Source organism: Lathyrus oleraceus, chromosome 5, assembly GCF_024323335.1.
Source record: "Lathyrus oleraceus cultivar Zhongwan6 chromosome 5, CAAS_Psat_ZW6_1.0, whole genome shotgun sequence".
NCBI lineage: Eukaryota > Viridiplantae > Streptophyta > Magnoliopsida > Fabales > Fabaceae > Lathyrus > Lathyrus oleraceus.
In genome coordinates, this window is record NC_066583.1 from 6,023,858 (window position 1) to 6,312,215 (window position 288,358).

Consider the following 288,358-nt stretch of genomic DNA (forward strand, 5'->3'; position numbering starts at 1 on the left):
TCGGCTCTACAGGGTATTCTAATCGACATTCAACTCATATCCAACTCAAGTCAACAAGGGAACGAAGACTTGAGCGATGGGGAAACTATCTCGCAATTGTATGGCAACATGCATCTGAGTTCTCATAACTCAACCACGATCATTATTCAGATTCACGCAACATCGATCCCCAACCGGACCTACGTCTAGGCCAAGGCTTGGTTCACGCATGTCCGTATGATTCGACTTTCACGGTGGATATCGGGTCCTCTATGAGGCTTAATCCCCAGTTCAAGCGACCGTCACCCGTATGGGACTCTAACCCACCCAGGGTATCTTTCACCGTATGGGACTCTAACCCACATAGGTGTCCACCTTTCCCCCATGTCCGCCATGGTTGGGGCTCAAACCCAATTGAGGCTCGAATCATTGGTCCCACATCCCAATGCTTACTCATCTAAGCATACCAAAGGAGATGTGTACCACCACACAAAAAAAAACATTCTGAATACATGATCGGTTCCATAATCATTGGTTACATGAACCATAACAAAATTCAGCAATCACAGGTGACTTCATTCACCACATTACATAAATAATAACATGGCATGTTCCATACAATGCGTCTCATACACATAACTCACATATGTTCCATAACCTAGATTATCCTTCTAAGTTATTAATCATATTATACTCCTAGATTTCCTCACTCTCCTTTGTAAGGTTTTTAATCATGTTATTTCACAATCAAACATATCGACCATGTTTAATTTTCATCGTAATAAAATTCATGGCATTTATAAATCACATCATATTTTATAACATGGAACAATAATAATAGCCATTTACGTTATCTTTCTAACGCATCCGACCGTGTCCAAAACGGAGGTATAATACTCAATTAATTCATCAATCTATCTTAATCAAGATTTAGGTTAATATTTATTCATTGCATAAGCATTCAACAACAACCTCTCTAGCCTAGTGGTAAGGCATGTACAGTTTCAAGGAGGTCCTGGGTTTGAATCCCCTTGGTGACATATTCCACATAACATGATTTCTCAACACATATCATGGATAGGGAGTATCCACACAACAAGTATATCCCAATTTACACAAACCCTAACCCCATAAATATAAATTATTTTCCCCCTAAGAACTCACCTAGAAGAAGAACAAGATGAAGTTGGTGATGAAGATGAGATGATGGTGGTGATGAACATGTCTTGTACTTATTAATATAGGCCTGCCTCTTTTATTAATAATTAATCTCTTTTATTATGGGTTTAGGCTAATGAATTCGATTTTTTTAATCAATTTTTTATGGGGCATACACAATGGTTTCTATGATAACAAACACAATGCTCACATAGACACCTTATTGGATGTGACCGACTATTTATACCATAAGTAAAAATGTGATACATTTTAAATAATTGAGGAACTTAAATGATCCTCCATAAAATTATGTGACCAAGATTTATCCTTAGGACATTTTATGAGACCCCAAAAGGTATTAACCCATAAGTTTATTATACTTAAAAAAAATACTAATGTATACTACATCCGTTTTTTTATTAAAAGTTGTTTTGGGTAAATATTTTGTACAACAATGTAAGTCGTTTTATAATATCAATAAATAATTAATGTTATTTTTCCTATTATACCCTTAAATATTTACTATTCTTCCTCTTTTTAATTATGTCAATTTGTTTTTCCAATACCATTAACGTAAGATAATTTTGTAAAATTCTTCATAATTTCTCTTTTTTATACCATAATTAATATAATTCTAAATACGTGTGAAAAGTCAAAAATGATTTATAATAAAAAAAAGAGGGAGTATATCTTATAACTAAATATGTAACTAATTTTGAAAAATAGTAGATTTAATTCGCAAAAAAATTTATTTTAATTAATTTTTATTCTTACTTTTGAGACTATTGTTTTTAATTTATTTTAATTAATTTTTATTCTTACTTTTGAGATTATTGTTTTTAGATACTCTTGTTCCATAATAAAAAAATCGTCAACAGTAGGGTTCAAACCTGCGCGGGCGAAGCCCAATAGATTTCAAGTCTATCTCCTTAACCACTCGGACATATTGACTACATGCATACCAAAATTTTATAGAGGTTGTTCCTCTAATTTGCAAGTTTAATTAAATTTAAAAATTAATTTTGTGAAAAAATCAGTCTTATTTTTGAAATGGAGAAGAAAAAATGTGTCCTCTGTTTTCTAGCTTTATTTGTTTTAGGTTTATAACTTAATAAGGATCACAATAATACCTTAAGTTTACAAGCTAAACCATGCTTTTTTATTTATTTTCATTTTCCTTAATCAGTATTAAATACGTCTCATTGGCATCCAAGTAAGTATTGAGTGACATTGACACTTCAATAAGTTATTTAGTGACGAACAAATTGGTCACTATAAGATATATTTTGGAATTTAAAAATAAAATTCAAAATATCCATCATAAAATATATAGATAGTTTGAAATTTCTCTTTATCATATAATATTTATTAAACAAAATGAAATGGCAACTACCATTATGTCCATTTAGAAGTTAAACCCATTAACCACTGCTCCCACCTCCATACACAAAATCATTTTGTTTGAGATCTAAAAGTGGGGTGCTTTATATTATGTATAGGTTAGAAACTCATTTCAGTTCTCTCTTTATCCATGAATAAAAAATGGAACATTTTTCTGTCTATATTATCATATATCGATTCATTTATCAATTATCATATATGAAGATTCCGCCTTCCCTTGTCAAACAAGTCCTCAGTAACCAATGCTTAGCTTCACAAACTAAATTAGAAAGATCATTAAAATGGAAAAATAAACCAATTAAGTATTCTGGTCTCCCATCGCAGACATCCTTCAAAGCAATATAACGACGGCCATATGTTGCCACAATACCTCACAAAAAACTTATTTTTCTTTAAATTTGGCTACGTATTGTTTCCCATCGTAAAGGGGTCTGAAATCTGACACTAACAACTTGACATTGGTTTCTCTAGTTCGTGTTATGGAAATATTCAAGCAACAAGAGAAATGACGTGAGCATCGGCGACACAGAAAAACTAAGAATAAATTATTTTCTGTGACAAATTTTTATTTGTAGGGATGATTTTGAGTATCTGAGTTTTATATTTGTAAATTATGGGTTTAGGTTAATGAATTTAATTTTTTTAATCAATTTTTATGGGGCATCCACAAGGGTTTCTATGATCATAAAATAAAATTACATAATTGTCACATAGACAAATTATTGGATGTGACCGACTATTTATACCATAAGTAAAAATATCATACATTTTAAATAATATAGGAACTTAAATGATCCTTTAAAAAATTATGTGACCAAAATTTATCCTTTGAACATTTTACGAGACCCCAAAAGGTATTAACCCATAAGTTTATTATATTTGAAAGAAATTATATTAATGTATACTCCACCGTTTTTTATTAAAAGTTGTTTTGGGAAAATATTTTGTACAACAATGCAAGTCATTTTATTATATCAATAAATCATTAATGTTATTTTTCCTATTATACCCTTAAATATTTATTATTCTCTCTCTTTTTAATTATGTCAATTTGTTTTTCCAATACCATTAATGAAAGATAATTTTGTAAAATTCTTCACAATTTCTCTTTTTTATACCATAAATATTATATTTCTTAATACGTGTGAAAAGTCAAAAACGACTTATAATAAAAAACATAGGGAGTATATCTTATAACTAAATATATAACTAATTTTGAAAAATAGTAGATTTAATTCACACAAAAAATTATTTTAATTCATTTTTATTTTTGAGATTATTGTTTTTAGACACTCTTGTTCTATAGTAAAAAATTCGTCAACAGCAGGGTTCGAACCTGCGCGGGCGTAGCCCAATAGATTTCAAGTCTATCTCCTTAAACACTCTGACATATTGACTACATGCTTGCCCAAATTCTATAGAGTTTGTTCCTTTAATTTGCATGTTTAATTAAATTTAAAAATTAATTTTGTGAAAAAATCATACTTATTTTTGAAATGGAGAAAAAAATGTGTCCTCTGTTTTCTAGCTTTATTTGTTTTAGGTTTATAACTTATTAAGGATCACAATAAAACCTTAAATTTACAAGTTAAACCATATTTTTTTATTTATTTTAATTTTCCTTAATCAGTATTAAATACGTCTCATTGGCATCCTAGTAAGTATTGAGTGACATTGACACTTCAATGAGTGATTTAGTGACGAACAAATTGGTCACTATAAGATATATTTTGGAATTTAAATATAAAATTCAAATTATCCATCATAAAATATATAGATAGTTTGAAATTTCTCATTATCATATAATATTTATTAAACAAAATGAAATGGCAACTACCATTATGTCCATCTAGAAGTTAAACCCATTAACCACTTCTCCCACCTCCATACACAAAATCATGTTGTTTGATATCTAAAAGTGGGGTGCTTTATATTATGTATAGGTTAGAAACTCATTTCAGTTCTCTCTCTATCCATAAATAAAAAATGGAACATTTTTCTATCTATATTATCATATGTGGATTCATTTATCTATTATCATATATGAAGATTCCGCCTTCCCTTGTCAAACAAGTCCTTATTAACCAATGATTAGCTTCACAAACTAAAATTACATAATTGTCACATAGACACATTATTGGATGTGACCGACTATTTATACCATAAGCAAAAATGTCATACATTTTAAATAATTGAGGAACTTAAATGATCCTTCATAAAATTATGTGACCAAAATTTATCCTTAGGACATTTTACGAGACCCCAAAAGGTATTAACCCATAATAAGTTTATTATACTTTAAAGAAACTATATTAATGTATACTTCCACCGTTTTTTATTAAAAGTTGTTTTGGGAAAATATTTTGTACAACAATGTAAGTCATTTTATTATATCAATAAATCATTAATGTTATTTTTCCTATTATACCCTTAAATATTTATTATTCTCTCTCTTTTTAATTATGTCAATTTGTTTTTCCAATACCATTAATGAAAGATAACTTTGTAAAATTCTTCATAATTTCTCTTTCTTATACCATAAATATTATATTTCTTAATACGTGTGAAAAGTCAAAAATGACTTATAATAAAAAACAGAGGGGGTATATCTTATAACTAAATATGTAACTAATTTTGAAAAGTAGTAGATTTAATTCTCAATAAAACTTATTTTAATTAATTTTCATTTTTATTTTTGAGATTATTGTTTTTAGATACTCTTGTTCTATAATAAAAAATTCGTCAACAGCATGGTTCGAACCTGCGCGGGCGAAGCCCAATAGATTTCAAGTCTATCTCCTTAACCACTCGGACATATTAACTACATGTTTGCCCAAATTCTATAGAGTTTGTTCCTCTAATTTGCAAGTTTAATTAAATTTAAAAATTAATTTTGTTAAAAAATCATACTTGTAACAACCCGTATAATATATATCTAGAATAATATCATACAAGTGTTAAATTTTGGTACTGTCACAACATAAGTGCCTAATGGCATCAATATATATACATGTCCAAACTAAAACATCAATGGAACATGTTATACAATAATGCCAAAACAATAAAAATCTAAGAACTATGTACAACATCTTCATTGCACACCACTCCACAGCGGAAGATCATAATGAACAGCAACCCTTGAAACATCCATAACAGTTTCTCTTAGATTCAACCTGTAAAGAATACCTGAAAAATAACAACAATAATGGGATGAGATAATAATCTCAGTGAGTTCTCCTATCCTATGGGTCCACTCGGCTCTACAGGGTTCTAATCAATATTCAACTCATATCCAACTCAAGTCAACAAGGAAAAGAAGACTTGAGCGATGGGGAAACTATCTCGCAATTGTATGGTAACATGCATCTGAGTTCTCATAACTCAACCACGATCATTATTCAGATTCACGCAACATCGATCCCCAACCGGACCTACGTCTAGGCCAAGGCTTGGTTCACGCATGTCCGTATTATTCGACTTTCGCGGTGGATATCCGGTTCCCCTATGGGACTTAAACCCACTTTTAAGAACCATCACCCGTACGGGACTCTAACCCACCTAGGGTATCTTTCATCGTATGGGACTCTAACCCACATAGGTGTCCACCTTTCCCCCATGTCCGCCATGGTTGGGGCTCAAACCCAATTGAGGCTCGAATCATTGGTCCCACATCCCAATGCTTACTCATCTAAGCATACCAATAGAGATGTGTACCACCACAGAAAAACACACATTCTGAATACATGATCGGTTCCACAAATCATTGGTTCCACGAACCATAACAAATTCATAAATCACAGGTGACTTCATTCACCATAATACACAAATAATAACATGGCATGTTCCATAATCATAGGTGACTTCATTCACCATGATACACAAATAATAACATGGCATGTTCCATACAATGCGTCTCATTCTTAAACATGGCAACAATTCGTCCACGACCTCACATAAGCGTCGTACGAATGAATACCGTATTCTCATACATATATCACATATGTTCAATAACCTAGATCATATTTCTAAGTTATTAATCAAATTATTCTTCTAGGTTTCCTCACTCATCTTTGTAAGGTTTTTAATCATGTTACTTCACCTTCCACATAACAACAATATGTAATTTTCATCATGATAAAATTCATGACATTTATAAATCACATAATATTTTATAACATGGAACAATAATAATAGCCCTTTACGTTATCTTTAGTCATGTTATTTCACAATCAACCATATAAACCATGTTTAACACCCATCATAAATATAATTCATTTAATTTGTAAGACACATATTATACTATAATATGATATCATAATAATAGCCTTTTTCATTATCTTACTAATGCATCCGTCGGCATCCAAAACGGAGTTACACCACTCAATTAATTCATTAATCTATCTTAATCAAGATTTAGATTAATATTTATTCATTGCATAAGTATTCAACAACAACCTCTCTAGCCTAGTGGTAAGGCATGTACAGTTTCAAGGAGGTCCTGGGTTTGAATCCCCTTGGTGACATATCCTGCACAAACAGGAAATTAAATTCTGTTTCAGTGTTAACCGGTTAACCTATATCGTTAACCGTTTAACCACTCACAAATTTGCCCAAAAAGTGAGTTTTGCTACGCGTTAACCGGTTACCTCATACCGTTAACCGGTTAACACCTAAAAAAAATGGGAAAAATTCCAATTTCCATTAATTCTCTCAGTAACTTCTTTCCTTAATTAACTCCTCTTTTATTTTCCTTTCCATATACCATTTCAACAAGTTTATCACAAATTCACACAAACCCTAACCCCACAAATATAGATTATTTTCCCCCAAAGGCTAAAACTATCTAAGAACTCACCTAGTAGAAGAAGAAGATGAAGTTGTTGATGATGAAGATGAGATGATAACTCTCTCCTTCTTCTTATCTCTTCCTACTACTTCTTATCATTTTCTTCTTTTCTGATATACCTTCTTTTCTTCTTCTCTTTTCTACCACACATACTACATATATAATATATATAATATATAATATTAAATAGTAACCAAAATATCCCAATTGATATTTTATCTTCCAGCACCAATTGACCAATTATTAATGTTACCAAAATGTCCTCTCTTGTACTTATTAATATTGGTCTGTCTCTTTATTAATAATTAATCCCTTCAGAGTTCATTGGTTACTCTATTGGTTCCAATTGACAACACTTAGAGCACAAAGGAGCTCCAATTGTTATAACTAACCAAAGATATAATACATAGGAATTCAATAGGTCTCAACTGACAACTAATTGAGCATTTAAGGGAATATGGGATATTACATTCTCCCCCCCTTAAATTGAAATTCGCCCCCGAATTTCATTCACTCAACAAAGAAACAATCCTTGTATCAACGTCTTAGACCAACACTTGACTTCTCTTCGATTTCAAGTCTCTGACATACTTATTCTTCTAACTTATCTTTGCTAACAATTTTCCTTCTTTCATGGACTTTCGAAACTTCTTGATTTCCATCACAATCTCATTCTAATATTGGATTAACATTTAAACTTGCTCCCACTTAATTCCTCTTATATACCGCTCAACATCAGTGGGTCACTTTCTTCCTGGAAACCATGACTTCCCTTCCTTGCACTAAATTACACAAAACATAATTACAACATCTTATCTTGACTTGGTTAATCAATACTCATTAATTCTTCATAAGAAAATTTATTGATTCCCTGACCACAAACAACATTGACTACTCTTTTCTTATTATTCCTTCAACAAATGCGACAACCTTATAATCCATTATTGATAATATCATAAACTTCACTTGATCTGAAAATGTATGCTACAAGCCCGTACTCCTACTGCTTTCCTCCTCTCGTACTACTCCAATGAGATAGAACCATTAGCACGAGATTGTCTTACTTTTATCCTTACCTTCATTTTTAAGAGTAACAATCTCCATGATCCCCATAGACTTGATTGAGCTCTTTCATCCATCACCTTCAATTATGCTACTCTGACTCCAACAGTGGAACACTTGGGGTTCCTAGACACTACTGTTTAGCTAACAATCTTCAAAGAAACACACTTACCCTCAGAGTGCCTACTGTCCAAAATGGTACTAGAACCTTACCGACTTCCATTAGTAGAATAACTTCCTTGATGACTCACAAAAGTGTAGAATAAGACCAACACTCTTCAGAAGATAGGTATCCAGGGGTTACATTACTACAATCATAAAAACATAAAACATCCAAATTCATCATATGTTCGATGCAGCTAAACCAAATTAGTTTGACCACATCCGGTTCTGGTTACTATGTTCCATATCAAATCCTCTCATAGGGTTTTGATTCATTCAAGATTTCTCTTGGCACATGATCTTGACCAAAACAACATAACACCATTAAGGAACTTTAAATCATCAACAAAACACCACTTCTAAGGAACTTAAGCAATCTAGAACATAACTATGAGTGTCCATACACCTCATAGAGTCACACAAAAATATTCCATACACATCTAGAGATAACATTTCACTTTGTATCCAAAATCATTCATCTCAATCATTTTGTCCCATCTTCCATAATCTTAGCTCATGCTCTTACTAACATACCATCTGAGTTACATGTTTAACCGTAGCAATAACTGATTCTTATTCCTCCTAGGAGGTATAACTCATGAATCCTTCCAATAGGGTAAAGTATCATCGTACACATCCATTACCACTCTCAGGGAGTCTACATCTAAGGCTATGAATCCGAATGAATTAATCAATTTCATACCATGACCAACCACTTCACACCTTATCAAGTTATACCACATACCTAGCTAATCTCTTCCAGATCAGCACTTAGTAGGTCTCTTCCAAGTCTGTTCCGTATAGTTATTCATAATCATAATAGTGGTACTTCCCAAACTTACTTAAATTGAGTATGGTCTACCAAGTTCGTTTCCCACGCGTCTGACTTCCATGATATCTCCTCAGATGACCAACTACGCACTACACCTTCAGAAATCCCAATCTCAAAACTACCAATCTGACTTGCGGTGACTTGCAACTCCATCCTCAATTTGTACATCCACAGCGGTACACTTATGACATTTAGGACGTCCTTAGCTCCAACACGGTGTGAACGTTTATACTCCGCGACTAACCAACCAACCAAATACTTCTCAAGAAGATAAATAACAACCAGACTTCCAATAAGCCAATATTACTCTTTCAATCCAAATAAAATGCACTTAAGATGAACCTTATCATTGCCACACAATTATGACTAGAATTTTCTTCTAAACCAATACCTACTACACACTGCATTATACCGGGGTTACTTGTCTCTATAACTCCCCACGAATAATCCTCATTGCCTCCCAATAAACTTTTGCAACATAAAATATTCCACATTCTACACTTAGTCCACATGCTCCAGCTTAGCTTATCTTTTGTTGGCTATCATCAACTAAACTTCTTAGAATACAAGACTCACTGCTCAAAAATGTATGTTACTTTACATCCATCTCAAGACAAGGAATCCATTACACTTACTTGTGACCATAATACTGCTATCACATACTTCTCTTAATACCAAGGTTTAACTTCCTCTATTCCACTATGTAACACCCCAGACTGCTTTCAGGATTATCAACTAACCCCACAAATCAACATGGGCCTTTTCAACATGTTTTGTCCTCACTCGCACACTTTCTAGGAAGCTTCCCAGAAGGTCACCCATCCCAATACTACTCCAAGTCAAGCACGCTTAACTATGGAGTTCTTATTGATTAGGATACCGAAAAGAAGATGCATCTTGTTGATATAGGTAGTACCAATTAATCCTTATAAGCCTTCTTTCAACCATGTAGTCTCATACCTGCACCGCCTCAGGATCCCTCTCATTCCGATGTGAATTCGGTTTTTCCCCTAGAAGCTGCTAGGAGGGTCTCATTGTCATGCATCGACAACCACTCTATCGCCCTCGGATGTTACATGTAACCACTCTTCGGCCTCTCCGACCTCGGGTGTTACACACTACATACTCTAGAAATCCTCGATGTGAACAATCATCAACTACACGCCCATAACTTTGTCTTAATGAATCTTAATGGTCCCATTGTGCCTCTATCTAAAATGTTCCTCATTACAACGGTCATATTGCAACATCCTCACTACTTCCACACTCGGTGTTCACTTGTCTTCCCATGGTAATTCTCCCAGTTCCAATTACAAAACCATTCTACTAGATGTCCTTAAATCCAACTTAATTGCTCTTATCCTCAACCAATTCTCATATAACCAATACCCACTGGAGCTTCCATTACTATATAATGTGCGCTATCTGCCTCCAACACAAACTCTTATAATTGATCCTTAGGTAACTCATCATTCCATTACAGTTGCTCACTGTCATACGGTGAACTGACTTGGGGTGTTTTGCTTTTTATCGCAATGTCGCGGATAGCAAGAGTCGCCACCGACTTTTCTTTTATCCAATAAGGAAAGGTGGAAAAGAACAGGAAAGACCTCAATAGATTTTGGGTTCGGGAGGTACATTATACAAAGGGAAGGTGTTAGCACCCTTTGTATCCATGGTTATCCATGGGCTCTTAATTGCTGGATCACTTATATTTTTGTCTGAAAAGTGTTCGTGAATTGTTTAAAAAAATGTTTCGAAAAGAGAGTTTAACTTTGTAATGATTCTCGTATGAATGTATACAAAATGGTTATCTCGTTTAGTTTTGAAAGTTGTTTGAAAAAAATATAACTCGGTAATGATTCTAGTATGAATAATGTATACCAAGTGGTGATTTTCCAAAAGAGGTTTTGAAAGGTGTGAGGTGTTGAAAATATTTTAGGTTATGATCCAGTAATTGAGAGTTATACCTTCCTAAGGTCGTGATGAACGTTTCCTATCCTTATGAGGGTAAAACTGTCCTTACTATTGAGAAGTAAGTAATTTTACCCTTTGGATGTTCAAGGGTCATTGTAGGGTCATCGATAGGTCATTGAAGGCAACAGTTGTAAGGATACCTTAGCATTCGAAGGGACGATCATCATTTAACCGTAGGCTACACCGAAGGGTCATCGAGGGACAAAATCATATATTCGAAGGCAACATCCGAGGGACTATGATTTATTTTAAAGGGACATGATGATTTAATCGAAGGGTCTTTGCTAAGGGTATCCCCACATTCGCGGGACATGACCGTAATACCGTAATATCGTAAGGCAATAAAGAGAGGTCAAAGATCACATATTTAGAGGCCGTATTTTAAAGTCAATTAGGTGATTTAAGGTGAATCTCCACATTAAAATCAATACATTAAAAATAATACATTAAAATTAATACATTAAAATTAATTAAGCAATTTAGGGCAGCTCTTCACAAGGGTATCCCACAAATAAAGTGGAAGACCTAAACAACAATCTTTTCCTGGGGTGTGTGAACCTTTGCAACATTCAGCAAACGGGTTAGAATACCAAATCAGGGTGCAATCGAGGATTACACCGCAAAAGAAATCACAACAGTAATATGATCAGATAAACAATGCCTGGCTATGATAAAACATGAATGAAAAATCAGAATAGAAAAGTCGGCTACTGTCAGGTTCGCGCCTGCCTCGCCTAGCGAAGGCTTAGCGAATACTCGCTTCATGCTCGCTTAGCGACGTGCTAGCGAGCGACTGCGGATTCTGGTTTTATATCAGTACAATTTCAACCAATTTTATGCCTTATGGCTCTCATTACAGCAATTATATGGTTAATCATTTAAGGTATTCAAGTGCACTAAAATTCACATGACAAACTTAAGATATTTCCATAAATTTAATCATAATGCCATATGCAAATTAAGAACATAAGGTAGTAATAGCAATGCCAACCTGTTTGTAATCGAATTGTAACCTTGAATTGGCCGATCAGATCGAATTGAGCGGAAGTGACCTTGCTGCCGCCGACTTTTCCTTCAGAGTTTCCTTTAGGGTTACTCGGAATTCTCAGGGTTAGCCTCCGTTAGTGTTAGGGTTTGCTTGCTAGGGTTCTCCTCTCTCCTTTTTTCGTTTTCCTTTTCATTACTGAAGTGCTGGTATTTATAATGCCTTTTTCATGACCTAATGGGCTCAGAGTGAAGCCCAGAATTTTCTGTTGTCTGTCAGCTTCGCTAGGCGAGCTGGTAGCGAACGTGTAGCGAACGTTCGCTAGGCGAGCGTGTAGCGAACAGGCCAGTTTGGGCCATTTTCTAGATTGGGCCATTCGTGAGCTGGGCCTTTGTTCCTTTAAGATCAGTGTCATAAAAATGAGTCGGAATGCCCTGAAAAATGTCTTGAAATATTAATGGGCAAATTTTGGGGTATGACAGCTGCCCCTGTTCAATATTCTTGAACCGAGAGAGTCAGAATGGTATGTACGCCATTCGTGGTCTGGAGGTGGAAGATTATTGAACACTTAGAACGCCCCAAAAATTTGCACTTGTCAATTAGTTAGTCTTGATGGAGATGGGCTTAAAGATGCCATCTAGGAAGTTTGATGATGAGAGCTTCAGAGTGCGTCGTACGTTAGAAGATATCTGAAGTCATGGGTGTCACTAGGTCATACGCCAGACCGTATAGTGAGTCATTCATTAGGCCGTCGACTTCACTGGGGAGTTAGAATGGGTCATACGCCGCTGGAGATAACAGATCAGAATGGATCATACGCTAGATCGTATCTGAGTTGCAGAATGGGCCGTCTGTTAGGCTGTATCTGACGAAAAGTAGTCGTACGCTAGACTACACCTCGGGATGTACCGTACGCTAGGTAGTATCTGAGGAATGAAGATCCGAATGGGTCGTACGCTAGACCGTATCGGACTTGTTGGGGGAGTAATATGTTGTGCCGAATCAAAATGAGATAAGAATCTGAATGAGTCATACACTGCTGGGGATAAAGGATCAGAATGGATCGTACGCTAGATCGTATATGAGTTGCGGAACGAGCCGTCCGTTAGGCTGTATCGTTATTGGGGGTGAAGGATCAGAATGGATCGTATGCTAGATCGTATCTGAGTTGTAGACTGAGCCGTCCGTTAGGCTGTGTCGCATCACGCGAAAAACCGGCGGGAAAACAAGAACAACAGAGCCGCCACCGTGCGTTATTTATCCCAAAAGAGGGAAAGGAAACGCTCAGAGTAAACCTGGAAAGAACATGGTCTCGCGACCAAAGAGAATAGGATCGGGAGTCGGTTATGCGAAGGGAAGGTATTAGCACCCCTACGCATCCGTCGTACTCGACGGGATCCACGCACAAAAGGAAGGAAAATGGTTGCTAAAACACTGCTCACACACACACACACTGGCTGAAGGAAACACAAGAAACAAACAAAACGGACTCGGCAGGATATCGCATCCTGGGCCTACTTAGTCTATCAGGCACAGACATCAGAGTCAAAGTAGTTCGGACTGGGGAAACGACACATGCTCGCTAGGATATCGCATCCTATGCATACGTATCTCCTCGGACGAGAAGAATCAGAGCATTCGTAGCTCGGCTGACACGCACACAAACAAACACTAGCAAAGGCAAACGTGGAGCCTGAATGCCAATCACTGGACTTACATCAGCATCCGAACCAACAAACCCACACTGGAACCCAAATGCCACTCGATGGACTTACATCAGCTTCCAAGCACACAACAAGACAAAACAAAGACACAGGCGCCCGGAGAGATCTGCTCATCTCCTGCCTACGTACCTCATCTGGTATGAGGATCAGGGCGACGTAGTTCCCCTACAGAGGGATAAAGGACTAGCCTAACCAGATAACAGAGGGAGACACAACTAGGGAGACTACGACTCGAGCCTAGATGTTATCATGCAAATCATCCCTAAGTTAAGGTTTCTAGCTAACTGGCACAGGGAGCCAGCCTATCCTAGTCATGACTTGCACAGGAAGCAAGCCACACCCGCACTTAACTTGCACAGGAAGCAAGCCAAGCAAAACCTAACTTGCACAGGAAGCGAGTCTAAACAAACACTAACTTGCACAGGAAGCAAGTCAAACAAACATACAGGCACAGGTAGCACACACTATACACAAGCAAGGGGCTCAAACAAGGCTGGGTTTTAGTCGAGGGGTCATATCAACCTCAACAAACCTCTGGAACTGGGTGAATGTGCTCTTAACCTTGCCATTGAGGGGCTAAGGTGAAGCAGATGAACGGTGAGTGAAGATGAGACTTCATAGCTCTTATCCCTGGCATGGGAGAGCTTAAGACAAGAATGTGTGGGTTCAGAAAGTGGGAACCCTTCTACACATTTAAAACTGACTCAACTGTACAATTGTACAAGATCTTGGGTTTGTATCTGCAATGCATCAACACAGTGGTGTGAGCAAAGCAGATGACACACAGAATAGCAGGGGATAGGTTGCATATCCCTTGGGTTCTGCCAATTGCCTCTTCACTTAGGAGGTCTTTGACTCTATGCAAGGACAAAATTAAACATCCACAAACATTGCCTCTTAAGGAGGACTTCAGACAGTTGCCTGGCCAAGTAACAGGCCAGGTCTTCCAGACTACATGAAGATTAAGGGATTATACCTCAAGCAAGTTGCTAAATAGCAAAGCAAAGCAAGTTCAAAGAACTTAAGCAACTAATGGTACCTGAAATGGTCAAACAGATCAGTACACAGTTCAACAGTCAAAGCAAAAGGAATTGGGAAACAACAGTCAACACAGAGGGACCAATGTGCAAAGCACAAGACTCAAACTATATGAGTCAAGCCACCTACAAAACAAAGGTTAGCTCATGATAAACAATCAAGCTTAATCAAAAAGAAATGGTCTCAATGGTCATTTGGTGTTCAACCTGAAAACATAAGCTCAACAGTGAGTAACTGGACCACTAGGGCAAACCTAGGGTCAAAAGAGAATGAAAAAGTCAAAACAGCAAAGGGCAAGCATTCAAAATCATGTTCAAACATTTAAGAAGCAAGCTCAATTGGGTTCATGTTCATATCATGCATCATCATCAATTCACAAGCAAAAGAAGTCAAAGCATGGCAAGGGAGAGCTCAAAGAAGTCAACAGCCAGACTTAGCTCAAAACCAAACATAATCAATTCCAAAAATCACCAAATAATTCATGCTCAATCAAAATCCATAACATGACATGCATATAAAATTTCAGCTCAATTGGATCATGGGAAGGTGGTCAATTAAAATCATAAAGTCAAAACAATTTCAATCATGCTCAAAGAAGTCAAACAAACATGTATCAACTTCAAAAAATCATAACTCAATGACAACAGATGAGAAATGAATGGGATCAACACCATGGCAAAGCTTAAGATGTCTAGTATGCACATGTAAAAATTCATGATCATCCAATAAAGTATGAGAATTTCCCAAATGGAATAGCAACATGTATCACACAAAGTCAACATTTGACTAGACAGGGGAGAAAAATCTCAAACAAATAGGAAATGGCACAATTAATTCTAAGAAAATTGACATGTGAACTAGACACATAATAGAAGGTTCATGCAAAAATTGAGGTCAATTGGAGGTCAATAGGCATGGATACAAAAATCAGGAAGTTGCATATCAATGGTGTGACACAAGTTGTCACACCCTACTTCAAAAATTCACAACTCTCAAACCACATAAGATAAAATCATGATCTTTACATCAAAATAAACATGGATGAGTGTAGATTAAGCACAAAAATTTTCAGATCAAATGGATAATGCATCACAATTTCACAAGAGATTTGGCAAAATGTACAATATTTGGTCACATTCTACAAACCCTAATGCCATTAAAAATCCAGCCATCCAAAAAATCAACAAAAATCATGATAAAAAAATAGACATTCATATGAACATGATGCAAAAATTCCCATGAGATTTGGAATTAACATGAATGAAATATTAATTTTCAAAGATTGATGATCAAATGAAATAATTATTGAAATGAAAATGAATTAAATTGGAAATATTTAATGACCGGGTGGCACATTTGTAATTTTGGGAACCACTTAATCAAACGACGCCGTTTAGGCGCGGCCAGGGAAATAATTTGATTGGTGCATGAGTGAACAGGAGCATGCAGCACGTGAAAATACAAGTTCTGGGCAAGGCTTATGCAATTAGGGTTTTTCTGGGCAAACAGCAAGAACATCATCACCTTCAAATCGAGCTTGGTTCGAAATTTTCCAGAAACTAAAATTGAATACACACAAATGTTCATCTAAGCATGGCAAGCACGAATCCAGCAATGATTTCCATTAAAACACAACAATAAACATGAATCGAGCAAGAATCACAAACAACATCAAACTACATTTCAGCATAACTCGAGCAATAGTCAACCATTTTCAAAAACAAACACATCATGAAGCTCAGCATGAAGAGATCTTTCTAAAACATATCTCTATTTGATGAAATAGTGAGATCGAAAACTAACCAATTCTGAAGAGCAGATGAGATTCGATGGTTGTTTGGATGTTATGAGCTCAAACAGATGCAGCCTTGTACTCCCAATGATGAATAGTGAAGATGCCTTGGCTCAATGAAGCTTGTTTTCGCTTGAAACCAAATCTGCCATGGATGGTATGTTGGAGCACAGTCCAGCAAAAGCTCCTTCCAGTTGTGAAATGGCAGTTGAAATGTGTCCACAATGATGCTTGGATGGTGAATCGAGCAAGGCAAGGCTCAGTACTTTGAGAGCTTTTGACAGATTTGTGAAAATGCAAGAAAATGAAATTTGAGAGAATGACAATGAATTCTGTGTTTGGAGGCAGCTAGGGTTTGTAAATGACAGAAAATGATGAATATATCTGCTGTTTAAGGGTACAAATCAAAGTTCATGAAAAGGTGGGATGGAGTTGGTGAAAAGTGTACTTTTGTCCAATTTTCAAGCAAGTTAGGAATGGCTGTATGTACTGCACGAAAATGGCTTTGTAACATGACCAAAATGCAATTTCAGAACATGTTTGATTGGTAGAATTGGTTGGAAGTGGTTAATTTTGAAACTCATTTTTCAACCTCACTTGAAATTAATTCATGCAAGTCCAAAAATGCCATTTTGATTGGTAATGTTTTGGTGAGTGGTGATGACATATTTGGAAAGATGGCATCAAATGTGACTTGTTGCAAAAAACCCCACCCAATTTGGCCAAATGGTTTGAGAGATATGGCCCTTTGAAGTTCAAAAATATTTGAAAATGAATTGATCATAACTTGCCAACCATACATGGGAATTGAGTGTTCTTGGACTTTTTGGAAATGGGAGAACAAGATCTTCAACTTTCATGTTGGGCAAAAATTCATTTGAAGCTTGTATCATGATGTAAGTTTGAGGATCAAGACTTTCCATTTTTGGTAAGTTTCAGTTACAGGTCAAGTTTCCCTTTTTGGAAATTTCTGATCTGGCTTCAAATTCTTCCATGATGGTGTTTGACATGATATATGAAGACTATATGGACATGAATGAGACCTCTCAAACCAAATCCAACCATCAAAACCATAAAATCAGACACAGTTGACCAAGTTTGACTTTTTAGGGTTTCTGACTGACTGTGCATTGACTGATGACTTCTGAACATCCAATCCTTGACCTAAACACTTCAAATGGATCCCCAAGTCATGTGAACATGTTGGACCAACCCTAGGGCCTTGGCTCCTTGAGAAATGCACTTGCTTGCTTGACTGACTGATCTCCTGACCAGTTTGACCTAATTCTCTTGATTGGCTTGCACTTGAGGCAGATGGGACAATGCAATGCTATGCAGTGGACCATGTTATGCTATGACCTAATGTGAGAATGTATGTACAATGATAGGTGCAAATTTGAGGTGCTACAGCTGCCCCTATTCAATCAGCTGGGAACCCGAACGGATGATAGCAACGGCTGTCAGACTTTCAGGGTAAACAGGGATTGAATACCAAAGAACCGTAGGAATTTGCACTCGGCCGGATATGATACAAGAAGAACCACGTCATTTACCGATGACGCCTGCAATTGACAACTTCAGAAAGGCGAAACCATTTACCGATGGTTAGAAACTGGTAACTTGATATTTACCGATATCAACTTCAGCAAGACCATTTACCGATGGCTGCTGGGAAACAACTTCTGACGTAAAAGGAAGCAAGACCATTTACCGATGGTGGTTTCAAAGAAACTTGATATTTACCGATATCAACTTCAGCGAGACCATTTACCGATGGCTACTGCAACTGGGGATACGATATTTACCGATATCGAAGAAAACGGGGCCATTTACCGATGGCGGATAAAACTGGGCATTCAATATTTACCGATATCGAAGCATACGGGGCCATTTACCGATGGCGTCTCCACTTGGGGAGGAACAAAATCTTTGTGGTGTAATCAGACAAGACGTTTACCGACGACTTCTGGGGATCTTGATTTTATCAACAAGGAAACAAAGCATGACCAGACATTTACCGATGACTGGGATGAGACTCGACGTTTACCGACATCGAAAGATGATGTTTACCGACATCAAAACAAAACGACCAGACATTTACCGATGACCGGGGAACACTTCACTAAGGGAAAAAACAAGTATTTGCAACTGGAAAACAGATAGGACATTTACCGATGACTCTACTGGGGCTCTCGGGCTGGGGGTTATCAGACATTTACCGATGACTGCAGAAAAGACTCGATGTTTGCCGACATCGAAAGATGATGTTTACCGACATCAAAAAATGACCAGACATTTATCGATGACTGGGGAGAATACCCGATGTTTACAGACACCGAAACAATGGTGTTTACCGACACCCAAAATGATGACCAGACATTTACCGATGACTGGGGAGAATACCCGATGTTTACAGACACCGAAACAATGGTGTTTACCGACACCAAAAATGATAACCAGACATTTACTGATGACTGGGGAGAATAACCGATGTTTACAGACACCGAAACAATGGTGTTTACCGACACCAAACAAAGAAACACACGCGGGTGCTAGTATGACACTTACCGGTATCACAAGAACGACATCTTAGATATGTCAAGGCAAGGTTGACCACTTGCTGGGGGTCTCACTGAGGAGAAATAAACTTTCTGCCGCCAACGGGTGAGGTAATAAACCTCTGTGGGGATATCAATCCTGAATGCTGTCAAGAGCAACTGTAGCAGGCTTGCCGTGCTGATGTTGAATGAAATGATCCGCCTCTGCCGGGGACACGGTCTGGTGAGGTTAACACATGGATGCATATGTTTGAATTTTTCTATGGCGTAATGCTCCATATTGAATGGGAATGCTACGCAGTTTGAGGATGCAATGATCACTAAAATGCAAAAATGCAAAAATGATGAAAAACTCCGGCCGGGGAGCCAAAACCGATCGGGTACTCCAACTCTGCGGGGAGACTCGGCAAGGAGAGCAACGACTTTTCACTCATGTTGGAGAATAGCACTGCTGCTGGGGGAAGGTAAACTCCGCTGGGGATATCCTTCAGTCCACAGATAGGATAAATGCTGGAGATAAATTTCAACGAACCTGCCTCACTCGGGGAGGAAATCGGCAAATACAGGCCTGCTGGGGATAGGAAATCCTTAGATCTGTTGGGGAATAGAAGGCACTATCCACAGACGTCTCCGCAGGGGAACATAGCTCTGATAGCTTCCATACTTGCTTGGGGAAAATATCTGCTGAGGAAACGTCCTCACAGATGCCAATCCTGAAAAACAGCACAACAAAATGCTCCCAGGGGATACATGGACAAGATACACTCAAGTGTCCTCAACATTCAAAATGATTTTCAAATGTTTTATCTTTCTGCACATTATTGTGTAGCCTTCATGTTCTTATATGCAATGCTTATCAAAAATTCGGACATTTTTGCCAACAAAACAGTAAAAATAAAAACCAAAGAGCTATTTATCTGAATAACGACTTTTATTGATTGAAAATGTGCCTGAAAAGGCAAATACATTGGGAGGCAATTCCTAGAAAGAGGTAATTGCGCACAAAAGGAAAAATCTATCCTAATGGCAATGTGAACACGGCATCCACTATTTCCCAATTCTGTTATAACTCACAGATCATCAGTTTTCCTCCCAACTCCCTGCTTTCTGAGAAGAATGACTGGACGGATCACATCTTTCGAGATGGCAGACGACAAAGCTTGATGAAGTACAGACAACTCAGACTGTAGTCTTCGCTTTAATCCCTCTTTTGGCTGGATCGCCCTTTCGGGTTTTCAATCCACCGGGATACCCATTTTTGCCTAAGTCGCCCTTGCGGGTTTTCGACTTACCGGGTGTACAAATTCTTTTCATTTTATCCCTAATTTTTGCCCGAACCTTTTCTTTCTGTTTTTTGGTTCGCCGGGATGCCCTTTTTTTGCCTGGACTCTTTTTCTTTTTGTCCAGCGGGTCAATTTATGCGAAGTATTTTTTGACTACATCTGAGTTAACAGGAGACGGAAAGTCTTCACCATCCATAGTTGTAAGCATCAAGGCTCCACCGGAGAATACCTTTTTCACAACATATGGACCTTCATAATTAGGAGTCCACTTGCCCCTGTTATCTGTACCGGGAGGGAGGATCCTCTTCAAAACTAGATCACCGATCTGATAGCTTCGAGGACGCACTTTCTGATCAAAGGCTCGCTTCATCCTTCTCTGATACAACTGTCCATGACATACAGCTGCTAGCCGTCTCTCCTCGATAAGGCTCAACTCGTTAAACCTTGTTCGAATCCACTCGGCTTCGTCCAGCTTGACATCCAATAAAACTCTCAGAGAAGGAATCTCCACTTCAACAGGTAAGACAGCTTCCATACCATACACAAGGGAGTAAGGGGTTGCCCCGGTCGACGTACGTACTGAGGTACGGTACCCATGCAAAGCGAAAGGCAGCATCTCATGCCAATCCTTGTACGTAACGACCATCTTCTGCACAATCTTCTTGATATTCTTGTTCGCCGCTTCTACAGCACCATTCATCTTCGGTCTGTAAGGAGAAGAATTGTGATGTTCAATCTTGAAATCTTTACAAAGCTCTTTCATCATCTTGTTATTGAGATTCGAACCATTGTCAGTGATGATTCTCTCAGGAACTCCATAACGACAGATGATTTCTTTCTTGATGAACCGGGTAACCACTTGTTTGGTAACGTTAGCATAGGAAGCTGCTTCCACCCATTTGGTGAAATAGTCAATCGCAACCAAGATGAAGCGATGTCCATTCGAAGCAGTAGGCTCAATCTTCCCAATCATATCAATGCCCCACATGGCAAACGGCCAAGGCGAATTCATGACATTCAGAGGGCTTGGTGGTACATGCACCTTATCAGCATAGATTTGACACTTATGGCACTTCCGAGCATACTTGAAACAATCGGATTCCATAGTCATCCAGTAGTAACCCGCTCTCAACAATTTCTTAGCCATTGCATGTCCGCCGGCATGAGTACCGAAGGAACCTTCATGAACTTCCTGCATTAACATGTCCGCCTCGGGTCTGTCCACGCATCTGAGCAAGACCATGTCAAAGTTTCTCTTATACAGCACATCATCCTGATTCAAATAGAAGCTTCCAGCTAGCCTCCTCAGGGTTTTCTTGTCATTCTTCGACGCACCTTCAGGATACTCCTGAGTCTTGAGGAAGTTCTTGATGTCATAATACCACGGCTTCTCATCACCCACAACAGACTCGGCTGCAAACACATACGCAGGCCTCTCGAGTCGATTCACCGCAACATGTGGCACATGATTCCACCAATGAACTTTGATCATGGAAGACAAAGTAGCCAAGGCATCAGCCATTTGATTCTCATCCCGGGGGACATGGTACAACTTCACCTTCTTGAAGAACGTCAGTATTCTTCTGGTGTAATCTCTATACGGAATCAAATGCGGCTGGTTCGTATTCCAATCTCCATTGACCTGATTGACCACTAGAGCGGAATCTCCAAATATGTCCAGAGTTTTGATCCTCAGATCAATGGCTTCTTCTATCCCCATGATACAAGCCTCATACTCAGCTTCGTTGTTGGTGACGTCAAACGTCAATCTGGCAGAAAAAGGTATATGAGCACCTTTAGGATTGATCAATACTGCCCCAACACCGTTACCATTCATATTCACAGCCCCATCAAACATCAGTGTCCATTTGTCATCCGGATCCGGTCCTTCCTCGACAAGAGGCTCTTCGCAATCTTTCATCTTAAGATACATGATGTCTTCATCAGGGAATTCAAACATCATAGGCTGATAATCTTCAATCGGTTGCTCGGCGAGGTAGTCTGACAGAATACTACCTTTGATGGCCTTTTGTGACGTGTACTGAATATCATATTCTGTTAGAATCATCTGCCAACGAGCAACGCGTCCGGTGAGAGCTGGTTTCTCAAAGATGTACTTCACTGGATCCATCTTAGAAATCAATAAGGTAGTATGGTTCAACATATACTGCCTCAGTCGGCGAGCAGCCCAGGCCAAAGCACAGCAAGTTTTCTCGAGCAGTGAATATCTTGTTTCACAGTCGGTAAACTTTTTGCTAAGGTAGTATATGGCATGCTCTTTTCGACCAGACTCGTCATGTGTCCCAATACACACCCCATCGAGTTCTCAGTCACTGACAGGTACATTATCAGAGGTCTCCCTGGAACTGGAGGTATAAGGATTGGAGGTTTCTGTAAATACTCTTTAATCTTGTCAAAAGCTTTCTGACAATCATCATTCCACTTGATCGCCTGATTCTTTCTGAGCAGTTTGAAAATTGGTTCACATGTGGCAGTTAGGTGAGATATGAACCTTGCAATGTAGTTCAACCTCCCTAAAAACCCACGGACTTGCTTCTCCGTTTTCGGTTCAGGCATCTCTTGAATAGCTTTGACTTTTGCTGGATCAACCTCAATCCCTTTCTCACTGACAATGAAGCCTAAAAGCTTCCCTGATCTCACCCCAAACGTACACTTGTTCGGATTCAACCTCAGCTTGAACTTTCTCAACCGGTCAAACAGCTTCTGCAAATTAACCAGGTGCTCCTCTTCTGTCTGCGACTTCGCAATCATATCATCTACGTACACTTCAATTTCTTTGTGCATCATGTCATGAAAGAGAGTCGTCATTGCCCTCTGATAGGTAGCACCAGCATTCTTTAGCCCAAATGGCATCACCTTATAGCAGAACGTGCCCCAAGGTGTAATGAATGTCGTCTTTTCCATGTCCTCTGGCGCCATCTTGATCTGATTATATCCGAGAAACCATCCATGAAAGAGAATACCGAGGATTGAGCCGTATTATCAACCAATACATCAATGTGAGGTAATGGGAAATCATCTTTCGGACTCGCTCTATTCAAATCCCGGTAATCGACACACATTCTGACTTTACCATCCTTCTTCGGCACAGGAACGATGTTGGCCACCCATGGGGGATAACTTGTAACAGCCAAAAAACCTGCATCCCACTGCTTCTGAACCTCTTCCTTGATCTTAGTTGCCATGTCAGGACTCGTTCTACGAAGCTTCTGCTTGACCGAAGGACATCCTTCTCTAAGAGGTAATCGATGCACCACAATGTCTGTATCTAACCCAGGCATATCTTGATATGACCAGGCGAATATCTCCACATATTCTCTCAGCATCTCAATCAGCCTCCTCTTGACAGAGTCCTCTAAAGCAGCCCCAATCTTGATTTCTCTTTTGGCGTCCTCAGTACCCAAATTAACAACCTCCAACTCCTCCTGATGAGGTTGGATGACCCTTTCCTCCTGCTTCAGCAATCTGACCAATTCTGCAGGAAGTTCACAGTCTTCCTCACTCTCCTCTTCAGCTTGGTAGATGGGATTGTCGAAATCATACTGAGCCATAACAGAACTGTTCATAGTGAATGCCATAAGATCGCTTCTGCATGTTTAATGCTTTGTTTTAGAAAAAGAGTTCAATAAAGTCACAAAAAACAAAAACATTGCCATTTTTTTTGTTTTGAAAAAAGATGAAAACAAAAAATAGAAAGACAGGGATCACAAAGTTTGATTTCAAAAAATGTCCTTCATTAATGATAATCATTAAAACATGATGAGGCCCTACAATGAATCACTACGCCTTGGGCAGATCGTAGGATTTTCATGCAAAATGAAAAAACAACAGAAAATTACTCTGTCAGAAGAGTAACTTGAACCACTTCTTCAGCCGTCCAGTTGTTGATAGACCCCCCTGGTGCACACGGGCGAACCCAGTTGTCCAGATCACAATCACTGTCACAGTCTTCACTACCGGTTGCAGAGACGTCGCCATGATTCATCAGCCCAGCGCTGGTAAAGGTACTCGGACCCGCTTGACCATTCTGCTCTGCTTGGAGAGGCTCGTAACCAACGCCAAATTTGTCTTCTTTGACAGGCAAATCCACCATCTTGCCCCAGCCTTCAGCTTTGCCAGAATCAACAACCTCCTTAGCCTGCTTGTAAGAAGTAATTGAAGCACCTGGCTTCCTCTGCTCAGCGTACGCCACTTTCTCAAGAGCCACAGTCTCAAACGCCTGGCATAAGGTTTCGTGGATCTCGCCATCCACCTCAACATATTTGAACGAGGATAGATGACTCACCAGAATCTCTTCTTCACCGCACACGGTCACAATCTGACCGTTCCAGACATACTTGAGCTTTTGATGGAGAGTCGACGAGACTGCCCCTGCTGCATGAATCCATGGACGCCCCAATAAACAACTATAGGCGGGCTGGATGTCCATAACATAGAAGATGATATCGAATACCTCAGGACCTATCTTCACAGGCAAGGTAACTTCCCCACACACAGAACGTTTGGATCCGTCGAAAGCACGAACGATCAGGTCACTGGGAGTAAGCACAAACCCTTCCACATCAATCTTCTTCAGAATCTGCTTAGGCAACACATTCAGCGACGACCCGGTGTCTACCAATACGTGAGACAACACTGCCCCCTTGCACTCCATGGTGATGTGCAAGGCTTTGTTATGGTTCCGCCCTTCAGGCGGTAAGTCCAGGTTGGTGAATCCTACACCATGCCTGGTGCTCACATTGGCCATCACACCCTCCAGTTGATTGACAGAAATCTCCTGAGGCACGTAAGCCAGATTCAACATCTTCAGCAAGGCATTACGGTGTGCCTCAGAGCACAACAACAGTGAAAGTATAGAAATCTTGGACGGAGTTTGATTCAACTGATCTACAATCTTGTAGTCACTCTTCTTGATTATCTTCATAAACTCCTCCACGTCCTTCTCAAATGTCCCCTCGGGCGCTTCCTTCTGGACAGGCTCTTCCTCAACCACAGCTTGCTTACCCTTTGCTTTGGCGAGAGCCTCAGCATTATTGTCCCTCAAAGGCTGCGGTGCGAACAGACGACCGCTTCTGGTAAAACCTCCTGGACCCCCTACATTATCCACAGCCGGACCAACAGTTGCAGGAACTCTATTCGGTAAACCAATTGTCACTGGAGCTTGATTCACTGGTCTCGTCTGACTTTCAGCCCTTCTGTTACTGCGGTAAGCATTATCATACTTCCACGGCACGGCTCTACTATTTCAACAGCCCTTCTTCCAGACGCGGCGATAGTAGTTGGAGCACTGATGGTTACAGGCACGGAAATGGTAACTGGGGTACCATTTGTTGCAGGTGCACTAACGACCCTTTGTCCACGTCCTTCAGACGGTTTAAAGTAAATGGTGATAGTTGACACTGTTCCACGATCTTTTACAGCCCTACTGAATTGCAAACAACCCTCATCCATCATACCCTGGATACCGGCCCTTAACTGGTCGCAACCATTCTCAGATTCTGCACAGCCCAAACAATCCTCATCACAGCCCGAGTAGACACCCCCATTCAGCAGACGGCCCTTCACAACTAGCAGAGAAGTCTGAACATCATCAACATTAACAACCAGATCTTCAGCTTCTTTCCCCTCAATATTGTTCACTCTATGCCCACCATGCTGAGGCATAGGGTTGTTTACGACGTTAGGCACTGGAGCGAAGTTGATTGCTTTGGCATCGATCAAATCTTGGACCTTGTGCTGGAGAGCCCGACACTTCTCAGTATGATGCCCTGGTGCCCCAGAGTGAAAGTCACAACGGACGTTGGCGTCGTACCCAGGAGGCAATACTGTAGGCGGAGCCATTGTACGCAACTCAACCATCCCCAACCTGAGTAGTTCGGGCAGCAGTTCGGCGTACGACATGGGTAGCGAATCAAAACGTCGATCAGGCATCCTTTGTCTGGGCTGATACGGACGTTGCTGTTGTTGTTGTTGTTGCGGTTGTTGAACTCTTTGTTGTTGTTGTTGACGAGGTTGAGGTGCCGGAATGGTCACTGCAGCAACCTGACAGCGTTGACTTCTGTTCTGATCTCTGCGGTATTGAACAGCATTAGTTTCACCCTCTCTTCGACGAGGTGCCCCAGCAAACGGCTTCTTAGAAGAAGAGGAACCAGCATCTTGGATCTTCCCAGTTTTAATCAAGCTCTCAGTCCTCTCTCCACAAATGACAACATCAGAAAAACTACCGAATGGGCAGCTCCCCATCCGGTCCATAAACACACCCTGAAGAGTGCCGATAAACATATCTGTCAACTCCCTCTCCAGCATAGGGGGTTGAACTCTAGCAGCCAGTTCGCGCCACCTCTGGGCGTACTCCTTGAAGCTCTGATTGGATTTCTGACAAAGACTCTGCAGCTGAGTCCGGCTCGGTGCCATGTCCATGTTGTGTTTGTATTGCCTCAAAAAGGCCTCACCCAGATCCCTCCAACAGCGGATAGAATCTCTCTTCAATTCCATGTACCAGTCCAAAGAAGCCCCAGATAGACTATCTTGGAAAAAATACATCCACATCTTTTCATCATCGGTATACGCAGAGATTTTTCGATAATAAGCCTGCACATGGGTGCGAGGGCAAGAAGTACCGTTGTATTTATCGAAGGACGGTGCTTTGAACTTGTAAGGGATTCTCAAACCTTTCACCAATCCCATATTGGTAACATCAAAACCGAGAGAATTTTGACATTCCATAGCCCGGATCTTCTCAGCAAGGGCATCAACTTTACGATCCCTCTCATTAACCCTTCCCAGAACGTCTTCGTCTTCACTGAGCAGAGAAAACATATCCTCTTGTCTGTCAACAATTGGAGCAGGATTACGGGCCAGGGCACGGACTGCTCTGGCATTAGCGGCATCTGGAGAAATAGGTTGACCGTTGATTCGAATACCCCCCAACTCATCACCTACAACATAGTTGTTGATGGGTACAGCAGCAGCAACATTGTTATCATTGACCGGGCCTCCCTCTGGCGGAGCATGGTTGACCGGTGGAATTGCAGCCTCTTGTCTCTGAACCATGGCTCGAAGTTCTTCTTGACCTTGTGCAACCCCTTGCATCATATTCATAAACTGGGCCATGTTAGCCTTCATCTCAGCCAACTCAGCTTGAACTTGATCCATACCTCTCTGTTGATTCAGTCTTGTTGAGTAGCGGTGCGGACGTTGATCAGCTATCCTGCCTGAACAGGAACCAAGAGTGAGAAGTCACGACCAAGAACACCTGTTATGCAAAATGATATGAGTATGGTGCTAATGATGCGTATGATGCACATGATATGTTCATTTCTCAGGCATTCAAAGAGCCTGAGTCATCCTCAAAAGATGGCAACCTGCAGCAAGAACAACATAGAAGCACAGAAACAACATACACAAGAGTGATGAGTACAAGGTGAAACCAACAACCTCATCTATATGAGTAACAAGATCATACAACAAAGTCGACAAAGAAAATCCAAACAATCGGAGTACAACAATGAATCCCATCCAACAAGCCTGGAGGTGATTCTCAACATACATATCAAAGATACAAGCTAAGACAAACGGCCTCCCGGAATGAGAGTCTTCAAGTACTGACACTGGTCTATCAACAGGTCACATTCTGAACATTCTGGCAAAAGAGTGATCTTCTCCTTCAGTTGTCGTCTAAGCTCTACCACTTCTCCTCCAAGGTGGTTCTCTGATGCCTGTCTCAAGTCTACTTCCTTCTTCAACTGGATGTCTTTATCTCTGAGTTGCTTCTCCAAGTCTCTGATCTTCTTCTGATAGCTGGCCTCAACTCTCTGCAGCCTCAAGCACTCCCGGTGTTCTGCATCTAACATGCTCTCCATCTCCTCGTAGGATCTCTTCTTGCTTCTCAGTCTGCTAGCATCTTCTTCTCGCACTCCTCTGAGTTGATGAGCCAAGTTCAACCTATCAGCTTTGGCTTTGTACAGCTCCATCTGGGTATCTTGCTCCTTCTCTCTCAAACGGCGATTCTCCATCAGGGCTTGCTTGTAGTGCTCCGCAGGCACACTCTCAGCAAGGATCAAAGGTGGTTGCTCCTGCAACGGCTCCATCCTATCGTAGGGTAACAACAAAGTTTCTACTCTCTCCTTGACCCAATCAGTGTAATCAGGCATAGCAACGACAAACTTCTTCCCTAAGACAGATCCATCCTTCATACCAATAGACTTCCAAGCTCTTCCTATCTGCTCCAATCTATCCGGGTCACTCTGCTTCTCAAAATACACACTTTCTGCTACCTCAGCCTCAAGTGGTCTTCCCTTCATCACAAACCCCAACTGGCGGAGAGAAAGAACCGGGTTGTAATTGATGCAACCCCTAGTCCCTACGAGTGGCACATTACGGAATCCTCCACAGCTCATAATGACGTTACGCACATCCATCCGGTAAGATTGCCACCTGATATCATAGGAGGTAAGAGACATAACCCTCTGAGTCCACTTATGCGTGCTCTGAGCATCCACAAAAGGTCCACTGACTGGCAGAAGAGACAAGAACCATCTGAGCAAAAGCGGGAGACAACACCTGATAGCCCCACCCTTACCATGCCTACTGTGAATAGCATAGTAAGTGTCAGCTAATAGAGTAGGAACTGGATTTCCTCCAATGAAAATACTGACTGCAGCATAGTCAACAAAATTGGGCATACTCGGAAACAGGACGATCCCATAGATCATGACGGCCAACTGAGCATGAAAGGCTTCCCAACTTCCCTCTCTGCTTCTTCTCTAGCTACCCTCAACAGAAACTTCAAAGGCAATCCTACAACATCCCCACTGGACTTCCAACTATCACTGACTTCCTTGATACCCAAATGGAGAGCTCTGGCAACAACTCTGAAATCAACCTCCTTGGGCACATCCAAGAAAGGAACCTGATACCGGACCGGGACACTCAGCAGAATGGAGTATTCCTCAAGAGTAGGCGCCAACTGATAATCTTGAAAGGTGAAACAATGAAGCTCTGGGTCGTAGAACTGTAGAAGAGTCTGCAACGGCACCGGATCGACTACCATCTTCAACAGTGTCAGAATATCTCCATACTGGTCAACAAACCTCTTCTGGTTACCACTGGTCATAAGGTTGCTCAACTCAATCAGAGACGTCAAAGGTTCACGGTGAAAGCTGTAGGAACAAGTCTTCCGCTTCAACTCTGGGACTGTTGCCATCTCTATCAGTGAACAAGCTCTGGAATGTACCTGAGAAATGATATGCATGCAGGGATTAGTTTTTTTCTTTTTTTTTTCTTTTTTTCTTCTCTCTTTTTTTATTGCGTTTCTTTTGAAAAATAAATATGCTATGATGCAAATGATGCAGACTCGACTGGTTGGCTGCGTCTCTCAGAACACAGGATCAAAGCTTCGGCTTGAACTCGGAACCACAAATTCATCTGAAACCCAAAGTCATCTGAGACCCCAAAATTCTGAACCAATAGTCACCAACAGGATCACAAGTCACCAACAAGTCACCAACAAGTCACCAACTGTACCTGTAATAATGATCATTCCCTCCCCACTCACGGGTGTCATCTAGGTCAGGGTAAGGTTGAGAGAAACGCAGCATAAATAACCTTTCGCAGAACATCATCATATACACACCCGAAGTATGTAACAATGATATCCCACCAGGGTCTGAACTGCTCGTGATATCAATGTTCCGCTAAGTGGCGCAATACCACCCGCTTCCCATGAATCACTCTATTCCTAAGTATCCTAGATTTCACTCATGGCCTGGGTATTGGGCCTTTTACCTCATGTAACTCCCACCCCAACAGGGAGAAACAGACAACCAGCCAGATGAATAATGAATGTGAATGAATGCAAACATAAGTGCAAACATGAATGCAAACAATAAATAAATGAATGCAATAAATAACAGCAAAAGCAACCAAACCCTGTCCTAGAGGGCGCTAGGAGAGACTCGCTTAGGGAAGATGGACCAGCACAGGTCAACTTCTCTATTAGTCCCCAGCAGAGTCGCCAGCTGTCGCATCACGCGAAAAACCGGCGGGAAAACAAGAACAACAGAGCCGCCACCGTGCGTTATTTATCCCAAAAGAGGGAAAGGAAACGCTCAGAGTAAACCTGGAAAGAACATGGTCTCGCGACCAAAGAGAATGGGATCGGGAGTCGGTTATGCGAAGGGAAGGTATTAGCACCCCTACGCATCCGTCGTACTCGACGGGATCCACGCACAAAAGGAAGGAAAATGTTTGCTAAAACACTGCTCACACACACACACACTGGCTGAAGGAAACACAAGAAACAAACAAAACGGACTCGGCAGGATATCGCATCCTGGGCCTACTTAGTCTATCAGGCACAGACATCAGAGTCAAAGTAGTTCGGACTGGGGAAACGACACATGCTCGCTAGGATATCGCATCCTATGCATACGTATCTCCTCGGACGAGAAGAATCAGAGCATTCGTAGCTCGGCTGACACGCACACAAACAAACACTAGCAAAGGCAAACGTGGAGCCTGAATGCCAATCACTGGACTTACATCAGCATCCGAACCAACAAACCCACACTGGAACCCAAATGCCACTCGATGGACTTACATCAGCTTCCAAGCACACAACAAGACAAAACAAAGACACAGGCGCCCGGAGAGATCTGCTCATCTCCTGCCTACGTACCTCATCTGGTATGAGGATCAGGGCGACGTAGTTCCCCTACAGAGGGATAAAGGACTAGCCTAACCAGATAACAGAGGGAGACACAACTAGGGAGACTACGACTCGAGCCTAGATGTTATCATGCAAATCATCCCTAAGTTAAGGTTTCTAGCTAACTGGCACAGGGAGCCAGCCTATCCTAGTCATGACTTGCACAGGAAGCAAGCCACACCCGCACTTAACTTGCACAGGAAGCAAGCCAAGCAAAACCTAACTTGCACAGGAAGCGAGTCTAAACAAACACTAACTTGCACAGGAAGCAAGTCAAACAAACATACAGGCACAGGTAGCACACACTATACACAAGCAAGGGGCTCAAACAAGGCTGGGTTTTAGTCGAGGGGTCATATCAACCTCAACAAACCTCTGGAACTGGGTGAATGTGCTCTTAACCTTGCCATTGAGGGGCTAAGGTGAAGCAGATGAACGGTGAGTGAAGATGAGACTTCACAGCTCTTATCCCTGGCATGGGAGAGCTTAAGACAAGAATGTGTGGGTTCAGAAAGTGGGAACCCTTCTACACATTTAAAACTGACTCAACTGTACAATTGTACAAGATCTTGGGTTTGTATCTGCAATGCATCAACACAGTGGTGTGAGCAAAGCAGATGACACACAGAATAGCAGGGGATAGGTTGCATATCCCTTGGGTTCTGCCAATTGCCTCTTCACTTAGGAGGTCTTTGACTCTATGCAAGGACAAAATTAAACATCCACAAACATTGCCTCTTAAGGAGGACTTCAGACAGTTGCCTGGCCAAGTAACAGGCCAGGTCTTCCAGACTACATGAAGATTAAGGGATTATACCTCAAGCAAGTTGCTAAATAGCAAAGCAAAGCAAGTTCAAAGAACTTAAGCAACTAATGGTACCTGAAATGGTCAAACAGATCAGTACACAGTTCAACAGTCAAAGCAAAAGGAATTGGGAAACAACAGTCAACACAGAGGGACCAATGTGCAAAGCACAAGACTCAAACCATATGAGTCAAGCCACCTACAAAACAAGGTTAGCTCATGATAAACAATCAAGCTTAATCAAAAAGAAATGGTCTCAATGGTCATTTGGTGTTCAACCTGAAAACATAAGCTCAACAGTGAGTAACTGGACCACTAGGGCAAACCTAGGGTCAAAAGAGAATGAAAAGTCAAAACAGCAAAGGGCAAGCATTCAAAATCATGTTCAAACATTTAAGAAGCAAGCTCAATTGGGTTCATGTTCATATCATGCATCATCATCAATTCACAAGCAAAAGAAGTCAAAGCATGGCAAGGGAGAGCTCAAAGAAGTCAACAGCCAGACTTAGCTCAAAACCAAACATAATCAATTCCAAAAATCACCAAATAATTCATGCTCAATCAAAATCCATAACATGACATGCATATAAAATTTCAGCTCAATTGGATCATGGGAAGGTGGTCAATTAAAATCAGAAAGTCAAAACAATTTCAATCATGCTCAAAGAAGTCAAACAAACATGTATCAACTTCAAAAAATCATAACTCAATGACAACAGATGAGAAATGAATGGGATCAACACCATGGCAAAGCTTAAGATATCTAGTATGCACATGTAAAAATTCATGATCATCCAATAAAGTATGAGAATTTCCCAAATGGAATGGCAACATGTATCACACAAAGTCAACATTTGACTAGACAGGGGAGAAAAATCTCAAACAAATAGGAAATGGCACAATTAATTCTAAGAAAATTGACATGTGAACTAGACACATAATAGAAGGTTCATGCAAAAATTGAGGTCAATTGGAGGTCAATAGGCATGGATACAAAAATCAGGAAGTTGCATATCAATGGTGTGACACAAGTTGTCACACCCTACTTCAAAAATTCACAACTCTCAAACCACATAAGATAAAATCATGATCTTTACATCAAAATAAACATGGATGAGTGTAGATTAAGCACAAATATTTTCAGATCAAATGGATAATGCATCACAATTTCACAAGAGATTTGGCAAAATGTACAATATTTGGTCACATTCTACAAACCCTAATGCCATTAAAAATCCAGCCATCCAAAAAATCAACAAAAATCATGATAAAAAAATAGACATTCATATGAACATGATGCAAAAATTCCCATGAGATTTGGAATTAACATGAATGAAATATGAATTTTCAAAGATTGATGATCAAATGAAATAATTATTGAAATGAAAATGAATTAAATTGGAAATATTTAATGACCGGGTGGCACATTTGTAATTTTGGGAACCACTTAATCAAACGACGCCGTTTAGGCGCGGCCAGGGAAATAATTTGATTGGTGCATGAGTGAACAGGAGCATGCAGCACGTGAAAATACAAGTTCTGGGCAAGGCTTATGCAATTAGGGTTTTTCTGGGCAAACAGCAAGAACATCATCACCTTCAAATCGAGCTTGGTTCGAAATTTTCCAGAAACTAAAATTGAATAGACACAAATGTTCATCTAAGCATGGCAAGCACGAATCCAACAATGATTTCCATTAAAACACAACAATAAACATGAATCGAGCAAGAATCACAAACAACATCAAACTACATTTCAGCATAACTCGAGCAATAGTCAACCATTTTCAAAAACAAACACATCATGAAGCTCAGCATGAAGAGATCTTTCTAAAACATATCTCTATTTGATGAAATAGTGAGATCAAAAACTAACCAATTCTGAAGAGCAGATGAGATTCGATGGTTGTTTGGATGTTATGAGCTCAAACAGATGCAGCCTTGTACTCCCAATGATGAATAGTGAAGATGACTTGGCTCAATGAAGCTTGTTTTCGCTTGAAACCAAATCTGCCATGGATGGTATGTTGGAGCACAGTCCAGCAAAAGCTCCTTCCAGTTGTGAAATGGCAGTTGAAATGTGTCCACAATGATGCTTGGATGGTGAATCGAGCAAGGCAAGGCTCAGTACTTTGAGAGCTTTTGACAGATTTGTGAAAATGCAAGAAAATGAATTTGAGAGAATGACAATGAATTCTGTGTTTGGAGGCAGCTAGGGTTTGTAAATGACAGAAAATGATGAATATATCTGCTGTTTAAGGGTACAAATCAAAGTTCATGAAAATGTGGGATGAAGTTGGTGAAAAGTGTACTTTTGTCCAATTTTCAAGCAAGTTAGGAATGGCTGTATGTACTGCACGAAAATGGCTTTGTAACATGACCAAAATGCAATTTCAGGACATGTTTGATTGGTAGAATTGGTTGGAAGTGGTTAATTTTGAAACTCATTTTTTAACCTCACTTGAAATTAATTCATGCAAGTCCAAAAATGCCATTTTGATTGGTAATGTTTTGGTGAATGGTGATGACATATTTGGAAAGATGGCATCAAATGTGACTTGTTGCAAAAAACCCCACCCAATTTGGCCAAATGGTTTGAGAGATATGGCCCTTTGAAGTTCAAAAATTTTTGAAAATGAATTGATCATAACTTGCCAACCATACATGGGAATTGAGTGTTCTTGGACTTTTTGGAAATGGGAGAACAAGATATTCAACTTTCATGTTGGGCAAAAATTCATTTGAAGCTTGTATCATGATGTAAGTTTGAGGATCAAGACTTTCCATTTTTGGTAAGTTTCAGTTACAGGTCAAGTTTCCCTTTTTGGAAATTTCTGATCTGGCTTCAAATTCTTCCATGATGGTGTTTGACATGATATATGAAGACTATATGGACATGAATGAGACCTCTCAAACCAAATCCAACCATCAAAACCATAAAATCAGACACAGTTGACCAAGTTTGACTTTTTAGGGTTTCTGACTGACTGTGCATTGACTGATGACTTCTGAACATCCAATCCTTGACCTAAACACTTCAAATGGATCCCCAAGTCATGTGAACATGTTGGACCAACCCTAGGGCCTTGGCTCCTTGAGAAATGCACTTGCTTGCTTGACTGACTGATCTCCTGACCAGTTTGACCTAATTCTCTTGATTGGCTTGCACTTGAGGCAGATGGGACAATGCAATGCTATGCAGTGGACCATGTTATGCTATGACCTAATGTGAGAATGTATGTACAATGATAGGTGCAAATTTGAGGTGCTACAGGCTGTACCTGATGATGAAGGGGGTAGTCATACGCCAGACTACACTTCAGAATGTACCGTATGCTAGGTAGCATTTGAGGCCTTGAAGGTCCAAATGGGTCGTATGCTACACCGTATTGGAGTTGTTGAAGGTCGGAATGGATCGTACGTTAGATCGCATCTGAGTTGAAAGAGTCATATGTTGAGCTGAATCAGAATGAGTCGTACGCTAGGCTATATCTGATAGTATTTGCATATGTTGTATTTGCAATAAATGTCTGGGATGGGCTTATAGATGCCATCGTTCGGAGGATGTCAGAATGAATGTTGACATGGAGTATATCTGAAAGATGTAGTTGAATCTGAACGTAATCGATGAAGATGTCCGTCTGAACGGCTCTCTATTTTGACTGTATCAGGAAGATAATTAACCTGAAAAATAAAATTAGCTTCATGCCATGTCATGATGCATGAGATGTTTTATGCTTTCGAAAATAACTGCGAACGATGTATGCATGCGTATGCTGTGAAATGATGTAATGAATGAATTATGCATCTGAAAAGTTCTTCCTGAGGACTCTACTGGGGAAAATAAATCTCAATCTTCTGGTTGGGAGATACTGGTATCGATGACCCTTTCTTAGCCGGGGATACTGGATTTCTGTCTGATGGTAGAAATGTTCAACAGAAGCCCGGCTGGGGGTGGAAGAAATGACCCATTTGTCTAGTAATGCCACTATCTTCTGGGAATGATTGGCTTTGCTGGGGAATAGGATTAGCAACGGATTCATTGAAAAGCATGATTAGACCTTCTCCTCGATCCTGAAGCCTAGTAGTAATCGCTATTTCTATTTTATGCACGCATTTTTGGTAAACATCGATCATATCCAAATGCATATATTAATTCGAATTAAATCAATGGACGTTTATGCAAACAAAGCAGAGAAAGTAAAACAAGAGCATTTTTTTGAAACTAAAATTATATTGATTTCGAAAGAGGGCCTATAAACAGGCAATTTGTGTACAAGGAGACAGAAATCCTAGTAAGAGGAAATCGTCAGGCAAACAAAGAGAAAGCTATGCAGAAAAAGTCCTATCGATTCTAATTCCACTACTGTCATTATGTCTTCAAGCATCTCATCTCCTGCTGTCGGATAGAAGTGATTAGCTTGTTCAGTCCTTTGAACTTGGATGAAGCTGTCTGAGAACGGGGCATAGTCATACGCTTTGATCCCTAATTTTTGCCTGGACCGCCTTTTCAGGTTTTCAATCCACCAGGATACCCCTTTTTGCCCAAGCCGCCTTTTCAGGTTTTCGACTTGCCGGGTGCACATTTTTTATGTTTATCCCTAATTTTTGCCCGAACCCTTTTGGTTCGCCGGGATGCCCTAACTTTAGCCTAGGTACGTCGACCTAGCGGGTCTCTTTTATGCGTAGTATTTTTTAACTATGTCTGCGTTCACGGGATGTGGGAAGTCTTCGCCATCCATTGTAGCAAGTATCATGGCTCCACCAGAGAATACCTTCTTAACTACAAATGGCCCTTCGTATGTGGGGGTCCATTTGCCTCTGGGATCACCTTGCGGTAGAATGATACGCTTGATCACCAAGTCACCAATTTGATACACCTGTCTCTTGACTCTTTTGTTAAACGCCTGGGTCATGCGCTTATGATATATTTGTCCATGACACACAGCTGCAAGTCTCTTCTCATCGATCAAGTTTATCTGGTCGAGTCGAGTCTGAATCCATTCATCTTCATCTAAGCCCGCCTCTTTCATGATTCTTAGAGAGGGAATCTGAACTTCCACTGGTAAGACGGCTTCCATTCCGTAGACTAAAGAGAAAGGAGTTGCCCCTGTCGAGGTGCGTACTGAAGTGCGATAACCATGAAGAGCAAATGGTAACATCTCATGCCAGTCTTTGTACGTTACTGTCATCTTTTGTATAATCTTCTTAATATTCTTATTAGCAGCCTCCACGGCGCCGTTCATCTTTGGCCGGTACGGAGAAGAGTTATGGTGTTTTATTTTGAACTGCGTGCAGAGTTCAGTAATCATCTTATTGTTCAAATTAGTACCATTGTCGGTGATAATCCTTTCAGGGATACCATACCGACAAATAAGACTATTCTTGATGAACCGTGCCACCACATTCTTGGTGACAGAAGCAAATGAGGCGGCCTCTACCCACTTTGTAAAGTAATCAATGGCGACAAGGATGAAGCGATGTCCATTAGAAGCAGTAGGTTTAATCTCCCCAATCATATCAATGCCCCACATTGCAAAGGGCCAAGGTGCGGTCAACACGTTCAATGGAGCAGGAGGTGCATGTACTTTATCCGCATATATCTGGCACTTGTGACAGGTTCTGGAGTGGTGGTGGCAATCAGCTTCCATGGTAGACCAATAATACCCTGATCTCAGAATCTTCTTGGCCATCGTATGTCCACTAGAATGAGTCCCAAAAATACCATCGTGCATATCTCCCATAATCTTTTCTGCTTCCTTTTTATCCACACAGCGAAGCAAAATCGAATCGTGGTTACGTTTGTATAATACTCCATTACTCAGAAAGAACTTAGCGGAGAACTTCCTCAGGAATTTTTTGTCATTGATGGATGCCCCTTCAGGGTATTCCTGAGCTTCTAAATATCTTTTTACTTCGTGGAACCAAGGTTTTTCCCGTACTCCCTCAGTGTTAAGTTCATAACAGTATGCCGGTTCATCTAGTCGCTCAATGGTGATCCTGGGAGCTTCATTGTCCCATCTGACTCTGACCATAGATGACATGGTAGCTAATGCGTCTGCCAACTGATTCTCTTCTCGTGGGATATGTTCGAATGTAATCTCTTCAAAGTATGGGATTAATGTCATCACCCGTTCTCGGTAAGGGATGAGATTCGGATGCTTAGTGTCCCATTCTCCTTTGATCTGACTGATTACTAATGCTGAGTCTCCGTACACACTCAAAAACTTGACCCGCCGGTCTATAGCAGCCTTGAGTCCCAAAATACAGGCTTCATACTCAGCCTTATTATTGGTACAATGAAAACATAGTCTAGCAGTGAAAGGCGTATGGTAACCCTCGGGAGAAATGATTACCACACCAACACCATTGCCCAATGCATTAGAAGACCCATCGAAAACCATAGTCCATCGGGATCCTAGTTCGGGTCCTTCATCCGGTCCAGGCTCTTCATAATCAGTAACAAGCATGACATCCTCATCTGGGAACTCAAAATTCATAGATTGGTAATCATCCACTGCTTGATGAGCCAGATGATCGGCTAGTACGCTTCCTTTGATTGCTTTCTGGGTAGTATACTGGATGTCATACTCTGTTAAGATCATCTGCCATCTTGCTATTCTCCCGGAGAGAGCAGGTTTCTCAAATATGTATTTGATAGGATCCATCTTAGAAATCAATAAAGTGGTGTGATTCAACATATACTGTCTCAGTCGGCGAGCAGCCCAGGCCAAAGCACAACAAGTTTTCTCGAGCAGTGAGTATCTTGTTTCGCAGTCGGTAAACTTTTTGCTAAGGTAGTATATGGCATGCTCTTTTCGACCAGACTCGTCATGTTGTCCCAACACGCACCCCATTGAATTTTCTAACACGGTTAAATACATGATTAGAGGTCTTCCTTCAACTGGTGGCATCAGAATTGGAGGTTCTTGAAGATACTTCTTGATTTTGTCAAAAGCTTCTTGACATTCCTCATTCCATATCATCTCTTGATTTTTCCTCAGTAGCTTGAAGAGGGGTTTGCAGGTGGCGGTCAAATGGGAGATAAACCGGGCAATGTAATTCAAGCGTCCCAAGAAACCTCTGACTTCTTTATCTGTACTGGGAACTGGCATTTCTTGAATAGCTCTCACCTTGGCCGGGTCAACCTCAATCCCTTTACCACTGACAATAAAGCCCAGGAGTTTGCCGGACCTTACCCCAAAGGTGCATTTGTTCGGGTTCAACCTCAACTTGTATTTCTTCAACCTCTCGAACAGTTTGTATAAATGATCGAGATGTTCCTCCTCAGTATGAGATCTGGCTATCATGTCATCCACATATACTTCTATTTCATGATGGATCATATCATGGAACAAAACCACCATAGCACGCTGGTACGTTGCCCCTGCATTCTTTAAACCAAATGGCATTACTTTATAACAGAACGTGCCCCAGTGCGTCACAAACGTAGTTTTCTCCATGTCCTCAGGCGCCATCTTAATCTGGTTATAACCTGAGAATCCATCCATGAATGAGAATACCTTGTGTTGAGCGGTGTTATCTACCAGAACATCAATGTGCGGAAGTGGAAAGTCGTCTTTGGGACTCGCTTTATTCAAATCTCTGTAGTCTACACACATTCGCACCTTGCCATCCTTCTTCGGCACTGGTACCACATTAGCAACCCATTGAGGATAAGAAGTAACAGCCAGAAAACCTGCATCAAATTGTTTCATAACCTCGGCTTTGATTTTCTCAGACATTTCAGGACGCATGCGACGAACCTTTTGCTTAACAGGACGACATTCTTCCCTCGTTGGCAGTCGATGCACTACTATATCGGTATCCAGTCCTGGCATGTCTTCATAAGACCAAGCAAAAATCTCTACATAGTCATGCAACATCTGAATCAACCTTCTCTTGACACTGTTTTCCAAGCCTGCTCCTATTTTGACTTCTTTCTTGTTTACCTCAGTACCCAGATTTACAGTCTCAACTGACTCCTCGTGTGGCTGTATAGTCCTTTCTTCCTGTAGTAACAGTCTGGCAAGTTCTCCAGGTACTTCACAATCTTCCTCACTTCCATCCTCGGCTTGGTAGATCGGATTTTCAAAGTCATAATGAACAGTAGTAGAACTATTGTCAACAGGATCCAGAGTGGGTATGGATCTGCAATTCGTTACGTGAGTGTGTGTAAGAAAACATAGCTCGTTTGGAAGATGACAGAAAAGATAAAGAGCGCAATATTTGAATGCAAAAAGTCCATTGATTTATTGAATATGAATATGCTTATGAAGATGACAAAACCCTTAACAAATTAGCTATTGTGCCCCGGGCATAGACACAATGCTTGGAGAAGTTTAATTGTAAAAAAAACAAAAATTTGCAACACTAAAATAGACAATAACAATTACTCCTGACTAAAGGAAATCGGGATAGTGTCTTCAGCCTTCCAATTATTGAGTCCGTCACCAATTGTTGGGAAAATCCAGCTATCCAGATCGCAATCGCTATCAGCATCTTCTACAGCATTGATTTGATCTTTGACCATCTTTTCAGAGTTAAATCCCAGACCAGATTTATCAGACTTGTAGGGTACGTTGATCAGTTAACCCCAACCAGTACGACCGCCATTCTCGACCACAGCTTGAGCATCTTTCAGAGAAATCATGGCAGGAGGAGCTCGAATAACCTCGGGCACAAGGGGAGTTGGCTTAAGGACAGGACTGGGCGGAGGAACCGCTTCAAATGACTGAGACGGAGTCTCGAAGAATTCACCATCCATCTCAATGTATCTGAAGGTATGCACACTACTGACAATATACTCTTCTTCCCCACACACAGTGACGATCTTACCCTCTATTGGATATCTCAGCTTTTGATGGAGAGACGAAGCTACATCACTTGCCCCATGAATCCAAGGGCGTCCCAGCAAGCAGGAATAGGCAGGACGAATGTTCATTACATGAAAGGTAGTATTGAAGACTTGAGGTCCTATCTTGATAGGGAGGACTACTTCGCCATGGACAACACTCTTCGCACCATCGTAAGCACGTACCACAATGTCACTAGGTTTCAGTTCAATGCTTTTACAATCCAGCTTATCCAGCACAGCTGTCGGCAGCACATTCAAGGAAGAGCCATTATCGATCAACACATGAGACAAAGTGATTCCCCTACACTCAATGGAGATATGCAGGGCTTTATTGTGATTCTTTCCTGCTGGTGTCAGATCAGCGTCGGAAAAGCCTAGGCCATTGTCAACAGCCAAGTGAGCAACATAATGTTCGAACTGATCGACAGATGTCTCCTGAGGTACATGAGCGGTCTTCAAGAATTTTATCAATGCATTGGCATGAGGTTCAGAAGATAACAACAAGGATAACATCGAGATCTTAGACGGGGTATGCCCCAACTGTTCTACAACATCAAAATCACTCTTGCGAATGATTTTCAGCACTTCTTCCATTTCTTGTTTGGCAACATCTTCGGGAGTAACTTCGACCGGTGTCTCTGACTGAGAAGGATTGACTGGTTCCTTTCCTCGAGTTTCAAGGACAGGAGGTGAGATTTCTGGAGAGAAGATCCTTCCGCTTCGAGTAATTTTACTAGTCCCAACAATGCCACTAGTATTAGCAGCATTATCCACTTGCTTCACGCCATGGACGTAAACATCACCGCCATAATTCCACGGAATAGCTTTGCTTGAGGAATACGGGATCGGGCCAGGTGCAGTGATGATTAGGGGAGCAACCCTGGGCTCAGCAGTAATCTTCACAGGCGCCCTGGTAGCGGTAATCTTCATTGGAACTTTGGACCTAGCAATCACAGATATTTCTTCAATAGGGTTTTCCGCCTTAGGAATCCTTTCGAAGAGAACTGTACGATCGTCCATCAGCCGTTGAATACCATTCTTCAATTTCAAACAGTCCTCAGGCCGGAGTATGCAGAGATTGCAATCTTCAGCACAACCTGGAAATAAACCAGCTTGCAATAAATTCCTCTTTATGATCGGGAGAGGAGATGTTAAGTCCGCCACATTGGAAATGTGAGAATCGTCATCCATAGCATTAACAGTCTTGTCATGGTTAGGCATAGGAGCAGTGATGACATTAGGAGTCTCCGGAGGCTCAAACTCAATTTCTCCAGCTTCGATCATATCCTGAATCTTATTCTTCAATGACCAGCAATCGTTTGTATCATGCCCGGGGCTATCGGAGTGATATGCACACCTGGCATTGGGATTATAACGAGAAGAGGTAGTGTTGGGATTCGTAGGAGGATCTCTGAGGGTGATCAAATTTGCCTTTAGCATTCCCTGCAGTGCCTGTGCCAAGGTCATATTGATCCTGGTAAACTGCCTTCTTGGCCTGTCTTGTTTGGGCTGGAAGTTTTGAGATGGTGGTGCTGCAATCGTAACTGCTCCAATGTCGTGGTCACGGTTTTTCTTGTTACGACCCTTTTGACCGTACACAGCATTTGATTCGTTCCTCCCCTGATAGGACCTTTTGGTGCTTGCAGAGGTAGCCGCCTGTATCTTTCCACTTCGGATGCCGCTTTCAACACGTTCACCTGTTAATATAAGTTCAGTGAAACCTGATGAAGAACTTCCCAGTAGATGGCTGTAGAATGGGCCGGTCAGTGTGCCCATGAACATGTCCACCAATTCTCTGTCAGTCATAGGGGGTTTGACTCTGCCAGCCAAATCTCTCCACTTTTGAGCATATTCTTTAAAGCTTTCTTTAGATCCCATAGTCATATTCTGCAACTGTAGCCGGGTAGGTGCTAGTTCAGAGTTATACTGATACTGTTTATAGAAAGTTGTTGCTAAATCAGTCCAGGTGCGGATGTCAGAGCTCTCGAGCTGATAATACCATTCCAACTGTGTTCCAGACAGGCTCTCTTGGAAGAAATGGATCCATAGCTTCCTGTCAGTGGTATGCGGCTGAATCTTTCTCACATAAGCTCTCAGATGCATCTGAGGACAAGACGCACCATCGTACTTAGTGAAAGTGGGGATTTTGAATTTGCGAGGAATGGTCACATCGGAGACCAGACCCAAACTTTCGAAATCCAGACCGGGCGCCTTCTGACCCTCCATAGCTAACATACGTTCTTCCAGCAACTTGTACTTATCATCTCTTGGAGAGTACTGTTCATTTTCATAATCTTCATCGTCATCCTCAGGGTTGGAGAAATCAGCATTCTCTTCCTCTGAATCATTCTCCGCCCCCTCTTCTGGACCATTCGGGATTCCAAACTTGACTCCTGTGGCCTGTCCTTTACGCCTTCTTCCCGGGTTAATGAAACTCACAACTTTCTTGTCTTTCTTCTTTTCGAGCAAAAGAGCCTTCAGTTCCTCCTGCCCCTTGGATAAGCTTAACATCATCTCCTTGAATTGAGCATTCTGAGTCTGGAGATCTTTGACAGTTTGTTCGAGATCCATTTTTCTGTTTGTAAGGAAGACCGTGAGAACATTGAACTTGTAGAATACCTGTTATGCAGTGTTATGTTATGCTATGCAATGTATGAAATGTTTTCAAGGACTTTTGGAATTTAACTTTGCGTAAATCACCAACAAGAGAGAAATGTTTATTGCTAATTTCTTTGACCAATGTTCACTACAAAAGGAATAATAATAAAAATACAATGAAAGCTCAAGTCTCCCAGGGGCGGCTTCTTTTTGGGCGAAGATACGTATTGAGTCTTCGTTCCTCATTAAGCTGACTGGTAAGTTCTAACACTTTCTTCCTTTCTGCGACGAACTGAGTCTCGAAAGTATCCCTTTCTTCTCTCAACTGGATCCAGGATCTCTTTAGTTCCTCAACATTGGTAGGCATATCCGGATAAGGAATGATCTGAGGAGCACCTCCTTCAGCTTCAGGTTCGACAATCTGAGGTCCGATTGCAAGATACGGCATGACAAGTTCACGAGCTCTGGCGCGTACCCATCTGAGATAAGGTTCCATAGGAATAGAATTTTTCTGTCCTAACGTACCTCTCTTCACCATGCCCCAAGCTCGTACAAATCTTTGACGGAGGCCTTGGGAATCGTTGTCATAGTCGAACATGATGCCTTCGATGATCATTTCATGTGGACCATCTCTTCGAGCACAACCAAACTGTCGCAGAGCTAAAGCAGGATTATAGGTAATACCTCCTCTTATTCCTAGGAGTGGTACATTAGGGAACTCGCCACAACGGTCAATGATGGTAACATTTTCCTTGAACTGAGGACACCAACAGATGTCTGGGTGGGAGAGCGACATTATCCTTTGAGACCATTTCAAATTCTGCTCGTTCTTCAAGACTGATTGAGGAAGGTGCGAAATAAACCACCTAGACAACAAAGGTATGCAGCACATGAGAGTCCCTTGCTTCTTCATGGTACGAGTGTGGAGGGAATGCAAAATGTCTCCCAGCAAGGTAGGTACAGGGTTATGAGTGAGAAATATCTTAATAGCATTCATGTCTATGAATTGGTCTGGATTAGGGAATAACACCAAGCCATAGATTAGCAATGCCAGGATGTCTTCGAAAGCACGGACATTCATAACTTTTAAGAATTCTCGGGCCTTATTTGTCAGGAATTTGGCAAGTAAACCCTTAACTCCACTCCTTGTTACCCAATTAGCTTCAATGTCGGACTTCGTCATGTGTAAAGCTGCGGCAACTTCTTCAGACTTCGGAACCTTTTCTAAACCACTGAACGGTAGTTGATCAAGGATAGGTATCCCAAGCAGTCTGGAGAATTCTTCCAATGTGGGTACCAACTGATAATCTAGGAATGTGAAGCAATGATGTTTAGGGTCGAAGAACTGGAATAAAACTCTCATCATATCTTCTTTGAACCCAGTGGTAACTAAATTGAGAAGAGAGCCATGTCTCTTGATGAACTGCGCATGATCGGAAAGTTCTGACACTAAGTTCTTGAGTTGAGGAGAGATTGCTACAAGATTAATCCGGATGGTCTTCCTGGGAGCCATAGCTTTACAAAACAGAGCAAAGTTAAATCCCTAAGTCCTTGAAATGGTTAGTACAATGTTATGATGTCATGATGTTATGATGTTATGATGTTATGAGGATAAATAAATAACAAGCACAAGCAAGTCACACAACCATCATTCCTAGGTTTTAAGGCTTGCATGAGTTCCATAGGTAAGTACCCTCCCCACTGAAGTTTAGTTGGTTCAACCTGTCCTAGAATAGTAACCGGGTTCTAAAAGGATCTCCAATCATTGACCTTCCTTTAAGTCCACTTCAGTGCAACACCAAGTGATTGACCGAAGCTTCCCTAAAGTCCAATCTCAAAGAGTGTAGTATCGAGTCTCAACCAACCCCAGTCGGAACCGAAGTCAGTTATCTCACTACTTTCTAATGGCCAAGATGAGTCAATTAGGGTTCTAAATGGTTAATGCTTTAATGACACCACGCGGAAGCCAAAATTTTCCTCAAATGAACATGAGGAACATCAGGACATCCAAAGTGTCACATTAACCGTAGCCATCATTTTAACCATTCCAGTATACGCCGGATAGTCGCGATGATCTATTGCTACTTACCTAAGGTACACTAGATCCGGGTGTAGGATCTTTCACTCAAGAATACCCAAGCAATCCCTTAAAAGTAAATCAGACAATAAGTGATCTTGTTTTTTAAGGTAACCTCTCTTTTTAAAGTTTCCCCAGCAGAGTCGCCAGTTCTGTCATACGGTGAACTGACTTGGGGTGTTTTGCTTTTTATCGCAATGTCGCGGATAGCAAGAGTCGCCACCGACTTTTCTTTTATCCAATAAGGAAAGGTGGAAAAGAACAGGAAAGACCTCAATAGATTTTGGGTTCGGGAGGTACATTATACAAAGGGAAGGTGTTAGCACCCTTTGTATCCATGGTTATCCATGGGCTCTTAATTGCTGGATCACTTATATTTTTGTCTGAAAAGTGTTCGTGAATTGTTTAAAAAAATGTTTCGAAAAGAGAGTTTAACTTTGTAATGATTCTCGTATGAATGTATACAAAGTGGTAATCTCGTTTAGTTTTGAAAGTTGTTTGAAAAAAATATAACTCGGTAATGATTCTAGTATGAATGTATACCAAGTGGTGATTTTCCAAAAGAGGTTTTGAAAGGTGTGAGGTGTTGAAAATATTTTAGGTTATGATCCAGTAATTGAGAGTTATACCTTCCTAAGGTCGTGATGAACGTTTCCTATCCTTATGAGGGTAAAACTGTCCTTACTATTGAGAAGTAAGTAATTTTACCCTTTGGATGTTCAAGGGTCATTGTAGGGTCATCGATAGGTCATTGAAGGCAACAGTTGTAAGGATACCTTAGCATTCGAAGGGACGATCATCATTTAACCGTAGGCTACACCGAAGGGTCATCGAGGGACAAAATCATATATTCGAAGGCAACATCCGAGGGACTATGATTTATTTTAAAGGGACATGATGATTTAATCGAAGGGTCTTTGCTAAGGGTATCCCCACATTCGCGGGACATGACCGTAATACCGTAATATCGTAAGGCAATAAAGAGAGGTCCAAGATCACATATTTAGAGGCCGTATTTTAAAGTCAATTAGGTGATTTAAGGTGAATCTCCACATTAAAATCAATACATTAAAATAATACATTAAAATTAATACATTAAAATTAATTAAGCAATTTAGGGCAGCTCTTCACAAGGGTATCCCACAAATAAAGTGGAAGACCTAAACAACAATCTTTTCCTGGGGTGTGTGAACCTTTGCAACATTCAGCAAACGGGTTAGAATACCAAATCAGGGTGCAATCGAGGATTACACCGCAAAAGAAATCACAACAGTAATATGATTAGATAAACAATGCCTGGCTATGATAAAACATGAATGAAAAATCAGAATAGAAAAGTCGGCTACTGTCAGGTTCGCGCCTGCCTCGCCTAGCGAAGGCTTAGCGAATACTCGCTTCATGCTCGCTTAGCGACGTGCTAGCGAGCGACTGCGGATTCTGGTTTTATATCAGTACAATTTCAACCAATTTTATGCCTTATGGCTCTCATTACAGCAATTATATGGTTAATCATTTAAGGTATTCAAGTGCACTAAAATTCACATGACAAACTTAAGATATTTCCATAAATTTAATCATAATGCCATATGCAAATTAAGAACATAAGGTAGTAATAGCAATGCCAACCTGTTTGTAATCGAATTGTAACCTTGAATTGGCCGATCGGATCAAATTGAGCGGAAGTGACCTTGCTGCCGCCGACTTTTCCTTCAGAGTTTCCTTTAGGGTTACTCGGAATTCTCAGGGTTAGCCTCCGTTAGTGTTAGGGTTTGCTTGCTAGGGTTCTCCTCTCTCCTTTTTTCGTTTTCCTTTTCATTACTGAAGTGCTGGTATTTATAATGCCTTTTTCATGACCTAATGGGCTCAGAGTGAAGCCCAGAATTTTCTGTTGTCTGTCAGCTTCGCTAGGCGAGCTGGTAGCGAACGTGTAGCGAACGTTCGCTAGGAGAGCGTGTAGCGAACGTTCGCTAGGCGAGCGTGTAGCGAACGTTCGCTAGGCGAGCGTGTAGCGAACGCGTAGCGAACAGGCCAGTTTGGGCCATTTTCTGGATTGGGCCATTCGTGAGCTGGGCCTTTGTTCCTTTAAGATCAGTGTCATAAAAATGAGTCGGAATGCCCTGAAAAATGTCTTGAAATATTAATGGGCAAATTTTGGGGTATGACACTCACTAACACTAAACCTCTGACTAGCTATCTTGAACCCGATCTCCCTTCTAAGACTGGATATACTTGGTTTATCTTCTAACCTCCATTTGGTCCATACATGTTTCACTTGGAACAAACAACCATGTCCTCGAGTCTATCCTTAGACTTCGCCACTACCTTAGGCTCCCAACAAAACTGAACGTCCTTATCCCTCAAGTCTTCAACCACTTGCAAGGTACCATTCCAAATATATATATTCCATTAAGTACTCTTGTTCTTCCAAAATATTTTAGTGGCCTTAGAAACTGAAACACTAATACACTACCTCACTTCCAAACCTTATGACATATGCGTAACATAACCATCCTTTCTACTTTACCATACAGAATATTCACAATACTATTCCATATTAGTGAGTATGTCTTACTCCACTAACAATCCACACCTTTATCAAAGCTCTGACAATTCATCCAATAGAGATCCTCAACTTCTCAACTCTGTTAACACCGCAGAATCGCTTGAACGATACACTACTCTTCAATTGCATAATACCCAAATCACAACGCCTCTGAAACTTCAACTGGGCCATCTAGTTCTCCTTACTTTCTAACTCTTGGCTTGAGCCTACACTCAAAGCACAAGTTCCACCCACACTTCGGAGTCCTCGTGGTCGCTCAACCATGATCCTTCCTACCATGCACATAGCATTAGGTTGATCAGGCCCAATACTACATACAGTGATATTAAGAATCATGTCGGCTAAACACACATATGAGGCAGGAATAGATTTACTTATGATGTTTCAAGGCTAGGTCGAGAATCGACCTGCTCTGATATCAACTGTAACAACCCGTATAATATATATCTAGAATAATATCATACAAGTGTTAAATTTTGGTACTGTCACAACATAAGTGCCTAATGGCATCAATATATATACATGTCCAAACTAAAACATCAATGGAACATGTTATACAATAATGCCAAAACAATAAAAATCTAAGAACTATGTACAACATCTTCATTGCACACCACTCCACAGCGGAAGATCATAATGAACAGCAACCCTTGAAACATCCATAACAGTTTCTCTTAGATTCAACCTGTAAAGAATACCTGAAAAATAACAACAATAATGGGATGAGATAATAATCTCAGTGAGTTCTCCTATCCTATGGGTCCACTCGGCTCTACAGGGTTCTAATCAATATTCAACTCATATCCAACTCAAGTCAACAAGGAAAAGAAGACTTGAGCGATGGGGAAACTATCTCGCAATTGTATGGCAACATGCATCTGAGTTCTCATAACTCAACCACGATCATTATTCAGATTCACGCAACATCGATCCCCAACCGGACCTACGTCTAGGCCAAGGCTTGGTTCACGCATGTCCGTATGATTCGACTTTCGCGGTGGATATCCGGTTCCCCTATGGGACTTAAACCCACTTTTAAGAACCATCACCCGTACGGGACTCTAACCCACCTAGGGTATCTTTCACCGTATGGGACTCTAACCCACATAGGTGTCCACCTTTCCCCATGTCCGCCATGGTTGGGGCTCAAACCCAATTGAGGCTCGAATCATTGGTCCCACATCCCAATGCTTACTCATCTAAGCATACCAATAGAGATGTGTACCACCACAGAAAAACACACATTCTGAATACATGATCGGTTCCACAAATCATTGGTTCCACGAACCATAACAAATTCATAAATCACAGGTGACTTCATTCACCATAATACACAAATAATAACATGGCATGTTCCATAATCATAGGTGACTTCATTCACCATGATACACAAATAATAACATGGCATGTTCCATACAATGCGTCTCATTCTTAAACATGGCAACAATTCGTCCACGACCTCACATAAGCGTCGTACGAATGAATACCGTATTCTCATACATATATCACATATGTTCAATAACCTAGATCATATTTCTAAGTTATTAATCAAATTATTCTTCTAGGTTTCCTCACTCATCTTTGTAAGGTTTTTAATCATGTTACTTCACCTTCCACATAACAACAATATGTAATTTTCATCATGATAAAATTCATGGCATTTATAAATCACATAATATTTTATAACATGGAACAATAATAATAGCCCTTTACGTTATCTTTAGTCATGTTATTTCACAATCAACCATATAAACCATGTTTAACACCCATCATAAATATAATTCATTTAATTTGTAAGACACACAATATACTATAATATGATATCATAATAATAGCCTTTTTCATTATCTTACTAATGCATCCGTCCGCATCCAAAACGGAGTTACACCACTCAATTAATTCATTAATCTATCTTAATCAAGATTTAGATTAATATTTATTCATTGCATAAGTATTCAACAACAACCTCTCTAGCCTAGTGGTAAGGCATGAACAGTTTCAAGGAGGTCCTGGGTTCGAATCCTGGTTAACCACTCACAAATTCTTAATTAACTCCTCTTTTATTTTCCTTTCCATATACCATTTTTGCCCACAATTTTCACATAACATGATTTTTCCACAACAATCAACGGATAGGGAGTATGAACACAACAAGTTTATCACAAATCACACAAACCCTAACCCCACAAATATAGATTATTTTCCCCCAAAGGCTAAAACTATCTAAGAACTCACCTAGTAGAAGAAGAAGATGAAGTTGTTGATGATGAAGATGAGATGATGGTGATGGTTCCTTCCTCTTCTCCTCTTCTTTTCCCTTTTCTGATAACTCTCTCCTTCTTCTTATCTCTTCCTACTACTTCTTATCATTTTCTTCTTTTCTGATATACCTTCTTTTCTTCTTCTCTTTTCTACCACACATACTACATATATAATATATATAATATATAATATTAAATAGTAACCAAAATATCCCAATTGATATTTTATCTTCCAGCACCAATTGACCAATTATTAATGTTACCAAAATGTCCTCTCTTGTACTTATTAATATTGGTCTGTCTCTTTATTAATAATTAATCCCTTCAGAGTTCATTGGTTACTCTATTGGTTCCAATTGACAACACTTAGAGCACAAAGGAGCTCCAATTGTTATAACTAACCAAAGATATAATACATAGGAATTCAATAGGTCTCAACTGACAACTAATTGAGCATTTAAGGGAATATGGGATATTACAATACTTATTTTTGATATGGAGAAAAAAATGTGTCCTCTCTTTTCTAGCTTTATTTGTTTTAGTTTAATAACTTAATAAGGATCACAATAATACCTTAAATTTTCAAGCTAAACCATATTTTTTTTCTTTTTTTTCATTTTCCTTAATCATTATTAAATACGTCTCATTGGCATCCAAGTAAGTATTGAGTGACATTGACACTTCAGTGAGTGATTTAGTGACGAACAAATTGGTCACTATAAGATATATTTTGGAATTTAAATATTAAATTCAAATTATGCGTCATAAAATATATAGATAGTTTGAAATTTCTCATTATCATATAATATTTATTAAACAAAATGAAATGGCAACTACCATTATATCCATCTAGAAGTTAAACCCATTAACCATTTCTCCCTCCTCCATACACAAAATCATGTTGTTTGAGATTTAAAAGTGGGGTGCTTTATATTATATATAGGTTAGAAACTCATTTCAGTTCTCTCTCTATCCATAAACAAAAATTGGAACATTTATCTATTATCATATATGAAGATTTCGCCTTCCCTTTTCAAACAAGTCCTCAATAACCAATGATTAGCTTCACAAACTAAATTGGAAACAACATTAAAATGGAAAAATAAACCAATTAAGTATTCTGGTCTCCCATCGCAGACATCCTTCAAAGCAATATAACCACGGCCATATGTTGCCCCAATACCTCACAAAAAACTTATTTTTCTTTAAATTTGGCTACGTATTGTTTCCCATCGTAAAGGGGTCTGAAATCTGACACTAACAACTTGACATTGGTTTCTCTAGTTCGTGTTATGGAAATATTCAAGCAACAAGAGAAATGACGTGAGCATCGGCGACACAGAAAAACTAATAATAAATTATTTTCTGTGACAAATTTTGATTTGTAGGGATGATTTTGAGTATCTGAGTTTTATATTTGTAAATTATGGGTTTGGGTTAATGAATTCGATTTTTTTAATCATTTTTTATGGGGGCATACACAAGGGTTTCTATGATAACAAAATAAAATTACATAATTGTCACATAGACACATTATTGGATGTGACCGACTATTTATACCATAAGCAAAAATGTCATACATTTTAAATAATTGAGGAACTTAAATGATCCTTCATAAAATTATGTGACCAAAATTTTTCCTTAGGACATTTTACAAGACCCCAAAAGGTATTAACCCATAAGTTTATTATACTTTAAAGAAACTATATTAATGTATACTTCCACCGTTTTTTATTAAAAGTTGTTTTGAGAAATATGTAACTAATTTTGAAAAATAGTAGATTTAATTCTCAATAAAACTTATTTTAATTAATTTTCATTTTTGAGATTATTGTTTTTAGATACTCTTGTTCTATAATAAAAAATTCGTCAACAGCAGGGTTCGAACCTGCGTGGGCGAAGCCCAATAGATTTCAAGTCTATCTCCTTAACCACTCGGACATATTGACTACATGTTTGTCCAAATTCTATAGAGTTTGTTCGTCTAATTTACAAGTTTAATTAAATTAAAAATTAATTTTGTTAAAAAATCATACTTATTTTTGAAATGGTGAAAAAAATGTGTCCTCTGTTTTCTAGGTTTTTTTGTTTTAGGTTAATGACTTAATAAGGATCACAATAATACATTAAATTTACAAGCTAAACCATATTTTTTTTTTATTTTTTTCATTTTCCTTAATCATTATTAAATACGTCTCATTGGCATCCAAGTAAGTATTGAGTGACATTGACACTTCAGTGAGTGATTTAGTGACGAACAAATTGGTCACTATAAGATATATTTTGGAATTTAAATATTAAATTCAAATTATGCGTCATAAAATATATAGATAGTTTGAAATTTCTCATTATCATATAATATTTATTAAACAAAACGAAATGGCAACTACCATTATATCCATCTAGAAGTTAAACCCATTAACCATTTCTCCCTCCTCCATACACAAAATCATGTTTGAGATTTAAAAGTGGGGTGCTTTATATTATATATAGGTTAGAAACTCATTTCAGTTCTCTCTCTATCCATAAACAAAAATTGGAACATTTATCTATTATCATATATGAAGATTTCGCCTTCCCTTTTCAAACAAGTCCTCAATAACCAATGATTAGCTTCACAAACTAAATTGGAAACAACATTAAAATGGAAAAATAAACCAATTAAGTATTCTGGTCTCCCATCGCAGACATTCTTCAAAGCAATATAACCACGGCCATATGTTGCCACAATACCTCACAAAAAACTTATTTTTCTTTAAATTTGGCTACGTATTGTTTCCCATCGTAAAGGGGTCTGAAATTTGACACTAACAACTTGACATTGGTTTCTCTAGTTCGTGTTATGGAAATATTCAAGCAACAAGAGAAATGACGTGAGCATCGGCGACACAGAAAAACTAATAATAAATTATTTTCTGTGACAAATTTTGATTTGTAGGGATGATTTTGAGTATCTGAGTTTTATATTTGTAAATTATGGGTTTGGGTTAATGAATTCGATTTTTTTAATCATTTTTTATGGGGGCATACACAAGGGTTTCTATGATAACAAAATAAAATTACATAATTGTCACATAGACACATTATTGGATGTGACCGACTATTTATACCATAAGCAAAAATGTCATACATTTTAAATAATTGAGGAACTTAAATGATCCTTCATAAAATTATGTGACCAAAATTTATCCTTAGGACATTTTACGAGACCCCAAAAGGTATTAACCCATAAGTTTATTATACTTCAAAGAAACTATATTAATGTATACTTCCACCGTTTTTTATTAAAATTTGTTTTGGGAAAATGTGTAACTAATTTTGAAAAATAGTAGATTTAATTCTCAATAAAACATATTTTAATTAATTTTCATTTTTATTTTTGAGATTATTGTTTTTAGACACTCTTGTTCTATAGTAAAAAAATTCGTCAACAGCAGGGTTCGAACCTGCGCGGGCGTAGCCCAATAGATTTCAAGTCTATCTCCTTAAACACTCTGACATATTGACTACATGCTTGCCCAAATTCTATAGAGTTTGTTCCTCTAATTTGCAAGTTTAATTAAATTTAAAAATTAATTTTGTGAAAAAATCATACTTATTTTTTGAAATGGAGAAAAAAAATGTGTCATCTGTTTTCTAGCTTTATTTGTTTTAAGTTAATAACTTAATAAGGATCACAATAATACCTTAAATTTACAAGCTAAACCATATTTTTTTTATTTTTTTCCATTTTCCTTAATCATTATTAAATACGTCTCATTGGCAACCAAGTAAGTATTGAGTGACATTGACACTTCAATGAGTGATTTAGTGACGAAGAAATTGGTCATTATAAGATATATTTTGGAATTTAAATATTAAATTCAAATTATGCGTCATAAAATATATAGATAGTTTGAAAGTTCTCATTATCATATAATATTTATTAAACAAAATGAAATGGCAACTACCATTATGTCCATCTAGAAGTTAAACCCATTAACCACTTCTCCCACCTCCATACACAAAATCATGTTGTTTGAGATTTAAAAGTGGGGTGCTTTATATTATGTATAGGTTAGAAACTCATTTCAGTTCTCTCTCTATCCATAAACAAAAACTGGAACATTTATCTATTATCATATATGAAGATTTCGCCTTCCCTTTTCAAACAAGTCCTCAATAACCAATGATTAGCTTCACAAACTAAATTGGAAACAACATTAAAATGGAATAATAAACCAATTAAGTATTCTGGTCTCCCATCGCAGACATCCTTCAAAGCAATATAACCACGGCCATATGTTGCCACAATACCTCACACAAAACTTATTTTTCTTTAAATTTGGCTACGTATTGTTTCCCATCGTAAAGGGGTCTGAAATCTGACACTAACAACTTGACATTGGTTTCTCTAGTTCGTGTTATGGAAATATTCAAGCAACAAGAGAAATGACGTGAGCATCGGCGACACAGAAAAACTAATAATAAATTATTTTCTGTGACAAATTTTGATTTGTAGGGATGATTTTGAGTATCTGAGTTTTATATTTGTAAATTATGGGTTTGGGTTAATGAATTCGATTTTTTTAATCATTTTTTATGGGGGCATACACAAGGGTTTCTATGATAACAAAATAAAATTACATAATTGTCACATAGACACATTATTGGATGTGACCGACTATTTATACCATAAGCAAAAATGTCATACATTTTAAATAATTGAGGAACTTAAATGATCCTTCATAAAATTATGTGACCAAAATTTATCCTTAAGACATTTTACGAGACCCCAAAAGGTATTAACCCATAAGTTTATTATACTTTAAAGAACCTATATTAATGTATATTACCACCGTTTTTTATTAAAAGTTGTTTTGGGAAAATATGTAACTAATTTTGAAAAATAGTAGATTTAATTCTCAATAAAACTTATTTTAATTAATTTTCATTTTTATTTTTGAGATTATTGTTTTTAGATACTCTTGTTCTATAATAAAAAATTCGTCAACAGCAAGGTTCGAACCTGCGCGGGCGTAGCCCAATAGATTTCAAGTCTATCTCCTTAAACACTCTGACATATTGACTACATGCTTGCCCAAATTCTATAGAGTTTGTTCCTCTAATTTGCAAGTTTAATTAAATTTAAAAATTAATTTTGTGAAAAAATCATACTTATTTTTGAAATGGAGAAAAAAAATGTGTCATCTGTTTTCTAGCTTTATTTGTTTTAGGTTAATAACTTAATAAGATCACAATAATACCTTAAATTTACAAGCTAAACCATATTTTTTTTATTTTTTTCCATTTTCCTTATCATTATTAAATACGTCTCATTGGCAACCAAGTAAGTATTGAGTGATATTGACACTTCAATGAGTGATTTAGTGACGAAGAAATTGGTCATTATAAGATATATTTTGGAATTTAAATATTAAATTCAAATTATGCGTCATAAAATATATAGATAGTTTGAAATTTCTCATTATCATATAATATTTATTAAACAAAATGAAATGGCAACTACCATTATGTCCATCTAGAAGTTAAACCCATTAACCACTTCTCCCACCTCCATACACAAAATCATGTTGTTTGAGATTTAAAAGTGGGGTGCTTTATATTATGTATAGGTTAGAAACTCATTTCAGTTCTCTCTCTATCCATAAACAAAAACTGGAACATTTATCTATTATCATATATGAAGATTTCGCCTTCCCTTTTCAAACAAGTCCTCAATAACCAATGATTAGCTTCACAAACTAAATTGGAAACAACATTAAAATGGAAAAATAAACCAATTAAGTATTCTGGTCTCCCATCGCAGACATCCTTCAAAGCAATATAACCACGGCCATATGTTGCCACAATACCTCACACAAAACTTATTTTTCTTTAAATTTGGCTACGTATTGTTTCCCATCGTAAAGGGGTCTGAAATCTGACACTAACAACTTGACATTGGTTTCTCTAGTTCGTGTTATGGAAATATTCAAGCAACAAGAGAAATGACGTGAGCATCGGCGACACAGAAAAACTAATAATAAATTATTTTCTGTGACAAATTTTGATTTGTAGGGATGATTTTGAGTATCTGAGTTTTATATTTGTAAATTATGGGTTTGGGTTAATGAATTCGATTTTTTTAATCATTTTTTATGGGGGCATACACAAGGGTTTCTATGATAACAAAATAAAATTACATAATTGTCACATAGACACATTATTGGATGTGACCGACTATTTATACCATAAGCAAAAATGTCATACATTTTAAATAATTGAGGAACTTAAATGATCCTTCATAAAATTATGTGACCAAAATTTATCCTTAAGACATTTTACGAGACCCCAAAAGGTATTAACCCATAAGTTTATTATACTTTAAAGAACCTATATTAATGTATATTACCACCGTTTTTTATTAAAAGTTGTTTTGGGAAAATATGTAACTAATTTTGAAAAATAGTAGATTTAATTCTCAATAAAACTTATTTTAATTAATTTTCATTTTTATTTTTGAGATTATTGTTTTTAGATACTCTTGTTCTATAATAAAAAATTCGTCAACAGCAAGGTTCGAACCTGCGCGGGCGTAGCCCAATAGATTTCAAGTCTATCTCCTTAAACACTCTGACATATTGACTACATGCTTGCCCAAATTCTATAGAGTTTGTTCCTCTAATTTGCAAGTTTAATTAAATTTAAAAATTAATTTTGTGAAAAAATCATACTTATTTTTGAAATGGAGAAAAAAAATGTGTCATCTGTTTTCTAGCTTTATTTGTTTTAGGTTAATAACTTAATAAGGATCACAATAATACCTTAAATTTACAAGCTAAACCATATTTTTTTTTATTTTTTTCCATTTTCCTTAATCATTATTAAATACGTCTCATTGGCAACCAAGTAAGTATTGAGTGACATTGACACTTCAATGAGTGATTTAGTGACGAAGAAATTGGTCATTATAAGATATATTTTGGAATTTAAATATTAAATTCAAATTATGCGTCATAAAATATATAGATAGTTTGAAATTTCTCATTATCATATAATATTTATTAAACAAAATGAAATGGCAACTACCATTATGTCCATCTAGAAGTTAAACCCATTAACCACTTCTCCCACCTCCATACACAAAATCATGTTGTTTGAGATTTAAAAGTGGGGTGCTTTATATTATGTATAGGTTAGAAACTCATTTCAGTTCTCTCTCTATCCATAAACAAAAACTGGAACATTTATCTATTATCATATATGAAGATTTCGCCTTCCCTTTTCAAACAAGTCCTCAATAACCAATGATTAGCTTCACAAACTAAATTGGAAACAACATTAAAATGGAAAAATAAACCAATTAAGTATTCTGGTCTCCCATCGCAGACATCCTTCAAAGCAATATAACCACGGCCATATGTTGCCACAATACCTCACACAAAACTTATTTTTCTTTAAATTTGGCTACGTATTGTTTCCCATCGTAAAGGGGTCTGAAATCTGACACTAACAACTTGACATTGGTTTCTCTAGTTCGTGTTATGGAAATATTCAAGCAACAAGAGAAATGACGTGAGCATCGGCGACACAGAAAAACTAATAATAAATTATTTTCTGTGACAAATTTTGATTTGTAGGGATGATTTTGAGTATCTGAGTTTTATATTTGTAAATTATGGGTTTGGGTTAATGAATTCGATTTTTTTAATCATTTTTTATGGGGGCATACACAAGGGTTTCTATGATAACAAAATAAAATTACATAATTGTCACATAGACACATTATTGGATGTGACCGACTATTTATACCATAAGCAAAAATGTCATACATTTTAAATAATTGAGGAACTTAAATGATCCTTCATAAAATTATGTGACCAAAATTTATCCTTAAGACATTTTACGAGACCCCAAAAGGTATTAACCCATAAGTTTATTATACTTTAAAGAACCTATATTAATGTATATTACCACCGTTTTTTATTAAAAGTTGTTTTGGGAAAATATGTAACTAATTTTGAAAAATAGTAGATTTAATTCTCAATAAAACTTATTTTAATTAATTTTCATTTTTATTTTTGAGATTATTGTTTTTAGATACTCTTGTTCTATAATAAAAAATTCGTCAACAGCAAGGTTCGAACCTGCGCGGGCGTAGCCCAATAGATTTCAAGTCTATCTCCTTAAACACTCTGACATATTGACTACATGCTTGCCCAAATTCTATAGAGTTTGTTCCTCTAATTTGCAAGTTTAATTAAATTTAAAAATTAATTTTGTGAAAAAATCATACTTATTTTTGAAATGGAGAAAAAAAATGTGTCATCTGTTTTCTAGCTTTATTTGTTTTAGGTTAATAACTTAATAAGGATCACAATAATACCTTAAATTTACAAGCTAAACCATATTTTTTTTATTTTTTTCCATTTTCCTTAATCATTATTAAATACGTCTCATTGGCAACCAAGTAAGTATTGAGTGACATTGACACTTCAATGAGTGATTTAGTGACGAAGAAATTGGTCATTATAAGATATATTTTGGAATTTAAATATTAAATTCAAATTATGCGTCATAAAATATATAGATAGTTTGAAATTTCTCATTATCATATAATATTTATTAAACAAAATGAAATGGCAACTACCATTATGTCCATCTAGAAGTTAAACCCATTAACCACTTCTCCCACCTCCATACACAAAATCATGTTGTTTGAGATTTAAAAGTGGGGTGCTTTATATTATGTATAGGTTAGAAACTCATTTCAGTTCTCTCTCTATCCATAAACAAAAACTGGAACATTTATCTATTATCATATATGAAGATTTCGCCTTCCCTTTTCAAACAAGTCCTCAATAACCAATGATTAGCTTCACAAACTAAATTGGAAACAACATTAAAATGGAATAATAAACCAATTAAGTATTCTGGTCTCCCATCGCAGACATCCTTCAAAGCAATATAACCACGGCCATATGTTGCCACAATACCTCACACAAAACTTATTTTTCTTTAAATTTGGCTACGTATTGTTTCCCATCGTAAAGGGGTCTGAAATCTGACACTAACAACTTGACATTGGTTTCTCTAGTTCGTGTTATGGAAATATTCAAGCAACAAGAGAAATGACGTGAGCATCGGCGACACAGAAAAACTAATAATAAATTATTTTCTGTGACAAATTTTGATTTGTAGGGATGATTTTGAGTATCTGAGTTTTATATTTGTAAATTATGGGTTTGGGTTAATGAATTCGATTTTTTTAATCATTTTTTATGGGGGCATACACAAGGGTTTCTATGATAACAAAATAAAATTACATAATTGTCACATAGACACATTATTGGATGTGACCGACTATTTATACCATAAGCAAAAATGTCATACATTTTAAATAATTGAGGAACTTAAATGATCCTTCATAAAATTATGTGACCAAAATTTATCCTTAAGACATTTTACGAGACCCCAAAAGGTATTAACCCATAAGTTTATTATACTTTAAAGAACCTATATTAATGTATATTACCACCGTTTTTTATTAAAAGTTGTTTTGGGAAAATATGTAACTAATTTTGAAAAATAGTAGATTTAATTCTCAATAAAACTTATTTTAATTAATTTTCATTTTTATTTTTGAGATTATTGTTTTTAGATACTCTTGTTCTATAATAAAAAATTCGTCAACAGCAAGGTTCGAACCTGCGCGGGCGTAGCCCAATAGATTTCAAGTCTATCTCCTTAAACACTCTGACATATTGACTACATGCTTGCCCAAATTCTATAGAGTTTGTTCCTCTAATTTGCAAGTTTAATTAAATTTAAAAATTAATTTTGTGAAAAAATCATACTTATTTTTGAAATGGAGAAAAAAAATGTGTCATCTGTTTTCTAGCTTTATTTGTTTTAGGTTAATAACTTAATAAGGATCACAATAATACCTTAAATTTACAAGCTAAACCATATTTTTTTTATTTTTTTCCATTTTCCTTAATCATTATTAAATACGTCTCATTGGCAACCAAGTAAGTATTGAGTGACATTGACACTTCAATGAGTGATTTAGTGACGAAGAAATTGGTCATTATAAGATATATTTTGGAATTTAAATATTAAATTCAAATTATGCGTCATAAAATATATAGATAGTTTGAAATTTCTCATTATCATATAATATTTATTAAACAAAATGAAATGGCAACTACCATTATGTCCATCTAGAAGTTAAACCCATTAACCACTTCTCCCACCTCCATACACAAAATCATGTTGTTTGAGATTTAAAAGTGGGGTGCTTTATATTATGTATAGGTTAGAAACTCATTTCAGTTCTCTCTCTATCCATAAACAAAAACTGGATTATTTATCTATTATCATATATGAAGATTTCGCCTTCCCTTTTCAAACAAGTCCTCAATAACCAATGATTAGCTTCACAAACTAAATTGGAAACAACATTAAAATGGAATAATAAACCAATTAAGTATTTGGTCTCCCATCGCAGACATCCTTCAAAGCAATATAACCACGGCCATATGTTGCCACAATACCTCACACAAAACTTATTTTTCTTTAAATTTGGCTACGTATTGTTTCCCATCGTAAAGGGGTCTGAAATCTGACACTAACAACTTGACATTGGTTTCTCTAGTTCGTGTTATGGAAATATTCAAGCAACAAGAGAAATGACGTGAGCATCGGCGACACAGAAAAACTAATAATAAATTATTTTCTGTGACAAATTTTGATTTGTAGGGATGATTTTGAGTATCTGAGTTTTATATTTGTAAATTATGGGTTTGGGTTAATGAATTCGATTTTTTTAATCATTTTTTATGGGGGCATACACAAGGGTTTCTATGATAACAAAATAAAATTACATAATTGTCACATAGACACATTATTGGATGTGACCGACTATTTATACCATAAGCAAAAATGTCATACATTTTAAATAATTGAGGAACTTAAATGATCCTTCATAAAATTATGTGACCAAAATTTATCCTTAAGACATTTTACGAGACCCCAAAAGGTATTAACCCATAAGTTTATTATACTTTAAAGAACCTATATTAATGTATATTACCACCGTTTTTTATTAAAAGTTGTTTTGGGAAAATATGTAACTAATTTTGAAAAATAGTAGATTTAATTCTCAATAAAACTTATTTTAATTAATTTTCATTTTTATTTTTGAGATTATTGTTTTTAGATACTCTTGTTCTATAATAAAAAATTCGTCAACAGCAAGGTTCGAACCTGCGCGGGCGTAGCCCAATAGATTTCAAGTCTATCTCCTTAAACACTCTGACATATTGACTACATGCTTGCCCAAATTCTATAGAGTTTGTTCCTCTAATTTGCAAGTTTAATTAAATTTAAAAATTAATTTTGTGAAAAAATCATACTTATTTTTGAAATGGAGAAAAAAAATGTGTCATCTGTTTTCTAGCTTTATTTGTTTTAGGTTAATAACTTAATAAGGATCACAATAATACCTTAAATTTACAAGCTAAACCATATTTTTTTTATTTTTTTCCATTTTCCTTAATCATTATTAAATACGTCTCATTGGCAACCAAGTAAGTATTGAGTGACATTGACACTTCAATGAGTGATTTAGTGACGAAGAAATTGGTCATTATAAGATATATTTTGGAATTTAAATATTAAATTCAAATTATGCGTCATAAAATATATAGATAGTTTGAAATTTCTCATTATCATATAATATTTATTAAACAAAATGAAATGGCAACTACCATTATGTCCATCTAGAAGTTAAACCCATTAACCACTTCTCCCACCTCCATACACAAAATCATGTTGTTTGAGATTTAAAAGTGGGGTGCTTTATATTATGTATAGGTTAGAAACTCATTTCAGTTCTCTCTCTATCCATAAACAAAAACTGGAACATTTATCTATTATCATATATGAAGATTTCGCCTTCCCTTTTCAAACAAGTCCTCAATAACCAATGATTAGCTTCACAAACTAAATTGGAAACAACATTAAAATGGAATAATAAACCAATTAAGTATTCTGGTCTCCCATCGCAGACATCCTTCAAAGCAATATAACCACGGCCATATGTTGCCACAATACCTCACACAAAACTTATTTTTCTTTAAATTTGGCTACGTATTGTTTCCCATCGTAAAGGGGTCTGAAATCTGACACTAACAACTTGACATTGGTTTCTCTAGTTCGTGTTATGGAAATATTCAAGCAACAAGAGAAATGACGTGAGCATCGGCGACACAGAAAAACTAATAATAAATTATTTTCTGTGACAAATTTTGATTTGTAGGGATGATTTTGAGTATCTGAGTTTTATATTTGTAAATTATGGGTTTGGGTTAATGAATTCGATTTTTTTAATCATTTTTTATGGGGGCATACACAAGGGTTTCTATGATAACAAAATAAAATTACATAATTGTCACATAGACACATTATTGGATGTGACCGACTATTTATACCATAAGCAAAAATGTCATACATTTTAAATAATTGAGGAACTTAAATGATCCTTCATAAAATTATGTGACCAAAATTTATCCTTAGGACATTTTACGAGACCCCAAAAGGTATTAACCCATAAGTTTATTATACTTTAAAGAACCTATATTAATGTATATTACCACCGTTTTTTATTAAAAGTTGTTTTGGGAAAATATGTAACTAATTTTGAAAAATAGTAGATTTAATTCTCAATAAAACTTATTTTAATTAATTTTCATTTTTATTTTTGAGATTATTGTTTTTAGATACTCTTGTTCTATAATAAAAAATTCGTCAACAGCAAGGTTCGAACCTGCGCGGGCGTAGCCCAATAGATTTCAAGTCTATCTCCTTAAACACTCTGACATATTGACTACATGCTTGCCCAAATTCTATAGAGTTTGTTCCTCTAATTTGCAAGTTTAATTAAATTTAAAAATTAATTTTGTGAAAAAATCATACTTATTTTTGAAATGGAGAAAAAAAATGTGTCATCTGTTTTCTAGCTTTATTTGTTTTAGGTTAATAACTTAATAAGGATCACAATAATACCTTAAATTTACAAGCTAAACCATATTTTTTTTATTTTTTTCCATTTTCCTTAATCATTATTAAATACGTCTCATTGGCAACCAAGTAAGTATTGAGTGACATTGACACTTCAATGAGTGATTTAGTGACGAAGAAATTGGTCATTATAAGATATATTTTGGAATTTAAATATTAAATTCAAATTATGCGTCATAAAATATATAGATAGTTTGAAATTTCTCATTATCATATAATATTTATTAAACAAAATGAAATGCAACTACCATTATGTCCATCTAGAAGTTAAACCCATTAACCACTTCTCCCACCTCCATACACAAAATCATGTTGTTTGAGATTTAAAAGTGGGGTGCTTTATATTATGTATAGGTTAGAAACTCATTTCAGTTCTCTCTCTATCCATAAACAAAAAATGGAACATTTATCTATTATCATATATGAAGATTTCGCCTTCCCTTTTCAAACAAGTCCTCAATAACCAATGATTAGCTTCACAAACTAAATTGGAAACAACATTAAAATGGAATAATAAACCAATTAAGTATTCTGGTCTCCCATCGCAGACATCCTTCAAAGCAATATAACCACGGCCATATGTTGCCACAATACCTCACACAAAACTTATTTTTCTTTAAATTTGGCTACGTATTGTTTCCCATCGTAAAGGGGTCTGAAATCTGACACTAACAACTTGACATTGGTTTCTCTAGTTCGTGTTATGGAAATATTCAAGCAACAAGAGAAATGACGTGAGCATCGGCGACACAGAAAAACTAATAATAAATTATTTTCTGTGACAAATTTTGATTTGTAGGGATGATTTTGAGTATCTGAGTTTTATATTTGTAAATTATGGGTTTGGGTTAATGAATTCGATTTTTTTAATCATTTTTTATGGGGGCATACACAAGGGTTTCTATGATAACAAAATAAAATTACATAATTGTCACATAGACACATTATTGGATGTGACCGACTATTTATACCATAAGCAAAAATGTCATACATTTTAAATAATTGAGGAACTTAAATGATCCTTCATAAAATTATGTGACCAAAATTTATCCTTAGACATTTTACGAGACCCCAAAAGGTATTAACCCATAAGTTTATTATACTTTAAAGAACCTATATTAATGTATATTACCACCGTTTTTTATTAAAAGTTGTTTTGGGAAAATATGTAACTAATTTTGAAAAATAGTAGATTTAATTCTCAATAAAACTTATTTTAATTAATTTTCATTTTTATTTTTGAGATTATTGTTTTTAGATACTCTTGTTCTATAATAAAAAATTCGTCAACAGCAAGGTTCGAACCTGCGCGGGCGTAGCCCAATAGATTTCAAGTCTATCTCCTTAAACACTCTGACATATTGACTACATGCTTGCCCAAATTCTATAGAGTTTGTTCCTCTAATTTGCAAGTTTAATTAAATTTAAAAATTAATTTTGTGAAAAAATCATACTTATTTTTGAAATGGAGAAAAAAAATGTGTCATCTGTTTTCTAGCTTTATTTGTTTTAGGTTAATAACTTAATAAGGATCACAATAATACCTTAAATTTACAAGCTAAACCATATTTTTTTTATTTTTTTCCATTTTCCTTAATCATTATTAAATACGTCTCATTGGCAACCAAGTAAGTATTGAGTGACATTGACACTTCAATGAGTGATTTAGTGACGAAGAAATTGGTCATTATAAGATATATTTTGGAATTTAAATATTAAATTCAAATTATGCGTCATAAAATATATAGATAGTTTGAAATTTCTCATTATCATATAATATTTATTAAACAAAATGAAATGGCAACTACCATTATGTCCATCTAGAAGTTAAACCCATTAACCACTTCTCCCACCTCCATACACAAAATCATGTTGTTTGAGATTTAAAAGTGGGGTGCTTTATATTATGTATAGGTTAGAAACTCATTTCAGTTCTCTCTCTATCCATAAACAAAAACTGGAACATTTATCTATTATCATATATGAAGATTTCGCCTTCCCTTTTCAAACAAGTCCTCAATAACCAATGATTAGCTTCACAAACTAAATTGGAAACAACATTAAAATGGAATAATAAACCAATTAAGTATTCTGGTCTCCCATCGCAGACATCCTTCAAAGCAATATAACCACGGCCATATGTTGCCACAATACCTCACACAAAACTTATTTTTCTTTAAATTTGGCTACGTATTGTTTCCCATCGTAAAGGGGTCTGAAATCTGACACTAACAACTTGACATTGGTTTCTCTAGTTCGTGTTATGGAAATATTCAAGCAACAAGAGAAATGACGTGAGCATCGGCGACACAGAAAAACTAATAATAAATTATTTTCTGTGACAAATTTTGATTTGTAGGGATGATTTTGAGTATCTGAGTTTTATATTTGTAAATTATGGGTTTGGGTTAATGAATTCGATTTTTTTAATCATTTTTTATGGGGGCATACACAAGGGTTTCTATGATAACAAAATAAAATTACATAATTGTCACATAGACACATTATTGGATGTGACCGACTATTTATACCATAAGCAAAAATGTCATACATTTTAAATAATTGAGGAACTTAAATGATCCTTCATAAAATTATGTGACCAAAATTTATCCTTAAGACATTTTACGAGACCCCAAAAGGTATTAACCCATAAGTTTATTATACTTTAAAGAACCTATATTAATGTATATTACCACCGTTTTTTATTAAAAGTTGTTTTGGGAAAATATGTAACTAATTTTGAAAAATAGTAGATTTAATTCTCAATAAAACTTATTTTAATTAATTTTCATTTTTATTTTTGAGATTATTGTTTTTAGATACTCTTGTTCTATAATAAAAAATTCGTCAACAGCAAGGTTCGAACCTGCGCGGGCGTAGCCCAATAGATTTCAAGTCTATCTCCTTAAACACTCTGACATATTGACTACATGCTTGCCCAAATTCTATAGAGTTTGTTCCTCTAATTTGCAAGTTTAATTAAATTTAAAAATTAATTTTGTGAAAAAATCATACTTATTTTTGAAATGGAGAAAAAAAATGTGTCATCTGTTTTCTAGCTTTATTTGTTTTAGGTTAATAACTTAATAAGGATCACAATAATACCTTAAATTTACAAGCTAAACCATATTTTTTTTATTTTTTTCCATTTTCCTTAATCATTATTAAATACGTCTCATTGGCAACCAAGTAAGTATTGAGTGACATTGACACTTCAATGAGTGATTTAGTGACGAAGAAATTGGTCATTATAAGATATATTTTGGAATTTAAATATTAAATTCAAATTATGCGTCATAAAATATATAGATAGTTTGAAATTTCTCATTATCATATAATATTTATTAAACAAAATGAAATGGCAACTACCATTATGTCCATCTAGAAGTTAAACCCATTAACCACTTCTCCCACCTCCATACACAAAATCATGTTGTTTGAGATTTAAAAGTGGGGTGCTTTATATTATGTATAGGTTAGAAACTCATTTCAGTTCTCTCTCTATCCATAAACAAAAAATGGAACATTTATCTATTATCATATATGAAGATTTCGCCTTCCCTTTTCAAACAAGTCCTCAATAACCAATGATTAGCTTCACAAACTAAATTGGAAACAACATTAAAATGGAATAATAAACCAATTAAGTATTCTGGTCTCCCATCGCAGACATCCTTCAAAGCAATATAACCACGGCCATATGTTGCCACAATACCTCACACAAAACTTATTTTTCTTTAAATTTGGCTACGTATTGTTTCCCATCGTAAAGGGGTCTGAAATCTGACACTAACAACTTGACATTGGTTTCTCTAGTTCGTGTTATGGAAATATTCAAGCAACAAGAGAAATGACGTGAGCATCGGCGACACAGAAAAACTAATAATAAATTATTTTCTGTGACAAATTTTGATTTGTAGGGATGATTTTGAGTATCTGAGTTTTATATTTGTAAATTATGGGTTTGGGTTAATGAATTCGATTTTTTTAATCATTTTTTATGGGGGCATACACAAGGGTTTCTATGATAACAAAATAAAATTACATAATTGTCACATAGACACATTATTGGATGTGACCGACTATTTATACCATAAGCAAAAATGTCATACATTTTAAATAATTGAGGAACTTAAATGATCCTTCATAAAATTATGTGACCAAAATTTATCCTTAGGACATTTTACGAGACCCCAAAAGGTATTAACCCATAAGTTTATTATACTTTAAAGAACCTATATTAATGTATATTACCACCGTTTTTTATTAAAAGTTGTTTTGGGAAAATATGTAACTAATTTTGAAAAATAGTAGATTTAATTCTCAATAAAACTTATTTTAATTAATTTTCATTTTTATTTTTGAGATTATTGTTTTTAGATACTCTTGTTCTATAATAAAAAATTCGTCAACAGCAAGGTTCGAACCTGCGCGGGCGTAGCCCAATAGATTTCAAGTCTATCTCCTTAAACACTCTGACATATTGACTACATGCTTGCCCAAATTCTATAGAGTTTGTTCCTCTAATTTGCAAGTTTAATTAAATTTAAAAATTAATTTTGTGAAAAAATCATACTTATTTTTGAAATGGAGAAAAAAAATGTGTCATCTGTTTTCTAGCTTTATTTGTTTTAGGTTAATAACTTAATAAGGATCACAATAATACCTTAAATTTACAAGCTAAACCATATTTTTTTTATTTTTTTCCATTTTCCTTAATCATTATTAAATACGTCTCATTGGCAACCAAGTAAGTATTGAGTGACATTGACACTTCAATGAGTGATTTAGTGACGAAGAAATTGGTCATTATAAGATATATTTTGGAATTTAAATATTAAATTCAAATTATGCGTCATAAAATATATAGATAGTTTGAAATTTCTCATTATCATATAATATTTATTAAACAAAATGAAATGGCAACTACCATTATGTCCATCTAGAAGTTAAACCCATTAACCACTTCTCCCACCTCCATACACAAAATCATGTTGTTTGAGATTTAAAAGTGGGGTGCTTTATATTATGTATAGGTTAGAAACTCATTTCAGTTCTCTCTCTATCCATAAACAAAAATGGAACATTTATCTATTATCATATATGAAGATTTCGCCTTCCCTTTTCAAACAAGTCCTCAATAACCAATGATTAGCTTCACAAACTAAATTGGAAACAACATTAAAATGGAATAATAAACCAATTAAGTATTCTGGTCTCCCATCGCAGACATCCTTCAAAGCAATATAACCACGGCCATATGTTGCCACAATACCTCACACAAAACTTATTTTTCTTTAAATTTGGCTACGTATTGTTTCCCATCGTAAAGGGGTCTGAAATCTGACACTAACAACTTGACATTGGTTTCTCTAGTTCGTGTTATGGAAATATTCAAGCAACAAGAGAAATGACGTGAGCATCGGCGACACAGAAAAACTAATAATAAATTATTTTCTGTGACAAATTTTGATTTGTAGGGATGATTTTGAGTATCTGAGTTTTATATTTGTAAATTATGGGTTTGGGTTAATGAATTCGATTTTTTTAATCATTTTTTATGGGGGCATACACAAGGGTTTCTATGATAACAAAATAAAATTACATAATTGTCACATAGACACATTATTGGATGTGACCGACTATTTATACCATAAGCAAAAATGTCATACATTTTAAATAATTGAGGAACTTAAATGATCCTTCATAAAATTATGTGACCAAAATTTATCCTTAAGACATTTTACGAGACCCCAAAAGGTATTAACCCATAAGTTTATTATACTTTAAAGAACCTATATTAATGTATATTACCACCGTTTTTTATTAAAAGTTGTTTTGGGAAAATATGTAACTAATTTTGAAAAATAGTAGATTTAATTCTCAATAAAACTTATTTTAATTAATTTTCATTTTTATTTTTGAGATTATTGTTTTTAGATACTCTTGTTCTATAATAAAAAATTCGTCAACAGCAAGGTTCGAACCTGCGCGGGCGTAGCCCAATAGATTTCAAGTCTATCTCCTTAAACACTCTGACATATTGACTACATGCTTGCCCAAATTCTATAGAGTTTGTTCCTCTAATTTGCAAGTTTAATTAAATTTAAAAATTAATTTTGTGAAAAAATCATACTTATTTTTGAAATGGAGAAAAAAAATGTGTCATCTGTTTTCTAGCTTTATTTGTTTTAGGTTAATAACTTAATAAGGATCACAATAATACCTTAAATTTACAAGCTAAACCATATTTTTTTTATTTTTTTCCATTTTCCTTAATCATTATTAAATACGTCTCATTGGCAACCAAGTAAGTATTGAGTGACATTGACACTTCAATGAGTGATTTAGTGACGAAGAAATTGGTCATTATAAGATATATTTTGGAATTTAAATATTAAATTCAAATTATGCGTCATAAAATATATAGATAGTTTGAAATTTCTCATTATCATATAATATTTATTAAACAAAATGAAATGGCAACTACCATTATGTCCATCTAGAAGTTAAACCCATTAACCACTTCTCCCACCTCCATACACAAAATCATGTTGTTTGAGATTTAAAAGTGGGGTGCTTTATATTATGTATAGGTTAGAAACTCATTTCAGTTCTCTCTCTATCCATAAACAAAAATGGAACATTTATCTATTATCATATATGAAGATTTCGCCTTCCCTTTTCAAACAAGTCCTCAATAACCAATGATTAGCTTCACAAACTAAATTGGAAACAACATTAAAATGGAATAATAAACCAATTAAGTATTCTGGTCTCCCATCGCAGACATCCTTCAAAGCAATATAACCACGGCCATATGTTGCCACAATACCTCACACAAAACTTATTTTTCTTTAAATTTGGCTACGTATTGTTTCCCATCGTAAAGGGGTCTGAAATCTGACACTAACAACTTGACATTGGTTTCTCTAGTTCGTGTTATGGAAATATTCAAGCAACAAGAGAAATGACGTGAGCATCGGCGACACAGAAAAACTAATAATAAATTATTTTCTGTGACAAATTTTGATTTGTAGGGATGATTTTGAGTATCTGAGTTTTATATTTGTAAATTATGGGTTTGGGTTAATGAATTCGATTTTTTTAATCATTTTTTATGGGGGCATACACAAGGGTTTCTATGATAACAAAATAAAATTACATAATTGTCACATAGACACATTATTGGATGTGACCGACTATTTATACCATAAGCAAAAATGTCATACATTTTAAATAATTGAGGAACTTAAATGATCCTTCATAAAATTATGTGACCAAAATTTATCCTTAGACATTTTACGAGACCCCAAAAGGTATTAACCCATAAGTTTATTATACTTTAAAGAACCTATATTAATGTATATTACCACCGTTTTTTATTAAAAGTTGTTTTGGGAAAATATGTAACTAATTTTGAAAAATAGTAGATTTAATTCTCAATAAAACTTATTTTAATTAATTTTCATTTTTATTTTTGAGATTATTGTTTTTAGATACTCTTGTTCTATAATAAAAAATTCGTCAACAGCAAGGTTCGAACCTGCGCGGGCGTAGCCCAATAGATTTCAAGTCTATCTCCTTAAACACTCTGACATATTGACTACATGCTTGCCCAAATTCTATAGAGTTTGTTCCTCTAATTTGCAAGTTTAATTAAATTTAAAAATTAATTTTGTGAAAAAATCATACTTATTTTTGAAATGGAGAAAAAAAATGTGTCATCTGTTTTCTAGCTTTATTTGTTTTAGGTTAATAACTTAATAAGGATCACAATAATACCTTAAATTTACAAGCTAAACCATATTTTTTTTATTTTTTTCCATTTTCCTTAATCATTATTAAATACGTCTCATTGGCAACCAAGTAAGTATTGAGTGACATTGACACTTCAATGAGTGATTTAGTGACGAAGAAATTGGTCATTATAAGATATATTTTGGAATTTAAATATTAAATTCAAATTATGCGTCATAAAATATATAGATAGTTTGAAATTTCTCATTATCATATAATATTTATTAAACAAAATGAAATGGCAACTACCATTATGTCCATCTAGAAGTTAAACCCATTAACCACTTCTCCCACCTCCATACACAAAATCATGTTGTTTGAGATTTAAAAGTGGGGTGCTTTATATTATGTATAGGTTAGAAACTCATTTCAGTTCTCTCTCTATCCATAAACAAAAAATGGAACATTTATCTATTATCATATATGAAGATTTCGCCTTCCCTTTTCAAACAAGTCCTCAATAACCAATGATTAGCTTCACAAACTAAATTGGAAACAACATTAAAATGGAATAATAAACCAATTAAGTATCTGGTCTCCCATCGCAGACATCCTTCAAAGCAATATAACCACGGCCATATGTTGCCACAATACCTCACACAAAACTTATTTTTCTTTAAATTTGGCTACGTATTGTTTCCCATCGTAAAGGGGTCTGAAATCTGACACTAACAACTTGACATTGGTTTCTCTAGTTCGTGTTATGGAAATATTCAAGCAACAAGAGAAATGACGTGAGCATCGGCGACACAGAAAAACTAATAATAAATTATTTTCTGTGACAAATTTTGATTTGTAGGGATGATTTTGAGTATCTGAGTTTTATATTTGTAAATTATGGGTTTGGGTTAATGAATTCGATTTTTTTAATCATTTTTTATGGGGGCATACACAAGGGTTTCTATGATAACAAAATAAAATTACATAATTGTCACATAGACACATTATTGGATGTGACCGACTATTTATACCATAAGCAAAAATGTCATACATTTTAAATAATTGAGGAACTTAAATGATCCTTCATAAAATTATGTGACCAAAATTTATCCTTAGGACATTTTACGAGACCCCAAAAGGTATTAACCCATAAGTTTATTATACTTTAAAGAACCTATATTAATGTATATTACCACCGTTTTTTATTAAAAGTTGTTTTGGGAAAATATGTAACTAATTTTGAAAAATAGTAGATTTAATTCTCAATAAAACTTATTTTAATTAATTTTCATTTTTATTTTTGAGATTATTGTTTTTAGATACTCTTGTTCTATAATAAAAAATTCGTCAACAGCAAGGTTCGAACCTGCGCGGGCGTAGCCCAATAGATTTCAAGTCTATCTCCTTAAACACTCTGACATATTGACTACATGCTTGCCCAAATTCTATAGAGTTTGTTCCTCTAATTTGCAAGTTTAATTAAATTTAAAAATTAATTTTGTGAAAAAATCATACTTATTTTTGAAATGGAGAAAAAAAATGTGTCATCTGTTTTCTAGCTTTATTTGTTTTAGGTTAATAACTTAATAAGGATCACAATAATACCTTAAATTTACAAGCTAAACCATATTTTTTTTATTTTTTTCCATTTTCCTTAATCATTATTAAATACGTCTCATTGGCAACCAAGTAAGTATTGAGTGACATTGACACTTCAATGAGTGATTTAGTGACGAAGAAATTGGTCATTATAAGATATATTTTGGAATTTAAATATTAAATTCAAATTATGCGTCATAAAATATATAGATAGTTTGAAATTTCTCATTATCATATAATATTTATTAAACAAAATGAAATGGCAACTACCATTATGTCCATCTAGAAGTTAAACCCATTAACCACTTCTCCCACCTCCATACACAAAATCATGTTGTTTGAGATTTAAAAGTGGGGTGCTTTATATTATGTATAGGTTAGAAACTCATTTCAGTTCTCTCTCTATCCATAAACAAAAAATGGAACATTTATCTATTATCATATATGAAGATTTCGCCTTCCCTTTTCAAACAAGTCCTCAATAACCAATGATTAGCTTCACAAACTAAATTGGAAACAACATTAAAATGGAATAATAAACCAATTAAGTATTCTGGTCTCCCATCGCAGACATCCTTCAAAGCAATATAACCACGGCCATATGTTGCCACAATACCTCACACAAAACTTATTTTTCTTTAAATTTGGCTACGTATTGTTTCCCATCGTAAAGGGGTCTGAAATCTGACACTAACAACTTGACATTGGTTTCTCTAGTTCGTGTTATGGAAATATTCAAGCAACAAGAGAAATGACGTGAGCATCGGCGACACAGAAAAACTAATAATAAATTATTTTCTGTGACAAATTTTGATTTGTAGGGATGATTTTGAGTATCTGAGTTTTATATTTGTAAATTATGGGTTTGGGTTAATGAATTCGATTTTTTTAATCATTTTTTATGGGGGCATACACAAGGGTTTCTATGATAACAAAATAAAATTACATAATTGTCACATAGACACATTATTGGATGTGACCGACTATTTATACCATAAGCAAAAATGTCATACATTTTAAATAATTGAGGAACTTAAATGATCCTTCATAAAATTATGTGACCAAAATTTATCCTTAGGACATTTTACGAGACCCCAAAAGGTATTAACCCATAAGTTTATTATACTTTAAAGAACCTATATTAATGTATATTACCACCGTTTTTTATTAAAAGTTGTTTTGGGAAAATATGTAACTAATTTTGAAAAATAGTAGATTTAATTCTCAATAAAACTTATTTTAATTAATTTTCATTTTTATTTTTGAGATTATTGTTTTTAGATACTCTTGTTCTATAATAAAAAATTCGTCAACAGCAAGGTTCGAACCTGCGCGGGCGTAGCCCAATAGATTTCAAGTCTATCTCCTTAAACACTCTGACATATTGACTACATGCTTGCCCAAATTCTATAGAGTTTGTTCCTCTAATTTGCAAGTTTAATTAAATTTAAAAATTAATTTTGTGAAAAAATCATACTTATTTTTGAAATGGAGAAAAAAAATGTGTCATCTGTTTTCTAGCTTTATTTGTTTTAGGTTAATAACTTAATAAGGATCACAATAATACCTTAAATTTACAAGCTAAACCATATTTTTTTTATTTTTTTCCATTTTCCTTAATCATTATTAAATACGTCTCATTGGCAACCAAGTAAGTATTGAGTGACATTGACACTTCAATGAGTGATTTAGTGACGAAGAAATTGGTCATTATAAGATATATTTTGGAATTTAAATATTAAATTCAAATTATGCGTCATAAAATATATAGATAGTTTGAAATTTCTCATTATCATATAATATTTATTAAACAAAATGAAATGGCAACTACCATTATGTCCATCTAGAAGTTAAACCCATTAACCACTTCTCCCACCTCCATACACAAAATCATGTTGTTTGAGATTTAAAAGTGGGGTGCTTTATATTATGTATAGGTTAGAAACTCATTTCAGTTCTCTCTCTATCCATAAACAAAAAATGGAACATTTATCTATTATCATATATGAAGATTTCGCCTTCCCTTTTCAAACAAGTCCTCAATAACCAATGATTAGCTTCACAAACTAAATTGGAAACAACATTAAAATGGAATAATAAACCAATTAAGTATTCTGGTCTCCCATCGCAGACATCCTTCAAAGCAATATAACCACGGCCATATGTTGCCACAATACCTCACACAAAACTTATTTTTCTTTAAATTTGGCTACGTATTGTTTCCCATCGTAAAGGGGTCTGAAATCTGACACTAACAACTTGACATTGGTTTCTCTAGTTCGTGTTATGGAAATATTCAAGCAACAAGAGAAATGACGTGAGCATCGGCGACACAGAAAAACTAATAATAAATTATTTTCTGTGACAAATTTTGATTTGTAGGGATGATTTTGAGTATCTGAGTTTTATATTTGTAAATTATGGGTTTGGGTTAATGAATTCGATTTTTTTAATCATTTTTTATGGGGGCATACACAAGGGTTTCTATGATAACAAAATAAAATTACATAATTGTCACATAGACACATTATTGGATGTGACCGACTATTTATACCATAAGCAAAAATGTCATACATTTTAAATAATTGAGGAACTTAAATGATCCTTCATAAAATTATGTGACCAAAATTTATCCTTAGGACATTTTACGAGACCCCAAAAGGTATTAACCCATAAGTTTATTATACTTTAAAGAACCTATATTAATGTATATTACCACCGTTTTTTATTAAAAGTTGTTTTGGGAAAATATGTAACTAATTTTGAAAAATAGTAGATTTAATTCTCAATAAAACTTATTTTAATTAATTTTCATTTTTATTTTTGAGATTATTGTTTTTAGATACTCTTGTTCTATAATAAAAAATTCGTCAACAGCAAGGTTCGAACCTGCGCGGGCGTAGCCCAATAGATTTCAAGTCTATCTCCTTAAACACTCTGACATATTGACTACATGCTTGCCCAAATTCTATAGAGTTTGTTCCTCTAATTTGCAAGTTTAATTAAATTTAAAAATTAATTTTGTGAAAAAATCATACTTATTTTTGAAATGGAGAAAAAAAATGTGTCATCTGTTTTCTAGCTTTATTTGTTTTAGGTTAATAACTTAATAAGGATCACAATAATACCTTAAATTTACAAGCTAAACCATATTTTTTTTATTTTTTTCCATTTTCCTTAATCATTATTAAATACGTCTCATTGGCAACCAAGTAAGTATTGAGTGACATTGACACTTCAATGAGTGATTTAGTGACGAAGAAATTGGTCATTATAAGATATATTTTGGAATTTAAATATTAAATTCAAATTATGCGTCATAAAATATATAGATAGTTTGAAATTTCTCATTATCATATAATATTTATTAAACAAAATGAAATGGCAACTACCATTATGTCCATCTAGAAGTTAAACCCATTAACCACTTCTCCCACCTCCATACACAAAATCATGTTGTTTGAGATTTAAAAGTGGGGTGCTTTATATTATGTATAGGTTAGAAACTCATTTCAGTTCTCTCTCTATCCATAAACAAAAAATGGAACATTTATCTATTATCATATATGAAGATTTCGCCTTCCCTTTTCAAACAAGTCCTCAATAACCAATGATTAGCTTCACAAACTAAATTGGAAACAACATTAAAATGGAATAATAAACCAATTAAGTATCTGGTCTCCCATCGCAGACATCCTTCAAAGCAATATAACCACGGCCATATGTTGCCACAATACCTCACACAAAACTTATTTTTCTTTAAATTTGGCTACGTATTGTTTCCCATCGTAAAGGGGTCTGAAATCTGACACTAACAACTTGACATTGGTTTCTCTAGTTCGTGTTATGGAAATATTCAAGCAACAAGAGAAATGACGTGAGCATCGGCGACACAGAAAAACTAATAATAAATTATTTTCTGTGACAAATTTTGATTTGTAGGGATGATTTTGAGTATCTGAGTTTTATATTTGTAAATTATGGGTTTGGGTTAATGAATTCGATTTTTTTAATCATTTTTTATGGGGGCATACACAAGGGTTTCTATGATAACAAAATAAAATTACATAATTGTCACATAGACACATTATTGGATGTGACCGACTATTTATACCATAAGCAAAAATGTCATACATTTTAAATAATTGAGGAACTTAAATGATCCTTCATAAAATTATGTGACCAAAATTTATCCTTAAGACATTTTACGAGACCCCAAAAGGTATTAACCCATAAGTTTATTATACTTTAAAGAACCTATATTAATGTATATTACCACCGTTTTTTATTAAAAGTTGTTTTGGGAAAATATGTAACTAATTTTGAAAAATAGTAGATTTAATTCTCAATAAAACTTATTTTAATTAATTTTCATTTTTATTTTTGAGATTATTGTTTTTAGATACTCTTGTTCTATAATAAAAAATTCGTCAACAGCAAGGTTCGAACCTGCGCGGGCGTAGCCCAATAGATTTCAAGTCTATCTCCTTAAACACTCTGACATATTGACTACATGCTTGCCCAAATTCTATAGAGTTTGTTCCTCTAATTTGCAAGTTTAATTAAATTTAAAAATTAATTTTGTGAAAAAATCATACTTATTTTTGAAATGGAGAAAAAAAATGTGTCATCTGTTTTCTAGCTTTATTTGTTTTAGGTTAATAACTTAATAAGGATCACAATAATACCTTAAATTTACAAGCTAAACCATATTTTTTTTATTTTTTTCCATTTTCCTTAATCATTATTAAATACGTCTCATTGGCAACCAAGTAAGTATTGAGTGACATTGACACTTCAATGAGTGATTTAGTGACGAAGAAATTGGTCATTATAAGATATATTTTGGAATTTAAATATTAAATTCAAATTATGCGTCATAAAATATATAGATAGTTTGAAATTTCTCATTATCATATAATATTTATTAAACAAAATGAAATGGCAACTACCATTATGTCCATCTAGAAGTTAAACCCATTAACCACTTCTCCCACCTCCATACACAAAATCATGTTGTTTGAGATTTAAAAGTGGGGTGCTTTATATTATGTATAGGTTAGAAACTCATTTCAGTTCTCTCTCTATCCATAAACAAAAATGGAACATTTATCTATTATCATATATGAAGATTTCGCCTTCCCTTTTCAAACAAGTCCTCAATAACCAATGATTAGCTTCACAAACTAAATTGGAAACAACATTAAAATGGAATAATAAACCAATTAAGTATCTGGTCTCCCATCGCAGACATCCTTCAAAGCAATATAACCACGGCCATATGTTGCCACAATACCTCACACAAAACTTATTTTTCTTTAAATTTGGCTACGTATTGTTTCCCATCGTAAAGGGGTCTGAAATCTGACACTAACAACTTGACATTGGTTTCTCTAGTTCGTGTTATGGAAATATTCAAGCAACAAGAGAAATGACGTGAGCATCGGCGACACAGAAAAACTAATAATAAATTATTTTCTGTGACAAATTTTGATTTGTAGGGATGATTTTGAGTATCTGAGTTTTATATTTGTAAATTATGGGTTTGGGTTAATGAATTCGATTTTTTTAATCATTTTTTATGGGGGCATACACAAGGGTTTCTATGATAACAAAATAAAATTACATAATTGTCACATAGACACATTATTGGATGTGACCGACTATTTATACCATAAGCAAAAATGTCATACATTTTAAATAATTGAGGAACTTAAATGATCCTTCATAAAATTATGTGACCAAAATTTATCCTTAGGACATTTTACGAGACCCCAAAAGGTATTAACCCATAAGTTTATTATACTTTAAAGAACCTATATTAATGTATATTACCACCGTTTTTTATTAAAAGTTGTTTTGGGAAAATATGTAACTAATTTTGAAAAATAGTAGATTTAATTCTCAATAAAACTTATTTTAATTAATTTTCATTTTTATTTTTGAGATTATTGTTTTTAGATACTCTTGTTCTATAATAAAAAATTCGTCAACAGCAAGGTTCGAACCTGCGCGGGCGTAGCCCAATAGATTTCAAGTCTATCTCCTTAAACACTCTGACATATTGACTACATGCTTGCCCAAATTCTATAGAGTTTGTTCCTCTAATTTGCAAGTTTAATTAAATTTAAAAATTAATTTTGTGAAAAAATCATACTTATTTTTGAAATGGAGAAAAAAAATGTGTCATCTGTTTTCTAGCTTTATTTGTTTTAGGTTAATAACTTAATAAGGATCACAATAATACCTTAAATTTACAAGCTAAACCATATTTTTTTTTTTTTTTTCCATTTTCCTTAATCATTATTAAATACGTCTCATTGGCAACCAAGTAAGTATTGAGTGACATTGACACTTCAATGAGTGATTTAGTGACGAAGAAATTGGTCATTATAAGATATATTTTGGAATTTAAATATTAAATTCAAATTATGCGTCATAAAATATATAGATAGTTTGAAATTTCTCATTATCATATAATATTTATTAAACAAAATGAAATGGCAACTACCATTATGTCCATCTAGAAGTTAAACCCATTAACCACTTCTCCCACCTCCATACACAAAATCATGTTGTTTGAGATTTAAAAGTGGGGTGCTTTATATTATGTATAGGTTAGAAACTCATTTCAGTTCTCTCTCTATCCATAAACAAAAATGGAACATTTATCTATTATCATATATGAAGATTTCGCCTTCCCTTTTCAAACAAGTCCTCAATAACCAATGATTAGCTTCACAAACTAAATTGGAAACAACATTAAAATGGAATAATAAACCAATTAAGTATTCTGGTCTCCCATCGCAGACATCCTTCAAAGCAATATAACCACGGCCATATGTTGCCACAATACCTCACACAAAACTTATTTTTCTTTAAATTTGGCTACGTATTGTTTCCCATCGTAAAGGGGTCTGAAATCTGACACTAACAACTTGACATTGGTTTCTCTAGTTCGTGTTATGGAAATATTCAAGCAACAAGAGAAATGACGTGAGCATCGGCGACACAGAAAAACTAATAATAAATTATTTTCTGTGACAAATTTTGATTTGTAGGGATGATTTTGAGTATCTGAGTTTTATATTTGTAAATTATGGGTTTGGGTTAATGAATTCGATTTTTTTAATCATTTTTTATGGGGGCATACACAAGGGTTTCTATGATAACAAAATAAAATTACATAATTGTCACATAGACACATTATTGGATGTGACCGACTATTTATACCATAAGCAAAAATGTCATACATTTTAAATAATTGAGGAACTTAAATGATCCTTCATAAAATTATGTGACCAAAATTTATCCTTAGGACATTTTACGAGACCCCAAAAGGTATTAACCCATAAGTTTATTATACTTTAAAGAACCTATATTAATGTATATTACCACCGTTTTTTATTAAAAGTTGTTTTGGGAAAATATGTAACTAATTTTGAAAAATAGTAGATTTAATTCTCAATAAAACTTATTTTAATTAATTTTCATTTTTATTTTTGAGATTATTGTTTTTAGATACTCTTGTTCTATAATAAAAAATTCGTCAACAGCAGGGTTCGAACCTGCGCGGGCGTAGCCCAATAGATTTCAAGTCTATCTCCTTAAACACTCTGACATATTGACTACATGCTTGCCCAAATTCTATAGAGTTTGTTCCTCTAATTTGCAAGTTTAATTAAATTTAAAAATTAATTTTGTGAAAAAATCATACTTATTTTTGAAATGGAGAAAAAAAATGTGTCATCTGTTTTCTAGCTTTATTTGTTTTAGGTTAATAACTTAATAAGGATCACAATAATACCTTAAATTTACAAGCTAAACCATATTTTTTTTATTTTTTCCATTTTCCTTAATCATTATTAAATACGTCTCATTGGCAACCAAGTAAGTATTGAGTGACATTGACACTTCAATGAGTGATTTAGTGACGAAGAAATTGGTCATTATAAGATATATTTTGGAATTTAAATATTAAATTCAAATTATGCGTCATAAAATATATAGATAGTTTGAAATTTCTCATTATCATATAATATTTATTAAACAAAATGAAATGGCAACTACCATTATGTCCATCTAGAAGTTAAACCCATTAACCACTTCTCCCACCTCCATACACAAAATCATGTTGTTTGAGATTTAAAAGTGGGGTGCTTTATATTATGTATAGGTTAGAAACTCATTTCAGTTCTCTCTCTATCCATAAACAAAAATGGAACATTTATCTATTATCATATATGAAGATTTCGCCTTCCCTTTTCAAACAAGTCCTCAATAACCAATGATTAGCTTCACAAACTAAATTGGAAACAACATTAAAATGGAAAAATAAACCAATTAAGTATTCTGGTCTCCCATCGCAGACATCCTTCAAAGCAATATAACCACGGCCATATGTTGCCACAATACCTCACAAAAAACTTATTTTTCTTTAAATTTGGCTACGTATTGTTTCCCATCGTAAAGGGGTCTGAAATCTGACACTAACAACTTGACATTGGTTTCTCTAGTTCGTGTTATGGAAATATTCAAGCAACAAGAGAAATGACGTGAGCATCGGCGACACAGAAAAACTAATAATAAATTATTTTCTGTGACAAATTTTGATTTGTAGGGATGATTTTGAGTATCTGAGTTTTATATTTGTAAATTATGGGTTTGGGTTAATGAATTCGATTTTTTAATCATTTTTTATGGGGGCATACACAAGGGTTTCTATGATAACAAAATAAAATTACATAATTGTCACATAGACACATTATTGGATGTGACCGACTATTTATACCATAAGCAAAAATGTCATACATTTTAAATAATTGAGGAACTTAAATGATCATTCATAAAATTATGTGACCTAAATTTATCCTTAGGACATTTTACGAGACCCCAAAAGGTATTAACCCATAAGTTTATTATACTTCAAAGAACCTATATTAATGTATATTACCACCGTTTTTTATTAAAAGTTGTTTTGGGAAAATATGTAACTAATTTTGAAAAATAGTAGATTTAATTCTCAATAAAACTTATTTAATTAATTTTCATTTTTATTTTTGAGATTATTGTTTTTAGATACTCTTGTTCTATAATAAAAGATTCGTTAACAGCAGGGTTCGAACCTGCGCGGGCGTAGCCCAATAGATTTCAAGTCTATCTCCTTAAACACTCTGACATATTGACTACATGCTTCCCCAAATTCTATAGAGTTTGTTCCTCTAATTTGCAAGTTTAATTAAATTTAAAAATTAATTTTGTGAAAAAATCATACTTATTTTTGAAATGGAGAAAAAAAATGTGTCATCTGTTTTCTTGCTTTATTTGTTTTAGGTTAATAACTTAATAAGGATCACAATAATACCTTAAATTTACAAGCTAAACCATATTTTTTTTCCATTTATTTCATTTTCCTTAATCATTATTAAATACGTCTCATTGGCAACCAAGTAAGTATTGAGTGACATTGACACTTCAATGAGTGATTTAGTGACGAAGAAATTGGTCATTATAAGATATATTTTGGAATTTAAATATTAAATTCAAATTATGCGTCATAAAATATATAGATAGTTTGAAATTTCTCATTATCATATAATATTTATTAAACAAAATGAAATGGCAACTACCATTATGTCCATCTAGAAGTTAAACCCATTAACCACTTCTCCCACCTCCATACACAAAATCATGTTGTTTGAGATTTAAAAGTGGGGTGCTTTATATTATGTATAGGTTAGAAACTCATTTCAGTTCTCTCTCTATCCATAAACAAAAAATGGAACATTTATCTATTATCATATATGAAGATTTCGCCTTCCCTTTTCAAACAAGTCCTCAATAACCAATGATTAGCTTCACAAACTAAATTGGAAACAACATTAAAATGGAATAATAAACCAATTAAGTATTCTGGTCTCCCATCGCAGACATCCTTCAAAGCAATATAACCACGGCCATATGTTGCCACAATACCTCACACAAAACTTATTTTTCTTTAAATTTGGCTACGTATTGTTTCCCATCGTAAAGGGGTCTGAAATCTGACACTAACAACTTGACATTGGTTTCTCTAGTTCGTGTTATGGAAATATTCAAGCAACAAGAGAAATGACGTGAGCATCGGCGACACAGAAAAACTAATAATAAATTATTTTCTGTGACAAATTTTGATTTGTAGGGATGATTTTGAGTATCTGAGTTTTATATTTGTAAATTATGGGTTTGGGTTAATGAATTCGATTTTTTTATCATTTTTTATGGGGGCATACACAAGGGTTTCTATGATAACAAAATAAAATTACATAATTGTCACATAGACACATTATTGGATGTGACCGACTATTTATACCATAAGCAAAAATGTCATACATTTTAAATAATTGAGGAACTTAAATGATCCTTCATAAAATTATGTGACCAAAATTTATCCTTAGGACATTTTACGAGACCCCAAAAGGTATTAACCCATAAGTTTATTATACTTTAAAGAACCTATATTAATGTATATTACCACCGTTTTTTATTAAAAGTTGTTTTGGGAAAATATGTAACTAATTTTGAAAAATAGTAGATTTAATTCTCAATAAAACTTATTTTAATTAATTTTCATTTTTATTTTTGAGATTATTGTTTTTAGATACTCTTGTTCTATAATAAAAAATTCGTCAACAGCAGGGTTCGAACCTGCGCGGGCGTAGCCCAATAGATTTCAAGTCTATCTCCTTAAACACTCTGACATATTGACTACATGCTTGCCCAAATTCTATAGAGTTTGTTCCTCTAATTTGCAAGTTTAATTAAATTTAAAAATTAATTTTGTGAAAAAATCATACTTATTTTTGAAATGGAGAAAAAAAATGTGTCATCTGTTTTCTAGCTTTATTTGTTTTAGGTTAATAACTTAATAAGGATCACAATAATACCTTTAATTTACAAGCTAAACCATATTTTTTTTATTTTTTTCCATTTTCCTTAATCATTATTAAATACGTCTCATTGGCAACCAAGTAAGTATTGAGTGACATTGACACTTCAATGAGTGATTTAGTGACGAACAAATTGGTCACTATAAGATATATTTTGGAATTTAAATATTAAATTCAAATTATGCGTCATAAAATATACAGATAGTTTGAAATTTCTCATTATCATATAATATTTATTAAACAAAATGAAATGGCAACTACCATTATGTCCATCTAGAAGTTAAACCCATTAACCACTTCTCCCACCTCCATACACAAAATCATGTTGTTTGAGATTTAAAAGTGGGGTGCTTTATATTATGTATAGGTTAGAAACTCATTTCAGTTCTCTCTCTATCCATAAACAAAAATGGAACATTTATCTATTATCATATATGAAGATTTCGCCTTCCCTTTTCAAACAAGTCCTCAATAACCAATGATTAGCTTCACAAACTAAATTGGAAACAACATTAAAATGGAAAAATAAACCAATTAAGTATTCTGGTCTCCCATCGCAGACATCCTTCAAAGCAATATAACCACGGCCATATGTTGCCAGAATACCTCACAAAAAACTTATTTTTCTTTAAATTTGGCTACGTATTGTTTCCCATCGTAAAGGGGTCTGAAATCTGACACTAACAACTTGACATTGGTTTCTCTAGTTCGTGTTATGGAAATATTCAAGCAACAAGAGAAATGACGTGAGCATCGGCGACACAGAAAAACTAATAATAAATTATTTTCTGTGACAAATTTTGATTTGTAGGGATGATTTTGAGTATCTGAGTTTTATATTTGTAAATTATGGGTTTGGGTTAATGAATTCGATTTTTTTAATCATTTTTTATGGGGGCATACACAAGGGTTTCTATGATAACAAAATAAAATTACATAATTGTCACATAGACACATTATTGGATGTGACCGACTATTTATACCATAAGCAAAAATGTCATACATTTTAAATAATTGAGGAACTTAAATGATCCTTCATAAAATTATGTGACCAAAATTTATCCTTAGGACATTTTACGAGACCCCAAAAGGTATTAACCCATAAGTTTATTATACTTCAAAGAAACTATATTAATGTATACTTCCACCGTTTTTTATTAAAAGTTGTTTTGGGAAAATATTTTGTACAACAATGTAAGTCATTTTATTATATCAATAAATCATTAATGTTATTTTTCCTATTATACCCTTAAATATTTATTATTCTCTCTCTTTTTAATTATGTCAATTTGTTTTTCCAATACCATTAATGAAAGATAATTTTGTAAAATTCTTCATAATTTCTCTTTTTTATACCATAAATATTATATTTCTTAATACGTGTGAAAAGTCAAAAACGACTTATAATAAAAAACAGAGGGAGTATATCTTATAACTAAATATGTAACTAATTTTGAAAAATAGTAGATTTAATTCTCAATAAAACTTATTTTAATTAATTTTCATTTTTATTTTTGAGATTATTGTTTTTAGATACTCTTGTTCTATAATAAAAAATTCGTCAACAGCAGGGTTCGAACCTGCGCGGGCGAAGCCCAATAGATTTCAAGTCTATCTCCTTAACCACTCGGACATATTGACTACATGTTTGCCCAAATTCTATAGAGTTTGTTCCTCTAATTTGCAAGTTTAATTAAATTTAAAAATTAATTTTGTTAAAAAATCATACTTATTTTTGAAATGGAGAAAAAAAATGTGTCCTCTCTTTTCTAGCTTTATTTGTTTTAGGTTAATAACTTAATAAGGATCACAATAATACCTTAAATTTACAAGCTAAACCATATTTTTTTTCATTTTTTCATTTTCCTTAATCATTATTAAATACGTCTCATTGGCATCCAAGTAAGTATTGAGTGACATTGACACTTCAGTGAGTGATTTAGTGACGAACAAATTGGTCACTATAAGATATATTTTGGAATTTAAATATTAAATTCAAATTATGCGTCATAAAATATACAGATAGTTTGAAATTTCTCATTATCATATAATATTTATTAAACAAAATGAAATGGCAACTACCATTATGTCCATCTAGAAGTTAAACCCATTAACCACTTCTCCCACCTCCATACACAAAATCATGTTGTTTGAGATTTAAAAGTGGGGTGCTTTATATTATGTATAGGTTAGAAACTCATTTCAGTTCTCTCTCTATCCATAAACAAAAAATGGAACATTTATCTATTATCATATATGAAGATTTCGCCTTCCCTTTTCAAACAAGTCCTCAATAACCAATGATTAGCTTCACAAACTAAATTGGAAACAACATTAAAATGGAAAAATAAACCAATTAAGTATTCTGGTCTCCCATCGCAGACATCCTTCAAAGCAATATAACCACGGCCATATGTTGCCAGAATACCTCACAAAAACTTATTTTTCTTTAAATTTGGCTACGTATTGTTTCCCATCGTAAAGGGGTCTGAAATCTGACACTAACAACTTGACATTGGTTTCTCTAGTTCGTGTTATGGAAATATTCAAGCAACAAGAGAAATGACGTGAGCATCGGCGACACAGAAAAACTAATAATAAATTATTTTCTGTGACAAATTTTGATTTGTAGGGATGATTTTGAGTATCTGAGTTTTATATTTGTAAATTATGGGTTTGGGTTAATGAATTCGATTTTTTTAATCATTTTTTATGGGGGCATACACAAGGGTTTCTATGATAACAAAATAAAATTACATAATTGTCACATAGACACATTATTGGATGTGACCGACTATTTATACCATAAGCAAAAATGTCATACATTTTAAATAATTGAGGAACTTAAATGATCCTTCATAAAATTATGTGACCAAAATTTATCCTTAGGACATTTTACGAGACCCCAAAAGGTATTAACCCATAAGTTTATTATACTTCAAAGAAACTATATTAATGTATACTTCCACCGTTTTTTATTAAAAGTTGTTTTGGGAAAATATTTTGTACAACAATGTAAGTCATTTTATTATATCAATAAATCATTAATGTTATTTTTCCTATTATACCCTTAAATATTTATTATTCTCTCTTTTTAATTATGTCAATTTGTTTTTCCAATACCATTAATGAAAGATAATTTTGTAAAATTCTTCATAATTTCTCTTTTTTATACCATAAATATTATATTTCTTAATACGTGTGAAAAGTCAAAAACGACTTATAATAAAAAACAGAGGGAGTATATCTTATAACTAAATATGTAACTAATTTTGAAAAATAGTAGATTTAATTCTCAATAAAACTTATTTTAATTAATTTTCATTTTTATTTTTGAGATTATTGTTTTTAGATACTCTTGTTCTATAATAAAAAATTCGTCAACAGCAGGGTTCGAACCTGCGCGGGCGAAGCCCAATAGATTTCAAGTCTATCTCCTTAACCACTCGGACATATTGACTACATGTTTGCCCAAATTCTATAGAGTTTGTTCCTCTAATTTGCAAGTTTAATTAAATTTAAAAATTAATTTTGTTAAAAAATCATACTTATTTTTGAAATGGAGAAAAAAAATGTGTCCTCTCTTTTCTAGCTTTATTTGTTTTAGGTTAATAACTTAATAAGGATCACAATAATACCTTAAATTTACAAGCTAAACCATATTTTTTTTCATTTATTTCATTTTCCTTAATCATTATTAAATACGTCTCATTGGCATCCAAGTAAGTATTGAGTGACATTGACACTTCAGTGAGTGATTTAGTGACGAACAAATTGGTCACTATAAGATATATTTTGGAATTTAAATATTAAATTCAAATTATGCGTCATAAAATATACAGATAGTTTGAAATTTCTCATTATCATATAATATTTATTAAACAAAATGAAATGGCAACTACCATTATGTCCATCTAGAAGTTAAACCCATTAACCACTTCTCCCACCTCCATACACAAAATCATGTTGTTTGAGATTTAAAAGTGGGGTGCTTTATATTATGTATAGGTTAGAAACTCATTTCAGTTCTCTCTCTATCCATAAACAAAAAATGGAACATTTATCTATTATCATATATGAAGATTTCGCCTTCCCTTTTCAAACAAGTCCTCAATAACCAATGATTAGCTTCACAAACTAAATTGGAAACAACATTAAAATGGAAAAATAAACCAATTAAGTATTCTGGTCTCCCATCGCAGACATCCTTCAAAGCAATATAACCACGGCCATATGTTGCCAGAATACCTCACAAAAAACTTATTTTTCTTTAAATTTGGCTACGTATTGTTTCCCATCGTAAAGGGGTCTGAAATCTGACACTAACAACTTGACATTGGTTTCTCTAGTTCGTGTTATGGAAATATTCAAGCAACAAGAGAAATGACGTGAGCATCGGCGACACAGAAAAACTAATAATAAATTATTTTCTGTGACAAATTTTGATTTGTAGGGATGATTTTGAGTATCTGAGTTTTATATTTGTAAATTATGGGTTTGGGTTAATGAATTCGATTTTTTTAATCATTTTTTATGGGGGCATACACAAGGGTTTCTATGATAACAAAATAAAATTACATAATTGTCACATAGACACATTATTGGATGTGACCGACTATTTATACCATAAGCAAAAATGTCATACATTTTAAATAATTGAGGAACTTAAATGATCCTTCATAAAATTATGTGACCAAAATTTATCCTTAGGACATTTTACGAGACCCCAAAAGGTATTAACCCATAAGTTTATTATACTTCAAAGAAACTATATTAATGTATACTTCCACCGTTTTTTATTAAAAGTTGTTTTGGGAAAATATTTTGTACAACAATGTAAGTCATTTTATTATATCAATAAATCATTAATGTTATTTTTCCTATTATACCCTTAAATATTTATTATTCTCTCTCTTTTTAATTATGTCAATTTGTTTTTCCAATACCATTAATGAAAGATAATTTTGTAAAATTCTTCATAATTTCTCTTTTTTATACCATCAATATTATATTTCTTAATACGTGTGAAAAGTCAAAAACGACTTATAATAAAAAACAGAGTGAGTATATCTTATAACTAAATATGTAACTAATTTTGAAAAATAGTAGATTTAATTCTCAATAAAACTTATTTTAATTAATTTTCATTTTTATTTTTGAGATTATTGTTTTTAGATACTCTTGTTCTATAATAAAAAATTCGTCAACAGCAGGGTTCGAACCTGCGCGGGCGAAGCCCAATAGATTTCAAGTCTATCTCCTTAACCACTCGGACATATTGACTACATGTTTGCCCAAATTCTATAGAGTTTGTTCCTCTAATTTGCAAGTTTAATTAAATTTAAAAATTAATTTTGTTAAAAAATCATACTTATTTTTGAAATGGAGAAAAAAAATGTGTCCTCTCTTTTCTAGCTTTATTTGTTTTAGGTTAATAACTTAATAAGGATCACAATAATACCTTAAATTTACAAGCTAAACCATATTTTTTTTCATTTATTTCATTTTCCTTAATCATTATTAAATACGTCTCATTGGCATCCAAGTAAGTATTGAGTGACATTGACACTTCAGTGAGTGATTTAGTGACGAACAAATTGGTCACTATAAGATATATTTTGGAATTTAAATATTAAATTCAAATTATGCGTCATAAAATATACAGATAGTTTGAAATTTCTCATTATCATATAATATTTATTAAACAAAATGAAATGGCAACTACCATTATGTCCATCTAGAAGTTAAACCCATTAACCACTTCTCCCACCTCCATACACAAAATCATGTTGTTTGAGATTTAAAAGTGGGGTGCTTTATATTATGTATAGGTTAGAAACTCATTTCAGTTCTCTCTCTATCCATAAACAAAAAATGGAACATTTATCTATTATCATATATGAAGATTTCGCCTTCCCTTTTCAAACAAGTCCTCAATAACCAATGATTAGCTTCACAAACTAAATTGGAAACAACATTAAAATGGAAAAATAAACCAATTAAGTATTCTGGTCTCCCATCGCAGACATCCTTCAAAGCAATATAACCACGGCCATATGTTGCCAGAATACCTCACAAAAAACTTATTTTTCTTTAAATTTGGCTACGTATTGTTTCCCATCGTAAAGGGGTCTGAAATCTGACACTAACAACTTGACATTGGTTTCTCTAGTTCGTGTTATGGAAATATTCAAGCAACAAGAGAAATGACGTGAGCATCGGCGACACAGAAAAACTAATAATAAATTATTTTCTGTGACAAATTTTGATTTGTAGGGATGATTTTGAGTATCTGAGTTTTATATTTGTAAATTATGGGTTTGGGTTAATGAATTCGATTTTTTAATCATTTTTTATGGGGGCATACACAAGGGTTTCTATGATAACAAAATAAAATTACATAATTGTCACATAGACACATTATTGGATGTGACCGACTATTTATACCATAAGCAAAAATGTCATACATTTTAAATAATTGAGGAACTTAAATGATCCTTCATAAAATTATGTGACCAAAATTTATCCTTAGGACATTTTACGAGACCCCAAAAGGTATTAACCCATAAGTTTATTATACTTCAAAGAAACTATATTAATGTATACTTCCACCGTTTTTTATTAAAAGTTGTTTTGGGAAAATATTTTGTACAACAATGTAAGTCATTTTATTATATCAATAAATCATTAATGTTATTTTTCCTATTATACCCTTAAATATTTATTATTCTCTCTCTTTTTAATTATGTCAATTTGTTTTTCCAATACCATTAATGAAAGATAATTTTGTAAAATTCTTCATAATTTCTCTTTTTTATACCATCAATATTATATTTCTTAATACGTGTGAAAAGTCAAAAACGACTTATAATAAAAAACAGAGTGAGTATATCTTATAACTAAATATGTAACTAATTTTGAAAAATAGTAGATTTAATTCTCAATAAAACTTATTTTAATTAATTTTCATTTTTATTTTTGAGATTATTGTTTTTAGATACTCTTGTTCTATAATAAAAAATTCGTCAACAGCAGGGTTCGAACCTGCGCGGGCGAAGCCCAATAGATTTCAAGTCTATCTCCTTAACCACTCGGACATATTGACTACATGTTTGCCCAAATTCTATAGAGTTTGTTCCTCTAATTTGCAAGTTTAATTAAATTTAAAAATTAATTTTGTTAAAAAATCATACTTATTTTTGAAATGGAGAAAAAAAATGTGTCCTCTCTTTTCTAGCTTTATTTGTTTTAGGTTAATAACTTAATAAGGATCACAATAATACCTTAAATTTACAAGCTAAACCATATTTTTTTTCATTTATTTCATTTTCCTTAATCATTATTAAATACGTCTCATTGGCATCCAAGTAAGTATTGAGTGACATTGACACTTCAGTGAGTGATTTAGTGACGAACAAATTGGTCACTATAAGATATATTTTGGAATTTAAATATTAAATTCAAATTATGCGTCATAAAATATACAGATAGTTTGAAATTTCTCATTATCATATAATATTTATTAAACAAAATGAAATGGCAACTACCATTATGTCCATCTAGAAGTTAAACCCATTAACCACTTCTCCCACCTCCATACACAAAATCATGTTGTTTGAGATTTAAAAGTGGGGTGCTTTATATTATGTATAGGTTAGAAACTCATTTCAGTTCTCTCTCTATCCATAAACAAAAAATGGAACATTTATCTATTATCATATATGAAGATTTCGCCTTCCCTTTTCAAACAAGTCCTCAATAACCAATGATTAGCTTCACAAACTAAATTGGAAACAACATTAAAATGGAAAAATAAACCAATTAAGTATTCTGGTCTCCCATCGCAGACATCCTTCAAAGCAATATAACCACGGCCATATGTTGCCAGAATACCTCACAAAAAACTTATTTTTCTTTAAATTTGGCTACGTATTGTTTCCCATCGTAAAGGGGTCTGAAATCTGACACTAACAACTTGACATTGGTTTCTCTAGTTCGTGTTATGGAAATATTCAAGCAACAAGAGAAATGACGTGAGCATCGGCGACACAGAAAAACTAATAATAAATTATTTTCTGTGACAAATTTTGATTTGTAGGGATGATTTTGAGTATCTGAGTTTTATATTTGTAAATTATGGGTTTGGGTTAATGAATTCGATTTTTTTAATCATTTTTTATGGGGGCATACACAAGGGTTTCTATGATAACAAAATAAAATTACATAATTGTCACATAGACACATTATTGGATGTGACCGACTATTTATACCATAAGCAAAAATGTCATACATTTTAAATAATTGAGGAACTTAAATGATCCTTCATAAAATTATGTGACCAAAATTTATCCTTAGGACATTTTACGAGACCCCAAAAGGTATTAACCCATAAGTTTATTATACTTCAAAGAAACTATATTAATGTATACTTCCACCGTTTTTTATTAAAAGTTGTTTTGGGAAAATATTTTGTACAACAATGTAAGTCATTTTATTATATCAATAAATCATTAATGTTATTTTTCCTATTATACCCTTAAATATTTATTATTCTCTCTCTTTTTAATTATGTCAATTTGTTTTTCCAATACCATTAATGAAAGATAATTTTGTAAAATTCTTCATAATTTCTCTTTTTTATACCATCAATATTATATTTCTTAATACGTGTGAAAAGTCAAAAACGACTTATAATAAAAACAGAGTGAGTATATCTTATAACTAAATATGTAACTAATTTTGAAAAATAGTAGATTTAATTCTCAATAAAACTTATTTTAATTAATTTTCATTTTTATTTTTGAGATTATTGTTTTTAGATACTCTTGTTCTATAATAAAAAATTCGTCAACAGCAGGGTTCGAACCTGCGCGGGCGAAGCCCAATAGATTTCAAGTCTATCTCCTTAACCACTCGGACATATTGACTACATGTTTGCCCAAATTCTATAGAGTTTGTTCCTCTAATTTGCAAGTTTAATTAAATTTAAAAATTAATTTTGTTAAAAAATCATACTTATTTTTGAAATGGAGAAAAAAAATGTGTCCTCTCTTTTCTAGCTTTATTTGTTTTAGGTTAATAACTTAATAAGGATCACAATAATACCTTAAATTTACAAGCTAAACCATATTTTTTTTCATTTATTTCATTTTCCTTAATCATTATTAAATACGTCTCATTGGCATCCAAGTAAGTATTGAGTGACATTGACACTTCAGTGAGTGATTTAGTGACGAACAAATTGGTCACTATAAGATATATTTTGGAATTTAAATATTAAATTCAAATTATGCGTCATAAAATATACAGATAGTTTGAAATTTCTCATTATCATATAATATTTATTAAACAAAATGAAATGGCAACTACCATTATGTCCATCTAGAAGTTAAACCCATTAACCACTTCTCCCACCTCCATACACAAAATCATGTTGTTTGAGATTTAAAAGTGGGGTGCTTTATATTATGTATAGGTTAGAAACTCATTTCAGTTCTCTCTCTATCCATAAACAAAAAATGGAACATTTATCTATTATCATATATGAAGATTTCGCCTTCCCTTTTCAAACAAGTCCTCAATAACCAATGATTAGCTTCACAAACTAAATTGGAAACAACATTAAAATGGAAAAATAAACCAATTAAGTATTCTGGTCTCCCATCGCAGACATCCTTCAAAGCAATATAACCACGGCCATATGTTGCCAGAATACCTCACAAAAAACTTATTTTTCTTTAAATTTGGCTACGTATTGTTTCCCATCGTAAAGGGGTCTGAAATCTGACACTAACAACTTGACATTGGTTTCTCTAGTTCGTGTTATGGAAATATTCAAGCAACAAGAGAAATGACGTGAGCATCGGCGACACAGAAAAACTAATAATAAATTATTTTCTGTGACAAATTTTGATTTGTAGGGATGATTTTGAGTATCTGAGTTTTATATTTGTAAATTATGGGTTTGGGTTAATGAATTCGATTTTTTTAATCATTTTTTATGGGGGCATACACAAGGGTTTCTATGATAACAAAATAAAATTACATAATTGTCACATAGACACATTATTGGATGTGACCGACTATTTATACCATAAGCAAAAATGTCATACATTTTAAATAATTGAGGAACTTAAATGATCCTTCATAAAATTATGTGACCAAAATTTATCCTTAGGACATTTTACGAGACCCCAAAAGGTATTAACCCATAAGTTTATTATACTTCAAAGAAACTATATTAATGTATACTTCCACCGTTTTTTATTAAAAGTTGTTTTGGGAAAATATTTTGTACAACAATGTAAGTCATTTTATTATATCAATAAATCATTAATGTTATTTTTCCTATTATACCCTTAAATATTTATTATTCTCTCTCTTTTTAATTATGTCAATTTGTTTTTCCAATACCATTAATGAAAGATAATTTTGTAAAATTCTTCATAATTTCTCTTTTTTATACCATCAATATTATATTTCTTAATACGTGTGAAAAGTCAAAAACGACTTATAATAAAAAACAGAGTGAGTATATCTTATAACTAAATATGTAACTAATTTTGAAAAATAGTAGATTTAATTCTCAATAAAACTTATTTTAATTAATTTTCATTTTTATTTTTGAGATTATTGTTTTTAGATACTCTTGTTCTATAATAAAAAATTCGTCAACAGCAGGGTTCGAACCTGCGCGGGCGAAGCCCAATAGATTTCAAGTCTATCTCCTTAACCACTCGGACATATTGACTACATGTTTGCCCAAATTCTATAGAGTTTGTTCCTCTAATTTGCAAGTTTAATTAAATTTAAAAATTAATTTTGTTAAAAAATCATACTTATTTTTGAAATGGAGAAAAAAAATGTGTCCTCTCTTTTCTAGCTTTATTTGTTTTAGGTTAATAACTTAATAAGGATCACAATAATACCTTAAATTTACAAGCTAAACCATATTTTTTTTCATTTATTTCATTTTCCTTAATCATTATTAAATACGTCTCATTGGCATCCAAGTAAGTATTGAGTGACATTGACACTTCAGTGAGTGATTTAGTGACGAACAAATTGGTCACTATAAGATATATTTTGGAATTTAAATATTAAATTCAAATTATGCGTCATAAAATATACAGATAGTTTGAAATTTCTCATTATCATATAATATTTATTAAACAAAATGAAATGGCAACTACCATTATGTCCATCTAGAAGTTAAACCCATTAACCACTTCTCCCACCTCCATACACAAAATCATGTTGTTTGAGATTTAAAAGTGGGGTGCTTTATATTATGTATAGGTTAGAAACTCATTTCAGTTCTCTCTCTATCCATAAACAAAAAATGGAACATTTATCTATTATCATATATGAAGATTTCGCCTTCCCTTTTCAAACAAGTCCTCAATAACCAATGATTAGCTTCACAAACTAAATTGGAAACAACATTAAAATGGAAAAATAAACCAATTAAGTATTCTGGTCTCCCATCGCAGACATCCTTCAAAGCAATATAACCACGGCCATATGTTGCCAGAATACCTCACAAAAAACTTATTTTTCTTTAAATTTGGCTACGTATTGTTTCCCATCGTAAAGGGGTCTGAAATCTGACACTAACAACTTGACATTGGTTTCTCTAGTTCGTGTTATGGAAATATTCAAGCAACAAGAGAAATGACGTGAGCATCGGCGACACAGAAAAACTAATAATAAATTATTTTCTGTGACAAATTTTGATTTGTAGGGATGATTTTGAGTATCTGAGTTTTATATTTGTAAATTATGGGTTTGGGTTAATGAATTCGATTTTTTTAATCATTTTTTATGGGGGCATACACAAGGGTTTCTATGATAACAAAATAAAATTACATAATTGTCACATAGACACATTATTGGATGTGACCGACTATTTATATAATAAGCAAAAATGTCATACATTTTAAATAATTGAGGAACTTAAATGATCCTTCATAAAATTATGTGACCAAAATTTATCCTTAGGACATTTTACGAGACCCCAAAAGGTATTAACCCATAAGTTTATTATACTTCAAAGAAACTATATTAATGTATACTTCCACCGTTTTTTATTAAAAGTTGTTTTGGGAAAATATTTTGTACAACAATGTAAGTCATTTTATTATATCAATAAATCATTAATGTTATTTTTCCTATTATACCCTTAAATATTTATTATTCTCTCTCTTTTTAATTATGTCAATTTGTTTTTCCAATACCATTAATGAAAGATAATTTTGTAAAATTCTTCATAATTTCTCTTTTTTATACCATCAATATTATATTTCTTAATACGTGTGAAAAGTCAAAAACGACTTATAATAAAAAACAGAGTGAGTATATCTTATAACTAAATATGTAACTAATTTTGAAAAATAGTAGATTTAATTCTCAATAAAACTTATTTTAATTAATTTTCATTTTTATTTTTGAGATTATTGTTTTTAGATACTCTTGTTCTATAATAAAAAATTCGTCAACAGCAGGGTTCGAACCTGCGCGGGCGAAGCCCAATAGATTTCAAGTCTATCTCCTTAACCACTCGGACATATTGACTACATGTTTGCCCAAATTCTATAGAGTTTGTTCCTCTAATTTGCAAGTTTAATTAAATTTAAAAATTAATTTTGTTAAAAAATCATACTTATTTTTGAAATGGAGAAAAAAATGTGTCCTCTCTTTTCTAGCTTTATTTGTTTTAGGTTAATAACTTAATAAGGATCACAATAATACCTTAAATTTACAAGCTAAACCATATTTTTTTTCATTTATTTCATTTTCCTTAATCATTATTAAATACGTCTCATTGGCATCCAAGTAAGTATTGAGTGACATTGACACTTCAGTGAGTGATTTAGTGACGAACAAATTGGTCACTATAAGATATATTTTGGAATTTAAATATTAAATTCAAATTATGCGTCATAAAATATACAGATAGTTTGAAATTTCTCATTATCATATAATATTTATTAAACAAAATGAAATGGCAACTACCATTATGTCCATCTAGAAGTTAAACCCATTAACCACTTCTCCCACCTCCATACACAAAATCATGTTGTTTGAGATTTAAAAGTGGGGTGCTTTATATTATGTATAGGTTAGAAACTCATTTCAGTTCTCTCTCTATCCATAAACAAAAAATGGAACATTTATCTATTATCATATATGAAGATTTCGCCTTCCCTTTTCAAACAAGTCCTCAATAACCAATGATTAGCTTCACAAACTAAATTGGAAACAACATTAAAATGGAAAAATAAACCAATTAAGTATTCTGGTCTCCCATCGCAGACATCCTTCAAAGCAATATAACCACGGCCATATGTTGCCAGAATACCTCACAAAAAACTTATTTTTCTTTAAATTTGGCTACGTATTGTTTCCCATCGTAAAGGGGTCTGAAATCTGACACTAACAACTTGACATTGGTTTCTCTAGTTCGTGTTATGGAAATATTCAAGCAACAAGAGAAATGACGTGAGCATCGGCGACACAGAAAAACTAATAATAAATTATTTTCTGTGACAAATTTTGATTTGTAGGGATGATTTTGAGTATCTGAGTTTTATATTTGTAAATTATGGGTTTGGGTTAATGAATTCGATTTTTTTAATCATTTTTTATGGGGGCATACACAAGGGTTTCTATGATAACAAAATAAAATTACATAATTGTCACATAGACACATTATTGGATGTGACCGACTATTTATACCATAAGCAAAAATGTCATACATTTTAAATAATTGAGGAACTTAAATGATCCTTCATAAAATTATGTGACCAAAATTTATCCTTAGGACATTTTACGAGACCCCAAAAGGTATTAACCCATAAGTTTATTATACTTCAAAGAAACTATATTAATGTATACTTCCACCGTTTTTTATTAAAAGTTGTTTTGGGAAAATATTTTGTACAACAATGTAAGTCATTTTATTATATCAATAAATCATTAATGTTATTTTTCCTATTATACCCTTAAATATTTATTATTCTCTCTCTTTTTAATTATGTCAATTTGTTTTTCCAATACCATTAATGAAAGATAATTTTGTAAAATTCTTCATAATTTCTCTTTTTTATACCATCAATATTATATTTCTTAATACGTGTGAAAAGTCAAAAACGACTTATAATAAAAAACAGAGTGAGTATATCTTATAACTAAATATGTAACTAATTTTGAAAAATAGTAGATTTAATTCTCAATAAAACTTATTTTAATTAATTTTCATTTTTATTTTTGAGATTATTGTTTTTAGATACTCTTGTTCTATAATAAAAAATTCGTCAACAGCAGGGTTCGAACCTGCGCGGGCGAAGCCCAATAGATTTCAAGTCTATCTCCTTAACCACTCGGACATATTGACTACATGTTTGCCCAAATTCTATAGAGTTTGTTCCTCTAATTTGCAAGTTTAATTAAATTTAAAAATTAATTTTGTTAAAAAATCATACTTATTTTTGAAATGGAGAAAAAAAATGTGTCCTCTCTTTTCTAGCTTTATTTGTTTTAGGTTAATAACTTAATAAGGATCACAATAATACCTTAAATTTACAAGCTAAACCATATTTTTTTTCATTTATTTCATTTTCCTTAATCATTATTAAATACGTCTCATTGGCATCCAAGTAAGTATTGAGTGACATTGACACTTCAGTGAGTGATTTAGTGACGAACAAATTGGTCACTATAAGATATATTTTGGAATTTAAATATTAAATTCAAATTATGCGTCATAAAATATACAGATAGTTTGAAATTTCTCATTATCATATAATATTTATTAAACAAAATGAAATGGCAACTACCATTATGTCCATCTAGAAGTTAAACCCATTAACCACTTCTCCCACCTCCATACACAAAATCATGTTGTTTGAGATTTAAAAGTGGGGTGCTTTATATTATGTATAGGTTAGAAACTCATTTCAGTTCTCTCTCTATCCATAAACAAAAAATGGAACATTTATCTATTATCATATATGAAGATTTCGCCTTCCCTTTTCAAACAAGTCCTCAATAACCAATGATTAGCTTCACAAACTAAATTGGAAACAACATTAAAATGGAAAAATAAACCAATTAAGTATTCTGGTCTCCCATCGCAGACATCCTTCAAAGCAATATAACCACGGCCATATGTTGCCAGAATACCTCACAAAAAACTTATTTTTCTTTAAATTTGGCTACGTATTGTTTCCCATCGTAAAGGGGTCTGAAATCTGACACTAACAACTTGACATTGGTTTCTCTAGTTCGTGTTATGGAAATATTCAAGCAACAAGAGAAATGACGTGAGCATCGGCGACACAGAAAAACTAATAATAAATTATTTTCTGTGACAAATTTTGATTTGTAGGGATGATTTTGAGTATCTGAGTTTTATATTTGTAAATTATGGGTTTGGGTTAATGAATTCGATTTTTTTAATCATTTTTTATGGGGGCATACACAAGGGTTTCTATGATAACAAAATAAAATTACATAATTGTCACATAGACACATTATTGGATGTGACCGACTATTTATACCATAAGCAAAAATGTCATACATTTTAAATAATTGAGGAACTTAAATGATCCTTCATAAAATTATGTGACCAAAATTTATCCTTAGGACATTTTACGAGACCCCAAAAGGTATTAACCCATAAGTTTATTATACTTCAAAGAAACTATATTAATGTATACTTCCACCGTTTTTTATTAAAAGTTGTTTTGGGAAAATATTTTGTACAACAATGTAAGTCATTTTATTATATCAATAAATCATTAATGTTATTTTTCCTATTATACCCTTAAATATTTATTATTCTCTCTCTTTTTAATTATGTCAATTTGTTTTTCCAATACCATTAATGAAAGATAATTTTGTAAAATTCTTCATAATTTCTCTTTTTTATACCATCAATATTATATTTCTTAATACGTGTGAAAAGTCAAAAACGACTTATAATAAAAAACAGAGGGAGTATATCTTATAACTAAATATGTAACTAATTTTGAAAAATAGTAGATTTAATTCTCAATAAAACTTATTTTAATTAATTTTCATTTTTATTTTTGAGATTATTGTTTTTAGATACTCTTGTTCTATAATAAAAAATTCGTCAACAGCAGGGTTCGAACCTGTGCGGGCGAAGCCCAATAGATTTCAAGTCTATCTCCTTAACCACTCGGACATATTGACTACATGTTTGCCCAAATTCTATAGAGTTTGTTCCTCTAATTTGCAAGTTTAATTAAATTTAAAAATTAATTTTGTTAAAAAATCATACTTATTTTTGAAATGGAGAAAAAAAATGTGTCCTCTCTTTTCTAGCTTTATTTGTTTTAGGTTAATAACTTAATAAGGATCACAATAATACCTTAAATTTACAAGCTAAACCTTATTTTTTTCATTTATTTCATTTTCCTTAATCATTATTAAATACGTCTCATTGGCATCCAAGTAAGTATTGAGTGACATTGACACTTCAGTGAGTGATTTAGTGACGAACAAATTGGTCACTATAAGATATATTTTGGAATTTAAATATTAAATTCAAATTATGCGTCATAAAATATACAGATAGTTTGAAATTTCTCATTATCATATAATATTTATTAAACAAAATGAAATGGCAACTACCATTATGTCCATCTAGAAGTTAAACCCATTAACCACTTCTCCCACCTCCATACACAAAATCATGTTGTTTGAGATTTAAAAGTGGGGTGCTTTATATTATGTATAGGTTAGAAACTCATTTCAGTTCTCTCTCTATCCATAAACAAAAAATGGAACATTTATCTATTATCATATATGAAGATTTCGCCTTCCCTTTTCAAACAAGTCCTCAATAACCAATGATTAGCTTCACAAACTAAATTGGAAACAACATTAAAATGGAAAAATAAACCAATTAAGTATTCTGGTCTCCCATCGCAGACATCCTTCAAAGCAATATAACCACGGCCATATGTTGCCAGAATACCTCACAAAAAACTTATTTTTCTTTAAATTTGGCTACGTATTGTTTCCCATCGTAAAGGGGTCTGAAATCTGACACTAACAACTTGACATTGGTTTCTCTAGTTCGTGTTATGGAAATATTCAAGCAACAAGAGAAATGACGTGAGCATCGGCGACACAGAAAAACTAATAATAAATTATTTTCTGTGACAAATTTTGATTTGTAGGGATGATTTTGAGTATCTGAGTTTTATATTTGTAAATTATGGGTTTGGGTTAATGAATTCGATTTTTTTAATCATTTTTTATGGGGGCATACACAAGGGTTTCTATGATAACAAAATAAAATTACATAATTGTCACATAGACACATTATTGGATGTGACCGACTATTTATACCATAAGCAAAAATGTCATACATTTTAAATAATTGAGGAACTTAAATGATCCTTCATAAAATTATGTGACCAAAATTTATCCTTAGGACATTTTACGAGACCCCAAAAGGTATTAACCCATAAGTTTATTATACTTCAAAGAAACTATATTAATGTATACTTCCACCGTTTTTTATTAAAAGTTGTTTTGGGAAAATATTTTGTACAACAATGTAAGTCATTTTATTATATCAATAAATCATTAATGTTATTTTTCCTATTATACCCTTAAATATTTATTATTCTCTCTCTTTTTAATTATGTCAATTTGTTTTTCCAATACCATTAATGAAAGATAATTTTGTAAAATTCTTCATAATTTCTCTTTTTATACCATCAATATTATATTTCTTAATACGTGTGAAAAGTCAAAAACGACTTATAATAAAAAACAGAGGAGTATATCTTATAACTAAATATGTAACTAATTTTGAAAAATAGTAGATTTAATTCTCAATAAAACTTATTTTAATTAATTTTCATTTTTATTTTTGAGATTATTGTTTTTAGATACTCTTGTTCTATAATAAAAAATTCGTCAACAGCAGGGTTCGAACCTGCGCGGGCGAAGCCCAATAGATTTCAAGTCTATCTCCTTAACCACTCGGACATATTGACTACATGTTTGCCCAAATTCTATAGAGTTTGTTCCTCTAATTTGCAAGTTTAATTAAATTTAAAAATTAATTTTGTTAAAAAATCATACTTATTTTTGAAATGGAGAAAAAAAATGTGTCCTCTCTTTTCTAGCTTTATTTGTTTTAGGTTAATAACTTAATAAGGATCACAATAATACCTTAAATTTACAAGCTAAACCATATTTTTTTTCATTTATTTCATTTTCCTTAATCATTATTAAATACGTCTCATTGGCATCCAAGTAAGTATTGAGTGACATTGACACTTCAGTGAGTGATTTAGTGACGAACAAATTGGTCACTATAAGATATATTTTGGAATTTAAATATTAAATTCAAATTATGCGTCATAAAATATACAGATAGTTTGAAATTTCTCATTATCATATAATATTTATTAAACAAAATGAAATGGCAACTACCATTATGTCCATCTAGAAGTTAAACCCATTAACCACTTCTCCCACCTCCATACACAAAATCATGTTGTTTGAGATTTAAAAGTGGGGTGCTTTATATTATGTATAGGTTAGAAACTCATTTCAGTTCTCTCTCTATCCATAAACAAAAAATGGAACATTTATCTATTATCATATATGAAGATTTCGCCTTCCCTTTTCAAACAAGTCCTCAATAACCAATGATTAGCTTCACAAACTAAATTGGAAACAACATTAAAATGGAAAAATAAACCAATTAAGTATTCTGGTCTCCCATCGCAGACATCCTTCAAAGCAATATAACCACGGCCATATGTTGCCAGAATACCTCACAAAAAACTTATTTTTCTTTAAATTTGGCTACGTATTGTTTCCCATCGTAAAGGGGTCTGAAATCTGACACTAACAACTTGACATTGGTTTCTCTAGTTCGTGTTATGGAAATATTCAAGCAACAAGAGAAATGACGTGAGCATCGGCGACACAGAAAAACTAATAATAAATTATTTTCTGTGACAAATTTTGATTTGTAGGGATGGTTTTGAGTATCTGAGTTTTATATTTGTAAATTATGGGTTTGGGTTAATGAATTCGATTTTTTTAATCATTTTTTATGGGGGCATACACAAGGGTTTCTATGATAACAAAATAAAATTACATAATTGTCACATAGACACATTATTGGATGTGACCGACTATTTATACCATAAGCAAAAATGTCATACATTTTAAATAATTGAGGAACTTAAATGATCCTTCATAAAATTATGTGACCAAAATTTATCCTTAGGACATTTTACGAGACCCCAAAAGGTATTAACCCATAAGTTTATTATACTTCAAAGAAACTATATTAATGTATACTTCCACCGTTTTTTATTAAAAGTTGTTTTGGGAAAATATTTTGTACAACAATGTAAGTCATTTTATTATATCAATAAATCATTAATGTTATTTTTCCTATTATACCCTTAAATATTTATTATTCTCTCTCTTTTTATTATGTCAATTTGTTTTTCCAATACCATTAATGAAAGATAATTTTGTAAAATTCTTCATAATTTCTCTTTTTATACCATCAATATTATATTTCTTAATACGTGTGAAAAGTCAAAAACGACTTATAATAAAAAACAGAGGGAGTATATCTTATAACTAAATATGTAACTAATTTTGAAAAATAGTAGATTTAATTCTCAATAAAACTTATTTTAATTAATTTTCATTTTTATTTTTGAGATTATTGTTTTTAGATACTCTTGTTCTATAATAAAAAATTCGTCAACAGCAGGGTTCGAACCTGCGCGGGCGAAGCCCAATAGATTTCAAGTCTATCTCCTTAACCACTCGGACATATTGACTACATGTTTGCCCAAATTCTATAGAGTTTGTTCCTCTAATTTGCAAGTTTAATTAAATTTAAAAATTAATTTGTTAAAAAATCATACTTATTTTGAAATGGAGAAAAAAAATGTGTCCTCTCTTTTCTAGCTTTATTTGTTTTAGGTTAATAACTTAATAAGGATCACAATAATACCTTAAATTTACAAGCTAAACCATATTTTTTTTCATTTATTTCATTTTCCTTAATCATTATTAAATACGTCTCATTGGCATCCAAGTAAGTATTGAGTGACATTGACACTTCAGTGAGTGATTTAGTGACGAACAAATTGGTCACTATAAGATATATTTTGGAATTTAAATATTAAATTCAAATTATGCGTCATAAAATATACAGATAGTTTGAAATTTCTCATTATCATATAATATTTATTAAACAAAATGAAATGGCAACTACCATTATGTCCATCTAGAAGTTAACCCATTAACCACTTCTCCCACCTCCATACACAAAATCATGTTGTTTGAGATTTAAAAGTGGGGTGCTTTATATTATGTATAGGTTAGAAACTCATTTCAGTTCTCTCTCTATCCATAAACAAAAAATGGAACATTTATCTATTATCATATATGAAGATTTCGCCTTCCCTTTTCAAACAAGTCCTCAATAACCAATGATTAGCTTCACAAACTAAATTGGAAACAACATTAAAATGGAAAAATAAACCAATTAAGTATTCTGGTCTCCCATCGCAGACATCCTTCAAAGCAATATAACCACGGCCATATGTTGCCACAATACCTCACAAAAAACTTATTTTTCTTTAAATTTGGCTACGTATTGTTTCCCATCGTAAAGGGGTCTGAAATCTGACACTAACAACTTGACATTGGTTTCTCTAGTTCGTGTTATGGAAATATTCAAGCAACAAGAGAAATGACGTGAGCATCGGCGACACAGAAAAACTAATAATAAATTATTTTCTGTGACAAATTTTGATTTGTAGGGATGATTTTGAGTATCTGAGTTTTATATTTGTAAATTATGGGTTTGGGTTAATGAATTCGATTTTTTTAATCATTTTTTATGGGGGCATACACAAGGGTTTCTATGATAACAAAATAAAATTACATAATTGTCACATAGACACATTATTGGATGTGACCGACTATTTATACCATAAGCAAAAATGTCATACATTTTAAATAATTGAGGAACTTAAATGATCCTTCATAAAATTATGTGACCAAAATTTATCCTTAGGACATTTTACGAGACCCCAAAAGGTATTAACCCATAAGTTTATTATACTTCAAAGAAACTATATTAATGTATACTTCCACCGTTTTTTATTAAAAGTTGTTTGGGAAAATATTTTGTACAACAATGTAAGTCATTTTATTATATCAATAAATCATTAATGTTATTTTTCCTATTATACCCTTAAATATTTATTATTCTCTCTCTTTTTAATTATGTCAATTTGTTTTTCCAATACCATTAATGAAAGATAATTTTGTAAAATTCTTCATAATTTCTCTTTTTTATACCATAAATATTATATTTCTTAATGCGTGTGAAAAGTCAAAAACGACTTATAATAAAAAACAGAGGGAGTATATCTTATAACTAAATATGTAACTAATTTTGAAAAATAGTAGATTTAATTCTCAATAAAACTTATTTTAATTAATTTTCATTTTTATTTTTGAGATTATTGTTTTTAGATACTCTTGTTCTATAATAAAAAATTCGTCAACAGCAGGGTTCAAACCTGCGCGGGCGAAGCCCAATAGATTTCAAGTCTATCTCCTTAACCACTCGGACATATTGACTACATGTTTGCCCAAATTCTATAGAGTTTGTTCCTCTAATTTGCAAGTTTAATTAAATTTAAAAATTAATTTTGTTAAAAATCATACTTATTTTTGAAATGGAAAAAAAATGTGTCCTCTCTTTTCTAGCTTTATTTGTTTTAGGTTAATAACTTAATAAGGATCACAATAATACCTTAAATTTACAAGCCAAACCATATTTTTTTTCATTTATTTCATTTTCCTTAATCATTATTAAATACGTCTCATTGGCATCCAAGTAAGTATTGAGTGACATTGACACTTCAGTGAGTGATTTAGTGACGAACAAATTGGTCACTATAAGATATATTTTGGAATTTAAATATTAAATTCAAATTATGCGTCATAAAATATACAGATAGTTTGAAATTTCTCATTATCATATAATATTTATTAAACAAAATGAAATGGCAACTACCATTATGTCCATCTAGAAGTTAAACCCATTAACCACTTCTCCCACCTCCATACACAAAATCATGTTGTTTGAGATTTAAAAGTGGGGTGTTTTATATTATGTATAGGTTAGAAACTCATTTCAGTTCTCTCTCTATCCATAAACAAAAAATGGAACATTTATCTATTATCATATATGAAGATTTCGCCTTCCCTTTTCAAACAAGTCCTCAATAACCAATGATTAGCTTCACAAACTAAATTGGAAACAACATTAAAATGGAAAAATAAACCAATTAAGTTTTCTGGTCTCCCATCGCAGACATCCTTCAAAGCAATATAACCACGGCCATATGTTGCCAGAATACCTCACAAAAAACTTATTTTTCTTTAAATTTGGCTACGTATTGTTTCCCACCGTAAAGGGGTCTGAAATCTGACACTAACAACTTGACATTGGTTTCTCTAGTTCGTGTTATGGAAATATTCAAGCAACAAGAGAAATGACGTGAGCATCGGCGACACAGAAAAACTAATAATAAATTATTTTCTGTGACAAATTTTGATTTGTAGGGATGGTTTTGAGTATCTGAGTTTTATATTTGTAAATTATGGGTTTGGGTTAATGAATTCGATTTTTTTAATCATTTTTTATGGGGGCATACACAAGGGTTTCTATGATAACAAAATAAAATTACATAATTGTCACATAGACACATTATTGGATGTGACCGACTATTTATACCATAAGCAAAAATGTCATACATTTTAAATAATTGAGGAACTTAAATGATCCTTCATAAAATTATGTGACCAAAATTTATCCTTAGGACATTTTACGAGACCCCAAAAGGTATTAACCCATAAGTTTATTATACTTTAAAGAACCTATATTAATGTATACTTCCACCGTTTTTTATTAAAAGTTGTTTTGGGAAAATATTTTGTACAACAATGTAAGTCATTTTATTATATCAATAAATCATTAATGTTATTTTTCCTATTATACCCTTAAATATTTATTATTCTCTCTCTTTTTAATTATGTCAATTTGTTTTTCCAATACCATTAATGAAAGATAATTTTGTAAAATTCTTCATAATTTCTCTTTTTTTACCATCAATATTATATTTCTTAATACGTGTGAAAAGTCAAAAACGACTTATAATAAAAAACAGAGGGAGTATATCTTATAACTAAATATGTAACTAATTTGAAAAATAGTAGATTTAATTCTCAATAACACTTATTTTAATTAATTTTCATTTTTATTTTTGAGATTATTGTTTTTAGATACTCTTGTTCTATAATAAAAATTCGTCAAGGGGTCTGAAATCTGACACTAACAACTTGACATTGGTTTCTCTAGTTCGTGTTATGGAAATATTCAAGCACCAGAGAAATGACGTGAGCATCGGCGACACAGAAAAACTAATAATAAATTATTTTCTGTGACAAATTTTGATTTGTAGGGATGATTTTGAGTATCTGAGTTTTATATTTGTAAATTATGGTTTGGGTTAATGAATTCGATTTTTTTAATCATTTTTTATGGGGGCATACACAAGGGTTTCTATGATAACAAAATAAATTACATAATTGTCACATAGACACATTATTGGATGTGACCGACTATTTATACCATAAGCAAAAATGTCATACATTTTAAATAATTGAGGAACTTAAATGATCCTTCATAAAATTATGTGACCAAAATTTATCCTTAGGACATTTTACGAGACCCCAAAAGGTATTAACCCATAGTTTATTATACTTTAAAGAACCTATATTAATGTATACTTCCACCGTTTTTTATTAAAAGTTGTTTTGGGAAAATATTTTGTACAACAATGTAAGTCATTTTATTATATCAATAAATCATTAATGTTATTTTTCCTATTATACCCTTAATATTTATTGTTCTCTCTCTTTTTAATTATGTCAATTTGTTTTTCCAATACCATTAATGAAAGATAATTTTGTAAAATTCTTCATAATTCTCTTTTTTTATACCATCAATATTATTTTCTTAATACGTGTGAAAAGTCAAAAACGACTTATAATAAAAAACAGAGGGAGTATATCTTATAACTAAATATGTAACTAATTTTGAAAATAGTAGATTTAATTCTCAATAACACTTATTTTAATTAATTTTCATTTTTATTTTTGAGATTATTGTTTTTAGATACTCTTGTTCTATAATAAAAATTCGTCAACAGCAGGGTTCGAACCTGTGCGGGCGAAGCCAAATAGATTTCAAGTCTATCTCCTTAACCACTCGGACATATTGACTACATATTGCCCAAATTCTATAGAGTTTGTTCCTCTAATTTGCAAGTTTAATTAATTTAAAAATTAATTTTGTTAAAAATCATACTTATTTTTGAAATGGGAAAAAAAATGTGTCCTCTCTTTTCTAGCTTTATTTGTTTTAGGTTAATAACTTAATAAGGATCACAATAATACCTTAAATTTACAAGCGAAACCATATTTTTTTTCATTTATTTCATTTTCCTTAATCATTATTAAATACGTCTCATTGGCATCCAAGTAAGTATTGAGTGACATTGACACTTCAGTGAGTGATTTAGTGACGAACAAATTGGTCACTATAAGATATATTTTGGAATTTAAATATTAAATTCAAATTATGCGTCATAAAATATACAGATAGTTTGAAATTTCTCATTATCATATAATATTTATTAAACAAAATGAAATGGCAACTACCATTATGTCCATCTAGAAGTTAAACCCATTAACCACTTCTCCCACCTCCATACACAAAATCATGTTGTTTGAGATTTAAAAGTGGGGTTTTTATATTATGTATAGGTTAGAAACTCATTTCAGTTCTCTCTCTATCCATAAACAAAAATGGAACATTTATCTATTATCATATATGAAGATTTCGCCTTCCCTTTTCAAACAAGTCCTCAATACCAATGATTAGCTTCACAAACTAAATTGGATACAACATTAAAATGAAAAATAAACCATTAAGTTTTCTGGTCTCCCATCGCAGACATCCTTCAAAGCAATATAACCACGGCCATATGTTGCCAGAATACCTCACAAAAACTTATTTTTCTTTAAATTTGGCTACGTATTGTTTCCCACCGTAAGGGGTCTGAAATCTGACACTAACAACTTGACATTGGTTTCTCTAGTTCGTGTTATGGAAATATTCAAGCAACAAGAGAAATGACGTGAGCATCGGCGACACAGAAAAACTAATAATAAATTATTTTCTGTGACAATTTTGATTTGTAGGGATGGTTTTGAGTATCTGAGTTTTATATTTGTAAATTATGGGTTTGGGTTAATGAATTCGATTTTTTTAATCATTTTTTATGGGGGCATACACAAGGGTTTCTATGATAACAAAATAAAATTACATAATTGTCACATAGACACATTATTGGATGTGACCGACTATTTATACCATAAGCAAAAATGTCATACATTTTAAATAATTGAGGAACTTAAATGATCCTTCATAAAATTATGTGACCAAATTTATCCTTAGGACATTTTACGAGACCCCAAAAGGTATTAACCCATAAGTTTATTATACTTTAAGAACCTATATTAATGTATACTTCCACCGTTTTTTTATTAAAAGTTGTTTGGGAAAATATTTTGTACAACAATGTAAGTCATTTTATTATATCAATAAATCATTAATGTTATTTTCCTATTATACCCTTAAATATTTATTATTCTCTCTCTTTTTAATTATGTCAATTTGTTTTTCCAATACCATTAATGAAAGATAATTTTGTAAAATTCTTCATAATTTCTCTTTTTTATACCATCAATATTATATTTCTTAATACGTGTGAAAAGTCAAAAACGACTTATAATAAAAAACAGAGGGAGTATATCTTATAACTAAATATGTAACTAATTTTGAAAATAGTAGATTTAATTCTCAATAACACTTATTTTAATTAATTTTCATTTTTATTTTTGAGATTATTGTTTTTAGATACTCTTGTTCTATAATAAAAAATTCGTCAAGGGGTCTGAAATCTGACACTAACAACTTGACATTGGTTTCTCTAGTTCGTGTTATGGAAATATTCAAGCAACAAGAGAAATGACGTGAGCATCGGCGACACAGAAAAACTAATAATAAATTATTTTCTGTGACAAATTTTGATTTGTAGGATGATTTTGAGTATCTGAGTTTTATATTTGTAAATTATGGGTTTGGGTTAATGAATTCGATTTTTTAATCATTTTTTATGGGGGCATACACAAGGGTTTCTATGATAACAAAATAAAATTACATAATTGTCACATAGACACATTATTGGATGTGACCGACTATTTATACCATAAGCAAAAATGTCATACATTTTAAATAATTGAGGAACTTAAATGATCCTTCATAAAATTATGTGACCAAAATTTATCCTTAGGACATTTTACGAGACCCCAAAAGGTATTAACCCATAAGTTTATTATACTTTAAAGAACCTATATTAATGTATACTTCCACCGTTTTTTATTAAAAGTTGTTTTGGGAAAATATTTTGTACAACAATGTAAGTCATTTTATTATATCAATAAATCATTAATGTTATTTTTCCTATTATACCCTTAAATATTTATTGTTCTCTCTCTTTTTAATTATGTCAATTTGTTTTTCCAATACCATTAATGAAAGATAATTTTGTAAAATTCTTCATAATTTCTCTTTTTTATACCATCAATATTATATTTCTTAATACGTGTGAAAAGTCAAAAACGACTTATAATAAAAACAGAGGAGTATATCTTATAACTAAATATGTAACTAATTTTGAAAAATAGTAGATTTAATTCTCAATAACACTTATTTTAATTAATTTTCATTTTTATTTTTGAGATTATTGTTTTTAGATACTCTTGTTCTATAATAAAAAATTCGTCAACAGCAGGGTTCGAACCTGTGCGGGCAAAGCCCAATAGATTTCAAGTCTATCTCCTTAACCACTCGGACATATTGACTACATATTTGCCCAAATTCTATAGAGTTTGTTCCTCTAATTTGCAAGTTTAATTAAATTTAAAAATTAATTTTGTTAAAAATCATACTTATTTTTGAAATGGAGAAAAAAAATGTGTCCTCTCTTTTCTAGCTTTATTTGTTTTAGGTTAATAACTTAATAAGGATCACAATAATACCTTAAATTTACAAGCGAAACCATTTTTTTTCATTTATTTCATTTTCCTTAATCATTATTAAATACGTCTCATTGGCATCCAAGTAAGTATTGAGTGACATTGACACTTCAGTGAGTGATTTAGTGACGAACAAATTGGTCACTATAAGATATATTTTGGAATTTAAATATTAAATTCAAATTATGCGTCATAAAATATACAGATAGTTTGAAATTTCTCATTATCATATAATATTTATTAAACAAAATGAAATGGCAACTACCATTATGTCCATCTAGAAGTTAAACCCATTAACCACTTCTCCCACCTCCATACACAAAATCATGTTGTTTGAGATTTAAAAGTGGGGTGCTTTATATTATGTATAGGTTAGAAACTCATTTCAGTTCTCTCTCTATCCATAAACAAAAAATGGAACATTTATCTATTATCATATATGAAGATTTCGCCTTCCCTTTTCAAACAAGTCCTCAATAACCAATGATTAGCTTCACAAACTAAATTGGAAACAACATTAAAATGGAAAAATAAACCAATTAAGTATTCTGGTCTCCCATCGCAGACATCCTTCAAAGCAATATAACCACGGCCATATGTTGCCACAATACCTCACAAAAAACTTCTTTTTCTTTAAAATTTGGCTACGTATTGTTTCCCATCGTAAAGGGGTCTGAAATCTGACACTAACAACTTGACATTGGTTTCTCTAATTCGTGTTATGGAAATATTCAAGCAACAAGAGAAATGACTTGAGCATCGGCGACACAGAAAAACTAATAATAAATTATTTTCTGTGACAAATTTTGATTTGTAGGGATGATTTTGAGTATCTGAGTTTTATATTTGTAAATTATGGGTTTGGGTTAATGAATTCGATTTTTTTAATCATTTTTTATGGGGGCATACACAAGGGTTTCTATGATAACAAAATAAAATTACATAATTGTCACATAGACACATTATTGGATGTGACCGACTATTTATACCATAAGCAAAAATGTCATACATTTTAAATAATTGAGGAACTTAAATGATCCTTCATAAAATTATTGTTGGTGTAAGCCCTAGAGGCCAATACCTTTTGGTACTTGTATCGAATAATAAAAGGCATTCTCTTTATTATGGTTGATTAATAAAGTCCCTGGAATAGATAGTCCGTTTAATGTACTAGGTGTGACTTAATCATGAGAACACATTAAACATAAGGACACTAATCCTAAAGTATCCGTAGTCGAGCTTTAGTGTGAAGTGGGATAACATTAAAGCATTAAGACTATTATGTTTGTAGACTGATGATCACATCTCATGGATCATGGATAAAGAGTTATCAAGTCTTAAACATAGGTATGAATATTAGGAGTAATATTTATACCGGATTGACCCGCTATGAGAATACTATATAGAACGTTATGCAAAGTGTCATAAGTTATTCTCATGGTGATAATAGTGTATTCCACTCTTCGACCTGAAACCACTATGGATCCTAGATGTAGAGTCGAGTGCTTTATTGCTGATCCAACGTTATCCGTAACTGGATAACCATAAAGACAGTTGATGGGTACTCCACGAAGCATGCTGAGGGACATGAGTGACCTAGATGGAATTTGCCCATCCTGCATAACAGGATAAATGTCTATGGGCCCAATATTGAACTGGACAAGGATGACACGGTCTATGCCTTGTGTTCAATATAGACATAAGGGCAAAGGGTAATTATACACATAATTATTATCACAGAAGGTTTGTCAGATCACATGACATTTTCGTGTCTTGGGTAGCAGTGATGTGTTGCTAGATACCTCTCACTGTTTATTATGTTAAATACGTGATTTAATATAATTGCCAACGTCACGAAAACTACAGGGTCACACACAAAGGACGGATTAATGAGAGATAGAGTAACTAAGGAATACCGTAAGGTACGGTGCCCTTAAGTGAGTTATGGAACATCGTAAGGTACGGTGTACTTGAGTAGAATACGAAATATGGTAAGATACCATGGGCTTAAGTGATTTTGGGCATATTATAAGATATGGGCCAAATACACTTAAGTGGGCTTTTAGCTTGAAGCCCACACAAGTGGTTCTATAAATATAACCCTTGTGCAGAAGCAAATTTTGCGGTTGCATTCTTTTCGTTTTCTCTCTCTCTCTCTCTCTCTCTTACTCAAAGCCTTCATTCGTACCAGCTAGCACTGAGATTGAAGGAAACCGTTCGTGTGGACTGAGTAGAGACGTTGTCATCGTTCAACGTTCGTGATCGTTTAGTGGATCTGCATCAAAGGGTTTGATCGTCACAAGAGATCTGCATCAAAGGGTTTTGATCGTCAGAAGAGATCTTCACCAAAGGTTTCAACCGTCATAAGAGGTAAATATTCTATCACTGATCATGACCATTCGTAAGGATCTCTAAAGGAGAAATTTTAATTTCCGCTGCGCTTTGGGTCGCAATTCTCCTTCAATTATGTGACCAAAATTTATCCTTAGGACATTTTACGAGACCCCAAAAGGTATTAACCCATAAGTTTATTATACTTCAAAGAAACTATATTAATGTATACTTCCACCGTTTTTTATTAAAAGTTGTTTTGGGAAAATATTTTGTACAACAATGTAAGTCATTTTATTATATCAATAAATCATTAATGTTATTTTTCCTATTATACCCTTAAATATTTATTATTCTCTCTCTTTTTAATTATGTCAATTTGTTTTTCCAATACCATTAATGAAAGATAATTTTGTAAAATTCTTCATAATTTCTCTTTTTTATACCATAAATATTATTTTCTTAATGCGTGTGAAAAGTCAAAAACGACTTATAATAAAAAACAGAGGGAGTATATCTTATAACTAAATATGTAACTAATTTGAAAAATAGTAGATTTAATTCTCAATAAAACTTATTTTAATTAATTTTCATTTTTATTTTTGAGATTATTGTTTTTAGATACTCTTGTTCTATAATAAAAAATTCGTCAACAGCAGGGTTCAACCTGCGCGGGCGAAGCCCAATAGATTTCAAGTCTATCTCCTTAACCACTCGGACATATTGACTACATATTTGCCCAAATTCTATAGAGTTTGTTCCTCTAATTTGCAAGTTAATTAAATTTAAAATTAATTTTGTTAAAAAATCATACTTATTTTTGAAATGGAGAAAAAAATGTGTCCTCTCTTTTCTAGCTTTATTTGTTTTAGGTTAATAACTTAATAAGGATCACAATAATACCTTAAATTTAAAGCTAAACCATATTTTTTTCATTTTTTTCATTTTCCTTAATCATTATTAAATACGTCTCATTGGCATCCAAGTAAGTATTGAGTGACATTGACACTTCAGTAAGTGATTTAGTGACGAACAAATTGGTCACTATAAGATATATTTTGGAATTTAAATATTAAATTCAAATTATGCGTCATAAAATATACAGATAGTTTGAAATTTCTCATTATCATATAATATTTATTAAACAAAATGAAATGGCAACTACCATTATGTCCATCTAGAAGTTAAACCCATTAACCACTTCTCCCACCTCCATACACAAAATCATGTTGTTTGAGATTTAAATGTGGGGTGCTTTATATTATGTATAGGTTAGAAACTCATTTCAGTTCTCTCTCTATCCATAAACAAAAAATGGAACATTTATCTATTATCATATATGAAGATTTCTCCTTCCCTTTTCAAACAAGTCCTCAATAACCAATGATTAGCTTCACAAACTAAATTGGAAACAACATTAAAATGGAAAAATAAACCAATTAAGTATTCTGGTCTCCCATCGCAGACATCCTTCAAAGCAATATAACCACGGCCATATGTTGCCCCAATACCTCACAAAAAACTTATTTTTCTTTAAATTTGGCTACGTATTGTTTCCCATCGTAAAGGGGTCTGAAATCTGACACTAACAACTTGACATTGGTTTCTCTAGTTCGTGTTATGGAAATATTCAAGCAACAAGAGAAATGACGTGAGCATCGGCGACACAGAAAAACTAATAATAATTATTTTCTGTGACAAATTTTGATTTGTAGGGATGGTTTTGAGTATCTGAGTTTTATATTTGTAAATTATGGGTTTGGGTTAATGAATTCGATTTTTTTAATCATTTTTATGGGGGCATACACAAGGGTTTCTATGATAACAAAATAAAATTACATAATTGTCACATAGACACATTATTGGATGTGACCGACTATTTATACCATAAGCAAAAATGTCATACATTTTAAATAATTGAGGAACTTAAATGATCCTTCATAAAATTATGTGACCAAAATTTATCCTTAGGACATTTTACGAGACCCCAAAAGGTATTAACCCATAAGTTTATTATACTTCAAAGAAACTATATTAATGTATACTTCCACCGTTTTTTATTAAAAGTTGTTTTGGGAAAATATTTTGTACAACAATGTAAGTCATTTTATTATATCAATAAATCATTAATGTTATTTTTCCTATTATACCCTTAAATATTTATTATTCTCTCTCTTTTTAATTATGTCAATTTGTTTTTCCAATACCATTAATGAAAGATAATTTTGTAAAATTCTTCATAATTTCTCTTTTTTATACCATAAATTTATATTTCTTAATACGTGTGAAAAGTCAAAACGACTTATAATAAAAATAGAGGGAGTATATCTTATAACTAAATATGTAACTAATTTTGAAAATAGTAGATTTAATTAATTCTCAATAAAACTTATTTTAATTAATTTTCATTTTTATTTTTGAGATTATTGTTTTTAGATACTCTTGTTCTATAATAAAAAATTCGTCAACAGCAGGGTTCGAACCTGCGCGGGCGAAGCCCAATAGATTTCAAGTCTATCTCCTTAACCACTCGGACATATTGACTACATGTTTGCCCAAATTCTATAGAGTTTGTTCCTCTAATTTGCAAGTTTAATTAAATTTAAAAATAATTTTGTTAAAAAATCATACTTATTTTGAAATGGAGAAAAAAATGTGTCCTCTCTTTTCTAGCTTTATTTGTTTTAGGTTAATAACTTAATAAGGATCACAATAATACCTTAAATTTACAAGCCAAACCATATTTTTTTTCATTTTTTTCATTTTCCTTAATCATTATTAAATACGTCTCATTGGCATCCAAGTAAGTATTGAGTGACATTGACACTTCAGTGAGTGATTTAGTGACGAACAAATTGGTCACTATAAGATATATTTGGAATTTAAATATTAAATTCAAATTATGCGTCATAAAATATACAGATAGTTTGAAATTTCTCATTATCATATAATATTTATTAAACAAATGAAATGGCAACTACCATTATGTCCATCTAGAAGTTAAACCCATTAACCACTTCTCCCACCTCCATACACAAAATCATGTTGTTTGAGATTTAAAAGTGGGGTGCTTTATATTATGTATAGGTTAGAAACTCATTTCAGTTCTCTCTCTATCCATAAACAAAAATGGAACATTTATCTATTATCATATATGAAGATTTCGCCTTCCCTTTTCAAACAAGTCCTCAATAACCAATGATTAGCTTCACAAACTAAATTGGAAACAACATTAAAATGGAAAAATAAACCAATTAAGTATTCTGGTCTCCCATCGCAGACATCCTTCAAAGCAATATAACCACGGCCATATGTTGCCAGAATACCTCACAAAAAACTTATTTTTCTTTAAATTTGGCTACGTATTGTTTCCCATCGTAAAGGGGTCTGAAATCTGACACTAACAACTTGACATTGGTTTCTCTAGTTCGTGTTATGGAAATATTCAAGCAACAAGAGAAATGACGTGAGCATCGGCGACACAGAAAAACTAATAATAATTTTCTGTGACAATTTTGATTTGTAGGGATGATTTTGAGTATCTGAGTTTTATATTTGTAAATTATGGGTTTGGGTTAATGAATTCGATTTTTTTAATCATTTTTTATGGGGCATACACAAGGGTTTCTATGATAACAAAATAAAATTACATAATTGTCACATAGACACATTATTGGATGTGACCGACTATTTATACCATAAGCAAAAATGTCATACATTTTAAATAATTGAGGAACTTAAATGATCCTTCATAAAATTATGTGACCAAAACTTATCCTTAGGACATTTTACGAGACCCCAAAAGGTATTAACCCATAAGTTTATTATACTTTAAAGAACCTATATTAATGTATACTTCCACCGTTTTTTATTAAAAGTTGTTTTGGGAAAATATTTTGTACAACAATGTAAGTCATTTTATTATATCATAAATCATTAATGTTATTTTTCCTATTATACCCTTAATATTTATTATTCTCTCTCTTTTTAATTATGTCAATTTGTTTTTTCCAATACCATTAATGAAAGATAATTTTGTAAAATTCTTCATAATTTCTCTTTTTTATACCATCAATATTATATTTCTTAATACGTGTGAAAAGTCAAAAACGACTTATAATAAAAAACAGAGGGAGTATATCTTATAACTAAATATGTAACTAATTTTGAAAAATAGTAGATTTAATTCTCAATAACACTTATTTTAATTAATTTTCATTTTTATTTTTGAGATTATTGTTTTTAGATACTCTTGTTCTATAATAAAAAATTCGTCAAGGGGTCTGAAATCTGACACTAACAACTTGACATTGGTTTCTCTAGTTCGTGTTATGGAAATATTCAAGCAACAAGAGAAATGACGTGAGCATCGGCGACACAGAAAAACTAATAATAAATTATTTTCTGTGACAAATTTTGATTTGTAGGGATGATTTTGAGTATCTGAGTTTTATATTTGTAAATTATGGGTTTGGGTTAATGAATTCGATTTTTTTAATCATTTTTTATGGGGGCATACACAAGGGTTTCTATGATAACAAAATAAAATTACATACTTGTCACATAGACACATTATTGGATGTGACCGACTATTTATACCATAAGCAAAAATGTCATACATTTTAAATAATTGAGGAACTTAAATGATCCTTCATAAAATTATGTGACCAAAATTTATCCTTAGGACATTTTACGAGACCCCAAAAGGTATTAACCCATAAGTTTATTATACTTTAAAGAACCTATATTAATGTATACTTCCACTGTTTTTTATTAAAAGTTGTTTTGGGAAAATATTTTGTACAACAATGTAAGTCATTTTATTATATCAATAAATCATTAATGTTATTTTTCCTATTATACCCTTAATATTTATTATTCTCTCTCTTTTTAATTATGTCAATTTGTTTTTCCAATACCATTAATGAAAGATATTTTGTAAAATTCTTCATAATTTCTCTTTTTTTATACCATCAATATTATATTTCTTAATACGTGTGAAAAGTCAAAAACGACTTATAATAAAAAACAGAGGGAGTATATCTTATAACTAAATATGTAACTAATTTTGAAAAATAGTAGATTTAATTCTCAATAACACTTATTTTAATTAATTTTCATTTTTTATTTTGAGATTATTGTTTTTAGATACTCTTGTTCTATAATAAAAAATTCGTCAACAGCAGGGTTCGAACCTGCGCGGGCGAAGCCCAATAGATTTCAAGTCTATCTCCTTAACCACTCGGACATATTGACTACATATTTGCCCAAATTCTATAGAGTTTGTTCCTCTAATTTGCAAGTTTAATTAAATTTAAAAATTAATTTTGTTAAAAAATCATACTTATTTTTGAAATGGAGAAAAAAAATGTGTCCTCTCTTTTCTAGCTTTATTTGTTTTAGGTTAATAACTTAATAAGGATCACAATAATACCTTAAATTTACATGCTAAACCATATTTTTTTTCATTTATTTCATTTTCCTTAATCATTATAAATACGTCTCATTGGCATCCAAGTAAGTATTGAGTGACATTGACACTTCAGTGAGTGATTTAGTGACGAACAAATTGGTCACTATAAGATATTTTGGAATTTAAATATTAAATTCAAATTATGCGTCATAAAATATACAGATAGTTTGAAATTTCTCATTATCATATAATATTTATTAACAAAATGAAATGGCAACTACCATTATGTCCATCTAGAAGTTAACCCATTAACCACTTCTCCCACCTCCATACACAAAATCATGTTGTTTGAGATTTAAAAGTGGGGTGCTTTATATTATGTATAGGTTAGAAACTCATTTCAGTTCTCTCTCTATCCATAAACAAAAAATGGAACATTTATCTATTATCATATATGAAGATTTCGCCTTCCCTTTTCAAACAAGTCCTCAATACCAATGATTAGCTTCACAAACTAAATTGGAAACAACATTAAAATGGAAAAATAAACCAATTAAGTATTCTGGTCTCCCATCGCAGACATCCTTCAAAGCAATATAACCACGGCCATATGTTGCCACAATACCTCACAAAAAACTTCTTTTTCTTTAAATTTGGCTACGTATTGTTTCCCATCGTAAAGGGGTCTGAAATCTGACACTAACAACTTGACATTGGTTTCTCTAATTCGTGTTATGGAAATATTCAAGCAACAAGAGAAATGACGTGAGCATCGGCGACACAGAAAAACTAATAATAAATTATTTTCTGTGACAAATTTTGATTTGTAGGGATGATTTTGAGTATCTGAGTTTTATATTTGTAAATTATGGGTTTGGGTTAATGAATTCGATTTTTTTAATCATTTTTTATGGGGCATACACAAGGGTTTCTATGATAACAAATAAAATTACATAATTGTCACATAGACACATTATTGGATGTGACCGACTATTTATACCATAAGCAAAAATGTCATACATTTTAAATAATTGAGGAACTTAAATGATCCTTCATAAAATTATGTGACCAAAATTTATCCTTAGGACATTTTACGAGACCCCAAAAGGTATTAACCCATAAGTTTATTATACTTTAAAGAACCTATATTAATGTATACTTCCACCGTTTTTTATTAAAAGTTGTTTTGGGAAAATATTTGTACAACAATGTAAGTCATTTATTATTATATCAATAAATCATTAATGTTATTTTTCCTATTATACCCTTAAATATTTATTATTCTCTCTCTTTTTAATTATGTCAATTTGTTTTTCCAATACCATTAATGAAAGATAATTTTGTAAAATTCTTCATAATTTCTCTTTTTTATACCATCAATATTATATTTCTTAATACGTGTGAAAAGTCAAAAACGACTTATAAAAAAACAGAGGGAGTATATCTTATAACTAAATATGTAACTAATTTTGAAAAATAGTAGATTTAATTCTCAATAACACTTATTTTAATTAATTTTCATTTTTATTTTTGAGATTATTGTTTTTAGATACTCTTGTTCTATAATAAAAAATTCGTCAACAGCAGGGTTCGAACCTGCGCGGGCGAAGCCCAATAGATTTCAAGTCTATCTCCTTAACCACTCGGACATATTGACTACATATTTGCCCAAATTCTATAGAGTTTGTTCCTCTAATTTGCAAGTTTAATTAAATTTAAAATTAATTTGTTAAAAATCATACTTATTTTGAAATGGAGAAAAAAAATGTGTCCTCTCTTTTCTAGCTTTATTTGTTTTAGGTTAATAACTTAATAAGGATCACAATAATACCTTAAATTTACAAGCTAAACCATATTTTTTTTCATTTATTTCATTTTCCTTAATCATTATTAAATACGTCTCATTGGCATCCAAGTAAGTATTGAGTGACATTGACACTTCAGTGAGTGATTTAGTGACGAACAAATTGGTCACTATAAGATATATTTTGGAATTAAATATTAAATTCAATTATGCGTCATAAAATATACAGATATTTTGAAATTTCTCATTATCATATAATATTTATTAAACAAAATGAAATGGCAACTACCATTATGTCCATCTAGAAGTTAAAACCCATTAACCACTTCTCCCACCTCCATACACAAAATCATGTTGTTTGAGATTTAAAAGTGGGGTGCTTTATATTATGTATAGGTTAGAAACTCATTTCAGTTCTCTCTCTATCCATAAACAAAAAATGGAACATTTATCTATTATCATATATGAAGATTTCGCCTTCCCTTTTCAAACAAGTCCTCAATAACCAATGATTAGCTTCACAAACTAAATTGGAAACAACATTAAAATGGAAAAATAACCAATTAAGTATTCTGGTCTCCCATCGCAGACATCCTTCAAAGCAATATAACCACGGCCATATGTTGCCACAATACCTCACAAAAACTTCTTTTTCTTTAAATTTGGCTACGTATTGTTTCCCATCATAAAGGGTCTGAAATCTGACACTAACAACTTGACATTGGTTTCTCTAATTCGTGTTATGGAATATTCAAGCAACAAGAGAAATGACGTGAGCATCGGCGACACAGAAAAACTAATAATAAATTATTTTCTGTGACAAATTTTGATTTGTAGGGATGATTTTGAGTATCTGAGTTTTATATTTGTAAATTATGGGTTTGGGTTAATGAATTCGATTTTTTTAATCATTTTTTTGGGGCAATACACAAGGGTTTCTATGATAACAAAATAAAATTACATAATTGTCACATAGACACATTATTGGATGTGACCGACTATTTATACCATAAGCAAAAATGTCATACATTTTAAATAATTGAGGAACTTAAATGATCCTTCATAAAATTATGTGACCAAAACTTATCCTTAGGACATTTTACGAGACCCCAAAAGGTATTAACCATAAGTTTATTATACTTTAAAGAACCTATATTAATGTATACTTCCACCGTTTTTTATTAAAAGTTGTTTGGGAAAATATTTTGTACAACAATGTAAGTCATTTTATTATATCAATAAATCATTAATGTTATTTTTCCTATTATACCCTTAAATATTTATTATTCTCTCTCTTTTTAATTATGTCAATTTGTTTTTCCAATACCATTAATGAAAGATAATTTTGTAAAATTCTTCATAATTTCTCTTTTTTATACCATCAATATTATATTTCTTAATACGTGTGAAAAGTCAAAAACGACTTATAATAAAAACAGAGGGAGTATATCTTATAACTAATATGTAACTAATTTTGAAAAATAGTAGATTTAATTCTCAATAACACTTATTTTAATTAATTTTCATTTTTTTTTGAGATTGTTTTTTAGATACTCTTGTTCTATAATAAAAAATTCGTCAAGGGGTCTGAAATCTGACACTAACAACTTGACATTGGTTTCTCTAGTTCGTGTTATGGAATATTCAAGCAACAAGAGAAATGACGTGAGCATCGGCGACACAGAAAACTAATAATAATTATTTCTCTGTGACAAATTTTGATTTGTAGGGATGATTTTGAGTATCTGAGTTTTATATTTGTAAATTATGGGTTTGGGTTAATGAATTCGATTTTTTTAATCATTTTTTATGGGGGCATACACAAGGGTTTCTATGATAACAAATAAAATTACATAATTGTCACATAGACACATTATTGGATGTGACCGACTATTTATACCATAAGCAAAAATGTCATACATTTTAAATAATTGAGGAACTTAAATGATCCTTCATAAAATTATGTGACCAAATTTATCCTTAGGACATTTTACGAGACCCCAAAAGGTATAACCCATAAGTTTATTATACTTTAAAGAACCTATTAATGTATACTTCCACTGTTTTTTATTAAAAGTTGTTTTGGGAAAATATTTTGTACAACAATGTAAGTCATTTTATTATATCAATAAATCATTAATGTTATTTTTCCTATTATACCCTTAAATATTTATTATTCTCTCTCTCTTTTAATTATGTCAATTTGTTTTTCCAATACCATTATGAAAGATAATTTTGTAAAATTCTTCATAATTTCTCTTTTTATACCATCAATATTATATTTCTTAATACGTGTGAAAAGTCAAAAACGACTTATAATAAAAACAGAGGGAGTATATCTTATAACTAAATATGTAACTAATTTTGAAAAATAGTAGATTTAATTCTCAATAACACTTATTTTAATTAATTTTCATTTTTTTTTTGAGATATTGTTTTTAGATACTCTTGTTCTATATAAAAAATTCGTCAAGGGGTCTGAAATCTGACACTAACAACTTGACATTGGTTTCTCTAGTTCGTGTTATGGAATATTCAAGCAACAAGAGAAATGACGTGAGCATCGGCGACACAGAAAAACTAATAATAAATTATTTTCTGTGACAAATTTTGATTTGTAGGGATGATTTTGAGTATCTGAGTTTTATATTTGTAAATTATGGGTTTGGGTTAATGAATTCGACTTTTTTAATCATTTTTTATGGGGCATACACAGGGTTTCTATGATAACAAAATAAAATACATAATTGTCACATAGACACATTATTGATGTGACCGACTATTTATACCATAAGCAAAATGTCATACATTTAAATAATTGAGGAACTTAAATGATCCTTCATAAAATTATGTGACCAAAATTTATCCTTAGGACATTTTACGAGACCCCAAAAGGTATTAACCCATAAGTTTATTATACTTTAAAGAACCTATATTAATGTATACTTCCACCGTTTTTTATTAAAAGTTGTTTTGGGAAAATATTTGTACAACAATGTAAGTCATTTTATTATATCAATAAATCATTAATGTTATTTTTCCTATTATACCCTTAAATATTTATTATTCTCTCTCTTTTTAATTATGTCAATTTGTTTTTCCAATACCATTAATGAAAGATAATTTTGTAAAATTCTTCATAATTTCTCTTTTTTATACCATCAATATTATATTCTTAATACGTGTGAAAAGTCAAAACGACTTATAATAAAAACAGAGGGAGTATATCTTATAACTAAATATGTAACTAATTTTGAAAAATAGTAGATTTAATTCTCAATAACACTTATTTTAATTAATTTCATTTTATTTTTGAGATTATTGTTTTTAGATACTCTTGTTCTATAATAAAAATTCGTCAACAGCAGGTTCGAACCTGCGCGGGCGAAGCCCAATAGATTTCAAGTCTATCTCCTTAACCACTCGGACATATTGACTACATATTTGCCCAATTCTATAGAGTTTGTTCCTCTAATTTGCAAGTTTAATTAAATTTAAAATTAATTTTGTTAAAAAATCATACTTATTTTTGAAATGGAGAAAAAAAATGTGTCCTCTCTTTTCTAGCTTTATTTGTTTTAGGTTAATAACTTAATAAGGATCACAATAATACCTTAAATTTACAAGCTAAACCATATTTTTTTCATTTATTTCATTTTCCTTAATCATTATTAAATACGTCTCATTGGCATCCAAGTAAGTATTGAGTGACATTGACACTTCAGTGAGTGATTTAGTGACGAACAAATGGTCACTATAAGATATATTTTGGAATTTAAATATTAAATTCAAATTATGCGTCATAAATATACAGATAGTTTGAAATTTCTCATTATCATATATTTATTAAACAAAATGAAATGGCAACTACCATTATGTCCATCTAGAAGTTAAACCCATTAACCACTTCTCCCACCTCCATACACAAAATCATGTTGTTTGAGATTTAAAAGTGGGTGCTTTATATTATGTATAGGTTAGAAACTCATTTCAGTTCTCTCTCTATCCATAAACAAAAAATGGAACATTTATCTATTATCATATATGAAGATTTCGCCTTCCCTTTTCAAACAAGTCCTCAATAACCAATGATTAGCTTCACAAACTAAATTGGAAACAACATTAAAATGGAAAAATAAACCAATTAAGTATTCTGGTCTCCCATCGCAGACATCCTTCAAAGCAATATAACCACGGCCATATGTTGCCACAATACCTCACAAAAAACTTCTTTTTCTTTAAATTTGGCTACGTATTGTTTCCCATCATAAAGGGGTCTGAAATCTGACACTAACAACTTGACATTGGTTTCTCTAATTCGTGTTATGGAAATATTCAAGCAACAAGAGAAATGACGTGAGCATCGGCGACACAGAAAAACTAATAATAAATTATTTTCTGTGACAAATTTTGATTTGTAGGGATGATTTTGAGTATCTGAGTTTTATATTTGTAAATTATGGGTTTGGGTTAATGAATTCGATTTTTTTAATCATTTTTTATGGGGGCATACACAAGGGTTTCTATGATAACAAAATAAAATTACATAATTGTCACATAGACACATTATTGGATGTGACCGACTATTTATACCATAAGCAAAAATGTCATACATTTTAAATAATTGAGGAACTTAAATGATCCTTCATAAAATTATGTGACCAAAACTTATCCTTAGGACATTTTACGAGACCCCAAAAGGTATTAACCCATAAGTTTATTATACTTTAAAGAACCTATATTAATGTATACTTCCACCGTTTTTTATTAAAAGTTGTTTGGGAAAATATTTTGTACAACAATGTAAGTCATTTTATTATATCAATAAATCATTAATGTTATTTTCCTATTATACCCTTAATATTTATTATTCTCTCTCTTTTTAATTATGTCAATTTGTTTTTCCAATACCATTAATGAAAGATAATTTTGTAAAATTCTTCATAATTTCTCTTTTTTATACCATCAATATTATATTTCTTAATACGTGTGAAAAGTCAAAAACGACTTATAATAAAAAACAGAGGGAGTATATCTTATAACTAATATGTAACTAATTTTGAAAAATAGTAGATTTAATTCTCAATAACACTTATTTTAATTAATTTTCATTTTTATTTTTGAGATTATTGTTTTTAGATACTCTTGTTCTATAATAAAAAATTCGTCAACAGCAGGGTTCGAACCTGCGCGGGCGAAGCCCAATAGATTTCAAGTCTATCTCCTTAACCACTCGGACATATTGACTACATATTTGCCCAAATTCTATAGAGTTTGTTCCTCTAATTTGCAAGTTTAATTAAATTTAAAAATTAATTTTGTTAAAAAATCATACTTATTTTTGAAATGGAGAAAAAAAATGTGTCCTCTCTTTTCTAGCTTTATTTGTTTTAGGTTAATAACTTAATAAGGATCACAATAATACCTTAAATTTACAAGCTAAACCATATTTTTTTTCATTTATTTCATTTTCCTTAATCATTATTAATACGTCTCATTGGCATCCAAGTAAGTATTGAGTGACATTGACACTTCAGTGAGTGATTTAGTGACGAACAAATTGGTCACTATAAGATATATTTTGGAATTTAAATATTAAATTCAAATTATGCGTCATAAATATACAGATAGTTTGAAATTTCTCATTATCATATAATATTTATTAAACAAAATGAAATGGCAACTACCATTATGTCCATCTAGAAGTTAAACCCATTAACCACTTCTCCCACCTCCATACACAAAATCATGTTGTTTGAGATTTAAAAGTGGGGTGCTTTATATTATGTATAGGTTAGAAACTCATTTCAGTTCTCTCTCTATCCATAAACAAAAAATGGAACATTTATCTATTATCATATATGAAGATTTCGCCTTCCCTTTTCAAACAAGTCCTCAATAACCAATGATTAGCTTCACAAACTAAATTGGAAACAACATTAAAATGGAAAAATAAACCAATTAAGTATTCTGGTCTCCCATCGCAGACATCCTTCAAAGCAATATAACCACGGCCATATGTTGCCACAATACCTCACAAAAAACTTCTTTTTCTTTAAATTTGGCTACGTATTGTTTCCCATCATAAAGGGGTCTGAAATCTGACACTAACAACTTGACATTGGTTTCTCTAATTCGTGTTATGGAAATATTCAAGCAACAAGAGAAATGACGTGAGCATCGGCGACACAGAAAAACTAATAATAAATTATTTTCTGTGACAAATTTTGATTTGTAGGGATGATTTGAGTATCTGAGTTTTATATTTGTAAATTATGGGTTTGGGTTAATGAATTCGATTTTTTTAATCATTTTTTATGGGGGCATACACAGGGTTTCTATGATAACAAAATAAAATTACATAATTGTCACATAGACACATTATTGGATGTGACCGACTATTTATACCATAAGCAAAAATGTCATACATTTTAAATAATTGAGGAACTTAAATGATCCTTCATAAAATTATGTGACCAAAACTTATCCTTAGGACATTTTACGAGACCCCAAAAGGTATTAACCCATAAGTTTATTATACTTTAAAGAACCTATATTAATGTATACTTCCACCGTTTTTTATTAAAAGTTGTTTTGGGAAAATATTTTGTACAACAATGTAAGTCATTTTATTATATCAATAAATCATTAATGTTATTTTTCCTATTATACCCTTAAATATTATTATTCTCTCTCTTTTTAATTATGTCAATTTGTTTTTCCAATACCATTAATGAAAGATATTTTGTAAAATTCTTCATAATTTCTCTTTTTTATACCATCAATATTATATTTCTTATACGTGTGAAAAGTCAAAAACGACTTATAATAAAAACAGAGGGAGTATATCTTATAACTAAATATGTAACTAATTTGAAAAATAGTAGATTTAATTCTCAATAACACTTATTTAATTAATTTTCATTTTTATTTTTGAGATTATTGTTTTTAGATACTCTTGTTCTATAATAAAAATTCGTCAAGGGGTCTGAAATCTGACACTAACAACTTGACATTGGTTTCTCTAGTTCGTGTTATGGAAATATTCAAGCAACAAGAGAAATGACGTGAGCATCGGCGACACAGAAAAACTAATAATAATTATTTTCTGTGACAAATTTTGATTTGTAGGGATGATTTTGAGTATCTGAGTTTTATATTTGTAAATTATGGGTTTGGGTTAATGAATTCGATTTTTTTAATCATTTTTTATGGGGGCATACACAAGGGTTTCTATGATAACAAAATAAAATTACATAATTGTCACATAGACACATTATTGGATGTGACCGACTATTTATACCATAAGCAAAAATGTCATACATTTTAATAATTGAGGAACTTAAATGATCCTTCATAAAATTATGTGACCAAAATTTATCCTTAGGACATTTTACGAGACCCCAAAGGTATTAACCCATAAGTTTATTATACTTTAAAGAACCTATATTAATGTATACTTCCACTGTTTTTTATTAAAAGTTGTTTTGGGAAAATATTTGTACAACAATGTAAGTCATTTTATTATATCAATAAATCATTAATGTTATTTTTCCTATTATACCCTTAAATATTTATTATTCTCTCTCTTTTTAATTATGTCAATTTGTTTTTCCAATACCATTAATGAAAGATAATTTTGTAAAATTCTTCATAATTTCTCTTTTTTATACCATCAATATTATATTTCTTAATACGTGTGAAAAGTCAAAAACGACTTATAATAAAAAACAGAGGGAGTATATCTTATAACTAAATATGTAACTAATTTTGAAAATAGTAGATTTAATTCTCAATAACACTTATTTAATTAATTTTCATTTTTATTTTTGAGATTATTGTTTTTAGATACTCTTGTTCTATAATAAAAAATTCGTCAAGGGGTCTGAAATCTGACACTAACAACTTGACATTGGTTTCTCTAGTTCGTGTTATGGAAATATTCAAGCAACAAGAGAAATGACGTGAGCATCGGCGACACAGAAAAACTAATAATAAATTATTTTCTGTGACAAATTTTGATTTGTAGGGATGATTTTGAGTATCTGAGTTTTATATTTGTAAATTATGGGTTTGGGTTAATGAATTCGACTTTTTAATCATTTTTTATGGGGGCATACACAAGGGTTTCTATGATAACAAAATAAAATTACATAATTGTCACATAGACACATTATTGGATGTGACCGACTATTTATACCATAAGCAAAAATGTCATACATTTTAAATAATTGAGGAACTTAAATGATCCTTCATAAAATTATGTGACCAAAATTTATCCTTAGGACATTTTACGAGACCCCAAAAGGTATTAACCCATAAGTTTATTATACTTTAAAGAACCTATATTAATGTATACTTCCACCGTTTTTTATTAAAAGTTGTTTTGGGAAAATATTTTGTACAACAATGTAAGTCATTTTATTATATCAATAAATCATTAATGTTATTTTCCTATTATACCCTTAAATATTTATTATTCTCTCTCTTTTTAATTATGTCAATTTGTTTTTCCAATACCATTAATGAAAGATAATTTTGTAAAATTCTTCATAATTTCTCTTTTTTATACCATCAATATTATATTTCTTAATACGTGTGAAAAGTCAAAAACGACTTATAAAAAAACAGAGGGAGTATATCTTATAACTAAATATGTAACTAATTTTGAAAAATAGTAGATTTAATTCTCAATAACACTTATTTTAATTAATTTTCATTTTTATTTTTGAGATTATTGTTTTTAGATACTCTTGTTCTATAATAAAAAATTCGTCAAGGGGTCTGAAATCTGACACTAACAACTTGACATTGGTTTCTCTAGTTCGTGTTATGGAAATATTCAAGCAACAAGAGAAATGACGTGAGCATCGGCGACACAGAAAAACTAATAATAAATTATTTTCTGTGACAAATTTTGATTTGTAGGGATGATTTTGAGTATCTGAGTTTTATATTTGTAAATTATGGGTTTGGGTTAATGAATTCGATTTTTTAATCATTTTTTATGGGGGCATACACAAGGGTTTCTATGATAACAAAATAAAATACATAATTGTCACATAGACACATTATTGGATGTGACCGACTATTTATACCATAAGCAAAAATGTCATACATTTTAATAATTGAGGAACTTAAATGATCCTTCATAAAATTATGTGACCAAAATTATCCTTAGGACATTTTACGAGACCCCAAAAGGTATTAACCCATAAGTTTATTATACTTTAAAGAACCTATATTAATGTATACTTCCACTGTTTTTTATTAAAAGTTGTTTTGGGAAAATATTTTGTACAACAATGTAAGTCATTTTATTATATCAATAAATCATTAATGTTATTTTTCCTATTATACCCTTAAATATTTATTATTCTCTCTCTTTTTAATTATGTCAATTTGTTTTTCCAATACCATTAATGAAAGATAATTTGTAAAATTCTTCATATTTCTCTTTTTTATACCATCAATATTATATTTCTTAATACGTGTGAAAAGTCAAAAACGACTTATAATAAAAAACAGAGGGAGTATATCTTATAACTAAATATGTAACTAATTTTGAAAAATAGTAGATTTAATTCTCAATAACACTTATTTTAATTAATTTTCATTTTTATTTTTGAGATTATTGTTTTTAGATACTCTTGTTCTATAATAAAAAATTCGTCAAGGGGTCTGAAATCTGACACTAACAACTTGACATTGGTTTCTCTAGTTCGTGTTATGGAAATATTCAAGCAACAAGAGAAATGACGTGAGCATCGGCGACACAGAAAAACTAATAATAAATTATTTTCTGTGACAAATTTTGATTTGTAGGGATGATTTTGAGTATCTGAGTTTTATATTTGTAAATTATGGGTTTGGGTTAATGAATTCGACTTTTTTAATCATTTTTTATGGGGGCATACACAAGGGTTTCTATGATAACAAAATAAAATTACATAATTGTCACATAGACACATTATTGGATGTGACCGACTATTTATACCATAAGCAAAAATGTCATACATTTTAAATAATTGAGGAACTTAAATGATCCTTCATAAAATTATGTGACCAAAATTTATCCTTAGGACATTTTACGAGACCCCAAAAGGTATTAACCCATAAGTTTATTATACTTTAAAGAACCTATATTAATGTATACTTCCACCGTTTTTTATTAAAAGTTGTTTTGGGAAAATATTTTGTACAACAATGTAAGTCATTTTATTATATCAATAAATCATTAATGTTATTTTTCCTATTATACCCTTAAATATTTATTATTCTCTCTCTTTTTAATTATGTCAATTTGTTTTTCCAATACCATTAATGAAAGATAATTTTGTAAAATTCTTCATAATTTCTCTTTTTTATACCATCAATATTATATTTCTTAATACGTGTGAAAAGTCAAAAACGACTTATAATAAAAAACAGAGGGAGTATATCTTATAACTAAATATGTAACTAATTTTGAAAAATAGTAGATTTAATTCTCAATAACACTTATTTTAATTAATTTTCATTTTTATTTTTGAGATTATTGTTTTTAGATACTCTTGTTCTATAATAAAAAATTCGTCAAGGGGTCTGAAATCTGACACTAACAACTTGACATTGGTTTCTCTAGTTCGTGTTATGGAAATATTCAAGCAACAAGAGAATGACGTGAGCATCGGCGACACAGAAAACTAATAATAAATTATTTTCTGTGACAAATTTTGATTTGTAGGGATGATTTTGAGTATCTGAGTTTTATATTTGTAAATTATGGGTTTGGGTTAATGAATTCGATTTTTTAATCATTTTTTATGGGGGCATACACAAGGGTTTCTATGATAACAAAATAAAATTACATAATTGTCACATAGACACATTATTGGATGTGACCGACTATTTATACCATAAGCAAAAATGTCATACATTTTAAATAATTGAGGAACTTAAATGATCCTTCATAAAATTATGTGACCAAAATTTATCCTTAGGACATTTTACGAGACCCCAAAAGGTATTAACCCATAAGTTTATTATACTTTAAAGAACCTATATTAATGTATACTTCCACTGTTTTTTATTAAAAGTTGTTTTGGGAAAATATTTTGTACAACAATGTAAGTCATTTTATTATATCAATAAATCATTAATGTTATTTTTCCTATTATACCCTTAAATATTTATTATTCTCTCTCTTTTTATTATGTCAATTTGTTTTTCCAATACCATTAATGAAAGATAATTTTGTAAAATTCTTCATAATTTCTCTTTTTTATACCATCAATATTATATTTCTTAATACGTGTGAAAAGTCAAAAACGACTTATAATAAAAAACAGAGGGAGTATATCTTATAACTAAATATGTAACTAATTTTGAAAAATAGTAGATTTAATTCTCAATAACACTTATTTTAATTAATTTTCATTTTTATTTTTGAGATTATTGTTTTTAGATACTCTTGTTCTATAATAAAAAATTCGTCAAGGGGTCTGAAATCTGACACTAACAACTTGACATTGGTTTCTCTAGTTCGTGTTATGGAAATATTCAAGCAACAAGAGAAATGACGTGAGCATCGGCGACACAGAAAAACTAATAATAAATTATTTTCTGTGACAAATTTTGATTTGTAGGGATGATTTTGAGTATCTGAGTTTTATATTTGTAAATTATGGGTTTGGGTTAATGAATTCGACTTTTTTAATCATTTTTTATGGGGGCATACACAAGGGTTTCTATGATAACAAAATAAAATTACATAATTGTCACATAGACACATTATTGGATGTGACCGACTATTTATACCATAAGCAAAAATGTCATACATTTTAAATAATTGAGGAACTTAAATGATCCTTCATAAAATTATGTGACCAAAATTTATCCTTAGGACATTTTACGAGACCCCAAAAGGTATTAACCCATAAGTTTATTATACTTTAAAGAACCTATATTAATGTATACTTCCACCGTTTTTTATTAAAAGTTGTTTTGGGAAAATATTTTGTACAACAATGTAAGTCATTTTATTATATCAATAAATCATTAATGTTATTTTTCCTATTATACCCTTAAATATTTATTATTCTCTCTCTTTTTAATTATGTCAATTTGTTTTTCCAATACCATTAATGAAAGATAATTTTGTAAAATTCTTCATAATTTCTCTTTTTTATACCATCAATATTATATTTCTTAATACGTGTGAAAAGTCAAAAACGACTTATAATAAAAAACAGAGGGAGTATATCTTATAACTAAATATGTAACTAATTTTGAAAAATAGTAGATTTAATTCTCAATAACACTTATTTTAATTAATTTTCATTTTTATTTTTGAGATTATTGTTTTTAGATACTCTTGTTCTATAATAAAAAATTCGTCAACAGCAGGGTTCGAACCTGCGCGGGCGAAGCCCAATAGATTTCAAGTCTATCTCCTTAACCACTCGGACATATTGACTACATATTTGCCCAAATTCTATAGAGTTTGTTCCTCTAATTTGCAAGTTTAATTAAATTTAAAAATTAATTTTGTTAAAAAATCATACTTATTTTTGAAATGGAGAAAAAAAATGTGTCCTCTCTTTTCTAGCTTTATTTGTTTTAGGTTAATAACTTAATAAGGATCACAATAATACCTTAAATTTACAAGCTAAACCATATTTTTTTTCATTTATTTCATTTTCCTTAATCATTATTAAATACGTCTCATTGGCATCCAAGTAAGTATTGAGTGACATTGACACTTCAGTGAGTGATTTAGTGACGAACAAATTGGTCACTATAAGATATATTTTGGAATTTAAATATTAAATTCAAATTATGCGTCATAAAATATACAGATAGTTTGAAATTTCTCATTATCATATAATATTTATTAAACAAAATGAAATGGCAACTACCATTATGTCCATCTAGAAGTTAAACCCATTAACCACTTCTCCCACCTCCATACACAAAATCATGTTGTTTGAGATTTAAAAGTGGGGTGCTTTATATTATGTATAGGTTAGAAACTCATTTCAGTTCTCTCTCTATCCATAAACAAAAAATGGAACATTTATCTATTATCATATATGAAGATTTCGCCTTCCCTTTTCAAACAAGTCCTCAATAACCAATGATTAGCTTCACAAACTAAATTGGAAACAACATTAAAATGGAAAAATAAACCAATTAAGTATTCTGGTCTCCCATCGCAGACATCCTTCAAAGCAATATAACCACGGCCATATGTTGCCACAATACCTCACAAAAAACTTATTTTTCTTTAAATTTGGCTACGTATTGTTTCCCATCGTAAAGGGGTCTGAAATCTGACACTAACAACTTGACATTGGTTTCTCTAGTTCGTGTTATGGAAATATTCAAGCAACAAGAGAAATGACGTGAGCATCGGCGACACAGAAAAACTAATAATAAATTATTTTCTGTGACAAATTTTGATTTGTAGGGATGATTTTGAGTATCTGAGTTTTATATTTGTAAATTATGGGTTTGGGTTAATGAATTCGATTTTTTTAATCATTTTTTATGGGGGCATACACAAGGGTTTCTATGATAACAAAATAAAATTACATAATTGTCACATAGACACATTATTGGATGTGACCGACTATTTATACCATAAGCAAAAATGTCATACATTTTAAATAATTGAGGAACTTAAATGATCCTTCATAAAATTATGTGACCAAAATTTATCCTTAGGACATTTTACGAGACCCCAAAAGGTATTAACCCATAAGTTTATTATACTTCAAAGAACCTATATTAATGTATACTTCCACCGTTTTTTATTAAAAGTTGTTTTGGGAAAATATTTTGTACAACAATGTAAGTCATTTTATTATATCAATAAATCATTAATGTTATTTTTCCTATTATACCCTTAAATATTTATTATTCTCTCTCTTTTTAATTATGTCAATTTGTTTTTCCAATACCATTAATGAAAGATAATTTTGTAAAATTCTTCATAATTTCTCTTTTTTATACCATCAATATTATATTTCTTAATACGTGTGAAAAGTCAAAAACGACTTATAATAAAAAACAGAGGGAGTATATCTTATAACTAAATATGTAACTAATTTTGAAAAATAGTAGATTTAATTCTCAATAACACTTATTTTAATTAATTTTCATTTTTATTTTTGAGATTATTGTTTTTAGATACTCTTGTTCTATAATAAAAAATTCGTCAACAGCAGGGTTCGAACCTGCGCGGGCGAAGCCCAATAGATTTCAAGTCTATCTCCTTAACCACTCGGACATATTGACTACATGTTTGCCCAAATTCTATAGAGTTTGTTCCTCTAATTTGCAAGTTTAATTAAATTTAAAAATTAATTTTGTTAAAAAATCATACTTATTTTTGAAATGGAGAAAAAAAATGTGTCCTCTCTTTTCTAGCTTTATTTGTTTTAGGTTAATAACTTAATAAGGATCACAATAATACCTTAAATTTACAAGCTAAACCATATTTTTTTTCATTTATTTCATTTTCCTTAATCATTATTAAATACGTCTCATTGGCATCCAAGTAAGTATTGAGTGACATTGACACTTCAGTGAGTGATTTAGTGACGAACAAATTGGTCACTATAAGATATATTTTGGAATTTAAATATTAAATTCAAATTATGCGTCATAAAATATACAGATAGTTTGAAATTTCTCATTATCATATAATATTTATTAAACAAAATGAAATGGCAACTACCATTATGTCCATCTAGAAGTTAAACCCATTAACCACTTCTCCCACCTCCATACACAAAATCATGTTGTTTGAGATTTAAAAGTGGGGTGCTTTATATTATGTATAGGTTAGAAACTCATTTCAGTTCTCTCTCTATCCATAAACAAAAATGGAACATTTATCTATTATCATATATGAAGATTTCGCCTTCCCTTTTCAAACAAGTCCTCAATAACCAATGATTAGCTTCACAAACTAAATTGGAAACAACATTAAAATGGAAAAATAAACCAATTAAGTATTCTGGTCTCCCATCGCAGACATCCTTCAAAGCAATATAACCACGGCCATATGTTGCCACAATACCTCACAAAAAACTTATTTTTCTTTAAATTTGGCTACGTATTGTTTCCCATCGTAAAGGGGTCTGAAATCTGACACTAACAACTTGACATTGGTTTCTCTAGTTCGTGTTATGGAAATATTCAAGCAACAAGAGAAATGACGTGAGCATCGGCGACACAGAAAAACTAATAATAAATTATTTTCTGTGACAAATTTTGATTTGTAGGGATGATTTTGAGTATCTGAGTTTTATATTTGTAAATTATGGGTTTGGGTTAATGAATTCGATTTTTTTAATCATTTTTTATGGGGGCATACACAAGGGTTTCTATGATAACAAAATAAAATTACATAATTGTCACATAGACACATTATTGGATGTGACCGACTATTTATACCATAAGCAAAAATGTCATACATTTTAAATAATTGAGGAACTTAAATGATCCTTCATAAAATTATGTGACCAAAATTTATCCTTAGGACATTTTACGAGACCCCAAAAGGTATTAACCCATAAGTTTATTATACTTCAAAGAAACTATATTAATGTATACTTCCACCGTTTTTTATTAAAAGTTGTTTTGGGAAAATATTTTGTACAACAATGTAAGTCATTTTATTATATCAATAAATCATTAATGTTATTTTTCCTATTATACCCTTAAATATTTATTATTCTCTCTCTTTTTAATTATGTCAATTTGTTTTTCCAATACCATTAATGAAAGATAATTTTGTAAAATTCTTCATAATTTCTCTTTTTTATACCATAATATTATATTTCTTAATACGTGTGAAAAGTCAAAAACGACTTATAATAAAAAACAGAGGGAGTATATCTTATAACTAAATATGTAACTAATTTTGAAAAATAGTAGATTTAATTCTCAATAAAACTTATTTTAATTAATTTTCATTTTTATTTTTGAGATTATTGTTTTTAGATACTCTTGTTCTATAATAAAAAATTCGTCAACAGCAGGGTTCAAACCTGCGCGGGCGAAGCCCAATAGATTTCAAGTCTATCTCCTTAACCACTCGGACATATTGACTACATGTTTGCCCAAATTCTATAGAGTTTGTTCCTCTAATTTGCAAGTTTAATTAAATTTAAAAATTAATTTTGTTAAAAAATCATACTTATTTTTGAAATGGAGAAAAAAATGTGTCCTCTCTTTTCTAGCTTTATTTGTTTTAGGTTAATAACTTAATAAGGATCACAATAATATCTTAAATTTACAAGCCAAAACATATTTTTTTCATTTATTTCATTTTCCTTAATCATTATTAAATACGTCTCATTGGCATCCAAGTAAGTATTGAGTGACATTGACACTTCAGTGAGTGATTTAGTGACGAACAAATTGGTCACTATAAGATATATTTTGGAATTTAAATATTAAATTCAAATTATGCGTCATAAAATATACAGATAGTTTGAAATTTCTCATTATCATATAATATTTATTAAACAAAATGAAATGGCAACTACCATTATGTCCATCTAGAAGTTAAACCCATTAACCACTTCTCCCACCTCCATACACAAAATCATGTTGTTTGAGATTTAAAAGTGGGGTGTTTTATATTATGTATAGGTTAGAAACTCATTTCAGTTCTCTCTCTATCCATAAACAAAAAATGGAACATTTATCTATTATCATATATGAAGATTTCGCCTTCCCTTTTCAAACAAGTCCTCAATAACCAATGATTAGCTTCACAAACTAAATTGGAAACAACATTAAAATGGAAAAATAAACCAATTAAGTATTCTGGTCTCCCATCGCAGACATCCTTCAAAGCAATATAACCACGGCCATATGTTGCCAGAATACCTCACAAAAAACTTATTTTTCTTTAAATTTGGCTACGTATTGTTTCCCATCGTAAAGGGGTCTGAAATCTGACACTAACAACTTGACATTGGTTTCTCTAGTTCGTGTTATGGAAATATTCAAGCAACAAGAGAAATGACGTGAGCATCGGCGACACAGAAAAACTAATAATAAATTATTTTCTGTGACAAATTTTGATTTGTAGGGATGGTTTTGAGTATCTGAGTTTTATATTTGTAAATTATGGGTTTGGGTTAATGAATTCGATTTTTTTAATCATTTTTTATGGGGGCATACACAAGGGTTTCTATGATAACAAAATAAAATTACATAATTGTCACATAGACACATTATTGGATGTGACCGACTATTTATACCATAAGCAAAAATGTCATACATTTTAAATAATTGAGGAACTTAAATGATCCTTCATAAAATTATGTGACCAAAATTTATCCTTAGGACATTTTACGAGACCCCAAAAGGTATTAACCCATAAGTTTATTATACTTCAAAGAAACTATATTAATGTATACTTCCACCGTTTTTTATTAAAAGTTGTTTTGGGAAAATATTTTGTACAACAATGTAAGTCATTTTATTATATCAATAAATCATTAATGTTATTTTTCCTATTATACCCTTAAATATTTATTATTCTCTCTCTTTTTAATTATGTCAATTTGTTTTTCCAATACCATTAATGAAAGATAATTTTGTAAAATTCTTCATAATTTCTCTTTTTATACCATAAATATTATATTTCTTAATACGTGTGAAAAGTCAAAAACGACTTATAATAAAAAACAGAGGGAGTATATCTTATAACTAAATATGTAACTAATTTTGAAAAATAGTAGATTTAATTCTCAATAAAACTTATTTTAATTAATTTTCATTTTTATTTTTGAGATTATTGTTTTTAGATACTCTTGTTCTATAATAAAAAATTCGTCAACAGCAAGGTTCGAACCTGCGCGGGCGAAGCCCAATAGATTTCAAGTCTATCTCCTTAACCACTCGGACATATTGACTACATGTTTGCCCAAATTCTATAGAGTTTTTTCCTCTAATTTGCAAGTTTAATTAAATTTAAAAATTAATTTTGTTAAAAAATCATACTTATTTTTGAAATGGAGAAAAAAAATGTGTCCTCTCTTTTCTAGCTTTATTTGTTTTAGGTTAATAACTTAATAAGGATCACAATAATACCTTAAATTTACAAGCTAAACCATATTTTTTTTCATTTTTTTCATTTTCCTTAATCATTATTAAATACGTCTCATTGGCATCCAAGTAAGTATTGAGTGACATTGACACTTCAGTGAGTGATTTAGTGACGAACAAATTGGTCACTATAAGATATATTTTGGAATTTAAATATTAAATTCAAATTATGCGTCATAAAATATACAGATAGTTTGAAATTTCTCATTATCATATAATATTTATTAAACAAAATGAAATGGCAACTACCATTATGTCCATCTAGAAGTTAAACCCATTAACCACTTCTCCCACCTCCATACACAAAATCATGTTGTTTGAGATTTAAATGTGGGGTGCTTTATATTATGTATAGGTTAGAAACTCATTTCAGTTCTCTCTCTATCCATAAACAAAAAATGGAACATTTATCTATTATCATATATGAAGATTTCGCCTTCCCTTTTCAAACAAGTCCTCAATAACCAATGATTAGCTTCACAAACTAAATTGGAAACAACATTAAAATGGAAAAATAAACCAATTAAGTATTCTGGTCTCCCATCGCAGACATCCTTCAAAGCAATATAACCACGGCCATATGTTGCCCCAATACCTCACAAAAAACTTATTTTTCTTTAAATTTGGCTACGTATTGTTTCCCATCGTAAAGGGGTCTGAAATCTGACACTAACAACTTGACATTGGTTTCTCTAGTTCGTGTTATGGAAATATTCAAGCAACAAGAGAAATGACGTGAGCATCGGCGACACAGAAAAACTAATAATAAATTATTTTCTGTGACAAATTTTGATTTGTAGGGATGGTTTTGAGTATCTGAGTTTTATATTTGTAAATTATGGGTTTGGGTTAATGAATTCGATTTTTTTAATCATTTTTTATGGGGGCATACACAAGGGTTTCTATGATAACAAAATAAAATTACATAATTGTCACATAGACACATTATTGGATGTGACCGACTATTTATACCATAAGCAAAAATGTCATACATTTTAAATAATTGAGGAACTTAAATGATCCTTCATAAAATTATGTGACCAAAATTTATCCTTAGGACATTTTACGAGACCCCAAAAGGTATTAACCCATAAGTTTATTATACTTCAAAGAAACTATATTAATGTATACTTCCACCGTTTTTTATTAAAAGTTGTTTTGGGAAAATATTTTGTACAACAATGTAAGTCATTTTATTATATCAATAAATCATTAATGTTATTTTTCCTATTATACCCTTAAATATTTATTATTCTCTCTCTTTTTAATTATGTCAATTTGTTTTTCCAATACCATTAATGAAAGATAATTTTGTAAAATTCTTCATAATTTCTCTTTTTTATACCATAAATATTATATTTCTTAATACGTGTGAAAGGTCAAAAACGACTTATAATAAAAAACAGAGGGAGTATATCTTATAACTAAATATGTAACTAATTTTGAAAAATAGTAGATTTAATTCTCAATAAAACTTATTTTAATTAATTTTCATTTTTATTTTTGAGATTATTGTTTTTAGATACTCTTGTTCTATAATAAAAAATTCGTCAACAGAAGGGTTCGAACCTGCGCGGGCGAAGCCCAATAGATTTCAAGTCTATCTCCTTAACCACTCGGACATATTGACTACATGTTTGCCCAAATTCTATAGAGTTTGTTCCTCTAATTTGCAAGTTTAATTAAATTTAAAAATTAATTTTGTTAAAAAATCATACTTATTTTTGAAATGGAGAAAAAAAAATGTGTCCTCTCTTTTCTAGCTTTATTTGTTTTAGGTTAATAACTTAATAAGGATCACAATAATACCTTAAATTTACAAGCTAAACCATATTTTTTTTCTTTTTTTTTCATTTTCCTTAATCATTATTAAATACGTCTCATTGGCATCCAAGTAAGTATTGAGTGACATTGACACTTCAGTGAGTGATTTAGTGACGAACAAATTGGTCACTATAAGATATATTTTGGAATTTAAATATTAAATTCAAATTATGCGTCATAAAATATACAGATAGTTTGAAATTTCTCATTATCATATAATATTTATTAAACAAAATGAAATGGCAACTACCATTATGTCCATCTAGAAGTTAAACCCATTAACCACTTCTCCCACCTCCATACACAAAATCATGTTGTTTGAGATTTAAATGTGGGGTGCTTTATATTATGTATAGGTTAGAAACTCATTTCAGTTCTCTCTCTATCCATAAACAAAAAATGGAACATTTATCTATTATCATATATGAAGATTTCGCCTTCCCTTTTCAAACAAGTCCTCAATAACCAATGATTAGCTTCACAAACTAAATTGGAAACAACATTAAAATGGAAAAATAAACCAATTAAGTATTCTGGTCTCCCATCGCAGACATCCTTCAAAGCAATATAACCACGGCCATATGTTGCCAGAATACCTCATAAAAAACTTATTTTTCTTTAAATTTGGCTACGTATTGTTTCCCATCGTAAAGGGGTCTGAAATCTGACACTAACAACTTGACATTGGTTTCTCTAGTTCGTGTTATGGAAATATTCAAGCAACAAGAGAAATGACGTGAGCATCGGCGACACAGAAAAACTAATAATAAACTATTTTCTGTGACAAATTTTGATTTGTAGGGATGGTTTTGAGTATCTGAGTTTATATTTGTAAATTATGGGTTTGGGTTAATGAATTCGATTTTTTTAATCATTTTTTATGGGGGCATACACAAGGGTTTCTATGATAACAAAATAAAATTACATAATTGTCACATAGACACATTATTGGATGTCACCGACTATTTATACCATAAGCAAAAATGTCATACATTTTAAATAATTGAGGAACTTAAATGATCCTTCATAAAATTATGTGACCAAAATTTATCCTTAGGACATTTTACGAGACCCCAAAAGGTATTAACCCATAAGTTTATTATACTTCAAAGAAACTATATTAATGTATACTTCCACCGTTTTTTATTAAAAGTTGTTTTGGGAAAATATTTTGTACAACAATGTAAGTCATTTTATTATATCAATAAATCATTAATGTTATTTTTCCTATTATACCCTTAAATATTTATTATTCTCTCTCTTTTTAATTATGTCAATTTGTTTTTCCAATACCATTAATGAAAGATAATTTTGTAAAATTCTTCATAATTTCTCTTTTTTATACCATAAATATTATATTTCTTAATACGTGTGAAAAGTCAAAAACGACTTATAATAAAAAATAGAGGGAGTATATCTTATAACTAAATATGTAACTAATTTTGAAAAATAGTAGATTTAATTCTCAATAAAACTTATTTTAATTAATTTTCATTTTTATTTTTGAGATTATTGTTTTTAGATACTCTTGTTCTATAATAAAAAATTCGTCAACAGCAGGGTTCGAACCTGCGCGGGCGAAGCCCAATAGATTTCAAGTCTATCTCCTTAACCACTCGGACATATTGACTACATGTTTGCCCAAATTCTATAGAGTTTGTTCCTCTAATTTGCAAGTTTAATTAAATTTAAAAATTAATTTTGTTAAAAAATCATACTTATTTTTGAAATGGAGAAAAAAAATGTGTCCTCTCTTTTCTAGCTTTATTTGTTTTAGGTTAATAACTTAATAAGGATCACAATAATACCTTAAATTTACAAGCTAAACCATATTTTTTTTCATTTTTTTCATTTTCCTTAATCATTATTAAATACGTCTCATTGGCATCCAAGTAAGTATTGAGTGACATTGACACTTCAGTGAGTGATTTAGTGACGAACAAATTGGTCACTATAAGATATATTTTGGAATTTAAATATTAAATTCAAATTATGCGTCATAAAATATACAGATAGTTTGAAATTTCTCATTATCATATAATATTTATTAAACAAAATGAAATGGCAACTACCATTATGTCCATCTAGAAGTTAAACCCATTAACCACTTCTCCCACCTCCATACACAAAATCATGTTGTTTGAGATTTAAATGTGGGGTGCTTTATATTATGTATAGGTTAGAAACTCATTTCAGTTCTCTCTCTATCCATAAACAAAAAATGGAACATTTATCTATTATCATATATGAAGATTTCGCCTTCCCTTTTCAAACAAGTCCTCAATAACCAATGATTAGCTTCACAAACTAAATTGGAAACAACATTAAAATGGAAAAATAAACCAATTAAGTATTCTGGTCTCCCATCGCAGACATCCTTCAAAGCAATATAACCACGGCCATATGTTGCCCCACAATACCTCACAAAAAACTTATTTTTCTTTAAATTTGGCTACGTATTGTTTCCCATCGTAAAGGGGTCTGAAATCTGACACTAACAACTTGACATTGGTTTCTCTAGTTCGTGTTATGGAAATATTCAAGCAACAAGAGAAATGACGTGAGCATCGGCGACACAGAAAAACTAATAATAAATTATTTTCTGTGACAAATTTTGATTTGTAGGGATGATTTTGAGTATCTGAGTTTTATATTTGTAAATTATGGGTTTGGGTTAATGAATTCGATTTTTTTAATCATTTTTTATGGGGGCATACACAAGGGTTTCTATGATAACAAAATAAAATTACATAATTGTCACATAGACACATTATTGGATGTGACCGACTATTTATACCATAAGCAAAAATGTCATACATTTTAAATAATTGAGGAACTTAAATGATCCTTCATAAAATTATGTGACCAAAATTTATCCTTAGGACATTTTACGAGACCCCAAAAGGTATTAACCCATAAGTTTATTATACTTCAAAGAAACTATATTAATGTATACTTCCACCGTTTTTTATTAAAAGTTGTTTTGGGAAAATATTTTGTACAACAATGTAAGTCATTTTATTATATCAATAAATCATTAATGTTATTTTTCCTATTATACCCTTAAATATTTATTATTCTCTCTCTTTTTAATTATGTCAATTTGTTTTTCCAATACCATTAATGAAAGATAATTTTGTAAAATTCTTCATAATTTCTCTTTTTTATACCATAAATATTATATTTCTTAATACGTGTGAAAAGTCAAAAACGACTTATAATAAAAAACAGAGGGAGTATATCTTATAACTAAATATGTAACTAATTTTGAAAAATAGTAGATTTAATTCTCAATAAAACTTATTTTAATTAATTTTCATTTTTATTTTGAGATTATTGTTTTTAGATACTCTTGTTCTATAATAAAAAATTCGTCAACAGCAGGGTTCGAACCTGCGCGGGCGAAGCCCAATAGATTTCAAGTCTATCTCCTTAACCACTCGGACATATTGACTACATGTTTGCCCAAATTCTATAGAGTTTGTTCCTCTAATTTGCAAGTTTAATTAAATTTAAAAATTAATTTTGTTAAAAAATCATACTTATTTTTGAAATGGAGAAAAAAATGTGTCCTCTCTTTTCTAGCTTTATTTGTTTTAGGTTAATAACTTAATAAGGATCACAATAATACCTTAAATTTACAAGCTAAACCATATTTTTTTTCTTTTTTTTCATTTTCCTTAATCATTATTAAATACGTCTCATTGGCATCCAAGTAAGTATTGAGTGACATTGACACTTCAGTGAGTGATTTAGTGACGAACAAATTGGTCACTATAAGATATATTTTGGAATTTAAATATTAAATTCAAATTATGCGTCATAAAATATACAGATAGTTTGAAATTTCTCATTATCATATAATATTTATTAAACAAAATGAAATGGCAACTACCATTATGTCCATCTAGAAGTTAAACCCATTAACCACTTCTCCCACCTCCATACACAAAATCATGTTGTTTGAGATTTAAAAGTGGGGTGCTTTATATTATGTATAGGTTAGAAACTCATTTCAGTTCTCTCTCTATCCATAAACAAAAATGGAACATTTATCTATTATCATATATGAAGATTTCGCCTTCCCTTTTCAAACAAGTCCTCAATAACCAATGATTAGCTTCACAAACTAAATTGGAAACAACATTAAAATGGAAAAATAAACCAATTAAGTATTCTGGTCTCCCATCGCAGACATCCTTCAAAGCAATATAACCACGGCCATATGTTGCCCAATACCTCACAAAAAACTTATTTTTCTTTAAATTTGGCTACGTATTGTTTCCCATCGTAAAGGGGTCTGAAATCTGACACTAACAACTTGACATTGGTTTCTCTAGTTCGTGTTATGGAAATATTCAAGCAACAAGAGAAATGACGTGAGCATCGGCGACACAGAAAAACTAATAATAAATTATTTTCTGTGACAAATTTTGATTTGTAGGGATGGTTTTGAGTATCTGAGTTTTATATTTGTAAATTATGGGTTTGGGTTAATGAATTCGATTTTTTTAATCATTTTTTATGGGGGCATACACAAGGGTTTCTATGATAACAAAATAAAATTACATAATTGTCACATAGACACATTATTGGATGTGACCGACTATTTATACCATAAGCAAAAATGTCATACATTTTAAATAATTGAGGAACTTAAATGATCCTTCATAAAATTATGTGACCAAAATTTATCCTTAGGACATTTTACGAGACCCCAAAAGGTATTAACCCATAAGTTTATTATACTTCAAAGAAACTATATTAATGTATACTTCCACCGTTTTTTATTAAAAGTTGTTTTGGGAAAATATTTTGTACAACAATGTAAGTCATTTTATTATATCAATAAATCATTAATGTTATTTTTCCTATTATACCCTTAAATATTTATTATTCTCTCTCTTTTTAATTATGTCAATTTGTTTTTCCAATACCATTAATGAAAGATAATTTTGTAAAATTCTTCATAATTTCTCTTTTTTATACCATAAATATTATATTTCTTAATACGTGTGAAAAGTCAAAAACGACTTATAATAAAAAACAGAGGGAGTATATCTTATAACTAAATATGTAACTAATTTTGAAAAATAGTAGATTTAATTCTCAATAAAACTTATTTTAATTAATTTTCATTTTTGAGATTATTGTTTTTAGATACTCTTGTTCTATAATAAAAAATTCGTCAACAGCAGGGTTCGAACCTGCGCGGGCGAAGCCCAATAGATTTCAAGTCTATCTCCTTAACCACTCGGACATATTGACTACATGTTTGCCCAAATTCTATAGAGTTTGTTCCTCTAATTTGCAAGTTTAATTAAATTTAAAAATAATTTTGTTAAAAAATCATACTTATTTTTGAAATGGAGAAAAAAATGTGTCCTCTCTTTTCTAGCTTTATTTGTTTTAGGTTAATAACTTAATAAGGATCACAATAATACCTTAAATTTACAAGCTAAACCATATTTTTTTCATTTTTTTCATTTTCCTTAATCATTATTAAATACGTCTCATTGGCATCCAAGTAAGTATTGAGTGACATTGACACTTCAGTGAGTGATTTAGTGACGAACAAATTGGTCACTATAAGATATATTTTGGAATTTAAATATTAAATTCAAATTATGCGTCATAAAATATACAGATAGTTTGAAATTTCTCATTATCATATAATATTTATTAAACAAAATGAAATGGCAACTACCATTATGTCCATCTAGAAGTTAAACCCATTAACCACTTCTCCCACCTCCATACACAAAATCATGTTGTTTGAGATTTAAATGTGGGGTGCTTTATATTATGTATAGGTTAGAAACTCATTTCAGTTCTCTCTCTATCCATAAACAAAAAATGGAACATTTATCTATTATCATATATGAAGATTTCGCCTTCCCTTTTCAAACAAGTCCTCAATAACCAATGATTAGCTTCACAAACTAAATTGGAAACAACATTAAAATGGAAAAATAAACCAATTAAGTATTCTGGTCTCCCATCGCAGACATCCTTCAAAGCAATATAACCACGGCCATATGTTGCCCCAATACCTCACAAAAAACTTATTTTTCTTTAAATTTGGCTACGTATTGTTTCCCATCGTAAAGGGGTCTGAAATCTGACACTAACAACTTGACATTGGTTTCTCTAGTTCGTGTTATGGAAATATTCAAGCAACAAGAGAAATGACGTGAGCATCGGCGACACAGAAAAACTAATAATAAATTATTTTCTGTGACAAATTTTGATTTGTAGGGATGGTTTTGAGTATCTGAGTTTTATATTTGTAAATTATGGGTTTGGGTTAATGAATTCGATTTTTTTAATCATTTTTTATGGGGGCATACACAAGGGTTTCTATGATAACAAAATAAAATTACATAATTGTCACATAGACACATTATTGGATGTGACCGACTATTTATACCATAAGCAAAAATGTCATACATTTTAAATAATTGAGGAACTTAAATGATCCTTCATAAAATTATGTGACCAAAATTTATCCTTAGGACATTTTACGAGACCCCAAAAGGTATTAACCCATAAGTTTATTATACTTCAAAGAAACTATATTAATGTATACTTCCACCGTTTTTTATAAAAGTTGTTTTGGGAAAATATTTTGTACAACAATGTAAGTCATTTTATTATATCAATAAATCATTAATGTTATTTTTCCTATTATACCCTTAAATATTTATTATTCTCTCTCTTTTTAATTATGTCAATTTGTTTTTCCAATACCATTAATGAAAGATAATTTTGTAAAATTCTTCATAATTTCTCTTTTTTATACCATAAATATTATATTTCTTAATACGTGTGAAAAGTCAAAAACGACTTATAATAAAAAACAGAGGGAGTATATCTTATAACTAAATATGTAACTAATTTTGAAAAATAGTAGATTTAATTCTCAATAAAACTTATTTTAATTAATTTTCATTTTTATTTTTGAGATTATTGTTTTTAGATACTCTTGTTCTATAATAAAAAATTCGTCAACAGCAGGGTTCGAACCTGCGCGGGCGAAGCCCAATAGATTTCAAGTCTATCTCCTTAACCACTCGGACATATTGACTACATGTTTGCCCAAATTCTATAGAGTTTGTTCCTCTAATTTGCAAGTTTAATTAAATTTAAAAATTAATTTTGTTAAAAAATCATACTTATTTTTGAAATGGAGAAAAAAAATGTGTCCTCTCTTTTCTAGCTTTATTTGTTTTAGGTTAATAACTTAATAAGGATCACAATAATACCTTAAATTTACAAGCTAAACCATATTTTTTTTCTTTTTTTTTCATTTTCCTTAATCATTATTAAATACGTCTCATTGGCATCCAAGTAAGTATTGAGTGACATTGACACTTCAGTGAGTGATTTAGTGACGAACAAATTGGTCACTATAAGATATATTTGGAATTTAAATATTAAATTCAAATTATGCGTCATAAAATATACAGATAGTTTGAAATTTCTCATTATCATATAATATTTATTAAACAAAATGAAATGACAACTACCATTATGTCCATCTAGAAGTTAAACCCATTAACCACTTCTCCCACCTCCATACACAAAATCATGTTGTTTGAGATTTAAATGTGGGGTGCTTTATATTATGTATAGGTTAGAAACTCATTTCAGTTCTCTCTCTATCCATAAACAAAAAATGGAACATTTATCTATTATCATATATGAAGATTTCGCCTTTCCTTTTCAAACAAGTCCTCAATAACCAATGATTAGCTTCACAAACTAAATTGGAAACAACATTAAAATGGAAAAATAAACCAATTAAGTATTCTGGTCTCCCATCGCAGACATCCTTCAAAGCAATATAACCACGGCCATATGTTGCCAGAATACCTCATAAAAAACTTATTTTTCTTTAAATTTGGCTACGTATTGTTTCCCATCGTAAAGGGGTCTGAAATCTGACACTAACAACTTGACATTGGTTTCTCTAGTTCGTGTTATGGAAATATTCAAGCAACAAGAGAAATGACGTGAGCATCGGCGACACAGAAAAACTAATAATAAACTATTTTCTGTGACAAATTTTGATTTGTAGGGATGGTTTGAGTATCTGAGTTTATATTTGTAAATTATGGGTTTGGGTTAATGAATTCGATTTTTTAATCATTTTTTATGGGGGCATACACAAGGGTTTCTATGATAACAAAATAAAATTACATAATTGTCACATAGACACATTATTGGATGTGACCGACTATTTATACCATAAGCAAAAATGTCATACATTTTAAATAATTGAGGAACTTAAATGATCCTTCATAAAATTATGTGACCAAAATTTATCCTTAGGACATTTTACGAGACCCCAAAAGGTATTAACCCATAAGTTTATTATACTTCAAAGAAACTATATTAATGTATACTTCCACCGTTTTTTATTAAAAGTTGTTTTGGGAAATATTTTGTACAACAATGTAAGTCATTTTATTATATCAATAAATCATTAATGTTATTTTTCCTATTATACCCTTAAATATTTATTATTCTCTCTCTTTTTAATTATGTCAATTTGTTTTTCCAATACCATTAATGAAAGATAATTTTGTAAAATTCTTCATAATTTCTCTTTTTATACCATAAATATTATATTTCTTAATACGTGTGAAAAGTCAAAAACGACTTATAATAAAAAACAGAGGGAGTATATCTTATAACTAAATATGTAACTAATTTTGAAAAATAGTAGATTTAATTCTCAATAAAACTTATTTTAATTAATTTTCATTTTTATTTTTGAGATTATTGTTTTTAGATACTCTTGTTCTATAATAAAAAATTCGTCAACAGCAGGGTTCGAACCTGCGCGGGCGAAGCCCAATAGATTTCAAGTCTATCTCCTTAACCACTCGGACATATTGACTACATGTTTGCCCAAATTCTATAGAGTTTGTTCCTCTAATTTGCAAGTTTAATTAAATTTAAAAATTAATTTTGTTAAAAAATCATACTTATTTTTGAAATGGAGAAAAAAATGTGTCCTCTCTTTTCTAGCTTTATTTGTTTTAGGTTAATAACTTAATAAGGATCACAATAATACCTTAAATTTACAAGCCAAACCATATTTTTTTTCATTTTTTTCATTTTCCTTAATCATTATTAAATACGTCTCATTGGCATCCAAGTAAGTATTGAGTGACATTGACACTTCAGTGAGTGATTTAGTGACGAACAAATTGGTCACTATAAGATATATTTTGGAATTTAAATATTAAATTCAAATTATGCGTCATAAAATATACAGATAGTTTGAAATTTCTCATTATCATATAATATTTATTAAACAAAATGAAATGGCAACTACCATTATGTCCATCTAGAAGTTAAACCCATTAACCACTTCTCCCACCTCCATACACAAAATCATGTTGTTTGAGATTTAAATGTGGGGTGCTTTATATTATGTATAGGTTAGAAACTCATTTCAGTTCTCTCTCTATCCATAAACAAAAAATGGAACATTTATCTATTATCATATATGAAGATTTCGCCTTCCCTTTTCAAACAAGTCCTCAATAACCAATGATTAGCTTCACAAACTAAATTGGAAACAACATTAAAATGGAAAAATAAACCAATTAAGTATTCTGGTCTCCCATCGCAGACATCCTTCAAAGCAATATAACCACGGCCATATGTTGCCCCAATACCTCACAAAAAACTTATTTTTCTTTAAATTTGGCTACGTATTGTTTCCCATCGTAAAGGGGTCTGAAATCTGACACTAACAACTTGACATTGGTTTCTCTAGTTCGTGTTATGGAAATATTCAAGCAACAAGAGAAATGACGTGAGCATCGGCGACACAGAAAAACTAATAATAAATTATTTTCTGTGACAAATTTTGATTTGTAGGGATGGTTTTGAGTATCTGAGTTTTATATTTGTAAATTATGGGTTTGGGTTAATGAATTCGATTTTTTTAATCATTTTTTATGGGGGCATACACAAGGGTTTCTATGATAACAAAATAAAATTACATAATTGTCACATAGACACATTATTGGATGTGACCGACTATTTATACCATAAGCAAAAATGTCATACATTTTAAATAATTGAGGAACTTAAATGATCCTTCATAAAATTATGTGACCAAAATTTATCCTTAGGACATTTTACGAGACCCCAAAAGGTATTAACCCATAAGTTTATTATACTTCAAAGAAACTATATTAATGTATACTTCCACCGTTTTTTATTAAAAGTTGTTTTGGGAAAATATTTTGTACAACAATGTAAGTCATTTTATTATATCAATAAATCATTAATGTTATTTTCCTATTATACCCTTAAATATTTATTATTCTCTCTCTTTTTAATTATGTCAATTTGTTTTTCCAATACCATTAATGAAAGATAATTTTGTAAAATTCTTCATAATTTCTCTTTTTATACCATAAATATTATATTTCTTAATACGTGTGTGTCATACGGTGAACTGGACTTTATCGGATTTGTAATCGCAATGTCGCGGTTAGCAAGAGTCGCCACCGACTTTTCTTTTATCCCATAAGGAAAGGTGGAAAAGAACAGGAAAGACCTTAATTTTAAATTCTTAGGTTCGGGAGGTACTTTATACAAAGGGAAGGTGTTAGGCACCCTTCGTATCCATGGTTATCCATGGGCTCTTAATTGCTCAATCATTTATGTTTTCTAGGTTTGAAAAAGTGGTTGAGAAATGTATGAAAGATGTTTTGAAAATGAGAATTTAACTTTGTAATGATTCTTGCATGAATGTATACAAAGTGGTTATCCCTTTAATTTTGAAAATGGTTTAGAAAAATATAACTTGGCAATGATCCTAGTACGGATGTATGCTAAGTGGTGATTTTCTAAAAAGGATGTTTGAAAGGTGTGGGGTGTGAAAAGCATTTTTTATTATGAATGAGCAATTAAGGTTACACCTGTCCGAGGTCTTTCCGGGCATTTCCCATCCTTATGAGGGTAAAACTGTCCTTACTATTGAGAAGTAAGGGGTTTTATCCTGGGGACGTAGAAGGGTCATCGTAGGGTCATCGATAGGTCATTGAAGGCAACAGTTGTGAGGATACCTTAGCATTCGAAGGGACTATCATCATTTAACCGTAGGCTATACCGAAGGGTCATCGAGGGACAAAAATGGTATTTTCGAAGGCAACGTCCGAGGGACTATAATTTATTCTATGATGATTTAATCGAAGGGCCATTGCTAAGTGTATCCCCACATTCGCGGGACATGACCGTTATACCGTAGTACCGTAAGGCAGCAAAAAGAGGTCCAAGATCACTTATTTAAAGGTCATATTTTAAAGTCAATTAAGTAATTAAGTCCATACTAAAATCAATGCATTAAAATTAATATATTAAAATTAAGACATTAAAATTAACACATTAAAATTAATTAGGCCACTTAAGGTGAGTCTCCACAAGGGTATCCCACAAATAAAGTGGAAGACCTAAACAGCAATCTTTTCCTGGGACATATGAACCTTTGCAAAATTCAGCAAACGGGTTAGAATACCAAATCAGGATGCAATCGAGAGTTGCACCAAAGTAATAGGTAAACAAAGCATGGTTATGATAAAACAACGGCATCCATTACAACAATTCAAAGTATCCAGGCAGACTTAAGTTACATGCAAGGCCTCAAATATATTTATGAATCTCAATTATGATATCACATGTGAATTAGGAACATAAAGCGATAATAGTAACGCAAACCTGTTTGCAATTGAGTCGCAACCTTGAATTGGCCGATCGGATAGAATTGAGCGGAGGTGACCTTGCTGCCGCCGTAAGATTAGATTCAGTAAAAAGGCACACAATAGTTTCCGTTGTAGAAACTATTGTGCAAAAAGAATCAACTAAATACCAAAAGGGAATCAGGAATTGCAAAAGAAATAGTGTAGCACTTGTAAAACACAATGCCTAAGCTGCTGGAAAAGAAGAGAAAATGCAAAGGCGAAAACGGTAAAGGAAAAAGAATCTCGGCAAAAGCTCTCCTTTTAGGTTTTCAAGGCGGCTATTTATATTGTTGTCATTAGGTCATGCCTGCTGCCAAAAAGGTCTTCAACGCGCGCGTGGATATAGGGCCCAACGGATCTTCAAGTCTCCGAAGCATTATCTGCGCCCAAAAAGTAGGGGATGGTGTGACGTTCGTCACACCATGTGTGACGCCCGTCACAGGGGTGTGCGAGGCGTGACGCTCGTCACAGCCTCTGTGACGCTCGTCACAGATGCCACACCCGTGTTCTTGTACTTTGGGTTGGGCTTTGCTGTTTGGATCGTTTTCTTTCCTTTTTGCACCCCTTTTCCTCCGCTTCCAAATAAACCACTTTCATATTATCACTAGGTGAGCGTGTAGCAAGTAGGCCAATTTGGGTCATTCGCGAGCTGGGCCTTTGTTCCTTTAAGTGTCATAAAATGAGTCGGAGTGCCCTGAAACGTCTTGAAATATTAATGGGCAAATTTTGGGGTATGACAGTGTGAAAGGTCAAAAACGACTTATAATAAAAAACAGAGGGAGTATATCTTATAACTAAATATGTAACTAATTTTGAAAAATAGTAGATTTAATTCTCAATAAAACTTATTTTAATTAATTTTCATTTTCATTTTTGAGATTATTGTTTTTAGATACTCTTGTTCTATAATAAAAAATTCGTCAACAGCAGGGTTCGAACCTGCGCGGGCGAAGCCCAATAGATTTCAAGTCTATCTCCTTAACCACTCAGACATATTGACTACATGTTTGCCCAAATTCTATAGAGTTTGTTCCTCTAATTTGCAAGTTTAATTAAATTTAAAAATTAATTTTGTTAAAAAATCATACTTATTTTTGAAATGGAGAAAAAAAATGTGTCCTCTCTTTTCTAGCTTTATTTGTTTTAGGTTAATAACTTAATAAGGATCACAATAATACCTTAAATTTACAAGCCAAACCATATTTTTTTTCTTTTTTTTCATTTTCCTTAATCATTATTAAATACGTCTCATTGGCATCCAAGTAAGTATTGAGTGACATTGACACTTCAGTGAGTGATTTAGTGACGAACAAATTGGTCACTATAAGATATATTTTGGAATTTAAATATTAAATTCAAATTATGCGTCATAAAATATACAGATAGTTTGAAATTTCTCATTATCATATAATATTTATTAAACAAAATGAAATGGCAACTACCATTATGTCCATCTAGAAGTTAAACCCATTAACCACTTCTCCCACCTCCATACACAAAATCATGTTGTTTGAGATTTAAATGTGGGGTGCTTTATATTATGTATAGGTTAGAAACTCATTTCAGTTCTCTCTCTATCCATAAACAAAAAATGGAACATTTATCTATTATCATATATGAAGATTTCGCCTTCCCTTTTCAAACAAGTCCTCAATAACCAATGATTAGCTTCACAAACTAAATTGGAAACAACATTAAAATGGAAAAATAAACCAATTAAGTATTCTGGTCTCCCATCGCAGACATCCTTCAAAGCAATATAACCACGGCCATATGTTGCCCCAATACCTCACAAAAAACTTATTTTTCTTTAAATTTGGCTACGTATTGTTTCCCATCGTAAAGGGGTCTGAAATCTGACACTAACAACTTGACATTGGTTTCTCTAGTTCGTGTTATGGAAATATTCAAGCAACAAGAGAAATGACGTGAGCATCGGCGACACAGAAAAACTAATAATAAATTATTTTCTGTGACAAATTTTGATTTGTAGGGATGGTTTTGAGTATCTGAGTTTTATATTTGTAAATTATGGGTTTGGGTTAATGAATTCGATTTTTTTAATCATTTTTTATGGGGGCATACACAAGGGTTTCTATGATAACAAAATAAAATTACATAATTGTCACATAGACACATTATTGGATGTGACCGACTATTTATACCATAAGCAAAAATGTCATACATTTTAAATAATTGAGGAACTTAAATGATCCTTCATAAAATTATGTGACCAAAATTTATCCTTAGGACATTTTACGAGACCCCAAAAGGTATTAACCCATAAGTTTATTATACTTCAAAGAAACTATATTAATGTATACTTCCACCGTTTTTTATTAAAAGTTGTTTTGGGAAAATATTTTGTACAACAATGTAAGTCATTTTATTATATCAATAAATCATTAATGTTATTTTTCCTATTATACCCTTAAATATTTATTATTCTCTCTCTTTTTAATTATGTCAATTTGTTTTTCCAATACCATTAATGAAAGATAATTTTGTAAAATTCTTCATAATTTCTCTTTTTTATACCATAAATATTATATTTCTTAATACGTGTGTGTCATACGGTGAACTGGACTTTATCGGATTTGTAATCGCAATGTCGCGGTTAGCAAGAGTCGCCACCGACTTTTCTTTTATCCCATAAGGAAAGGTGGAAAAGAACAGGAAAGACCTTAATTTTAAATTCTTAGGTTCGGGAGGTACTTTATACAAAGGGAAGGTGTTAGGCACCCTTCGTATCCATGGTTATCCATGGGCTCTTAATTGCTCAATCATTTATGTTTTCTAGGTTTGAAAAAGTGGTTGAGAAATGTATGAAAGATGTTTTGAAAATGAGAATTTAACTTTGTAATGATTCTTGCATGAATGTATACAAAGTGGTTATCCCTTTAATTTTGAAAATGGTTTAGAAAAATATAACTTGGCAATGATCCTAGTACGGATGTATGCTAAGTGGTGATTTTCTAAAAAAGGATGTTTGAAAGGTGTGGGGTGTGAAAAGCATTTTTTATTATGAATGAGCAATTAAGGTTACACCTGTCCGAGGTCTTTCCGGGCATTTCCCATCCTTATGAGGGTAAAACTGTCCTTACTATTGAGAAGTAAGGGGTTTTATCCTGGGGACGTAGAAGGGTCATCGTAGGGTCATCGATAGGTCATTGAAGGCAACAGTTGTGAGGATACCTTAGCATTCGAAGGGACTATCATCATTTAACCGTAGGCTATACCGAAGGGTCATCGAGGGACAAAAATGGTATTTTCGAAGGCAACGTCCGAGGGACTATAATTTATTCTATGATGATTTAATCGAAGGGCCATTGCTAAGTGTATCCCCACATTCGCGGGACATGACCGTTATACCGTAGTACCGTAAGGCAGCAAAAAGAGGTCCAAGATCACTTATTTAAAGGTCATATTTTAAAGTCAATTAAGTAATTAAGTCCATACTAAAATCAATGCATTAAAATTAATATATTAAAATTAAGACATTAAAATTAACACATTAAAATTAATTAGGCCACTTAAGGTGAGTCTCCACAAGGGTATCCCACAAATAAAGTGGAAGACCTAAACAGCAATCTTTTCCTGGGACATATGAACCTTTGCAAAATTCAGCAAACGGGTTAGAATACCAAATCAGGATGCAATCGAGAGTTGCACCAAAGTAATAGGTAAACAAAGCATGGTTATGATAAAACAACGGCATCCATTACAACAATTCAAAGTATCCAGGCAGACTTAAGTTACATGCAAGGCCTCAAATATATTTATGAATCTCAATTATGATATCACATGTGAATTAGGAACATAAAGCGATAATAGTAACGCAAACCTGTTTGCAATTGAGTCGCAACCTTGAATTGGCCGATCGGATAGAATTGAGCGGAGGTGACCTTGCTGCCGCCGTAAGATTAGATTCAGTAAAAAGGCACACAATAGTTTCCGTTGTAGAAACTATTGTGCAAAAAGAATCAACTAAATACCAAAAGGGAATCAGGAATTGCAAAAGAAATAGTGTAGCACTTGTAAAACACAATGCCTAAGCTGCTGGAAAAGAAGAGAAAATGCAAAGGCGAAAACGGTAAAGGAAAAAGAATCTCGGCAAAAGCTCTCCTTTTAGGTTTTCAAGGCGGCTATTTATATTGTTGTCATTAGGTCATGCCTGCTGCCAAAAAAGGTCTTCAACGCGCGCGTGGATATAGGGCCCAACGGATCTTCAAGTCTCCGAAGCATTATCTGCGCCCAAAAAGTAGGGGAATGGTGTGACGTTCGTCACACCATGTGTGACGCCCGTCACAGGGGTGTGCGAGGCGTGACGCTCGTCACAGCCTCTGTGACGCTCGTCACAGATGCCACACCCGTGTTCTTGTACTTTGGGTTGGGCTTTGCTGTTTGGATCGTTTTCTTTCCTTTTTGCACCCCTTTTCCTCCGCTTCCAAATAAACCACTTTCATATTATCACTAGGTGAGCGTGTAGCAAGTAGGCCAATTTGGGTCATTCGCGAGCTGGGCCTTTGTTCCTTTAAGTGTCATAAAATGAGTCGGAGTGCCCTGAAACGTCTTGAAATATTAATGGGCAAATTTTGGGGTATGACAGTGTGAAAGGTCAAAAACGACTTATAATAAAAAACAGAGGGAGTATATCTTATAACTAAATATGTAACTAATTTTGAAAAATAGTAGATTTAATTCTCAATAAAACTTATTTTAATTAATTTTCATTTTCATTTTTGAGATTATTGTTTTTAGATACTCTTGTTCTATAATAAAAAATTCGTCAACAGCAGGGTTCGAACCTGCGCGGGCGAAGCCCAATAGATTTCAAGTCTATCTCCTTAACCACTCAGACATATTGACTACATGTTTGCCCAATTCTATAGAGTTTGTTCCTCTAATTTGCAAGTTTAATTAAATTTAAAAATTAATTTTGTTAAAAAATCATACTTATTTTGAAATGGAGAAAAAAAATGTGTCCTCTCTTTTCTAGCTTTATTTGTTTTAGGTTAATAACTTAATAAGGATCACAATAATACCTTAAATTTACAAGCCAAACCATATTTTTTTTCTTTTTTTTCATTTTCCTTAATCATTATTAAATACGTCTCATTGGCATCCAAGTAAGTATTGAGTGACATTGACACTTCAGTGAGTGATTTAGTGACGAACAAATTGGTCACTATAAGATATATTTTGGAATTTAAATATTAAATTCAAATTATGCGTCATAAAATATACAGATAGTTTGAAATTTCTCATTATCATATAATATTTATTAAACAAAATGAAATGGCAACTACCATTATGTCCATCTAGAAGTTAAACCCATTAACCACTTCTCCCACCTCCATACACAAAATCATGTTGTTTGAGATTTAAATGTGGGGTGCTTTATATTATGTATAGGTTAGAAACTCATTTCAGTTCTCTCTCTATCCATAAACAAAAAATGGAACATTTATCTATTATCATATATGAAGATTTCGCCTTCCCTTTTCAAACAAGTCCTCAATAACCAATGATTAGCTTCACAAACTAAATTGGAAACAACATTAAAATGGAAAAATAAACCAATTAAGTATTCTGGTCTCCCATCGCAGACATCCTTCAAAGCAATATAACCACGGCCATATGTTGCCCCAATACCTCACAAAAAACTTATTTTTCTTTAAATTTGGCTACGTATTGTTTCCCATCGTAAAGGGGTCTGAAATCTGACACTAACAACTTGACATTGGTTTCTCTAGTTCGTGTTATGGAAATATTCAAGCAACAAGAGAAATGACGTGAGCATCGGCGACACAGAAAAACTAATAATAAATTATTTTCTGTGACAAATTTTGATTTGTAGGGATGGTTTTGAGTATCTGAGTTTTATATTTGTAAATTATGGGTTTGGGTTAATGAATTCGATTTTTTTAATCATTTTTTATGGGGGCATACACAAGGGTTTCTATGATAACAAAATAAAATTACATAATTGTCACATAGACACATTATTGGATGTGACCGACTATTTATACCATAAGCAAAAATGTCATACATTTTAAATAATTGAGGAACTTAAATGATCCTTCATAAAATTATGTGACCAAAATTTATCCTTAGGACATTTTACGAGACCCCAAAAGGTATTAACCCATAAGTTTATTATACTTCAAAGAAACTATATTAATGTATACTTCCACCGTTTTTTATTAAAAGTTGTTTTGGGAAAATATTTTGTACAACAATGTAAGTCATTTTATTATATCAATAAATCATTAATGTTATTTTTCCTATTATACCCTTAAATATTTATTATTCTCTCTCTTTTTAATTATGTCAATTTGTTTTTCCAATACCATTAATGAAAGATAATTTTGTAAAATTCTTCATAATTTCTCTTTTTTATACCATAAATATTATATTTCTTAATACGTGTGTGTCATACGGTGAACTGGACTTTATCGGATTTGTAATCGCAATGTCGCGGTTAGCAAGAGTCGCCACCGACTTTTCTTTTATCCCATAAGGAAAGGTGGAAAAGAACAGGAAAGACCTTAATTTTAAATTCTTAGGTTCGGGAGGTACTTTATACAAAGGGAAGGTGTTAGGCACCCTTCGTATCCATGGTTATCCATGGGCTCTTAATTGCTCAATCATTTATGTTTTCTAGGTTTGAAAAAGTGGTTGAGAAATGTATGAAAGATGTTTTGAAAATGAGAATTTAACTTTGTAATGATTCTTGCATGAATGTATACAAAGTGGTTATCCCTTTAATTTTGAAAATGGTTTAGAAAAATATAACTTGGCAATGATCCTAGTACGGATGTATGCTAAGTGGTGATTTTCTAAAAAAGGATGTTTGAAAGGTGTGGGGTGTGAAAAGCATTTTTTATTATGAATGAGCAATTAAGGTTACACCTGTCCGAGGTCTTTCCGGGCATTTCCCATCCTTATGAGGGTAAAACTGTCCTTACTATTGAGAAGTAAGGGGTTTTATCCTGCGGACGTAGAAGGGTCATCGTAGGGTCATCGATAGGTCATTGAAGGCAACAGTTGTGAGGATACCTTAGCATTCGAAGGGACTATCATCATTTAACCGTAGGCTATACCGAAGGGTCATCGAGGGACAAAAATGGTATTTTCGAAGGCAACGTCCGAGGGACTATAATTTATTCTATGATGATTTAATCGAAGGGCCATTGCTAAGTGTATCCCCACATTCGCGGGACATGACCGTTATACCGTAGTACCGTAAGGCAGCAAAAAGAGGTCCAAGATCACTTATTTAAAGGTCATATTTTAAAGTCAATTAAGTAATTAAGTCCATACTAAAATCAATGCATTAAAATTAATATATTAAAATTAAGACATTAAAATTAACACATTAAAATTAATTAGGCCACTTAAGGTGAGTCTCCACAAGGGTATCCCACAAATAAAGTGGAAGACCTAAACAGCAATCTTTTCCTGGGACATATGAACCTTTGCAAAATTCAGCAAACGGGTTAGAATACCAAATCAGGATGCAATCGAGAGTTGCACCAAAGTAATAGGTAAACAAAGCATGGTTATGATAAAACAACGGCATCCATTACAACAATTCAAAGTATCCAGGCAGACTTAAGTTACATGCAAGGCCTCAAATATATTTATGAATCTCAATTATGATATCACATGTGAATTAGGAACATAAAGCGATAATAGTAACGCAAACCTGTTTGCAATTGAGTCGCAACCTTGAATTGGCCGATCGGATAGAATTGAGCGGAGGTGACCTTGCTGCCGCCGTAAGATTAGATTCGGTAAAAAGGCACACAATAGTTTCCGTTGTAGAAACTATTGTGCAAAAAGAATCAACTAAATACCAAAAGGGAATCAGGAATTGCAAAAGAAATAGTGTAGCACTTGTAAAACACAATGCCTAAGCTGCTGGAAAAGAAGAGAAAATGCAAAGGCGAAAACGGTAAAGGAAAAAGAATCTCGGCAAAAGCTCTCCTTTTAGGTTTTCAAGGCGGCTATTTATATTGTTGTCATTAGGTCATGCCTGCAGCCAAAAAAGGTCTTCAACGCGCGCGTGGATCTAGGGCCCAACGGATCTTCAAGTCTCCGAAGCATTATCTGCGCCCAAAAAGTAGGGGAATGGTGTGACGTTCGTCACACCATGTGTGACGCCCGTCACAGGGGTGTGCGAGGCGTGACGCTCGTCACAGCCTCTGTGACGCTCGTCGCAGATGCCACACCCGTGTTCTTGTACTTTGGGTTGGGCTTTGCTGTTTGGATCGTTTTCTTTCCTTTTTGCACCCCTTTTCCTCCGCTTCCAAATAAACCACTTTCATATTATCACTAGGTGAGCGTGTAGCAAGTAGGCCAATTTGGGTCATTCGCGAGCTGGGCCTTTGTTCCTTTAAGTGTCATAAAATGAGTCGGAGTGCCCTGAAACGTCTTGAAATATTAATGGGCAAATTTTGGGGTATGACAGCTGCCCCTGTTCAATATTCTTGAACCGAGAGAGTAGAATGGTATGTGTCGTTCGTGGTCTGGAGGTGAAAGATTATTGAACACTAGAATGCCCCAAAAATTTGCACTTGCCAATTAGTCTTGGTGGAGATGGGCTTAAAGATGCCATCCAGGTAGTTTGATGAGGAGATTTCCAGATTGTGTCGTACGTTAGACGATGTCTGAAGACATGGATGTCATACCGGGTCATACACTAGACCGTATAGTGAATCATCCATCCTGCTGTTGACTTTGCTGGGGAGTCAGAGTATGCTATATATTGCTGGGGATAAGGGATCAGAATGGGTCATACACTGGACCGTATCTGAATACCAGAGTGAGCTGTTCGTTAGGCAGGTGACTTTGATGGGGATGAAAGATCAGAACGGATCGTACGCCAGATCGGTTCTGAGTTGCAGAATGAGTCGTCCGTTAGGCTGAATCTGCTTGAAGAGGGAGTAGTCGTATACCAGACTACCATTCAGGAATGTACCTGTCCGAAGGTAGCACCTGAGCAAAGGAGTAGCCGTATACCAGACTACCATTCAGGAATGTACCTGTCCGAAGGTAGCACCTGAGCAAAGGAGTAGCCGTATACCAGACTACCATTCAGGAATGTACCTGTCCGAAGGTAGCACCTGAGCAAAGGAGTAGCCGTATACCAGACTACCATTCAGGAATGTACCTGTCCGAAGGTAGCACCTGAGCAAAGGAGTAGCCGTATACCAGACTACCATTCAGGAATGTACCTGTCCGAAGGTAGCACCTGAGCAAAGGAGTAGCCGTATACCAGACTACCATTCAGGAATGTACCTGTCCGAAGGTAGCACCTGAGCAAAGGAGTAGCCGTATACCAGACTACCATTCAGGAATGTACCTGTCCGAAGGTAGCACCTGGGAAGATGAAGGTCTAACTTGGTCGTGCATTAGACTGTAATTGAGTTGAAGAAGGTCAGAATGGATCGTACGCTAGATCGTATCTGAGTCGAAGGAGTCATATGTTGAGCTGAATCAGAATGAACCGTATGTTAGGCTGTATCTGTATACGTTGTACTTGCAATAAATGTCTGGGATGGGCTTAAAGATGCCATCGCTAGGAGGATGTCTGAATGGATGTTGTCATGGAGTGTATCTGAAAGATGTAGTTGAATCTTGTCTGTGATTGATAAAGGCGTCTGCCTGAATGAGCCTTTTACTTTGACTATATCAGGAGGATAATTAACCTGCAAAGAAAAGTTAGCTTTATGCCATGTCATGATGCATGAGAGGTTTTATGCTTTCGAAAATAAATGCGAATGTTGTATGCATGCGTATGCTGTGAAATGATGCAATGAATGAGTTATGCGTATGAGAAGTTCTGCTTGGGGACTCTACTGGGGAAAATAAATCCCCATCTACTGATTGGAGATATTCGTGTTGAGGACCCTCTCTCGGCTGGGGGTTCTGATTTCTGTCTGATGGTAGAGATATTCAACAGAGCCTGGCTGGGGATGGATGAGATGATCAATCTGTCTGATGATGCCGACCTCTGTTGGGGAATAGCTGGCTGTGCCGGGGAATACTGCCAACTTCTTCTGGGGAAAAAAACAGGCTTGCTGGGGGGAAGAGAATTGGTAGTGGATTCATTGGAAGCATGATTAGACCTTTTCCTTGATCCTGAAGTAGGGTAGTAATTGCTATTGCTATTCTATGCATGTATTTTGGTAAACATTGGTCATATTCAAATGCACATATTAATTCAAATTAAATCAATGGACATTTACGCAACCAAAACAGAAAAGTAAAAAACAAAAGCATCTTTTTTGAAAGAGGGTTGTATTGATTTTTGAAAGAAGGCCTATAAACAGGCAAATTGTGTACAAGGAGACAGAAATCCTAGTAAGAGGAAATTGTCAAAAACAAAGAGAAAGCTATGCAGAAAAAGTCCTATTGATTTTAAGTCTACTACTGCCATTATATCTTCAAGCATCTCATCCCCTGTTGTCGGATAGAAGTGATTGGCTTGGTCAGTCCCTTGAACTTGGATGAAAGTTGACTGAGAACGGGACATAGTCATACGCCTTAATCCCTAATTTTTGCCTGGACCGCCTTTTCAGGTTTTCAGTCCACCAGGATACCCTTTTTTGCCCAAGCCACCTTTTCAGGTTTTCGACTTGCCGGGTGTACATTTTTTTTATATATATCCCTAATTTTTGCCCGAACCCTTTTGGTTCGCCGGGATGCCCTTACTTTTGCCTAGATACGTCGATCTAGCGGGTCTTTTTCATGCGTAGTATTTTTTAACTATGTCCGCGTTCACGGGATGTGGGAAGTCTTCACCATCCATTGTAGCGAGTATCACGGCTCCACCCGAGAATACCTTCTTAACTACAAATGGCCCTTCGTATGTGGGGGTCCATTTGCCTCTGGGGTCAGTTTGTGGTAGGATGATGCGTTTGATTACCAAGTCGCCAATTTGATACACTTGTCTCTTGACCTTTTTGTTGAATGCCCTGGTCATGCGCTTCTGATATATCTGCCCGTGACAAACAGCCGCAAGTCTCTTCTCATCAATCAAGTTTATTTGATCGAGTCGAGTCTGAATCCATTCATCTTCGTCTAAGCCCGCCTCTTTCATGATTCTCAGAGAGGGAATCTGGACTTCCACCGGTAAAACAGCTTCCGCTCCGTAGACTAAAGAGAAGGGAGTTGCCCCTGTCGAAGTGCGTACTGAAGTGCGATAACCATGGAGAGCAAATGGTAACATCTCATGCCAGTCTTTGTACGTTACTGTCATCTTTTGTATGATCCTCTTGATGTTCTTATTAGCAGCCTCCACGGCACCATTCATCTTTGGCCGGTACGGAGAGGAGTTATGGTGTTTAATTTTGAACTGCGTGCAGAGTTCAGTAATCATCTTGTTGTTCAAATTAGTACCATTGTCAGTGATAATCCTTTCAGGGATGCCATACCGACAAATAAGGCTATTCTTGACGAACCGTGCCACCACATTCTTGGTGACAGAAGCGAATGAGGCTGCCTCCACCCACTTCGTAAAGTAATCAATAGCGACGAGAATGAAGCGATGTCCATTAGAAGCCGTGGGTTTAATCTCTCCAATCATATCGATGCCCCACATTGCGAAGGGCCAAGGAGCTGTTAACACGTTCAATGGAGCAGGGGGCATATGTACTTTGTCCGCATAGACCTGGCACTTGTGACAGGTTCTGGAGTGATGGTGGCAATCAGCTTCCATGGTAGACCAATAATACCCTGATCTCAGGATCTTCTTGGCCATTGTATGTCCACTAGAATGAGTCCCAAAAATACCATCATGCATGTCTTCCATAATCCTTTCTGCTTCCTTTCTATCCACACAGCGAAGCAGAGTCGAATCATGATTACGTTTGTATAACACTCCATTACTCAGAAAGAATTTAGCGGAGAACTTCCGCAGGAATCTTCTGTCATTGATGGATGCCCCTTCAGGGTATTCCTGAGCTTCTAAATATCTTTTTACGTCGTGGAACCAAGGTTTCTCCTGTACCTCCTCAGTGTTAAGTTCATAACAGTGTGCTGGTTCATCCAATCGTTCAATAGTGATCCTAGGAGCTTCACCGTCCCATCTGACTCTGAACATAGATGACATGGTAGCCAGTGCGTCTGCCAACTGATTCTCTTCTCGTGGAATGTGTTCGAATGTAATCTCCTCGAAGTATGGGATTAATGTCATCACCTGCTCTCGATAAGGGACGAGATTTGGATGTTTAGTATCCCATTCCCCTTTGATCTGACTGATTACCAAGGCCGAATCTCCGTACACACTCAAAAACTTGATTCGCCAATCTATAGCAGCTTTGAGTCCAAAAATACACGCTTCATACTCAGCCATATTGTTGGTACAATGAAAACATAGTCTAGCAGTGAGAGGCGTATGGTAACCTTCAGGAGAAATGAGTACAACCCCAACACCATGGCCCAATGCATTAGAAGATCCATCAAAAACCATAGTCCATCGGGATCCCCATTCGGGTCCTTCATCTGGTTTAGGTTTTTCATTATCAGCAACAACCATGACATCCTCATCCGGGAACTCAAAATTCATAGATTGGTAATCATCCACCGCTTGATGAGCCAAATGATCAGCCAGCACGCTTCCTTTGATTGCTTTCCGGGTAGTGTACTGGATATCATACTCTGTTAAGATCATCTGCCATCTCGCTATTCTTCCGGAGAGGGCAGGCTTCTCGAACATGTATTTGATGGGATCCATCCTAGAAATCAACAAAGTGGTATGATTCAACATATACTGTCTTAGTCGGCGAGCAGCCCAGGCCAAAGCACAGCAAGTTCTCTCGAGCAGTGAGTATCTTGTTTCACAGTCGGTAAACTTTTTGCTCAGGTAGTATATGGCATGCTCTTTTCGACCAGACTCGTCATGTTGCCCCAATACGCACCCCATTGAATTTTCTAACACGGTCAGATACATGATTAGAGGTCTTCCTTCAACTGGTGGTATCAGAATCGGAGGTTCCTGGAGGTAGTTCTTGATTTTGTCAAAAGCTTCTTGGCATTCGTCATTCCATATCATTTCTTGGTTTTTCCTCAGCAATTTGAAGATGGGTTTGCAGGTAGCGGTCAAGTGGGAGATAAATCGAGCAATGTAGTTCAAGCGTCCCAAGAAACCTCTGACTTCTTTCTCCGTACGGGGGACTGGCATTTCCTGAATAGCTCTCACTTTAGCTGGGTCCACCTCAATTCCTTTACCACTGACAACAAAGCCCAAGAGTTTACCGGATCTTACTCCAAAGGTGCATTTGTTCGGATTCAATCTCAACTTGTACTTCTTCAACCTCTCGAACAGTTTGTATAAATGATCGAGATGTTCTTCTTCAGTATGAGATCTAGCTATCATGTCATCCACATATACTTCTATCTCATGATGAATCATGTCATGGAACAAAACCACCATAGCACGCTGGTATGTTGCCCCGGCGTTCTTTAGACCGAACGGCATTACTTTGTAACAGAAAGTGCCCCATTGCGTCACAAACGTGGTTTTCTCCATGTCCTCAGGTGCCATCTTAATCTGATTGTAACCTGAGAAACCATCCATGAATGAGAATAATTTGTGTTGAGCGGTGTTATCTACCAGAACATCAATGTGTGGGAGTGGAAAGTCGTCTTTGGGACTCGCTTTATTCAAATCTCTGTAATCCACGCACATTCGCACCTTACCATCTTTCTTTGGCACTGGCACCACATTAGCAACCCATTGAGGATAAGAAGTAACAGCTAAGAAACCGGCATTGAATTGTTTCATAACCTCGGCTTTGATTTTCTCAGACATTTCAGGACGCATGCGGCGAACCTTTTGCTTGACAGGACGGCAGTCTTCTTTCGTAGGCAGCCGATGCACCACTATATCAGTATCCAACCCGGGCATGTCTTCATAAGACCAGGCAAAGATCTCCACATAGTCACGCAACATCTGGATCAATCTTTCTTGGACACTGTTTTCCAAGCCTGCTCCTATTTTGACTTCTTTTCTGTCTACTTCAGTACCCAGATTTACGATTTCGAGTGACTCTTCATGCGGCTGTATAGTCCTTTCCTCTTGCAATAACAATCTGGCAAGCTCTCCAGGGACTTCACAATCTTCCTCACTTCCATCTTCGGCTTGGTAGATTGGATTTTCAAAGTCATAATGAACAGTAGCGGAATTATTATCAATAGGATCCATAGTGGATACGGATCTGCAATTTGTTACGTGAGTGTGTGTAAGAAAGCATAGCTTGTTCGAAAGACGACAGGAAAAATAAAGAGCGCAATATTTGAATGCGAAAAAGTCCACTGATTTATTGAATATGAATATGCTTATGAAATGACAAAACCCTTAACAAATTAGCTATTGTGCCCCGGGCGTAGACACAATGCTTTAAGAAGTTCAATTGAAAAATTAAAGATTTGCAATACTAAATGGACAATAACAATTACTCCAGACTAAAGGAGATCGGGATAGTGTCTTCAGCCTTCCAATTATTGAGTCCGTCGCCAATTGTTGGGTAGATCCAGCTATCCAGGTCACAATCACTGTCAGCATCTTCTACAGCATTAATTTGACTCTTGTCAGGGCTGAACCCCAGGCCAAATTTGTCAGACTTGTACGGTACGTTGATCAGTTGACCCCAGCTAGTACAGCCACCATCTTCAACCACAGCTTGAGCATCTTTCAAAGAAATCATAGCAGGAGGAGCACGAGTAACCTTGGGCACACAGGGAGTTGGCTTAAGGACAGGATCGGGCGGAGAAACCACTTCAAATGACTGAGTTGGAGTCTCGAAGAATTCACCATCCATTTCAACGTATCTGAAGGTATGCACACTACTGACAATGTATTCTTCCTCCCCACACACAGTGACGATCTTACCCTCTATTGGATACCTTAGCTTTTGATGGAGAGACGAAGCTACAACACCTGCCTCATGAATCCAAGGGCGCCCCAATAGGCAGGAGTAGGCAGGACGAATGTTCATTACATAAAAGGTAGTGTTGAAAACCTGAGGTCCTATCTTGATAGGGAGAACAACTTCACCGTGGACAACACTCTTTGCACCATCGTAAGCCCGCACCACAATGTCACTAGGCTTCAGTTCAACGCTCTTGCAGTCAAGTTTCTCGAGCACGGCTTTCGGTAACACATTCAAAGAAGAGCCATTATCGATCAACACATGGGACAGGGTGATCCCTTTACACTCAATGGAGATATGCAGGGCCTTATTATGGTTCTTTCCCGCTGGTGTCAGATCAGCGTCGGAAAATCCTAGGCCATTGTCAACAGCCAAGTGAGCCACATAATGTTCGAACTGATCGACAGATGTTTCTTGAGGCACATGAGCAGTCTTCAAGAATTTTATTAACGCATTGGCATGAGATTCAGAAGATAACAGCAATGATAACATTGAGATCTTAGATGGGGTATGCCCCAACTGCTCTACAACATCGAAATCACTCTTGCGGATGATTGTCAGCATTTCTTCCATTTCTCGTTTGGCAACATCTTCAGTAGTAGCTTGGATCGGTGTCTCTGACTGAGAAGGGTTGACTGGTTCTTTTCCTCGGTTTTCGGGAACCGGAGGTGAGATCTCTGGAGAGAAGATCCTTCCGCTTCGAGTAACCTTACTAGTCCCAACAATGTCATTAGGATTAGCAGAATTGCCAACTTGCTTTACACCATGGATGTAAACATCACCTCCATAATTCCACGGAATGGCTTTGCTCGAGGAATATGGTACTGGGCCAGGGGTAGTAATGATCAGGGGAGCTACTCTGGGCTCAGCGGTAATCTTCACAGGCACTCTAGTAGCGGTAATCTTCACTGGAGCTTTGGACCTAGCAATCACAGATATCTCTTCAATAGAGTTGTCCACCTTAGGAACCCTTTCAAATAGAATTGTACGATCATCCATCAGCCGTTGAATGCCGTTCTTCAACTTCAAACAATCATTGGGTCGGAGTACACAGAGATCGCAATCTTCAGCACAACCTGGAAATAAACCAGCTCGCAATAAATTCCTCTTTATGATCGGGAGAGGAGATGTTAAGTCCGCTACAGTAGTGATGAGAGAATCGTCATCGAGAGCATTAACAGCCTTGTCATGATTAGGCATAGGAGCAGTGATGACATTAGGAGTCTCCGGAGGCTCGAACTCAATTTCCCCCGCGTCGATCATGTCCTGAATTTTATTCTTTAACAACCAACAATCGTTTGTATCATGTCCGGGGCTATCGGAGTGATATGCACACCTGGCATTGGGATTATAACAAGGCGAAGCAGTGTTGACATTTGCAGGAGGACCTCTGAGAGTGATTAGGTTTACCTTTAGCATACTTTGCAGTGCTTGTGCTAAAGTCATATTGAGCTTGGTAAACTGCCTTCTTGGTCTGTCTTGTCTTTGCTGGAAGTTTTGAGCTGGCGGGGCTGCGATCGTCACTGCTCCAATGGCATGGTCACCATTTTTCATACTATGATTCTTGTGACCATACACAGCATTTGATTCGTTCTTCCCATGGTAGGACTTTTTACTGCTTGTAGAAGTAGCTGCCTGTAACTTTCCACTTCGAATGCCGCTCTCCACCCGTTCACCTGTCAGTATGAGTTTAGTGAAACCTGATGAAGAACTCCCCAGTAGGTGGCTGTAGAATGGGCCAGTCAGGGTACCCATGAACAGGTCTACTAATTCTCGGTCAGTCATAGGGGGTTTGACTCTGCCAGCCAAATCTCTCCATTTCTGAGCATACTCTTTGAAGCTTTCTTTAGATCCCATGGCCATATTCTGCAACTGTAGCCGAGTAGGCGCTAATTCAGAATTGTACTGGTACTGCTTATAGAAAGCTGTTGCTAAATCAGTCCAGGTGCGGATGTCAGAACTCTCGAGCTGATAATACCATTCCAACTGAGTGCCAGACAGACTTTCTTGGAAGAAGTGGATCCACAGTTTCTTATCAGTGGTATGCGGCTGAATCTTTCTCACATAAGCCCTTAGATGCATCTGAGGACAAGACGCACCATCATACTTAGTGAAAGTGGGGATTTTGAATTTGCGGGGAATGGTCACATCGGAGACCAGACCCAGACTTTCGAAATCCAGACCAGGTGTCTTCTGACCCTCCATGGCTAGCATGCGCTCTTCCAGCAGTTTGTACTTATCATCTCTTGGAGAGTACTGTTCATTTTCATACTCTTCATCCTCATCCTCAGGGTTAGAGAAATCAGCATCCTCTTCCTCTGAATCATTCTCCGCCTCATCTTCTGGACCATTCGGGGTTCCAAATTTGATTCCCGTAGCCTGTCCTTTACGCCTTCTTCCTGGGTTAATGAAACTGACAGCCTTCTTGTCTTTCTTCTTTTCGACCAAAAGAGCCTTCAGTTCCTCCTGCCCCTTGGATAAGCTTAGCATCATCTCCTTGAACTGAGCATTTTGAGTCTGGAGATCTTTGACAGTTTGTTCGAGATCCATTTTTCTGTTTGAAGGAAAACCGTGAGAATACTGATCCTTTTAGAGTACCTGTTATGCAATGTCATGTTATGCTATGCAATGTATGAAATGTTTTCAAGGACTTTTGGAATTTAACTTTGCATAAATCACCAACAAGAGAGAAATGTTTATTGCTACTTTTTTTAATCAATGTTCGTTACAAAAGGAATAATAGTAAAATACAATGAAAGCTCAAGTCTCCCAGGGGCGACTTCTTTTTGGGCGAAGATATGCATTGAGTCTTCGTTCCTCGTTAAGCTGACTGGTGAGCTCTAGTACTTTCTTCCTTTCTGTATTGAACTGAGCTTCAAAAGTATCTCTCTCTTCTCTCAACTGGGTCCAGGATCTTTTCAATTCCTCAACATCAGTAGGCACATCTGGGTAAGGAATGATCTGGGAAGTACCTCCTTCGACCTCTGATTCAACAATCAATGGTCCGACTGCAAGATACGGCATGACAAGTTCGCGAGCTCTGGCGCGTACCCGTCTAAGATAAGGTTCCATAGGAATAGAATTTTTCTTGCCTAAATTGCTTCTTTTCACCATTCCCCAAGCTCGTACAAACTTTTGACGGAGATTTTGAGGGTCATTGTCATAGTCAAACACTATACCTTGAACAATTATTTCATGCGGACCATCCCTTCGAGCATACCCAAACTGACGTAGGGCTAAGGCAGGATTATAAGTAATACCTCCTCTTATCCCCATGAGGGGTACATTAGGGAATTCTCCACAACGGTCGATGATGATAACATTTTCTCTGAGGTTAGAACACCAACGGATGTCCGAATGGGAGAGTGCCATTATCCTTTGAGACCACTTCAGATTTTGATCATTCTTCAAGATTGATTGAGGAAGGTGCGAAATAAACCACCTAGACAACAAAGGTATGCAACACATGAGAGTCCCTTGCTTCTTCATAGTGCGCGTGTGAAGGGAATGCAAGACATCTCCAAGCAAGGTAGGCACAGGGTTATGAGTGAGGAATATCTTAATAGCATTCATGTCTATGAATTGATCTGGATTAGGGAATAACACCAAACCATAGATTAGCAATGCTAGAACATCTTCAAAAGCATGGACATTCATCACTTTTAGGAATTCTCGGGCCTTACTTATCAGAAATTTGGCAAGTAAACCTTTAATTCCACTTCTTGTTACCCAATTAGTTTCAATGTCGGACTTTGTCATGTGTAAAGCTGCGGCAACTTCTTCGGCTTTTGGCATCTTTTCTAAACCACTGAAAGGCATTTGATCCAGGATAGGTATCCCAAGCAGCTGGGAAAATTCTTCTAATGTGGGTACCAACTGATAATCTGGGAAAGTGAAGCAATGATGCTTAGGATCGAAGAACTGGAATAGGACTCTCATCATATCATCTTTGAAACCAGTGGTAACCAGATTGAGGAGATGACCATGTTTCTTGTTGAACTGAGCATGATCTGGGAGTTCTGACACCAAATCCTTGAGTTGAGGAGAGATTGTTACAAGATTGATCCGGATAGTCTTCCTGGAAGCCATAACCTGTTCAAAGAGCAAAGCTAAATTCCTAAGTCCTTGAAATGGTTAGTATGATGATGTTATGATGTTATGATGTTATGCAAGCACAAGCATGTCACACAACAATTATTCCTAGGTTTTAAGGCTTGCATGAGTTCCATAGGTAAGTACCCTCCCCACTGAAGTTTGGTTGGTTCAACCTGTCCTAGAATAGTAACTGGGTTCTAGAAGGATCTCAGATCATCGACCTTTCTTTGGGTCCACTTCAGTGCAACACCAAGTGGTTGACCGAAGCTTTCCTAAAGTCCAATCTCAAAGAGTGTAGCATCGAGTATCAACCAACCTCAGTCGGAACCGAAGTCAGTTATCTCACTACTTTCTAATGGCTAGGATGAGTCAATTAGGGTTCTAAAGGTCTGGTTAATGCTTTGATGACACCACGCGGAAGCCAAATTTTTCCTCAAATAACATGAGGACCATCAGGACAACCAAAGTGTCACATTAACCGTAGCTATCATTTTAACCATTCCAGTATACGCCGGATAGTCGCGATGATCTACTGCTACTTACCTAAGGTACACTAGATCCGGGTGTAGGATCTTTCACTCAAAGCCCCCCTTAAAAGAAGGAAAACATAAATGATATATATATATATATATATATATTTTTTTTTTTGTTTTTTTGTTTTTTTTATGATGGACCTCTCTTTTAGTCCCCAGCAGAGTCGCCAGTTCTGTCATACGGTGAACTGGACTTTATCGGATTTGTAATCGCAATGTCGCGGTTAGCAAGAGTCGCCACCGACTTTTCTTTTATCCCATAAGGAAAGGTGGAAAAGAACAGGAAAGACCTTAATTTTAAATTCTTAGGTTCGGGAGGTACTTTATACAAAGGGAAGGTGTTAGGCACCCTTCGTATCCATGGTTATCCATGGGCTCTTAATTGCTCAATCATTTATGTTTTCTAGGTTTGAAAAAGTGGTTGAGAAATGTATGAAAGATGTTTTGAAAATGAGAATTTAACTTTGTAATGATTCTTGCATGAATGTATACAAAGTGGTTATCCCTTTAATTTTGAAAATGGTTTAGAAAAATATAACTTGGCAATGATCCTAGTACGGATGTATGCTAAGTGGTGATTTTCTAAAAAAGGATGTTTGAAAGGTGTGGGGTGTGAAAAGCATTTTTTATTATGAATGAGCAATTAAGGTTACACCTGTCCGAGGTCTTTCCGGGCGTTTCCCATCCTTATGAGGGTAAAACTGTCCTTACTATTGAGAAGTAAGGGGTTTTATCCTGGGGACGTAGAAGGGTCATCGTAGGGTCATCGATAGGTCATTGAAGGCAACAGTTGTGAGGATACCTTAGCATTCGAAGGGACTATCATCATTTAACCGTAGGCTATACCGAAGGGTCATCGAGGGACAAAAATGGTATTTTCGAAGGCAACGTCCGAGGGACTATAATTTATTCTATGATGATTTAATCGAAGGGCCATTGCTAAGTGTATCCCCACATTCGCGGGACATGACCGTTATACCGTAGTACCGTAAGGCAGCAAAAAGAGGTCCAAGATCACTTATTTAAAGGTCATATTTTAAAGTCAATTAAGTAATTAAGTCCATACTAAAATCAATGCATTAAAATTAATATATTAAAATTAAGACATTAAAATTAACACATTAAAATTAATTAGGCCACTTAAGGTGAGTCTCCACAAGGGTATCCCACAAATAAAGTGGAAGACCTAAACAACAATCTTTTCCTGGGACATATGAACCTTTGCAAAATTCAGCAAACGGGTTAGAATACCAAATCAGGATGCAATCGAGAGTTGCACCAAAGTAATAGGTAAACAAAGCATGGTTATGATAAAACAGCGGCATCCATTACAACAATTCAAAGTATCCAGGCAGACTTAAGTTACATGCAAGGCCTCAAATATATTTATGAATCTCAATTATGATATCACATGTGAATTAGGAACATAAAGCGATAATAGTAACGCAAACCTGTTTGCAATTGAGTCGCAACCTTGAATTGGCCGATCGGATAGAATTGAGCGGAGGTGACCTTGCTGCCGCCGTAAGATTAGATTCGGTAAAAAGGCACACAATAGTTTCCGTTGTAGAAACTATTGTGCAAAAAGAATCAACTAAATACCAAAAGGGAATCAGGAATTGCAAAAGAAATAGTGTAGCACTTGTAAAACACAATGCCTAAGCTGCTGGAAAAGAAGAGAAAATGCAAAGGCGAAAACGGTAAAGGAAAAAGAATCTCGGCAAAAGCTCTCCTTTTAGGTTTTCAAGGCGGCTATTTATATTGTTGTCATTAGGTCATGCCTGCTGCCAAAAAAGGTCTTCAACGCGCGCGTGGATCTAGGGCCCAACGGATCTTCAAGTCTCCGAAGCATTATCTGCGCCCAAAAAGTAGGGGAATGGTGTGACGTTCGTCACACCATGTGTGACGCCCGTCACAGGGGTGTGCGAGGCGTGACGCTCGTCACAGCCTCTGTGACGCTCGTCACAGATGCCACACCCGTGTTCTTGTACTTTGGGTTGGGCTTTGCTGTTTGGATCGTTTTCTTTCCTTTTTGCACCCCTTTTCCTCCGCTTCCAAATAAACCACTTTCATATTATCACTAGGTGAGCGTGTAGCGAGTAGGCCAATTTGGGTCATTCGCGAGCTGGGCCTTTGTTCCTTTAAGTGTCATAAAATGAGTCGGAGTGCCCTGAAACGTCTTGAAATATTAATGGGCAAATTTTGGGGTATGACAGTGTGAAAGGTCAAAAACGACTTATAATAAAAAACAGAGGGAGTATATCTTATAACTAAATATGTAACTAATTTTGAAAAATAGTAGATTTAATTCTCAATAAAACTTATTTTAATTAATTTTCATTTTTATTTTTGAGATTATTGTTTTTAGATACTCTTGTTCTATAATAAAAAATTCGTCAACAGCAGGGTTCGAACCTGCGCGGGCGAAGCCCAATAGATTTCAAGTCTATCTCCTTAACCACTCGGACATATTGACTACATGTTTGCCCAAATTCTATAGAGTTTGTTCCTCTAATTTGCAAGTTTAATTAAATTTAAAAATTAATTTTGTTAAAAATCATACTTATTTTTGAAATGGAGAAAAAAAATGTGTCCTCTCTTTTCTTGCTTTATTTGTTTTAGGTTAATAACTTAATAAGGATCACAATAATACCTTAAATTTACAAGCTAAACCATATTTTTTTTCATTTATTTCATTTTCCTTAATCATTATTAAATACGTCTCATTGGCATCCAAGTAAGTATTGAGTGACATTGACACTTCAGTGAGTGATTTAGTGACGAACAAATTGGTCACTATAAGATATATTTTGGAATTTAAATATTAAATTCAAATTATGCGTCATAAAATATACAGATAGTTTGAAATTTCTCATTATCATATAATATTTATTAAACAAAATGAAATGGCAACTACCATTATGTCCATCTAGAAGTTAAACCCATTAACCACTTCTCCCACCTCCATACACAAAATCATGTTGTTTGAGATTTAAATGTGGGGTGCTTTATATTATGTATAGGTTAGAAACTCATTTCAGTTCTCTCTCTATCCATAAACAAAAAATGGAACATTTATCTATTATCATATATGAAGATTTCGCCTTCCCTTTTCAAACAAGTCCTCAATAACCAATGATTAGCTTCACAAACTAAATTGGAAACAACATTAAAATGGAAAAATAAACCAATTAAGTATTCTGGTCTCCCATCGCAGACATCCTTCAAAGCAATATAACCACGGCCATATGTTGCCACAATACCTCACAAAAAACTTATTTTTCTTTAAATTTGGCTACGTATTGTTTCCCATCTTAAAGGGGTCTGAAATCTGACACTAACAACTTGACATTGGTTTCTCTAGTTCGTGTTATGGAAATATTCAAGCAACAAGAGAAATGACGTGAGCATCGGCGACACAGAAAAACTAATAATAAATTATTTTCTGTGACAAATTTTGATTTGTAGGGATGGTTTTGAGTATCTGAGTTTTATATTTGTAAATTATGGGTTTGGGTTAATGAATTCGATTTTTTTAATCATTTTTTATGGGGGCATACACAAGGGTTTCTATGATAACAAAATAAAATTACATAATTGTCACATAGACACATTATTGGATGTGACCGACTATTTATACCATAAGCAAAAATGTCATACATTTTAAATAATTGAGGAACTTAAATGATCCTTCATAAAATTATGTGACCAAAATTTATCCTTAGGACATTTTACGAGACCCCAAAAGGTATTAACCCATAAGTTTATTATACTTCAAAGAAACTATATTAATGTATACTTCCACCGTTTTTTATTAAAAGTTGTTTTGGGAAAATATTTTGTACAACAATGTAAGTCATTTTATTATATCAATAAATCATTAATGTTATTTTTCCTATTATACCCTTAAATATTTATTATTCTCTCTCTTTTTAATTATGTCAATTTGTTTTTCCAATACCATTAATGAAAGATAATTTTGTAAAATTCTTCATAATTTCTCTTTTTTATACCATAAATATTATATTTCTTAATACGTGTGAAAGGTCAAAAACGAGTTATAATAAAAAACAGAGGGAGTATATCTTATAACTAAATATGTAACTAATTTTGAAAAATAGTAGATTTAATTCTCAATAAAACTTATTTTAATTAATTTTCATTTTTATTTTTGAGATTATTGTTTTTAGATACTCTTGTTCTATAATAAAAAATTCGTCAACAGCTGGGTTCGAACCTGCACGGGCGAAGCCCAATTGATTTCAAGTCTATCTCCTTAACCACTCAGACATATTGACTACATGTTTGCCCAAATTCTATAGAGTTTGTTCCTCTAATTTGCAAGTTTAATTAAATTTAAAAATTAATTTTGTTAAAAAATCATACTTATTTTTGAAATGGAGAAAAAAAATGTGTCCTCTCTTTTCTAGCTTTATTTGTTTTAGGTTAATAACTTAATAAGGATCACAATAATACCTTAAATTTACAAGCTAAACCATATTTTTTTTCTTTTTTTTCATTTTCCTTAATCATTATTAAATACGTCTCATTGGCATCCAAGTAAGTATTGAGTGACATTGACACTTCAGTGAGTGATTTAGTGACGAACAAATTGGTCACTATAAGATATATTTTGGAATTTAAATATTAAATTCAAATTATGCGTCATAAAATATACAGATAGTTTGAAATTTCTCATTATCATATAATATTTATTAAACAAAATGAAATGGCAACTACCATTATGTCCATCTAGAAGTTAAACCCATTAACCACTTCTCCCACCTCCATACACAAAATCATGTTGTTTGAGATTTAAATGTGGGGTGCTTTATATTATGTATAGGTTAGAAACTCATTTCAGTTCTCTCTCTATCCATAAACAAAAATGGAACATTTATCTATTATCATATATGAAGATTTCGCCTTCCCTTTTCAAACAAGTCCTCAATAACCAATGATTAGCTTCACAAACTAAATTGGAAACAACATTAAAATGGAAAAATAAACCAATTAAGTATTCTGGTCTCCCATCGCAGACATCCTTCAAAGCAATATAACCACGGCCATATGTTGCCCCAATACCTCACAAAAAACTTATTTTTCTTTAAATTTGGCTACGTATTGTTTCCCATCGTAAAGGGGTCTGAAATCTGACACTAACAACTTGACATTGGTTTCTCTAGTTCGTGTTATGGAAATATTCAAGCAACAAGAGAAATGACGTGAGCATCGGCGACACAGAAAAACTAATAATAAATTATTTTCTGTGACAAATTTTGATTTGTAGGGATGGTTTTGAGTATCTGAGTTTTATATTTGTAAATTATGGGTTTGGGTTAATGAATTCGATTTTTTTAATCATTTTTTATGGGGGCATACACAAGGGTTTCTATGATAACAAAATAAAATTACATAATTATCACATAGACACATTATTGGATGTGACCGACTATTTATACCATAAGCAAAAATGTCATACATTTTAAATACTTGAGGAACTTAAATGATCCTTCATAAAATTATGTGACCAAAATTTATCCTTAGGACATTTTACGAGACCCCAAAAGGTATTAACCCATAAGTTTATTATACTTCAAAGAAACTATATTAATGTATACTTCCACCGTTTTTTATTAAAAGTTGTTTTGGGAAATATTTTGTACAACAATGTAAGTCATTTTATTATATCAATAAATCATTAATGTTATTTTTCCTATTATACCCTTAAATATTTATTATTCTCTCTCTTTTTAATTATGTCAATTTGTTTTTCCAATACCATTAATGAAAGATAATTTTGTAAAATTCTTCATAATTTCTCTTTTTTATACCATAAATATTATATTTCTTACTACGTGTGAAAAGTCAAAAACGACTTATAATAAAAAATAGAGGGAGTATATCTTATAACTAAATATGTAACTAATTTTGAAAAATAGTAGATTTAATTCTCAATAAAACTTATTTTAATTAATTTTCATTTTTATTTTTGAGATTATTGTTTTTAGATACTCTTGTTTTATAATAAAAAATTCGTCAACAACAAGGTTCGAACCTGCGCGGGCGAAGCCCAATAGATTTCAAGTCTATCTCCTTAACCACTCGGACATATCGACTACATGTTTGCCCAAATTCTATAGAGTTTGTTCCTCTAATTTGCAAGTTTAATTAAATTTAAAAATTAATTTTGTTAAAAATCATACTTATTTTTGAAATGGAGAAAAAAATGTGTCCTCTCTTTTCTAGCTTTATTTGTTTTAGGTTAATAACTTAATAAGGATCACAATAATACCTTAAATTTACAAGCTAAACCATATTTTTTTTCATTTTTTTCATTTTCCTTAATCATTATTAAATACGTCTCATTGGCATCCAAGTAAGTATTGAGTGACATTGACACTTCAGTGAGTGATTTAGTGACGAACAAATTGGTCACTATAAGATATATTTTGGAATTTAAATATTAAATTCAAATTATGCGTCATAAAATATACAGATAGTTTGAAATTTCTCATTATCATATAATATTTATTAAACAAATGAAATGGCAACTACCATTATGTCCATCTAGAAGTTAAACCCATTAACCACTTCTCCCACCTCCATACACAAAATCATGTTGTTTGAGATTTAAATGTGGGGTGCTTTATATTATGTATAGGTTAGAAACTCATTTCAGTTCTCTCTCTATCCATAAACAAAAAATGGAACATTTATCTATTATCATATATGAAGATTTCGCCTTCCCTTTTCAAACAAGTCCTCAATAACCAATTATTAGCTTCACAAACTAAATTGGAAACAACATTAAAATGGAAAAATAAACCAATTAAGTATTCTGGTCTCCCATCGCAGACATCCTTCAAAGCAATATAACCACGGCCATATGTTGCCACAATACCTCACAAAAAACTTATTTTTCTTTAAATTTGGCTACGTATTGTTTCCCATCGTAAAGGGGTCTGAAATCTGACACTAACAACTTGACATTGGTTTCTCTAGTTCGTGTTATGGAAATATTCAAGCAACAAGAGAAATGACGTGAGCATCGGCGACACAGAAAAACTAATAATAAATTTTTTTCTGTGACAAATTTGATTTGTAGGGATGATTTTGAGTATCTGAGTTTTATATTTGTAAATTATGGGTTTGGGTTAATGAATTCGATTTTTTTAATCATTTTTTATGGGGGCATACACAAGGGTTTCTATGATAACAAAATAAATTACATAATTGTCACATAGACACATTATTGGATGTGACCGACTATTTATACCATAAGCAAAAATGTCATACATTTTAAATAATTAAGGAACTTAAATGATCCTTCATAAATTATGTGACCAAAATTTATCCTTAGGACATTTTACGAGACCCCAAAAGGTATTAACCCATAAGTTTATTATACTTCAAAGAAACTATATTAATGTATACTTCCACCGTTTTTTATTAAAAGTTGTTTTGGGAAAATATTTTGTACAACAATGTAAGTCATTTATTATATCAATAAATCATTAATGTTATTTTTCCTATTATACCCTTAAATATTTATTATTCTCTCTCTTTTTAATTATGTCAATTTGTTTTTCCAATACCATTAATGAAAGATAATTTTGTAAAATTCTTCATAATTTCTCTTTTTTATACCATAAATATTATATTTCTTAATACGTGTGAAAAGTCAAAAACGACTTATAATAAAAAATAGAGGGAGTATATCTTATAACTAAATATGTAACTAATTTTGAAAAATAGTAGATTTAATTCTCAATAAAACTTATTTTAATTAATTTTCATTTTTATTTTTGAGATTATTGTTTTTAGATACTCTTGTTCTATAATAAAAAATTCGTCAAACTAAATTGGAACATTTATCTATTATCATATATGAAGATTTCGCCTTCCCTTTTCAAACAAGTCCTCAATAACCAATTATTAGCTTCACAAACTAAATTGGAAACAACATTAAAATGGAAAAATAAACCAATTAAGTATTCTGGTCTCCCATCGCAGACATCCTTCAAAGCAATATAACCACGGCCATATGTTGCCACAATACCTCACAAAAAACTTATTTTTCTTTAAATTTGGCTACGTATTGTTTCCCATCGTAAAGGGGTCTGAAATCTGACACTAACAACTTGACATTGGTTTCTCTAGTTCGTGTTATGGAAATATTCAAGCAACAAGAGAAATGACGTGAGCATCGGCGACACAGAAAAACTAATAATAAATTATTTTCTGTGACAAATTTTGATTTGTAGGGATGATTTTGAGTATCTGAGTTTTATATTTGTAAATTATGGGTTTGGGTTAATGAATTCGATTTTTTTAATCATTTTTTATGGGGGCATACACAAGGGTTTCTATGATAACAAAATAAAATTACATAATTGTCACATAGACACATTATTGGATGTGACCGACTATTTATACCATAAGCAAAAATGTCATACATTTTAAATAATTGAGGAACTTAAATGATCCTTCATAAAATTATGTGACCAAAATTTATCCTTAGGACATTTTACGAGACCCCAAAAGGTATTAACCCATAAGTTTATTATACTTCAAAGAAACTATATTAATGTATACTTCCACCACCGTTTTTTTATTAAATTTGTTTTGGGAAAATATTTTGTACAACAATGTAAGTCATTTTATTATATCAATAAATCATTAATGTTATTTTTCCTATTATACCCTTAAATATTTATTATTCTCTCTCTTTTTAATTATGTCAATTTTTTTTTCCAATACCATTAATGAAAGATAATTTTGTAAAATTCTTCATAATTTCTCTTTTTTATACCATAAATATTATATTTCTTAATACGTGTGAAAAGTCAAAAACGACTTATAATAAAAAATAGGGAGTATATCTTATAACTAAATATGTAACTAATTTTGAAAAATAGTAGATTTAATTCTCAATAAAACTTATTTTAATTAATTTTCATTTTTATTTTTGAGATTATTGTTTTTAGATACTCTTGTTCTATAACAAAAAATTCGTCAACAGCAGGGTTCGAACCTGCGCGGGCGAAGCCCAATAGATTTCAAGTCTATCTCCTTAACCACTCGGACATATTGACTACATGTTTGCCCAAATTCTATAGAGTTTGTTCCTCTAATTTGCAAGTTTAATTAAATTTAAAAATTAATTTTGTTAAAAAATCATACTTATTTTTGAAATGGAGAAAAAAATGTGTCCTCTCTTTTCTAGCTTTATTTGTTTTAGGTTAATAACTTAATAATGATCACAATAAGACCTTAAATTTAAAAGCTAAACCATATTTTTTTTCATTCTTTTCATTTTCCTTAATCATTATTAAATACGTCTCATTGGCATCCAAGTAAGTATTGAGTGACATTGACACTTCAGTGAGTGATTTAGTGACGAACAAATTGGTCACTATAAGATATATTTTGGAATTTAAATATTATATTCAAATTATGCGTCATAAAATATATAGATAGTTTGAAATTTCTCATTATCATATAATATTTATTAAACAAAATGAAATGGCAACTACCATTATGTCCATCTAGAAGTTAAACCCATTAACCACTTCTCCCACCTCCATACACAAAATCATGTTGTTTGAGATTTAAAAGTGGGGTGCTTTATATTATGTATAGGTTAGAAACTCATTTCAGTTCTCTCTCTATCCATAAACAAAAAATGGAACATTTATCTATTATCATATATGAAGATTTCGCCTTCCCTTTTCAAACAAGTCCTCAATAACCAATGATTAGCATCACAAACTAAATTGGAAACAACATTAAAATGGAAAAATAAACCAATTAAGTATTCTGGTCTCCCATCGCAGACATCCTTCAAAGCAATATAACCACGGCCATATGTTGCCACAATACCTCACAAAAAACTTATTTTTCTTTAAATTTGGCTACGTATTGTTTCCCACCGTAAAGGGGTCTGAAATCTGACACTAACAACTTGACATTGGTTTCTCTAGTTCGTGTTATGGAAATATTCAAGCAACAAGAGAAATGACGTGAGCATCGGCGACACAGAACAACTAATAATAAATTATTTTCTGTGACAAATTTGATTTGTAGGGATGATTTTGAGTATCTGAGTTTTATATTTGTAAATTATGGGTTTGGGTTAATGAATTCGATTTATTTAATCATTTTTTATGGGGGCATACACAAGGGTTTCTATGATAACAAAATAAAATTACATAATTGTCACATAGACACATTATTGGATGTGACCGACTATTTATACCATAAGCAAAAATGTCATACATTTTAAATAATTGAGGAACTTAAATGATCCTTCATAAAATTATGTGACCAAAATTTATCCTTAGGACATTTTACGAGACCCCAAAAGGTATTAACCCATAAGTTTATTATACTTCAAAGAAACTATATTAATGTATACTTCCACCGTTTTTTATTAAAAGTTGTTTTGGGAAAATATTTTGTACAACAATGTAAGTCATTTTATTATATCAATAAATCATTAATGTTATTTTTCCTATTATACCCTTAAATATTTATTATTCTCTCTCTTTTTAATTATGTCAATTTGTTTTTCCAATACCATTAATGAAAGATAATTTTGTAAAATTCTTCATAATTTCTCTTTTTTATACCATAAATATTATATTTCTTAATACGTGTGAAAAGTCAAAACGACTTATAATAAAAAACAGAGGGAGTATATCTTATAACTAAATATGTAACTAATTTTGAAAAATAGTAGATTTAATTCTCAATAAAACTTATTTTAATTAATTTTCATTTTTATTTTGAGATTATTGTTTTTAGATACTCTTGTTCTATAATAAAAAATTCGTCAACAGCAGGGTTCGAACCTGCGCGGGCGAAGCCCAATAGATTTCAAGTCTATCTCCTTAACCACTCGGACATATTGACTACATGTTTGCCCAAATTCTATAGAGTTTGTTCCTCTAATTTGCAAGTTTAATTAAATTTAAAAATTAATTTTGTTAAAAAATCATACTTATTTTTGAAATGGAGAAAAAAAATGTGTCCTCTCTTTTCTAGCTTTATTTGTTTTAGGTTAATAACTTAATAAGGATCACAATAATACCTTAAATTTACAAGCTAAACCATATTTTTTTTCATTTTTTTCATTTTCCTTAATCATTATTAAATACGTCTCATTGGCATCCAAGTAAGTATTGAGTGACATTGACACTTCAGTGAGTGATTTAGTGACGAACAAATTGGTCACTATAAGATATATTTTGGAATTTAAATATTAAATTCAAATTATGCGTCATAAAATATATAGATAGTTTGAAATTTCTCATTATCATATAATATTTATTAAACAAAATGAAATGGCAACTACCATTATGTCCATCTAGAAGTTAAACCCATTAACCACTTCTCCCACCTCCATACACAAAATCATGTTGTTTGAGATTTAAAAGTGGGGTGCTTTATATTATGTATAGGTTAGAAACTCATTTCAGTTCTCTCTCTATCCATAAACAAAAAATGGAACATTTATCTATTATCATATATGAAGATTTCGCCTTCCCTTTTCAAACAAGTCCTCAATAACCAATGATTAGCTTCACAAACTAAATTGGAAACAACATTAAAATGGAAAAATAAACCAATTAAGTATTCTGGTCTCCCATCGCAGACATCCTTCAAAGCAATATAACCACGGCCATATGTTGCCACAATACCTCACAAAAAACTTATTTTTCTTTAAATTTGGCTACGTATTGTTTCCCATCGTAAAGGGGTCTGAAATCTGACACTAACAACTTGACATTGGTTTCTCTAGTTCGTGTTATGGAAATATTCAAGCAACAAGAGAAATGACGTGAGCATCGGCGACACAGAAAAACTAATAATAAATTATTTTCTGTGACAAATTTTGATTTGTAGGGATGATTTTGAGTATCTGAGTTTTATATTTGTAAATTATGGGTTTGGGTTAATGAATTCGATTTTTTTAATCATTTTTTATGGGGGCATACACAAGGGTTTCTATGATAACAAAATAAAATTACATAATTGTCACATAGACACATTATTGGATGTGACCGACTATTTATACCATAAGCAAAAATGTCATACATTTTAAATAATTGAGGAACTTAAATGATCCTTCATAAAATTATGTGACCAAAATTATCCTTAGGACATTTTACGAGACCCCAAAAGGTATTAACCCATAAGTTTATTATACTTCAAAGAAACTATATTAATGTATACTTCCACCGTTTTTTATTAAAAGTTGTTTTGGGAAAATATTTTGTACAACAATGTAAGTCATTTTATTATATCAATAAATCATTAATGTTATTTTTCCTATTATACCCTTAAATATTTATTATTCTCTCTCTTTTTAATTATGTCAATTTGTTTTTCCAATACCATTAATGAAAGATAATTTTGTAAAATTCTTCATAATTTCTCTTTTTTATACCATAATATTATATTTCTTAATACGTGTGAAAAGTCAAAAACGACTTATAATAAAAACAGAGGGAGTATATCTTATAACTAAATATGTAACTAATTTTGAAAAATAGTAGATTTAATTCTCAATAAAACTTATTTTAATTAATTTTCATTTTTATTTTTGAGATTATTGTTTTTAGATACTCTTGTTCTATAATAAAAATTCGTCAACAGCAGGGTTCGAACCTGCGCGGGCGAAGCCCAATAGATTTCAAGTCTATCTCCTTAACCACTCGGACATATTGACTACATGTTTGCCCAAATTCTATAGAGTTTGTTCCTCTAATTTGCAAGTTTAATTAAATTTAAAAATTAATTTTGTTAAAAAATCATACTTATTTTTGAAATGGAGAAAAAAAATGTGTCCTCTCTTTTCTAGCTTTATTTGTTTTAGGTTAATAACTTAATAAGGATCACAATAATACCTTAAATTTACAAGCTAAACCATATTTTTTTTCATTTTTTTCATTTTCCTTAATCATTATTAAATACGTCTCATTGGCATCCAAGTAAGTATTGAGTGACATTGACACTTCAGTGAGTGATTTAGTGACGAACAAATTGGTCACTATAAGATATATTTTGGAATTTAAATATTAAATTCAAATTATGCGTCATAAAATATATAGATAGTTTGAAATTTCTCATTATCATATAATATTTATTAAACAAAATGAAATGGCAACTACCATTATGTCCATCTAGAAGTTAAACCCATTAACCACTTCTCCCACCTCCATACACAAAATCATGTTGTTTGAGATTTAAAAGTGGGGTGCTTTATATTATGTATAGGTTAGAAACTCATTTCAGTTCTCTCTCTATCCATAAACAAAAAATGGAACATTTATCTATTATCATATATGAAGATTTCGCCTTCCCTTTTCAAACAAGTCCAAAATAACCAATGATTAGCTTCACAAACTAAATTGGAAACAACATTAAAATGGAAAAATAAACCAATTAAGTATTCTGGTCTCCCATCGCAGACATCCTTCAAAGCAATATAACCACGGCCATATGTTGCCACAATACCTCACAAAAAACTTATTTTTCTTTAAATTTGGCTACGTATTGTTTCCCATCGTAAAGGGGTCTGAAATCTGACACTAACAACTTGACATTGGTTTCTCTAGTTCGTGTTATGGAAATATTCAAGCAACAAGAGAAATGACGTGAGCATCGGCGACACAGAAAAACTAATAATAAATATTTTCTGTGACAAATTTTGATTTGTAGGGATGATTTTGAGTATCTGAGTTTTATATTTGTAAATTATGGGTTTGGGTTAATGAATTCGATTTTTTAATCATTTTTTATGGGGGCATACACAAGGGTTTCTATGATAACAAAATAAAATTACATAATTGTCACATAGACACATTATTGGATGTGACCGACTATTTATACCATAAGCAAAAATGTCATACATTTTAAATAATTGAGGAACTTAAATGATCCTTCATAAAATTATGTGACCAAAATTTATCCTTAGGACTTTTACGAGACCCCAAAAGGTATTAACCCATAAGTTTATTATACTTCAAAGAAACTATATTAATGTATACTTCCACCGTTTTTTATTAAAAGTTGTTTTGGGAAAATATTTTGTACAACAATGTAAGTCATTTTATTATATCAATAAATCATTAATGTTATTTTTCCTATTATACCCTTAAATATTTATTATTCTCTCTCTTTTTAATTATGTCAATTTGTTTTTCCAATACCATTAATGAAAGATAATTTTGTAAAATTCTTCATAATTTCTCTTTTTTATACCATAAATATTATATTTCTTAATACGTGTGAAAAGTCAAAAACGACTTATAATAAAAAACAGAGGGAGTATATCTTATAACTAAATATGTAACTAATTTTGAAAAATAGTAGATTTAATTCTCAATAAAACTTATTTTAATTAATTTTCATTTTTATTTTTGAGATTATTGTTTTTAGATACTCTTGTTCTATAATAAAAAATTCGTCAACAACAGGGTTCAAACCTACGCGGGCGAAGCCCAATAGATTTCAAGTCTATCTCCTTAACCACTCGGACATATTGACTACATGTTTGTCCAAATTCTATAAGTTTGTTCCTCTAATTTGCAAGTTTAATTAAATTTAAAAATTAATTTTGTTAAAAAATCATACTTATTTTTCAAATGGAGAAAAAAAATGTGTCCTCTCTTTTCTAGCTTTATTTGTTTTAGGTTAATAACTTAATAAGGATCACAATAATACCTTAAATTTACAAGCTAAACCATATTTTTTTCATTTTTTTCATTTTCCTTAATCATTATTAAATACGTCTCATTGGCATCCAAGTAAGTATTGAGTGACATTGACACTTCAGTGAGTGATTTAGTGACGAACAAATTGGTCACTATAAGATATATTTTGGAATTTAAATATTAAATTCAAATTATGCGTCATAAAATATATAGATAGTTTGAAATTTCTCATTATCATATAATATTTATTAAACAAAATGAAATGGCAACTACCATTATGTCCATCTAGAAGTTAAACCCATTAACCACTTCTCCCACCTCCATACACAAAATCATGTTGTTTGAGATTTAAAAGTGGGGTTTTATATTATGTATAGGTTAGAAACTCATTTCAATTCTCTCTCTATCCATAAACAAAAAATGGAACATTTATCTATTATCATATATGAAGATTTCGCCTTCCCTTTTCAAACAAGTCCAAAATAACCAATGATTAGCTTCACAAACTAAATTGGAAACAACATTAAAATGGAAAAATAAACCAATTAAGTATTCTGGTCTCCCATCGCAGACATCCTTCAAAGCAATATAACCACGGCGATATGTTGCCACAATACCTCACAAAAAACTTATTTTTCTTTAAATTTGGCTACGTATTGTTTCCCATCGTAAAGGGGTCTGAAATCTGACACTAATAACTTGACATTGGTTTCTCTAGTTCGTGTTATGGAAATATTCAAGCAACAAGAGAAATGACGTGAGCATCGGCGACACAGAAAAACTAATAATAAACTATTTTCTTTGACAAATTTTGATTTGTAGGGATGATTTTGAGTATCTGAGTTTTATATTTCTAAATTATGGGTTTGGGTTAATGAATTCGATTTATTTAATCATTTTTTATGGGGGCATACACAAGGGTTTCTATGATAACAAAATAAAATTACATAATTGTCACATAGACACATTATTGGATGTGACCGACTATTTATACCATAAGCAAAAATGTCATACATTTTAAATAATTGAGGAACTTAAATGATCCTTCATAAAATTATGTGACCAAAATTTATCCTTAGGACTTTTTACGAGACCCCAAAAGGTATTAACCCATAAGTTTATTATACTTCAAAGAAACTATATTAATGTATACTTCCACCGTTTTTTATTAAAAGTTGTTTTGGGAAAATATTTTGTACAACAATGTAAGTCATTTTATTATATCAATAAATCATTAATGTTATTTTTCCTATTATACCCTTAAATATTTATTATTCTCTCTCTTTTTAATTATGTCAATTTGTTTTTCCAATACCATTAATGAAAGATAATTTTGTAAAATTCTTCATAATTTCTCTTTTTTATACCATAAATATTATATTTCTTAATACGTGTGAAAAGTCAAAAACGACTTATAATAAAAAACAGAGGGAGTATATCTTATAACTAAATATGTAACTAATTTTGAAAAATAGTAGATTTAATTCTCAATAAAACTTATTTTAATTAATTTTCATTTTTATTTTTGAGATTATTGTTTTTAGATACTCTTGTTCTATAATAAAAATTCGTCAACAACAGGGTTCAAACCTACGCGGGCGAAGCCCAATAGATTTCAAGTCTATCTCCTTAACCACTCGGACATATTGACTACATGTTTGTCCAAATTCTATAAAGTTTGTTCCTCTAATTTGCAAGTTTAATTAAATTTAAAAATTAATTTTGTTAAAAAATCATACTTATTTTTCAAATGGAGAAAAAAAATGTGTCCTCTCTTTTCTAGCTTTATTTGTTTTAGGTTAATAACTTAATAAGGATCACAATAATACCTTAAATTTACAAGCTAAACCATATTTTTTTTCATTTTTTCATTTTCCTTAATCATTATTAAATACGTCTCATTGGCATCCAAGTAAGTATTGAGTGACATTGACACTTCAGTGAGTGATTTAGTGACGAACAAATTGGTCACTATAAGATATATTTTGGAATTTAAATATTAAATTCAAATTATGCGTCATAAAATATATAGATAGTTTGAAATTTCTCATTATCATATAATATTTATTAAACAAAATGAAATGGCAACTACCATTATGTCCATCTAGAAGTTAAACCCATTAACCACTTCTCCCACCTCCATACACAAAATCATGTTGTTTGAGATTTAAAAGTGGGGTGTTTTATATTATGTATAGGTTAGAAACTCATTTCAATTCTCTCTCTATCCATAAACAAAAAATGGAACATTTATCTATTATCATATATGAAGATTTCGCCTTCCCTTTTCAAACAAGTCCAAAATAACCAATGATTAGCTTCACAAACTAAATTGGAAACAACATTAAAATGGAAAAATAAACCAATTAAGTATTCTGGTCTCCCATCGCAGACATCCTTCAAAGCAATATAACCACGGCGATATGTTGCCACAATACCTCACAAAAAACTTATTTTTCTTTAAATTTGGCTACGTATTGTTTCCCATCGTAAAGGGGTCTGAAATCTGACACTAATAACTTGACATTGGTTTCTCTAGTTCGTGTTATGGAAATATTCAAGCAACAAGAGAAATGACGTGAGCATCGGCGACACAGAAAAACTAATAATAAACTATTTTCTTTGACAAATTTTGATTTGTAGGGATGATTTTGAGTATCTGAGTTTTATATTTCTAAATTATGGGTTTGGGTTAATGAATTCGATTTATTTAATCATTTTTTATGGGGGCATACACAAGGGTTTCTATGATAACAAAATAAAATTACATAATTGTCACATAGACACATTATTGGATGTGACCGACTATTTATACCATAAGCAAAAATGTCATACATTTTAAATAATTGAGGAACTTAAATGATCCTTCATAAAATTATGTGACCAAAATTTATCCTTAGGACTTTTACGAGACCCCAAAAGGTATTAACCCATAAGTTTATTATACTTCAAAGAAACTATATTAATGTATACTTCCACCGTTTTTTATTAAAAGTTGTTTTGGGAAAATATTTTGTACAACAATGTAAGTCATTTTATTATATCAGTAAATCATTAATGTTATTTTTCCTATTATACCCTTAAATATTTATTATTCTCTCTCTTTTTAATTATGTCAATTTGTTTTTCCAATACCATTAATGAAAGATAATTTTGTAAAATTCTTCATAATTTCTCTTTTTTATACCATAAATATTATATTTCTTAATACGTGTGAAAAGTCAAAAACGACTTATAATAAAAAACAGAGGGAGTATATCTTATAACTAAATATGTAACTAATTTTGAAAAATAGTAGATTTAATTCTCAATAAAACTTATTTTAATTAATTTTCATTTTTATTTTTGAGATTATTGTTTTTAGATACTCTTGTTCTATAATAAAAAATTCGTCAACAACAGGGTTCGAACCTACGCGGGCGAAGCCCAATAGATTTCAAGTCTATCTCCTTAACCACTCGGACATATTGACTACATGTTTGTCCAAATTCTATAAAGTTTGTTCCTCTAATTTGCAAGTTTAATTAAATTTAAAAATTAATTTTGTTAAAAAATCATACTTATTTTTCAAATGGAGAAAAAAAATGTGTCCTCTCTTTTCTAGCTTTATTTGTTTTAGGTTAATAACTTAATAAGGATCACAATAATACCTTAAATTTACAAGCTAAACCATATTTTTTTTCATTTTTTTCATTTTCCTTAATCATTATTAAATACGTCTCATTGGCATCCAAGTAAGTATTGAGTGACATTGACACTTCAGTGAGTGATTTAGTGACGAACAAATTGGTCACTATAAGATATATTTTGGAATTTAAATATTAAATTCAAATTATGCGTCATAAAATATATAGATAGTTTGAAATTTCTCATTATCATATAATATTTATTAAACAAAATGAAATGGCAACTACCATTATGTCCATCTAGAAGTTAAACCCATTAACCACTTCTCCCACCTCCATACACAAAATCATGTTGTTTGAGATTTAAAAGTGGGGTGTTTTATATTATGTATAGGTTAGAAACTCATTTCAATTCTCTCTCTATCCATAAACAAAAAATGGAACATTTATCTATTATCATATATGAAGATTTCGCCTTCCCTTTTCAAACAAGTCCAAAATAACCAATGATTAGCTTCACAAACTAAATTGGAAACAACATTAAAATGGAAAAATAAACCAATTAAGTATTCTGGTCTCCCATCGCAGACATCCTTCAAAGCAATATAACCACGGCGATATGTTGCCACAATACCTCACAAAAAACTTATTTTTCTTTAAATTTGGCTACGTATTGTTTCCCATCGTAAAGGGGTCTGAAATCTGACACTAATAACTTGACATTGGTTTCTCTAGTTCGTGTTATGGAAATATTCAAGCAACAAGAGAAATGACGTGAGCATCGGCGACACAGAAAAACTAATAATAAACTATTTTCTTTGACAAATTTTGATTTGTAGGGATGATTTTGAGTATCTGAGTTTTATATTTCTAAATTATGGGTTTGGGTTAATGAATTCGATTTATTTAATCATTTTTTATGGGGGCATACACAAGGGTTTCTATGATAACAAAATAAAATTACATAATTGTCACATAGACACATTATTGGATGTGACCGACTATTTATACCATAAGCAAAAATGTCATACATTTTAAATAATTGAGGAACTTAAATGATCCTTCATAAAATTATGTGACCAAAATTTATCCTTAGGACTTTTTACGAGACCCCAAAAGGTATTAACCCATAAGTTTATTATACTTCAAAGAAACTATATTAATGTATACTTCCACCGTTTTTTATTAAAAGTTGTTTTGGGAAAATATTTTGTACAACAATGTAAGTCATTTTATTATATCAGTAAATCATTAATGTTATTTTTCCTATTATACCCTTAAATATTTATTATTCTCTCTCTTTTTAATTATGTCAATTTGTTTTTCCAATACCATTAATGAAAGATAATTTTGTAAAATTCTTCATAATTTCTCTTTTTATACCATAAATATTATATTTCTTAATACGTGTGAAAAGTCAAAAACGACTTATAATAAAAAACAGAGGGAGTATATCTTATAACTAAATATGTAACTAATTTTGAAAAATAGTAGATTTAATTCTCAATAAAACTTATTTTAATTAATTTTCATTTTTATTTTTGAGATTATTGTTTTTAGATACTCTTGTTCTATAATAAAAAATTCGTCAACAACAGGGTTCGAACCTACGCGGGCGAAGCCCAATAGATTTCAAGTCTATCTCCTTAACCACTCGGACATATTGACTACATGTTTGTCCAAATTCTATAAAGTTTGTTCCTCTAATTTGCAAGTTTAATTAAATTTAAAAATTAATTTTGTTAAAAAATCATACTTATTTTTCAAATGGAGAAAAAAAATGTGTCCTCTCTTTTCTAGCTTTATTTGTTTTAGGTTAATAACTTAATAAGGATCACAATAATACCTTAAATTTACAAGCTAAACCATATTTTTTTCATTTTTTTCATTTTCCTTAATCATTATTAAATACGTCTCATTGGCATCCAAGTAAGTATTGAGTGACATTGACACTTCAGTGAGTGATTTAGTGACGAACAAATTGGTCACTATAAGATATATTTTGGAATTTAAATATTAAATTCAAATTATGCGTCATAAAATATATAGATAGTTTGAAATTTCTCATTATCATATAATATTTATTAAACAAAATGAAATGGCAACTACCATTATGTCCATCTAGAAGTTAAACCCATTAACCACTTCTCCCACCTCCATACACAAAATCATGTTGTTTGAGATTTAAAAGTGGGGTGTTTTATATTATGTATAGGTTAGAAACTCATTTCAATTCTCTCTCTATCCATAAACAAAAAATGGAACATTTATCTATTATCATATATGAAGATTTCGCCTTCCCTTTTCAAACAAGTCCAAAATAACCAATGATTAGCTTCACAAACTAAATTGGAAACAACATTAAAATGGAAAAATAAACCAATTAAGTATTCTGGTCTCCCATCGCAGACATCCTTCAAAGCAATATAACCACGGCGATATGTTGCCACAATACCTCACAAAAAACTTATTTTTCTTTAAATTTGGCTACGTATTGTTTCCCATCGTAAAGGGGTCTGAAATCTGACACTAATAACTTGACATTGGTTTCTCTAGTTCGTGTTATGGAAATATTCAAGCAACAAGAGAAATGACGTGAGCATCGGCGACACAGAAAAACTAATAATAAACTATTTTCTTTGACAAATTTTGATTTGTAGGGATGATTTTGAGTATCTGAGTTTTATATTTCTAAATTATGGGTTTGGGTTAATGAATTCGATTTATTTAATCATTTTTTATGGGGGCATACACAAGGGTTTCTATGATAACAAAATAAAATTACATAATTGTCACATAGACACATTATTGGATGTGACCGACTATTTATACCATAAGCAAAAATGTCATACATTTTAAATAATTGAGGAACTTAAATGATCCTTCATAAAATTATGTGACCAAAATTTATCCTTAGGACTTTTTACGAGACCCCAAAAGGTATTAACCCATAAGTTTATTATACTTCAAAGAAACTATATTAATGTATACTTCCACCGTTTTTTATTAAAAGTTGTTTTGGGAAAATATTTTGTACAACAATGTAAGTCATTTTATTATATCAGTAAATCATTAATGTTATTTTTCCTATTATACCCTTAAATATTTATTATTCTCTCTCTTTTTAATTATGTCAATTTGTTTTTCCAATACCATTAATGAAAGATAATTTTGTAAAATTCTTCATAATTTCTCTTTTTTATACCATAAATATTATATTTCTTAATACGTGTGAAAAGTCAAAAACGACTTATAATAAAAAACAGAGGGAGTATATCTTATAACTAAATATGTAACTAATTTTGAAAAATAGTAGATTTAATTCTCAATAAAACTTATTTTAATTAATTTTCATTTTTATTTTTGAGATTATTGTTTTTAGATACTCTTGTTCTATAATAAAAAATTCGTCAACAACAGGGTTCGAACCTACGCGGGCGAAGCCCAATAGATTTCAAGTCTATCTCCTTAACCACTCGGACATATTGACTACATGTTTGTCCAAATTCTATAAAGTTTGTTCCTCTAATTTGCAAGTTTAATTAAATTTAAAAATTAATTTTGTTAAAAAATCATACTTATTTTTCAAATGGAGAAAAAAAATGTGTCCTCTCTTTTCTAGCTTTATTTGTTTTAGGTTAATAACTTAATAAGGATCACAATAATACCTTAAATTTACAAGCTAAACCATATTTTTTTTCATTTTTTTCATTTTCCTTAATCATTATTAAATACGTCTCATTGGCATCCAAGTAAGTATTGAGTGACATTGACACTTCAGTGAGTGATTTAGTGACGAACAAATTGGTCACTATAAGATATATTTTGGAATTTAAATATTAAATTCAAATTATGCGTCATAAAATATATAGATAGTTTGAAATTTCTCATTATCATATAATATTTATTAAACAAAATGAAATGGCAACTACCATTATGTCCATCTAGAAGTTAAACCCATTAACCACTTCTCCCACCTCCATACACAAAATCATGTTGTTTGAGATTTAAAAGTGGGGTGTTTTATATTATGTATAGGTTAGAAACTCATTTCAATTCTCTCTCTATCCATAAACAAAAAATGGAACATTTATCTATTATCATATATGAAGATTTCGCCTTCCCTTTTCAAACAAGTCCAAAATAACCAATGATTAGCTTCACAAACTAAATTGGAAACAACATTAAAATGGAAAAATAAACCAATTAAGTATTCTGGTCTCCCATCGCAGACATCCTTCAAAGCAATATAACCACGGCGATATGTTGCCACAATACCTCACAAAAAACTTATTTTTCTTTAAATTTGGCTACGTATTGTTTTCCATCGTAAAGGGGTCTGAAATCTGACACTAATAACTTGACATTGGTTTCTCTAGTTCGTGTTATGGAAATATTCAAGCAACAAGAGAAATGACGTGAGCATCGGCGACACAGAAAAACTAATAATAAACTATTTTCTTTGACAAATTTTGATTTGTAGGGATGATTTTGAGTATCTGAGTTTTATATTTCTAAATTATGGGTTTGGGTTAATGAATTCGATTTATTTAATCATTTTTTATGGGGGCATACACAAGGGTTTCTATGATAACAAAATAAAATTACATAATTGTCACATAGACACATTATTGGATGTGACCGACTATTTATACCATAAGCAAAAATGTCATACATTTTAAATAATTGAGGAACTTAAATGATCCTTCATAAAATTATGTGACCAAAATTTATCCTTAGGACTTTTTACGAGACCCCAAAAGGTATTAACCCATAAGTTTATTATACTTCAAAGAAACTATATTAATGTATACTTCCACCGTTTTTTATTAAAAGTTGTTTTGGGAAAATATTTTGTACAACAATGTAAGTCATTTTATTATATCAATAAATCATTAATGTTATTTTTCCTATTATACCCTTAAATATTTATTATTCTCTCTCTTTTTAATTATGTCAATTTGTTTTTCCAATACCATTAATGAAAGATAATTTTGTAAAATTCTTCATAATTTCTCTTTTTTATACCATAAATATTATATTTCTTAATACGTGTGAAAAGTCAAAAACGACTTATAATAAAAAACAGAGGGAGTATATCTTATAACTAAATATGTAACTAATTTTGAAAATAGTAGATTTAATTCTCAATAAAACTTATTTTAATTAATTTTCATTTTTATTTTTGAGATTATTGTTTTTAGATACTCTTGTTCTATAATAAAAAATTCGTCAACAACAGGGTTCAAACCTACGCGGGCGAAGCCCAATAGATTTCAAGTCTATCTCCTTAACCACTCGGACATATTGACTACATGTTTGTCCAAATTCTATAAAGTTTGTTCCTCTAATTTGCAAGTTTAATTAAATTTAAAAATTAATTTTGTTAAAAAATCATACTTATTTTTCAAATGGAGAAAAAAAATGTGTCCTCTCTTTTCTAGCTTTATTTGTTTTAGGTTAATAACTTAATAAGGATCACAATAATACCTTAAATTTACAAGCTAAACCATATTTTTTTTCATTTTTTTCATTTTCCTTAATCATTATTAAATACGTCTCATTGGCATCCAAGTAAGTATTGAGTGACATTGACACTTCAGTGAGTGATTTAGTGACGAACAAATTGGTCACTATAAGATATATTTTGGAATTTAAATATTAAATTCAAATTATGCGTCATAAAATATATAGATAGTTTGAAATTTCTCATTATCATATAATATTTATTAAACAAAATGAAATGGCAACTACCATTATGTCCATCTAGAAGTTAAACCCATTAACCACTTCTCCCACCTCCATACACAAAATCATGTTGTTTGAGATTTAAAAGTGGGGTGTTTTATATTATGTATAGGTTAGAAACTCATTTCAATTCTCTCTCTATCCATAAACAAAAAATGGAACATTTATCTATTATCATATATGAAGATTTCGCCTTCCCTTTTCAAACAAGTCCAAAATAACCAATGATTAGCTTCACAAACTAAATTGGAAACAACATTAAAATGGAAAAATAAACCAATTAAGTATTCTGGTCTCCCATCGCAGACATCCTTCAAAGCAATATAACCACGGCCATATGTTGCCACAATACCTCACAAAAAACTTATTTTTCTTTAAATTTGGCTACGTATTGTTTCCCATCGTAAAGGGGTCTGAAATCTGACACTAATAACTTGACATTGGTTTCTCTAGTTCGTGTTATGGAAATATTCAAGCAACAAGAGAAATGACGTGAGCATCGGCGACACAGAAAAACTAATAATAAACTATTTTCTTTGACAAATTTTGATTTGTAGGGATGATTTTGAGTATCTGAGTTTTATATTTCTAAATTATGGGTTTGGGTTAATGAATTCGATTTATTTAATCATTTTTTATGGGGGCATGTAACACCCCCATAATAATAAGATAATTATTTGATTTAAATTAATATTATATTTATTAATTTAGTTAAATAATTGGAATTATTGGATTATTATTATTATTATTATTTTGGAATAATAATTATTGGAAAATATATAAGTGTGAAGTAAGGAAAAAGAATCCCATTTGGTAAAAAGAGTTTTACGTGAAACAGAGAAGCGACTGAAAAGTGGAAAGTGGAGAAAGGGCAAAAGGGAAGAGCAAGAGAGCAAGGGTTGAAGAACGGAAAAGCTTGAAGCTTAAAGATTCGCCGGATTAACTCAGGTAAGGGGGGTTTATCGTCGTTTAATGGGTATTATGGGTTAGCATGTAATGGGTAGTGATAAGCCGTTGATTTGACCCTAATTGGATTATGAATGTTGAAAAATTATGATGAATAGATGATGTGAAAACTGTAATTGAATCTGTATTTGTGTGAGTTGTGATTTCCCGAATGTATAGCTTTTTACGGAATCGGAATCGGAGGTCCGGAAGTCCTCCAACGGCGGAAAATGCGGAGAATTCTGCATTCTGCTTCGTGTTAGCGCAGGAACAGCTTTCTGTCTTGCGTTAACCGGTTAACCCAGGGTGTTAACCGGTTAACACTGTTAGGAATTATGAAATATTGCTGTTTTGCTTGCGTTAACCGGTTAACCCAGGGCGTTAACCGGTTAACACTGTTGTGATTTGTGAAAATTGCTGTTCTGTTTGCGTTAACCGGTTAACCCAGGGCGTTAACCGGTTAACCCAGGGCGTTAACCGGTTAACACTGTTAAATTTGGCCAGGAAGCGTGTTTGTGCTGCGTTAACCGGTTAACCCAGGGCGTTAACCGGTTAACACTGTTGAAAAGTGGGAAAATTGGTATTTAAATGTTGTGTGCCTAATTGATGGTTGCCTATATCGGTGTGTGATATAGTAGGGATTATTTCCCGCTGTTTTGAACAGTATAGGTATTAGTAGAGTGTGCTAATACTTGTTTAATTATTTGACATGATATGATGTGTTGATACATGTGTTGATAATGTATGATGGTATGCATAATGTTGTGAATGTGTATGTTATGCATGTGTTGTGAATGGACTGTTTTATGGCTTAGAGAGTGAGCATCGGTCCGTTGTGGATTATTGTTGTGATGTTGCATTGCTAGGTGATTAGCGTGCATGATGTGGCCTTTATGGTGGTAGCTAATTCCCATGGTGAGGAATTAGTGATGTTAGTCATTTGGACTGTTTTGATGTTTGCATGCTAGGTGAATTAGCGTGCATAGCATGGCCCTTGGGGTGGTAGCTAATTCCCATGGTGAGGAATTAGTGATGTGAGTCACTAGGTCTCAAATGAGTGGGACTGGTGAGCTTGGTAGCCGTTCCTGGATTTGGTCGGTGAAGTTGAACTATATGTTCACGAATAGTCGGTACCGCATGCATGGAGTCTCATTGCATAATATATGTGTAGTGTATAATATGAATGAATGTATTCCAATATTATACGTGTGTTGTGTTGGCATTGAGCATGAGTATGAATTGTGTTGATATTGAGTATGATATTTGAGTTGATGTGCCGTTACTGAATGTGTGATACGATTAGGGTGATTAATGTGTTAAATTACTTAACATGACATTATATTCTATAATTCTTATTATATCGATTGAGGAACTCACCCTTACAACTATTTTTCAGGTAACGAGCAGTGATTGAGTAGAAGCTAATGCTTGGAGTCTAGTGTAGTCTTCTTAGTGGGTCATGCTCTGATAGATGTAACATCGGGAGGGAACATTTTAATTGTGTTGTTGATGTTTGTTGAACCAGTTTACATGTAGTATGTTACATGTTTTGAATGATCGATTTGATCTCTATCCGCTGCGTATTGTGCAATACTTTATGTTTTGAGTTAAATAATGAGCATGACTAAATAGTATGACGAATGGTGCGAAAAAAATGTGTGACACCCTTAATTGCATGATTACTCTGATTTATATGTTGTTATTTTAATTAAATATTTGGGGTATTTTAGAAGGGTGTTACATTAGTGGTATCAGAGCATAGTCGGTCGAGTCGAGTCGTAATTATTCTGTTTCCCCTGTACGGGATAGGTGTTGTGTAACCCTATCAGTACTTATTGTTTTAGCTTGTTGGGTTTTCAGAATAGAGATGGCGGGAAGAGGTAGAGACGATGCTGCGATTGCTGAGGCTCTGGGTATGCTAGCTGGAGTACTTGGAGGGAACCCGAATGTTGTGGGAATGGGAGCTGCTCGTCAACTGAGTGAGTTCCAGAAGAACAATCCTCCAATGTTCAAGGGAGCATACGATCCAGATGGCGCTCAGAAGTGGTTGAAGGAGATCGAGAGAATCTTCCGAGTGACTGAGTGTGCCGATAACCAGAAGGTCAGGTTCGGTACGCATATGCTGTCAGAGGAAGCAGATGATTGGTGGGTTGCTACCCGCACTGAGTTGGAATCTGCTGGGAATGCTGAGATCACTTGGGCTGTATTCAGAGAGAGATTCCCGAGGAAGTACTTTCCAGACGATGTCAGAGGAAAGAAAGAGATAGAGTTCTTGGAATTGAAGCAGGGTAACAGGTCTGTTACTGAGTATGCTGCTAAGTTCACAGAGCTGTCAAAGTATTACACTCCCTATAATGAGGCTGCTGGAGAATTTTCAAAATGTGTGAAGTTTGAGAACGGGTTACGTCCTGAGATCAAGCAGGCTATTGGGTATCAGCGGATTAGAGTGTTTTCTGATTTGGTGGACTGTTGCAGGATTTTTGAACAGGATTCCAAAGCCAGAGCGGAAAGCTATCAGCAGAGGGTTGATAGGAGAGGCAAGAATCAGAATGATCGTGGAAAACCGTATGCAGTTGGCAAAGGTTTCCAGAGGCAGAGTGGGATGAAGAGGCCTAGTGGGGGAGACTCTAGTGCTCCTGCTAAGTGTTACAGATGTGGTCAGGCGGGACATCGTTTCCACGAGTGTACCAGTGCTGAGAAGAAGTGTTTCAAGTGTGGTAAAGGTGGTCATTTGGCTGCAGAGTGCCGGTTGAAGACTCTGACTTGCTTCAACTGTGGAGAGGTGGGTCATATCAGTCCACAGTGTCCTAAGCCAAAGAAAGAGAACCAGTCGGGAGGCAAGGTCTTTGCTTTATCAAGTTCTGAGACTTTTGCAGACGATCGTTTGATCCGAGGTACGTGTTATATTAATGGCTTTCCTCTTGTAGCTATTATTGACACCGGTGCTACTCATTCCTTTATATCTTTGGACTGTGCTGTGAAACTTAAGTTAGAGATATCTGAGATGCATGGAAGTATGGTGATTGATACTCCTGCGAAGGGTTCAGTGACTACTACTTCAGTTTGTTTAAATTGTCCTTTGAGTATTTTTGGTAGAGACTTTGGGATGGACCTAGTGTGTCTTCCATTAGTGCAGATTGATGTTATCTTGGGTATGAACTGGTTGGTGTTTAACCGAGTTTCTATCAACTGTTTTGATAAGACTGTGATATTTCCTGAGATTGAGGAAGGTAAGGATTTGTTTCTATCAGCAAGGCAGGTGAATGAAGAAGTAGCAGGTGGGGCAGAGTTGTTTATGCTGTTAGCGACTTTGGAGGCTAAAGATAAACTGGTGATTTGCGATCTAGCTGTGGTGTGTGATTTTCCTGATGTGTTTCCGGAAGAAGTGAATGAATTACCGCCAGAGCGTGAAGTTGAATTCTCGATTGATTTGGTACCTGGTACTAGACCGATATCGATGGCTCCGTACCGTATGTCTGCTGTTGAGTTAGCTGAATTGAAGAGTCAGCTGGAAGATCTGTTGGATAAGAAATTTATTCGTCCGAGTGTGTCACCGTGGGGTGCACCAGTGTTATTGGTTAAGAAGAAAGAAGGTACTATGAGGTTGTGTGTGGACTACAGGCAACTGAATAAAGTAACGATCAAGAATCGGTATCCTTTGCCGAGGATTGACGATTTGATGGATCAGTTGGTTGGTGCGAGTGTGTTCAGTAAAATAGATTTGAGATCTGGGTATCATCAGATACGTGTGAAAACTGAGGATATTCAGAAGACTGCTTTTAGAACAAGGTATGGACATTATGAGTATTCTGTAATGCCTTTTGGTGTGACTAATGCGCCTGGAGTATTCATGGAGTATATGAATAGGATTTTCCATCCGTACCTAGATAAGTTTGTTGTGGTGTTTATTGATGACATTTTGGTGTATTCGAAATCTGAAGAAGAGCATGATGAGCATTTGAGAGTGGTTTTAGAAGTTCTACGAGAAAAGAAGTTATTTGCTAAACTATCCAAGTGTGAATTTTGGTTAGAGGAGGTTAGTTTTCTTGGTCATGTGATTTCAAGAGGTGGTGTTGCTGTTGATCCTTCTAAGATGGAAGCTGTATCTAAGTGGGAAGCTCCGAAGTCTGTTGCTGAGATTCGAAGTTTCCTTGGATTGGCTGGTTACTATAGGAAATTCATTGAGGGATTTTCTAAGTTGGCGTTACCGCTGACGATGTTGACTAGAAAGGGGCAAGCATTTGTTTGGGACTCAAAATGTGAAGAAGGTTTCCAAGAGTTAAAGAGAAGGTTGACTACTGCTCCTATTCTGATATTACCGAGTTCGTCGGAATCATTTGAGGTTTACTGTGATGCTTCATTGTTGGGTTGGGTGGTGTGTTGATGCAGAATAAGCAGGTTATAGCTTATGCTTCGAGACAACTGAGGGTTCATGAGAGGAACTATCCGACACACGATTTAGAGTTGGCAGCTGTGGTATTTGTTCTGAAGTTATGGAGGCATTACTTGTACGGGTCAAGATTTGAGGTTTTCAGTGACCATAAGAGTTTAAAGTATTTGTTTGATCAGAAAGAGCTGAATATGAGACAGAGGAGATGGTTAGAGTTTCTGAAGGATTATGACTTTGGTTTGAATTACCATCCGGGTAAAGCAAACGTAGTGGCTGATGCATTAAGTCGGAAATCATTGCATATGGCTATGTTAATGGTTAAAGAATTGGATTTAATTGAGCAGTTTAGAGACTTGAGTTTCGTGTGTGAGAGTACTCACAATAGTGTTAAATTGGGAATGTTGAAGTTAACGAGTGGTATTCTGGATGAGATTAGAGAGGGTCAGAAATCCGATGTGCTTTTGGTTGATAAGTTGACTTTAGTGAATCAAGGTCAAGGTGGTGAATTCAGAGTTGATGAGAATGGTGTTTTGAAATTTGGTAATCGGGTGTGTATTCCGGATGTTACCGAACTTAAGAAGAGTATTCTTGAGGAAGGACATCGTAGTGGCCTGAGTATTCATCCTGGAACTACGAAGATGTATCATGATTTGAAAAAGTTATTTTGGTGGCCGGGAATGAAAAGAGAAATTGCGAGTTTTGTTTATTCTTGTTTGACTTGTCAGAAGTCAAAGATTGAGCATCAGAAGCCGTCTGGACTAATGCAACCGTTGGCTATTCCAGAGTGGAAGTGGGATAGTATCAGTATGGATTTTGTTTCGGGTTTACCGAGGACAAGTAGGAATTTTGAAGCTATTTGGGTGATTGTCGATAGATTGACGAAATCGGCTCATTTCATTCCGATCAGAATGGATTATCCGTTAGAGAGATTAGCCGAGTTGTATATTAAGAAGATTGTAAGTTTGCATGGTATTCCGTCGAGTATTGTTTCGGACAGAGATCCTAGATTTACATCGAAGTTTTGGGAAGGTTTGCAGAGGGCTTTGGGAACTAAGCTGAGATTGAGTTCTGCATATCATCCGCAGACTGATGGTCAGACTGAGAGGACGATTCAGTCACTAGAAGATCTTTTGAGGGCTTGTGTTTTGGAAAAGGGAGGTGCTTGGGATTGTTATTTGCCTTTGATTGAGTTTACCTACAACAATAGTTTTCATTCGAGCATTGGTATGGCACTGTTTGAAGCTTTGTATGGTAGGAGATGTCGGACACCTTTGTGTTGGTATGAGTCCGGTGAGAGTGTTGTGGTTGGACCGGAGATTGTTCAACAAACTACGGAAAAGATTAAGATGATTCAGGAGAAGATGAGAATTGCTCAGAGTCGTCAGAAGAGTTATCACGACAAGAGGAGGAAGTCACTTGAGTTTCAAGAGGGAGATCATGTGTTTCTTCGCGTTACTCCGATAACTGGGGTTGGTCGAGCTTTGAAGTCGAAGAAGTTGACACCTCGATTTATTGGTCCTTATCAGATTTTAGAGAGGATAGGGGAAGTAGCCTATCGTATCGCTTTACCGCCGTCACTTGCAAATTTGCATGAGGTTTTTCATGTGTCTCAGTTGAGGAGGTACATTCATGATCCGTCGCATGTAGTCCAAATAGATGATGTATAGGTGAGAGAAAACCTGACTGTTGAAACATCACCTATGAGGATTGAGGATCGAGAGTTGAAGCAGTTGCAGGGTAAAGAGATTGCCTTGGTGAAGGTAGCTTGGGGAGGACCAGCAGGTGGCAATGTGACTTGGGAACTGGAGAGTCAGATGAAGGAGTCTTATCCGGAGTTATTCGCTTGAGGTATGTTTTCGAGGACGAAAACTCTTTTAGTGGGGGAGAGTTGTAACACCCCAATAATAATAAGATAATTATTTGATTTAAATTAATATTATATTTATTAATTTAGTTAAATAATTGGAATTATTGGATTATTATTATTATTATTATTTTGGAATAATAATTATTGGAAAATATATAAGTGTGAAGTAAGGAAAAAGAATCCCATTTGGTAAAAAGAGTTTTACGTGAAACAGAGAAGCGGCTGAAAAGTGGAAAGTGGAGAAAGGGCAAAAGGGAAGAGCAAGAGAGCAAGGGTTGAAGAACGGAAAAGCTTGAAGCTTAAAGATTCGCCGGATTAACTCAGGTAAGGGGGGTTTATCGTCGTTTAATGGGTATTATGGGTTAGCATGTAATGGGTAGTGATAAGCCGTTGATTTGACCCTAATTGGATTATGAATGTTGAAAAATTGTGATGAATAGATGATGTGAAAACTGTAATTGAATCTGTATTTGTGTGAGTTGTGATTTCCCGAACGTATAGCTTTTTACGGAATCGGAATCGGAGGTCCGGAAGTCCTCCAACGGCGGAAAATGCGGAGAATTCTGCATTCTGCTTCGTGTTAGCGCAGGAACAACTTTCTGTCTTGCGTTAACCGGTTAACCCAGGGTGTTAACCGGTTAACACTGTTAGGAATTATGAAATATTGTTGTTTTGCTTGCGTTAACCGGTTAACCCAGGGCGTTAACCGGTTAACACTGTTGTGATTTGTGAAAATTGCTGTTCTGTTTGCGTTAACCGGTTAACCCAGGGCGTTAACCGGTTAACACTGTTAAATTTGGCCAGGAAGCGTGTTTGTGTTGCGTTAACCGGTTAACCCAGGGCGTTAACCGGTTAACACTGTTGAAAAGTGGGAAAATTGGTATTTAAATGTTGTGTGCCTAATTGATGGTTGCCTATATCGGTGTGTGATATAGTAGGGATTATTTCCCGCTGTTTTGAACAGTATAGGTATTAGTAGAGTGTGCTAATACTTGTTTAATTATTTGACATGATATGATGTATTGATACATGTGTTGATAATGTATGATGGTATGCATAATGTTGTGAATGTGTATGTTATGCATGTGTTGTGAATGGACTGTTTTATGGCTTAGAGAGTGAGCATCGGTCCGTTGTGGATTATTGTTGTGATGTTGCATTGCTAGGTGATTAGCGTGCATGATGTGGCCTTTATGGTGGTAGCTAATTCCCATGGTGAGGAATTAGTGATGTTAGTCATTTGGACTGTTTTGATGTTTGCATGCTAGGTGAATTAGCGTGCATAGCATGGCCCTTGGGGTGGTAGCTAATTCCCATGGTGAGGAATTAGTGATGTGAGTCACTAGGTCTCAAATGAGTGGGACTGGTGAGCTTGGTAGCCGTTCCTGGATTTGGTCGGTGAAGTTGAACTATATGTTCACGAATAGTCGGTACCGCATGCATGGAGTCTCATTGCATAATATATGTGTAGTGTATAATATGAATGAATGTATTCCAATATTATACGTGTGTTGTGTTGGCATTGAGCATGAGTATGAATTGTGTTGATATTGAGTATGATATTTGAGTTGATGTGCCGTTACTGAATGTGTGATACGATTAGGGTGATTTGAAATTCTGGTGTAGTCAGTATTCAGATGTTCTACTTCAAGTCATGACATCTGATCTAACATTGTACTTATTACAGCAAGACAGTTATTACACTCTGTACTATTGTGCACCTTTTCACAGTGTCACAACCTCTCCTTGTATGTCATCCTATAGAGGAGGAACACTTAGTTATGTGCACCATAACATTCACTACTATTTTTTTTCCTACACAGTTATCAGCACGATGTCTCAATCCTGTTTTGGACATCATCTGTTACTTTGTTCCAGTTTGTTGGTCTTGTACTTGTATTTCCTAGATTAAGGTTGTAACAAGTTAAACTAATCTCCACTTATTAAGGAGCTAACAAATAGATTATTTGTTAGGTTCATTAATTGTAGCCTAGTTGTTAGTTTCCTAGATTTTAGATCAGCTGGTGGATTCCTGAAGAATAGCCTGAGAAAAATCCTGAAACAGAAAAACTAACCATCCAACAATATAGCATATGCTGTCAGGAATGAATGTCACAACATTCCGTCTGACATCCAAGCCCAGAACCATATGCTCAGTCTGTTTAGTTCCTGAACACAGACTGCTAAATTTGCTGTACTGTAAAAGACCAACCAGTCTCTACTTCAGTATCAGCTTACTGGAAGAACTGTCAAGACATCCAGTTTGACAATTTCACACTGCTCTTTTGGCCAGGTCTGATATGCTTTTTAAAACCAGACTTCACTACATACTGAACTGAATTCATCAGCTTATTAAACAGTATGTGCTATTGTTGATGAATGTCAAAACATTCTGATTGACATTCCAACAGAAGGCTATGTATCAGGTTTGTTATTAACTTGATTGGCAGACTGTAACACAACCTGAATTATGGCAGACAGGATTATAACATGCAGTAGGTAAACACACACAGGAAATTGTTAACCCAGTTCAGTCCAACATGACCTACATCTGGGGGCTACCAAGCCAGGAAGAAGATCCACTATTAGTAGTATCAATTCAGAGTTAAACTCCCCCGTTTACAACTCATCACTTAATCCCTACCCAATGCAATCTATACCTAGGAACTCCTAGATAGAAACCTCCAGTTTCCATTCCTATCACTACAAATACAATGTAATGTGCAAACACCTTGAACTTGCTTCACAGCTTCATTCAAGAACATAATCACTCTTGCCTACAGGCTTTGAGTGACAAACACTCTCAGGTTTACCACTGAGAAACACATGGTAACCTTCCCACAGATTGGGAGGTTTACCTTACACACACCCCTAAAAATTCATTCTAAGAGGCTTACAAAAACTAGATTACAATCAGCTATTTATAACCTAATCACCCAACTGGATTTGGGCCTTCAGAAAGTTGCAGCAGACTTGTTCTTTGCTGTTGCAACTTCAGTAGAAAAATTCTGCTACAAACAAGGTCTTCAAGTTCCTAAACTCTCTCCATATATATCTCCATGTTTAGAGCCTATATATATTCTGATTTAGTCTTCAAGACCTCCACATGGTAGTTAGGATATTCACCAGATATCCTTGCTGATCCCATGACATATACTGAATTAATTAATTCAGTCTTCTACACATGTGCGATGTCACAGACCTGATGTCGTGACATCGTACATGACATGTTGGTCCAGATGTTGAATTTCTTCAACCCAACATATTAAAACAACAGAGGTGGATACATTATTTGTTTTCTAAAATTAATGCCAATCCTGAGGTATCAACAATCTCCCCCTTTGGCAAATTTTAGCTAAAACAAATAAGCCTCTGTTATTATCTCCCCCCCACCATGAACACCAATGTTGGTGTACACGAGAAAGATGAGGTACACGGGTCAGTTGTACCAAAACCCTTCCCTTCAACAGGAGAGCTTCCTGAAGAGTATGTAATGCTGAGTACACGAATGATGTAACTCAGATTACAAGGCACAACTGTCCTCTTAACTCAGATCACAAGACACAAGTGGTAATTCAGTTGGTGAATTTTGTGTCTAACCCCAACCCCAACTTTCTGTTTGCTACCACAGTGATCTGTTTGCTTCTCGACCCCAGGACTATGTTTGTTTCTCTCCCCCTTTTTAGCTAAACATTTGTAAAGGCTCCCTTCACAAAACCAGATCCAGGCGCAGCTTGCCCAGACCTTAACATACCCCATGATTCTGAGATTGGAGTGTTTCTGTTGTGGGGAGAGGAGGGCTCTTGCATCCTTTAAATAGTCCAGCCCGTGCCTAGGAATTTCCGGTAGAAATAAATGCTTGGTCAAGATGCATTTATTTTTGCTGAGAAACAGTCAGAGAATCACCAACAAAATCTCAGACTATCTTTGAATACCTTTTATAGCTCTTGACTGTTTCTTTTCCGAAACAGCCGTTCCAGTGCATGGAGACCATTCCATATATGCAGTCAGACACGTTGCACGCGATGTCTTAACATTCCTGCATTCAGCCAGCATTCAACAAGACCTCTGTCATACCTCCAGTAGAGACTTGACACCTAGCACTGCTACAGCCAACTTTACACTCTTCAGTTGATGGACACTCCCCCTGTACCACACAGCTGTAGCCATCAGGCTTATTCAGGTTAATCAGACTTAGCCACATCACCCTCATAATTTCTAATGACTTGAAGATTTAGAGGGAATTAACAGCACTGTCCAGGGCAATGTCATGACATCCGGTTAGACATTCTTCAGCTCACTCAGCCTTGCCCCACATCACAGCATCCTGAAAACTAACAGGTTGCCATACCCCGTTATCTGAGAGCACATAGACCACAAGCTTGGTGATTACTTGCAGCACACGGACACACTCCCCCTGTCATGGACAACCTACTCTCTTGGAGGTCACACATGATCATATCCAACACCCCAAGGTTGGACCTTCACCTACTTCCTGATTCAAAGAGATTCCAGACCACTTGATGAAAGGAAAACATAAGACGCATCTTCATGTCTTCAAGAGCGCACCCTCTGTCCAACCCTCTTGGCTGAACACATCCACACTCTGTGTCAATTTCTCTTCTAACCAGAACAGAAGATCACTTCACAAGATGTTTGAACATCAGATGAGACTTCCTTCACAGCATCACAGGGAGCACTATCTGATAGACTTCAGATATTACTGAGTCCTCATCTTGGGCCAGAGGAATCCAGACATACTTTGGGATATATACACTCTCATCCCACTACCAGAGACAGTCTTCCATAGACAGATCAGAACTTCTACCACAAGCTCCAAGGGATGAATGGAAGCCCCTCCTTTTGTCTTCAACTTCCTACTTTTCTACTCGAAAGTAATTAGTCTCAGACCTTACTCAAGAATAATCTGCTGCCATATGTTGATTATCTTGATTCTTAGAACTCACTTCTGAGATAGACCAAATGCCACTGGTTGATTACCTCCTTCATGAATCCTCACATGAAAAGGTCAAATGCTGCTTTTTGACCTCCCCAAATTTATCAGACTTCTCCCAAAGATATTCTGACCTTCCAAGTAAGAATAGAACTTCAAGCTTTTGAAGTATCCAATCTACAACCCTGTAGACCTTTCTATCTCAAGTTGATGTGCCACTTCACCAACTAAGCGTCTGATGTTGAACCAAATGTCACAACATTGTGTTTTGACATCTAGCTGTTGAATTCAGCTCCTTCTTCTGCCACTTGAAAGAACTTCCTCCCTTCACAGAACAAGAGTTCAATGTTCTCATAGACTTGATTGTGGAACCAAGTTTGAGTAAACAACCTCCATCCTGCAGGTTTGCAGTTAAGTCATCCAAGCTCACACCTTGATGAATCCCTGCTTCTTCTCCAAAGACATCAGACACTCTGATGTATGAGTCTTCAGAAGGACCAGTTAGAAACTAACCCTTCAGCTATGCCAAGGATTCCTCTTCCTAAAGCAGGGCTGTTTCCATGATGTCAAGACTGCTGTCACTAGTTCTTGACTCCACAGTGTGCATTAGCCAATGCACTTCCTTACCTAGATCAGAAATAAACTGATCCAAGTAACCACCATCAAGACTATGATGTCTTCTTCTTCTTGTACACACCAGGCCTGAACATGTTTCTTGCCAGGAAACCTTTTCAGAGATCATACGCTTTTGCTGCCACCAAAGAGATAGATCAAAGCCAATGTACTATCCTTCCTGTGATTCTGCACAGGGTCTTGAAGAAGAGATGTTCCAGCATCTTTAAGAACATCAGTTGTCTTGAGCTCCAAGGATAATCAATTAAATACTTGTACTTGACACAAGTAGACATTGATCTTAAATCCTTTCCCAATTATCCTTTCAGATACTTCCACCATAAGAATACTTTGAAGGTACTCTTCTTGTGTCAACATCTTCTGCTTGCAAGTACCTTAATAGTCTTGAGACTCTTTCCAGATTAGATTCACCCTTAGGAATGAGAGAGATGAATCCTTCCTTGCAAATGTGTCACACATCAACCAGAACCCATGTGACACATGTCAACAGCCAACCTGACCCTAGGCTGACCAAACTTGAGGAGGTTAACCAAAACTCCCCCTCAAATCAACAATCATGGAAACTCCACACCAATATCCATGCATTGTACACAAATGTCTCAACATGACATCCACCATCCCTTACCAGTGGCAACTAACTCTTCCGATCACACCAATCAGACTTCAGCTGACCATAAGTACTAGTGAGACACACAACACCAGTCGATAGTAGATATGCATTGCCAGAGCATATTACCTCAACCAACCTCTGAATCTTCATATTCTCACTCCTAGTAAGAACTGCCACTTCTGAACGTGGTGTTTGAATAACAAGATTCATGGTTCCAACCCCCTTAAATGATATCACAATCAGGTTACCCCATTATTGACTGCTAACATCCAGGAGACTTGTCTTCCAACACAACGTAGTACTTCAGGGAGCAACTATCCAATCCTGATCAAACTGCAGGAAGATGCCTAACAGCAGGAGATTGCACAACGTCACATCTCAACCAGCTCAACTTCTAGGGATGACCTTCTTGAGCACACACCCAGTTGACCCTGCTCTTGTCAACTTAGCACACACAGATGTCTCCTCTTCCAGGTCAGGAGTAGGTTCCAAACAGTATTATCCCATTGTTTGAACCCCAAAAACATCTGCTCTTCAACCAGTAGCTGCATACTTGTTGAACAACATGTTCTAACATCACATAGAACATTGGTTCCACCTCCTTGGAACACACCTTCCTTGAAGGTCTTCAAGGTCTTCATATACTCTACTCAAGAGAGTAAGAGAATCAGTGATTAAGTGACTCTTACCATCCTGAAGTGAGAACGTCATGATGAGTGGACTTGAGGAGACTCAAGTATCTTTGACATCTACAGTAGATTATGATGAGATCTTGAACACAGCAGCCTTTCATCCACATGAGGGGAAACTACATCAGAGTTTGAGTTTTGCCATGTATTATGCAGCGGAAATCATAATACAACTCAACCAATGAACACACACTTCACCAGATTGGCCTCCAAGACCATACCAGGTTTGAATGTGATTTAGTACTGCCACAACTGTCCCACACACAGGCCAATTGCCAACCTCCAGAGACAGGTACACACCATTCCTGTCATGAACAGTCCATCCACCTACTTCAAGGGACCATTCAGGGAATTACAGAACCTTACACAGGTTCCAGCATCAGTACTAACATAACTCCTTGCCAGCTACCAGAAAGTATCACCCATGGATCTCATCCAGAGACAGAACAGGATGCCTGCTCTGATACCAATTGAAATTCTGGTGTAGTCAGTATTCAGATGTTCTACTTCAAGTCATGACATCTGATCTAACATTGTACTTATTACAGCAAGACAGTTATTACACTCTGTACTATTGTGCACCTTTTCACAGTGTCACAACCTCTCCTTGTATGTCATCCTATAGAGGAGGAACACTTAGTTATGTGCACCATAACATTCACTACTGTTTTTTTTCCTACACAGTTATCAGCACGATGTCTCAATCCTGTTTTGGACATCATCTGTTACTTTGTTCCAGTTTGTTGGTCTTGTACTTGTATTTCCTAGATTAAGGTTGTAACAAGTTAAACTAATCTCCACTTATTAAGGAGCTAACAAATAGATTATTTGTTAGGTTCATTAATTGTAGCCTAGTTGTTAGTTTCCTAGATTTTAGATCAGCTGGTGGATTCCTGAAGAATAGCCTGAGAAAAATCCTGAAACAGAAAAACTAACCATCCAACAATATAGCATATGCTGTCAGGAATGAATGTCACAACATTCCGTCTGACATCCAAGCCCAGAACCATATGCTCAGTCTGTTTAGTTCCTGAACACAGACTGCTAAATTTGCTGTACTGTAAAAGACCAACCAGTCTCTACTTCAGTATCAGCTTACTGGAAGAACTGTCAAGACATCCAGTTTGACAATTTCACACTGCTCTTTTGGCCAGGTCTGATATGCTTTTTAAACCAGACTTCACTACATACTGAACTGAATTCATCAGCTTATTAAACAGTATGTGCTGTTGTTGATGAATGTCAAAACATTCTGATTGACATTCCAACAGAAGGCTATGTATCAGGTTTGTTATTAACTTGATTGGCAGACTGTAACACAACCTGAATTATGGCAGACAGGATTATAACATGCAGTAGGTAAACACACACAGGAAATTGTTAACCCAGTTCAGTCCAACATGACCTACATCTGGGGGCTACCAAGCCAGGAAGAAGATCCACTATTAGTAGTATCAATTCAGAGTTAAACTCCCCCGTTTACAACTCATCACTTAATCCCTACCCAATGCAATCTATACCTAGGAACTCCTAGATAGAAACCTCCAGTTTCCATTCCTATCACTACAAATACAATGTAATGTGAAAACACCTTGAACTTGCTTCACAGCTTCATTCAAGAACATAATCACTCTTGCCTACAGGCTTTGAGTGACAAACACTCTCAGGTTTACCACTGAGAAACACATGGTAACCTTCCCACAGATTGGGAGGTTTACCTTACACACACCCCTAAAAATTCATTCTAAGAGGCTTACAAAAACTAGATTACAATCAGCTATTTATAACCTAATCACCCAACTGGATTTGGGCCTTCAGAAAGTTGCAGCAGACTTGTTCTTTGCTGTTGCAACTTCAGCAGAAAAATTCTGCTACAAACAAGGTCTTCAAGTTCCTAAACTCTCTCCATATATATCTCCATGTTTAGAGCCTATATATATTCTGATTTAGTCTTCAAGACCTCCACATGGTAGTTAGGATATTCACCAGATATCCTTGCTGATCCCATGACATATACTGAATTAATTAATTCAGTCTTCTACACATGTGCGATGTCACAGACCTGATGTCGTGACATCGTACATGACATGTTGGTCCAGATGTTGAATTTCTTCAACCCAACATATTAAAACAACAGAGGTGGATACATTATTTGTTTTCTAAAATTAATGCCAATCCTGAGGTATCAACATGATTAATGTGTTAAATTACTTAACATGACATTATATTCTATAATTCTTATTATATCGATTGAGGAACTCACCCTTACAACTATTTTTCAGGTAACGAGTAGTGATTGAGTAGAAGCTAATGCTTGGAGTCTAGTGTAGTTTCCTTAGTGGGTCATGCTCTGATAGATGTAACATCGGGAGGGAACATTTTAATTGTGTTGTTGATGTTTGTTGAACCAGTTTACATGTAGTATGTTACATGTTTTGAATGATCGATTTGATCTCTATCCGCTGCGTATTGTGCAATACTTTATGTTTTGAGTTAAATAATGAGCATGACTAAATAGTATGACGAATGGTGCGAAAAAAATGTGTGACACCCTTAATTGCATGATTACTCTGATTTATATGTTGTTATTTTAATTAAATATTTGGGGTATTTTAGAAGGGTGTTACATGGCATACAAAAGGGTTTCTATGATAACAAAATAAAATTACATAATTGTCACATAGACACATTATTGGATGTGACCGACTATTTATACCATAAGCAAAAATGTCATACATTTTAAATTGTTGAGGAACTTAAATGATCCTTCATAAAATTATCTGACCAAAATTTATCCTTAGGACATTTTACGAGACCCCAAAAGGTATTAACCCATAAGTTTATTATACTTTAAAGAAACTATATTAATGTATATTACCACCGTTTTTTATTAAAAGTTGTTTTGGGAAAATATGTAACTAATTTTAAAAAATAGTAGATTTAATTCTCAATAAAACTTATTTTAATTAATTTTCATTTTTATTTTTGAGATTATTGTTTTTAGATACTCTTGTTCTATAATAAAAAATTCGTCAACAACAGGGTTCGAACCTGCGCGGGCGTAGCCTAATAGATTTCAAGTCTATCTCCTTAAACACTCGGACATATTGACTACATGCTTGCCCAAATTCTATAGAGTTTGTTCCTCTAATTTGCAAGTTTAATTAAATTTAAAAATTAATTTTGTGAAAAAATCATACTTATTTTTGAAATGGAGAAAAAAAACGTGTCATCTGTTTTCTAGCTTTATTTGTTTTAGGTTAATAACTTAATAAGGATCACAATAATACCTTAAATTTACAAGATAAACCATATTTTTTTTATTTTTTTTCCATTTTCCTTAATCATTATTAAATACGTCTCATTGGCAACCAAGTAAGTATTGAGTGACATTGACACTTCAATGAGTGATTTAGTGACGAAGAAATTGGTCATTATAAGATATATTTTGGAATTTAAATATTAAATTCAAATTATGCGTCATAAAATATATAGATAGTTTGAAATTTCTCATTATCATATAATATTTATTAAACAAAATGAAATGGCAACTACCATTATGTCCATCTAGAAGTTAAACCCATTAACCACTTCTCCCACCTCCATACACAAAATCATGTTGTTTGAGATTTAAAAGTGGGGTGCTTTATATTATGTATAGGTTAGAAACTCATTTCAGTTCTCTCTCTATCCATAAACAAAAAATGGAACATTTATCTATTATCATATATGAAGATTTCGCCTTCCCTTTTAAAAGAAGTCCTCAATAACCAATGATTAGCTTCACAACCTAAATTGGAAACAACATTAAAATGGAATAATAAACCAATTAAGTATTCTGGTCTCCCATCGCAGACATCCTTCAAAGCAATATAACCACGGCCATATGTTGCCACAATACCTCACACAAAACTTATTTTTCTTTAAATTTGGCTACGTATTGTTTCCCATCGTAAAGGGGTCTGAAATCTGACAATAACAACTTGACATTGGTTTCTCTAGTTCGTGTTATGGAAATATTCAAGCAACAAGAGAAATGACGTGAGCATCGGCGACACAGAAAAACTAATAATAAATTATTTTCTGTGACAAATTTTGATTTGTAGGGATGATTTTGAGTATCTGAGTTTTATATTTGTAAATTATGGGTTTGGGTTAATGAATTCGATTTTTTTAATCATTTTTTATGGGGGCATACACAAGGGTTTATATGATAACAAAATAAAATTACATAATTGTCACATAGACACATTATTGGATGTGACCGACTATTTATACCATAAGCAAAAATGTCATACATTTTAAATAATTGAGGAACTTAAATGATCCTTCATAAAATTATGTGACCAAAATTTATCCTTAGGACATTTTACGAGACCCCAAAAGGTATTAACCCATAAGTTTATTATACTTTAAAGAAACTATATTAATGTATACTTCCACCGTTTTTTATGAAAAGTTGTTTTGGGAAAATATTTTGTACAACAATGTAAGTCATTTTATTATATCAATAAATCATTAATGTTATTTTTCCTATTATACCCTTAAATATTTATTATTCTCTCTCTTTTTAATTATGTCAATTTGTTTTTCCAATACCATTAATGAAAGATAATTTTGTAAAATTCTTCATAATTTCTCTTTTTTATACCATAAATATTATATTTCTTAATACGTGTGAAAAGTCAAAAACAACTTATAATAAAAAACAGAGGGAGTATATCTTATAACTAAATATGTAACTAATTTTGAAAAATAGTAGATTTAATTCTCAATAAAACTTATTTTAATTAATTTTCATTTTTAATTTTGAGATTATTGTTTTTAGATACTCTTGTTCTATAATAAAAAATTCGTCAACAGCAGGGTTCAAACCTGCGCGAGCGAAGCCCAATAGATTTCAAGTCTATCTCCTTAACCACTCGGACATATTGACTACATGTTTGCCCAAATTCTATAGAGTTTGTTCCTCTAATTTGCAAGTTTAATTAAATTTAAAAATTAATTTTGTGAAAAAATCATACTTATTTTTGAAATGGAGAAAAAAAATGTGTCCTCTGTTTTCTAGCTTTATTTGTTTTAGGTTAATAACTTAATAAGGATCACAATAATACCTTAAATTTACAAGCTAAACCATATTTTTTTTCGTTTTTTTCATTTTCCTTAATCATTATTAAATACGTCTCATTGGCATCCAAGTAAGTATTGAGTGACATTGACACTTCAGTGAGTGATTTAGTGATGAACAAATTGGTCATTATAAGATATATTTTGGAATTTAAATATTAAATTCAAATTATGCGTCATAAAATATAAAGATAGTTTGAAATTACTCATTATCATATATTATTTATTAAACAAAATGAAATGGCAACTACCATTATGTCCATCTAGAAGTTAAACCCATTAACCACTTCTCCCACCTCCATACACAAAATCATGTTGTTTGAGATTTAAAAGTGGGGTGCTTTATATTATGTATAGGTTAGAAACTCATTTCAGTTCTCTCTCTATCCATAAACAAAAAATGGAACATTTATCTATTATCATATATGAAGATTTCGCCTTCCCTTTTCAAACAAGTCCAAAATAACCAATGATTAGCTTCACAAACTAAATTGGAAACAACATTAAAATGGAAAAATAAACCAATTAAGTATTCTGGTCTCCCATCGCAGACATCCTTCAAAGCAATATAACCACGGCCATATGTTGCCACAATACCTCACAAAAAACTTATTTTTCTTTAAATTTGGCTACGTATTGTTTCCCATCGTAAAGGGGTCTGAAATCTGACACTAACAACTTGACATTGGTTTCTCTAGTTCGTGTTATGGAAATATTCAAGCAACAAGAGAAATGACGTGAGCATCGGCGACACAGAAAAACTAATAATAAACTATTTTATGTGACAAATTTTGATTTGTAGGGATGATTTTGAGTATCTGAGTTTTATATTTGTAAATTATGGGTTTGGGTAAATGAATTCGATTTTTTTAATCATTTTTTATGAGGGCATACACAAGGGTTTCTATGATAACAAAATAAAATTACATAATTGTCACATAGACACATTATTGGATGTGACCGACTATTTATACCATAAGCAAAAATGTCATACATTTTAAATAGTTGAGGAACTTAAATGATCCTTCATAAAATTATGTGACTAAAATTTATCCTTAGGACATTTTACGAGACCCCAAAAGGTATTAACCCATAAGTTTATTATACTTTAAAGAAACTATATTAATGTATATTACCACCGTTTTTTATTAAAAGTTGTTTTGGGAAAATATGTAACTTATTTTGAAAAATAGTAGATTTAATTCTCAATAAAACTTATTTTAACTAATTTTCATTTTTATTTTTGAGATTATTGTTTTTAGATACTCTTGTTCTATAATAAAAAATTCATCAACAGCAGGGTTCGAACCTGCGTGGGCAAAACCCAATAAATTTCAAGTCTATCTCCTTAACCACTCGGACATATTGACTACATGTTTGCCTTAATTCTATAGAGTTTGTTCCTCTAATTTGCAAGTTTAATTAAATTTAAAAATTAATTTTGTTAAAAAATCATACTTATTTTTGAAATGGAGAAAAAAAATGTGTCCTCTCTTTTCTAGCTTTATTTGTTTTAGGTTAATAACTTAATAAGGATCACAATAATACCTTAAATTTACAAGCTAAACCATATTTTTTTTCTTTTTTTTTTCATTTTCCTTAATCATTATTAAATACGTCTCATTGGCATCCAAGTAAGTATTGAGTGACATTGACACTTCAGTGAGTGATTTAGTGACGAACAAATTGGTCACTATAAGATATATTTTGGAATTTAAATATTAAATTCAAATTATTCGTCATAAAATATATAGATAGTTTGAAATTTCTCATTATCATATAATATTTATTAAACAAAATGAAATGGCAACTACCATTATGTCCATCTAGAAGTTAAACCCATTAACCACTTCTCCCGCCTCCATACACAAAATCATGTTGTTTGAGATTTAAAAGTGGGGTGCTTTATATTATGTATAGGTTAGAAACTCATTTAAGTTCTCTCTCTATCCATAAATAAAAAATGGAACATTTTTTTGTCTATATTATCAAATGTGGATTCATTTATCTATTATCATATATGAAGATTCCGCCTTCCCTTGGCAAACAAGTCCTCAATAACCAATGATTAGCTTCACAAACTAAATTGGAAACAACATTAAAATGGAAAAAATAAACCAATTAAGTATTCTGGTCTCCCATCGCAAACATCCTTCAAAGAAATATAACGACGGTCATATGTTGCCACAATACCTCACCAAAAACTTATTTTTCTTTAAATTTGGCTACGTAGTGTTTCCCATCGTAAAGGGGTCTCAAATCTGAACTTAACAACTTGACATTGGTTTCTCTAGTTCGTGTTATGGAAATATTCAAGCAACAAGAGAAATGACGTGAGCGTCGGTCACACAGAAAAACTGATAATAAATTATTTTGTGACAAATTTTGATTTGTAGGGATGATTTTGAGTATCTAAGTTTTATATTTGTAAATTATTGGGTTAGGTTAATGAATTCGATTTTTTTAATCATTTTTTATGGGGCATACACAATGGTTTCTATGATAACAGATTGCACATGCTTGGCATAATGTGCATAGGAAAGGATATCTTATAACTAAATATGTAACTAATTTTGAAAAATACTAGATTTAATTCTCAATAAAAATTATTTTAATTAATTTTTATTTTTGAGATTATTGTTTTTAGATACTCTTGTTCTATAATTAAAAATTCGTTAACAGCAAGGTTTGAACCTGCGCGAGCAAAGCCCAATAGATTTCAAGTCTATCTCCTTAACCACTCGGACATATTGACTACATGCTTGCCCAAATTCTATAGAGTTTGTTCCTCTAATTTGCAAGTTTAATTAAATTTAAAAATTAATTTTGTGAAAAAATCATACTTATTTTTGAAATGGAGAAAACAAATGTGTCCTTTGTTTTCTAGCTTTATTTGTTTTAGGTTAACTAGCGTTCAAACGGGCACTCCCGTGCCCGTCTGCCCGCTTTTTTTAATGCGCACATCGTAGAGGAAAATAAATATTTGTTTTCTTTTTATGAGGTTTTTACTGTAGGTCGCATTAAAAATAATATTAATACATTTTGAAAATGGTAAATAAAGATATTCAAAATTACATCGAAACTTGCAATGTAATATTGATACGGTGTAATCAATGACGTTCTTTAAGAGGAATGCCGAACATGAAATCTCTATTCGAAGTATTTTCTTTTTCCCTGCAATTGTTTTCCGTAGTAAAGAAAAAATGTAAGACTCTTAAATTAGACTTTTTTTAAAGAAAAAGATAGTAAAAATATTAGTAAGTAGTGTAATATAGCTTTTGCTTACCTTATAAAGATTCGAATCAATTCTTCGTACATCCCTTTATCAATGCGCTCTTGAGATTTAAAAAACTACAAATACATGATGAAATGTCATATTATAAAAGAAATACATTCAGAACACTTGACTCGTTTGAATATAATATGGTTTATTGCGACTCAAATAATACCTGGAGAATGGAGATACTTTGTTTTAGTCTAGATTTCGTAGAACAACAATTATGACTTGTTTCTGAATTACCTGGATTTCTGGTAAATAAGAAAAACAATGGAGTTAGTAAATATATATGGTTTTATTTATATAAACCATAAATAGCAGTTAAATTCATGCATTCAAAAATAATCTAGAGTAAATATATTCTTAAATGAATTAAATAAAAACCTCTCCATCCTTTGAGATATTATTTCTCTTTTCACCATTTTCCAAAGTTGTGTTTTATCTGTTATTACCATGGAGCTCCAACCGATGGAGTAAATTTCAAACGTTTGACCTGTTTCAATGAGGAGGATAAAAATGTTAGTGAAAGAGTGATGAAAGTGCAAGAATTTCTTCCATACGTATTACGGAAAAGATAAATACACCTTATTGTCGAGTTTGCCGATGGATGAAATACTTTGTTCATCCTTCCACGTGTTCCATTTATCTTCAAAGTCTGTTATCTAAAATTTATTGCATAAGAATAGTGAGAATAACTATCACCCCATTTATATCTAACATAAAAGCATAAAATAAATGATTAAGTATAACTTACTTTCATGTCGAAGCAAGTTTCAACATTCTTTCGTCTCAACTCCCTACATAATTGGAAGATTTCATCGTGTTCTAGTTTGGCTGTATATTAAAGCAAAAGAAAATTATATTTAGTTATTATTTATCTATGATATAAATAATACAATATAAGCTTGGTATGTCGTGTAACCAAAATGGGAATCAACGTGTGAGCAATTTTTTCAATGTACTTAATAAATACCTGCGGGTGCGATAAAAGAATTTGTTTGTAGACTACATTTTTTGTGTAGTCACCATCTTCTCCTTTCAATTTTCCTTCCCTGGTTAAAACTCTTGTTGTAGTCTGTGAAACACCCCTGGATAAAGCCACATATAACTGTCCATGACTAAAAACATGTCGTGGAAGATATATTCCAACATTTGGAATGGTTTGTCGTTGTGATTTATTTATTGTAATTGCAAAACTTAGTCGCACAGGAAACTGCTTTCTACTAAGGACAAAAGGCAGTCCATCACTTGCAGATGTTTTTATTTTAATTCTAGGCAAAAAAGCACGTTTTCCTGCATTGCTTCCTGTCAGGATTTCCACATCCAACATATTCATAAATAAACCACGACATAATAACCGGGTCCCATTACACAATCCATATCTAGGATCTAGATTTCGTAACAACATCAATGGTGCACCCTTTTTTATCTTTAGAATATGAGGTGGCAAACTACCTTGTGCAATTGAGTTTAAGAATTCTTGCTGGTATAAATTATGATTATCTCCTTCAACCTCGTCAAACGATAACAAATTATGTTCTTCTCCTGGAAACTGATCGATAATCATATCATTCAATTTCTGGACATCATCATTTGTTGGTGTCAAAATAGCTCTTTGTACCATATATGGGGCATCCCAACCATGCAATTCTAGATCAGGAAAAATATGTTGGATAAGTACTTGTATGGAATGTTCACCTTCCCATGGGATTGCAATATGTAAAGGTAACCTCACCATGTCATCTGGTTTGGTAGGTTCGACACCATCACCAATGCGAATAAGAAATTCTGCAAACTCTTGATCATGCAATGATCGCATATTTTGACGCAAATGCAAAATCTTGGTATGATTCCATAAATGAGACTGAACAATACACGCTGAAATCATTTGTGCCTTAGTACCTTTTCTTAGAACAGGAAGAACTTGACGAAAATCCCCCCCCATGATCAGAACTTTTCCACCAAATGGAGCACTGTTGCTACAAATGTCTTGTAATGATCGATCTAAGGCTTCCAAATAATTTTTGTTTGTCATTGGTGCTTCATCCCAAATTATTGCGGCAGCAACTCTAATGAGATTTGCAAGATCCTTTTGCTTTTCAATACCACAAATGGAACTCGGTTGAATATCAATAGGTATCTTAAATCGAGAGTGTGCAGTCCTACCATCGGGTAACAATGTTGCAGCTATACCAGATGATGCAGTTGCTAAGACAATTTCTCCTTTACTTCTTAAACTTGCCATTAATGTTCTATAAAGGAATGTTTTACTTGTTCCTCCCGGACCATCAACAAAAAATACCCCACTGTGTTTTTGAACAATTACATTCATAATGGTGTTGAATGCAATCATTTGATCATTATTTAACTTAGCAATAGATTCAATATCTTCATTGGGGATATCAATCGCTAACTCCTCTTGTATGATACTTGGAACTTCACCTCTGTCTATTGTATTAGGGGGTAAAGATGGGAGATCATAATCATCAATCTTTTTACCGTGCAGGTTTAAGAGTTCATTCAAGTCCTTCAACAACATATTAGTTAAGTTTGATTCCACAACATTGTTAGCTGTTTGATAATCCTCTACCATATGTGTAAAAAACTCATTCCAAAGGCCTCTAACATCAGTAGGTTCACAAAATATTAAAATCGTCACGAATAACCTTCGTAAAGCATATGGCATTCGGATACTCGTAGTCTCAACCAAACAATCACGAATACTATGATCAGTCTCTAGAAATCCCCTATCCTCGGCTGATTTTTTGAATGTACTGAAAGTCATGCCATTATTTGTAAGAAGATATTCCCAACTGGTTGGACCTATGACATGCGATAACAACAGTTGCAAGTAAAACTTATCTCCCTCCGAAGGTGATACCGTATAGATTCTCCCGATAACTTTTCTTGTTGATCGCCTACGATGCCATTCCATATCCCACTTGTTCCAACAATAATGCTCTGGAATCTCTCTATACAGATACTTTCTTGCTTGTGGATCTTGTAGATTCAATGCAAAGAATTGTGTGAGCATTGTTTTGGAGTTGCGTTCATTATTTAACACATCTGCAATTTGCTGATGATCATAAAAGCGCACTTGATGGCGGTTCGGCAAGTGGATCTGCAATCTTTCAACCGAAGGATATAATCGATAAAGAGTGAATCGAAACATTTTCCATAATGCCTCGGGAGCACAAATCCATCTTGCATCAACATATTGCTGAACTTCATCCATGTATGATCCTTTATGAACCTCCATAGCCACACGATCAGGGCCCTTGTACACATATTTGTATAGATACTTGATACTTTTAATGCTACTGCAAATCTCTACATTGATGTGACAGTCATACTTTAATAGTAACCAAGGGTTATAAGGAACCACCCATATATTATCGACAGACCTATCTATACCTAACGATACAAACTCATCAAACCTTCTCCTATACTCGGGATATGAGTCAGTGCCTTGACGTGTTTCATCCAAGAACTGTTTGGGATACCTTTTTTTACAATGTCCGTCTTTCATACATGGAGACTTTCGGTTGATTATGCCGCAAGGTCCGTGGATCATATGTCTTACAACAGCTTCATGCAACTATGGTTCACATTCTAATTTAGGTATTTCTGCTCTTACAATACTATCATAATCTTTTGGGTCACGCAACTTATCGTTACTTTCTAAGACCAATAACATATGCACATGCGGCAGTCCTCGCTTTTGAAATTCAGTGACATACATGTAGCTTTTAAGTTTACCCAAGACTCCTTTATTAATAACATCATCCTTCAATTTCTCAAATTTCGAACGAAATATTCTTGTTAGCAAATCTGCACGATCTTGTGGTGTTTAAAAAGGCAAAAGTTCTGATGTTATCTCACTCCAAGAAGGATTGCATGTCATTGTTAGAAAAATATCTGGTTTACCGCCATTAAGAACAATAGCCATGCCATTTTCATAACGTTGTGTCATGTCTCGACGACTGCCAATAAATGATGATGGCAATATTGTTCTTTTTCCAATGTTCTCTATGATGATTCATGAAATGCATTAGTATTAGAATATATGAATTGTTAGCATTAGAAGTACAACTAATTATTAATCCAAAACTGTATATTTATGCTATATGAATTTGTACCTGCATTAGTTTCACCAACATGCAAAGCATCATGTAAACCTTGGTACAATTCAGAACGTATATCACTTTGGTGCTCTTTAATCCACCTTAATCTCCCTGATTCAATTTTGACATAATTGTCTACAACATATTGTTACAACAGTCGACCCACATTTAACAACATTGATTGATCATTTGGGCGAATCTACAGTTGATTGAAAAAAATGTCGGTGTTAAATGTAAAGTTTTTTAAACAACGCTTAGCTAAGTAGGTTATCTACTAAAATTAATCCAAATTTACCTGAAGCATGTAACTGTAATATGCTCGACATGACACTCTTCGTCCATTGCAATTTGTTGTGTTGATGTCCCAACCATGCGTCCCAAATGGAAACAATACAGGGTATTGCAAAGGATCATAATATCCTTTTGTCTCTTGAACTTTCTTGAGATTTCCATCACAACGAATGACATTAATATCCCTTCCATAATCCATAGAATCTGCATCACATCCAACAATAATTGCCGCAACTTGTTCAACAATTGGAAGATTGTATTGATGGTGATTACGTGGACGCTCTTTAAGTATGAGGCTACATTCACTGATATTTGGAAGTATTGAAAGTTGCTTGAACCTAATTACAAAAGGATTAAACTGATGGAGCATTTTCTGTAATTTGTGAACTACATTTTGGTGCAGCTGTGGATTTTCCTGCATTCTATTATGTAGCTCGTTATCAGTGTCGTAGATGTATAGTTGTAAGAAACGCGGTCTGACACCCTCATTTGGATAGAAACCTCCTATGTTATGGTAAAAAGCACCTTGAGCACGAAATGTGTATATACCACGACCAGATGCAAGAATATTCTCATCAACATGAACACCAATTGAAGTGAATGAAACCACATGGTTATAACTTCGAATATGTTGCCTAAAATGTTTTCCTTCAGCTGAACCATCCAAAAATAATTGTTGCAATACTATAGGAGCATCAACTCGTGAGAATGATACCTTTCCACCATTACAACACGTGTCACGTGATTCATGATGAAACAATCTTGCATTGCAGTGTCTACAGGTAAATGGATGAGGCAACCGGGCTTTTGCCATCATCATATTATTTTTGAAATTTCGAGCAATATTGTGCTTTGCTCGAAAAGCATGTCCTGATTCTACAGGCAGGAGTTTGATATTGATTACTAAATATTATCCAAAATCTAAAATACAAATAAAAAATATATGCAAGATGCCTCAATTATTATATTTTAATATTGCATGATTTGAATTTTACGTCACATGAGCAAATGCTACATTTATTTGAAGCAAAATTTTTACGAACATACCTTGAGGACGACGTGATAATGCACCATTTTCTCTGGCATCCATGTTAACATATGATATTACTGCATCCTCTAAAGCTTCATCAACATCCATATCATCTGATACAAAAATAATAATTAATATATATACATTTGTAAAAATTAATACTCGCATACTTAGAACTATATCACTTATACCTGTATCGGATTGACTCGTGATGTTTTGTTGATTAGGTGATGTACAATTATGATCTGCGGGTTTAATTACATAAAATAAGATATGGCGAAAGCGAACAAAATTATGAAATGTAACGTATAATATATATATTGATCATCACCAACCAAGTGCAACATCATTAACATGTGTAATTCTACTTGGACCAGCTTCACTGTCATGAGTTCCTTGAAAGTGTGATCTTGGAAAAGTCATATTTGTAAAATTTTGAAATGGAACTCTCGACTGACTGTTTATATGGCGAGATGTTTGAGCTTGTTTCTCTTGCTCTTTTCGCCGCCTATAATTTTCACGTCGTCTTGACAAATTGTTTTCTCTCTGCTCGTTGCTCATATTTTGTCTCCTCTTCCTTTCATTTTCGGCCCTTCTTGACCTCTGTTGTTGACTTGATATTTGACGGATATTATTTTCCATTTTATTAATGTAATTGTCAACTGGAAACTATACCGAATCCTCTACAAAAACAATTGATCGAAAACTGATATATCATCAGAAGATGATTTGATATAAATTTTCTTCTTCAATCACTACATATTATAGACTAAATAAAATTAATTATGCATGTTATAAGTTATCTATACCTATATATAGATGGCATAATTTATCTTTAGTTAGTTCTTTTTAAATAAATAACACAATATAATTAAAAAAATTGTGTACTTGGTAATGATTTTCATACTATGTACTTGGTAATTATTTTCATATTTAGATGCATAAATATTACACAGTATCAAAAATATTTATTTCATCTTCATCTTTACCGTAAAATTAAAATTAGAAAAAAATTGTATTCTATAAGAGAGAACAAAGTCAAAATGCAATGCAAAATAAATATGAAAAAGCATATCACAAAATTGATTATACAAAATTGTAAATAAAATAGTTTAAATGATGGGAAAACTACATAGAATAATCAAAATGCACGTAATAATGAATTCCGGATATATTAATGACGACAACAATAAAAAAAATTGGCCATTACATCTGAATAATTTATTTATTTTTTATTATTTGGTTGATTATGATTTTTAAAATTTTAGATGAGTATTTTCATTCTTTAATTTAATGTTCTAACAAAAATAAAATATAACTGGATTTTTTCATAATTGTTTTTTTACATATTATATAGTACAATTTGTTTTGAGACAGAAATTTAAGAATCCATTACATTTATTCTGTAATTTTATCGGATAGTTTATATTAATGTTTATCTTTTAATATTGATTTTTTTAACAAAGGCAAGGCACCAAATTTTATTCCAATTAATAATAGCTAATACAGACCCCAACAACTAAACAAGTAAACATTCTCAATCACTACACAGACCCCAAGTAGATCTTCACAATACAGACCCCAAGTACTAAACATTCTCAATCACTACACTATGAGCTAATCGAATAAGAACAACATAATATATATTTTTCAATTATAAAGTGTGGGAAATGCTAATAAGGGGCATTAGTTAAGAAATTCATTAAAAAGTAAGTTGAACCGTTTTTAAAAAATTAAAAATATATGTTTTTTCGAATATATATATATATATATATATATATATATATATATATATATATATATATATATATATATATATATATATATATATATATATATATATATATATATATATATAAAACAGAATTAATTTTTTTTTTTAAGAATATCGTGTCTATTCAATGTACTGAACTTATAATATTCTTTTATTTATAATTCTTAATCCGTCGTGGGACACCGGTTAATATGACCCATAAAGTATTATTTGTCTTTACTAATAATACGTTAATTTTAATTGTATTATAAATATTTTAAATTGAATAAAATGTTTTAATTACAATTTAACATATACTTATCAATTCTACGAAAAAAAATTGAAAAAATAATTTATCAGGTATTGCAAAGGATATCCATTTTATATATAGGTATAGATTTACATTTTTCTTTATTACAGACTTGTCAATATCAGTGTGATGTTATATGATTGCAGACACATAGTAACAATTTCATTATGGATATGTAGGCTAACAGGAACTTTGCATCAAAAGGAAGATATAGGCGATTCTGTATGTTGTTATAGGTTTTGACTATTTTTTGCGTTATTATTATGTTTTCTTTTAAAAGAAAATATGTAGTGGCGGTCATTTGATCTCTTGTTTTCCTTTACATTTTTCATAAAATATAACAGCCAATATGATTCTAGAAGCTGTGGACATGACAATCCACTAAATCAATTAAATATAATTAATTAAATTAATTAAAGAGTGATTATCCATTAACTAACTACCCTTCCAACATGGTGGCTAACCAATTCGAGGTTAAATGTTTCCAAAGCTATATATTTCATTAAGAATTCCTTTCTTATAAATTGATAAAGATTCAAGAATTAACATGTGAAACTGACTACATATAGTGAATTTTCAATGCGGTCAACGCGAAGCACTTCCCCAAGATTTTCTGCACTATCTTGTATTTTTTTGGGTGCAGGATAAGGAAGTGAATAATATGAGTATGGGAGTTGGGTCTTTATTGATGTTAATTTGTTTACTTTCACTTTCAAAACATCTCCCTGCAAGAGATAAATATTGAGCAAGTCAGTTAAGGACATAAGAAATAGACCTACAATGAATCCTTATAATTATAATCAGATCAAGATTATGACAAAAAGATATCACATTTTACACAATCCATGACTTTTTTTTTGCAACAAAATATCCATAGTATAACTTCAGTCCTTATAAAAAGCTACATGAATATTCAATTGATTTCTGCGTCTTTCACAATTACCATTAATTAAGTCAAAAATTCAACAATGGAAGTTGATCTGATGACATATCCTTCATATTTAGAAATACATCACCGTGTTTCACCTTAGACAATAAGAACAACTATCTCTAACCTCACACACCTTACTATAACACCCATCACTCAATCCATCCATTCAAACAGACACTGCAATCCGTTTTAGGCCAAATTAAGTAAGTGATAAAACACAGAAAAAGAGTAATAGAAATCAAAACCTAAACCACATAATCCTCCATATATCAAAAAGTTAAATCAATGAACAATTTTCGTAGAAGCGATCCACTGAAATTAAGATTCAATTCATTTCAAACACACTCGTACCTCTTATTTCAAAATGAATTTGAGAAAATGATTTGGTTATGGAAGAGAGAGATATAGTAAAAGAGGAAGGAGGCAAATGTGGGGTTGGTATGGTTATGAATTTTTCTCCTAACTTTGGCGTGGAGAGAGAAAGAAAGAGAGAGAAAGAAAGAAATGTTTTTATTTTTGAAATATGCAGTTATCATATATAGTGGTGTAGGAGGAAGTTATTTAGTATAGTTGATGTGTTGGAGGAAGTTATTTGATGTGTTCATGGAGGTTACATAATTAATAAATGAGTTTTTTTGTGTGTTTTTTTTAATTTAATAATTGATAGTAATTGTAACAATTGATAAAGGATAAAATTGGAAGAAAAAAAAAGGCCATACCAAAATCACCCATCCCCTTTATATATAGTTATAGAAGACCTACAATGAATCCTTATAATTATAATCAGATCAAGATTATGACAAAAAGATATCACATTTTACACAATCCATGACTTTTTTTTTGCAACAAAATATCCATAGTATAACTTCAGTCCTTATAAAAAGCTACATGAATATTCAATTGATTTCTGCGTCTTTCACAATTACCATTAATTAAGTCAAAAATTCAACAATGGAAGTTGATCTGATGACATATCCTTCATATTTAGAAATACATCACCGTGTTTCACCTTAGACAATAAGAACAACTATCTCTAACCTCACACACCTTACTATAACACCCATCACTCAATCCATCCATTCAAACAGACACTGCAATCCGTTTTAGGCCAAATTAAGTAAGTGATAAAACACAGAAAAAGAGTAATAGAAATCAAAACCTAAACCACATAATCCTCCATATATCAAAAAGTTAAATCAATGAACAATTTTCGTAGAAGCGATCCACTGAAATTAAGATTCAATTCATTTCAAACACACTCGTACCTCTTATTTCAAAATGAATTTGAGAAAATGATTTGGTTATGGAAGAGAGAGATATAGTAAAAGAGGAAGGAGGCAAATGTGGGGTTGGTATGGTTATGAATTTTTCTCCTAACTTTGGCGTGGAGAGAGAAAGAAAGAGAGAGAAAGAAAGAAATGTTTTTATTTTTGAAATATGCAGTTATCATATATAGTGGTGTAGGAGGAAGTTATTTAGTATAGTTGATGTGTTGGAGGAAGTTATTTGATGTGTTCATGGAGGTTACATAATTAATAAATGAGTTTTTTTGTGTGTTTTTTTTAATTTAATAATTGATAGTAATTGTAACAATTGATAAAGGATAAAATTGGAAGAAAAAAAAAGGCCATACCAAAATCACCCATCCCCTTTATATATAGTTATAGAAGACCTACAATGAATCCTTATAATTATAATCAGATCAAGATTATGACAAAAAGATATCACATTTTACACAATCCATGACATTTTTTTTGCAACAAAATATCCATAGTATAACTTCAGTCCTTATAAAAAGCTACATGAATATTCAATTGATTTCTGCGTCTTTCACAATTACCATTAATTAAGTCAAAAATTCAACAATGGAAGTTGATCTGATGACATATCCTTCATATTTAGAAATACATCACCGTGTTTCACCTTAGACAATAAGAACAACTATCTCTAACCTCACACACCTTACTATAACACCCATCACTCAATCCATCCATTCAAACAGACACTGCAATCCGTTTTAGGCCAAATTAAGTAAGTGATAAAACACAGAAAAAGAGTAATAGAAATCAAAACCTAAACCACATAATCCTCCATATATCAAAAAGTTAAATCAATGAACAATTTTCGTAGAAGCGATCCACTGAAATTAAGATTCAATTCATTTCAAACACACTCGTACCTCTTATTTCAAAATGAATTTGAGAAAATGATTTGGTTATGGAAGAGAGAGATATAGTAAAAGAGGAAGGAGGCAAATGTGGGGTTGGTATGGTTATGAATTTTTCTCCTAACTTTGGCGTGGAGAGAGAAAGAAAGAGAGAGAAAGAAAGAAATGTTTTTATTTTTGAAATATGCAGTTATCATATATAGTGGTGTAGGAGGAAGTTATTTAGTATAGTTGATGTGTTGGAGGAAGTTATTTGATGTGTTCATGGAGGTTACATAATTAATAAATGAATTTTTTTTTGTATTTCTTTTTAATTTAATAATTGATAGTAATTGTAACAATTGATAAAGGATAAAATTGGAAGAAAAAAAAAGGCCATACCAAAATCACCTATCCCCTTTATATATAGTTATAGATAACTTAATAAGGATCACAATAATACCTTAAACTTACAAGCTAAACCATATTTTTTTTTATTAATTTTCATTTTCCTTAATCATTATTAAATACGTCTCATTGGCATCCAAGTAAGTATTGAGTGACATTGACACTTCAATGAGTGATTTAGTGACGAACAAATTGGTCACTATAAGATATATTTTGGAATTTAAATATAAAATTCAAATTATCCATCATAAAATATATAGATAGTTTGAAATTTCTCATTATCATATAATATTTATTAAACAAAATAAAATGGAAACTACCATTATGTCCATCTAGAAGTTAAACCCATTAACCACTTCCCCACCTCCATACACAAAATCATGTTGTAAGCGATCTAAAACTAGGGTGCTTAATATTATGTATAGGTTAGAAACTCATTTCAGTTCTCTCTCTATCCATAAATAAAAAATGGAACATTTTTCTGTCTATATTATCAAATGTGGATTCATTTATCTATTATCATATATGAAGATTCCGCCTTCCCTTGTCAAACAAGTCCTCAATAACCAATGATTAGCTTCACAAACTAAATTGGAAACAACATTAAAATGGAAAAAATAAACCAATTAAGTATTCTGGTTTCCCATCGCAGACATCCTTCAAAGAAGTATAACGACAGTCATATGTTGCCACAATACCTCACCAAAAACTTATTTTTCTTTAAATTTGGCTACGTAGTGTTTCCCATCGTAAAGGGGTCTCAAATCTGACACTAACAACTTTACATTGGTTTCTCTAGTTCGTGTTATGGAAATATTCAAGCAACAAGAGAAATGACGTGAGCGTCGGCGACACAGAAAAACTAATAATAAATTATTTTTTGTGACAAATTTTGATTTGTAGGGATGATTTTGAGTATCTGAGTTTTATATTTGTAAATTATGGGGTTAGGTTAATGAATTCGATTTTTTTAAATCATTTTTTATGGGGCATACACAATGGTTTCTATGATAACAGATTGCACATGCTTGGCATAATGTGCATAGGAAAGGAAGATCAGAGCTTGGCCTGTGCAATTGTGTAGCTTTGGAAGCTTACACTCTTTGGGTGAAGAAGAGAGCTTTGGAGTTGAAGATGCCTTATCCTTGTGAAAAACCTATGTCTATGGTTGTGGTTGAGCCATTAACTCTCCCTAACTAAGATGAAGAGGAGTTGGAAGACGCACTCATCAAGATGAAGCAAGAGAAGGATATGTGGGAAGAGTGTTTTCGTGCTTTGAGCAAGAAGCATGAAGAGTTGCAGTTGGAGTCTAAGGGAAAAGATGAACTTATTGAGATACTTGAAGACCGAGTGACGAAGAGACAAAGATAGCCAGAGGTTTCATCTTCTAGCATGCCTCAGCCTTCCGTCGCTTGGAAAAAGATCGTTGATCAGCTTGTCCTCGAGAAGACTCAGATGAAGGCTTCTTTTGAGACCGAGATTCGTCGCATTCGAAGGAAGTATGCGCCTTCAACTAGGGCTTCTGACATTGTTGTTAGGGATCCTTAGGATGACTAGTCTCCTTTTCTCTTGTATTTTTCATTTTGGTTTCTGAAATTGTACTCAGTGTAATCCTTCCAGTTATAAATGAAAAAAGATTTTTGGTCATATAAAAATTAATGCAATTGTTGATATATATATATATATATATATATATATATATATATATATATATATATATATATATATATATATATATATGTATTTGCAAATGATATAGTAAGTTCCTTGAAAACAAAAATAAATAATCAAGCATTGCATTTCATGTATCATTTGCATAAGCAGGGTTCTCTTTCGCCAGATGTCTCATTGGTGTTTCTTTTGTGCTTTAGCCAAGCTGACTCATCAGTACAACACCCGCACCAATCACTTCAAAATCATGGAGCATCTAGAGCAAGAGAATAGAGAACTGAAGGGCAAGATCGCCCGCTTGATAGCCATGATGGTGCCAGTTCTTGCCGCTCAGAGTCAATCTTCTCCAACGCCTGCAACTCCTCCTATGAGGACGGTTATTTCAGAGGTGGCTACCTATACCACGCCTGCTGCTACCGCTCATTTTGCACCCACTATGCCTGCCGAATTCCCCTGGGGAATGCCGTCTAACTTTATGCGTGAAGGCTTTGCGCCTACTTTTGCTTCCATGCCGGCATCTAGCCCGGTCATGTCTGTGCCACCTCCTGTTGTGTACACCTTACCTCGGGTAGAGGACACCATTTATCACTCTGAGCCGTCTGAGGGTCCGGATGTCTACGAGAAAATGGATGAAATGAAATATCAGTTTCTTGAGCTGCGCAAGGATTTGAAGACATTGAGGGGTAACGATTTGTTTGGAAAGAGTGTTGTTGAGTTGTGTTTAGTGCCTAACGTCAAGATCCCGGTGAAGTTCAAAGTGCCTGACTTTGAAAAGTATAAAGGGAATACTTGTCCGCTCAGTCATCTAGTGATGTATGCTCACAAGATGTCTACTTAGACCGATAATGACCAACTGTTGATTCATTATTTCCATGACAGTTTGACCGGTGATGCGCTCTGTTGGTATATGGGATGGGATAGTGCCAACATTCACACTTTCAATTACCTGGGAGAGACTTTTGTCAATCAGTATAAGTACAACGTGGACATGGCGCCTAATAGAGACCAGCTGAGGTCTATGCGCAGAGATTGAGGGAATTGGGTGCCCAGATAACTCCTCCTTTGGAGGAAAAAGAGATGACAAAGATCTTTCTAAAGACTCTGAGTTTATTTTATTATGAACGAATGATTTCTAGTGCCCCCAGTGACTTTACCAAAATGGTAAACATGGGGATGAGGCTTGAGGAAGGAGTCCGAGAGGGACGTTTGTCGAAGGATGAGGCATCGACGAGCAAGAGGTATGGAGCAGTTTCAGCAAGAAAAAGGACAACGAACCAAATGCAATAAGCAGTGGGAGGCAGAGGAGGCCTCAGATCAGAAGGAATCAATCATCCCGTCAACATCATCATCAAGTATCTTCTGTTATCCCGGTATTTTCTAATCAACAATCAACACCAGTTCAACAACCACAACATCAACAACAATAACCGCAACAGCGAACAAACACCTACAAAAACAACAATACCACCAACAATCATCATCAATAAAAATTTGAGAGGAAAAAGGTCTCTTTCGACCCGATTCCTATGTCTTATGCAGAATTGTATCCCTTTTTGGTTCTCAAGAACCTAATCCAACCAAGAAACCCGCCACAGATTCCAGAACTACTTCCATGGTGGTATAAGCCTGAGCTCCGTTATGCTTTTCATCAAGGAGCACCCGAAAATGATATAGAGAATTGTTATCCGCTCAAGTATGAGGTTCAAAAGCTAATGAAGAGTGGAATGGTGTCCTTCGAGGACCGTGCGCCGAATGTGAAAGCAAATATGCTACCCACCCATGGGAACTCTTTTGTGAATATGGTGGATGGTTATCCTGGAGAGTTTAAGGTTTTTGATGTGCGTTTTATCAGGAGGTCCTTGGTGCAGATGCATAAGGATGTTTGTTTGGTAAGTGATTGTGAGCATGACCATGATGGTTGTGCTATTTGTAGTGTTAACATGAGGGGTTGTGAATTTGTGAAAAGGAACATCCATCGACTGATGGATGAAGGAATGATTCAAATTGTTCAATCCCGTCATGTAGATAATGATGTAAATGTCATAGTGCCCATCTTCAAGCATCCAGAGAGATTGGTAATTTAGTACGACAGCAACAACAGTAACAATGTCAGCAATAGATCAGTATCGCCGTTGGTTATACGGTTAGCGGGCCCAGTCCCGTATTCATCTGATAAAGTTATGCCATATCAGTATAATGCTACAATGATAGAGGGTGGTCAAGAGGTCCTATTGCCTACGACTAGCTCTGTGGTGAGCATTGCTGATGTTACCAAGGTGACCCGCAATGGTCGTGTGTTGGGGGCGGTGTTCCCAAAGGATAAGGAAGAATCAATTATGAGTAAGAAGGTAGAAGTGCCTGTTGTAGAACCAGTTGGTACATCAAAGGGTAAGTCTGGTGAATCCAACGATGTGAAGGCCAACAATGATGATGAGGTACTTCGGTTAATCAAAAGAAGTGAGTTCAATATGGTAGAGCAGCTGCTCCAAACCCCCTCAAAAATCTCAGTGTTGTCTCTTCTCATGATCTCTGAAGCGCACAGAGAAGCAGTATAGAGAGTTCTGGAACAAGCTTTTGTAGAACATGATGTTACAATGGATTAATTCGATCATATCATGGCTAACATCACTTCGTGCAATAATCTTAGCTTCTATGATGAAGAGCTCCATAAGGAGGGAAGGAATCATAATCTGGCTTTGCATATTTCTATGAATTGCAAAGAGGATGCTTTGTCAAATGTGCTTGTTGACACCGGGTCGTCGCTGAATGTGCTTCCAAAGTAAACTCTATCAAAGCTATCATACCAAGGAGCGCCTATGAGGTATAGTGGGGTAATCGTCAAGGCCTTTGACAGTTCGCGCAAGACAATTATTGGTGAAGTGGACCTTCCAGTTAAGATAGGTCCGAGTGATTTTCAAATTACTTTTCAAGTAATGGATATCCACCCGACCTACAGTTGCTTGTTGGGGAGGCCATGGATCCATGAGGCAAGAGCTGTTCCAAGACTTATTTATTGTTGTTGAAAAGAGACTTGGGGCACCCATGTCCTCTTTGAAAGATGCTAAGAAGATTGTGGAAGAAGGTAATGTTGATCAGTGGGGCGCATGGTAGAGGTCTCCGACAACAAAGGTAGAACCGGTTTGGGGTCCAAGAAAGGTTCAACAACTGCAAGGACTGAAGATATGTAACTTAGCTTCCGTAGCGGAGGGTTCATTCATGGCAATGAACAACACTTAGCTGATGTGCTAGAAGATGACGAAGAGGAAGACTGCACCAATTTTGTGACGCATGGAAAGGCTTGCAACAATTGGACTGCTGTTGATATTCCTGTTATTTTGCATCAATCTAAGTAATTGTTTTTATATGTTTTTAAAATCCTTCTCCTATGCCTAAGGGAGAAGGGAACATTGTTTGGGCATTTCCAAATTGATCATTAATAAAATTAATTCTATTCATCGACATCTATGATGTTTTGTTTTTACTTTTTTCTTTATTCTGAAAATGGTAATCACAAAAAACATAAATAAACAATAAAATTGTCCATCTGCATAATATTTGGTCACAAATTCACTTCTATAAAATCAAAATATCAAGTCATTATGCAGTTTGGTTCTGTAAGACCCCAATTTTGTCCCTAAGATCCCTCATGGCATCATAACATTGCATTGCATAGCCTCAAGGATCTTTAAGCATCTTGTTTCCCCTTGCCTTTGGGTGGGACTCCTTGTGAGTGGTTTGAGATCACCAAGCATGCTTGAATTGTATATAATTGCTTTTCTCATTTTGTTTACTACCCAAAAGCACAAAAGTATGTCACTAACATCTTTTGTTTGTATCTTGAGCAATCACAAGGTCAAAAGCTTCAAGGAGGTCATTGGTACAAAGGCATGGTCAAGAGGAGATGAAAGCAAGCATGGTAATGGTTCCCAAAGCTCTCATCCATCAAATATGCCCCATAATGTCTCAATTTATCATGTTTGACCAAAGCAAGTCAAAGGGTTTGAGGTTTGTTCCCCAGAGAAATCCTAATTCATCTGTGCACCACAATGCCTTGCTCATGAAGCAACCTCAGCCCATGGTCAAATATAATCAAGGGAAGTTCTTTAATTCATAATTTCATGCATATTTGAACTTATTTGAGTATCCTCAATCATCAATTCATCAAGGTATGAGTCATGAACTTGAGAAGTTGATCAGTCGATTCATCTGACTATTTTGAAATGCACTGAGACCTAACGTTTTATGTGTTGGTCAAATGGAGATATTTCCAAAAGAAAAAATGTTCTTAAGGACAATATGAACAACTTTCATGTTCATCAAAAATTGATTTGAATCTTGGAAGACCATCTCCCATTCCAATACATTATAGATCATTTTGACTAAAACTCTAATTTTGGGTCAACTTCCCAAGGACATAACTCACTCATTTTTTATGATTTTTAGGTGGGATCAAATGAATTGGAAATCTTAATATGTCTAATTCAAATGTTATGTTGAACAAAATTTCAAAATCTCAAAGGAAATACCTGTGATAATGCAAGACATTATAGGTCCTTTTGGGTCAAAGGCATTAAAAGTAAAAAAAGTCCAATTTCAAGTGCCCATAACTCTTTCATCAAAAATCCAAATGATGCAAAATTTAAGTCCATTTTAATTTTATTGAAAAGATCTACAACTTTGATGTTGAAGGTTTTTTCATTTGAAGCTTGCATCATCAAAACAGAAGGGCTTGAAAGTTGGCCAATTTTTGAAACCTTGCCTTGACATGTTTTGCACATCACACTTTAAACTCAAATTTCATAAATTTCCACATTCCAAATGGATTTTTTACCAACATAACATTTTTTCCTCATACAAAGACCTTTCCAACCATTACCCATATGCCTATGCTTGGATTTTCTAATTGGTATTTTCGAAGAGGTGAATGATTAGGTTCAATTGTGGAATTCATGTTGAAATCTTGTTGCACAAGCCAATTCAGAGCAAATTACACATCCAAACCCTTGGCATTTGAACTCAGCTTGCATTTGGCATTGCTTTTGGGCCTTGTGCATGATCATGCAAGCCCATGCAAGTGGTATCCAAATTTATGCACACAGATCATCTCACACTTTCCTTGCCAATTCCTCTATAAATAGAGCCTTCATTCCCTCCATTTTGGACACCCAATTCAATCTGAAATGCTGCAGAATTCGTTCCCCAACCATCACTAAAGAAGCAATTGCATTTTCTTCAAAAAAAAATCAGATCTAGAATCCAGCTTCATCTGCTTGTATTCTTAGATCTAGTGCTTCTAGACCTTCATTATACACTCCATTGAACTTCTATTTTGATAAAGCAAGCAAGGTTTCAAGCTCAAATCACCAGAACTCAAGCTTACATTCCAACTGGTATTTCCTTCGATTCTCCTCATCCTTTGACCTATTGGCTGTGATTTTGTGTTGGCTGAAGTCCTCTCAATAGAGGCATCATGTTTATGCTTTTAATTTTTGCAATTCATTAAGTTCATGATGAACACCAGAATTTTCAACTTCTGATTTCTCAAATCCTAGAGATCTAGAATGAAAATGGATGGTACAGGGATGATGTACATCATCCCAGCTTTCTATTGATGTATAGATCGCACGTTTTGGTTAAGGTTTTAATTTCTGCAACTTGGCCGAAATCTGGAAGCTCACCGGAGAAGACGGTGGCTCCGGTGGCTTCATCATTTCCAGTTTGAATCCTGGCCACACGATCATGTTTCCAGATCTAATCTGAACCGTTCCATGAAATGACTTTATTTAATGCATTATACTTCTCAGTTGACTAATGACTATGGTACGCGCGCACTCCTGATCCATTGGATGTTGCCACGTCAATTAATGAAGTCATCCAACGCTCCTCCTTTTTTTGCATTTTTCTTATTTCTTATTTTAATTTCTTTAATTCCTTTTATTTCAAAAAATCATATCTCTCTCATTTTTAATCCAAAAATTATGGGACCAATTTCATTATTTCCCAAATAATTTCTAGTTTCTATTTCTGATTTTTGATATTTTTTATTTCATCATTTGATATTTTTTGTGAATTTTCTCTTTACTGGTTATTTTTAATTCATTTTAAATAGTTTTTGATATTCAAAAAATACAAAAATATTTTCCTAACCTATTTGAATGATGATGGATCTATGAAAAATATTCTCATCATTTTTTGAATTGATTTGAGATTTATTTGAGATTTTAGTTCAATTAGGTTATTTTTATTCATTTTTAATTGATTAAAAATAGTTTCTGACTTTTAAAAATGCTGAAATTTTTTGTCAAACTTTGTTTGACCTTGTTGAACTTAGGATAAATCACTTGGACCTTTCAAGGTTGATTTGAAGTGATTTTGAAGTTTGACCTTTCTTTAATATTTTAATTCAAGTTTATTTTTAATATTAAAAATGCCAAAAATATGTTATTCTTTTCTTGATTTCCAATCTTCATCTCACTTCTGTTTTTGATTGTTTGACCTTGACTTTCAATGTTATTGGTCAACATATGAGGATTGGTACATTTTATTCCATTTAATGCATTTTATTTTGTGATTTCCATTTTCTCTTATCCATCTTCTCCTTCTTCTTCTACTTCTTTTCTTTTTGATCAATGAGTTGAAGGTTGATAAGTTAGCATTGATTAGGGAGATTTAACATTCCTTGATTCAAATCTAATTCATCTTGATCAATTGATCAAGTGAATGACTTTGCATTAAGGATATGTTGTCTTCTAAATCATGCAAATGGCTTAAACCAATACAAGATCAATTCTCTTCTTCTTTTTGGCATGGCAAGTTGTTGGGACTTGGTTCACTAATCAAGACTCCTAACTTGTGTTTGTTGCCCACATTATTATTGACCGGCCTCAGATAGTTGTGACTTCTACATAAGTCCAATTACGATTGCTTAACATAGCGCTAAATTTTGCCTTATGGCACACTAACTATTAACCACTAACAACTAACATTTATTTTATGCACTTTACTTTTATGCAATTTACTATTCTTGCACATATTATTCATTTGCTTTTTTCCTTTGCTCATTGGAGCACATCTTTATGTTAATGCCATTTGCCTTTTGCCCACTTGGGTACATAATTGTGTATATATCTTTTGTGCTTGTGTTTGTCTGTTTGTTGTGAACAAAATGCCAAGAATTGGACAAAATGGACTTAGAATTTAGAACTTTACCCAAGCAATTGGAATTTGAAGAGCAACTAGGCATTGGGCCTTTAGAGTGCTATAAAAGTCAAAGAGTAACTAGGCATTGGGCCTTTATAGTGCTATAAAAATTGAAGAGAACTTTGAAAGGACCATATTCTAAACTCCCTCTTGTCCATTCTTTATTTGTATTATAGAACTTTTTGATGTGTGTTTTCTTTGTGCTAGGGATTCCAACCTTGAGTAACTTTGAGGAACCATTACCATGAGCATCCAAAGTGTGAGATACAAAAGCCATTGGAGGATTCATGAAGCATTCTTTGCTTGATTGATTGCTTGAAGTATTTACTTGTGATTGCTTATTCCAAAGGATGGGAGCTACTTGGATCATCAATATGATCTCAAGAGAGGAACTCCTAGTGTGGTTCATTTTCTTATCCCTCACCTTTTTGTTTCACTTAGGACCTAGCCCTTCTTCTTCTCTCCACTCTAACCCAAGCCAAAACTTTTTGTGCAAACATTTCAGTTGTTTTCAACATTAGAAACCTAAGCCTTATGCTTCTGATTTTCAAACTTTCTTTTCATAATACTTATTTTGAATTGAACCTTTTAATCCACTTTGACCATTTTTGTATATACTTCTAATTGGTAAATATAACCCATTCAAATGTGCTTTTGTGGTTTCAATGGCCACCTTCTTAATCAAATTTTCCATATACTTTAGCTATTAGGTTTGAGTTATCTTTGTGGTAGATGTAATACTCACCTATATCCTTAGTGATGAACAATGAGTCTTCCATGCTTATTATAGGGTTACCCTCTCACTAGCATGTTGAAGCTATCCTCACATGGTGGATTTGTGGGTTGGTTGAGTTTTCTCCCTTTGATAACAAAATACCTTAAGGCTTTTGGACCAATCAATTCACCGATTCATTTTGAGATTTTTACCCCGAACTACGAGGTTTTGATCCTAATCTTTTTTAAGATGGTACGTAGGCAATGGGTTAATCCATTCAAACACAAAAAAATGTAAATAAACTTGTATATTCTCTTCTCATCTCTTCAATCATGTTTGCACAAACAAAATTTCACAAAACAACAACCCTTACAACAAGTATGAAAAGGGCTCCCTAGGAGTACCTAGGATGTTTTGGGTGCCTAACTCCTTCCCATTACATAACCAACCCCCTTACCCAGATCTCTGTTTCTTTTACTAGTTTTTGTTAAAACTATTAGGTTTTTGTTCGCTTTCTAACCATTTCTTTGATAAATAGAAGTGCGGTGGTGACTCGACTTGTATGATTTACCTTGGATTTAATCAATATCTCTAATGGTAACGAATACCCCGCTACAGAAAAGTGGTGACTCTGCTGGGGATGATTTTCCTAGTGGGTTTTGCCTACTTTTCATTTTTGTTGTATTGTGTTGTATATTTGTTTTGTGACATATTTTTGTGCAATTTGGGATTACTGTATTGTATGTAATAATTGATTTTCTTGATATTAATTCCTTGTATGCTTGGTGATCCTTGTGAGATGAGTTTTATACCCGGACTCGAGTGCACTTAGGATAGGAGAATGGCATAGTCTTGTTGACTTGTGTGGAGTTATTCCTTAGCAAGTTGACTTGCAAGTCCATTCACTTGGTGGAGGTCATGTTGGGATCAATAATGTCACACAAGTAAGTTGTGGTTAGACATTACTCTTTCCAATATAGACCTTAGAAGCCAAGGACCTTAGTTTACCAAGCCCGTCTTGGCCTATTCTTAGGATGTAGTGCGAAAGTCGTTCAAGTGTAAGATTTGATACGATTGTTACGCGATACTACACTCATAAGAGTCTCTCTTGAGAATATTTTTGGAATGATGGGATGATGACTATGGGAACCTCTTGTAGAACATGTTTGGCAGGTTTAAACCCTAGTACATTCCCTTTGGGTGGTTCTTAACCTAAACTCCATGCTCGTGACTTGCAACAAACCCTTGATTCATGGTTGATCTGTTCATGTATCCTTAATATCAATGGAACTTAGGTGTTGATAAGGTGTAAACCATAATCCACCAAAATGGATGATTGATATTAAGGATGATATGATGCATCCCATGACCTTTGTTTGGTGTGCTTTGCTTGGTCCTTGAGTGTGATTGTTGCATCCATGCATTCATGCACCCATTTGCATCCATATCATCAAAATAATAAGAAACTTTTCAAGGAACTTAAGGGGGTTTATTTGCAAAATTTTCAGACATGGAAAGACAAAGAAGAAATACAAAGAAGTACAGCTTCAGACAACCAGATCTGAAAGAGTTAAGGAATCTGACATCCTATGTATTAGATCCCTTCGGTTTCAAAGCTCGTTTTGAGAAGCTTCTTCCTCTTCTGACTACTCAGGTGGATGAAGGATTGATGAGCGTGTTGGTGCAGTTTTATGATCCTTTGTATCGTTGCTTCACTTTTCCGGACTTTCAGCTTTTGCCTACCCTTGAGGAGTATGCTTATCTTGTGGGGATACCTATCCTGGATCAGTTGTCGTTCAGTGGCTTGGAGAATGTTCCTACTTCTCAAGAGATAGCAGACATGTTGCACATAGATGAATCTCTGATTGGTGCTCATATGACTACCAAAGGTGGAATTCAAGGTCTCCCTTTTGAGTTCCTCATTGCTCAAGCTACTATGTATGGGAAGGCCATTAGTGAGGACGCCTTTGAAGCCATATTTGTACTTCTCATCTATGGGTTGGTTTTATTCCCCAACATCGACAAGTTTGTGGATGTGAACGCTATTAGGATCTTCTCAACTCTTAATCCCGTTCCGACTCTGTTGGGTGATGCTTATTTCTCTTTGTATATGAGGAATGCAAAGGGTGGTGGCGCCATTGTGTGCTGTTTGCCTCTGTTGTATAAGTGGTTTATTTCTCACTTACCTCAGACGGTCGCTTTCAAGGAGAACAAGGGATGTCTACGGTGGTCCACGAGACTTATGTCTCTCACTAATGATGATATCTCTTGGTATAACCGTGCATATGATGGTGTGCAGATTATCGACTCTTGTGGTGAATTCTCCAATGTGCCTCTTCTTGGTACATGTGGTAGGATTAACTACAACCCTATTTTGCAACGTCGTCAGCTTGGGTTCCCCCTAAAGGATAAACCTAATAACATTCTGTTAGAGGGTGTGTTCTTTCAGGAGGGTAAAGATCCCCAAGGGTTGAAAGCTAGGATGGTTCGCGCTTGGCGCAAGATTCATAAGAAAGGAAGGAAGGAGTTAGGTCCTAAGAATTGCATCGCTTTGGAGCCTTACACTGCTTGGGTGAGGAAGAGAGCGTCTGAGTATCTCATGCCTTACGAGTATCCGAGACATACACCTATGATTGTGGCTGGGCCTTCAACCCTCCCTAATCAAGGAGTAGAGGAGTTGAGAGACGAAGACCGTTCACGTGCTTGGATCCGTGAACGTGAAGAGTTGCTTTAGCAGATTAAAGAGAAGGATGCTTTGATTGAGTTTCTTGAGCATCAGGTTATTGATGATCTTGATGATGCATGGACTTCTCTACTTCCTCAGTCTTCCCATTTTTGGAAGAGGAAGTACGATCGACTCGCCAAAGAGAAGGTAGATATGGAGGCAGCTTATGAAGAGGAGGTGAAGAGGCTTCGTGCATCTTATCTTCCTATGTCCCGAGCATTAGATGATTGTTTCTAGGGATCCATAGGATGATTACTTTCCTTTTCTCTTGTACATGATTGACAATGTTGTACTTCTTTTCCCTGATGTTATTTTATGAGATATTTCCATATGTGATAAAATGCTTAATATTTCCAAAATTTGCAAATAAAACCCTAGAGTTCCTTTGAAATATAAAAACAAATCATATGCACAAGCATTGCATGCATCATGTGCATAAGCAGGTTTTGTTTCCGGTCTCTTGTCATGTGGTCTAACTCCGTGCTCTTCATTTATTTTGAAGACAAGTTGACTCACCGGTACTACACTAGAGCCAACACTACAAGACTGATGGATCATCTAGAGCAAGAGAACCGAGAACTCAAGGAGGAAGTAGCCAGATTGACTGCCCTGATGGAGTCATTCATGGCTGCCCAAAGCCAGTCTTCTACAACGCCTTCAACTCCTCCCCAGAGGACAGTTATCTCCGAGATTGTCTCCTTTACTGTGCCTGCAGCCAGTGCACACTTTGCTCCGACAGCCATGCCAACCGGGTTTCCGTGGGGGATGCCTCCCAACTTCATGCCCGAGGGTCCTGCTCCAACCTTTGCTTCTATGCCGGCATCTAGCCCGGTCCTTGCTGTTCCTCCTCCTGTCGTGCATACTCTTCCCAGGGTAGACGACACCATCTATCATTCTGAGCCGTCTGAGGGCCCAGATGTCTATGAGAAGATGGACGCCATGAATGATCAATTTCTTGAGCTTCGCAAGGAATTGAAAACTCTTAGAGGAAATGATCTTTTTGGCAAGTCTGCTGCCGATCTCTGCTTAGTCCCAAACGTGAAGATTCCTGTGAAATTCAAGGTCCCTGACTTTGAAAAGTACAAAGGAAATACTTGTCCTCTCAGTCACCTGGTCATGTATGCCATGAAGATGTCTCCTCGGACTGATAACGGCCAGTTGCTCATCCACTACTTTCAGGACAGTCTGTCCGGTGCCGCCCTGAGATGGTACATGGGTTTAGACAGTGCGAACATCCGATCCTTCAACGACCTTGGCGAGGCCTTCGTCAAACAGTACAAGTACAATGTGGATATGGCTCCCGATAGGGATCAATTGAGGGCCATGTCCCAGAAGGACAAGGAAACATTTAAAGAATATGCCCAGAGGTGGCGAGAGGTGGCAGCACAGATCGTGCCTCCGCTAGAAGAGAAGGAAATGACCAAGATCTTTCTGAAGACCTTGAGTTCATTCTATTATGAGCGGATGATTGCTAGCGCTCGTTCTGACTTCACCGAGATGGTGAATATGGGGATGCGTCTGGAAGAAGGGGTTAGAGAAGGGTGTCTGACCAGAGAGGAAGGCTCTTCGGCCAAACGTTATGGGGCGTTTGTGAAGAAGAAAGATGGAGAGGCACATGCTGTGACCTCCCATGTGAAACCTAGAAGACCCTCTGTAAGGAGGAAGACTGTGTGTCCCGCCAGTAACCAGCACCAGGTGGCTCATATAGCACCTGTTTTCTGAGACAAACAACAGTATCAACAACACAATAACCATCAGCAACCATCTCAGCAGTATCAACAACAACAGCACCGTCTACAACAGCAGGCCTACCAGCCTCGAAACAGTAATCAAACCAGCACGAGTTACGAGAGGAAAAGGGTCACCTTCGATCTTATTCTAATGACGTACGCAGAATTATATCCCTCTTTGATAGAGAGGAAGCTGATTACTCCGAGAGGTCCACCGACTATACCTGCTAACCCTCAGTGGTGGTATAAGCCCGAGTTGCATTGTGTTTATCATTCTGGTGCTCCCGGCCGCGACGTGGAGAATTTCTATCCTCTAAAGACCAAGGTTCAAGACCTTGTGAGGTGTGGCATACTGTGTTTCAAGGACGTAGGTCCTAACGTGAAGAAGAACCCATTGCCCGAGCATGGGAAATCTGTTAACATGGTCCAGGGTTGCCCTGGCAAATACAAGGTCAAATATGTCAGTCATATTCGACAATCTCTGGTCTAGATGCATCGTTTGTTGTGTCACTATAGTCACTATGAGCACAATCATGATAGATGTCGAGTTTGCTCTGTTAACAGATTGGGTTGTCGCCAGGTGCGTAAAGATCTTTAGGAAATGCTGGATGAAGGAGTTATTGAGATCCTTCAAAATAGGAATGTTGACGAAGATGAACCCGAGGTCAACGTAATTTCCCAAGTATTCCGGATACCCGAACCTGTTATTATCAAGTACGATGGTAGCAAGCAGAAGGTTTCTCCTTCCCTGATCATTAAACATGCCGGTCCAGTGTCGTACTCTTCCGGAAAAGCAATTCCCTTCCGTTACAACGCTGTTGCTGTAGAAGGAGAGAAAGAAGTGCCTTTGCCTTCCTCCTCTGTTGTTAATATTGCAGATGTAAGTGGTTTGACCCGCAGCGGTCGTGTGTTTTCAGCACCACTAAAGCCTCAAACTAATGCTGATTTTGTTGAACGCCCGATTGGGAATACTGTGAATTCCCCGAATTCGGCCCTTGCTTTTAAACCCTCCTCTACATTGATAACTCCTACTTCTGTTGGCCCGAGTGGCAATGTGAAAGAAGACTGCAATGAGATGCTGAGGCTCATCAAGAAGAGCGAGTACAATGTTGTAGACCAGCTTCTACAAACGCCATCCAAAATATCCGTGATATCTTTGCTTCTGAATTCAGAACCCCATAGAGAGGCTCTGCAGAAAGTTTTGGATGTGGCATATGTAGATCATGATGTCATTATAGAACAATTCGATAGCATTGTGTCGCATCCGCAAAAAACAACCGGCGGGCTGAAACAAAACACAACACAGAGTCGCCACCGTGCGTTATTTATCCCAAAAGAGGGAAAGGAAACGCTCAGAGTAAACCTGGAAAAAGCGAGGTCTCGCGACCAAAGAGAAAGGGTACGGGAGTCGGTTACGCAAGGGGAAGGTATTAGCACCCCTCACGTCCGTCGTACTCGACGGGATCCACGCTCTAAAAGAAAGAAAAGGTTGCTAAAACAAACATCACACACACACACCGAAGACAACCCAGGTGGGATAAGAGGAAGAGGGCTCGCTAGGATATCGCATCCTATGCCTACGTATCTCGTCTGAAACGAGAATCAGAGCTGCCGTAGTTCAGCTCGCGCACGCCAAACAAGACACACACGAACACAGGCAAACCTGGAACCCGAATGCCAATCGCTGGACTTACATCGGCTTCCGAACCAAACAAACACAATCAGGATACGGACAGCCAATCGCTGGGCTTACATCCATATCCTGACACACAAGAGGGTTAACAAGCAAACACACACAAAGAAAAGAAAAAAAAGTGCCCAGAGAGACCTCGCACGGTCTCCTGCCTACGTACCTCATCTGATATGAGGATCAGGGCGACGTAGTTCCCCTGAAAGGGAAAGAAATTCTAGCCAGAAACCAAGGGGAGACACACTACTAGGGAGCTGGACTCGAGCCTAGTGTTATCATGCATCATTGCCCTATGTTATGGTTTCTATCTACTTGCACAACAGCAAGCTAATCCTAACCAGGAAAAACAAAGCACACACGCTCAATCAAAATAAAGCAAACATTCACATAACACACACTATATCCAGTCAAGTGAGGCTAAAACAAGGGTGGACTGCCGAGGCAAGTCAACTGTACAGGGTAGTGTTCGCTCTTAACCCTGACATTGAGAGTCAGGGTGAAGCAGATGAAAGGTGAGTGAAGATTAGACTTCACATCTCTTATCCCTGGCCAGGGAGAGCTTCAGACAAAGGAGCGTGGGTCCAGAAAGGAGGAACCCTTCTACGCTCAAGACTCTGACTCGACTGTGCAACAGCACAAGATCTTGGGTTAATGTCCCAATGCATCAACACAGTGGTGTGAGCAGAGGGACGACTCAACAAGAATAGGGGGGGATAGATTGCATATCCCTTGGGTTCCGCCAATTGCCTCATAGAGGTCTTTACCTGCTTGGGGACAAAATTAAACAATCACAAACATCGCCTCTTAAGGAGGACTTCAGACAGTTGCCTGGCTAAATAACAAGCCAGGTCTTCCAGACTACATGGAGACAAGAGAGTCTACCTTAACTGGTTTATACAACCAAGCAGCAGCACAGCAAGTTCTTAAAGAACTAAAGCGACTATGGTACCTGGAATCAATCAAGTACAGTCAGTATTCCAGACAAACCAACATTAAACAGCAAAAGTCAAACAGTTAATCTGTACAGTCAATCAATGCAATGTGCAAAGTACAATCAACTCAATTGAGTCAAGCATCCTACAAAACAACACAAGTTAGTTTACAACAAGCAACCAAACTTAATTTAATCAACTTGCATTTTTCTCCTTAAGGCCTTTGCATCTCAACCTGAAACACAATTCAAAAGTGAGAAACAAGACCACTAGGCCAAGCCTAGGGTCCAAAGGAGATGAAAAATCCAAAACAGCAAGTGAAAATTATCCAAAATCTCAATCAATCAATTTAGAAACAAATGCAGTTGGTCCCATGCTCATATCCATCACCATTATCATTTCATGCATAAAAAGGCACCAAACATGCAATTTGCAACCTCAAAGGACCAAACAGAATGATCATCATCAAATCCATACCAAAACAATCCAATTAATTCCACAAACATTCAAGTCTAAACAGAACATATCCAATGAATAGCATATCAAATTTCAGCTCATTTGGATCAAGGGAAGTAGGTCAATGAAAATCAAGAAGTTCAGACAATTTCAAACAAGCCAACACAAGGCATCAACACAAGCATCAACTTCCAAAAATCATAAAACAGTGACAATACATGATAAATGAATGGGATCAAAACCACAATGACCTATAATGTGTCTACAATTCACATGTCAAATTCCACATCCATCCAATCAATGACCATCATTTCACAAAGCAAATACCAACACGTGTCACAAAAAATCACAAAATGACCAAACAGAGGGAAAAATTCCAATCAAATAGGAAATGCCATCAATAAATCCAGAAAAATTCACATGTCACCTCAACATACCAATTCTCAATCATGCAAAAATTTGGCACAATCCAATATCCCTAGGCATGGCAAATAAAATCATAAAATTCATCAAGCTTGGTGTGACACAAATTGTCACACCTCTAATCAAAAACTCATATCTCCTCAACCAGGTATCCAAAAATTACAAACCATACATCAAAATCACCAGCAAAGAGTCCAGAATATGCACAAAAAATTTCATCAATTTATTTGGAAACATCATCATTTCATGAGTGAAAAGGCAAGACATGTACAAATTGCATACATCCAAACAATCCCTAAGCATTTTTATTTTCCACATGTGCATAAAAATCACAAAAATCACCATTAAAATCTACACGTTACAAGGAGAATCATGCAAAAAATCTCATAAAATTTGGATAAAAAATGAAGCTCCTATGAATTTTTGAAGATCAAGCATTAAATTGAAATGAAAATTGAAAAAGAAATGAGAAATAATGAAATAATAAACTGAAAATGGCAAAACTGTAATATTAAACCACAAGAACAAAACGACACCGTTTCATTTTAATGCGTTGGCTCCTTCTCATTGGCTCTGAGGCGCGGTAAACACAAATTCAAACCAGGCCATGGAAAATTGGATCAAACGCATGTTCATCATGTTCTTGAGCAAGAACATCTTCAGAAAATCCAGAAATTGGCCATGAACGAATTCTAACCAAATGCTACAAATCGTACATCATCGTGACCGTCTTTCAACGAGGATTAAGGATATGCAATTGGTTTCTCCTAACTCTCAACATATCAACGGGATCGATCAAAAATAGAAATGCACATCAAACTTCAAATCACGATTTCTCATCCAATACTCAATCAAATTAAAAACCACAAACAGCATGATGATCTATGTTGAACAATCTACAAAACGCATATCAAGATTCAAGCAATGGAGACTTTCGAAACTCTACCTCTTGGAGATTGCAGATCACGATTTGGATGTTTCGAGGTGCAAAAGGCCAAAACAGTTACAACTTATTGATGAAGAAGTTGAATGGAAAAGGTTCACCAGCTCAGAGATGCTTCAGTTGCAAGATTCGTGGAATTGCCATTGTTGTGCAAGCTTTGGACAGTCCAAGTTCTTGAAGCTTTTGGCATGGATTCAATGAAACAGTTCTTCCTCAAGGTATATGGAGCATGGATCCACGAAGAATGAACAAGATTGATGAAGATTTGGATCAGAATTGTGAAAAATGTGTGATAAAGTTTTGAAGAATTTGAGAGGTTTTGATGAAAAAGTTTGTTGCAATCTTGGAGAATGTGATTGTGATTAGCAATTCTGTTACAGTTAAGGCTTTATACCAACTTCTTAATCCATCTCTTAATCAGAATTAACAAAATTGGATGAATTAGTGTTAATGTGATTTTAAGTGAAAGTCCAAAAATGACCTTTTCAAATTGGCAATGTAACAGTACCATGACAGTTCCAACAAGTCATATTTGCTATTTGGAGTGTGTTGGAAGTGGTTTCATATGCATAGGCCTTGTAAATCTCAAATTCACATGTTCACACCAAAAATTCAAAAGAAGTCACTTAAAAAATGACTTTTTGCCATGCTCATTTTTGATGAATTTTGACCATGCATCATGAAAGTACATGTAAAATGGGGTTTGCTCAAAGAAAGATCACCCAAATTGGCCATTCCATGTGAAAGTTATGCCACTTTGAATTTAGGCATTTTTGGAGAATGATTGGACCATAACTTGTCAACCATACATGAGAAATTCAAGTTCTTGGACTTTTTGGAAAGGTGAGAGCAAGATCTACAACTTTCATGTTGAACAAAATTTCATTTGAAGCCTTTTTGGACATGTAATTTTGAGGTGAAAAACTTTCCATTTTTGGAAACTTCCATTACAAGTCACTTTCCATTTTTGGCAACTTTTCTCCTGACTTTATTTTCTTCATTCTTGATCTTTGAAATGTCAAATGAAACTTGTTTCAACATGAATGAAGTGTATCCAACTCTCTCCCACCTCCAAATCCATAAAATCAAGCACAGTTGACCATAATTGACTTTTTTGATTGATAGATGAATTTGGCTATGCACTGATCAAGTTGAGCCTCAAACTCCTGATGAAATGGCTCAATGATGAAACCCTAGCTTCCATAATCTCAATACAATCATGTGATGATCCCCTTATCCATTATAGACCCCATCTCCTTGCCAAGCCCTGATTGGCCCCAATGCAGATGATTAGGGTTGACCAGTGATCAAAACCCTAATCTCAAGGTATCTGATCAATCTTCTTGAATCTTCTGGATGATAACAAGACCATGATGATGATGATGTATCATTTCAACCAAGATCAAGATCAATCTCCTTGAGAATCAAAACCCTAATTTGTAGCCCAATCCTCAGATGGCTAATGATCAGTCCAATGAAACCCTAGGCTTGCATCTCCAACCTCTTATCTTCTGACCAAGACCTAGGAGGATGATTTGCACAATGTTACCACATGATATGCAATATGCAATGACTAATGACCTACAAATGCAATGCAATATGTTAAGCTAGTCCCCAGAGAGGAGGGCAAATTTTGAGGTGTTACACATTGTTGCAAACATTACTGCTTATAACAATTTGAGTTTCTGTGACTCTGATCTCCCTGAGGAGGGAAGAGACCACAACTTGGCATTACACATTTCCATGAACTGTAAAGACGACGTCATGTCCAATGTGCTGGTGGACACTGGGTCATCCTTGAATGTATTGCCAAAATCCACTCTCTCGAAACTGTCATATCAAGGGCCTCTCATGAGGCAGAGTGGAGTACTTGTGAAAGCTTTAGATGGGTCCCGAAAAACTGTGATTGGGGAAGTTGATCTCCCAATCAAGATTGGACCAAGTGATTTCCAAATTACCTTCCAGGTTATGGACATTCACCCATCATACAACTGTCTCTTGGGCAGACCATGGATTCACGAGGCTGGTGCCGTGACATCCACCCTACACCAGAAGCTGAAATTTGTGAAGAACAAGAAACTGGTAGTGGTAGGGGGAGAAAAGGCTCTCCTGGTTAGCCACTTGTCTTCCTTCTCATATATAGATGCTGAGGATGAAGTTGGAACTCCTTTCCAAGCTTTATCTATAGCTGAGCCTATTGAGAAGAGAACTCCTTCATTTGCTTCCTACAAAGATGCAAAGTTGGCCATCGAATGTGGTGCAACTGCTGGTTTAGGAAAAATGATTGAACTAGAAGACAATAAATCCCGGGCTGGCATTAGCTTTTCTTCTGGGGTCTTCAACGCACAAGGGTTGTTTAAGAGTGGAGGTTTTATCCACACTGGTCAGGACGAAGAAGCTGCTGCTATCTTGGAAGAGGATGCAGAGGATTCCAACAATTTCATCATCCCTGGAGGGATCTGCCACAATTGGGTCGTTGTGGATGTTCCTACAGTCATCCATAAGTCAACGTAATGATCACTTTGTTTAAAAACCCTTCTCCCATGCCAAAAGGAGGAGTGATGACATTGTTGGCAACATAAATACAATGATATTTTCATTCAATAAATTCATGTTAAATGTTTGTTTTTCCAAATTATTTTCCCTTTTTGCTTTTTGCATGAAATTGGTGATCACATAAAACCCTAAAAATAAAATAAAATCAATCTTTTCATCTGCATAATGATTTGCCTTGTTTGAATTCTAAAGCTTTTCATATCCAAAATCATTATGCAGGTTGATTTCTAGACCCATTGAACATAATGACCCAACGCCATCTCCCAATTTTGAGTTCCCTGTGTTTGAGGCAGAGGAAGATGATGTTGAAGAGATTCCTGATGAGATCACCCGTCTACTTGAGCACGAAGAGAAGATCATTCAGCCACATCTTGAGAATCTGGAAACAGTCAACTTGGGGTCTGAAGATTGTGTGCGAGAGGTCAAGATTTGGGCACTCCTGGAAGAATCTGTTAAAAAGGGGTTGATTGAATTGCTGCGAGAATACGTTAATGTCTTTGCATGGTCATATGAGGACATGCCTGGTCTAGACACCGATATTGTACAACATTTCCTACCTTTAAAGCCTGAGTGCGTGCCTGTGAAGCAGAAGCTCAGAAGAACTCATCCTGATATGGCGGTGAAGATCAAAGAGGAAGTTCAGAAGCAAATTGATGCGGGGTTTCTGGTGACTTCTACATATCCTCAATGGGTGGCCAATATTGTGCCCGTGCCTAAGAAAGATGGAAAAGTCCGGATGTGTGTGGACTATAGGGACTTGAATAAAGCTAGTCCGAAAGATGATTTTCCTCTACCACATATTGATATGTTGGTAGACAATACAACTAAATTCAAGGTCTTCTCGTTTATGGACGGATTTTACGGATATAATCAGATTAAGATGGCACCCGAGGATATGGAGAAGACAACATTCATCACACCTTGGGGAACATTCTGTTATCGAGTGATGCCCTTCGGTTTGAAGAACGCCGGAGCCACGTATCGACGAGAAATGAATACCTTGTTTCCTGATATGATGCACAAGGAGATTGAGGTATATGTTGACGATATGATTGCTAAGTCAAGAACGGAAGTTGAACATGTAGAGCACCTGTTGAAGCTTTTTCAGCGTTTGAGGAAGTTTAAGCTTCGTCTGAATCCCAACAAGTGTACATTTGGAGTCCGTTCTGGCAAGTTATTGGGCTTCATTGTCAGCGAAAGAGGTATTGAGGTTGATCCTGCAAAGGTCAAAGTAATACAAGAGATGCCTGCGCCCAAAACTGAGAAGCAAGTCCGAGGTTTTCTTGGTCACTTGAATTACATTTCCAGATTCATATCCCACATGACTGCCACATGTCCGCCAATATTCAAGCTCCTCCGGAAAGATCAGTCTCATGATTGGACCGAGGACTGCCAGAAAGCTTTTGACAGTATTAAAGAGTACTTGTCCGAGCCTCCGATTCTGTCCCCGCCTGTGGAAGGGAGACCCTTGATTATGTATCTGACTGTTCTTGAAGATTCAATGGGTTGTGTCCTGGGTCAGCAAGATGAATCAGGAAAGAAAGAGTATGTCATCTACTACTTAAGTAAGAAGTTCACTAATTGTGAGTCTCGATACTCAATGCTTGAGAAAACATGCTATGCTTTGGCTTGGGCTGCTAAGCGCTTATGCCAGTATATGATAAATCATACGACTTGGTTGATATCCAGAATGGATCCAATCAAGTACATATTTGAGAAGCCTTCTTTAACTGGGAGGATTTCCCGTTGACAGATGTTGTTGTCTGAGTATGATATTGAGTATCGAGCTCAAAAAGCTATCAAAGGTAGTATCTTGGCTGACCACTTGGCACATCAGCCGATCGAGGATTATCAGTCAGTTCAGTATGACTTCCCGGATGAGGAGATTCTGTATTTGAAAATGAAAGATTGTGATGAGCCTACACTTGATGAAGGGCCAGAACCTGGTTCCAGATGGAGTATAGTATTTGATGGCGTTGTAAATCAATATGGAAACGGTATTGGGGCAGTGATTATTACTCCTCAGGGCACACACTTTTACAACAAGGCTAACTTTCAAATGCACGAATAATATGGCTGAGTATGAGGCCTGTATTATGGGATTGGAGGAGTGCATTGATCTTAGGATCAAGCATCTTGATGTTTATGATGATTCGGCCCTCGTTGTCAATCAGATTAAGGGTGAGTGGGAGACGAATCAGCCTGGTCTCATTCCCTATAGGGATTATGCAAGAAGGATTTCAACATTCTTTACTGAGGTTGACTTCCATCATATTCCTCGAGATGAGAATCGGATGGCGGATGCTCTTGCTACGTTGGCTTCGATGATTGTGGTTAAACTGTGGAATGAAGTTCCCAATATCACTGTGATGCGCTTGGACATACCAGCTCATGTATTTGCAGTTGAAGAAGGGAAAGATGATAAGCCAAGGTATTATGATATCAAGTGTTTCCTTCAGATCCAGATTTACCCGCCTAGGGCATATGTGAAAGATAGGAAGACTTTGAGGAGATTATATGGCAGTTTCTACCTCAATGGTGATGTGCTTTACAAGAGAAATTTTGACATGGTTCTACTCAGATGCGTGGATAGACACGAAGCAGACCTGTTAATGACTAAGGTCCATGAGGGTTCATTTGGTACTCATTCCAATGGACATGCCATGGCTAGAAAGATGTTAAGAGTAGGTTACTATTGGCTGACAATGGAGTCTGACTGCTGCAAATATGTGAAGAAATGTCATAAGTGTCAGATTTACGCGGACAAGATTCATATTCCTCCGACATGATTGGCCCTTCTCTATGTGGGGAATTGACATGATTGGCATGATAGAGCCGAAAGCATCCAATGGACACATATTTATTCTCGTAGCAATTGATTACTTCACCAAGTGGGTTGAAGCTGCATCATATGCAAATGTGACCAGGCAGGTGGTCGTGAAGTTTATCAAGAATCAACTCATATGCCGATATGGTGTGCCAGATAAGATCATTACTGATAATGGATCTAACTTGAACAACAAGATGATGAAAGAGCTGTGTAGCGAGTTCAAGATAGCACATCATAATTCTTCTCCTTATAGACCCAAGATGAATGGGGTTGTTGAAGCTGCTAACAAGAATATCAAGAAGATTATCCAGAAGATGGTTGTCACATACAAGGATTGACATGAGATGCTGCCATTTGCTTTACACGGATATCGTACATCTGTCCGCACTTCAACAGGGGCAACCCCTTTCTCTCTTATTTATCACATGGAGGCTGTACTCCCAGTAGAGGTGGAGATCCCATCAATGAGAGTCTTGATGGAAGCCAAGTTGACTGATGCTGAATGGGTTCAAAGTCTTTATGACCAGTTGAATCTGATTGAAGAAAAGAGATTGACTGCCATGTGTCATGGTCAGTTATATCAGCAAAGAATGAAGAAAGCTTTTGATAAGAAGGTCAAGCCTCGTGTGTTCCTTGAAGGTGACCTTGTGCTCAATAAAGTCTTGTCTTTCGCACCCGATTCCAGGGGCAAGTGGACTCTAAACTATGAAGGTCCATATATTGTTAAGAGAGCCTTTTCAGGCGGTGCTTTAATACTTACAACTATGGATGGGGAGGATTTCACTCGTCCTGTGAATTCGGATGCAGTCAAGAAATACTTCGCCTAAAAATAAAAACAAAATAGCTCACTAAGTTGAAAACCCGAAAGGGCGGCTTAGGCAAAAATGAGCGTCTCGGTGGATTGAAAACCCGAAAGGGCGGTCCAGGAAAAATTTAGAGATATAAAAAAATATATATGTATCCCGCTAGATTGAATACCTCATCCGGGGGCAATCTAGGCAAAAATTAGGGATTTGGAAAGTAACTGCATCCTGACAAGACTTTCAATTGTCATCCATCAGAGATGCTCGCTCAGTCATCATCAACTGAAGTTTCAAATACATCGGATTCAGAATTGGTGGAGAAATGGTCATTATGTTCAATGTAGCCCTTTTCCAATATATATCACCAATTTCAAATTTGTAAAGATCTATGGAGTCTTGCCATTTGCAGACTACCATTCTATCAAATAAATTTGAGCCTTTTATCTAATTATTTGCACTCTTATTTGTTTCTATTCAACAAATGTTTTACATGTTTCAGTTGAGAAAATATCATTGTTTTAAACAAATAAGCTTTTCACAAATTGTTTTTAAACAAAGTGAACATTCACAATGACGAAAGGATACTTAAGAGATCCTCAGTGCTCTCCCGAGGGTGGTATGATATCCAACAAGGTGAGACATTTGTTCATATTCCTGGCATAACTGTATCCTCTTCCTCCATAATATTGTTGTGGTTTATCCCACCAAGTAGAGTGCTTGTTGAGGTTATTCACCTCCCCTCCCTTTAGCAGAGTAATGCTCTTTCCTCCTCAGCAGATGTGTTCTCTTTGGAAGGTTCGGCATTTGGTGGTTGATCCCCAGAATTCCTTCATTTCCTCGGATAAATCCCCAGTAGAGTTATTGGTATGGTGGATTTTATCTGTGATGATTTATTCCCTGCAGAGGTATTGATGTTTCCTGGTGTCTCTGATCCCCTATAGATTGGATACTCTCCGGTGATTCTGGCTTCCTCCCTTTGAGATGTAGTACCGGATGGTTGATTCCTGGACCTGTTTGTGTTAGATATGTCTGTTTGTCAGCATTCATCAAACATAAATCATGCATATACATGCATAATTATAACATTCAGATATTCATGTTGCATTTCTTTGCCATATATCATTGTTTGTTGTCTCCTACTATTTGGTGGTATATATCTCCCCAAGCAGATGTGTGCGTCTGATCTCTCCATATAGAGTCAGCCCCATAGGTAGAAAGCGTTTATCCTTTCTTCCATATTCCCCACCGAGATATATCCTCGTGGATGACGATTGTTTACGTCGCCCTGATCAGCTCATCTCCTGCCTACGTACCTCATCTGGTATGAGGATCAGGGCGACGTAGTTCCCCTACGCAGGGAAAGAACTTCTAACCTAACCAGAGACTGGGAAATGACAAACTAGAAGGGAGACTAACTCGAGCCTAATAGTTATCATGTAAATTCACCATGGTCCTAGGTTGAGGTTTCTATCTAACTTGCACAGGGAGCAAGCTATCCTAAACAGCACAGGCAAATACACAAGCACAATAAATAATCACACACACTATATACAATCAATTGGGCTCATACAAGGTTAGGCTGTGAAACACAAGCCAACTGGAATCGGGTGTAATTAGCTCTTAACCCTAACATTGAGAGTTAGGGTGAAGCAGATGAAATGGGAAGTGAGGGTAAGACCTCACAGCTCTTATCCCTGGCCTGGGAGAGCTTCAAACAAATGAAGATGTGGGAGTTCAGAAAGTTGGAACTCTTCTCCACAGATGACTGACACAACAAAGATCTTGGGTTAATATCCACAATGCATCAACACAAGGTGTGTGAGCAAAGTGAATGACACACTGAGTAGCAGGAGATGGACTACACATCTCTTTTATCTGCCAATTGCCTCATAAGAGGACTTTTCCTGCTTGGCACAAAGATAAACAAACACAAGCATTTCCTCTTAAGGAGGGCTTCAGACAGGTGCCTGCCCACATAACAGGACAGGTCTTCCAGACTACATGAAGTCAGAGAGTTATACCTCAAATGGCTAAGCAACCAAGCAAAGCAAAAGCGAGTTCAAAAGAACTCAAAGCAACTTATGTACCTGAAAAAAATCTAACCCAATCAGTATACAAGTCAAACAATCAAACAGACAGTCAATCACACAATCAGACAGATAAGCAAGCAATGTGCAAGGCACAAGCCAATGGGCACAACACAAGTAACTTGGCATCAACCTACAAAACAACTTCAAATTAGTCAACATCTAGAGCAAACATCAATGCTCAAGTGAGGAAGCATCATCAACTATGGACTTGGATGTGTAAACCTGAAATCAAAGCTAAACTGTGAGTTACAAACCACTAGGTCAAGGCCTAGGGTCAAAGATGGAGAAAAAAAATTCAAAACAGAACATGAAATTTGACATGAATCAACCTTATTCAATCAAGAACACAATCCAAAAGGTCTCATATCAATATCATTAACCAAAAGAATTTCATGAATCAAACATGACAAGGTATGCAAGTTGTGACCACATTGTGACATTAGAAGCAACAAATGCACATTAAATCAAAAATGACTCAAATAATATTGGAAAAATTCATGAGTAAACAGAACATACAACATGATCGTCACACAAAAAATTAGGAGCATTGGACAACATTAGGCATGGTAATCACATTGCATAAGTCAAGGCAAACATAACAAGCACATGTGTGACACCAATTGTCACACCAACTTAGCATAAGCCTAAAACAGAAATGGATTATGGAAAAAACCTCAAACCAAAGCCAAAACAACATTCAACATGTCTAGAAATAGTGTGCAAAGTTTCACATTCATTAGATTAAGGACAAGCATTTCACAAAAGAATGAAGATCAAGGCAATTCAAAAAGTTCAAATGTGACCATCCAGAATGAAAAATCTCAATCAAATCAGAAATCAATCCAAAAATTCCAACAAACATCATGAGTAATCACAACATCCATATCAAGCATCATGCAAAAAATCAAGGCATTTGGATAACATTCGGCATGGCAAACAAATTAATCCAGTTGGACATCACAAGGTGTGACATGAATTGTCACACCTAACTTCACATGATCATAAAACAGAAACCACAAATGGTAAAAATACCAAATCAACACCAAAATGTCAAGCCAAGAGTCTAGTTTCATCATGTAAATTTTCATGAGCATTGGATAAAATCTCAGCATTTCACAAAAGATATGGCAAGGCAATGTCAAGAATGCATACATGTACACAAACCCTAGCATAAAATAATTTCCAGCCGTGCACAATTTATGGAAAAATGTTCATAAAATACTAGACACAATGAGGAACACAAGGCGAAAAACCACATAATTTTTGGATCATTATTCAATTATTTATGAATTTTGGAAGGTGAAGAAAAAATGAAAAATGATATGAGAAGCATGTATGAACATATGGAGGGAAAAGGAAAAAATAGGCAAGGCGTTTGAATTTTTGCATTGAGCCGGGGAATCGAACTGAAGCGAAATTCAAATGGCCAGGCGCGCGCATATAAAACACGGTCGTTTGGTACAAACCCTAACACACATGCATGCATAATCCGTAGGTAAAGGTGATGAACACGCAGCAAAATTCGCAGGTAAGCGTATGAAGGTCATAACAAAATTCGCAGGTAATGTGCAGGTGGCTATGAACATGATGAAGATCTTGAAGATCTTCATCCACGAATTTCCAGAAAATTTCAAAATGTCCAGAATTGAAAATCAAGCATAGCAACATGTAGATCCTTCATCACATATCAATAATCACCAATCATTTCATCAAAAAAACATTACACATGCATGAATCGAAGGGAAGAAGATTCATCAACAAAACTTCAAACAATCAGTTCTCACTCAAAACAGCACGAAATTGCACGATTCAAAGCCTAAATTACTCAGCATAGCAAGATCTATAACATCATGGCAATGAAAATCAAAATTATGAGAGTTGATTTTGTGACCTCTTGTAGAGCAGTTCTGGAACTAGCTGGATTTAAGCCTTTGCAATGCTCCAAGAATCTTCTAAAATGCTTGTACACGTAATTGGAGGAAGAATTGAGGCTCAACTGCATGCGATTTGGCCAGAATTTTGATTTGCCATGGATGAACTCAAGCTTCAAGCTGCTTCAAAACTGCACGAATTCCTTTGGATCTTCCTTCAAACTTGCTCCATAATGCCTCCAGATGATGAATTGATCAAGAGAAATGGATCTTGTTTGGAAAAAATTGAAGAAAAATTTGAGAGAAAACTTTGTCATTTGGATCTAGATCTGAGAATTGTGACTGTGGTTAGCTGAAAACAGTTATGTTTAGGCTTATATACCTCTCCCTAATCACTCTCCTAATCATGTTTAGGCCATGGCAATTGTAATTAGCAAAATAGGAGTGTAAGTGCAAAATTAGCATTTCACCTCTATGCATGGAATTATGATGAACAGTGCACATGTTTGTGACCAAATCCACTCAAAATATCATTTTGGAGCCAATGGTCATGGTAGAATGTGTGAACAATGCACCAATTTCAAACTTTAATTTTCCCTCCAAAAATCAAGTGAAATACCAAATGATTATATGATGATAATGCATGGCATGTAATGCATGATTTGGAAAGCATAGGTCAAAATAAGAACAATGCAAAAAGAACCACTTAATTTGGACTTTTGGTTTGAAAGTTATGCCCATTTGAACCTTCAAGTACACCTTGCCATGTTTTGATCATATCTCTTCAACCACACATGAGAATTGATGATCTTGGACTTTTTGGAAATGGGAGAGAAAGATCTTCAACTCTCATGTTGGACAAAATTTCATTTGAAGCTTTCTTGATGATGTAATCTTGAGTTTAAAACCTTTCCATTTTTGGCAATTTCAAATTACAGGTCACTTACTATTTTGGGCAAGTTTTGATCTGACCTCAAATCCTTCAATGTTGATGTTTGAAATGTCAAATGAGACTTATTCCCACATGAATAAGGCATCTCTAACCATCTCCCACCTCCAAATCCACAGTTGAACTGACAGTTGACTTCTGTTGACTTTTTAGGGTTTCAGATGATTTGTACATTGACTGATGAGCTTTGAACCTTCAATCTTTGGCCAAACCACTTCAAAATGATCCTTGGGTCATATGAACTCATTGTACCCACCTTAGGGCTTTGATCTCATGGAAAATTCACTTGCTTGCTTGCACAGTTAAATCTCTTGACCAGTCTTGCCTGATGACTTGATGGACTATGCAATGGACAATGCAATGGTAATGACCTAACAATGAAATGAATGTACAAATGGGAGGTGCAAATTTGAGGTGCTACAGATGCCCCTATTCAATCAGCTGGTAACCTGAATGGATGAGAGCAACGGCTGTCAGACCTTCAAGGTAAACAGGGATTGAATACCGAAGAACCGTAGAAATTTGCACTCTGCGGGGATCCAAGAAAGGAAAATTCACCAACGGAAGCTTCCACTGTGATCTGATATTTGTCACTGAACCAGTCAAGATGTCTACCAACGACTCCACTGGGGATTTTGATTTTTTTTTTCTTCAGAAAAAGGAACCACAACCCGTCATCGAAGGATGATGGATGGGAACAAAGAAATCACAACTAGACGCCAACGGACGACTAGGAAAAACTCGATGTTTATCGAAACCAACGGAGAGGTGACCAGACATCAACGGATGAATGGGAAAAAGGTACAACCATACGTCAACGGACGAATGGGAAAAACTCAACGTTTATCGAAACAAACAGAGAGCTGACCAGACATCAACGGATGAATGGAAAAAGACATATACAACCACACGTCAACGGACGAATGGGAAAAACTCAACGTTTATCGAAACCAACAGAGAGGTGACCAGACATCAACGGATGAATGGAAAAAGAAATATACAACCAGACGTCAACGGATGAATGGGAAAAACTCAACGTTTATCGAAACCAACAGGGAGGTGACCAGACATCAACGGATGAATGGAAAAAGAAATATACAACCAGACGTCAACGGATGAATGGGAAAAACTCAACGTTTATCGAAACCAACGGAGAGGTGACCAGGCATCAACGGATGAATGGAAAGAGAAATATACAACCAGACGTCAACGGACGAATGGGAAAAACTCAACGTTTATCGAAACCAACGGAGAAAGGTGACCAGACATCAACGATGAATGGGAAAGACTCGACCAGACGTCAACGGACGAACGGGAGAAGCTCGACGTTTATCGACACCAATGGAGAAAGGTGACCAGACATCAACGGATGAATGGGAAAGACTCGACCAGACGTCAACGGACGAACGGGAGAAGCTCGACGTTTATCGAAACCAACGGAGAAAGGTGACCAGACATCAACGGATGAATGGGAAAGACTCGACCAGACGTCAACGGACGAACGGGAGAAGCTCGACGTTTATCGACACCAATGGAGAAAGGTGACCAGACATCAACGGATGAATGGGAAAGACTCGACCAGACGTCAACGGACGAACGGGAGAAGCTCGACGTTTATCGACACCAACGGAGAAAGGTGACCAGACATCAACTGATGAATGGGAAAGACTCGACCAGACGTCAACGGACAAACGGGAGAAGCTCGACATTTATCGACACCAACGGAGAAAGGTGACCAGACATCAACGGATGAATGGGAAAGACTCGACCAGACGTCAACGGACGAACGGGAGAAGCTCGACGTTTATCGACACCAACGGAGAAAGGTGACCAGACATCAACGGATGACCTGGAGAAGCTCGACGTTTATCGACACCAACGGAGAAGGTGACCCTACTGGGGAAAAGCTAATCATAACCAAACGTCAACGGACGATTGAGAAAAACTCAACGTTTACCGACACCAACGGAGAGGTGACACAGACATCAACGGATGACCTGTGGGGGGGATACCACTATACGTCAACGGACGAATAGGAAAAACTCAACGTTTACCGACACCAACGGAGAGGTGAGTCACTGGGGAGCTTACTGGGGAGAATCAACCTGAATGCTGTCAGGAGCAACTGTAGCGAACGTGCTGTACAAATGTTGAACAATGATCCGTCTCTGCCAGGGATATGATCCAATTAGGTTTGACATATGAATGCATATGTTTGAATTTTTCTATGGCGTAATGCTCCATATTGAATGGAAATGCTACGCGATTTAAGGATGCAATGAATACTACATGCGAAATGCAAAATGATGAACTCCTGCCGGGGAGTAAACTAATCAGATACTCCAGCTTTGTGGGGAGACTCTGTCTGAGGAATACTCTGCGGGGAGTAACACCAACTTCTCACCCATGCTGGAGAGTAGCACTGCTGCTGAAGAAAGGATCCCCATCCACGGACTCCGCTTGGGACACAATCAATGCAACTTCGCTGGGGAGAGCTGCCAATCCAATCCACAGGTAGGATAAACTCGGCTGGAGATAATTTTCAACGAACATGATCCACTCGGGGACCCTGCTGAGGAAGACCATCAACACAAACCTCTGCTCGGGAGATCTGCTAGGGGAACACCTTCACAACCCTGATGGGGACAGGCATACACCACTCTGCTGAGGAAAAGCATGACTTTGTTGGGGAAATAATCCACAACCCAGCCGGGGAAAGGCGTTTCACGACCCTGCTGGGAATAGCAGTACTTCAAACCAGACTGCTGGGGAATAAAACCACTCCGCTGACACCTCCGCTGGGGATACAACATCCTTCCAACTCAGTGGGGAACTCAATCTTCAGACTCAGCTAGGAACTCGGTAGATTTCAAGCTAGCTGGGGGTTTAACAATCCTTAGCTCTGTTGGGAATAGATGGCACTATCCACGGACATCTCTGCAGAGGAGAAAAAATAGCTCTGATAGCCTTCAAACTTGCTTGGGGAAACAACCACTTCCAAGCCTGTTGGGGAATCAACCATGGCTTAACTATGCTGAGGAGACAAGTCTCGACCTTGCTTCATCTGCTGGGGAACATCCCCATCCTCTCATACTGTTGAGGAATCAACCATGGCTTACCTGCTTCAGCCATGAATTAAAAAAACAACAACCTGCAAAAGAGCACGACAAACATGCCCCAGGGGTTGCATGGACAAGATACGTTCAAGTGTCCTCAACATTCAACATGATTTTCAAATGTTTTATCTTCCTGCACGTTATTGTTTAGCCTTCATGTTTTTATATGCAATGTTTATCAAAAATTCGGACGTTTTTGCAAACAACACAGTAAAATAAAAACGAGAGAGCAATTTATCTGAATAACGACTTTTATTGATTGAAAATGGGCCTGAAAAGGCGAATACATCGGGAAGCAATTCCTAGAAAGAGGTAATTGCGCACAAAAGGAAAAATCTATCCTAATGGCAATGTGAACACGGCATCCACTATTTCCCAATTCTGTTATAACTCACAGATCATCAGTTTTCCTCCCAACTTCCTTGCTTTCTGAGAAGAATGACTGGACCGGTCACATCTTTCGAGATGGCAGACGACGAAGCGCGATGAAGTACAGATGAACTAAGACTGTAGTCTTTGCTTTAATCCCTCTTTTGGCTGGATTTCCCTTTCGGGTTTTCAATCCACCGGGATACCCATTTTTGCCTAAGCCGCCCTTGCGGGTTTTCGACTTACCGGGTGTACAAATTCTTTTCATTCTTTTATCCCTAACTTTTGCCCGAACCTTTTCTCTTTTTTTTTTGGTTCGCCGGGATGCCCTTTTTTGCCTGGACTCTTTTATTCTTTTTGTCCAGCGGGTCAATTTATGCGAAGTATTTTTTGACTACATCTGAGTTAACAGGGGACGGGAAATCTTCACCATCCATAGTTGTAAGCATCAAGGCTCCGCCAGAGAAAACCTTCTTAACAACATATGGACCTTCATAATTAGGAGTCCATTTGCCCTTGTTATCTGTACCGGGAGGAAGGATCCTCTTCAAAACTAGATCACCAGTTTGATAGCTTCGAGGACGCACTTTCTGATCAAAGGCTCTCTTCATTCTTCTCTGATACAACTGCCCATGGCACACAGCTGCTAACCGTCTCTCCTCGATAAGGCTCAACTCGTTAAACCTTGTTCGAATCCACTCAGCTTCGTCAAGCTTGACATCCAACAGGACTCTCAGAGAAGGAATCTCCACTTCAACAGGTAGGACTGCTTCCATACCATACACAAGGGAGTAAGGGGTTGCCCCGGTCGACGTACGTACTGAGGTACGGTACCCATGCAAAGCGAAAGGCAACATCTCATGCCAATCCTTGTACATCACGACCATCTTCCGCACAATCTTCTTGATATTCTTGTTTGCCGCCTCTACAACACCATTCGTCTTCGGTTTGTACGGAGAAGAATTGTGATGTTCAATCTTGAAATCTTTACAAAGCTCTTTCATCATCTTGTTATTGAGATTCGAACCATTGTCAGTGATGATTCTCTCGGGGACCCCATAACGACAGATGATTTCCTTCTTGATGAACCGGGCAACCACTTGTTTAGTCACATTAGCATAAGAAGCTGCTTCCACCCATTTGGTGAAGTAATCAATCGCAACCAGGATGAAGCAATGTCCATTCGAAGCAGTAGGCTCAATCTTCCCAATCATGTCAATGCCCCACATGGCGAACGACCAAGGCGAATTCATGACATTCAGAGGGCTTGGTGGTACATGCACCTTATCAGCATAAATTTGACACTTATGGCACTTCCGAGCGTATTTGAAACAATCGGATTCCATAGTCATCCAGTAATAACCGGCTCTCAGCAATTTCTTCGACATTGCATGACCACCAGCATGGGTACCAAACGAACCCTCATGCACTTCTTGCATCAACATGCCTGCTTCGTGTCTATCCATGCATCTGAGCAGAACCATGTTAAAGTTCCTCTTATACAGCACGTCATCCTGATTCAAATAAAAGCTTCCAGCTAGCCTTCTCAGGGTTTTCTTGTCATTCTTCGACGCACCTTCAGGATACTCCTGGCTCTTGAGGAAGTTCTTGATATCATAATACCACGGCTTCTCATCAACAACAGACTCGGCTGCAAACACACACGCAGGCCTCTCGAGTCGATTCACCGCAACATGTGGCACATGATTCCACCAATGAACTTTGATCATAGAAGACAAAGTAGCCAAGGCATCATCCATCTGATTCTCATCCCGGGGGACATGATACAGCTTCACCTTCTTGAAGAACGTCAGTATTCTTCTGGTGTAATCTCTATAAGGAATCAAACGTGGCTGATTGGTGTTCCAATCTCCGTTGACCTGATTGATCACTAGAGCGGAATCTCCATATATGTCAAGCGTTTTGATTCTGAGATCAATGGCTTCTTCTATCCCCATGATACAAGCCTCATACTCAGCCTCGTTGTTGGTGACGTCAAAAGTCAATCTGGCAGAAAAAGGTATATGAGCACCTTTAGGATTGATAAGCACTGCACCAACACCGTTGCCATTCACATTCACAGCCCCATCAAACATCAATGTCCACTTGTCATCAGGATCCGGTCCTTCCTCGACAAGAGGCTCTTCACAATCTTTCATCCTAAGATACATGATGTCTTCATCAGGGAATTCAAACATCATCGGCTGATAATCATCAATAGGTTGCTCGGCAAGGTAGTCTGACAAAATACTACCTTTGATGGCCTTTTGTGACGTGTACTGGATATAATATTCTGTTAAGATCATCTGCCAACGGGCGACACGTCTGGTGAGATCCGGCTTCTCAAAGATGTACTTCACTGGATCCATCTTAGAAATCAACAAGGTAGTATGGTTCAACATATACTGCCTCGGTCGGTGAGCAGCCCAGGCCAAAGCACAACAAGTTTTCTCAAGCTGTGAATATTTGATTTCACAGTCGGTAAACTTTTTGATAAGGTCGTATATGGCATGCTCTTTTCGACCAGACTCGTCATGCTGTCCCAATACACACCCCATCGAATTCTCAGTCACTGACAGGTACATTATCAGTGGTCTCCCAGGAACTGGAGGTATAAGGATTGGAGGTTTCTGTAAATACTCTTTTATCTTGTCAAAATCTTTCTGACAGTCGTCATTCCACCTAATTGCTTGATTCTTTCTTAGCAATTTGAATATTGGTTCACACGTGGCAGTTAGGTGAGATACAAACCTTGCAATGTAGTTCAGTCTCCCTAAAAACCCACGAACCTGCTTTTCTGTTTTCGGTTCAGGCATTTCTCAAATAGCTTTGACTTTTGCTGGATCAATCTCAATCCCTTTCTCACTGACAATGAAGCCCAACAGCTTCCCGGATCTCACACCAAACGTACACTTGTTCGGGTTCAGCCTCAGTTTGAACTTTCTCAATCTGTCGAACAACTTCTGCAAATTGACCAGGTGCTCCTCTTCTGTCTGCGACTTCGCAATCATATCATCCACGTACACTTCAATCTCTTTGTGCATCATGTCATGAAAGAGAGTCGTCATAGCCCTCTGATAGGTAGCACCGACATTCTTCAGCCCAAATGGCATCACCTTATAGCAGAACGTGCCCCAAGGTGTAATGAATGTTGTCTTTTCCATGTATTCTGGTGCCATCTTGATCTGATTATATCCAGAAAAACCATCCATGAAAGAGAAAACCGAGGATTGAGCCGTATTAACAACCAATACATCAATGTGAGGTAATGGGAAATCATCTTTCGGACTCGCTCTGTTCAAATCCCGGTAATCGACACACATTCTGACTTTGCCATCCTTCTTCGGCACGGGAACGATGTTGGCCACCCACGGGGGATAAGTGGTAACTGACAGGAAACCTGCATCGAACTGCTTCTGAACCTCTTCCTTGATCTTAACAGCCATATCAGGACTAGTTCTGCGAAGCTTCTACTTGACTGAAGGACACTCTTCTCTGAGAGGTAGTCTATGCACCACAATATCGGTATCTAACCCAGGCATATCTTGATACGACCAGGCGAATATCTCCACATATTCTCTCAGCATCTCAATCAACCTGCTCTTGACGTCTTCCTTCAAAGCAGCCCCGATCTTAATATCTTTTCTGGCGTCCTCAGTACCAAGATTAATAATCTCCAACTCCTCCTGATGAGGTTGGATGACCCTTTCCTCTTGCTTCAACAATCTGACAAATTCTTTAGGGAGTTCACAGTCTTCCTCGCTCTCCTCTTCAGCTTGGTAGATGGGATTATTGAAATCATACTGAGGCATAACAGAACTGTTCATAGTGGATTCCGTAAGATCGATTCTGCATGTTTAATGCTTTGTTTTAGAAAAAGAATTCAAGAAAGTCACAAAAAACAAAAACATTGCCATTTTTTATTTTGAAAAACGAAAAACAAAAATAGAAAGACAGGGATCACAAAATCGTTTGCAAAACGTCCTTTATTAATGATATCATTGAAAAAACATGATGAGGCCCTACAATGAACCACTACGCCCTGGGCCGAACGTAGGGTTTTGTGCAAAATGAAAAACAAAAGAAAATTACTCTGTTTGAAGAGTAACTTGGACCATATCTTCTGCTATCCAGTTGTTGATCATCTCCCCTGGTGCACACGGGCGAACCCAGTTGTCCAGATCACAATCACTGTCACAGTCTTCAGCACCGGTTGCAAAGACATCACCGTGATTCATCAGCCCAGCGCTGGTAAAGGTACTCGGACCTGTCTGCACACTCTGCTCCGCCTGCAAAGGTTGATAACCAATTCCGAACTTGTCTTCTTTGATAGGCAAATCCACCATCTTGCCCCAACCTTCAGCTTTACCAGAGTTGACAACCTCCTTGGCCTGCTTATACGATGCAACTGAGGCACCTGGCTTCTTCTGCTCAGCAAAAGCCACCCTCTCAAGAGCAACAGTCTCGAATGCCTGGCATAAAGTTTCGTGGATCTCGCCATCCACCTCTACATACTTGAAAGAGGATAGGTGACTCACCAGAATATCTTCTTCACCGCACACGGTCACAATCTGACCGTTCCAGACATACTTCAACTTTTGGTGGAGAGTTGACGAAATTGCCCCAGCTGCGTGAATCCAAGGATGCCCCAACAAACAACTGTATGCTGGCTGGATATCCATCACATAGAAAACAATGTCAAAGACCTCTGGACCAATTTTCACTGGCAATGTGACTTCACCAAAAACTGACCGCTTGGATCCATCGAATGCACACACAATCAGGTCACTTGGAGTGAGGATAACCCCTTCCATATCAATCTTGCCCAAAGTCTTCTTAGGCAGCACATTCAGCGAAGAGCCAGTGTCTACCAACACGTGAGACAACATTGCCCCCTTGCACTCCATGGTGATGTGCAAGGCCTTGTTATGGTTACGTCCCTCAGGCGTCAAATCCAAATCGGTGAACCCCAAACCGTGCCTGGTACTCACGTTGGCAATCACTCCCTCCAGTTGGTTGACAGATATCTCTTGAGGCACATAAGCCAGATTTAGCATCTTCAACAGGGCGTTACGATGTGCCTCAGAGCACAGAAGCAATGAGAGGATAGAAATTTTGGACGGAGTCTGATTCCATTGATCTACAATCTTGTAGTCACTCTTCTTGATTATTTTCATGAACTCCTCCACGTCCTTCTCAAACGATCCCTCAGGCGCCTCTTTCTGAGCCGGTTCTTCATCAACCACAGCCTGTTTACCTTTAGCCTTAGCAAGAGCTTCGGCATTGTTATCTCTCAACGGTTGCGGAGCAAACAGACGTCCACTTCTGGTAAAACCTCCGGGTCCCCCAACATTATCCACAACTGGACTTGCAATCACCGGAGTTCTACCAGTCACACCAATAGTCACAGGAGACTGATTCACCGGCCTGACCTGACTTTCAGCCCTTCGATTATTGCGGTAAGCATTGTCATATTTCCATGGCACAACCCTATTGCCAACAGCCCTTCTACCCGAAGCACTGCCAGTTACAGGAGCGGAAATAGTAACAGGAGTACCACTAACTGCAGGCGCATTACCAGTCCTCTGACCACGCCCCTCGGACGGTTTGAAATAGATAGTGACGGTTGACACCACCCCACGATCTCTAACAGCCCGACTGAACTGCAAACAACCCTCGTCAATCAGATTCTGTATACCAGCCCTCAACTGATTACAACCATTCTCTGACTCTGAGCAGTCTACACAGCCTTCACAACAGCCCGTGAATACTCCCCCATTCAACAAACGGTCCTTCACAACAAACAGTAAAGTCTGAACATCTTCAACATTGACCACCAAGTCTTCAGCTTCTCCCCCTTCGATATTGTTCACTCTGTGTGCACCATGCGGAGGCATAGGATTGTTTACAACATTCGGCACAGGAGAAAAATTGATAGTTTTAGCGTCAATTAGGTCCTGGACCTTATGATGAAAAGCCCTGCAGTTCTCAATGTGGTGCCCCGGTGCACCAGAGTGGAAATCACATCGCACGTTGGCATCATACCCAGGTGGTATTTTTGTCAACGGAGCCATGGTTCTCAACTCCACGAATCCTAATCTGAGCAACTCAGGCAACAACTCAGCATAGGTCATAGGTAAAGGATCAAAACATCGATCAGGCATCCTCTGTCTCGGCTGATACGGACATTGCTGTTGTTGTTGTTGTTGTGGCGGTTGTTGAACTCTCTGTTGTTGCTGTTGACGAGGTTGAGGCGCCGGAATGGTCACAACAGCAACCTGGCGATACTGATTTCTGTTCACATTTCTTCTACCGTGTTGCACAGCATTGGTTTCACCCTCTCTCCTGCGAGGTGCCTCAGCAAACGGTTTCTTGGAAGACGAGGACCCAACATCTTGAATCTTCCCAGCTTTGATCAGACTCTCAGTCCTCTCCCCACAGATTACGACGTCTGAGAAACTACCGAATGGGCAACTCCCTATCCGGTCCATGAACACACCCTGTAGTGTACCGATGAACATGTCAGTCAGCTCCCTTTCCAGCATAGGGGGTTGTACTCTTGCAGCCAACTCACGCCACCTCTGGGCGTACTCCTTGAAGCTTTCACCAGATTTTTGACAAAGACTCTGCAACTGAGTCCGGCTCGGCGCTGTAAGACCCCAATTTTGGGCCCTAAGATCCCTCATGGCCCATATCATTCATATCATGGCCTCAAGGATCATTGCATGCCTTAGCTTCCCTCCTAGTGGGTAGATTGCCTTGTGGTTTGTTTCTTGATCACCAAGCATACTTTGCATTTGTATATCTTTGCCTTTCATATGTTTACTAACCAAAAAGTACAAAAACATTGTCAGTTTAACCTTGTTGCTTGCAGTTGAAGCAATCATCAGCAATTAGGTCAAAGACAGTCAACAGTCAGTCAAAGCAATGGATGGTGGCCATTCTTGCAGAATTTGGGAACCATGATCAATAATCAAAGTTCATACATCTTGGGACATCATTTGAAGTCAAGGTCTCAAAGAATTAGGGTTTGGAATTCATCAGAAGTGCTTCAGTCATCCAAAACCCTAGAAAAGTCAAACTTGGTCAACTGTGGATTTAATCAGTGATTTGATGGATAGAATTGATTTGAAGGAGCTCATTCATGCTTGTATAAGCCTCATCTATCATGTCAAACCTCATCATGGAAGAAAATCAAGTCAAACAGAAAATTTCCCAAAATAGAAAGTGGACCTGTAATTTCAACTGCCAAAAATGGAAACTTCTTGATCTTAAACTTGCATCATGACACAAGCTTCAAATGAATTTTTTCCCAACATGAAAGTTGAAGATCTTGTTCTCCCATTTTCAAAAAGTCCAAGAACTCTCAAATCCCATGTGTGGTTGTCAAGATATGATCAAATCATTTTCACCAATTTTTGAACTTCAAAGAGCCATATCTCTCAAACCATAAGGCCAAATTTGGTGGGGTTTTTTCCTACAAACCACATTTTTCCTCCTCTTTCCAAAAATATAAATTTAATTCATCAAAACCTTGCCAATCAAAATGGCATTTTTGGACCTATTTCATTTAAAAACCAAGTTTGACCAAACTTTGACTTTTTGATTCTTTGACTTTTTCTCACTTTGGCCAATTGGGAAATGTTTTAAATCATATTTGTGATTTGCTCCAAGCCCTAAATCATGTTCATACCACCATTTTACTACCATTTTGACACAAGATACAAACTTGGCATTTTTTGCAAATTGGAATCAAAAGAGTAAAACAAGTACAGCATTTCACAAGCACACACAAAACAGCAAAAATGTGGTCTGTCTACAGCCTGTTTCAAGGCCCAAACCGTGCAATGCTACACCCTCCACTTCATTTGTACAAGATTGGCAATTTTGGCAAAAAGCTTCATTTGAACAAAACAAGTAAGCAAGTCATGTACAGACCACAAACAGCAAACATGTAAGTCATTGGCAGCTGGTTTCAGGCCCAATTCGACCAAGACTTTGCACCTCCATGTTCATTTGTACCAAATTAGCAATTTGCAATTAGCTTCATTTAAACAAAACTAGCTTATCATTTGGATTAGCAGTGCAAAACAGAAATATAAAAGACATTTTTCTGTCAAATCCAACCCTAGAAGAGCAGCCTCCAAGTTCAGAAAATAGACATTCTCTCTTTCTTGCATATTGGCTCGACTTGGATTTCTGCACAAACCATCAAAGAACTCGAGTAACCCTTGCATCCCTCATTACTTGTACAATCTTTGGAAGCATTTTGCATCCTCAAACCATACCTGTGCAGCCCCTATTTGTTCTGTTTTCCTCAAGCTTCAACAATGGTGAAAGGAGATTTGAAGAGCTCCAAGCTTTGCTGAACCAAACAACCTCAAGGATTCAACACTCCAAAGTATTATCTTCATCTGTTTGCACCTGAATCACTCAAAGGACCACTGTTTACAACTTGCTTCAAAAACAAGTAGGTTTTCGATTATCTTCATTCTCCAAACTATGCCATGTGTTAAATAGGTTTTGGTTTGCTGGTTGCTTTAAACTTTGTCTCGTGTAAAATAGTTGAGTATATTGTTAGAAATCTGGAAATGAAGGATGATGCTCATATGATATTTTGCTCGATTCCTGATACACAGCATGTTTTGTTGAAAATTAATGTTGGATTCTCATTCACCTTGCCATGCTGAGCGTTATTATGTATGTGTTTTTAATTTCTGGAAATTTTCTTGAAGATTCGAATTGTTGATGATGAAGATGCATACTGTTGTGTTTAAACCCTAGCATTTCCAGAATTTTCCCATGATGATGTTTGTTTTGCTGTTAGCTGATGTTGCTTAATGCTGATTGTCGCATCGCGCGAAAAACCGGCGGGAAAAGAAAGAAACAACAGAGCCGCCACCGTGCGTTATTTATCCTAAAAGAGGGAAAGGAAACGCTCGAAGTAAACCTAGGAAAGAACATGGTCTCGCGACCAAAGAGGATGGGTTCGGGAGTCGGTTATGCGAAGGGAAGGTGTTAGGCACCCTACGCATCCGTAGTACTCTACGGGATCCACGCACAAAAGGAAAGAAAATTGGTTGCTAAACACTGCTCAAACACACACACACTGGCTGAAAGAAGCGAAAGAGACTGACTGAAACTAACTCGGCAGGATATCGTATCCTGGGCCTACTTAGTCTATCAGGCATAGACATCAGAGTCGAAGTAGTTCGGACAGGGGAAACGACACATGCTCGCTAGGATGTTGCATCCTATGCATACGTATCTCCTTTGGACGAAGGAGAATCAGAGCATTCGTAGCTCGGCTGACACGCACGCAAACAAAACAAAACACAGGCAAACGTGGAGCCTGAATGCCAATCGATGGACTTACATCAGCATCCGAACCTAAACAACACAACAGATAGGTAGGGAGTCTGGGACTCAGCCTACAACTGTCAAACACAAACAAACAGACAGACAGCAAATGCTAAGGAGTCAGGGACTCGAGCCTAGCAAAGGTCAGACAACACACACAAAAAGAAAAAAAGGGCGCCCGGAGAGATCAGCTCAATCTCCTGCCTACATACTTCATCTGGTGTGAAGATCAGGGCGATGTAGTTCCCCTACGCAGGGACAAGGATCTAGCCTAACCAGATAACAGAGGGAGACACAACTCTAGGGAGACTACGACTCGAGCCTAGATGTTGTCATGCAAAGTCAACCCTAAGTTATGGTTTCTAGCTAAATGGCACAAGGGCCAACCTATCCTGAACAGACACAGGAAAAAGCAAAATCTCGATTGCAACTAGGGCAAGAGAAAGGGGATATCTCAATCACAACAGGGGTGAGAGAAAAGAGTTAGTGTTAGTGGTTAGTCAAACTCGGCAAGACATCGCGTCTCGTGCCTACGTATCTCATCTGAACATGAGAATCAGAGTTGCCGTAGTTCGGCCAAACAGCTCTAAGCATGGCTCACACAAAGGGTTAAGCCACACAGACTTGACTTGCACAGGAAGCAAGTCAAGAGCAAACCTATTGCACAAGGGCAAGCAGAACTAAAACCTAAAGAGACAAACAACACAATCACAAACACATACAGCATAAAATAAGCACACCAACAAGGGGGCTCAAACATCAAAGGTTAGGCACTAGGGCCAACTGGAATGGGGTAAGTGTGCTCTTAACCTTGCCATTGAGAGGCTAAGGTGAAGCAGATGAAAAGGAGATGAGGGGTGTGCCTCATTGCTTCTATCCCTGGCCTGGGAGAGCATTTGACAAGAATGTGTGGGTTCAGAAAGTGGGAACCCTTCTACACATTTAAACTGACTCAACTGTGCAATTGCACAAGATCTTGGGTTTTTATCTGAAGTGCATCAACACAGTGGTGTGAGCGAGACAGAAGACACACTGAATAGTGGGGGATAGATTGCATATCCCTACCTTCCACCAATTGCCTCTTCACTTAGGAGGTCTTTGACTCTGTACAGGGACAAAGTAAACATACACAGGCATTGCCTCTTAAGGAGGACTTCAGACAGTTTGCCCGGTCAAATAACAGACCGGGTCTCCAGACTACATGTAGTAAAAGAGATTATACCTCAAAGCAAATGCTAAATAGCAAAGCAAGCAAGTTCAGAGAACTTAAGCAACTAAAGTACCTGAAAAAGTCAAAACAATCAGCAAACAGTTCAAAAGTTTAAATCAAAAAGAAATGGCAAACAGTCAACACAGGGGATCAACTGAGCAAAGCATAAGACTCAGGCACATGGGTCAAGCCTACAAAAACAAAAGGTTAGCACAATATAGACAAACAAAAATCAATCATATTGGTATGATCTTGGAAGCACTATGCTCAACCTGAAACAGACGAACTCAACATAAGTCCAAAGGACCACTAGGGCTAGCCTAGGGTCAAGGATGAAAGAAAAAGTCAAGGCAGCAAGGAAAAGTCAACTCAAAGTCAAAGTCAACCAATTAGAAAGCAATCACAATTGGGCCCACATTCAAATCATGCATTATGATCATTTCATGAACATTTGAAGTCAAAGTAAGGCAAAGGAAAGCATACAAAAGTCAACAGAATGACTTGTATCAAAGGTCAACTCAAACAATCTCAAAAATCATCAAATAAATCACACTCAATCCTAACATCTAACATGGTATACATGTAAAATTTCATGGCATTTGGATGAGAGGAAGGCATTCAAATAAAATCATAAAGTTAAACTAAGTTCAAACATGCACAATGGAAGTCAATAAACATAGGTCAACTTCAAAAAATCATATCAAATTGAAAACAGAAGAGAAATGAATGAGATTAACACCAATGCAAAGCTTGAGATGTCTAGTTATCACATATGAAATTTCATGGACATACAATATGGTATGAGGATTTCACAAAAGATTTGGCAAGGCATAGCACAAAAAATCAACAAATGACCAAGTATGGAAGAAAATTCTCAATAAAATGGAAAACAGCAAGATTAATTCCAAGAAAATTCATACATGAAATAGACATACAAAGGATCATTCATGCAAAAAATGGGGTCAATTGAATGCAAGGAAGCATGTGAACAAAATTAGGGAAAATGCATGTTCATGTTGTGACACCAAATGTAATCTCCAACTTCAAAAATTTATAACCAGCAAACCACAAATGGGAAATCCACAGACTCTATATGGAAACAAAGGTCAACATGTCTAGTTTCTCCATAAAAAATTTCAAGCTCATTGGGTGCAACATCATTATTTCACAATTGAAATGGCAAGAGATATCATTTATGCATACATGTTGGGAAAATAATTGCCAATTAAAATCCAGTCAATGAAAAAATGATTAAAAATCATAATTAAAAACTAGACTCAATCATGAATATAATGGAAAAAGAATCAGAATTTTTGGATGAAAATTGAGTGAGAAATTAATTTTTGAAGATGAGGAAATAATTGGAATAAGCATGAACAAGTTAACATGGCAATAGGGTCAAAGCAATAGTCAACCGTGGCAGTCTTGTAATATTGGGCGCCACTTAACCAAACTGCAGCGTTTTGGGGGCGCTGAGGAAATGTTCCTATTGGCTACTAGCCAATGGAACAGTGGAACGACCAATAAAGCTTCAGAATTCTGGGTTTTCAAAACCCTTAGGGTTTTAACAGCAAGGCAATGTATACATCTTCATGTAATCACCAAAAACAAACATTCAGCAAACTCAATCAAACAGCATGGCATTAGTGTTCCAACAACATCATTCAGCAACATACAACAATCCAAACTTCATGCCAATTCTAGGAATTTCATGTTCATGCAGCTAGAGTTTTAACAATGGCAAGGCATTCATGTAATGTCCATACAGCAACCAAACAACAGCATACCAAATGCAATTCATGAAGGTTTTCTGTGCAGAGTTCATAGGATCTCAAACAGCAGGGCATTAACATCATCGTGCATCAACATCCAAATATGAATCAATGAACAAACCTCAATAATTAAGCCTGGCCATTAAACATCAGTACTAAACAACAGTAGTTAACAAACAGACAAAACACATCACATGGAATTTCTGGGCAGAGCTCATGCATTTAGGGTTTCAAACGGCAACAGCATTCATTCCTCATCATTCATCATTAAATCAACAACACATGAACAGCAACAACTAATCATGGCAATGATGCAACAAACCAATACACATTCAGACAAAATTCCTGGGCATACTCATTACAACAGCAGCAGGGCATACAATTCCTCATCCAATGTTCATCATCATATCGAAATCAAACAAACAACATGGAAACCACAAAGGCAACACACTCATGATGCTCATATAACAAACAGCACCCAACATACATGAGCTAGATTCTAGAAACAACAATGGCTAGGGTTTATCATAGTGCAGCATGATCTTCATCACCTTCATGCAGCTCAGAAAATCGACATGCCTAGAATTAAAAATTAAACACTCTAATAGCATCATTAAGCATCAGGCAACAAGAATGTGGTATCAATCGTCATTAACTCGAGCACATAGCAAAGAAATCCACACAAATGAGTTTGAGCATAGAACTTCAAAACCATATTTCTCTCAACACAGTGGATCATTTTGAATGATTTAAAGTTCATTGGCATCAGCAAGTCAAAGGCTACACATGGCATAGCATGGATAAGAGAAAATAGAGGGTCGAAAAACTTACTTGGTTTGAAGAATTCAATGGAACAGTAGTCATTTGATGGTTTGAAGCTGAAACAGAAGGAAATGGTGCTAGGTAATGAATGTCCCTTGAGTTTGTTTGGCTCAATCTTGCTTGGAATCAACTAAATCGTGATATGCCATTGTTGGTGGTTGGTGAAAACAGAATGAAGAAATGCAGTTACAGCAAGGATTTGAGGCTGCAAACAACTTCCAAATGGTGCTTGGATGATGAAGGAATGAAGGTTACTCAAAGGGTTTTGAAGGGTTTGCGCAGAATTTGTGGTTTTGCAAAAATGCAAGATGAGAGTGAGAGTGTATTTTTGTTAGTAGGCTGCAGCTTCTTAGGGTTTGTTTGTGACAGAAAATCACCTTATATTGTCTGTTTAGGGTCCTTTAAGTGAGTGCTAAACTGGTTTAGTGTAAATGAAGCAAATTGCATTTTTGCTAAGTTGGAAACAAGTGAACAAGGGAGGTGTGTGTGCACGAGTTGGGCCTGCTACAGGCTGCAAAATGACTTACCAATTGCTGTTTGTGGTCTGCCTTTGCATGCTGTACTTGTTTTACTTTTATCAAACCATTTTGCTAAAATTGTCAAGATTGCACTTTGGTCCAAAATGAGGTATGGTAATGGTATGAACATGAAATGATGTTTGGAACATGTCACAAATATGGTATAAAGTGGATCCCAATTGGTCAATTGTGCAAAAAGTCCCTAAATCAAAAAGTCAACCTTGGGTCAAACTTTGATTTTTAATGAAAAAAGTCAAAAAATGCCATTTTGATTGGCAAGGATTTAGGACATGAAATTTATATTTTTGGAAAGAGGATGAAAAATGTAGTTTGTAGGAAAAAACCCCACCAAATTTGGCCTTATGGTTTGAGAGATATGCCCCTTTGAAGTTCAAAAATTGGTGAAAATGAATTGATCATATCTTGACAACCATGCATGGGATTTGAGAGTTCTTGGACTTTTTGAAAATGGGAGAACAAGATCTTCAACTTTGATGTTGGGCAAAAATTCATTTGAAGCTTGTATCATGATGTAAGTTTAAGATCAAGAAGTTTCCATTTTTGGCAGTTGAAATTACAGGTCCACTTTCTATTTCTGGAAATTTTCTGATTGGCTTCAAATTCTTCCATGATGTTGATTGCCATGACATATAAGACCTATTAGGACATGAATAAGCTCCTTCAAACCATTTCTATCCATCAAATCCAAAGAATCAACCACAGTTGACCAACTTTGACTTTCTTGGGTTTCTGACTGTCTATGCACTGACTGATGAATTCCAAACCCTAATTCCTTGAGACCTTGACTTCAAATGATGTCCCAAGACATATGAACTCTTGATTGATGATCATGGTGCCCAAATTCCACAAGAATGGCCACCATCCACTGCTTAGATTGACTGTTGACTTGCTAGGGTTTTCTGCCTGTCTGTGCATTGACTGCTGACCTCTGAGCCTTCAACCCTTGACTTGAACACTTCAAAAAGACCTCCAAGTCATGTGAACTTGTTGGACCAACCCTAGGGCTTTGATTCCTTGAGAAACACCTTTGCTTGATTGGTGGACTGATCTCCTGATCAGTTTGACCTAATTCTTGCTTGCTTGCTCTTGAGGCAACTGGGGAACAATGCAAATGCTATGCAATGTATCATGATATGTTATGACCTAATATGAAATGGTATGCACAATGATGGGTGCAAATTTGAGGTGCTACAGCTGCCCCTATCCAATCAGCTGGGAACCCGGACGGATGATAGCGATTGCTGTCAGACTTCCAGGGTAAACAGGGATTGAATACAAAAGAACCGTAGAAATTTGCACCAACTGAAAATAATACAAAGAGAACCACGTCATTTACCGATGACAAACTGCATGACAGCTTCAGAAAAAGCAAAACCATTTACCGATGGTTGGAGAACTGGAAACTTGATATTTACCGATATCAACTTCAGCACGACCATTTACCGATGGCGGCTGGGGAAAACAAACTTCTGAAAAGCAAAACCATTTACCGATGGTTAGAACTTGATATTTACCGATATCAACTCCAGCCAGACCATTTACCGATGGCTGCTGGGAAACAGATTTGATGTAGAAAGGAAGCAAGACCATTTACCGATGGTGGCTTCAAAGAAACTTTGACATTTACCGATGTCAACTTAGCAAGACCATTTACCGATGGCTACTGCAACTGGGAATTCGATATTTACCGATATCGAAGAAAACTGGGCCATTTACCGATGGCATCCTCACTGGGGACTCGATATTTACCGATATCGAAAGAAAACTGGGCCATTTACCGATGGCATCTCCGCTTGGGGAGGAACAAAATCTTTGTGGTGATACCAGACAAGACGTTTACCGACGACTTCTGGGGACTTTGATTTTATTAAAAGAAGAAACAGACATTTACCGATGACTGGGATGAGACACGATGTTTACCGACATCGAAAGATGATGTTTACCGACATCAAAAAGAATGACCAGACATTTACCGATGACTGGGATGAGAAATTTATTGGTGAGAGACAGACAAATATTTGCAACTGAAAACCAGATAGGACATTTACAGATGACTCTATTGGGGATTTCTGTTGGGGATTATCAGACATTTACCGATGACTGAAAGAAAGACTTGATGTTTACCGACACCGAAACGATGGTGTTTACCGACACCAAAAAATGACCAGACATTTACCGATGACTGGGTGAGACTCGATGTTTACCGACATCGAAAGATGATGTTTACCGACATCAAAAGAAATGACCAGACATTTACCGATGACTGGGCGGAACTCGATGTTTACCGACATCGAAAGATGATGTTTACCGACATCAAAAGAAATGACCAGACATTTACCGATGACTGGGCGGAACTCGATGTTTACCGACACCGAAGCAATGGTGTTTACCGACACCAAAACAAAGAAGACACACGCGGGTGTTGACATGACACTTACTGGTATCACAAAGAACGATATCTGGGATACATCAAGGCAAGACTGATCACTTGCTGGGGGTCTCACTGGGGAGGAACAACTATCTGTCACCATCGGGTGAGGAAATAAACCTCTGTGGGAATAAACAATTCTGAACGCTGTCGAAGCAACTGTAGCTGACTTGGTGCTGATGCTGAATAAAGGTGATCCGCCTCTGCTGGGGAATACGGTCTGATGGGGTTTCGAACACATGAATGCATATGTTTGAATTTTTTCTATGGCGTAATGCTCCATATGGAATGGAAATGCTACGCAGTTTTGAGGATGCAATGATTACTATATGCAATGCAATATGATGAGAACTCTGCGGGGAGAGATACACAGGTCGACTGTGCTGAGGAAACTTCAGAATAAATCCGCTGGGGGAAACAAAAAAACAACTGCCGGGGAGATGTCAAACAGATCCACTAGGGGGAGACAAGGTAACTCGCTGGGGAGTAATGAAGCAACTCTGTTGGGGAGAAATGACTCAACTCTGCTAGGGGAAAACAAAGGGAAACCTGCTGGGGTAGCCCAATCAATCTACAAAAATTCCGCTTGGGGAAATGAGAAACTCCGCTGGGGAAGGTAAACCAGGCAACTCTCTGGGGATACGACCCACACACTTCACAAATTCAGCTGGGGATGCGGATATCGATCTGCCACGATAACTCGCCCAATCCTCTGGTAGGATAAGCTCCGCTGGAGAGATAACTGCTTCGCTGGGGAAGACTTAAACAATCCATAGCTAGGATAATGATTCTGTCTGGGGAAAGCACTGCTGGGGAATGCTCACAGGTGACGACCTTACTGGGGAAAATATTCACAGGTGACGACCTACAAATCGGAACAACAGATGCCCCAGGGAGTACATGGACAAGATACGCTCAAGTGTCCTCCACATTCAAAATGATTTTCAAATGTTTTAATCTTTCTGCGCGTCATTGTTTAGCCTTCATGTTTTTAGATGCAATGTTTATCAAAAATTCGGACGTTTTTTGCAAACAAAACAGTAAAAGTAAAAACACGAGAAGCTATTTATCTGAATAACGACTTTTATTGATTGAAAATGTGCCTGAAAAGGCAAATACATTGGGAAGCAATTCCTAGGAAGAGGTAATTGCGCACAAAAGGAAAATAAATTATCCTAATGGCAATGTGAACACGGCATCCACTGTTTCCCAACTCTGTTATAACTCATAGATCATCAGTTTCCTCCCAATTCCTTGCTTTCTGAGAAGAATGATTGGACCGATCACATCTGTCGAGATGGTAGCTGACGAAGCATGATGAAATACAGATGACTCCGACTGTAGTCTTCGCTTTAATCCCTCTTTTTGCTGGATCGCCCTTTCGGGTTTTCAATCCACCGGGATACCCATTTTTGCCTAAGCCGCCCTTGCGGGTTTTCGACTTATCGGGTGTACAATTTTTTCATTTTTATCCCTAATTTTTGCCCGAACCTTTTCTTTCTGTTTTTTGGTTCGCCGGGATGCCCATTTTTGCCTGGACTCTTTTGTTCTTTTTGTCCAGCGGGTCAATTTATGCGAAGTATTTTTTGACTACATCTGAGTTGACAGGGGAAGGAAAATCTTCACCATCCATAGTTGTAAGCATCAAGGCTCCACCGGAGAAAACCTTCTTCACAACATATGGACCTTCGTAATTAGGAGTCCACTTGCCCCTGTTATCTGTACCGGGAGGAAGGATCCTCTTCAAAACTAGATCGCCAGTTTGAAATGTCCGAGGACGCACTTTCTGATCAAAGGCTCGTTTCATCCTTCTCTGATACAACTGCCCATGGCAAACAGCTGCTAATCGTCTTTCTTCGATAAGGCTTAACTCATTAAACCTTGTACGAATCCACTCGGCTTCGTCCAGCTTGACATCCAATAATACCCTCAGAGAAGGGATCTCCACTTCAACTGGTAGGACTGCTTCCATACCATACACAAGGGAGTAGGGGGTTGCCCCGGTCGACGTACGCACTGAGGTACGGTATCCATGCAAAGCGAAAGGCAACATCTCATGCCAATCTTTGTACGTAACGACCATCTTCTGCACAATCTTCTTGATGTTCTTGTTTGCTGCCTCTACAGCACCATTCATCTTAGGTCTGTAAGGAGAAGAATTGTGATGTTCAATCTTGAAATCTCTGCATAAGTCTTTCATCATTTTGTTGTTGAGATTCGAACCATTGTCAGTGATGATTCTCTCAGGGACTCCATAACGACAGATGATTTCTTTCTTGATGAACCGAGCAACCACTTGTTTGGTGACGTTGGCATAGGAAGCTGCTTCTACCCATTTGGTGAAGTAATCAATCGCAACCAAGATGAAGCGATGTCCATTAGAAGCAGTTGGCTCAATCCTCCCAATCATGTCAATGCCCCACATGGCAAACGGCCAAGGCAAGTTCATGACATTCAACGGGCTTGGTGGTACATGCACCTTATCAGCATAGATTTGACATTTATGGCATTTCCGAGCGTATTTGAAGCAATCGGATTCCATGGTCATCCAATAATATCCGGCTCTCAGCAATTTCTTCGACATTGCATGACCACCAGCGTGGGTACCAAACGAACCCTCGTGCACTTCTTGCATTAACAAGTCTGCTTCGTGTCTATCCACGCATCTGAGCAGAACCATGTCGAAGTTTCTCTTGTATAGCACATCATCCTGATTCAGATAAAAGCTTCCAGCAAGCCTTCTCAGGGTCTTCTTATCATTCTTCGACGCACCCTCAGGATACTCTTGAGTCTTGAGGAAGTTCTTGATGTCATAATACCACGGCTTATCATTAATAGCATTAACAGACTCGGCTGCGAACACATATGCAGGCCTCTCGAGTCGATTCACAGCAACATGTGGCACATGATTCCACCAATGAACCTTTATCATAGAGGATAAAGTAGCCAAGGCATCAGCCATCTGATTCTCGTCTCGCGGGACATGATACAACTTCACCTTCTTGAAGAACGTCAGTATTCTTCTGGTGTAATCTCTGTATGGAATCAAATGTGGCTGGTTTGTATTCCAATCTCCATTGACCTGATTGATCACTAGAGCAGAATCTCTGAATATGTCGAGTGTTTTGATCCTCAGATCAATGGCTTCTTCTATCCCCATGATACAAGCCTCGTACTCAGCTTCATTGTTGGTGACGTCGAATGTCAATCTGGCAGAGAAAGGTATATGAGCACCTTTAGGATTGATCAGCACTGCCCCAACACCATTGCCATTCATATTCACAGCCCCATCAAACATCAGTGTCCACTTGTCATCAGGATCCGGTCCTTCCTCGACAAGCGGCTCTTCGCAATCTTTCGCCTTCAAATACATGATGTCTTCATCAGGGAATTCAAACATCATAGGCTGATAGTCGTCGATTGGTTGTTCGGCAAGATAGTCTGACAGAATACTACCTTTGATGGCTTTCTGCGACGTGTACTGAATGTCATACTCTGTTAAGATCATCTGCCAACGGGCAACACGTCCGGTGAGAGCTGGCTTCTCAAAGATGTATTTGACTGGATCCATCCTAGAAATCAACAGAGTAGTATGGTTCAACATATACTGCCTTAGTCGGCGAGCAGCCCAGGCCAAAGCACAGCAAGTTTTCTCGAGCAGTGAATATCTTGTTTCACAGTCGGTAAACTTTTTGCTTAGGTAGTATATGGCATGCTCTTTTCGACCAGACTCGTCATGCTGACCCAATACACACCCCATCGAAGTCTCGGTGACTGAAAGGTACATGATCAGTGGTCTCCCTGGAACTGGAGGGATAAGGATTGGAGGGTTTTGCAAGTATTCTTTGATTTTGTCAAAAGCTTCCTGACAGTCGTCATTCCATTTGATCGCCTGATTTTTTCTGAGCAGTTTAAAAATTGGTTCACATGTAGCAGTTAGATGAGATATGAACCTTGCAATGTAGTTCAATCTCCCTAAAAACCCACGGACTTGCTTTTCCGTCTTCGGTTCAGGCATTTCTTGAATAGCTTTGACTTTTGCTGGATCTACCTCAATCCCTTTTTCACTGACAATGAAGCCTAAGAGCTTCCCGGATCTCACTCCAAACGTACACTTGTTCGGATTCAGCCTCAGCTTGAATTTGACCAGTCTGTCAAACAACTTCTGCAAATTTACCAGATGCTCCTCTTCTGTCTGCGACTTCGCAATCATATCATCCACGTACACTTCGATTTCGTTGTGCATCATGTCATGAAAGAGAGTCGTCATTGCCCTCTGATAGGTAGCACCAGCATTCTTCAGCCCAAATGGCATCACTTTGTAGCAGAACGTGCCCCAAGGTGTAATGAATGTCGTCTTTTCCATGTCCTCTGGCGCCATCTTGATCTGGTTGTAGCCTGAGAAACCGTCCATGAAAGAGAATACCGAGGATTGAGCCGTATTATCCACCAATACATCAATGTGAGGTAATGGGAAATCATCTTTCGGACTCGCCCTGTTCAAATCTCGGTAATCGACACACATTCTGACTTTGCCATCCTTCTTCGGCACGGGAACAATGTTGGCAACCCACGGCGGGTAGCTAGTAACAGCCAGGAAACCTGCATCCCACTGCTTCTGAACCTCTTCCTTGATTTTGACAGCCATATCAGGACTTGTTCTGCGAAGCTTCTGCTTGACCGACGGACACTCTTCTCTGAGAGGTAACCGATGCACCACAATGTCTGTATCCAACCCAGGCATATCTTGGTATGACCAGGCGAATATTTCCACATATTCTCTTAGCATCTCAATTAGCCTCCTCTTGACAGAGTCTTCTAAAGCGGCCCCAATTCTGATCTCTCTTCTGGCGTCCTCAGTACCCAGATTGATGATTTCTAACTCTTCCTGATGAGGTTGGATGACCCTTTCCTCTTGCTTCAGTAGTCTGACCAATTCTACAGGGAGTTCACAGTCTTCCTCACTCTCCTCTTCAGCTTGGTAGATGGGATTGTTGAAATCATACTGAGCCATAACAGAGTCGTTCACAGTGGATGCCAAAAGATCATTTCTGCATGTTTAATGTTTTGTTTTTAGAAAAAGATTTCAATAAAGTCACAAAAACAAAAACATTGCCATTTTTATTGTTTTGAAAAAAGTGAAAAACAGAAAATAGAAAGACAAAGATCTCAAAATTTGATTGAAAAAACGTCCTTTATTTATAAACATTGAACATGATGTGGCCCTACAATGAACCACTACGCCTTGGGCAGAACGTAGGGTTTTCATGCAAAATGTAAAACAAAAAAAAATTACTCTGTCAGTAGAGTAACTTGGACCACATCTTCTGCTGTCCAGTTGTTGATAACCTCGCCTGGTGCACAAGGGCGGACCCAGACATCCAAATCATGATCACTGTCTTCACCATCAGTAGCAAAGACGTCTCCATGGTTCATCAGCCCAGCGCTGGTGAAGGTGCTCGGACCTGCCTGTACGCTCTGCTCTGCTGCGAGAGGCTCGTACCCAATGCCGAATTTGTCTTCCTTTACCGGCAAGTCAACCATCTTGCCCCAGCCCTCTGCTTTACCGGAGTCAACCACTTCTTTTGCTTGCCTGTATGACGAAATTGAAGCACCCGGCTTCCTCTGCTCAGCACAAGCAACCCCTTCCAAGGCCACGGTCTCGAATGCCTGGCACAGGGTTTCGTGGATCTCGCCATCCACCTCAACATATTTGAATGAGGAGAGATGACTCACCAGAATCTCCTCTTCACCACAGACGGTCACGATCTGACCGTTCCAGACATATTTGAGCTTCTGATGGAGAGTTGACGAGACTGCTCCAGCGGCGTGAATCCAAGGACGCCCCAACAAACAGCTGTAAGCAGGCTGAATGTCCATCACATAAAATACGATGTCAAAGGTCTCAGGACCTATCTTCACCGGCAAAGTGACTTCACCAAACACAGATCGTTTGGATCCGTCGAATGCACGCACGATCAGATCACTGGGAGTGAGCACGACTCCCTCAACATCGATTTTCTTTAATATTCGCTTCGGAAGGACATTCAAGGACGACCCGGTGTCCACTAGTACGTGAGATAAAACAGCTCCCTTACACTCCATAGTGATGTGCAAGGCTTTGTTATGATTACGTCCCTCAGGCGTTAGGTCTAGGTCAGTGAAACCTACACCGTGCCTGGTACTCACGTTTGCTAGAACACCCTCCAGCTGGTTGACGGATATCTCTTGCGGGACGTATGCCATATTCAGCATCTTCAACAGAGCGTCCCGATGTGCCTCAGAACACATCAGCAAGGAGAGTATCGAGATTTTTGACGGAGTTTGGTTGAGCTGATCCACAATTTTGTAGTCACTCTTTTTGATGATTTTCATAAACTCCTCAACATCTTTCTGAAAAGAACCCTCAGCCTCCTTCTGAGCCGGCTCTTCGTCAACCATTGTTTGTTTACCTTTAGCCCTTGCAGATGACTCAGCAGCAGTATCTCTCAAAGGCTGAGGAGCAAACAGTCGTCCACTCCTTGTGAAGCCTCCCTGTCCTCCAACATTGTCCACCACAGGACTTGTAACAGCAGGGATCCTCACAGGAGCACTGATCGTAACCGGTGCTTGCACAGCTGGTCTCGTCTGGTTACCAGCCCTTCTATCTCGGCGATAGGCATTGTCATAACTCCACGGAACAGCTCTACTATTTCCAACTTGTCCTCTGCCGGACGCCACAATAGTAGTAGGTGTTCTGATGGTTACCGGGGTAGGAATGGTAACCGGAGTATTGCTGGTGGTGGGTGTACTGACAGCCCCACGTCCTCTTCCTTCAGCCGGCTTATAAAAAATGGTGACAGTAGACACTGTCCCATTATCTCTAGTAGCACGGCTGAACTGCAAACAGCCCTCATCCATCAGCCTCTGAATTCCAGCCCTCAGCTGGTCACAACCGTTCATGGCCTCTGAACAGCCCAAACACTCCTCTGAACAACCTGGGTCAACACCCCCCTTCAACAATCGGCCCTTGACGACCGACAAAGACGTCTGAACATCTTCCACATTCACTACCAGGTCTTCAGCTTCCCCATCTTCAACGTTATTAACCCTATGCCCCCCATGTTGTGGCATAGGATTGTTCACGACATTCGGAACCGGAGAGAAGTTGATTGCCTTGGAATCAATCAGATCCTGAACCTTGTGCTGAAACGCCCGACATCTTTCAGTATGGTGGCCTGGTGCCCCAGAGTGAAAGTCACATCTTACATTGGCATCATAGCCGGGTGGCAGCACGGTAGGAGTTGCCATCGTACGCAACTCTACAAACCCTAACCGGAGTAGTTCGGGTAGTAGCTCTGCGTACGACATAGGCAAAGGATCAAATCTTCTATCAGGATTCAACCTCTGTCTCTGCTGAGGCTGGAAGGGACGTTGTTGTTGTTGTTGCTGTTGTTGAGGTCGTTGCGGTTGTTGTTGCTGAACCCTTGGTTGTTGTGGACGCGGTTGAGGCGCAGGAATGGTCACTGCGGCGATTGGACGATACTGGTCCCTGTTGTTGTTAGCTCTGTATGCACTCCCTCTGTGCTGTACAGCATTGGTTTCTCCTTCTCTACGGCGAGGTGCCCCAGAGAAGGGTTTCTTCGAAGAAGATGAGGAACCGGTATCGTGGATCCTCCCAGCCTTGATCAGGCTCTCAGTTCTTTCGCCGCAGATAACGACGTCAGAAAAGCTTCCGAATGGGCAACTTCCCATCCGGTCCATGTAAACACCCTGAAGAGTGCTAATGAACATGTCAGTCAACTCCCTTTCCAGCATAGGGGGTTGAACTCTTGCAGCTAATTCGCGCCATCTCTGGGCGTACTCTTTGAAACTTTCATTGTTTTTCTGACATAAGCTCTGCAACTGAGTTCTGGTCGGAGCCATGTCCATGTTGTGCTTATACTGCCTGAGGAACGCCTCACCCAGGTCTCTCCAGCACCGAATTGAATCCCGCTTCAATTCCATATACCAGTCCAAGGATGCCCCAGATAGACTATCCTGGAAGAAATACATCCACATTTTCTCATCATCAGTGTATGCGGATATCTTTCGGTAATACGCCTGCACGTGGGTGCGAGGGCAGGAGGTACCATTGTATTTGTCAAATGACGGCGCCTTGAATTTGTGCGGGATTCTGAGTCCTTCAACCAATCCCATATTTGTAACATCAAAACCGAGGGAGTTTTGACATTCCATTGCCCTGATCTTCTCAGCAAGGGCCTCCACTTTGCGATCTCTCGCATCATTTCTACCCAACATGTTGTCGTCTTCACTGAGCATAGTAAACAAATCCTCTTGTCTGTCAACAATTGGAATTCTGTTACGGACCGGAGCATGGATGACTCTGGGACTAACAGCATCTGGAGCAATCGGTTGACCGTTGACCCGGATACCCCTCAATTCTTCACCTACAGCATAGTCGTTGACGGGAATAGCAGCGGCAGGGACTTCAGGAACTGGGTTTCCTTCTTGCAGAGGTTGGTTGGGCGGTGGCAATGCAGCTTCTTGCCTCTGAACTAGTGCGCGGAGCTCTTCCTGGCCTTGCGCGACCCCTTGCATCATGTGAATGAATTGGGCCATGCTTGCCCTCATCTCAGCTAACTCGGCTTGAACCTGATCCATGTTGCGTTGATGGTTGAGCCTCGTTGAGTAGCGGTGTTGTCTTTGATCAGCTATCCTGCCTGAACACAGGAACCCACAGTAAGAAGACTGCACAAGAACACCTGTTATGCAAATGATATGATTATGATGTCTAATGATATGCATGATGCACATGAGATGCTCATTTCTCAGGCATTCAAAGAGCCTGACCCATTCTGGAAAGATGGCAACCTACAAGAACAGATCAAACAGATACAGGGAAAAAGAGAGCAACAGGGAAAATCAGACATCCTTATATATGAATAAGGGTAAAATAGTCATACAACTGAATATTCGAAAACAGAGTACAAAGAAAAAGAATCCCATCCAACAAGTCAGGAGGTGATTCTCAACAAAAAGATCCAAAGAGATGGATTACACACAACTGAATCCCATCCAACAAGCCTGGGGGTGATTCAACAAAAAGATACAAACAAAGATACAGTCTAAGGCAGACGGTCTTCTGGAATGAGGGTCTTCAGGTAATGACACTGGTCTATCAACAGTGAACATTCTGAGCAATCTGGTAAAGGAGTGATCTTCTCTTTCAACTGTCTCCTCAGCTCCAAGACTTCTCCTCCAAGATACTCCTCTGACTTCTGTCTCAACTCCATCTCCTTCTTCAACTGACTATCTTTGTCCTTGAGTTGCTTCTCCAAGTCTCTGATTTTCTTCTGATAGTTGACCTCTGCTCTCTGCAGTCTCAGACATTCCCTATGCTCTGTATCCAGCATGGACTCTATCTCATCATATGATCTCTTTTTACCCCTTGCCCTACCAGCATCCGCTCCTTGCACTTCCCT

General features: G+C 34.7%; 1 protein-coding gene and 71 non-coding genes across 72 annotated transcripts; all 72 read right to left on the reverse strand.

The window, feature by feature from the left end:
• Positions 1-2,006: 2,006 nt before the first annotated feature.
• TRNAS-UGA (transfer RNA serine (anticodon UGA)) lies at positions 2,007-2,088 on the reverse strand. The gene has a single exon. It is a non-coding gene; the product is annotated as a tRNA-Ser (tRNA).
• Positions 2,089-3,853: 1,765 nt separating this feature from the next.
• TRNAS-UGA (transfer RNA serine (anticodon UGA)) lies at positions 3,854-3,935 on the reverse strand. The gene has a single exon. It is a non-coding gene; the product is annotated as a tRNA-Ser (tRNA).
• A 1,343-nt stretch (positions 3,936-5,278) lies between these two features.
• Positions 5,279-5,360, reverse strand: TRNAS-UGA (transfer RNA serine (anticodon UGA)). Its single transcript has one exon. It is a non-coding gene; the product is annotated as a tRNA-Ser (tRNA).
• A 47,193-nt stretch (positions 5,361-52,553) lies between these two features.
• TRNAS-UGA (transfer RNA serine (anticodon UGA)) lies at positions 52,554-52,635 on the reverse strand. The gene has a single exon. It is a non-coding gene; the product is annotated as a tRNA-Ser (tRNA).
• Positions 52,636-54,111: 1,476 nt separating this feature from the next.
• Positions 54,112-54,193, reverse strand: TRNAS-UGA (transfer RNA serine (anticodon UGA)). The gene has a single exon. It is a non-coding gene; the product is annotated as a tRNA-Ser (tRNA).
• A 1,480-nt stretch (positions 54,194-55,673) lies between these two features.
• On the reverse strand, positions 55,674-55,755 carry TRNAS-UGA (transfer RNA serine (anticodon UGA)). Its single transcript has one exon. It is a non-coding gene; the product is annotated as a tRNA-Ser (tRNA).
• A 1,477-nt stretch (positions 55,756-57,232) lies between these two features.
• Positions 57,233-57,314, reverse strand: TRNAS-UGA (transfer RNA serine (anticodon UGA)). Its single transcript has one exon. It is a non-coding gene; the product is annotated as a tRNA-Ser (tRNA).
• Positions 57,315-58,794: 1,480 nt separating this feature from the next.
• On the reverse strand, positions 58,795-58,876 carry TRNAS-UGA (transfer RNA serine (anticodon UGA)). Its single transcript has one exon. It is a non-coding gene; the product is annotated as a tRNA-Ser (tRNA).
• A 1,479-nt stretch (positions 58,877-60,355) lies between these two features.
• On the reverse strand, positions 60,356-60,437 carry TRNAS-UGA (transfer RNA serine (anticodon UGA)). The gene has a single exon. It is a non-coding gene; the product is annotated as a tRNA-Ser (tRNA).
• Positions 60,438-61,915: 1,478 nt separating this feature from the next.
• On the reverse strand, positions 61,916-61,997 carry TRNAS-UGA (transfer RNA serine (anticodon UGA)). Its single transcript has one exon. It is a non-coding gene; the product is annotated as a tRNA-Ser (tRNA).
• Positions 61,998-63,476: 1,479 nt separating this feature from the next.
• TRNAS-UGA (transfer RNA serine (anticodon UGA)) lies at positions 63,477-63,558 on the reverse strand. Its single transcript has one exon. It is a non-coding gene; the product is annotated as a tRNA-Ser (tRNA).
• Positions 63,559-65,035: 1,477 nt separating this feature from the next.
• TRNAS-UGA (transfer RNA serine (anticodon UGA)) lies at positions 65,036-65,117 on the reverse strand. The gene has a single exon. It is a non-coding gene; the product is annotated as a tRNA-Ser (tRNA).
• A 1,479-nt stretch (positions 65,118-66,596) lies between these two features.
• On the reverse strand, positions 66,597-66,678 carry TRNAS-UGA (transfer RNA serine (anticodon UGA)). The gene has a single exon. It is a non-coding gene; the product is annotated as a tRNA-Ser (tRNA).
• Positions 66,679-68,157: 1,479 nt separating this feature from the next.
• On the reverse strand, positions 68,158-68,239 carry TRNAS-UGA (transfer RNA serine (anticodon UGA)). Its single transcript has one exon. It is a non-coding gene; the product is annotated as a tRNA-Ser (tRNA).
• Positions 68,240-69,717: 1,478 nt separating this feature from the next.
• TRNAS-UGA (transfer RNA serine (anticodon UGA)) lies at positions 69,718-69,799 on the reverse strand. Its single transcript has one exon. It is a non-coding gene; the product is annotated as a tRNA-Ser (tRNA).
• Positions 69,800-71,276: 1,477 nt separating this feature from the next.
• TRNAS-UGA (transfer RNA serine (anticodon UGA)) lies at positions 71,277-71,358 on the reverse strand. Its single transcript has one exon. It is a non-coding gene; the product is annotated as a tRNA-Ser (tRNA).
• Positions 71,359-72,836: 1,478 nt separating this feature from the next.
• Positions 72,837-72,918, reverse strand: TRNAS-UGA (transfer RNA serine (anticodon UGA)). The gene has a single exon. It is a non-coding gene; the product is annotated as a tRNA-Ser (tRNA).
• Positions 72,919-74,397: 1,479 nt separating this feature from the next.
• On the reverse strand, positions 74,398-74,479 carry TRNAS-UGA (transfer RNA serine (anticodon UGA)). Its single transcript has one exon. It is a non-coding gene; the product is annotated as a tRNA-Ser (tRNA).
• Positions 74,480-75,958: 1,479 nt separating this feature from the next.
• On the reverse strand, positions 75,959-76,040 carry TRNAS-UGA (transfer RNA serine (anticodon UGA)). The gene has a single exon. It is a non-coding gene; the product is annotated as a tRNA-Ser (tRNA).
• Positions 76,041-77,518: 1,478 nt separating this feature from the next.
• TRNAS-UGA (transfer RNA serine (anticodon UGA)) lies at positions 77,519-77,600 on the reverse strand. The gene has a single exon. It is a non-coding gene; the product is annotated as a tRNA-Ser (tRNA).
• Positions 77,601-79,077: 1,477 nt separating this feature from the next.
• On the reverse strand, positions 79,078-79,159 carry TRNAS-UGA (transfer RNA serine (anticodon UGA)). The gene has a single exon. It is a non-coding gene; the product is annotated as a tRNA-Ser (tRNA).
• A 1,478-nt stretch (positions 79,160-80,637) lies between these two features.
• On the reverse strand, positions 80,638-80,719 carry TRNAS-UGA (transfer RNA serine (anticodon UGA)). The gene has a single exon. It is a non-coding gene; the product is annotated as a tRNA-Ser (tRNA).
• Positions 80,720-83,755: 3,036 nt separating this feature from the next.
• Positions 83,756-83,837, reverse strand: TRNAS-UGA (transfer RNA serine (anticodon UGA)). Its single transcript has one exon. It is a non-coding gene; the product is annotated as a tRNA-Ser (tRNA).
• A 1,740-nt stretch (positions 83,838-85,577) lies between these two features.
• Positions 85,578-85,659, reverse strand: TRNAS-UGA (transfer RNA serine (anticodon UGA)). Its single transcript has one exon. It is a non-coding gene; the product is annotated as a tRNA-Ser (tRNA).
• Positions 85,660-87,396: 1,737 nt separating this feature from the next.
• Positions 87,397-87,478, reverse strand: TRNAS-UGA (transfer RNA serine (anticodon UGA)). Its single transcript has one exon. It is a non-coding gene; the product is annotated as a tRNA-Ser (tRNA).
• A 1,741-nt stretch (positions 87,479-89,219) lies between these two features.
• TRNAS-UGA (transfer RNA serine (anticodon UGA)) lies at positions 89,220-89,301 on the reverse strand. Its single transcript has one exon. It is a non-coding gene; the product is annotated as a tRNA-Ser (tRNA).
• Positions 89,302-91,041: 1,740 nt separating this feature from the next.
• TRNAS-UGA (transfer RNA serine (anticodon UGA)) lies at positions 91,042-91,123 on the reverse strand. The gene has a single exon. It is a non-coding gene; the product is annotated as a tRNA-Ser (tRNA).
• A 1,740-nt stretch (positions 91,124-92,863) lies between these two features.
• TRNAS-UGA (transfer RNA serine (anticodon UGA)) lies at positions 92,864-92,945 on the reverse strand. The gene has a single exon. It is a non-coding gene; the product is annotated as a tRNA-Ser (tRNA).
• Positions 92,946-94,686: 1,741 nt separating this feature from the next.
• Positions 94,687-94,768, reverse strand: TRNAS-UGA (transfer RNA serine (anticodon UGA)). The gene has a single exon. It is a non-coding gene; the product is annotated as a tRNA-Ser (tRNA).
• Positions 94,769-96,509: 1,741 nt separating this feature from the next.
• TRNAS-UGA (transfer RNA serine (anticodon UGA)) lies at positions 96,510-96,591 on the reverse strand. Its single transcript has one exon. It is a non-coding gene; the product is annotated as a tRNA-Ser (tRNA).
• A 1,740-nt stretch (positions 96,592-98,331) lies between these two features.
• Positions 98,332-98,413, reverse strand: TRNAS-UGA (transfer RNA serine (anticodon UGA)). The gene has a single exon. It is a non-coding gene; the product is annotated as a tRNA-Ser (tRNA).
• A 1,741-nt stretch (positions 98,414-100,154) lies between these two features.
• On the reverse strand, positions 100,155-100,236 carry TRNAS-UGA (transfer RNA serine (anticodon UGA)). Its single transcript has one exon. It is a non-coding gene; the product is annotated as a tRNA-Ser (tRNA).
• A 1,738-nt stretch (positions 100,237-101,974) lies between these two features.
• Positions 101,975-102,056, reverse strand: TRNAS-UGA (transfer RNA serine (anticodon UGA)). Its single transcript has one exon. It is a non-coding gene; the product is annotated as a tRNA-Ser (tRNA).
• A 1,739-nt stretch (positions 102,057-103,795) lies between these two features.
• On the reverse strand, positions 103,796-103,877 carry TRNAS-UGA (transfer RNA serine (anticodon UGA)). Its single transcript has one exon. It is a non-coding gene; the product is annotated as a tRNA-Ser (tRNA).
• Positions 103,878-105,614: 1,737 nt separating this feature from the next.
• On the reverse strand, positions 105,615-105,696 carry TRNAS-UGA (transfer RNA serine (anticodon UGA)). Its single transcript has one exon. It is a non-coding gene; the product is annotated as a tRNA-Ser (tRNA).
• Positions 105,697-108,326: 2,630 nt separating this feature from the next.
• TRNAS-UGA (transfer RNA serine (anticodon UGA)) lies at positions 108,327-108,408 on the reverse strand. Its single transcript has one exon. It is a non-coding gene; the product is annotated as a tRNA-Ser (tRNA).
• Positions 108,409-111,032: 2,624 nt separating this feature from the next.
• TRNAS-UGA (transfer RNA serine (anticodon UGA)) lies at positions 111,033-111,114 on the reverse strand. The gene has a single exon. It is a non-coding gene; the product is annotated as a tRNA-Ser (tRNA).
• Positions 111,115-114,266: 3,152 nt separating this feature from the next.
• On the reverse strand, positions 114,267-114,347 carry TRNAS-UGA (transfer RNA serine (anticodon UGA)). The gene has a single exon. It is a non-coding gene; the product is annotated as a tRNA-Ser (tRNA).
• Positions 114,348-116,081: 1,734 nt separating this feature from the next.
• TRNAS-UGA (transfer RNA serine (anticodon UGA)) lies at positions 116,082-116,163 on the reverse strand. The gene has a single exon. It is a non-coding gene; the product is annotated as a tRNA-Ser (tRNA).
• A 2,630-nt stretch (positions 116,164-118,793) lies between these two features.
• Positions 118,794-118,875, reverse strand: TRNAS-UGA (transfer RNA serine (anticodon UGA)). The gene has a single exon. It is a non-coding gene; the product is annotated as a tRNA-Ser (tRNA).
• A 1,732-nt stretch (positions 118,876-120,607) lies between these two features.
• TRNAS-UGA (transfer RNA serine (anticodon UGA)) lies at positions 120,608-120,689 on the reverse strand. The gene has a single exon. It is a non-coding gene; the product is annotated as a tRNA-Ser (tRNA).
• Positions 120,690-124,192: 3,503 nt separating this feature from the next.
• Positions 124,193-124,273, reverse strand: TRNAS-UGA (transfer RNA serine (anticodon UGA)). The gene has a single exon. It is a non-coding gene; the product is annotated as a tRNA-Ser (tRNA).
• A 1,728-nt stretch (positions 124,274-126,001) lies between these two features.
• Positions 126,002-126,083, reverse strand: TRNAS-UGA (transfer RNA serine (anticodon UGA)). The gene has a single exon. It is a non-coding gene; the product is annotated as a tRNA-Ser (tRNA).
• A 7,128-nt stretch (positions 126,084-133,211) lies between these two features.
• On the reverse strand, positions 133,212-133,293 carry TRNAS-UGA (transfer RNA serine (anticodon UGA)). Its single transcript has one exon. It is a non-coding gene; the product is annotated as a tRNA-Ser (tRNA).
• Positions 133,294-135,034: 1,741 nt separating this feature from the next.
• TRNAS-UGA (transfer RNA serine (anticodon UGA)) lies at positions 135,035-135,116 on the reverse strand. Its single transcript has one exon. It is a non-coding gene; the product is annotated as a tRNA-Ser (tRNA).
• Positions 135,117-136,855: 1,739 nt separating this feature from the next.
• TRNAS-UGA (transfer RNA serine (anticodon UGA)) lies at positions 136,856-136,937 on the reverse strand. Its single transcript has one exon. It is a non-coding gene; the product is annotated as a tRNA-Ser (tRNA).
• A 1,738-nt stretch (positions 136,938-138,675) lies between these two features.
• TRNAS-UGA (transfer RNA serine (anticodon UGA)) lies at positions 138,676-138,757 on the reverse strand. The gene has a single exon. It is a non-coding gene; the product is annotated as a tRNA-Ser (tRNA).
• Positions 138,758-140,498: 1,741 nt separating this feature from the next.
• On the reverse strand, positions 140,499-140,580 carry TRNAS-UGA (transfer RNA serine (anticodon UGA)). The gene has a single exon. It is a non-coding gene; the product is annotated as a tRNA-Ser (tRNA).
• Positions 140,581-142,322: 1,742 nt separating this feature from the next.
• Positions 142,323-142,404, reverse strand: TRNAS-UGA (transfer RNA serine (anticodon UGA)). The gene has a single exon. It is a non-coding gene; the product is annotated as a tRNA-Ser (tRNA).
• Positions 142,405-144,146: 1,742 nt separating this feature from the next.
• On the reverse strand, positions 144,147-144,228 carry TRNAS-UGA (transfer RNA serine (anticodon UGA)). Its single transcript has one exon. It is a non-coding gene; the product is annotated as a tRNA-Ser (tRNA).
• Positions 144,229-145,960: 1,732 nt separating this feature from the next.
• TRNAS-UGA (transfer RNA serine (anticodon UGA)) lies at positions 145,961-146,042 on the reverse strand. Its single transcript has one exon. It is a non-coding gene; the product is annotated as a tRNA-Ser (tRNA).
• Positions 146,043-147,779: 1,737 nt separating this feature from the next.
• TRNAS-UGA (transfer RNA serine (anticodon UGA)) lies at positions 147,780-147,861 on the reverse strand. Its single transcript has one exon. It is a non-coding gene; the product is annotated as a tRNA-Ser (tRNA).
• A 1,736-nt stretch (positions 147,862-149,597) lies between these two features.
• Positions 149,598-149,679, reverse strand: TRNAS-UGA (transfer RNA serine (anticodon UGA)). Its single transcript has one exon. It is a non-coding gene; the product is annotated as a tRNA-Ser (tRNA).
• Positions 149,680-153,460: 3,781 nt separating this feature from the next.
• On the reverse strand, positions 153,461-153,542 carry TRNAS-UGA (transfer RNA serine (anticodon UGA)). The gene has a single exon. It is a non-coding gene; the product is annotated as a tRNA-Ser (tRNA).
• A 3,787-nt stretch (positions 153,543-157,329) lies between these two features.
• TRNAS-UGA (transfer RNA serine (anticodon UGA)) lies at positions 157,330-157,411 on the reverse strand. Its single transcript has one exon. It is a non-coding gene; the product is annotated as a tRNA-Ser (tRNA).
• A 17,095-nt stretch (positions 157,412-174,506) lies between these two features.
• On the reverse strand, positions 174,507-174,588 carry TRNAS-UGA (transfer RNA serine (anticodon UGA)). Its single transcript has one exon. It is a non-coding gene; the product is annotated as a tRNA-Ser (tRNA).
• Positions 174,589-176,328: 1,740 nt separating this feature from the next.
• TRNAS-UGA (transfer RNA serine (anticodon UGA)) lies at positions 176,329-176,410 on the reverse strand. Its single transcript has one exon. It is a non-coding gene; the product is annotated as a tRNA-Ser (tRNA).
• A 1,739-nt stretch (positions 176,411-178,149) lies between these two features.
• TRNAS-UGA (transfer RNA serine (anticodon UGA)) lies at positions 178,150-178,231 on the reverse strand. The gene has a single exon. It is a non-coding gene; the product is annotated as a tRNA-Ser (tRNA).
• Positions 178,232-181,128: 2,897 nt separating this feature from the next.
• Positions 181,129-181,210, reverse strand: TRNAS-UGA (transfer RNA serine (anticodon UGA)). Its single transcript has one exon. It is a non-coding gene; the product is annotated as a tRNA-Ser (tRNA).
• A 1,737-nt stretch (positions 181,211-182,947) lies between these two features.
• TRNAS-UGA (transfer RNA serine (anticodon UGA)) lies at positions 182,948-183,029 on the reverse strand. Its single transcript has one exon. It is a non-coding gene; the product is annotated as a tRNA-Ser (tRNA).
• A 1,737-nt stretch (positions 183,030-184,766) lies between these two features.
• Positions 184,767-184,848, reverse strand: TRNAS-UGA (transfer RNA serine (anticodon UGA)). The gene has a single exon. It is a non-coding gene; the product is annotated as a tRNA-Ser (tRNA).
• A 1,738-nt stretch (positions 184,849-186,586) lies between these two features.
• TRNAS-UGA (transfer RNA serine (anticodon UGA)) lies at positions 186,587-186,668 on the reverse strand. The gene has a single exon. It is a non-coding gene; the product is annotated as a tRNA-Ser (tRNA).
• A 1,736-nt stretch (positions 186,669-188,404) lies between these two features.
• Positions 188,405-188,486, reverse strand: TRNAS-UGA (transfer RNA serine (anticodon UGA)). Its single transcript has one exon. It is a non-coding gene; the product is annotated as a tRNA-Ser (tRNA).
• A 1,739-nt stretch (positions 188,487-190,225) lies between these two features.
• Positions 190,226-190,307, reverse strand: TRNAS-UGA (transfer RNA serine (anticodon UGA)). The gene has a single exon. It is a non-coding gene; the product is annotated as a tRNA-Ser (tRNA).
• Positions 190,308-192,047: 1,740 nt separating this feature from the next.
• On the reverse strand, positions 192,048-192,129 carry TRNAS-UGA (transfer RNA serine (anticodon UGA)). The gene has a single exon. It is a non-coding gene; the product is annotated as a tRNA-Ser (tRNA).
• A 1,740-nt stretch (positions 192,130-193,869) lies between these two features.
• Positions 193,870-193,951, reverse strand: TRNAS-UGA (transfer RNA serine (anticodon UGA)). Its single transcript has one exon. It is a non-coding gene; the product is annotated as a tRNA-Ser (tRNA).
• Positions 193,952-195,691: 1,740 nt separating this feature from the next.
• Positions 195,692-195,773, reverse strand: TRNAS-UGA (transfer RNA serine (anticodon UGA)). Its single transcript has one exon. It is a non-coding gene; the product is annotated as a tRNA-Ser (tRNA).
• A 17,554-nt stretch (positions 195,774-213,327) lies between these two features.
• Positions 213,328-213,409, reverse strand: TRNAS-UGA (transfer RNA serine (anticodon UGA)). The gene has a single exon. It is a non-coding gene; the product is annotated as a tRNA-Ser (tRNA).
• Positions 213,410-215,151: 1,742 nt separating this feature from the next.
• On the reverse strand, positions 215,152-215,233 carry TRNAS-UGA (transfer RNA serine (anticodon UGA)). Its single transcript has one exon. It is a non-coding gene; the product is annotated as a tRNA-Ser (tRNA).
• A 1,479-nt stretch (positions 215,234-216,712) lies between these two features.
• On the reverse strand, positions 216,713-216,794 carry TRNAS-UGA (transfer RNA serine (anticodon UGA)). The gene has a single exon. It is a non-coding gene; the product is annotated as a tRNA-Ser (tRNA).
• Positions 216,795-218,097: 1,303 nt separating this feature from the next.
• TRNAS-UGA (transfer RNA serine (anticodon UGA)) lies at positions 218,098-218,179 on the reverse strand. The gene has a single exon. It is a non-coding gene; the product is annotated as a tRNA-Ser (tRNA).
• A 355-nt stretch (positions 218,180-218,534) lies between these two features.
• On the reverse strand, positions 218,535-223,537 carry LOC127078411 (uncharacterized). Its single transcript, XM_051018871.1, has 10 exons — positions 223,195-223,537; positions 222,841-222,960; positions 222,629-222,730; positions 222,339-222,532; positions 219,979-222,191; positions 219,728-219,924; positions 219,456-219,535; positions 219,286-219,363; positions 218,711-218,775; positions 218,535-218,598 (listed from the first exon to the last, which is right to left on the reverse strand). The coding sequence occupies exons 1-10, from the start codon at positions 223,535-223,537 to the stop codon at positions 218,535-218,537; spliced, it is 3,456 nt and encodes a 1,151-aa protein (XP_050874828.1).
• Positions 223,538-288,358: the final 64,821 nt, after the last annotated feature.

Bases quoted from the DNA above. Each gene is read 5' to 3' on its own strand.
- LOC127078411 (XM_051018871.1), bottom strand. From the start codon at position 223,537: ATGCAGGAAAATCCACAGCTGCACCAAAATGTAGTTCACAAATTACAG. The intron at 222,192-222,338 runs GTAAGAGCAGAA...TATCCCAAACAG, and splicing joins CAAAAGATTATGATAGTATT to TTCTTGGATGAAACACGTCA. The intron at 218,599-218,710 runs GTAAGCAAAAGC...AAACAATTGCAG, and splicing joins TTGATTCGAATCTTTATAAG to GGAAAAAGAAAATACTTCGA.